At 37.6% G+C, this 241,627-nt stretch overlaps 1 protein-coding gene, 1 long non-coding RNA gene and 1 pseudogene across 5 annotated transcripts; all 3 read right to left on the bottom strand.

The window, feature by feature from the left end:
• Nucleotides 1-25,184: 25,184 nt before the first annotated feature.
• Nucleotides 25,185-28,782, bottom strand: LOC123587660. Its single transcript, XR_006707449.1, has 3 exons — nucleotides 28,514-28,782; nucleotides 26,345-26,545; nucleotides 25,185-25,333 (listed from the first exon to the last, which is right to left on the bottom strand). It is a non-coding gene; the product is annotated as an uncharacterized LOC123587660 (long non-coding RNA).
• An 8,364-nt stretch (nucleotides 28,783-37,146) lies between these two features.
• Nucleotides 37,147-147,268, bottom strand: RBBP8 (RB binding protein 8, endonuclease). Of its 4 annotated transcripts, XM_045456909.1 has the most exons (20): nucleotides 147,065-147,268; nucleotides 129,246-129,330; nucleotides 125,477-125,682; nucleotides 110,505-110,547; nucleotides 102,016-102,111; nucleotides 91,066-91,178; nucleotides 83,597-83,663; nucleotides 72,397-72,572; nucleotides 68,949-69,053; nucleotides 64,647-64,744; nucleotides 62,459-62,568; nucleotides 60,050-60,938; nucleotides 59,844-59,967; nucleotides 55,725-55,813; nucleotides 54,964-55,081; nucleotides 51,735-51,878; nucleotides 47,604-47,673; nucleotides 43,423-43,519; nucleotides 39,845-39,986; nucleotides 37,147-38,254 (listed from the first exon to the last, which is right to left on the bottom strand). In XM_045456909.1, exons 3-20 carry the CDS (start codon nucleotides 125,583-125,585, stop codon nucleotides 38,157-38,159), a joined length of 2,688 nt encoding a protein of 895 aa, XP_045312865.1. In that variant the 5' UTR covers nucleotides 125,586-125,682; nucleotides 129,246-129,330; nucleotides 147,065-147,268; the 3' UTR covers nucleotides 37,147-38,156. The 4 variants fall into 4 exon arrangements, with proteins under 4 accessions (XP_045312865.1, XP_045312866.1, XP_045312864.1 ...); XM_045456910.1 differs by lacking the exon at nucleotides 129,246-129,330; XM_045456908.1 differs by lacking the exons at nucleotides 129,246-129,330; nucleotides 147,065-147,268 and adding an exon at nucleotides 128,609-128,858.
• A 71,017-nt stretch (nucleotides 147,269-218,285) lies between these two features.
• LOC123587914 lies at nucleotides 218,286-219,090 on the bottom strand (annotated as a pseudogene).
• Between the last annotated feature and the right edge of the window lie 22,537 nt (nucleotides 219,091-241,627).

Genomic DNA, 241,627 nt, shown 5'->3' with positions numbered 1-241,627 from the left:
GGAGGTAGACACGAAAGGATGTCTGTGATTTGACTTTTATGTGCCAGACCAGCTTTCCCAAGTGACAGAGGTGCCATAGCGCCATTTCAGTGGAGGACAAGTGCCCTTAGGTGGCTTTTGCTCAAAGAATAGCCATGTTTAAAGTTACGATAGGGCCAGTTTAGGCTTTAAAAGAGTCACTATCAAGGGGCACCTGAGTGGCTCAGTCGGTTGAGCGTCTGACCCTTGATCTCAACTCAAGTCTTGATCTCAGGGTCCTGAGGTCAAGCTCTGTGATGGGCTCTGTGCTGGGTATAAAGCCTATTAAAAAAAAAAAAAAAAAAAAAAAGTCACTAACAAGAAGGACTGCCTGACATTAGAATGGCTCATTCCTGAATGAGGATGGTTTTTCATGGCACCCTGCTTCCTACCACAGATGTCTGGAGTTCTGGGATGTCCCTCTTTTCTTTGTAGAAACATCAACCCATCTTATTTACATTTTACTGTGAATGAGTTTAAGGCAATGGGTATTCACATTTAGCCAATTTTCACTGTGAAATAAGCGGTGTTCTCCTGAGTTCTGGTTCTGGGGAGCAGATTAGAACAGTATTTCTGGGCAGCAGCCTACTTGGGGACCCTGAATGCTCACTTTATAGGGCCTCCCAATTCTGTCCAAGACCAAGGCTGGCCTGGGAAGTGTCATTGGCTTTGGGGGTATGGATGAGAATTCTTAAAATGAGAGGCAGACACCAAAACACTTGAGGACATTTGTTGATCGTGGAAGGTTCATTTAGCTCCACTACTTAGGTTGAAAAAGTTGTTCACAGCCATGGTGGGAGGTGATTCTTTTTTTTTTTTTTTTCTTTATGCTCTGCTGTATTTTCTACAATGAACTATATTACTTTAATAATTGGCCAAAAAAAAATTTTTGTAAAATTTTAAAGGGCATATTCTGCCTATAAATTATTTTTACTCGTCCACAGGCTTACTCACACTTTCATTCAATTTATCATTGCCTTCTGAAACTGTCTCTTAAAATAATTGAAGTAGGAAAATTCTGCAAATTATTCTGCCTGTAGCTTTTGGTCAGACTGATTGATGTTTTATGTCCACACAGCCATGGAGAGATGTGAGGATTAGAAGTTCTGATTGCACAGGGTTGCAGACAGATCACTGTGCTTGGTTTGACTGAAAGAGTTGGTTGAGGGGGCACTTGGCTGGTTCAGTCAGTAGAGCATATGACTCTTGACGTCGAGAGTTCAAGCCCCACATCTTGACTCTTGAGTCAAGAGTTTAAGCCCCACGTTGGGGTAGAGTTCACTTAAAAAAAATTAAAATTAAAATTAAAATTAAAAAAGACAGCTGGAATCATTGGAACTGTTCTGTCCCCACGTGTGGAGACACAGTCTTGGAAACAGCTGCCCTTTTGTATCACTCCCCCACATCCTTAAACTAAAATACCACAAATACTATGCTCATTGTTCTCAATCTTATCTCCCTTATCTGATTGTGGAAGAATAGGAGAAGGCGGGGACGTGAATGAATAGGGACCTCAGCATATTGCATCAGCATGGATTTAAGGAGACATGGATTGGAAGAAAAAAGAGTATTAAAAAATAAATATGTATAAATACAATATGAATATATTACATATAATATATAAAGAAGATATTACATATGTAATATGTAAAATCAGTATTTTAAGAATATATATGTATAAATAAAACATAAATATGTATATGCATTTTACAAAATATTGAATATATTTAAAAGTATATTACAAAATTTCCTTTTCCTTTCTGTCCACATCTCCTTGGAGTCCATATTGATGCAATATCCCGGGCCTCCATTCATACATCCATATGTACATATTTGAAGCCTGTCTCACGGTCTTTCAGACAGATCATGAGTCCATACTGTTTTATAAGTTTTCTCTGATCTTCAATACATTACTTTATACATATTTTCTACATATACATATGCATATTTTATACTTTTGTTAGGATAAACATATACCTCTTAGATCAGTATCCATGTCTGGAAGAAGGTAGGAATATTTTGCTACAAAGAAAGTTGCTGGGGAAAAAAAAAAAAACAAACTTGCTGGGCCTGGCTTTCTTTTGAGAGCTGTAATAAAGGGTCTAATTACCAAACCAGACACACTTAGCCACTTTCATCTCGGTGCAATAAACAACAGGCCAGTCTTCCCCAGCCCTGCTGGTTTAGATTATGCAAGGGCAGCAGATGGGTGTTCCCCGTGCCAAGGGGCAATCACTTGGAGTCATCAGCTCAGACTGTATAATGTCAGAATAATTATAATTCCCTCCTTTTAGATATTTACATGTTGTAATAAGACTATCATGTCAATGATCCAAGTTTTAAATTTTCTCTTAAGATGCCTTTTTTGGGAGCGAGGGTTCCTCTTCTTTCCTGGCAGTTGGAATCCTTGCCAGTGCATTCCCCAACTGTGTGCCCACTTTTGCCCCTACAAGCTATTCCAGACACGTCACCTGTCTTTAGTGGAACGCATTCTTGTTTCTATTTACGAGGCTTTGGAGTAAAGGCATGCGTGATGAAAACAGTTCCAGTTTCTGCAGAGACTGGTCCATTTGAACTCCATGTCATGTCTCTGTTCCAATCCGGGTTTTGCATATTTGGAGTCTAGCGTCTTGCAACAAAAACATGACTTTGATAAGCTGCCCGGGTCAACCAAGGGCTGGAACAGATGATCTCTTTTGTAATCAAGACGACTGAAGAGAGTCCAGCCATCTGTTTTGGCCTGGCACCCTCGGAGAAGTTGTATGTTGGCGGGGTCACTATGTTCCAACCTCTTAGCTTTGCAAGTTCAGCTCTCCAGTATCATCAGATCCCTCAGAGCAAATCAGGCTTGGGAGACTGATTCCCAGTAATCAGACTCACAAAAGCCTGATGGATAAACCTACCTCATTATGTGTTTGTCAGGATTAACTGAGAGTGGATTTAAAGCTTACTTACCCCTGACCTGGCACACATGGCAAGTGTCCTGTAAGTGTTGGGCGTTTGTTTTTTTCAGTGACCTGTCAAATACATAGTATTTATAGCGTAGGATAAACACTGACAAATATTTACTCTTTGGCTCCCTCCCCTAGATTCTAGCATCCATACAGAACACCATCCTCCTATTAGGACGTCAGTCACAATGTGATAAAATAGGTTATTTACAAAAAAATTCCAGTCCTAAGGATGCAATGGCCCATACTAGTCTCTTGATTGACTCGAGAGGAGCTCTTGTCTCCTGATTATATTTGGCAGAGCTACTGGCTCATGTCTACAACTCTGTTTGAAGTGCTATCCTTCTGCAGATGGCTGATCTTATCCGTTCTATGTGGATTCTTGTTAGCTTCAATTGTGATTAATAGTTCCTATCAGTGAGTTTCCCCTGAGCTGCATCTGCTGCCATGAAACAATCACTGTGTGTGCTCAGGGAGTAGTCATAGTGCTGGTTTGTCAGGGAGCTGTAGGGGTGGAAAAGTTTTACTTCTTCCCTTTTAGGCTCTTCGGTTGGTCTAATAATTAAATTGACATAAGAGTAACAGGAGAAAAACAAATGATAGTTTAGTAACAGGTACACCTGCTGTACATGGGAGGGACCTCAGAAAACTGAGTAACTCCCTGAAATGGCCAAAGCAAATAACCTTAAATACCATCTTCAGCTTAAGACAAAAAATGTTGGGGGTGGGGAGTCAGTTATGGGAAGTGACCAGGAGAAGCACAATAAACAAAGGTAAGGTTGTTATGCAGATTTAAGTCCTTGCCTTCTCCATGGGTAACAGATTTCTAGAGATATATTTTATTTTATTTTTTAACGTTTGTTTGTTTATTGAGAGAGAGAGAGAGAGAGAGAGAGAATCCCAAGCAAGCTCCGAGCGCGGCTCAAACCCACGAAGCATGAGATCATGACCTGACCAGAAACCAAGAGTCAGACACTCAACCAACTGAGCCACCCAGGTGCCCCTCTAGAGATTCAGACATTCTCCTTTTCCAAGTACATGGAGATCTCCTTACAAATGGAGATTTCTCTTGTTAATGTAAATATTTCTTACAAAAGGGAAACTTCTCAGTTTTCACAGCTTTACCTGTGTTTGCAGTCTCTTAAAAAATAATCAGCTTAATACAATCAATATGCCAAAGAGGCATATCTGGGGGTGGCAAAATCTGCTCCCCTTGAAGGTCCACAGAATTTGCTGGAATTCACTATAGTGCTAATACTTAACACAAAGTCATGCCAATACTTAACATAAATCCCAAACCCCTGGTTTCAGTGGCACCCCCTCCCACCCTGTCCCGTCCCTTTCCAGATAACCAACCAAATGCTTGGAAAACAGAGAATAGAGCCCTCACATTGAGATAAGAAACTGGTTATGGTTCATCGGGTGTGTTGAGTGAAGGAACTGGGTGGGGGGGGGGGGAGCACAGAGCTCTGCAGGCAGAGAAAACCTGAGGGCAAAATGGGGCTGGGGGTGGGGAGTGTGGGGAGGGGTGGTGATGGAGTGGGATGGTGGTGGCGGTGTGTCAGGGTGCAAGGGCAGCCCCAGGCCAGCGAGAAAGCCTATCACAGTCCCAGGCCTTCTGAGGGGAAACAGGCCTTGCAGAAAAGAGACAGAGATAGAAAGAGAATAGAAAGTGGAGTGCGAGCTGACATCAGCACTGCCCTCTACTACAGAGTCCCAGGGTGGATTCTGTCTATGGTGATGCTGAACAGTGCTACCTGCTGCCAGTAGGGGAATGGGAATGAAAGGTTCCTTTCCAGGAAGACAGTCAGAAACTATCTTCCCTGTGGAGGGGCAGGGGGTTGGTAAGGAATGTCTCATTGCTGAGCAGGAATGGGGTCTCAAGCAATATAAAATGAGTTATAGGAAAATAAAGCAAGTAAAATCTTTTCCCCAGGCAACCTTGAATACTGTGAAATGAAATACCAAACGCATTTATGAACTATGTGGTGCATATGCTTTCCTTGCTTTTTCTTCTTTTGTTTGTTTATTAATAGTGCCAAATGTGGGAAAATATCTCTCCTGATATGAGAGCTAAGTGCTTTCCACTCCCGAATGTTTACATGGCAGTGAAGAGTTGGTGGGGGCTGGGCGGATCAATATACCATCGTTTGCCTGCTACTGGTGCCGAGGAAGTCAAGATTTATTCACTGATTGATTCATTTATTTTTTTTCAACAAACCAATTAAAACCCAACAGTGGCAACTTGTTTTTAAGAACATCATTCGTCACATTAAATTAATGTTGCTCATGAAAATATTGTTGGTTTTTGTGGTTTCTTTTGTATTATAGTACATTTATTTTTACAATTATATGAGGGTTATATGCATAGGGCTTTATGCCTCATTTATGTTTGTACTCTTTAAAAGATATAATGAAAGTCATTTAAAGGCAATATGGAGGGTCTATGAGAACTATTTTCTTTTATAATAAGTCAGTAACAGTTTTTTTTCTCTTTAAAAGTCTTGACGAATTACATGATATTTGATGACCAGATGTCACTGAGTTGTGTTTTGTGGTTTTTAAAAAATATTTCCTGGGGCACCCGGCAGGCTCAGTTGGTAGGACATTTGATTCTTGATCTCGGGGTCATGAGCACCAGCCCCAGGATAGGGGTAGAGTTTACTTTACAAAATAAATAAATAAAAATATTTTCGTAATCAGGCCTCTAGAAATTTGCACTATTTTTATTGCCTCATTCTATCATAGTGCTTATTAAGTTTTCCCACCAGTATCTCCTGTGGCATGCTTTTCTCACTAATGAAATCCCATTTAATGGACAGCTCCCCAATTCTCACTTAAGATACATCCTGTAGAGTTTCCCCTTTTTTCTGATTGTTGAGTTCATTTAATGGCTGTACCGAGCATCGAAAGACTAGAAAGAAAATGCCCAGAAGGCTGAGCCTGTGGTAGGTTTCCCCATGCTTCTTCTTTTTTTCTTTTTAAACTTAAATCCCCATACTTCTTTAAAAAAAACAAAAAAATTTTTTTAATGTTTATTTTTGAGAAAGAGGGAGACAGAGTATGAGCAGGGGAGGGGCAGAGAGAAAGGGAGACATAGATTCCAAAGCAGGCTCCAGGCTCCGAGATATCAACACAGAGCCCAATGTAGGGCTCGAACTCATGAACTGTGAGATCATGACCTGAGCCAAAGTTGGATACTTAACCAACTGAGCCACCCACGCGCCCCTCCCCATACTTCTTTGATAGATATAGGATCCTAAGGCCCCCTTTCAAACATAAGTCCCTGCTATGCTAGATCAAGGAGAGAGGGAAGGGGTGCCTGGCTGGCTCAGGCAGTAGAGCATGTGACTCTTGATTTCAGGGTTCAAGCCTCAGGGTGTGGAGCCTACTTAAGAAAACAAACACACAAAAAGACATATTATAAAAACTATCATCCAATTCATCAAAATATTTGCTTACATCATTGATGAGTGATGGTCCCACGTATGTCTTTACTATCCCATTTTTGTCTTACTCATTAAATTAACATATCAACCAAGATTCATATCAGAACTGTATTTTTCATCAACTTCAGCCATTGTTGGCTGTGAATACAAGCGTTCAGCAAAAGTGAATGAAATCATTCTGTGACAATCAATTGCCTATGTGGAATTTTAAATAAAAAGTTTATATATATTTTTTCAGTTTTATTGATAAATAATGGATATATAAGAGTTTGTATATTTTACTATTTGTAAATTATGTGATCCACATCCATTATATTGGTAAAATTTATAATAAACTATGTACACGGGGCCTGGGTGGTTCAGTCGGTTAAGCACCTGACTCTTGGTCTCGGCTCAGGTCATGAACTGATGGTTTGTGTGTTTGAGCCCATCATCAGGATCCGTGCTGACAGTACAGAGCCTGCTTGGGATTCTCTCTCTCTCCCCCTCTCTCTCTGCCCCTCCTGAGTCTCTCTCTCTCTCTCTCAAAATAAATAAATAAACTTTAAAAAATAAACCCATACGGATATTTTATTGTTGTTGGAAAGTTGGTTGATACACATTTACCAGCACTCCACTGGGTAGTTTGGTCACTAAGCATTCATTGCTTCACTTAGCAATGATACCCAGAATTCTATCTTTAAAAAAAGTGAAAAGTACAAACATATTTCCTTCCTTTTTTTATTGTGGTAAAATATACAAAACATAAACTTACCATTTTTGACCATTAAAGAATTTTTTTAATGTTTATTTATTTTTGAGAGAGAGAGAGAGAGAGAGATCATGAGCTGGGAAGGGGAAAGAGGGAGACACAGAATCTGAAGCAGGCTGCAGACTCTGAGCTGTCAGCACAGAGCCCAACTCGGGGCTTGAACTCACAAACCATGAGATCATGACCTGAGCCAAAGTTGGACCCTCAACCGAGCGACCAGGTGCCCCTAACCATGTTTAAGTGTGTAATTCAATGGCATTAAATCCATTCCCACCGCTGTGCAGCCATTCTCCCTCCCCCCACCCTGTGCATCTCCAGCACTTGTCATCATCCCAAAGTGCAACTCTATACCCATTAAACAATTCCCTAGTCCCCGCTCCCAGGCCCTGGGGAACTCTATTCTACTTTCTGCTGCTATCAGTTTGACTGCTCTGGGGAACTTAGGTAAGCGGTATCATACAATATTTGTTCTTTTGTGTCTGGTTTACTTCACTTAGCATGATGTCTTCAAGGTTCATCCGTCTTGAAACATGTGCCTGAGTTTTCTTCCGTCTTATGGCTGAATAATAATTCATTGTAAGAAAAAAAATTATTCATTGTACATATATGCCACATTGTGTTTATCCATTCATCCATCCACGGACCTTTGAGTTGTTTCACTTTTGGCTATTGTGAAAAACGCTGCTATGAATGTGAGTGTACAGTGAACTATTTTTTCCTTTCTTTTTATGGATGCCTTTAATTGTGGAGTTCCCAGAGGGCAGATGGGAGAGTTGGATGGATCAAAATGGGGCCTCAGGACTATCTTATCCCCTGCTTTCCCTAAATGCTTGATGGCTCCTTCTGCTCCCTCCTCTTAAATAAGAGGCTGTTTGCTGTGGGAACAGCACGCGGACAAGCCAAGGTCAGCTGCTGACGCATGATACCGCCTCATGCCTTTCCCGATGGTCGATGGTCGGGTTAAGTGTGGTGAAAACGACCACGACTGTGTGAAGCACAGTAGTGCCCGGCAACCACCAGAAACTGGTTGACAGAAACCACGGAGAGGTGGGGGAAGGGGGCGAGAAAAAGTCTTTACCATTGTGAGAGGCGAGTGACCTCAAGGGATGAGGGAAGCAGCCAAGGGCTTAGCCCCTCTTCAGGATCAGGAAATGCCGCTGACACTGAACCACCAGTATGATGTGGATCTAAATAAACTTTTTTTTTTTTTTTAATGCTGGAAATAATCCATCTTGATTTGTGCCTGGATGCTGAAAATGCCATCAGCCTTTTCCCAGATGGAACAAATTATTTGCCATTAAAAATTCATTTAAAAATAACATAACCAATTAGTGTGCTTCAGTGTCAGCTTATCATCTAAAAGGAACTGAAAATACAAAATGAAATGGAAAAAGTTTTCTTTCTTTTTTTTTTTTCTGAAGGAGAAAACAGACGTCTTAGGTTTCTCTGAGCAAACGGAGCTGTGTTGGGAAGGGCAAGGTCAATGGAATGAAAGTTTTTATGTGACATCAAAGGATGTGCAGACAGTGGAATCAAAGCTTGAAATGAATGCTTTCAGATATATTTTTAACATCTTTTGTCAGGCTTAGAACAGCTTACTAAGTTGTGGAGCGCTGGCCTGTGCTGATACGTTCAAAGCTTTGATAAGGTGGGTTGGGGCAGAAGACTGGAAGCCTGGGATTGCTGACTAAGGCTGAATAGTACTGCCCAAGCAGCGACCTTCCTCCATACATCTGCTCTCTGATTCCTATCCCCAAACCCCCAGTTTAGAGGCATCTGGCTTCCCTTCCCTTTGGACTCTTGCGCACACCTGCTGGCCACGTGACTCTCTGGAAGCGGAGTATGGTCTGGGCCCAGGTTCTACAGAGGGAGCCAGTAATCATCTCTGAGTCATCCACTTAGTTGGGCCCAGGTGCCCCTCAAGGTCCTCACCCTGGAACGGGGGCAGATAGATGCTTTGGATTGAAAAAAGCCACTTCAGTCTATGTCTTCACCTGAAGTAGTTCATACTGGTTTGACACCCTTTTGTTGAAAGAAATAAACATGAACCAGCAGACCTGTGGAAAGGGTGTGTGTGTGGGTGTGGGTGTGTGTGTGTGAAGCACTACCCCCAGAAGGGGGGAAGATCCTAAGGATCTGGGGAGTCCACCTGCTTTATTTTTTTCTGATCCTATCTTAAAAACTGGTACCCATTAGGTAGCCATAAACAACACTTAGCACCTCTGAAATTGCTGGGAGGTAAAACTGACTTCCATTTAAATAAATTCTGCCAGATGAATGTCCTATTGACAAAAGTAAGCAGATTTCCATTTCAATGTAAACCACTTTTAACCATTAAAAAATCCAGTTAGAAAATGGGCAAAATGTATACAGAGACATTTCACTGACATATACAGATGGAAATAAACACATGAAAACATGTTCAGCATCATTAGCCTTCAGAGGAATGCAAATGAAAACCTCCATGAGATATCACTACATACTGATCAGAATGATGAAAATAAAAAATAGTGCCTATTATTAAAATAATAATAAATAAACACTACATGCCAACAAGGATGTGGATAAAAGGATCCCTCATACATTGCTACTAAGAATGTAGAATGACACAGCTGGTCTGGAAAGCAGTTTGGCAGTTTCTTACAATACTAAATATGCTATTATCATATGATCCAATAATGACACTCTTGGGCAATTTCCCAGAGAAATGAAAATTTGTGTTCACACAAACACCAGTGCATGAATGCTCATAGCAGCTTTATTTGTAATAGCCCCAGACTGGAAACAGCTCAGATGCCCTCCTACAGGTTAAACAAACTGTACCATGGAACACCCCTCGGCAATAAAAAGGAAGAAATTATTGATACGTGCAACAATTTGGATAAATTACACTGAGTGGAAAAAGGCTATTCCAGAGGTTACATCTTATATGCTTCCAATTATCGAACACATTTGAAATGATAAAACTTTAGAAATGGAAACAGATTATTGGTTGTCAAGGTGACTGCCGTGGATACTTGAACATGTGATAAAATTGTATAGAACTAAGTACACAATGTACACGAATGTTTACAGATAAGACTGGAGAAATCTGAGTAAGATGGCTGGTATCAAAGGTTATATTCTGGTTGTGGTATTGTGCTACAGTTTTGCAAGGTGTTACCATTGGGGGAAACTGGGTGAAGGGTCCATAAGATCTCTCTGTATTCTTTCTCACAACTGCATGTGAATCTACAATTATCTCCTTAAAAAACATGAATCATAAGCACAACACTTTCCTTAAAAAGAGTAAGTCTGGGAAAACTTGAGGCTAAACTCTCAATTCTTTTAAGATTTTATTTTGGTGGGGGGGGGGGGGTGGGGTGGGGTGCCTGGGTGGCTCAGTTGGCTAAACGTCGTCCAACTCTTGATCTTGGCTCAGGTAATGTTCTCACAGTTTGTGGGTTGGAGCCCTGTCTCAGGCCCTGCACTTTTAGTGTGGAGTTTGCTTGGGATTCTTTCCCTCCCTCTCTTTCTCTGCCCCTCCCCCGCTTGTGCTCTCTCTGTTTCAAAATAAATAAATAAACCTAAAAAAAAAAAGAAAAAGATTTTATTAAAAAAAAATTTTTTTTAGTGTTTATTTATTTTTGACAGAGAGAGAGAGAGAGAGAGAGAGAGAGAGAGCATGAGTGGGGGAGGGAGGGAGAGAGAGAGAGAGACATAATCTGAAGCAGGCTCCAGACTCTCAGCTGTCAGCCCAGAGCCTGACGTGGGGCTCGAACTCGCGGACCCCGAGATCATGACCTGAGCTGAAGTCGGACTCTCAGCTGACTGAGCCATCCAGGCGCCCCAAAAAAGATTTTATTTTTAAATAATATCTACACCCAACATAGGGATCGAACTCACAACCTTGGGATCAAGAATCGCATGCTCTACTGACTGAGCCAGCCAGGCATCTCCAAACTTTCAGTTCTATTATGGGATGCCACGTGTTTCTCAGAAATTCACGTTACTTTAGATCATGTTATTCACTATACTTCTGCTTAGATGGATTCAGGTATTTTTTTTCCCTAAAACAGATTCTTTTCCTTTACAGTTGTCCCTCCCACCTCCCCATACTAATTAAAGAGTAGACATTAGGTACTCTGCATGTTGATAAATTAATCTGTAGCTAATATGACCCTGACACTTTCAGCCCTTAACTGCCCACTAACTCCTAAAATCTCATATGAAGAGCCTTTCTTAGAGACCTTAAAATTGTCTAAGAGATGATCCACATAGCATTAAAAAGATTATGACTTTAGATCTACTAATAGAGAAGTTTCATATCTTGGAAACAAAATCTTTTTATAGAAAAGAGACTAAATTTTCTTAATTTTTCTTTTTAGTTCATACTATGTGCCAGATCCCAGGGGTATTACTTTGCTTTGTTTCATGTTCTTTTATGGGGGGGGGGGCGTTGTTTTATTTATTTTTGAGAGACAGCAAACAGGGGAGGGATAGAGCAGGGGTGGGGTGGGGTGGACAGAGGATCAAATGAGGGCTCTGTGCTAATAGCAGTGAGCTTGATGTGGGGCTCAAACTCATGAAATGTGAGATCATGACTTGAGCTGAAGTCGGATTCTCAACCAAGTCACCCTCCCAGGCACTCCTGTTTCATGTTCTTAACAAACCTATGAGTAAGAACTGATTTTACTGTCTTATATTTATAAAAAGACTGAGAACCAGGGGAGGAGCCAAGATGGCAGAACAGCATGGAAGTTTTTTGTGTGTCTCACATCCATGAAATACAGCCAGGCCAACACTAAACCACCCTGCACACCTAGAAAACCTACTGGAGGATTGACACAACAATCTGCACAACCTGAACCACAGAACTCAGCAGGTATGTGAACTGAGAGGTGAACTGGGGGAGAGAGAAGCCACAGAGGGCAGGGAGCTAGACGGGGAGTGGAGAATACAGGAAAAGCAGCTGGAGAGAAAGTGGAAAAGTGTAAACAGCCACAGAGACTGAACTAAAAAGGGAGAAAGGAGAAAGGAGAGGGTTCAAATTCCATTAAGACTATAAACAGGGGGAATGCAGGGTCTGAAACTCCTCAGCTCCATACCTGGCGGTGCTCTGGTGAGAAGGGCGAATCCTCAGGAGCAGAGTGGGGTCCGGGGTTCTTCAGGCCACACGGGGAGAGGCGGTTCCCCTGCTGGGAGGACACCTGGTGGAGGCTGTGTCAGTCCCCCAAAGGCAAGGCCCCAGTGGACCTGGGAGAACAACCACATTTGCTGGTCCTGGAACAAGGTCATTAAAGGTAAAGCCTGGTGCCAGATGCGTGTTGTGATTTTCCATAATCCCTGAGGCGCTGCTGCTACACTGTCTCACGAACTTTTTCCAGGGCGGGCTGGCACCCGGCCGCAGTCTCTGGGCGTCGGCAGCAGCGCAGCCCGCGAACGTTCCTGGGAGCGGCCGGCACCCGGCCATTGCTCGGTGAGACCCTCCCGCAAACGGGCAGATCAGGTCAAAGCCGCAGTCCCTCAGAAATAAGGGGTCGGGAAAAACAGCCGCATCTGAGACAAAACTCAGGAGGGAGGTGGTGCCTGGGGCGTGGTCACGGACCGTGTAAAAGCGGGGAGTGGATGGAAGCCGAAGACCAAGGACGGGCGGGTGATTGCTGATCCGGGAGAACAGAGTTCCTATACTAGACGCCATTTTCACTGCCCTCGAGCATGCCCATATGCACCTACAAGCACCGCAACAATCCACCCCAATAAGCTAAGCAGCGCCATCTAGTGGAGAATGGAGCCATTACACCAAGCCCCGCCCAACTAGGCCAACCTCGCTCTTCAGGAACACAAATTTCTCTGGCTGCTTAGTTTACAGGCTATAAAACGCTTCATTGGCTTCTAGGGGAAAACGAAGTAATTTCAATAGTATTTCAGTCTGTTCACTCGTCCATCTATTTAATTTTCTTTTTTTTCATCTCTTTGTCATTTCTTTTTCTTGAATACAGAAAGAGAAAAAATTATTTTTATTTTCAATTTTTATTAAAAATATTTTTCTTTAATTTTTTTCTACTATATTTTTTCTTTTTTGTAAATTTTTTCAAATTCTGTTTTACTTCTATCATTTCATTTTATTCTATTTCAGTGTATTCATTTTTTCAAAATTTCAAACAATTTCCTTTTTTTTTTCTTTCCCCTTTTTTCTCTAATCTATCAAGCCCCTTTCAAACCCCAGACCAAAACACACCTAGGATCTAGCTTCATTTATCTTATTTGTGTGTGTGTGTGTGTGTGTTGTTTTTATTTTTTCAATTTTAATTTTTTATTTTAATTTTTTTTACCTCATTAATTCCTTTTCTCCCTTTAAAATGATTAAACAAAAGAATTCACCCCAAAAGAAGAGCAGGAAGAAATGACAACCAGGGACTTAACCAACACAGATACAAGCAAGATGTCTGAACTAGAATTTAGAATCACAAAAATAAGAATACTAGCTGGAGTCAAAAATAGATTAGAATCCCTTTCTGCAGAGACAAAAGAAGTAAAAGCTAGTCAGGATGAAATAAAAAATGCTACAACTGAGCTGCAATCTCGAATGGATGCCATGGCTGCAAGGATGGATGAGGCAGAGCAGAAAATCAGTGATATAGAGGACAAACTTATGGAGAAGAATGAAGCAGAAAAAAAGAGGGAGAAAAAAGCAAAAGAGCACAATTTAAGAATTAGAGAAATCAGTGACTCATTAAAAAGGAAAAACACCAGAATCATAGGGGTTCCAGAAGATGAAGAGAGAAAAAAGGGGTAGAAGGGTTATATGAGCAAATCTTAGCAAAAAACTTTCCTAACCTGGGAAAAGACACAGACATCAAAATCCAGGAAGCACAGAGGACTCCCATTGATTCAACAAAAACCGACCATCAAAAAGGCATATCGTAGTCAAATTCATAAAATACTCAGGCAAGGAAAGAATCATGAAAGCAGTAAGAGAAAAAAAGTCCTTGCCTTACAAGGGAAGACAGATCAGGTTTGCAGCAGATCTATCCATAGAAACTTGGCAGGCCAGAAAGGAATGGCAGGATATATTCAATGTGCTGAATCAGAAAAATATGCAGCTAAGAATTCTTTGTCCAGCAAGGCTGTCATTCAAAATAGAAGGAGAGATAAAAAGTTTCCCAGACAAACAAAAATTAAAGGAGTTTATGACCACTAAACCAGCCCTGTAAGAAATTTTAAGGGGGACTCTCTGAGGGAAGAAAAGATAAAAAATACATACATACATACATACATACATACATACATACATACCAAAGGCAACAAAGACTAGAAAGGACCAGAGAACACCACCAGAAACTTCAACCTTACAAGCAACATAATGGCAATAAATTCATATCTTTCAGTACTCACTCTAAACGTTAGTGGACTAAATGCTCCAATCAAAAGACATAGGATAACAGATTGGATAAGGAAACAAGATCCATCTATTAACTGTTTACAAGAGACCCACTTTAGACCTAAAGACACCTTCAGATTGAAAGTAAGGGGATGGAGAACCATCTATCATGCTAATGGTTGACAAAAGAAAGCTGGAGTAGCTATACTTATATCAAACAATCTAGACTTTAAAATAAAGAATGTAACAAAAGATGAAGAAGGGCATTATATCATAATTAAGGGGTCTATCCACCAAGAAGACCTAACAATTGTAAACATTTATGTGCCAAATGTGTGAGTACCCAAATATATAAATCAATTAATCACAAACATAAAGAAACTCATTGATAATAATACCATAATAGTAGGGGACTTCAACACTCCACTAACAGCAATTGACAGATCATCTAAACAGAAAATCCACAAGGAGACAATGGCTTTGAATGACACACTGGACCAGATGGGCTTAACACATATATTCAGAACGTTTCATCCTAAAGCAGAGAAATATACATTCTTCTCCAGTGCACATGGAACGTTCTCCAGAATAGACCATATACTGGGACACAAATCAGCCCTCAACAAGTACAAAAAGATCAAAATCATACCATGCATATTTTCAGACCACAACGCTATGAAACTCAAAATCAACCACAAGAAAAATTTGGAAAGGTAACAAATACTTGGAGACTAAAGAACATCCTATAAAGGATGAATGGGCTAATCAAGGAGTTAAAGAGTTAATTAAAAAGTACATGGAAGCCAATGAAAATGATAATACCACAGCCCCAAACCTCTGGAACGCAACAAAGGCAGTCCTAAGAGGAAAGTATCTAGCAATCCATGCCTTCCTAAAGAAGGAAGAAAGGTCTCAGATATACAACCTAACCTTACACCTTAAAGAGCTGGAAAAAGAACAGCAAATAAAACCCCAAACCAGATGAAGACAGGAAATAATAAAGATTAGAGCAGAAATTAATATTATCAAAACCCAAAACACAGTAGAACAGATGAATGAAACCAGAAGCTGGTCCTTTGAAAGAATTAACAAAATTGATAAACCACTAGCAAGTATGATCAAAAAGAAAAAGGAAAAGACCCAAATAAATAAAATCAAGAATGAAAGATGAGAAATCACAACCAACAAAGCAGAAAAAAAAATAATAAGATAATATTATAAGCAATTATATGCCAATAAAATGGGTAATCTGGAAGAAATGGACAAATTTCTAGAAACATATAAACTACCAAAACTGAAACAGGAAGAAATAGAAAATTTGAACAGACCCATAACCAGTAAGGAAATCGAATTAGTAATCAAAAATCTCCCCCAAAACAAGATTTCAGGGCCAGATAGCATTTCCAAGGGAATTCTACCAAACATTTAAGGAAGAGTTAATACCTATTCTCTTGAGTGTGTTCCAAAAAATAGAAATGGAAGGAAAACTTCCAAACTCTTTCTATGAAGCCATCATTACCCTGGTTCCAAAGTCAGACAAGGATCCCACTAAAAAGGAGAACTATAGACCAAATTCCCTGATGAACATGGATGCAAAAATCCTCAACAAGATATTAGCCAACCTGATCCAACAATACATTAAAAATATTATTCACCATGACCAAGTGGGATTTATACCTTGGATGCAGGGCTGGTTCAATATCTGCAAAACAATTAATGTGATTTATCACATCAATGAAAGAAAGGACAAGAACCACACGATCCTCTCAATAGATGCAGAGAAAGCATTTGACAAAACACAGCATCCTTTCTTGATAAAAGCTCTCAAGAAAGTAGGGATAGAAGGAGCATACCTGGAGATCATAAAAGCCATATGTGAATGACCCAACGCTAATATCATCCTCAATGGGGAAAACTGAGAGCTTTCCCCCTAAGGTCAGAAACAAGACAGGGATGTCCACTCTCACCACTGTTACTCAACATAGTATTGGAAGTCTTAACCTCAGCAATCAGACAACACAAAGAAATAAAAGGCATCCAAATCGGCCAGGAGGAGGTCAAACTTTCACTCTTCACAGATGACATGATATTCTATATGGAAAACCCAAAAGATTCCACCAGAAAAACTGTTAGAACTGATTCATGAATTCAGGAAAGTTGCAGGATATAAAATCAGTTGCCTTCCTATATACCAACAATGAAACAACAGAAAGAGAAATCAAGGAATAGATCCCATTTACAATTGCACCAAAAACCATAAAATACCTAGGAATAAATCTAACCAAAGAGGTGAAAAATCTATACACTGAAAACAATAGAAAGCTTATGAAAGAAATTGAAGGAGACACACACAAAAAAGGAAAAAGATTCTATGCTCCTGGATAGGAAGAACAAATATTGTTAAAATGTTAATACTACCCAAAGTAATCTACATATTCAATGCAATCCCTATCAAAATAACAACAGCATTCTTCACAGAGCTAGAACAAACAATACTAAAATTTGCATGGAATCAGAAAAGACCCCAAATAGCCAAAGAAATCTTGAAAAAGAAAACCAAAGCAGGAGGCATCACAATTCTGGACTTCAAGCTATACTACAAAGCTGTAATCATCAAGACAGACACTCAGATCAATGGAACAGAATAGAGAACCCAGAAATGGACCCACAAACGTATGGCCAACTAATCTTTGACAAAGCAGAAAAGAATAGCCAATGGAATAAAGACAGTCTCTTCAGCAAGTGATGCTGGGAAAACTGGACAGTGACATGCAGAACAATGAACCTGGACCACTTTCTTACACCACACACAAAAATAAACTCAAAATGGGTGAAAGACCTAAACGTAAGACAGGAAGCCATCAAAATCCTTGAGGAGAAAGCAGGCAAAAATGTCTTTGATCTTGGCCGCATCAACTTCTTACTCAACATGGCTCCAGAGGCAAGGGAAACAAAAACAAAAATGAACTATTGGGACCTCATCAAAATAAAAAGTTTGTGCATAGCGAAGGAAACAATCAGCAAAACCAAAAGGCAACTGACAGAATGGGAGAAGATATTTGCAAATGACATACCAGATAAAGGGTTAGTATCCAAAATCTATAAAGAACTTATCAAACTCAACATCCAAAAAACAAATAATCCAGTGAAGAAATGGGCAAAAGACATGAATAGACACTTCTCCAAAGAAGACATCCAGATGGCCAACTGATACATGAAAAGATGCTCACCATCACTCATCATCAGGGAATACAAATCAAAATCACAGTGAGATACCACCTCACACCTGTCAGAATGGCTAACAGCAACAACTCAGGCAACAACAGATGTTGGCGAGGGTGCAGAGAGAGAGGATCTCTTTTGCACTGCTGGTGGGAATGCAGACTGGTGCAGCCACTCGAAAACAGTATGGAGGCTCCTCAAAAAATTAAAAATAAAACTTCCTTATGACCCAGCAAATGCACCATTAGGTATTTATCCAAGGCATACAAGCATGCCGTTTCAAAGGGGCACATGCACCCCAATGTTTATAGCAGTGCTATCAACAATAGTGAAAGTATGGAAAGAGCCCAAATGTCCATTGATGGATGAATGGATAAAGAAGAGGTGGTATATATATACAATGGAGTATTACTCAGCAATCAAAAAGAATGAAATCTTGCCTTTTGCAACTATGTGGATGGTACTAGAGGGTATGATGCTAAGCGAAATTAGTCAGAGAAAGGCAAATAGCATATGATTTCACTCATATAAAGACTTTAAGACACAGAACAGATGAACACAAGGGAAGGGAAGCAAAAATAATATAAAAACATAAGAGGCTCTTAAATATAGAGAACAAACAGAGGGTTACTAGAGGAGTTGTGGGAGGGGGGATGGGCTAAATGGGTAAGGGATATTAAGGAATTTACTCCTGAAATCATTGTTGCACTATATGCTAACTAATTTGGATATAAAAATAAAAAATTAAAAAATGATAATTAAAAAAAAAAAGACTGAGGACCAACCAGTTGCCTCTGGTCACACAGCTAGTATCAGCAATGGGGTCTGGGTTGATAAGGGCATTCTTTCTGTACCATACTGGCCATTGTCAAATTTTTTGGTGTCAGGACCCCTTTTGACTTAAAAACTATTGAGGGGCTCCCGGGTGGCTCAGTTTGTTAAGTGTCCGACTTGGGCTCAGGTCATGATCTTGCTGTTTGGGAGTTTGAGCCCTGTGTCGGGCTCTCTGCTGACAGCACAGAGCCTGGAGCCTCCTTGGGGTTCTGTGTGTCCCTCTCTCTCAGCCCCTCCTCTGCTTGCACTCTGTCTCTCTTTCTCTCAAAAATAAATAATATAATTTAAATTAAATATTTACATTTAAATAAAATATTTAAGTATTTAAATTTAAGTATTTAAATTAAAGTAATAAAAAATTCTTTTGAAAAAATTGAGGACCCTAAAAAGCTTTGCTTAATGTCGACTATATGGATTGTTATTCACCATGTTAGAAATTAAGGGTGAGATATTTTATTTTATTTATTTTTTGCTTTTTTTTTTTTTTTTTAAGATTTTGTTTTTAAGTAATCTCTACCTCCAAGGTGGAGCTCAAACACACAACTCTGGATCAAGAGTTGCATGCTCTACTGTCTGAGCCAGATAGGCACCCCCAAAATTTTATTTTATTTTTCTTAAGTAATCTATCTGTAGATAGATTAAATCTGTAGATTTAATGTGGGGATCAAACTCACCACCCTGAGATAAGTGTGGCATGTTCTACTGACTGAGCCAGCCAGGCACCCCAAGGTGAGATATTTTAAATATTTATTTCTTAGTCTCTCTAAAAATAACAAAAATAATCCTGTTATATTTTAATATAAAGTATAAAATATTTATGAAAAATAATTATATATTATCTCAAAAGAGATGTTTTAAATCTCTTTAATGTCAATCCAACAGAAGACAGTTGGATTTTCACGTTTGTTTCTACATTTAATTTGTTTGTGATATGTTGTTTTGGTTGAGGGGTAGGAAGAAAATCAGGTATCAGAGTCTTTTTGTAGATTTTTCAGGTAATATAGAATTTCAGATAATGGGTATTAGTCTTTGATGCTCTATCAACCCTATTCAACAAGAGGTACTTTCTTAAAGGTCAGTTGCAATGTAGAATCTGAAACCATATCAATGAAAATTTGCATTAAAATCCATAGGTCTATCTTGCAATTTGAATCTTTTCTCCATACCTGATTTGTAACAAATAGTAATTTGTTCAATCAAAATATGGATTCTGCTGGGGTATGTGGAGCCTAGTTGTTGACACATTTCAGTATATAGTAAAAAATCACATTCATTAGTACCGTCAACAATCTCATCAAAAAAGTCTTTTAGTAGCAGATACAAGTTTTCCAAAATTCTAATTTTGACTTGAAAGCTTGTATATTACTATTGGCAACAAATACGGAGAGTTGTTTTCCGAAGTGACAGGCTTACTTACTTCATTTAAGAGAGAATGTCTGCTAAATAATCCAGTCTTAATAATCATTTCTACTAGTCCTTTTTCTGAAATGACATTTCCATGCAGAATCGATACTGCAGCTTTGCAACTCAACTGAGCAAGTACTTTTCTTTAAGACAACCATCCCAATGCAGAATATTAAAGATGTTGAAATTTAATACAATTAACACTATTTTTTACTGCTTCAGCAAGAACATTCTTTTTTCTTTAAGATTTTGTTTATTTCTTTAATAATTTTTTTAGTGTTTATTTACTTTTGCAAGAGAGAGACAGGGTGTGAATGGGAGAGGGGCAGAGAGAGAGAGAGAGAGAGAGAGAGAGAGAGAGAGAGAATCTGAATCAGGCTCCAGGCTCTGAGCTGTCAGCACAAAGCCCGATGTGGGGCTCGAACCCACGGGCTGTGAGATCATGACCTGAGTTGAAGTCAGATGCTCAACCCACTGAGCTACCTAGGTGCTCTGTTAAAGATTTTTTTTTTAAGTAATCTTGGGGCGCCTGGGTGGCTCAGTTGGTTAGATGTCTGACTTCAGCTCAGTTCATGATCTCAAGGTTTGTGGGTTCGAGCCCCATGTCAGGCTCTGTGCTGACAGCTCAGAGCCTGGAGCCTGTGTCAGATTCTGTGTCTCCCTCTCTCTCTGCCCCTCCCCTGATCATGCTCTGTCTCTCTGTATCTCTCAAGAATAAATAAACATTAAACAAATCAAAAAAATTATTTTTAAGTAATCTCTACACCCAAATGGGGCTCAAACCTACAACCCTGAGATCAAGAGTCTCATGCTCCACCGACTTAGCCAGCCTGGCACTCCCAGCAAGGACATTCTTAGGTGGCAATGGCTGTTTTTCCTTGTCAGTGCCTAGCAGTGAAGAATACAATGACTACTGCCATGGTTGCCTTAAGCATCAGTTTTACCTACAGTTGTTTGCTCTGTCAGTGAAAATGTTAATACAGAGGAAAAGGCAAATGAGTCTTAATATTATTATGAAAGTAACAATACTAAGTAAATGATGTCAAAGGGACCCTCTTGGGGCTATGGGTCACACCATACAAATTCCCAGTAAAGGCTGAGCTACTGAGATGTTGCTTTTTAGCAGCAAACCTGCCAGGGTTGATGCAGCAACACTGACAGATGGGGCATATCTATCAAAACTCCCCATAGACAAGCACAAATTCTATCTTGATGAGATACTCAAACCAGGAACGCACAGGAACTGCCGTGGTACCCTCCTGCCTCCTCTTAGGAACCATTTCTTTATTGACTTCTTCCTAGCATCCCAGGTGTCCTGGGCTTCCTGCTGCCCAAGGCCACTGAAGGGGCCCTGTCATGCAGTGTAGCTTGAAAACCAGCTTCTGCAGAGCAAGCCTGCCACCATCATTGCTCTGCTCACTACAGGTACTTAGTACTTAGTACAGGTACTTAGGAACGCAAAGGAACAAACTCTCGGGTGCTCTAAACTCCACTCTGTTGCCTTTCCTGGTCAACACATGGTCTGTCTGCTCCATGGGAAGTACTTGGTGCCTTGGACTATTCTCTCCTTTCTTCAACATTTCACTTTTTAGGAAACCCTTCCCCAAGACCCTGTTCTTCTTTAACAACACCACAACTGATTACCTGAGAAATGAACCTGTGCCCAAGTGAGAATGACCATTAAAGTGTTGGGTGTGGTAGGTAGGCACGCTCACGTTTTATTTTATTTATTTATTTTTTTTTTCAACGTTTATTTATTTTTGGGACAGAGAGAGACAGAGCATGAACGGGGGAGGGGCAGAGAGAGAGGGAGACACAGAATCGGAAGCAGGCTCCAGGCTCTGAGCCATCAGCCCAGAGCCTGATGCGGGGCTCGAACTCACGGACCGCGAGATCGTGACCTGGCTGAAGTCAGACGCTTAACCGACTGCGCCACCCAGGCGTAGAATGCCTTAACATAAAGAAATAATTCTGTGATGAGGAGCATTTCAGGTTAGGTCACAGGCAAATGGGTGATTCTGGAGCCCCTGAAGTTACATCAGGCTCTACTCAGCTGAGACAAAGTCAAAGGAATTGGATGATTAAACAGAGGAGGGAGACAAAACCCATACAGCAGTGGTTTATCTCTTTGAGGATGAAGGCTATAGTTTTTTTTTTTTTTTAACTTTTTAAATTTATTTTGAGAGAGAAAGCATGCTCATGAGCAGGGGAGGGGCAGAGAGAGAGAATCCCAAGCAGGCTCTGCACCGTCAGTGAGGAGCCTGACAGGGGGCTTGAACCCATAAGCTGTGAGACCACGACCTAAGCCAAAACCAAAAGTCAGACACACAACCGAGCCACCCAAGCACCCTGAAGGCTATGGTTTTTCATTTCAGTTTCTAATGAATAAAAAATATGCAATGTTTACATTGTTAGAGGACAAATAGAACCACGATATACATCTTAGTTTACACAGCTGAATTCGTGAACAATCATATTTCTCACATTTTCACATTGTTCCCCCTTGATGTTAGGATACTGCTAAGTGGTCATGTTTTAGTCTTTTGTTTTAGTATTTTGGGGGGAAAGTCTCACCATGACTCCCCACTGCCCTGTTCTCCCGTTTAAGGAGGCTTTCACGTGTTTGCTATGTGGAGAGTGAAGAAGGGGTATGCCAGGGAACATCTCTGGATAATTCAGCAGCTGTGTCAGGTTCACCTGGCTTCCCTCTCTTGTCTGGAACAAATGGGGTGTCCAGCAAGGTGAGTTGGGAGGATAGGTAGCACTGCCGAGCAGATACCTTGTACCTGAAATGCATACCCACCAGCTGAGCTATCGGCCTTCTGTGTGCTGCATCTGATAGAGGGTCAAACTGACTTCTCTTTCAAGTCCTGAGATCTGAAACCAGGTTGCGCACGTTTTGGAAAATCCCTTTGTGAGTGTTCTGGAAGTACTGATTTGGTCTTTCAGTTTTCATCCGGGTATGGGAAGCCTGCTCCACATCTACCTGTAGTCTCTGCTGACTTCACTGTGAGCAAATAAGTAATGGCCAATTAATATCCATGAAATAAACTCACTTTTAAAAAATGGCAGTGTTTGAAATGACTCAATGGCCAAGTGATACTTGCTTTGTATCCCTCCTCCAGAGTTTGAGCATTCAGAAAGTAGGGAGGCTTCAGGGGCTTAGAGCTTTTGTGTCATTTGTGGGATTTGACATAGAAGTCCTGACTTAAAGAGTGCCCATGGGCTGTGACGTCCCTACTGGATGCTCCTGCCTGGTGCAGCCCCCGCCACAGCCTGCAGCACCCCTCCTGCTTTACTGCTTCCGGGCCTCTGCTCACATGACCCCTTTTCCTTTGTGCAACTCCCTCTCCCACCTTGCTCCCCCAGTCTGTCTATATCTTAACTAGTCTTCAAGGCCCAACTCAAATTTGGACTTGTGCAAGAAGTTTTCTTTCATTATTATTTTTAAATATTTTTTAAGTTTTTATTTATTTGTTTTGAGAGAAAGACAGAGTGAGAGTGGGAAGGGTAACGAGAGAGAGAATCCTGAGCAGGCTCCACACTGTCAGTGTGAAGCACAATGTGGGGCTTGAACTCACAAACCGTGAGATCACGATCTGAGTGGAAACCAAGAGTGGGATGCTTAACCGACTGAGCCACCCAGGTGCCCCAAGAAGCTTTCTTTCTGATTCATCACCACTGTGTCTTCGATACGGACAATAATGGTAACAGTTCTCAATGATCAAATAGTCACTGTGTACCAGGCCCTAGAGTAAACTCCTGCAGCAGCTCATTGGATGCTCATAATAACTTTGTTACTCGGGAGTGCAGAAAGTGTGGAGAATTTCAGTGCTTTGGCCATGTCACACTCTAAATGGTGGAGCTAGGACTCCTGTCCCGGTTTGCCTGCCCTGAAAGCCATGTTTTTTTCTTTTTTCTTTTTAATTTTTTTAATGTTTATTTATTTTTGAGAGAGAGAGTGTGCACACGCGAGCAAGTGGGGGAGGCGCAGAGAGAGAGGGAGACACAGTCCAAAGCAGGCTCCAGGCTCTGAGCTGTCAGCACAGAGCCCGACCTGGGGCTCAAACACGCAGACTGCAAGATCATAACCTGAGCCCAAGTCGGATGCTTAACCCACTGAGCCACCCAGGCACCCCTGAAGGCCATCCTTTTAACCCCTTCCAGTCTGGCCTCCTGAAAGGTGCTAATTATCTAATTGTGAGAAGCTGATGGAGCGAGGTGGCACTTCAAAGGTCATATTGTCCAATCTTCACTTTAGAGATGAGGAACCTAAAGCCCAAAGAGAAAAAGAGACCACGGAGGTAACACAGCCAAGTGTTGGCAGAGCCTGGACAAGCACCAGTTTTTCTGGTTCTCAGACTCCTTCATCACTTATTCATTCAAGAAACATATATGAAAGCCTTCTATGTTTAAGGCACTGTGTTGGGCTTTGAGTATTTTTCCTGCTGTACCATTTGCGAGTTTAATGAATCCACACACAAAGTTGTTTTAAAATGGGATCAGAAAGAGTAAACCCTTGCCTCCTCTTACTGCGGCTTTGTGCAGAAGTGCAATGCACCACCGATGGCCTCAACACAGTGCCATTGTCATTGGTTGGACCCACACTCAGAGCAGCTGTGGTTCTGTAGAGAGAGTGTGTTGGAGACTGGAGGGGAGGGTGCTTGCTTACAGGGACACGTGGAGAGTGCAGAAAGGCCCTGTTTAGAAAGAGAATTCAATGCTGTTCAAGCAACTGTTTCAAGAGCAAGCATTAGAAAACAGGAAGCATGACTCCAAGTTTTGCCAACAAAGTCTAATCCAATTCCGGAAGACTTTATCCCTCTTCTGCTATTGTGTGTGGGTGTAAAAAAAAAGTCACAGAGCTTGCCTTAAGTGTCTCCCATCCTGACCCCGCTACTTGGCCGTATTATTGGTTTTGTTTTGTTTTGTTTTTCATCATCAGGTTTGTCTGAGGATCCCTGGGGGGTGGGGGTGGGGATCCTTTGTTTGTCAACAAACCCTCTCATGTGAGCTGACAGGACTTGGGGCCCACGATGAGGTTTGGGAAATTGGAAGGAAAGGAAATGCCATCAAACTGCAATGTCAAACAGTAATGTCAGCACATACTAGATCAGGATAAAGATAGACATGCACATTGATGTAATGGAGAAAGAGGGTTACCAGATCAGCAGTACTTGACTGCAACTTACCACATGCCACTCAAGTAAGGGTGACTGACCCGATCGCACGCAAATAGGCCTTTTGCAAGTGTTTCCAGTGGGGACTCACAGACACAGAAGCAGTAGCTGAGGTACAGGTCCCCTACTGTCCATTACATTCTGGTGCAGCCTATGGGGATCTAGAAAGGCCAGACGTTAGTCTTTAGGGGAGGGACTCTGAGCCTTTATTGGTGAGGCTTTTATGCTTCATGGTTGGGAATCTCAGTCTGCCCCAGGTAGACCACCCTCCACTACCAACACCTCCTCCCCCACACCCCCACTCCTCCTTACCCCCCAGCTAATACAAACTTCCTGAGAAGTAGGGACAAGGAGGCTATAATTATAACCAATTATCCACCTGCCCTAAGGGATCATCCTGTCATCATGCCCTGTAATCTAGTACCTCTATTACTAGAAGAAGCCTCTGGTAATCCTCTTCAGGTAATGTTCCCCACCCAGACTCTTCTGAGGGTACACTCCCAATCTAACATAAGCTTCCCAGACTCTTCTCTTCTGTCTACAGCCAAACCTTGGTGACTCCATGCAAGCCAATTACTTTAAATAGCTCCTGGAGGTAGAAGCCCCCCAAACTGTTATCTCCTGCCTTAGACTCTTGTCTGAACTTCAGAGCCATATGTTCGGTTGGCTACCTAATGCTTCTATTTGGAAGCCTGATGGGCATCTCAGTGTTAACCTGTGCAAGACAAATTTCCGGTCACGCCATCCCATATCTGCTTCTTTTCCATTTTCACCCAGCTGCACAAATTAGAAACTTTGGAGCTATCCTTGACTCATTTCCCTTCCATCCTTTTAAGTCACCAGGTGACACCTAGGTCAACTCCGTTGTGAGGCCTCATAAACCACCACCTCTCACCACCCGGTGCAAAAATCTAAGACTCCCCACTCCTACTTTTGCCTCCTATGATCTCATCCTCTTCTCACATCAGCTTGAATAATCCTTTTAAACAGGCCAGGGCAAATCACATCCCCTACCCTAGTGGTATGTCATGTCAGACGAAAATCCAGTCCTTTCTGGGCACAAAGCACTGCAGCATCTTGTCCATGCCTTCCTTTGTGACCACATTTCCCACCAGATACCCCCATGTGCTTTGCTCCAGGTAGTGAGGACTCAGCACACTACAGGCTCCTACCTTAAAGCCCTTCTGTTGCTGTTCCATTTGGAAAACTCTTCCCCCAGATATTCCTGTGGTTCAGTTCCTTACTTAATTCTGATCGCCTTACTGTGAGGGCTTCCCTGAAGGCTCCTATCAAAATAGTCCCTGCCGCCTTATAGAATATAACTCGGAGAGCAGGGACTTGTCCTCTCTTGCTCTCTGCTGAATCACCAGCACCTACAACAGTGACAAGGACATGGACACTTCGTAAATATTTGTCAAACGGATGAGAAAATGAATGAATGAATGAATGAATGAATGTCTCTTCAGAGTACAAGCAAATGTGAAATGAAGTCTAGACTTCTGAGAAAAAGTGGGGAGGCATTGTGATTTTTCCTTACCATCTTGGTAATAAGTTCTTCAGTGTGAATTTCTGCTTTCAGATATTCTTATTTTAGTTGATTAAATTAATTAACATTTTATTAAATTAACTAATTTTTTAAAGAGATTTTATTTTTAAGTAATCTCTACATCCAATGTGGGGCTCAAACTTACAACTCTGAGATCAAGAGTTGCACACTCCAGTGACCCAGCCAGCCAGATACCCCTAAGTAATTAATAATTAATTAATTAATTAATTATTTTTAAAAAGTAGGCTCCATGCTCAGTGTGGGGCTTCCACGCACAACCCCAAGGTCAAGAGTTGCATGCTCTACCGACTGAGATAGCCAGGCGTTCCTCATTAATTAATATTTTAAAAGGTGTTATTAAAGTGGAAATGGTTTTTCGGTCCGTGAGTTCGAGCCCCATGTCGGGCTCTGGGCTGATGGCCCAAAGCCTGGGGCCTGCTTCCGATTCTGTGTCTCCCTCTCTCTCTGCCCCTCCCCCGTTCATGCTCTGTCTCTCTCTGTCCCAAAAATAAATAAACGTTAAAAAAAAAAAAATCATAAAGTGGAAATGGTTTTCAAAAAGAACACAGATATTTCAGACTCCTAAGTGTTTAATTCTGATTTTATTTTTAAAAACACCTTTAAAATTATTAAAAGCCTGTAATTTAAAAAAATATGCCATGTTATACATAAAAGTATAATAAAGTGAAGAACATGGAATTAACTTGTACTGCTAGATTAACTCAAATTTTGTGGCAACTCAGAACACAACTTTCCCCACTATCTCTGGGCATATATTAGATGTTCTTTAAAAACAAATGTGGCATCAATTAGAAAGTTTACACAAGCCTTTAAAAAATTTTGGCCTGGTTATGTCTGCTCACAGAAAACTGTGCCGCTAACACACTACACATCACAGCTGTACTATATATATTGTAACATAGTTGGGACACCTGAGTGGTTCAGTTGGTTGAGCGTCCAACTTTAACTCAGGTCATGATCTCACTGTTTGTGAGTTTGAACCCCACATTGGGCTCGATCCTGTCAGCCTGTCAGCACAGAGCATGCTTCTGATCCTAAGTCCCCATGTCTCTGCCCCTCACTTGCTTGAGATCTCCCAAAAATAAATATTAAAAAAAAAAAAAAAGAAACATAGCAAGCGAGACTCAGGTGCATTTGCTGTCATCAATATAATCCATCAGACAAGTGAGTATTTTTTATAAATGTTTAATTTTGAGAGAGAAAGAGAGTGTGAGAGCAAGCACAGGGGAGGTGCAGAGAGAGAGAGAGAGAGAGAACCCCAAACAGGCTCCACGCTGTCAGCATGAGATCATGACCTTGAGCCACCCAGGCGCCCAGACAAGTGAGTATTAATGCACACAGTTTTGGCTACTTATGTGGCTTGTTATATTTATTTATTTATTTATTTATTTATTTATTAACGTTTATTTATTTTTGGGACAGAGAGAGACAGAGCATGGACAGGGGAGGGGCAGAGAGAGAGGGAGACACAGAATCAGAAGCAGGCTCCAGGCTCTGAGCCATCAGCCCAGAGCCTGACGCGGGGCTCGAACTCACGGACCGCGAGATCGTGACCTGGCTGAAGTCGGACGCTTAACCGACTGCGCCACCCAGGCGCCCCGCTTGTTATATTTATGAAAAGAAATATAAGCCCTTGTTAGGTATTGTAAATGATTCACCTTTGTCTTGAAATTGCTTTATCACTCTTCTTCAAGACTCTGTATTAGTCTTAATAGAATAGTGTCCTATGATACAAGACGGAGGCTAAAAATGTTTTCCGTTGACAACAACTTACCTATGTGGATCCAGATGATCTTGATGCTGAGCAATCAAAATACAGAAATAACTTTTATGCTAAATCAAGTTGGCATAACATTGCAGCTGTCATTTATAACTCCAAATTTCAAGTTTACCTCTTCATCTGTAGAAAAGAAAGACAATCATATACCCCAAATGTATTTATGATGAAAGGTTGGATTAGATCATTTCTAGCATTCACTTTTTACCCTGTGATACTTTGAAACTGTCCACCAAATGCTTGCTCAGCAGGACATTTTGCTGTTGTTGTTGTTGTTGTTGTTGTTTTACCTTTGATTTCTTTTTTAAAAAAAGTTTTATTTAAGTAATCTCTCCACCTCACATGGGGCTTGAACTCACAACCTCAAGATCAAAAGTTGTGCACGCTTCCGACCGAGCCAGCCAGGTGGCCATATCTGTGATTTTCTTGAGCTTGATGCTAACTTCCTATCGATCCACTTGATAAAATATATGACAATCAGTATATTAAATCCATATTTACTATTTCCAGTGTTCTTCATTCCTCCCTATACTTCCATGTTTTTGCTTGCAGTTAGTTTCCTTTGACCTCAAGGACTTAAGATAGTATTTTACTGCAAGTCTGCTGGTGATGAATTTTCTCAGCTTTTCTTTGAAAATATATTTTTCTTTCACTTTTGAAAGAGAATTTGAGCACAGAATTCTAGGTTATCAATTATTTTTTTCAGCAATTTAAAGTTGTCATCCCACTGTCACCTGGCTCCCAGTTTAAGAAATCAGCCATCTTATTGTTATTTGAAGTTAATGAATTTTTCCCTTTTCTGTGTGCTTTTAAGATTTTTCTCATGACTTCTAGCATCTCACCATCATGTGGCCAGATGTGGTTTGATTTGTGTGTCTGCTGCTTGGGGTTTGAAGAGCCTCTTGAATTTGGGTTGATGTCTTGTTTGTTTTGAAAAAGGCTCAACAGAGTCGTACCATGGCTTCTGCCCATTCTCTGAGAGTCCAATTACACGTACGTTCGAATTCTTCAATGTGTCCCATGTCTCTCAGTCTCCTTGCTTTATCTTCCTTGTTTTTTAATCTCTTTGCTTCAGTTTGGATATTTTCTATTAACCCCTATTCCAGTTTACTGATTTTGTCTTCTGCTGTATCTACAGCCGTCAATTGAGTTATCAATTTCAGATATTCTAAGTTTCAGTTCTAGAATGTCCTTTGGATTTTTAAAATATTATAATTTTCTGGTGAAAGTCTCTAAAAATCAATTTTCTCAAATTTTCTTTTCTTAAGCATAGTAATCAGTGATCTTTAAGTGTTTGTGTATTAACTCTAGTATCTGGATCACTTGTGAGTCTGTTTTCCTCCCTCCTCCATATGTATGGAATATATAACTGAAGCTGTCCTTTGGCTTGTCTAGAATTTTTTAAATTGAATGTTGAACATGTGAGGCTCCAGATACGAGGTTATATTCCTTCAGAGAGGAGTCACACTTTCCTCTGATAGGCAGGGTGGGGACTGACCACCCAACCAAGGACTGGGTGGGGGGCAAGTGGGCTGGCGAGGCAAAGCCTGCCCTTGTTAAGCCCATTCTGACATCACAGCCCTCCTGGTCTTTCAACGAAGAGTCTGGGGCATTAACTGGGCATCTTCTCATGGCAGGTCTTGAACTTTATTGTTGGTTTCCTTAGCACAGTGAATCTGTTGAAAACCGTCTTTTAAATTTTTTCACTGTGGTAAAATATAAATAAAATATACCATTTTAACCATTTTCCCCGGAAGAGGTTTTACTTCAACATCTGACAAACATCTTAAGGGCAAAGTTGTAACGAGGCCCAAGTTTCCGGTGTTGTCACTGCAGCCTTGTGAGACGACCAGCAGTTCAGCTGGGTTCTCGGATTCCCAGTAGCAACACTGGTAGGTGAAGCCTTGACCGCTCAGCCTCCCGCCCCATGAAAACACTGTCAGCAGAATTCAGCTTGCCTCATCAAGGCTTCTCCCCTCCCTCTAGCCTTAGAATCTATATTTGGGGGCACCTGGGTGGCTCAGTTGGTTAAGCACCTGACTCTTGATTTTGGCCCAGGTCGTGTTCTCATGGTTGTGAGGTTGAGCCCTGAGTTGGGCTCCATGTTTGGCATGGAGTCTGCTTAACATTCTCTCTCTCTCTCTCTCTCTCTCTCTCTCTCTCTCCCCCTCTCTCTCTCTCTCTCTCTCTCTAAGTCTCTCCCTCTGCCCCTCTTCCCAGCTTGTGCTCTCTCTTAAAAAAAAAAAGAAGGGGCACCTGGGTGGCGCAGTCGGTTAAGCGTCCGACTTCAGCCAGGTCACGATCTCGCGGTCCGTGAGTTCGAGCCCCGCGTCGGGCTCTGGGCTGATGGCTCAGAGCCTGGAGCCTGTTTCCGATTCTGTGTCTCCCTCTCTCTCTGCCCCTCCCCTGTTCTTGCTCTGTCTCTCTCTGTCCCAAAAATAAATAAACGTTGAAAAAAAAAAAATAAATAAATAAATAAAAAAAAGAAGAGAAAAAGAATCCCTGTCTGGTGTTGCTCCAACAGATCTCTACTGCATTTAAAGAATGATTTTTATTGCATGGATCCTACCTGGAAACCTGAATAATGTTAATTTTAGGAGCTTTTTCTAGCTTGCCTCTATCTGTATTTTCCCAAGAACTATTGACTTAAGTTGGTAGGCCATTGCCTGGATCACTGGAAATCCATATTATCCTTCATATTTTGAGTGTGCTTTTTCTCCTAAATATCTTATCAAAATAAACTGATGGTCTATGGTTGGTCTGAATTTCATCTTTTATTTGTTCTGCCAGTCTTTGGTGGAAATCTTAATGGACACTGAAAGGGCCCAGAGTCAGTAAGCACAAATGAATGATTATCTGAGCGACTAAGTGAATAAAGGATAAAAGAAAACAAAAGGCAGATCTCTTAGACGAATCTCCAACTGGATGATAATGTGGGCTCCTGAGCTTCAGTGGACAGTAACACATAGTAGGGAAATGCATTAGAAAGGACATTCCAAGCCAACTGTTGCAGCCCTATAAAATACTCCTGTCTATGATTTAATAAATTACTTTTGGGTAAATATCTACTATGCCATTATGGCCAACATTAGACTGGAATATCATGGATATGGAGGCTGATGTCCCCTGTCATCCATAATTCATTTCACAATTTTGTATTTATCTAATCTTGCTGATTGAATTTATAAGTAAAGGTTTATTAAATTTGAATGCTTGAAATAAACTTATGCCTTTAAAATATTGCTTATCGGGGATCTGTGTAAGATTTAGTTCAAAAGAAATTTTTTTTAATTTGAGGGTTGGGGAGGGACAGTGGGAGAGAGAATCTTAAGCAGGGTCCACACTCAGCGTTGGAGTGCAATATGGGGCTTGATCCTACGACCCTGGACTCATGACCTGAGCAGAAATCAAGAGTCAGACAGTCATCCAACTGAGCCACCCAGGTGCCCCACATATAAGATTTAATAAAGGGATGTTACTAATGGTTTGAAAACCATAGGACTGCAGACTCAAGTCTAAACTCTTTAGTCTTGCCTTTAAGACATAGTGTACTGCCAGGGTGGCTGACTGGCTCAGTTGGTAGAGTGTGCAACTCTTGATCTTGGGTTGTGGGTTCGAGCCCAGACGTTGGGTGTGGAGATTGCATAAGGATAAAATCTTAAAAAAAAAAAAAAAAAAAAAAGTGTACTGCCTCTTTTAGTAACACTGCATAGCTCTACACCCTAGCTGTAACACTTATCTAGAGAGTATGCCTCTAGCACTTAGGAAGGGGAAAGCACCATAATGAAGTCCCAAACTACATTCTACTTCAAGCCCACTGAGATCTTGGCAAGTCACTAATTCTCTTTGGGCTTCTATTTCCCCATTATAAAGGGAGGGGATACAATCCAATTCTCTCCAAGGCCCCTTTTGACTCAGTATATTAGTATTTACACATTCAGGTGAATTTCCCAACTTATATTGCATTATCTTTTCCTTGCTGCTTCTCTAGGTTAATTTATCCTTAGGCAGTCTGAGTTCTAATGATCCTTTTTTCTTTTTTGGCACTCAGTCTAAGGTTCTTCAATCTCTCAGGCATCTTTCCACATTTATGTCTGGTGTCCTACTGGGTAATAACAAGATCTCACATATTTCCTCATATCCCCAAATGCCTAGCATATGGCAAATACATATTCGTAATGTTTTTAAGACCATGATATACTGCCTCTGCTAATTGGTTTTATGCCAACAATAGCTATGTTGAAAGTTCATTTTTGCCCAATGAGCCTTCATTTATGTACTAAAGTTTCCCAATTCATATCCTATTCATCCTAGAAATTTTCTTTTATCATAGTCCTTCCTGTTCATCCCCTACTTTCCAGTGATTATTCTCCAAAAACAGCTCTCTTCTGGCCTCTGCTGGTGTGATAAACAATTGTTTCATTAATTCTTCGTGCTCAAGAACTCAAGTGTAAGGACACTGGAGTTTCCTAAGGAACATTTCTAACAACATCAACTCAGCAGAGAAAGATTTTGAAATGTCTCTTAAACTGCTAGGTTTGCTGAGAACAGACAGCTGGTAAAATTTGAGATGCATTTCAATTTTTTTAAATGTTTATTTTTGAGAGAGAGAGAGCGGGAGCATGGGAGGGGCAGAGAGAGAGAGGGAGGCAGAATCTGAAGCAGGCTCCAGGCTCTGAGCTGTCAGCACAGAGCCCAATGTGGGGCTCGAACCCACAGACCACGAACGAGATCATTACCAGAGCTGAAGTTGGACATTTAACCGACTGAGCCACCCAGGTGCTCCTGAGATGTATTTCAAATGCTTATTTCTGAAGTAATATTTTTCAAAAAAATCCCATGCAGTTATGTTAATATGTCAGGATTAACAGAGTAAGTTTCTTTGGTGTTTCTTTAAAAGTTGGCTCCTTTGGAGGAAATTTGTAAAATTTTGCCAGATTCTGATACTGTACTTAGTATTGTGCATGGTAAAGATAAATATTTGTTAAGTAAATGTATTAGTGTTATTTGGCTTAGGTAAGACTATTCCCTTTTTGTAACTAATTAAGAATTGAAGACAATCTGAGGAGGAATCTTCACAGTTTCTCAGTTATTCCTTTTAGAGGGCCCAAGAGTGTGCTCTATGCATTTTTATTTAAAAACAATTAAAAAAATTTTTTTTTAAACATTTATTCATTTTTGAGACAGAGACAGAGCATGAATGGGAGAAGGTCAGAGAGAAAGGGAGACACAGAATCTGAAACAGGCTCCAGGCTCTGCGCTGTCAGCACAGAGCCCGACGTGGGACTCGAACTCACAGACCACGAGATCATGACCGGAGCCGAAGTCGGACGCCCAACCGACTGAGCCACCCAGGTGCCCCTAAAAACAATTTTTTTATAAGAAGTAAACTCTACCCCCAATGTAGGGCTTGAACCCCAAATCAAGAATTGCCTGCTCTATTGACTCAGTCAGCGAGGTACCCCCTTTATGCATTTTTTTTTTTTTTTTTTTTGGATAGAGACAGCAAGTACAGGAGGGGCTGAGGGAGAGGGAGAGAGAGAATCTTAAGCAGGCTCCACACCCAGCGTAGAGCCCGATGTAGGGCTCGATCTCACCAACAGTGAGATCATAACCTGAGCCAAAATCAAGTCAGACGCTTAACCAACTGGGCCACCCAAGCACCCCACCAGGCATTTTTAAACACAGATGCTAGACACAGTTTGTCTTGAGTTTCTAATACACTCTGAGCCTACCAATAGCAGCCTTTCTTGTTGGACTTTGGGAAAAATTTTCACGATAATGAAAGGCATTAGAAAATGTTTTTCATTTTGTGCTCCTCCAAGACAATAGGCCTTCTATGTATGTTTGAGTACCCATGATTAACTCATTCAAACTACTGCCTTTGACAGTCTTCGGTTTCACATGGTTTCATCAGGATACCCGCTTATCAAAGGCAGGAAAGGTGTTACTCCTACATTAAGTGCTGACGCACAGGTTTTGCATGTTTTCAAAGTTTAAAATCAGAGGTATTTGGGGTGCTTGGCTGGCTCAGTTGGTGGAACATCTGACTTTTGATGTCAGGGTCATGAGCTTGAGCCCCATGTTGAGTGTGAAGATTACTTAAAAAAATCTTTTATTTAAAAAAATGTTTATTTATTTTGAGAGAGAATGAACACGAGCATGGGAGGGGCAGAGAGAGAGGGAGAGAGAATCCCAAGCAGGCTCTGCACTGTCAGCATGGAGCCCGACACAGGGCTCAATTTCACTAACTGTGAGATCATGACCTGAGCTGAAATCAAGAGTCAGACACTTAACCAACTAAGCCACCCAGGTGCCCCCAAAATAAAATCTTTTAAAAAAGCTTACAGCCAACCTGAAACTATATATAGTGATTGACGCAGATTTGTTATTAAAATATTACCTAACATGTATACTGCTTTACAAATGAATAATGCCCTCTTAAATACATAGCACCTTTTTAAAGGTTTTTTAAAAATTATTTTTAAGTATTTTTAAGGCTCAAACTCACAACTCCGATATCATGAGTCTCATGCTCCACTGACAGAGCCAGCCAGGCACCCCTATGTTATCTTTTTAAGTCTGAGAATGTACTATGTGTCATGAAATAGTTTTGCATTTAAATACATCCTTCTAACTCAAGTGTTATTTATTTTTTAATTTTTAAAATTTTTATTTTTAAACTATAACTTATTGTCAAGTTAGCTCACATACAGTGTACACAGTGCTCTTGGTTTCAGGGGTAGATTCCCGTGATTCATCCCTTACATACAACACCCAGTGCTCAACCCAAGAAATGCCCTCCTCAATGCCCATCACCCATTTTCCCCTCCCCCGCCCCTTAACCCTCAGTTTGTTCTCTGTATTTAAGAGTCTCTTGTAGGTTTGCCTCCCTGTTTGAAACCATTTTTTCCCCTTCCCTTGCCTCATGGTCTTCTGTGAAGTTTCTCAAGTTCCACATATGCTAACTCAAGTGTTTTTAAAAAGTGTCTGTTTTATCACTTCATTTATAGGTAGAGCTGGTCAATAACAGATAAAATGGGATAGGGAACTCAGTTTACTCAACCTCACAGGTTGACTGAAATGAAATATGCTGGTTATACATGGTTGGATTACTGTAAACTATCAGGTAGACAATCTCTTGCTTCCTGTCTCTGCTTAAACTGCCTTTTAAAAAGGAAAATCCAGGGGTCCTAAATGGCTCAGTCGGTCGAGCATCTGACTTTAGATTTCGGCTCAGGTCATGATCTCATGATCCATGGGATTGAGCCCAGCGTTGGGTTCTGTGCTGGCAGTGTGGAGCCTACTTGGGATTCTCTCTCCCTCACTCTCTCTGCCCCTCCCCCCTTCGCTCTTCCTCTCTCTCAAAATAAAAATAAATATTTAAACAATAAATAAAAAGGAAAATCCACTGGAGGTATAGAGCTCTAACTGCACATCCTACGGTACCCTGTTCAAATCCAGGTGTCTCAGACTCCTGGCCTTTAGAAGCACTATACTATAGTGGATACAAACTCTGATTCTGGAATTAGGCAATCTTGGGCTTTAATTTCATTTCTTAGTTATTGGAGGTAACCAAGTGACAATTCTGGCCATTGAGAAATAGGGAAAGTAACTGGGTAGGGACTTCTGGAAACCCTTTTAAATTTGTTTGTTTGTTTGTTTCTTTCTTTGTCTATTTAATGATCTCTACACTCACAACCTCGAGATCAAGAGTTGCATGCTCTTATTTTTCTTTAAGTTTATTTATTTTGAGAGACAGGGAGAAAGAGAGAATCCCAGGCAGGCTCTGCACTGTCAGTGCTGAGCCTGATGTGGGGCTCGAACTCACAAACCATGAGATCACAACCCGAGCTGAAACCAAGAGTTGGGCACTCAACTGACTGAGCCATTCAGGTGTCCCCTTTTATTTTCAAGTTTATTTATTTAAGTGGAAAACGTTTTAAAGAGGGACAAAAAACAAATGACATATGCTTTCTTTTCCCTTCCTTCTGTCTAGAACATGGACGTGATGCTAGAGGTGGCATAACTATTTTATAGTGACAAGGATGAAGGTCACATACAAAGTATGAAAGCCACAAGAATCCAGATCCGTGAGGGCATCATGGGGCTGCATTACCAGCCTTGGACTGCTGACCTCCAGACTTTTTAATGCGAGAAAAATAAAACCAGTCACTTGTTGTTTAATTTGTTTTTTGGGTCCATTTTTTTGCAGCTTAACGTTAAGCTGACACATAAATTCACAAGATTATTTGAGGATTAAAAGAGAAAAATCTATGTGAAGAGTATAACACAGCTTCTGGCATATAGCAAGTTACCAATGAATGGTTGCTATTATTTTGGAGAGATTGGTTCACTGCCAGCAGAGAACAAAAATCAAACATAGGATAAACCATTTGGGAAGGGAAGACAAGTGCTGAATAGAAGCTAGGACAGGGTTGTAAAAAAATTCACATCACATTCAGAGCCAAACCATGCACATAAGGGGTCTGACGTATAGTAGGTACTCAGTATATGTGATTTCTTTGGTGATCCTCTCTCTGAGAACACAAATTGATGTCACTTGTTCACATGAGAACCTTGACACATGAAGAAGATGAGATTAAGCAGAGATTTTTAGGAACTCTGAGTTTTATCTACACAGTTAGATTTTATTGAGGCATTCCATTCAGTGTCTCATGTACTCCTGCTTGAGCAATACTGTCAAGATATGGATTAGAGAGACACTCAAAAAAGACACTGATAAAATGCCACCAGTAACAGTGGATGACACAGATGTGGTCTGTCATTCTGATGACTCAGAAACTAGGTCCTAGAGGAACAGAAATTTGCTGAATCAAGAGATCTGTTTTATTGCCAAATTGGAAGTTAATAATATTAGTCAACCCAGAGAAAAAAATACAACTGAACTAGAACACATGCGCAGAGAACTTGACACATTCAGCTTGAAAACTTTAGAAAAGTATGATGAAGAGACTGTGAAGACCTGGAATAGGATGATCAGATCAGAGGACTGTGTTAATTTATAATATATGAAAAAGGAAAAAAGGTTGATACTTGTGGTTGAGTCTCTAAAAGAATTCACTATGGAGTAGGAGCTCATTTTTAAGTCAAAAAAAGAAAGAAGCTGGAAATTTAAAAGGACTACTAAAATTTAGCCTTTTTTTTTTTTTTTTTAAAGACTTAAATGTCAGATACTGGAATGACCTACAGAGGAGCAACTGATGAAGGGAAGGAAAATTTGTAATGATTAGCACAAAGCCACTGTTGAATGTAAGTATCAAGGGAAGGTTGAGTGAAAAGACCTAAAAGGCAACAAATCAGAGACTACAACTATCATATTTTCAAAACTGTAATTAGGTATTACCAAATAAAGTAAATAACTCTTAAGTTAGAGTGCAAAATGAAAACACCTTATTGTTTTAAAGATGCAAAAGCAAGAAAATATAACATAAGCGTATCCACATTTTAAATAGTTGTTTGTGTGGTGGGTAAATGCCATTTAAAAACACTTTCAATAGAAAAACGATTTATAAGTCAGTTTACAGAAGATCAAAAAAAAAATCAATGTTTAATCCCAACTTTAACTATAAATAACTAAAAAGAAACATTGTCCTCCATCCTGTTTTTGCTTCAACATCTATGTCTTCTGCTCCTTGCCTTTTGGAGAAAACATTGCATTGTAAGGCTGCCGTCTTTTGGGACGAGGACAAGGATCAAGATCTTCCTTAATGTAACCTTAAAAACAAACGACAAATTTAGAAGACTGTATTTGCACCATGCTTCTCTTTCAGCATGTACTCACTAAAACTGTCTTATTTAATGCCTTCTAAGTTTACATGAGCCTGTGATTATTAGCTGTGTGATGTTAATGCATGATTTCACTACTCAGCATCAGTCTCCTCATTGATACTAACAATAACCACAAACATTTATCAAACGTATTATATACATTACCTCAGCTAATGCTCACATCCCTTTGAAGTAGCTTCCACTATACCTACTTCACAGATGAGGTAATGGAGACCCAAGGAAGTTAAAGAACTTGCTCAAGTTCACAAGGCTATGACGGGGAAGAGCTGGGACCTTGCCCAAGATTGGTCTAACCCCCAGAACCAGAGTTCTTAAGTACTTTCCTAGTCTGCCTTCTACAGGTTGCAAATGGGAACAAATAGCTAAACAAGAACAGTCTGCTATTATGATAATTCCAGGTGCTTATCAAAAAGACTTTCTGCAGCAGCTACTTCTTTAGATGATGTGCCTGTGCCCCAGTACTCTTGAACTACCTAATTCTCCTAGTGTCTTGAGTCATGCGGTATGCGCTCTGCCCCTTAGGCCATGGTAGGCACACAATAACAGGCTCTATCCAGATTGTTTAATTCTATGTGAAGACCAGGCAGTGGCATCCGTCAAAAGGAACTTAATTTGGCTTGTTAATGGGGAAAGTGAAAATATGGTAATAGCTACAGGAGACTTGGCATCTTATGGAAAAACTATCTTACCACTAAATATCTGGGGCTTCAAAGCTGTATACATTCTCAAATCATATTAAATGTAAATGCTACACTTGAAGGAATTAGTTCCAACAGCTTCCTAACAAAGGTCCTTTTCACTCAGATGTGGTTTATAAAGACCCAGCATTCTGGATAAGTGAGGTTTTAAAATCTAAAATTCAGACTAGTCACTTTAAAAAGATTCTCTTTTCTTATAGATAATTTTTAAAAATAACTTCGGACAATTCAAGTTGCCTGATTTAAAAAAAATTTTTTTTTAATGTTTATTCAGTTTTGAGAGACAGAGCACGAGTAGGGGAAGGATAGAGAGAGGGAGACACAGAATCTGAAGCAGGCTCCAGGCTCCAAGCTATCAGCACAGAGCCCAACACGGGGCTTGAACTCACGGAGCGCGATATTGTGACCTGAGCTAAAGTCGGACGCTTAACCGACTGAGCCACCCAGGCGCCTCAAGATTCTCTTTTTAACGATACCTTGCTGGCAACTTTTATAATGTTATTATTTTATTAAAAGTCATTTTGATGATAGGATAAAAGAGAAATTTACTTTCTGAAATTTGAATGATAAACCAGGATAAAGAATATACAACTATATCAAAGTGATTATACACAATCTCTGATTCCAGTGGCATTACTCAGAGTTAAAGTTAAGTTAAAGTTAAGCCTTTTATCTTAGGAATTTGTTTTTATGTTACAGAACTAGCCCCTGAGCAGAAGGTAAAGAAAACCATGGGAAAAAAGTCTAATGTTTAGACTTGGGTATATACACTATTTCAAAAAAACTAATTCCAAAATATTATAACCTGTATTCTCACCTCTTTCCATACACGTCTGAGTGGAAGGAAAACCAACTTCCCAGAAATTCTCTGGTGTGTTGGGTGGAATGTAGCGGAATCGGTGTCTTGAGCAGGAAGCCAGCTTCTTTTCTCTTTCTTCTGCTGGAATATCTGCATAATACTGATAATAAAAACTGGTAAGTTTTTCACTTAGAAATAATACATGGACTATTATGCTTATTGATTATAAACTAGAAGCTAAGAAAGCTGTCAAAGTATTCAGCATGCTAGGGAACAACACTCACTGAAGACAGTATTAGTAATTAATACTAATAGCACTAATGCTGGTCTGTGAAATGTTCGCTCCACAAATGAGAAAAGGAGCTTGGAGCTTGTATCACAATGTGAACCAATATGATGCTTTTTTCATCAATAAAGTCTTATAATACAAAACCAAAAACAAAACCCGCCAGCTTAACTTTACAGTGTGCTTCGTGGCGTAGCCGATCTATATGGTGCAACGTCAACTTTGTTAGGCCAGCAACAAAACTGCATTTTGGCACTTTTCTCAGTTGTTATTCAGATATAACATGTATGTTTTGAAGTAATTTTCTTATTTAGGTTTTTACAAATACAAGTTTAGCTTTGAATGTTGCAGTCTTCAGGACTTCCCCGCTTAAACTATATTTTTCAATTAGGATCAAAGACATAATTATTTCTTGCAACTGCAACCCAAACAACTTGAACTTCATGAAAACAAGGTTAAAACTTGTATGTAAAAAATGTACAGGTCTTTCAAAAATAAAGCAGTAGTGTAAAGTGTAATAGAACACATGACAGGATCACACAATCCAGCCAATCCCACTTTATACTTGAGAAACTGAAAACCAAATTGGTAATTCTGCTGGTGATATCATCTGTTGAAAGTGGCAGACTCAGGACTAGAACTTAAGACTGAAGTAAAGATTGTAAATACATTTTTCTTTTACACAAATTAAAGGCTTCTGAGTACTTCTGAAACAATTATTTTGGGGACTATCTTTTTCATCTTTCTCCCTGACAAGCCTTTGTTACCTGAGCTTGGACACTGGGGTGGGATGACCTTAGAGAATCACGGTTATCAATCAATTTACAGAAACACTGCCACCAAATTACAAACATACACAAAAGCACCAGTAGGCTGGTATAGCTATAACACAGCAAGCAACTGGGAGGGTGGTGACCAAAATCAGAGAGGAAGTGGGGTGCCAGAGTTTGCTGTCCTTGGTAAGAATGCTGGATCCTATCTAGTTCTTTGTGAGGTGGGAAGACATTTAAGCATTTCAGGTAGAGAAATGACAAGATTTAATTTTTATTCTAAAAAGATCACTAGGGAAAAAAGAAAAGACCATTCAATGTTGTGTTAAAAGTACACTGGGAAGACAGAAATTAAGGAGATGCCTGTCCTATCCAAGCCACCCTGTGCTGATGCTCTCAGGCCCAGCCCTGTCCTGCCCCGACACCCCACATTCCTGATTCTCTCTCCCCTCTGGCACACAGGCCAGGAAATGAAGCACCTAGTGCTGACATAAAAAAGACCTTTAATCCCAGGCAATTTCCCCACTGGGGGCAATAAAATCATTAACATCTCAAAAATGCCTTGCTTTAAAAGAAAGAAACATTGTGAAGAGACAAGAATAAAAAAGAAAAATGGGGACAGAAGTACATGGGAATTCTCTGTACTTTCTGCTCAAGTTTGCTGTGAATCTAACACTGCTTTCTAAAAACTGTTGACTAGTTAAAACGAAACAACACAAGGAAAAAGCACTTAGAAGTTATTTCAATAGTCCAGGCGAGATGAAATGGTGCCTTGATCCACGGGGTTAGCGGTGGTGACAGTAAGTGGGTGGAAATGGAATACACTTTGAAGGTAGAATTGATAGGATTTGCTGATAGATCTGTTACTGAGAAATGCAAGAAAAGAACAGAGGGTAACTATAAGAGCTTTGGTTTAAGCAGCTAGAAGAATGGACATACAAGAGACTCAAGTGAGGTTTGGGAATCAGAGGTGGAAACTGTTTGCTTTCAGCAGGCTGAAACTTGACATGATTGTAATACCTCCACATGTATATTACATATTCCACAGGTGGAAGAGACACTGGGACACATTTAGGAACCGTATGCATATAGATAGTATTTAAATACACAGGACTGGTAATTTGACTCCTGGTCACGAGAGAGTAACAGGGAACAGACTTATCTCCTATCTTAAACAAGAAAAAAATTGGAATTAAATGTATGAGACAATAGTTTTTAGAGACTGAATAACAGCACAAGCAATGATTCCTGAAAGAAGGAAAGCAAATTAAGTGTTTCTAACACAAGAGCTTTTTTTCTAACTGGTAGTGTAAGAGTCATGGTTATGACTAAAAATTGGGGATTTGCATAGTACAGACCATGTTCTTTAGTTAAGAAATCATGATATGTTCAGTTTGTGTTATGAAAACCCATGATATAGATTTTGCTTGCATTGCCAAACTGCCTTCCAAAATAGCGATCTCAATTTACACTCCCACTGGTAGTTAGAGCCTATTTCTCACCAAATGCTTACCTGCACTACAAGCTATCCATATATAACTTTAATCTGCTTGGTTATCAAATTTTCTAGCCCACAGCTGTTAAAAAGAAAATTTAAAGGGGGAACTAAATCGCTAGAGGCAGGCATCTAATACCTAACAGACAGCAAGGGAAGAAATTAAAGAAGCATGTTTCAAGAAAACACAGAACCTGCCTGAGAGATACCTGGTGACAGGAGGATTAGTACCACCTACTTAAATAGTCCAAGACAGACAATGTATAAGAGGAAAACATACTTGTGCTATAAGGATGAAATAGAGCCTGTTCATCACAATTTGTTTAAGAAGGAATATCTGGGGAAAAAGTTAAGAGCTTATGGCCATACCACTTATTGAGAAATAAACATGAATATATCTCATTTCCTGAGAGTGCTGGGGTAAGTAATAAACGTTAAAGTTTCCTGCTAAAATACCAAGGGGCGCCTGAGTGGCTCAGTCAGTTGGGCGTCTGAGTTTGGCTCAGGTCATGATCTCACGGTTTGTGAGTTTGAATCCTGCGTCGGGATCTGTGCTGACAGCTGGAGCCTGCTTCGGATTCTGTGTCTCCCTCTCTCTCTCTGCCCCTCCCCCACTAGTGCTCTGTTTCTCAAATATAAATAAATGTAAAAAAAATTTTTTTAAATAAAATATCAGAAATATCCCCAAATAGTTTATATGTAAGAGCCTTTGCTGTAACATAACACCAGGCGAAAAAATTAAAACAAATACAGATAAACACAGGAAAGAAAAATGGCACAAATGTCTTAAGCTGGTAAAAAGAACTAGGGCTTAGGCTCCAGATTCACTTGATGAAAATTTTAGAGAAGTTGAGGGCTTTCATTTTCATCTATTTATATCTTTCAGGTCACAACGAGTATGCTCTTTAATTATTTATCCTGCTATTCCTGGCTCAAACTAGGTTTCTAGATTTTTATCTATGATTTTTAAATCATGCATTTATAATCTTAAAGCCATAGTAAAGAAAAAAAAAACCCTCCAGACAGTCTTTACATTAGTACTTACAATTTCGCATTCCTTACATGTGTGTCCAAGCAATTTTCTTCTCTCTTCTTTTTTCCGAACTACCTCAATATGAGGAAAATTTTGTAAGCTAGTCTCTCTGGGAGAAAAATGAATTAAATTTAAAAATTAATCCATTTGTTACTACAAAGATCTTTGGTTTAGATTTTTAATTAACAAAGGTGAAGGCCCAGAGGAGAAATAATCCCAAAACATTCACTCATATTATTTGAAATGTTTATTGAGTATGTTAGAAAATGATTTTTTCATGCATTCTTCATTAAATACTTATTAGGTGCCTACTACTTGTTAGGTATTTTTATGTATATTGTTCTCTAACTGAAAAAATAGAACTATTACTTCCTATTTTTGCCTGAAAATTTGTCTGATTGGCTGAAAATAATACATAAAATAACTTAATTTAAAAAGGAATATTGTATTATTAAAGTGAGGAACTGGTATTCTATAACATAACCAAGAAAGAATAACTACCTCTGTTAACTCAGTTTTCTTAAAGAACCTGTATTTCTGGGCTAACTCCCCTCAAAAAAAAGATTCATCTGTTTACATGTCATCTGTCATTTTCTCCAAAAATTTATTTTGCTGCCTACATTCACCCTGGATTCTTCAAAATGTTAGGAACAATTATTTGCCCTTGTCCTTAAATGGATCAGATCCTATTGAGAACTACTGGAAACCTAGGAAAGGTCAAAGCCACTGAGGTATTAATGAGGTATGGAGTGCTCTGGGAAGAAAAAGCACATTTTTCTTTAGCACAGAAATTTTTAATATACTTGTATCCTGCTTTAAGTTTTAAAGCCCAATATAGAAAAGTCCAAACTTCTAAAATAGGTAAATGATGCCTCAAGTGATGGTACATGTATTTGTTTATATTAAAGGCATCCCCAGTGAGCTTAAACAGTCTGACTCACAAAAACTAATTTCTAAAATGACTTGTTGGTAACATACCCACTTTGAGGTATTTTGATCCTAAACCCCTCTACTTGGCAAGCACTTTCCGTCAAAAGAAAGCTTTAATCCCTCTATGTCAATGTATGAGGTTATCGGTCCTTTGGGTCCTTAAACCCAAGAACTCTCAACCTTAGAGCAATCTGTAAATGAAAAGGACAGATAAAAATTGCTTTCTTTCAAACAGCTTATGGAATTTTAAAAGCTTATGTAGAGTACTTTCTGGCCATATCAGATCCTCTCCTCTGAGTATTGTCTATTCTGCTTCTATAGTGTGTTATAATGTTGCAGGGAATCTACTAGTAGACTGGCATCTGCAGCAGACCTTAAAGCATCACCTAAAAGATTACTAAGCTTCTTGTCCCTCATGCAACACAACCCAACTTCCCAGGGTTTGCTAGTATTGTCTGTGAGGAAAGAAACAATGCTGACTCTGAGACTTTCACCGTACCCATGCATCACACCCACCTCCTGCATTTCCAGCTATCTAATGGTTTCAGCATAAATAAAACTACTCATATTTATTTGAAATGACAGTTCTTCCTTTGCAATCCTACTTCAAGGAGTCTATCCCAAAGACACACAAAATTATGAAAAGAGAATGTACAATGTTATTCAATGCAGCATTCTGTTAGCATAACTGTAAACACTCCAAATACCCATTACTAAGGAATCAACTATGGTACCATCAATAAAGTACTATTATACTAAAAAAAGTAACTAAAAAAAGAAATGAAGAATATCACTATATGCTATTTTTATTTATTCATTTTAATGTTTTATTTTTGAGAGACAGAGCATCAGCGGGAAGGGGCAGAGGGAGGGAGACACAGAATCCGAAGCAGGCTCCAGGTTCCGAGATGTCAGCACAGAGCCTGATGCGGGGCTTGAATTCAAGAACCATGAGATCATGACCTGAGCCGAAGTTGGGTGCTTAACCGACTGAGCCACCCAGGTGCCCCCACTATATGCTATTATGAGTGATTTCTAGGATACATACTTAAATGAAAAAAGCAAAAGCAGAATAGAGAAGAGTATATATAGCATTCTACCATTTGTCTAAGGGGAAAGAGAATGGTAATATATTTCTGTATAGATACTTTTATTTTTTAAAATGGATTGAAAACCGTAATTTTTAACAAATGGGATAGGGAGCTAACAGGTAAAGGGGACAATGTTAGAAGCTAGGCTTATCTGAATATACCTTGTCTGATACTGCGTACACAATTTACATAACTTAAAGAATTAAAAATAAAAAGAAAAAACAATTCCTAAAAAATTCAAAAGCAAAATAAAACAAACCTAGACAATGAGTTGGTGGTATACCTACACAAAAAATAATTATTCCAAATGGTTTTAAAATATGGTGACTGGACATTTGTAATAGACATATTTTTTTCATTTTTAGAATTTATATTGTATGAAAAGATGGCAGATAACACGATACAGCTTAAGAACAAAAAAACCCACAAAGACATGTTAAGCCATTTTCATAAATCATATTATCGATGATAATTTATATTATTCTGAGACTGCTCTAAATATTAAAGAATAAAGTTAAAGGAGAAATTTTGTTGGTAGCACTGAAAAGTGAAATTTTCAGGAAAGGGAAAGTAGATACAGATGTAAGAAGGGGTTACATAAAAATCCTATAGTTCTGAACCTGAAATGGAGCTATTGGTGTGAAAAAGTATAGTTATCTTCAAAAACAAAATGAAACAAAAACCTTATTCCTAATTCTGTCCACCATCTAAAAGATCTACAAACAATGACTAACTGTAGCAATGAGCAACACTAGTGGTTAGACTAAATTTGTTTTTCACTAAAAGAAACCAGGGCTCCTGAAAAAATGGCAGATTCCAGGGTTCTCTAGGAAGAGAGCCTAGAACATGATATATCATACCAGAAGCAAGCAAGCTAGGAAAGACTGGGGTAGTGCTCATTCAAAGAGACTGGGGCCAAGATGTGGCAATACAATCTGAGTATAAATAAGTTTAAGAGACTGAAACACATGAAATATTTAAATCCATGAGTTCGTAATGACACCACAAATAAAAACTCCCTAGTCATATTTGGGATGCTAGGGTACTATTTCTTTGGAGAACTGGTAAATAAAGGAAAAGAATTCAGCATTTAGCAATAAAACGACAGCTCTTATCTGTTAGAGTCTTACAGGTATCAATAAAAACTTATCTTAGCCTGTCAGATCTCTAAAATTCTCAACAGAAATCAAAATACAGGGGCGCCTGGCTGGCTCAGTCAGAGGAGCATGCAACTCTTGATCTTGGGGTCATGAGTTCGATCGAGCCCCATATTAGGTATAGAGATTACTCACAAAAAAAAAAAAAAAACAAAAACAAAAACAAAAAAACTTAAGAAAAAAGGTATGGGGTGCCTGGGTGGCTCAGTCGGTTGAGCATCCAGCTCTTGATTTTGGCTCGGTCATAGTCTCACGGTTCAGGAGTTCAAGCCCCATGTTGGGTTATGCGCTGGCAGCGCAGATCCTGCCTGGGATTCTCTCTCTCCTTTTCTCTCTGCTCCTCCCCTGCTTGTGCTTGCTCTTGCTCTCAAAATAAATAAATAAACATTAAAAAACACCATTAAAAAATGAAAGTATAAAATACACTTTGCTTATTGAGGGATTCAATCTGCCAACATCATAACTTGAAGAAAAAAAGGCATAAAAATTCTTTTGAATTGAATTATTATGCCTAAATTCACTTCTAGAATGAATGGTACATGATTAAAAATTATAGAATTTGCCATCTTTGAATGAAAGTCACAAAGTAGCATTATGGTTCAAAATCAAGATGCTTAGTTTTTATTTTATGGTTTAAAAATCCCCATGAAATAATTTTCAAGCACAACCTAAGGCCTGTCACCTAAAGTCCTATACTAAATAATAGTCATATAATTTAACAAATTCCTGGAGTTCAAATAAAGTCCACAATAAAACAGAATAAGAATTAAAATATTTGTTATAAAAAAGAGAGAAAATAACTAGTACCATTTGTCAAAAAAATAGTGATATAAATTTCTTTATTTGTAGTATTTGTTATTTTTATGCTTAAGTCCTTCTTTTTTATGACCATAAAATGAATAATATGCGCTCTATTTTAACCAAAGTAAGAACTTAACAGTTCAGAGGTACGCTGACCAAGATAGTACTGTTGTACTTCTCGTCACATTGCTGGTATTAATCAGGACCAACTTACCTTTCATCATCTTTAAAATATGGCTCCACAAATGCTTTCTGTTTGACTTTATCTTGTTTATCACCATGAGCTGTAAACAAACACACATAAAGGAAAGAATCAAGCATTTAATTATAACACAAACTGAATGCAGAACTGAGAAATAGCTTTTTTGGAACAAAAATAACCTATATCAAAACTTCCATTCTAATTGAATTTCCTTCTCTAGGCTCCTGGGCAATTTGTTTAAATTTCTGTAACTAATTTTTTGTTTCTTTTTCATCTGCATAATGATGAGGTGCTGATTATCTTGTTTACCTCAGAATTACTACAGATAAAAACTCGCACCTATAAAACTATTTTAGACTTAAAAACTATATATACAAGTACCTGTACACACATGTAGATTGTATATAAAAGTATTTTAGACTTCAAAAGAACTTCTTTGATGCTCATTTTCATTTGGTACCAAACATAATAACAAGGCAGCTTTTCATATGTTTCACTTATTAGTGCTGATTTTTTTTTTTTAAATAAGCTCTTTGCCCAACACGGGGCTCAAACTCATGACCCTGAGATCAAAAGCTGCATGTTACACCAACTGAGCCAATCAGACGCCCTAGTCCTGATTTTTATAATGTGTCTTTGAGGTAGATTAAGTAGGAGACAGAGGTCAAAGAATTTTATCAGAAAATTGGAGATAAGAACTAAAGTTCATGGACCTGAATCCCAAGTTGTCTGGACCCAAACAGCCAACTGCTATTGTCTATTCAAATAGTCCAAATTTACCAAGCATTGTTCTAAGTTCTGGACATGCAATGTCCAACAAGAGAAACCAGGTCTCTTGTCCTCATGGAGTTTATACCACAGTGAGGGAAACAGACATTAAGTAGACAGTTAAGGCTTATCTGAGGAAGGACATGGAAAGTAGTAACTGATGAATAAAAAGAAGTCAGCCACAAGAAGCAGGAGTGGAGAATATTCCAGGTAAAGGTCTTGAGATGGGAAAAAGTATGGGATGTTATAAGTACTAATAAAAGGCCAGTGTGGTTGAGATTTAGCAAAGAAAGGTAAGTGTTAGGAAAGATGAGATTGAAGAGGTGGGTAAGTACCAGATCATGATGGGCCCTGGAGGCCAAAAGGAGTTTGAATTTTGTTGTGAATGCAATAGAGTGCACTGAAGACTTTTGAAAAGAATCTACTTTATTACAGGCAACACACTGATTTTAAGTATACTAGGATTAATTCTGACAAACGTACACCCCAGTGCAACTACCACCTAAATCAAGGCGTACATAGAACTTCCATCCCCCCTGGAAGTTTCCTCCTATTCCTTTGCTTCTCAAGCACAAGAATGTTCTCTGATGTTTCTCCTCCCCCACTATGGAGGGATGATTTCTACCACCACAGCTTAGTTATACCTGTTTTAGAACTCTGTATTAATGGAATTACATAGTATGTATTCTTGTCCATCTTTTGGACTTTTTTAGCTCAACAGGTTTGGGCAATTCATTGTTGAGTCTAGGACCCTACTTTTTGTTGACAGATAGTATTCCATTATATGAGTTTACCACAATTCATAATCATCTGTTGATGGACATCTGGGTTGTCTCCAGTTTCGAGCTACTACAAATAGCACTGCTATGAACATTTCTGAACACAATCTTTTGTGAATGTGTTTTCATTTTTTTTGTCTATATACCTGGCAGTGGAATTGCTGGGTCATAGGGCGAGTGTATACATAACTTTATAAGAAACTGACAAACCTCAATAAAGCTGTTAAAAAAAATCTTGCTGAACTCTTTTCCACAGTACAATTTTATATCCCCACCAGCAAAGTATGAGAGTTCCAATTGTTCTTCACCTCTGCTAATGCTGGATATTATCAGACTTTAAAACCATTTCAGTGGATGTGCAGTGGTATCTCAGTCCCTCATGTCCAATAATGTTGAGGACATTTACATGTGCTTACTGGACATCCAAATATCCTTTCAGTGAAGGTTTTTATTTTTTTTTATTTTTTATTTTTTTTCAACGTTTTATTTATTTTTGGGACAGAGAGAGAAACAGAGCATGAACGGGGGAGGGGCAGAGAGAGAGGGAGACACAGAATCGGAAACAGGCTCCAGGCTCTGAGCCATCAGCCCAGAGCCCGACGCGGGGCTCGAACTCACGGACCGCGAGATCGTGACCTGGCTGAAGTCGGACGCTTAACCGACTGCGCCACCCAGGCGCCCCTCAGTGAAGGTTTTTAAAAGTGAGAAGATAATGCAATCCAATTTACATTTAAAATAAATAGAGTTTTGTCAACTCTGAATTCTTTATGATACAGAGATGCTATGGGCTTCCTTCCTGTGGGGCATTCTGCAGTGATCCAAAGATTCTGATTCCTCTCATTTCAAGTGATCCTGTGGCGGTCACTTTGTGTTTTGTAAAACAAATGAACTTTCAATCTGTGAAAGAAAGACCTCTTAAGGTTGCGAACCCCAGAGGTCAGAGCTTGAAATGCTTCTTTTTTTCTTCTTTTTTCTAAAATGTTTGCTTATTTTTGAGAGAGTGAATGAGACGGGGGTTGGTGGTGGTGCCTGTACAGAGGATCTGAAGTGGGCTCTGAGCTGACAGCAGAGCCTGAGGCAGGGCTCAAACTCACATGAACCATGAGATCATGACCTGAGCCAAAGGGATGCTTAAGGGACTGAGCCACCCAGGAGCCCCTAGGCTGTACTTTTTTAAAACTGATGGAAGCACAAAGAAAACATCATCAAGACAGACTACCATAGCAGAAGGTGTTCTCATTTATAACCTTTGCACTAGACTAAAAGTTTTTACTTACAACAAGAAAATGAGACATTTAGCAAGAATTTTAACTAACTTTCAACTCAGATTATCTGCTTAAGAGTTTCACTTATTCTTCTTTTGATTACTATCCTACATTATAAACTACTGTTTCTGATGAAAAGAATTTAATTTTTTTTTTTTAAGAGAGAGAGCAAGAGCATGAATGGGGCAGGGGCAGAGGGAGAGAGAATCTTAAGCAGGGGCCATGCTTATTAGCATGGAGCCCAAGGCGGGGCTCTATCTCATGACCTGAAATCATGACCTGAGCTGAATTCAGGAATCAGATACTCAACCGACTAAGCCACCCAGGCATCCCTAATAAAAAGAGTTTTAAGGGGCACCTGGGTGGCTCAGTCAGTTAAGCATCTGACTTCAGCTCAGGTCATGATCTCGTGGTCTGTGAGTTTGAGCCCCGCATCAGTCTCTGTGCTGACAGCTCAGAGCCTGGAGCCTGCTTCAGATTGTGTGTGTGTCTCTCTCTCTCTCTCTCTCTCTCTCTCTCTCTCTCTGCCCCTCCCCCACTCATGCTCTGTCTCTCTCTCTCTCAAAAATAAATAAACATTAAAAAAAAAAAGAATTCTAAAAAGACACTGATACATGTAGCTACATTATTTTGTCTGGGAAGGTAAAGCATTCAAACAAAGTCTGAATTTTCTGCAAAACTTTCTCCTCCCACTCTATTACAATGATTAACTTATTACTTAAAGAACCTTTTCAAAACTTTTACAAACATTATGCGTAAGTTATATAAAGAAATTCATAGTATTCAATCAATTTCTTAGTTTTGATGAATACTTTATGGTCATATGTTAACATAAGGGGAAACTGAATGAAAGGTACAGGGAATCCTCTGAAGTATTTTTTCTAACACTTTTATTGGTCTGCAACTATCTCAAAAGAAAACGATCTGAAAGAAACTTATACAAGAAATAGGAAATTTTAGGGCCACCTGGATGGCTCAATCAGTTAAGCGCCCAACTTCAGCTTAGGTCATGATCTCGTGGTTTGAGCCCCACATCGGGCTCTGTGTTAACAGCTCAGAACCTGGAGCCTGCTTCAGATTCTGTGTCTCCCTCTCTCTCTGCCCCTCCCCTGCTTGTGTTCTTTCTCTCTCTCTCTCAAAAAATAAATAAACATTAAAAAAAAAGAAATATGAAATTTTAATTGTTAATTTGTTAATTTTAATTGTTAATACATACCTTATACATACATACATACATACATATATACCTACCTACCTCATCAAGCTTGGTGACTTAATTTACTGAACTTAGTATAATTGAGAAGCCATAATTAGAAAGAAAATAGCCTTACTGTTTGGTTTCTTTGTGGTAGTCGACAATTCCTCTTCTTCAGCTGCTGCCTGGGGAAAGCTATCTGCCAAACAGGATTCATATTCTTCATGTGTTGTCCGATCAAACATATCTTCCAAGGTATCATTCATTTTTGTTTCTCCATCTATGTAAAAGAGCTTTGGCTTAGGGCAACAAGCAAGCTTTTTGCTTTCCACGTAGACCAATATGAAACTTATAGTAACTGCCACAAGATAAACTGGTCTCTGATGTACACGAGGCAACAATAAATCCCCAAGCCTAGGTAGTTACTGTATTTACAAAGACTTTATGTTAGGGCTTTAAATGTCCTTTACTCATATGCAGAGAATGTTTTTTGTTGTTGTCATTACAAACATTAAAAAACTTTTTCTATTGGGGCGCCTGGGTGGCGCAGTCGGTTAAGCGTCCGACTTCAGCCAGGTCACGATCTCGCGGTCCGTGAGTTCGAGCCCCGCGTCGGGCTCTGGGCTGATGGCTCAGAGCCTGGAGCCTGTTTCCGATTCTGTGTCTCCCTCTCTCTCTGCCCCTCCCCCGTTCATGCTCTGTCTCTCTCTGTCCCAAAAATAAATAAACGTCGAAAAAAAAAAAAAAATTAAATTAAAAAAAAAAAAAAAAGAGAAAACAAACAAACAAACTTTTTCTATTAGTCCATGTATAATTCATACTGCACTAAAATGAGTCCTATCAAAAAACTGTGAGGAACAGAAAATTCATCAGAATGATAAAAAAATATGAAGCTTAATAAATAAGATATGTATAAATAGTGGACATTCAAATCTATACAACCTTGCTCATCTGCTTAATTTTATGCCACCATTAACACTTGGTAATTTAGTATTAATAAAAGGAACAAATTCCTTATTTGATATGCTAAGTGCTAAATTCATCTTCAGAGTACTAACTACATTTCTCACTATATAATCACATTTTGAAAAACAGCAGTTTACTAAAAAACAGAAATAGATCCAGTTGGCCAACAAACATGATAGAGCAGAAGCCTGCCAAGATTACTCTCTATAAAATAACTACAACTTCCCTAATCCATGGTGCTGCAGCACCCTTACCCTGTTTTATCTTTCTCCACAACTTATCATCTATCATACCCCACATTTGATTGTTTCCCCTTAAATTAGAAGGCATGTTCCATGAAGTAGGTACTTTTGTTCTGTTTATTCATTATTTCCAGTTTCTGAAACACTTCCCTTTATAGAACTGCAGCTCTGTATTTACTGAATGATTAAACAATTTTTTTTTTACATTGAGGATCAAATTTGTAAGTAATATGCAACTTCTACGTGCCAGGCAGTGTGCTAGGTATCCCAAGTATTCTGTATATACTGCTAGTAAATCACAATGTTCAGTCACTACTTTATGGTTTTTTTTTAACGTTTAAAAATCTTGGTAAGTAATCTCCACATCCATCGTGTGGCTGAAACTCACAACCCTGAGATTAAAAGTCACATGCTCTACTGACTGAGCCAGCCAGGCACCCCCCTAATTTATGTTGGTGGTCTTTTTTTTTTTTTTTTTTTAAGTAGGGCTCCATGCACAACATGGGGCTTGAACTCACAACCCTAAGAGTGAAAGTCGCATGCTCTACTGACTGAACCATACCTGTTGGTCTGATTTCTGACTTGAAATACTTGAAAACATAGATTATAGGTTATATCCTAATTTTCCTGGACCACAGAAACTACGAAAGCTAAGAATATGACTGTTGTGTTTTAATCCCTAAGTTATCAGAGTGATTTATTATATAGCAATAGTATGCACAATATCTATGTAGCCAAATCTCCACTCATTAGTTCAAATTCTAAACTTACTTCCACATGATTCTTGCTTCAAACATATTTGGGAAACTATCATATTCTTTGAAGTGACCCGATACATTTGAAGCCACAGCAGTCATATTTTAGTTTTGCCTTTTTTCTTTTTTTTTCAATAATATTAGGAGCTGGTACCAGAACAAAGTAATCTTAAAAGCAAAGTACCTTCTGAGGAAGAAAGTTACCTTAGTGTTGTTCACTATAAAAGGACAATAAATCACTGTTTAAGGTTTTTTTCTGTTTATAGGTACTGTCCTCTCAATGTAGGCAGCTATTTGGTCATGTAGTTACTCATTCCTAAAGAACAAAGAATTAAGGCACAGACTACTACAATTTTTTCTCACTTACTGCAGTTAGGGCAGCAAGAGATAAAGTGTTTCAAAAAAAAAAAAAAAAAGCAAAGACAAGACTGGCTTCAGCCCTGGGCAGGTAGACTAAAGAATATTCAGAAGAAGATAGGGAATGTACATATAGTCTGAATGTCCTCAGTTTCTAACAGCTGATCACTGGAGAGTGTCCTTGCTTTTGGCACTGCATCCCCCGTGGCAGGTCCTAACCCCTTAATACATTAAGGGTGTAAGTGACACTATTCCTGGTCTAGTTGCTCTCATGCCATACACATCTGTAGTTAGGAGTGTTGCTAAGGTGGTGCCTACCAAAATCCTTCCATTGTTCCCACCTCTTTTGGAAAATCAAGGCTCTAGATGAAGACTTAAGTTCTTACAAAAGGCTGTAGACCCCTAATTTGGCCAAATCCCCTTTTCTGTAGAAGCAAAATATGGCAGGGTAGCTCAGTATATACACCATTATTCTTAGTTAACTGCTAATTTGCAAATCTATACAAATACTTCTCAGTAGACTCTCCCCTTTTTACCCTATAAATTACTCTGGAAATTCATATTTCTGAAACAGGACTCTCAAGATTCCCTTTTACAAAATAGATCTAGAGATAATTACCAGAGATCAGCAATTTTTTTCTTAAAGGGTCAGACAGGAAATATTTTAGGCCTGAGGGCCCAATAAGGTCTGCAGCTACTACTCTACTCTGCTATGGTACCATGCAAGCAGCCATAGGCAATACATAAACAAAATAACTGAGGCTGTGTTCCAATAAAACTTTATTTATAAAACAGGCAGCTGACTATGGTTTGCTGAACCTTGGAAACAATTTAAATTTTTTCTGGAAAAAAAAAATGTTTTGGCTAAAGATTTTTTTCCCTTGAAATACTGAAAGTGAGCTTTACTAAGAAAAATCTAATATTATTAAAAGATGAAAAAAACCTGGTTTATGGTGAAGAGGTCACTTGTGGTCATCAATGTAATGGTATGACTATAAACTTCCCTCCACATTTTTATTAAATTAAAAAAAAAATCAAATCTTACTTGGACTTTTCTCTCCCTTTTGTTCTTGCTTCTTCATTTTTAGAAGCACCGTTTCACTAACCAATGTGCAGTCCGTGTCCACTGTCTCTCCTCCTGCTAATCGTGACTGACTGCCATCCTAAATATTTAAAAATTCAAAAATTTTAACAATTATCCTGCATGGCCTTATATTTATGTTTTTAAAATTTTGGTATAATATACACACCATGAAATTGACCATTTTAACCATATTTTAAGTGTATACTTCAGCATTAAGTTATATTTATTTTTACCCTTTAGGAATATACATAGATTTATACATATATGCCTGTGAAGTATTTTAGCTTCAACGTACAAGCATCTTCTCTCAAGCCTATGAAAAGAAAGCCTGCTGCCAAGGGAAGGGAGAGGTACGCTCCACTGAACTCCCTGAGCCTCTCCTCCCTTCCTCTCCAGCCTGCCTCACAGTAATGAACATCAGCGTGCACAAAGAACAATTTATACTGCAGCAGCAGTGAAATACTTCAGGAATATGCTACCAAGTGAAAAAGAATTTCTTAAACTACACAGAACCTAAATACAAGCCAAAAGAGTTATTATCAAAAGCATCATAAAGTTAGAAGAAAAAGCATTTTTCTTTCTTAGTTTTCTGAATGAGTAAATGCAGGTTTTAAGCAGTATGTAATCGATTATGTTATGGTCACAGAGTGAGTTAGGAGAGGAAGGTAACTAACAACTTACTAGAATAACCACATGTGCTTTGGTTTGATTTTCTAACTTACCTTTGTATCTATTACAGTAATATCCATTTTATATTGAGAAAGGTCTGCTCCTGGATCTATGCTCCACTGGTTATTTTCAAAGGATACATCTTCAATAAGGAGAAAAAAATAGAATTAAAAATGGATTTTAAAAATTCTTAAACCATTATGGGATCCACAAATGGGAGAAAGGATTTGAAAATCATACATCTGCTAAAGAGACTATCTAGGACATACAGAATATAAAGAAGTCTTACAACTCAATAATAAGAAAAATACTCCAATTGAAAATGAGCAAAGGATCTGAACAGACAATCCCTTCAAAGAAGATACACAAATGGCCAAAAAGCACACGATAAGATGTTCTACAGCATTAGCCAGCAGGGAAAGGCAAATCATAACCACTATGAGATACTACTTCACATGCAGTAGGATGGCTAGAGTAAAAAAACAGATAATAACAAGCATTGGTGAGAATGTGGAGAGTGGGAACCTCATGTGCTAGTAGCCACTTTGGAAAGCAGACGGTTCCTCAAAAGGTTAAACAGAGTTAGCATATGGCCCAACAATTCTTCTCCTATGTAACTCAAGAAAAATGAAAAGATACATCTACATAAAACTGTAAGTCAGCAGCTATGCTCATAGCAGGATTATTTGTAATAATGAAAAAAATGAAAGTAAAATTAAGTCACAAAAGATCATATATGATTCCATTTATATGAAAACTCCAGAGTAGGCAAATCTATAGAGACAGAGGGTAGATTAGTGGTTGCCTAGGACTGGGGACGAGGGGAGGAATGCAGAATGATTGGTAATGGGTATTGTTCTTTATTTAGAAAAATTGTTTAACTTAAGTATAATTAACATACACTGTTACATTAGTTTCAGCTGTGCAATATGATTCCGCAATTCTATACACTTCTCAGTGCTCATAAGATAAGCATACTCTTAATCCCCTTCATCTATTTCACTCATTCCCCACCCCTCTCCTCCCCTCTGGCTACCATCAGTTTGATCTCTGTGTTTAAGAGTCTTTTGGTTTTGCCTCTTCTGTTTGTTTTACTTCTTAAATTCTACATATAAGAGAAATCATATGGTATTTGTCTTTCTCTGACTTATTTCAGTTAGCATTATACCAAGTCCATCCATGTTGTTGCAAATGGCAAGATCTCGTTCTTTTTTATGGCTGAATAATATTCTACTGTACATACATAACCACATCTTTTTTATCCATTATCTATGGATACTTGGATTGCTTTCATATCGGCTATGGTAAATAATAATATAACAAACATAGGGGTACATAGATCTTTTAGAATTAGTATTTTTATTTCTTTTAAGTAAATAAATACCCAGTAGTGGAAATATTGGATCATATGGTAATTCTATTTTTAATTTTTTGAGGAACCTCCATACCATTTTCCAAAGTAGCTGTACCTGTGGAGAAAAGGGAACCCTCTTGCACTGTTGGCGGGAATGCAAACTGGTGAAGCTGCCCTGGGAAACAGTGTGGAGGTTCCTCAAAAAATTAAAAATAGATCTACCCTATGACCCAGCAATAGCACTGCTAGGAATTTACCCAAGGGATACAGGAGTGCTGATGCATAGGGGCACTTGTACCCCAATGTTTATAGCAGCACTTTATGGAATAAAGTGCCAAATTATGGAAAGAGCCTACTTATGGAAATTATGCCAAATTATGGAAAGAGCCTAAATGTCCATCAACTGACGAATGGATAAAGAAGATGTGGTTTATATATACAATGGAATACTACTTGGCAATGAGAAAGAATGAAATATGGTCTTTTGTAGCAATGTGGATGGAACTGGAGAGTATTATGCTAAGTGAAATAAGTCAGGCAGAAAAAGACAGATACCATATGTTTTCACTCATATGTGGATCCTGAGAAACTTAACAGAAGACCATGGGGGAGGGGAAGGGGGGAAAAAAGGATACAGAGAGGGAGGGAGGCAAACCATAAGAGACTCTTAAATACTGAGAACAAACTGAGGGTTGATGGGGGGTGGGGGAGAGGGGAAAGTGGGTGATGGGCATTGAGGAGGGCACCTGTTGGGATGAGCACTGGGTATGGTATGGAAACCAATTTGACAATAAATTGTGTGTGTGTGTGTATACATATATATACATATGTATATATATACATATATGTACATATATACATATATGTACACACACACACACATATATATGTATATATATATAAAGAAATTCGCTAGAAAAAGTAATCTTTTACCTTGAGTTCTTGTTTTCCTTCTGAAAAGTATGTGTAGTTAATTTTTGTGAAAGGCCCTTTCCATTTTATTTTACAAATAAAAGATGTGCTAATTAAAAAAAAACAAACAAAAAAACGAAACAAAGTAGCTGTACCAATTTGCATTCCTACCAATAGTGCACGAGGGTTCCTTTTGCTCCATGTCTTTGCCAGTACTTGTTATTTCTTATGTTTTTTATTTTAGCCATTCTAACAGGTATAAAGTGATATCTCATTGTGGTTTTAATTTGCATTTCCCTGATGGTTAGTGATACTGAACATCTTTTCATGTGTCTGTTGGTGATCCATATGCCTTCTTGAAAAAGCTGTCTACTCAGGTCCTCTGCCCCTCCCCTTTTATTTTAGAGAGAGAGAGACAATCTCAAGCAGGCTCCACACTTGGTGCAGAGCCTGATGTGGGGCTCGATCCCCCGACCCTGCGATCATGACCTGAGCTGAAATCAAGAGTTGGATGCTCAACCGAGTGAGCCACCCTGGCACCCCTCTCTGCCCATTTTTAAACTGAATTATTTGCTTTTTTTGGTGTTGAGCTGTGTGAGTTCTTCACACATTTTGCATATTAACTCAATGGGTAGTGTTCTTTCTGAGGTGATGAAAATGTTCTAAACTTAGACTACAATGACAGCTGCACAACTCTGTGAGGATACACAATAAATGAACTGTACACTTGAATGAGTGATTTTTGTATCAAAAATTGTTTTAAAAGTTAAAACTGTAACACTGTGTAGTTTTCAATGCATGTGGGCATACATGATAACTACATAAAGCACAGCCACGGAACACAAAGTGGCAAAATTAACTTTAAATAGATTGAGAAAGATTACGCAGGTATACTATAATCCCTAGAGCAACCATGAACAAAAAACCCAAAATCAAAAATGTAAAAGAAAATCAGAAGTGAGAGTGAAAAAAGGTTTTTCATACAGAAACTGAAACTTTTTGAAAAAACAAAGCATTTTAGTTGGAAGAACAACTAAGAATGTGCTTCAAGAAAAAAAGAAAATAAACCCAGAATGAAGGAAACACTTTGCAAAGAAGAATAAAAGAAAAAATACTGCATATGAAGTACAGAAAAATTTCATAGCCAAAAAACAAAAAAAAGACTCCCTTAAAAACACAGCAAAATTATGAAACAATTAACATACATATTAATTAAAAGCAAAGAAAAGATTTTCTAACAAGAAGCTTAAAAAACCCCACATTAATAGATATATACATATGGACAGGCTACCTATGGAGTGAGGAACAAAGTTTGGATGATGAAAATTCTACTTTATGTATTTTAAAATTCCATATAGTTTAAAATTCTTAAAGCTTTTGTAAAGAAAATAAGAAATAACATGGAAGAAGTAAATCCACGAAATCGCATATAAAAGTAGGTATTAAAGACAATTACTCAATTCATTTTTTCAAAAAGCATGAGAGCAGGAAAATCATATGTAAAATGAAACCAATGAGAATCATCCCATAAACACAAATATGCAGGAAGAAATAACATTTTCTCCCAAACAATTCAATATATCCAAAGAATGTATATACTATAACACTCAAAGTCATTACAAAAGAATGGAAATACTTTTTTTTTTTTTTTTTTTTTTTAGTGTTTTTTCATTTATTTTTGAGACAGAGAGAGACAGAGCAGGAGCAGGGGAGGGGCACAGAGAGAGGGAGACACAGAATCTGAAGCAGGCTCCAGGCTCTGAGCTGTCAGCACAGAGCCCGATGCAGGGCTCAAACTCACAAACTGCGAGATCATGACCTGAGCCAAAGTCGGACACTTAACCGACTGAGCCACCCAGATGCCCCAATACTTTTTTTTTGAAAATACTATTTATAGTATACATACCTTGACTGTTTTGTACAGACTTTGTTTTAGCAACTCTACATGGATTTAACTGAAGAACAGATGTAAGTTCACATGCTCCATGGACTGACCTGCCTACTTTTACTGGCTCATGAGAATCAGCTCCCTAAAACAGGAAGAATTGTTAGCATCTAGATAAAATCACAAACAACTCTTTTAATAAAAATACTTGAACATTTGACACTAACCTTCACATCATCAAAAAGATTGTCTGTCTCTAAACTTTCACGCGGACGTAGAGGGATTTTAAAGATGGGATTTTCTTCCTTGATTTGTAATGGTGTTTTATTATCTGGAGATGATTTACCCAAGGACTGGAGGACGCATGCCTGTAAACAGGGCTCCTCTGGGGAATCTCTGGTTAATATACAGCTCCCACTTAAGGTCTTTCGGCTTGAGGAAGAGCCCTTGGGAATGGGCTTCAGGGCCTCATAGAGAGTCACTTGCCTAAATCTGACTTTAGAGGTCTCACTTCCTTGGCTTTTCTCTTGACGCTGAATAGCTGAAAATCGATCAGACAGATCCAGAGGTTTATCCATCACATAGTCTCCATTCACGGAAGAATGACTATCCAGTAAAAAAGGAAAAGCATTTTCTTTATCAAAAGAGGCCTGAGGGTAGCTTCCTTCATCTTCACTTTCTTCCTCAATTTTCTTCCTTTTGGATGTTCTGCCTCCCAGTGATTTCAGTGGCACTGCATGTTTATCAGTGACAGCATCTTTAATGTGATCAAAACTATCCTGTTCACTTTTGGGTTCATTTATATTTTTATTTATAAGCATCTGTTTATTTGAAGATGACAGGCTAATGATCTTGTTCACTTCAGACCCAAGATTATGCTGTGTGAAAAGGGCACTATCTTCAGATTTTGAAGTTGTTTTTCCTAGTCTAGAATTAGAAGTGTTGTTGAAGGGTGCTGTTTTCAAAAGGTTTTTTTTCCCAGTCTCTAAGAGAGAAGGGGACAAACTTGTATTCAAACCTAAACTGCGTTTCACATTAGAGGTAGCTCCAAATACAGGAGATGATACCCGAGTAGTTAACTCTTCCTGAGGAGTCTTTGAATTAGAATCTGAAAACCTGAAAAAATAAAGAGTGGTAAAAAGAAATAGGGTAAAAGTTAAAAGACAAGCATATGAGAAAACTTACACTAATATAGAATATTAGTAGTGAGGTCTTAGCCATGTATTAGACTCAAATAATTAACCAACATTTGAAATAGGGTAGAGTTGTCAGCTTCTCTTCATTTGGATGACAAAAAGCTGAGGAAAATGATACAGTAAATTTATCTCAATACCTTGATATTCCTCTCCATAAATATTTTTCCTAGTAATTTAAGCAATTTTACTATATACGAAAATCATAGCTTAATAAATTCAGTGGGGACCTAAATTCTTTTGTTGTTATGAAATCTTATAATAAGTAACTTCAAAAAATAAAAATCTTATACTACAGAATTGAACATAACTTAAGACCCAGCCTGCTTCTAGCAGAGGAGACAGTTATGGTAGTAGAAAGAGTATTAGGTTTCAGTTAGAAGATGTGGCATGGGTAAGAACTCTGGCTCTAGTTATTAACAGCTATGTAGTATTAAATAAGACATTTTACCTCTGGGGAGCTGTGTTTTTGTTGACTAAAAATGGGAGTAATCAAAAACCTACTTTCATGAGTTACTTTGATGACAAATCAAATGTGATATATGTATCTAAAACCGAAAGCACCTTTTTTTAAAGTTGTCTTTCTTTCTTTCTTCTTTCTCTCTCTCTCTTTATTTATTTAGGGGTGCCTGGGTGGCTTAGTCAGTTAAGCATCCAACTCGATTTCAGCTCATTACCTTGTGGTTTGGGGGTTCAAGCCCTCCATCAGGCTTGGTGCTGATAGTGTGGAGCCTGCTTAGGATTCTTTCTCTCTCCCTCTCTCTTTACCCGCTTGCTCTCTCTTCCTCACTCTCTCAAAAATAAATAAATGAGAGAGAGAGAGAGAATGAGAGGAAGGGGCAGAGAAGAGTGGGGGAGAGAGAGGATCTCAAGCAGGCTCCACACTGTCAGCATGGAGCCAGATGAGGGGCTTGAACTCACGAACCATGAGATCAGGACCTGAGCCTAAATCAAGAGTCCGATGCTCAACCAACTGACCTATGCAGCCCCTGTGCCCCATTGCTGAAAGCACTTTTAAAAAAGCAAAATACTACACAAATATAGATAAGATTAGTTAGTGGATGTTCTGAAATTAGTAAATATGAGACACAACACAATCTTGAAAATTCACCTAAGTTTATAAATGCATTTTATATAACATCCATATATAACATTTTTTTGGAAATACAAACACAGAAGGGATGACTGGGTCTTTATAGAGGCAGAGTAACAAGGCTGGACTCTGAACTACTGCTTGATAGAAGTATAAAAAGACCCCAAAAATAATATTCCTCTCTCTACAGTAATGCAAAAAGCCCTCAATTAACCATGAACTGGGGAAAAATATTTTTAAAATAAAAATTAATACAATATGCTGACAGAGAGAAATCATTAATTATATGGAACTCAACTGTAATGAGATCTCACCAATAGTCTGCAAGTTATTAAAGTGCCCCAAATTACCTTAAAGTATCTTCATTGTTTCTTACAGATTCCTCAAAAGGTTGTTTCTTGTGATCTTCTAGACAATGATAGAGTTCATCACCAAGAGGGCTCGTGGGACCCTGAGATTCCTTCAAAAGTAAAATATAAAGTATATAAATACAATGGAAGATTATTCATTCTTAAAAAGGAATGAAATGTTGATACATTCTGCCATTTGGATGAACTTCAAAAACAGGCTAAGTGAAAGAAGCCAGACTCAAAACCCACATAATGCAAAATTCCATTCACATGAATTATCCAGAATAGCTAAATCCATAAGGACAAAAAGCAGCCTGGTGGTTGCCAGGGGTTGTGGGTAGTCGGGAATGAGGACTGAATGTTTAACAGGTAAAGGGTTTATTTTGGGGAAGTATTTTGGGGAAGATGAGAATTTTTTGGAACCAGAGATGTGGTAGTGTGTAGTAATACTGTGTAATACTGTGTAGTACTAAATGCCACTGAATTGTTATGCGCATTTCACCACAATAAAAAAAATAAGCACTTTTAAGTTTAGAGAGAGAAAAGCCCAAATATTTTACATAAGCACATTCTATTACTCATATGTAAAACTCCATAAACTTCCAAAAAACGTTATTTAGATGGGGGGAAAGGAATAAAGATAATTATTTACACTGACAGAAGATGAATTTAAAAGACTCCTTCAGAGAGCAGTGCTTCTCAAACTTTAACATGCATTCAAGTCAACTCGGGATCTTGTTAAAACACAAGTTCGCTTGCAGTTAGGTCTTGGGTGGGGTCTGAGATTCTCTATATCTAATAAAACTTTAAGGTGATAGAGATGCTATTGGCCTGTGGATCATACCTCAAGAAACATGTCTTTAGAGATCAGCTCCCTTAATTTATCTGGTGCTGAAACTACTTATTTGTCAGATTTATGGGTAGGAAGAATTAGAAATCATTAAAACACATTTAAAGTTCAAAGGTTAAAAATTACCCATTACCACTTGAAGAGGGATTTAAAACTTAGAAAGAAAAAAAATCTAAACATAATGAAAAATCAACTCAATTTTTATTTATTTTATTTTTTAATGTTTATTTATTTTTAAGAGAGAAAGAGTGCCAGCAGGGAGAGGCAGAGAGGGAGGAAGACACAGAATCTAAAGCAGGCTCCAGGCTCTGAGCTGTCAGCCCAGAGTCTGACGTGGGGCTTGAACTCACGAACTGTGAAATCATGACCTGAGCTGAAGTCAGATGCTCAACTGACTGAGCCACCCAGGTGCCCCTCAATTCAATTTTTAAAACTTTAACAGCAAGACAATTTTGTAGGAGCACATATACATTTACTGACTAAAGCAAAGGAATACTATTTTAAGGTGGTATCAAAATAAAACTTAAATAAGTAAAACTTGAAATTCTGCAATTTTAAGTTTTCTATTTTTAGGGACCAATTAAGAAACAAAGTGAATGTGTCTGATATAAAGAAGTACTAAAACAACAAAAATTAATTCATGGGATCAATTTCTGACCCAATCCCTAAGAATCAGGTGGCATAGGGGGCGCCTGGGTGGCGCAGTCGGTTAAGCGTCCGACTTCAGCCAGGTCACGATCTCGCGGTCTGTGAGTTCGAGCCCCGCGTCGGGCTCTGGGCTGATGGCTCAGAGCCTGGAGCCTGTTTCCGATTCTGTGTCTCCCTCTCTCTCTCTGACCCTCCCCCGTTCATGCTCTGTCTCTCTCTCTGTCCCAAAAATAAATAAACGTTGAAAAGAATCAGGTGGCATAGAATCAGATGAATCCGAAGAATTCAGCCTGTTTTCCAAATCAAACCCTAATTTAAAGGATATTGAAAAATTCCAATAAATTCTGAAACCAACCTTAAGGTTTAAGTCTTCAGTTAGATGGAACAGGATAGGGGTAGGTAGGATAGAGTAAACAGGAAAGGGTTGGCCAAACCCTCTACGCCATCATCACTTCCCTAAAATTTTGACTCAACCCACAACCTATATGCCAAGAATTCTAAAGACTCCAGATTTCTGGGACTGCTGGAGTAGAGACCATAAATAGGCCTTTCTAACCACATCAATTTTGTTCTAGGTCTTTATCTGATGACCCTGGGATAAAATACTTTTTCTTTTGCTTAATACTCTAAACACCAACACTAAAGAACACCAATTAATTCATATTTTCACCAAACTAAACAATTACTTACAGATTCTTCTTGAACACTAAGTCCAAGTGTTTCAGCAACAACTGTAGCCAAATTAAAAGATGACTTATCAGTAGGACAATGGTTTGTTCCATGTGTTTCTAAGTTAGGAAAAAAAAAAAAAAACCCAATTATACAACTGTAGAAATGACATGTATTGAAAAATACAAAAAAGGAAAGAGGCTCAAAGAACCACTCTACAAGATAGCACTGAATAATTTTAAAATTCTGTGCAAAACATCTGTGCCAAAAAGTCCAAAATATCTACTACAAATGGCAATAAATTGCAGGTATCTAACATCTACATCTGCCAAACTTTTTCAGCTAAGATTTCCTACTTTTCCTAAATGGACTGAATGCAATGGGCAGATTATTTTTCTCATTGTCACTCAGAAAAAAAAAAAAACCAAAAAATCATATATAATTGTGCTGGATTTCTTGTGCCCTAAGTTACAGCATGAATATAAAACCATATTTATAGTGCCTTTTATGACAATATACTTTGTAGAAGAGATTTTCAACTCTGCATTATTTTCAAGATTTAAGCTAAATACAGAAATCACCTGTATTCAAGTATTTTACAAAGCTTTATATATGCAGAGTTTCAACCAGTCAACAAGTATTTATGGAGCACATACTATGTTCTAGGCATGTGTTAGGCACTTGACCAAAGGAAAAAAGGTTCTTGTCCTCAAGGAGCTTCAGGGCTTACACGGGTGAAACAGAAAGTAAAAAAGAGGATTGCAATAAAATGTGATACACATTAAAGGAACATTAAAGGTGCACATAAGTGTTGACTTAAACATAAAGAAAGGATTCCTAAATCTGCCTTGGGAATATCAAGGAAAGATAACACTAAGCGATGCCTAACCTGACCCTGGAAAGAAAGAGGAACTTGATAGGTCAAACGGGCTGGGGACAGAAAGAAGGATTCTAGGTACGTGTAAGGGTTCAGATATGTCAAACAAAATTGCATGTTTAGAGGGGCGCCTGAGTGGCTTGGTCGGTTAAGCGTCCGACTTCAGCTCCGGTCATGATCTCACGGTCCGTAAGTTCAAGCCCCGCGTCGGGCTCTGTGCTGACAGCTCAGAGCCTGGAGCCTGTTTCAGATTTTGTGTCTCCCTCTCTCTCTGCTCCTCCCCTGTTCATGCTCTGTCTCTGTCTCAAAAATAAATAAACGTTAAAAAAAAATTAAAAAAAAAAATTGCATGTTTAGGGAACTATAGGTGTTTTAATTGCTGGGAATCAAAATGCAAAAGCTAAAACAGTAGTAGGATATGAGGCCAGACAGGTCAGTGAGGGATTTCTCTCTCTCCCACAGGGGTGTGGAGAGGTGAAGAGTGGAATCTATACTTTATTGGATTCAACTAGAGGGAATGGGAGATAATACAGAAGAGCTACTGAACACAGACTACTTTTTCAGCTTTGAAGAGAAGCTGTAGCTAAGAATGGAGACAATTAAGAGAGGCGTTATTTTTATTCATATTTAGTCATTTATTAAAACAAATTAAGTTTATTTATTTACTTGGAAGAGAAAGAGATAGTGTGAATGGGAGAGGGGAAGAGGTAGAGGGAGAGAGAGAGAGAGAGGGACAGAGAATCCCAAGCTGGATCTGCACAGTCAGCACGGAGCCCAAGGCAGGGCCCAAACTCACAAAACCACGAGATCATGACCTGAGCCAAAACCAAGGTTGGATACTTAACTGACTGAGCCACCCAGCCACCCCAACAGGGGTTATTTTTAAAAGATGGAAGATAACATGTGCATATTTTGAAAAGAACGAACCTGTAGAGAAGCTGAAGATTTAAAAGGGCAACAGAGGGAGCAAAATCCTGGCAGCAGCAGAGGAGAATGTTCCCCAGAGTGCAGACAAGCAAGGATCTACCACTGAGTGTTACATCCTCAGCACCCTTTGCTAGACAGTCTGTCCTCCTCTCACACACACACTAATATGAAATGATTTCTTAGCTTTTAGAGTATAAGTTTTGTACTCATACTAAATGAGTAAGTGATTAACCTTGACCAACCCTTCCAACTGGCATCTGGATCCCATCTCCCCTTACCTTTTCACAGATGTAGTAACAGTTTCCTCTTTCCTTAGAATGACTCATTTCTTTCTCTTTACTTGATCTTTCCATCAACATAAAAATATGCTGCATATGCTGTACTATCCCATCTTCTAACATCCTCGCTTGACCCATTTTCTCTCTAGCTACTGTCCCATTTTCCCCTCCCCTTTACCACAAAACATCTTGAAGGACTTGTTTACAAGTGTTCTCTGCTTTCTCTGCTCGCTTCTCTTGAGCATGCAACAGTCTAGAGGAATACCATTACACTTTAACAGTTCACGTTAACACTCAGAAGATCTGCATGTGACCAAATTGAATAGTGAATTTTCAGTCTTCATCTTGCCTGACCTATTAGCACAGTCTGCCAGTTGACCACTCCTTTCTCTCTCCACTTGGCTCAAAGGACACTACTTTATCTCAGTTCTTCTATCTCCCTGGCAGCTCCTTCTCTGGTTACTTACTTTGTTGGTTCCTCCTCATTTTCACAACCTCTAAATCACCATCTAGACAGCTGTAATATTGCCTCTGAAGAGGTGAAAAATGGTTATTTGAAGGCAAAATAATCTTTTTATACATAAAGCACTTACATACATACACTCATACAGTGTATCTGCAGTATTGTAATTTCATGGAAAAATAATTAGGGGAAAAAACATCTTAAAAGTTTAGTGTGGGGGTGGGAAAAATAGTTCAGATTCACTACTTAAATTTTTTTAAAATATTTATTTGAGAGAGAGAGAGAGACAGTGTGAGCGAGTGCGGAGTAGGGGCAGAGAGAGAGAGAGGAAGAGTGAGAATCCCAAGCAAGTTCCACGCTGTCAGTGTAGAGCTCGACACAGGGCTTGATCTCACCAACCGCAAGATCATGACCTGAGGCAAAATCAAGAGTTGGACGCCTAACCTACTGAGCCATCCAGGCACCCCTTATTTTATTTTTTCTAAGTAGGCTCCACACCCAGCACGGAGCCCAACATAGGGTTCAAACTCATGACCCTGAGATCAAGACCCGAGCTGAGATCAAGAATTGGATACGTAACTGAATAAGTCACCTAGGTGCCCCTGAGAACCACTACCTTACATAATGAAGCACCCCAGAGCTTAGTACTTGAACTTCTTCTCTTCCCTATCTACATTCACTTGCTTGGTAATCTCATCCACCTACATGCTAACAATTTCCTTTCATATCTCCATCTTAGACCTTTCTAAACTCAGATCTAACTACTCATCCAAAGTCTTACCTGAATGACTCTCCAGTATCTCAGAATATTCTCAAAACCAAACTTCTGATTTCTAACCACCCCTATCCCCACCTTTATTCTTCTTTTTTTTAATTTTTAAATATATTTTTTTTTTGACAGAGTGAGAGACAGAGCACGAGTGGGGGAGGGGCAGAGAGAGAGGGAGACACAGAATCCGAAACAGGCTCAAGGCTCCGAGCTGTCAGCACAGAGCCCGATGCGGGATTGAACTCATGGACAGTGAGATCATGACTTGAGCTGAAGTTGGATGCTCAACCAACTGAGCCACCCAGGCACCCCTCTCCACCTCTATTCTTGAACCTGATACTCCTAGTCTCTTTCTTCTTAATAAACAGCAGCTCTAAAGAACAGAGTTGCCCAAACCAATCTCCCCTTCACTCACACTGTTCTGCCCTAGTCATGAAGGCTTCCTTATCATCCTTCATAAAGAACCAAATAGCATGCTCATCTGAAGGCCTACGAGCTCTGACTTCTCTACCTGGGATGCTCTTTCCCCCTATGTCCATATGACTTCTTTGCTTCCGTAAATCTCTCCTCAAGCGTCACTTTTTAAAGTGAGGCTTTCTAGTCTCTCTTCTGACCCAGCTTCAGAACACTTGCTTCTACTTAATATGTATTCATTTTCTTTCTCCCTCAACTAGATTACAACCTCTACGAAGTTAAGGGCTTTGTTTTCTTCAGTACCTGGTATACAGTAGGTACTCAAGTATTTGTTGAATGAATGAATAAACCACAGTAAAGCCTGTTTACTTAAAATTATTAGCAATCTGTATTAACATGGCTAGGGATATTAATATGACTACGGATATTAATATGAATAATGGGACATTATTTTCCAATATGAAAAAGATTACTACACAACCAACAATACAAACAAAATCATATGGAAAATATTGTGTAATTCAGACTTCTGGCCACTCTTCCTTACCAGGAACCACAAATTTTAAACTTACGAAGTAAATCTCAATATGCTTACTAGACACTGGGGATTGACTCTGATCACAAGTGTCAGCCACCAGAATTTCACTTTCATTAGGTTTATTCTGTGGATGAATTGAAGACTTTGGAAGTTTTCTGAGTTCTAAGGGGAAAAAAAGAAATTACATATAAACAATTATGATACAAAATATTATTTTGATAAGCCAATACAAACCTGTCCTTAAGTGCATTAGAAGTATTATTTTATTGATTCTAATAAAAAGTTCATTCCTTTGGTATCACTAAGAAACAAAGCTGGAAGTTAGGACAGAGAGAGGGACTAGAACAGATAAGCTTCTTCTGACCTAAGTTTCCTAGAGTTGTAATGTTTTAATGCATCTTTTCCTTATGTATTTGTTGCAAATCAGTCAGGTACATTTAAAATGAATACTGCATCATATACCTCTGCAATCTTTTTTAGAGCTTTTATTTTCTGGAAGGAAATCCTGAAACATGCTTTTTCAGAAAGCATTCCAATATTTAAGGATTTAATTCAAAGAAAACCAAAAGAAGCACAAAGTAAAGGGAAATAGACTTATTAATTATAACTAGAAAATAATATTATAACACACTATAAACTTTAAAATAAGCAAGGGTGAGGGGCCACCTGGGTGGCTCAGCTGGTTAACGTCTGACTCTTGATTTCCATTAAGGTCATCATCTCATGGTTTGTGACTGTGAGCCTGGTATTGGGCTCTGCACCCACAGTGCAGAGTCTGCTTGAGATTCTCTTTCTCTCTCCCTCTCACTCTGTCCCTCCTCCACTCTCTCTCTCTCAAAATAAATAAATAAACTTGGAAAAAAAAAAAAAAAAGCAAGGGTGTGGGAATGCAAGCTGGTGCAGCCACTCTGCAAAACAGTATGGAGGTTCCTCAAAAAACTAAAAATAGAACTACCCTACGACCCAGCAATTGCACTACTAGGCATTTATCCACAGGACACAGGTGTGCTGTTTCGAAGGGACACATGCACCCTCATGTTTATAGCAGCACTATCAACAATAGCCGAAGTATGCAAAGAGCCTAAATGTCCATCGATGGATGAATGGATACAGAAGATGTGGTGTGTACACACACACACACACACACACACACACACACACACACACACACAATGGAGTATTACTCAGCAATCAAAAAGAATGAAATCTTGCCATTTGCAACTACGTGAATGGAACTGGAGGGTATTATGCTAAGTGAAATTAGTCAGAGAAAGACAAAAATCATATGACTTCACTCATATGAGGACTTTAAGAGACAAAACAGATGAACATAAGGGAAGGGAAATAAAAATAATAATAATAATAAAAAACAGGGAGGGGGACAAAACAGACAAATATGGAGAACAAACAGAGGGTTAGTGGAGGGGTTGTGGGAGGGAGGATGGGCTAAATGGGTAAGGGGCACTAAGGAATCTACTCCTGAAATCATTGTTTCACTATATGCTAACTAATTTGGATATAAATTTTTAAAAATAAAATATAAAATTAAAAAAAAATAAGCAAGGGTACCAACTAGTTATTAAATCAGTTTTAAAATAATTTGCATGGCTCAAAATGGTTATATTTATACATATATATACACACACCTATATTTTAATTTTACTGACTGATGTCACTTTATTTAAATAAATTAGTTTAAAATTAAATTTTAAATAAAACAATTTTTTTTTAATTTAAAGAGAGAGGGAGAGTGCAGAAGCCAGGGAGAGGGAGAGACAGAGAGAGACAGAGACAGAGAATCTCAAGCAAGCTCCATGCTCAGTGTGAGATCACTACCCATGACGAAATCAAGAGCTGGATTCTCAACTGAATGAGCCACCCAGGCACCCTGATCTTATATTTTAAAACCAAAATTTCAGATCCCAAGTAAAAATGATTAGAGCAAGATTAAAAAAGACAAATTAAGTTTTAAAATAGTTACAGGTTGTTCTCATATGATAAAGAAATAAACCGGAAGCAATCATACAAGATATAAAACAAGACTTTCCTAATAAAGAAAATTGTGATGACTTGTTTTTCTAGGTATTCTTACAGATGGATTTAAACATGATCTAAATTATAAATGCTTATCTACAGTGATTCTGTCTGATAGACTAAAAGGCGAATAAATGTTCATTTACTTAAATGTTTATTTTGAGAGAGAGAGAGAGAGCGTGCGAGCATGAGCGGAGGAGGGGCAGACAGACAGAGTGAATCTCAAGCAAGCTCCACGCAGTCAGTGCAGAACCTGACGTGGGTCTTGATCTCATGAACCGTGAAATCATGACCTGAGCCGAAATCCAGAGTTAGACACTTAACCAACTCAGTCACCCAGGCACCCCTGAATGTTCATTTTAGATCCAAGACCTTATATTTTACTTTAGTTCCTAATTACATGTAAGATTTTTAACAGTTCTTTTGTCTTCCACTAGATGGTGATGAAAGCTCATATAAAATGGGGGAAAAAAAGGTGTCAATTTTCCAATATCAAAGAATAAGATCTACTTATTTTAAAGGCATAGCTACGGTAAACAGTTTATTTTGAATTATGAAAACATCTCCAGAAGTACGTACACCACTTCCCTCCAAATGCTTTCCTTGTTATAAACAATTAGGGTTAAAAATAAAAGTCTTTGCCATTTACTCCAGATCAACATTAAAAGAAATAATCATTGCATTGTATCACATGATAAATTTCAGGGCTACATGCAAAGGTAGTTCCAAAGTATTTAACAGAAATGGTAAATGGGCCTGGAATTAGAAATATGCCACTGATAAGCCATAAAGTTTATACTTTATAGAGCCATTTCTTGGTCACCATCAATCACTACAAATTATAACAAAAATAGCCAGTTAGAACTAATGGTGGGAGTAGCTATACTTAACCCATGGGAAGTACAAAAGTTTAGAGCCAAGAGGATCTTTATTTGAATTCTGATTCATCTACTTACTTGACAGGTGATCCTGAGTGAATTATTTAACCCCTCCAAAGAGTGTACCTTTCCTCATTATAAAATGAAGATGTTGACAGCTCCCTTCCAAGCTTGTCATAAGAATTAAAATCTAGTAATAATGCATTCAAATCGCTCAGTGTATTATTACCTGGCACACAGGTGAAAATTAATGTTAAATTCCTTTCCCCTTTCCTTCTAATCCCACTCAGATATATATACCCAGGAATATTTTTTAAATAAAAGGAAAAAGGAAAAAAAAAAAACATGTACCACATTTATAAAATGCTGGATGTTTACATATTCAGATAAGCAATGAAGGCCTGTACATAATCTAGACAGAAAAAGCCTTCCCAGTCACTTCACTAATGGAAATTAAACTTACAGTTGTAATAGAAGCTCCCTGACTGATGACTATCTTCCTTCCACTAGATGGAATAACAGAAAAACTCACCATACAAAAGAATACTTTTTCATATGAAACCAGATAACTAAAATGAAACTCCAGTCCTTACCGTTTGTACACACAGACTCTTCCAGCTCAGTGTGTGTGTGTTCTATGTATCGGACATGGAGGTTCTCCTTTCTTCGTAGCCGGTTAATGCCAGAAAAGGAAAAGGCTGTTATTGGTGAATCTGGAATAACATTTTCCTCAGATTCAAGATCAGTTGCTTGATGCTGTTGATCATTCCTAGAGGAAAATAATGGCAAATGGAAAAAAAAAAAATTAATTCAACAAATATTTACTAAAACATCCCTACCTAATATGGAGCTACAAAAGAACATAGGTATAAAGCTATGAGAGATGCAATTCCTTGCGTTTAATGTTCCAAATCTAAATATAAGGATTAGAGAAGTACTCAAATGATCAGAGTACCAATTGGGGAATATTATTGTGAGAAGTGAAGTACAAAGTGTAGTTGGTGGTACCTTGAGGTAAAATTAAAAGAATCTCAAATGGCAGAGAAAATGAGCAGAGGATCCACACATCTGAGTAAAGGCACGCAATGCTGTGTACTTGGTGTTAGAGGAGGGCAAGCTGAAACTACATGAAAAAGAGCCTTGATTAAGTGCGTGCCTAATTTAGAAAGCAAGAGGAAAAGAACTGATGAAGGTTTCACAGCATGGAAGTAACGTGACAATGTAGAATCAAGACTGCAACACTGACTGGAACAGAAAGAAAGGAGGCAAGGAATCAATTAGGCAGTGGCTATAATGGTCCAGGCAAGAGTTTCTGGGGGTTTGAACTAGAATGTTGAGAATAGCTATGGAAAGGAAGGGACCAATATTAAACACTGGCAGAATTAACATGACTTGGCAAGTGACAAATAAGGGGCGATGAATAATACTAACACTGATAATATTATTGTTGGAGGTTTATACTGTTGGGTACTGTTCAAAGTGCTACGTGCATCAGTTTAATTATCACAGTTGTAGGAGCTATTAATAGTACTCTCATTTTACAAATGAGAAAGTTAAATCACTTACTAAAATAGGAAGGAGCAGAAGCAGGATCTAAATCCCAGCAGCCAGATTCCCAGGACAGTACTGATAAACATTCAATATGTTATCCTTAGTACAGACTATGAGACGAATGACTGAACACAAGTAGGATTCAAACTTTGAGTTTCTACTGCTACTTCTATCCAGGCCCCCTTAGAGTCTACTCTCAACACATCAGTCAGAAAAGTCTTATTAATACTTAGTCATATCATGTCACTCCTGATTAAAACCTGCCTTATCTCCCCATTTCACTGGAAACACAAGCCAAAGCCCTATAAATGATTCACAAGGTCCTACATGATCTCATTGTCTCCCTCCCCCATTACCTGGGATCTCTTTTTATACTATACTCCAATCACCCTCACTTCCTCAAGGTTCCTCAACATACCCAACTTGAGTTCTTTCTCTAGCTCTTCCTTCTGCTTGGAATGCTCATCCCTAGACATCACTTAGTGATCTCATTTCCTTCAAGTCTTTGCTGAAGTTTTACTTTCTCATCAGTGCCTATCTTAAACATGCTATTTAAAACTGTACCCTCTTGGGACTCCTGAGTGGTTCAGTCAGTTAATTTTCCGACTCTTGGTTTCAGCTCAGGAGGAGTTCATGATCTCACAGTTCTTCAGGACGAGCCCTGCGTTGGGCTCAGTGCAGAGCCTGCTTGGGAATCCTCTCTCCCCCTCCCCCACTCATGCTATCTTTCTGTGTCTCTCAAAAAAAAAAAAAGTGGGGGGTCTTAAAAAAAATTGTAACCTCCTTCCCATACCTTAGGTACTCCTGTTGCTTGTTATTTTGCTATTTGCTTTATCCATGGTATTTATGGCTTTTGAATATAGTATATAATTGACTTGTCTATTGCTCACCTGCCAGAATGTAAGCTCTAAGAGGATAAAGAATCTTTGGTTCATTGTTACATCAAGTGAACATGAGTAGGCACTTGGTATGTGCTCAGTAAATATTTGTTGAATGAAGGAATATGAGAGATCCCCAGATTTCATTAGAAAAATAAATTTGTGTTGATTCAGGCATATGTTTTTGCCCAACTCAATTCAGGACCAATGGTACCTAAAGACTGGGTTTGGACTGAATTGTGGTTATTGAGTAAATAATTAATTTTTACTCCATTGAGTTTCCCATTACTGACTTTATTGACCAATTCTTACCAGTTGGTCAGGCATTTAGGCTTTATGTGACAAAACCAGTCTGTCTATTATACTCATTATCAATTTGTAGTACTATTTCCAAACAAAAAGTAATGAACATCTTATAACTATAACCAACAGAGATTAAAAAAAAATTACAAGATTAATTACTCCTAACACAGATTTGTATCTTAATTTCCTGGGTAACACCAGTATTACTTGTGGTCTGTAATCCTATATTCTATACTGAGGAAAATCTTTAGAGCTAATATCTAATTTTTGACTGTCTTATTCTGGAAAAACAGAGTAAGTTAAGGTCATATGAGAAAGACTTATAAATTAATGGAGTGTGAAACCTACCCAACCTTGCTTTAACTAATCACGTCAGAGGCTATCCATCTATTAGTCATGAAAATTCAACCTGGAACATGAATGAGTCACAAGAAACTGATTTCCTGGAACAGTCAATCTATAAGTAGCTGGGATCACAAAAGGAAAACAAAAACAAAACCCCAAAAAACCTAGATCTAATTAGAGGTGCAAACTAAGTAAACAAGTGCTGGCTTTATCCTCTTTTGCCATAAAAGGGGGAAAAAAAAACCCAAATAACTTCCATATATTAACAAAGTTTCTTCTTTAAAGCATTAGATCTCACTCAGATTTTCTGAGAAACGTTAAAAAGTTCATGCCACAGCTTTAGTTAATTATATACACTGGTCATCTTTCTTCTTTCACTTTTCTAACAGCCCAAGAGTAAATTTTTGATTGTCTGTTTTATTTGTTGGCCTCCCCCCCTTAAATTCCTGTCACAACAACTTTAGTTGTTCTTTTTTTCCAAAGACCTATAAAAGTGCAGAGTCTCCCTCTGTAAAGAGTCTACAAAAGTTTTTAACATTCAGCTTTTTTCCTCTGAAGAACTTACAGTGAGTTAAAATATAATTTCAACTTAATGGAATAGTTATAGCCATTAAGTTCACTTAAACATTTTGGTTTTCAAAAAACGGAAAAAGGTCCGTACGCTATAAACTACTGAGTCCAATATCTGGATCTTTTGGAAGTAGTATAAGTTTATAATATGAATAATTCAAATAAGACTAATTTTAGGGGCGCCTGGGTAGCTTAGTCGGTTGAGCATCTGATTTCGGCTCAGGTCATGATCTCACGGCTTGTGAGTTTGAGCCCCGTGTTGGGCTGTGTGCAGATAGCTCAGAGCCTGGAGCCTGCTTCGGATTCTGTTTCCCTGTCACTCTGCCCCTTCCCCACTCATTCTCTCTCTCAAGAATAAACATTAAAAAATTGAAAGACTAATTTTCAAAAGTAGAGCTATTAAACCAGTTGTACTTAGGACCTGCTTAATTGAACATCTAGCTTTCTCAGGAAGGCATGTGACAGTGACTCTCTTGATACCATCTCATGAAGAGTGATAATGAAGGAAACGCCTCAGGGCTCCATCCTCAGGCAGATTTTATTTAACATTTTTTAAATGATTTCGATGCAGGGTACTTAATGGAATATTCACATTTGCACAAGACATAAAGCAGAGAATGAAAGCTAACCTAACAGATAGCAGGAAAAAAATCAACACATGAAAGACCCCCAAAGGTTGGAATAATGGGCCAAATCTAACAAAACAAAATAGAGCAGGAGAAATGTGAGATTATAAACTTCAATGAACTGAATCAGAAAAGAGAGAATCCAGGCTCTGCCACCTACACAGGTAGATAACCTTCTGAAGCTGTTTTAGCACAAAATTATAGAAAGAGTATACAGTCTCTGAAGTGAGGTACACCTGGGTTCAAATGCTAGGTCTGACAATTACAAATCACACTGGGTAAATCAGTTAACCTTTCTGAGCCTTAGTACCTTATCTATAAAGTATGGTACTGTACTCTCCTGCTTCCTTTTTGTAGGAAGGCTGTGAAAAGGAAGCAATATATGTAAAGTCATAATCCAATGCCCAAATAATAGTATTTAATCAATAGTGCTCTTCTATTTATTTTTTAAAGATTCAAAAAAAAAGTTTATTTGTGCACTATATGCCAACAAATTGGGCAATCTGTAAAAAATGGGATGAATTCCTAGAAACATATAAACTAACAAAACTGAAACAGGAAGAAATAGGAAATTTGAACAGACCCATAACCAGTAAAGAAACTGAATCAGTTTATCAAAAATCTCCCAACAAAGAGTCCAGGGCTGGATGGTTTCCCAGGGGAATTCTACCAAACATTTAAAGAAGAGATAATACCTATTCTTTTGAAGCTATTGCAAAAAAAATAGAAATGGAAGGAAAACTTCTAAACTCATTCTATGAGGCCAGCATTACCTTGATTCCAAAACCAGACAAAGACCCCACTAAAAAGAAATACAGACCAATTTCTGTGATGAACATGGATGCAAAAATTCTCAACAAGATACTAGCAAACTGGATCCAACAATACATTAAAAGAATTATTCACCACAATCAAGTGGGATTTTTTCCTGGGCTGCAGGGCTGGTTCAATATCTGCAAATCTATCAACGCAAAACATCACATTAATAAAAGAAAGGATAAGAACCACATGATCCTCTCAATAGATGCAGAAAAGGCATTTGACAAAACATAGCATCCTTTCTTGATAAAAACCCTCAAGAAGGTAGGGATAGAAAGAACATACCTTAATGTCATAAAAGCCATATACGAAAGACCCACAGCTAATATCATCCTCAATGGGGAAAAACTTGGAGCCTTTCCCCCTGAGATCAGGAACACAACAGGGATGTCCACTCTCACCACTGTTGTTGAACATAGTGTTGGGTGTCCTAGCCGAAGCAATCAGACAACAAAAAGAAATAAAAGGCATCCAAATTGGCAAGGAAGAAGTAAAACTTTTACTCTTTGCAGATGACATGATACTCTATGTGGAATACCTGAAACACTCCATCAAAAAACTGCTAGAACTGATACATGAATTCAGCAAAGTATAAAAACCAATGTCATAAAACCAATGACAGAAATCAAATGCATTTCTATACACTAATAATGAAGCAGCCGAAAGAGAAATCAAGGAATCTACCCCATTTAAAATTGCACCAAAACCCATAAAATATCTAGGAATAAACCTAACCAAAGAGGTAAAAGATCTGTACACAGAAAACTATAGAAAGGTTATGAAAGAAACTGAAGAAGACACAAAGAAATGGAAAAACATTCCATGCTCATGGATTGGAAGAATAAATATTGTTAAAATGATGATACTACCCAAAGCAATCGATACATTCAATGTAATCTCTATCAAAGTAACACAAGCAGGGGCGCCTGGGTGGCTCAGTCATTTGGGCACCCGACTTCAGCTCAGGTCATAATCTCACAGTTCATGAGTTCCAGCTCCTCATCAGGCTCTGCAACTGCTGGTGTGGAGCCTGCTTGGGATTCTTGCTCTCTCTCCTTCTCGCTCTGCCCCTTCCCCACTTGTTCTCTCTCTCTCTCTCTCTCTCTCAAAATAAGTAAAATTTTAAAAGTAATAATAAAATAAAAAAAAAAAACAAAAACACCAGCATTCTTCACAGAGCTAGAACAATTCTAACACTTGTATGGAACCAGAGAAGACTCCAAATAGCCAAAGCAATCTTGAAAAAGAAATCCAAAGCTGGAAGCATCACAATTCTGGGCTTCAAGCTATTTTACGAGGCTGTAATCATCAAGACAGTACGGTACTGGCAAGAAACAGACACACAGATCAATGCAACAGAATAGAGAACCCAGAAATGGACCCATAAATATATGGCCAACTAATCTTCAGCAAAGCAGGAACGAATATCTAATGGAAAAAAGACAGTCAGTTTAGCAAATGGTGTTGGGAAAACTGGACAGTGACATGCAAAAGAATGAACCTGGACCACTTTCTTACACCATACACAAAAATAAACTCAAAACGGATGAAAGACCTACAGATAAGACAGGGAACCATAAAAATCCTAGAGGAGAAAACAGGCAACAACCTCTTTGACCTCAGCTTCAGCAACTTCTCACTGGACATGTCTGAGAAAGAGAAGGGAAGGGAGGCAAGGGAAACATGTCTGGAGGCATGTCTGGAGGCAAGGGAAACAAAAGCAAAAAAATGAACTGCTGTGACCTCATCAAGATAATAAACTTCTGCACAGTGAAGGAAACAATAAAACTAAAAGGCAACTGACGGAATGGGAGAAGGTATTTGCAAATGACATATCAGATAAAGGGTTAGTATCCAAAATCTATAAAAACCTTATCAAACTCAATACCAAAAACAAATAATCCAGTGAGGAAATGGGCAGAAGATGTGAACAGACACTTTTCCAAAGAAGACATCCGGATGGCCAACTGACACATGAAAAGATGCTCACCATCACTCGTCATCAGGGAAATACAAATCAAAACCACAGTGAGATACCACCTCACACCTGTCAGAATGGCTAACAGCAACAACTCAGGCAACAACAGACGTTGGCAAGGATGCAGAGAGAGAGGATCTCTTTTGCACTGCTGGTGGGAATGCAGACTGGTGCAGCCACTCGAAAACAGTATGGAGGTTCCTCAAAAAATTAAAAACAGAACTTCGCTGCGACCCAGCAATTGCACCACTAGGTATTTATCCAAGGCATACAGGTATGATGTTTTGAAAGGGCACATGCACCCCAATGTTTACAGCAGCGCTATCAACAATAGTCAAAGTATGGAAAGAGCCCAAACGTCCATCGATGGATGAATGGATAAAGAAGATGTGGTATATATATACAATGGAGTATCCTATGACCCAGCAATTACACTACCAGGTATGTATTCAAAGGATATAAAAATGCTGAATTGAAAGGGCATATGCCCCCAATGTTTACATCTGCATTATCAACAATAGCCCAATTATGGAAAGAGCCCAAATGTCCATCAACTGACAAATGGATAAGGAAGATGTGTGTATGTGTGTATGTGTGTGTGTGCACACACATACACACACAACGGAGTATTACTTGGCAATCAAAAAGAATGAAATCTTGCCACTTGCAACAATGTCAATGAAACTGGAATGTATTATGCTAAGCAAACTAAGTCAGAGAAAGATAAGTATCATATGATTTCACTCATATGTGGAATTTAAGAAACATAATAGACAAACATAGGGGAGGGAAGGAAAAATAAGATAAAAACTGAGAGAGAGGCAAGTCATAAGAGACTATGAAATGCAGAGAGCAATTGAGGGTTGCTAGAGGGGTGTTGGGTGGGGAATGGACTAAATGGGTAATGGGCATTAAGGAGGGCACTTGCTGGGATGAGCACTGGTGTTGTACGTAAGTGATGAATCACCAAATTCTATTCCTAAAACCATTATTACACTATGTGTTAACTAACCTGGATTTAAATAAAATTAAAAAATAAAAATATAATAAAACTAAGTTTATTTATGTGAGAGAGAGAGAGAGAGAGAGAGAGAGAGCAAGCATGAGCAGAGGAGAAGCAGAGAGATTGGGAGAGAGAGGATCCCAAGCAGGCCCCGCGCTGTCAGCACAGAGCCCAATGCAGGGCTTGAACTCATAAACCATGAGATCATGACCTAAGCTGAAACCAAAAGTCGGTTAAGCATCCAACTCTTGATTTTGGTTCAGATCATGATTTCGAGGTTTGTGGGTTTGAGCCCTACAATGGACTCTGCATTGACAGTGCACAGCCTGCTTGAGATTCTCTCTCTCTTTCCCTCTCTGCTCCTCCCCCACTCACATGTGCACACACACTCTCAAAATCAATAAATAAACTTAAAAAAAAAAAAGAAAGATTTAAAAAATTAAAAAATAGGGGCACCTGGGTGGCTCAGTCGGTTAAGCATACAACTTCAGCTCAGGTCATGATCTCACAATTTGTGGGTTCAAGCCCTGCATCGGGCTCTGTGCTGACAGCTTAGAGCCTGGAGCCTGCTTCAGACTCTGTGTTTCCTTCTCTCTCTGCCCCTCCCCTATTTGTGCTCTGTCTCTTCTTGTCTCTATCAAAAATAAACATTAAAAAAAATTTTTTTAAATAAAAAAATAAAAAGTAATAACAAAATGAAGGAGTAGGCTAAACCCTATAAGGTTTCTTCAACAACCTAATATGAAGCCATGACTCTGAAGTCCTGTATGTTTATCAAAAACAACACGTCTACAATTAGATAGGGAAGACTTTGACTTAATGGTTCTAGTTGGCAGTAAACCCAATAAGGACCATCCAGGACTATTCACGTGTTTTGACCACATTAATTAATGTAACTAAAAAGACACAGAAAAATGGTGAGGGCAGTATTGCCCTATTGGTCATACAACACCTAGAATACTGAATTCTTAATTAAGATATTGACAAACTACAACATTAAAAAGAAATGGTACTTTGAAGTTGTGAAGTAATGACGCCTGAGTTAATGAACAGAGGATATTTACCTAAAGAAAAGACTCAGGAGGGCCCTGACAGTTCTCTTCATGAATGCAAAATAGAAGAGGGGGTAAAAGTTGTTCCAGATGCTCCCAGAAGGCAAAATTAGAATCAACAAATAACCTATAAGCAGATTTATTTCTACACAAACTTAGAAAGAACTTCCTAAAACCTCACTAAAATTAAACAGGCTTGAGAGATTAAGCTTATGGTAGAGGTGTTCAAACAATGGCTATTTGTTAAAGAAGTTATATAAGGAATTCAATTTAGAAAAGTGTTGAATGAAATGAATCCTACAGTCCTTTAAGTGTATAGACTCCTTTGACCTTCACTGATTCAGCATATCCATTTCTCAAAACAAAAAGAACCATGACCTCAACATTTAGTTTAAGTATTTGTTGTTGGTGACTGGTAGTGTTGAATATATGCATATATATATATATGTATATACACACACAATTAACTTTGTAACAGCAAATTTTTCCTGACTAATTTCTTACTACAGTGTCACTAAATAACTGTCCTACCATATAAGATATCTGTAACATCAAAACCAGCTTAGGTGAGTGAGGTTTTACTTCATTTAACAAGCAGAATAAAAGTCAAACGTTTTTTCTAAAGTTCAGATGTATTTCAGGCACTAACAGCATAATGTTACAGTGGTTTAGGTAGTCAAAGAAAATACTTGCTATTTTTTTAAACTGTCAAGCAAAAGTAAATTTGTTTAAGGACAGCAAGCTACTTTGAAAATAAGTTGACTAATGAGAACAACTATCTTAAATTTCAGAACTGAAAGACATACTAGATAATAACCCCCTTCACTGATCTGATTAAGCCATGTCCGAAATAAAACATGCATACCTTGAAGTTCATCTCTATGCTTAACCTTTACTATAATTTCAAACTTTAGCTTTTATTTTTCTAAGATGCCAGTGAGCTTCAACAGACAAATTTGTGACTTTCAGAACACTAAAAATAAATTAATTCTGAGTGAATCTGAATTTGTATTTCATGAGGTAAATGACATTATCTAATTTCAATTCACTTTATACACCTTGGTTTTGGAGGCATTCACTCTTTAATTCTGTATTAACCTCTATATGTTCATTATCTTGTTTATCTTTGGTATTCATAAATATCAAGGCTGAGGTGTTCAAAATACCATAAGCTACCTGTAAATCACTTCACAGAACATTAATTAATTTAAGTCAACTATCACTTATCTGAAATCTTTGGAACCAGATGTGATTTGGAATTCAGATTTTTTTTATCATGAAGGGTAATACAGAGCATATACAGCTTATTACGTAATACCTCCAGTGGCACCTGAGGCATCATTCTGTAGTCAAACACACTGATATTTTCATAGCAAAGCATAGGAATGTTCACATGAAGTGGGATAAATAAGGACTATAAATAGCATTCTGTGGATTAAGGTGAGGTTAAATTGTGAATAACATCCAAAAAAAAAACTTTTGAATTTTAGAATTTGAGTTTTAGAATCATGTATAAAAGATTGTGGATGTGTGTTCTAGCCTCAACATGCATCATGAGTAAAACTAGAAAGTGTTGACATTTTCATACATACATGTTTAATAATCTCAGTCTAATCCTATAGCCTTCTTTCCTCATCTATTATCTCCCCTCAAAATTCCCTTTGCTACCAATATTTGTGAACTGATTAACATTGGAGGAATATCAAAATCCCACTGAATATCCATTACTTAAAAGTATACGGATAAAAATGTTAATTCCACCTGTGAGATGTGTTTATACATAAGACAATAACTATTCTAAGCAAATTAATATGTTATACCTGCATAGTTTACCAGTTTTTAGAGATGCCCACTCAAATACAATAGAAGATCTAAGAGCCCCATAAAAACCATTAAGACTATCCTGAATCCTAACTCTTAAAATATTTCACAAGTTTTATATAGATGGGAACTAAGAACTGGCCATATCTCAACCCTGTGACAGTCAGACCATACTCAGAAAAAGATTCTTTTTAAAGATACTGTTGAATAATGGAAAGAACAGTGAGTGGCCTTTAAGTCAAAAGATAGGAGTCTGAGTGATAGGCTTAGTGAGACCATAGCAAGTTATTTGACTTTTGTGAACTTCAGTTTCCCTCTCTATAAAGCAGAGATAATAAAACTACCTTAAAGAATCATAGTGAGGATTATTAGATATAAAAAACATGAAACACAGAATAAAAATTATTTTTATTCTTTAAGAGAAATGGGGGGAGAGGAGCAGAAAAAGGAAGAAGTTCTCCAGGCCCGAGAAATGTGTAAGAGGAAATAATTTATTCAGATTGCTTTTATGAAGCTTTTGGGTCAGGGCTTTGAAAAGGAAACAAATATTTATTTAAAATATAAATATTTCAAATAATTATAAAAATTAAAATGCTTTAAATTAAAACATTCTGATACTTTCTTTATATATACACTAACCTAAGAGATGCATACACCCTTCATATATACTCCCAAAACACAAATGAAAAGTGATTTTCTTCATATTATTGAAGAAAACTTTATAACTTTTTAAAATGAAATCTGCAACTCTTAATGCCTTTACAGTTTGTATAGCTAAGTATAATAAAGGAAGAAAAGTTGAGGGAAAATATTCAATTTGCTGCTGCAATTAAGGAAAAATACTTACTCAATTTTCTGTTGCAGCTGTTCAGAAAGCTTTTTATTTTCTTCCTGGAGAGTATTCTTTTCATTCACTTAAACATAACATGAAAAAGAAGCACACATTATAGCTATATTAACATGTATGTCAGGCTTTTTCAACAGTACCAGTAATTATGGAGAATTAGGATTTCTAATTCCAAGTCATGATGTTAGAGTTAACATTATTGTGCAAGATTATTGTTACTAGGCAGTGATTACTACATCTCATATTGTGCCAGTTCCATGTAACTGATTAACTGATAATTTTATTTTATGCTTGTGGGCAGAAAAGAAAAAGTACTTCATGTACTGGGGAATATAGGTTAATTATTCACACTAAGGTCAAGAGAGCATTCCATCTATTAATCAGTCTTACTAATTTCAAACACCATTTTAGTAAAGGACATTTATCTTGAAATAAATCTGATAACAAAAGTAAACCAACACTGAATAGCAGTATAATTTTATAGCATAAGCACATTTTCTTCCTTAGTTAATTACGGTATCAGTAATTTAAATATATCCATTGAAATAGTATTTGTTTCAATCTACCCTGACTAAATTTTCTTGTCCATGTTTATTGAATTTAGAAAGCAGAAATTCAATTTTAGACTATGATTTCTATTGTAGTCAGCACAAAATTTTTTATAAACCCTTGTGTGATGTCACTGCTTAAGCGTGTACTGCACTAGGAGGAATGTCTAAAAGATCACAGTAAATAGAACTAATCTCTACAAAACAAAGCTAATCATATTCCAAAAATTTGGAGATACGAACAGTAATCTAAACATTAAGTGCAGTCCGATGAGAGACCAGATATTACATAAACATGTTCTATACAACTGAAAGTGAGAAGGGCATTACAGAAGTACAGATAAAGCACTAAAAGAAATTCCAAGGAGAAAAAGGTTACTTTGGGCTCTTGAGTAGATGAGGAAGGGATTCATCAAGGAGAGGACAACTGAGCTGGACAGAGTGTTCGATGCAAAGAATTAATGGAACAAAGTTAGAAAGAATGGGTATAATAAACGGTAGGAAACCTTCAAAAACAGGTTAAGAAATCTGAACTTCATTTAATATTTTTTTGAGTTTATTTATTTATTTTGAGAGAGACAGAGGCAGTGTGAGTGGGGAGGGGCAGAGAGAGAGGGAGACAGAGAATTCCAAGCAGTCTCTGCACTGTCAGCACACAGTCTGATGCGGGGCTTGAACTCACAAAACCATGAGATCATGACCTGAGCTGAAACCAAGAGTTGGACACTTAAACAACTGGGTCACCCAGGCGCCCCCGAACTTCATTTTAAAAGATTACCAGGTGTCATTTTTCATACATTAATGATGGGAAGACTGATTTGTTAGTATATACAGCACATACCAAAGCAAGGAAAAAAATGAAGTAAGAAATGAGTATCTGGACTAGAAATAGGAAGTGAGAACAGGTAGAAGAGATTTTACAGAGGCAGAATCAGTAGTTATTTGGCAACTCATCCTCTGTATGGTGAGAGTAGACAAAGATGGCCTTAAATTTCTAATTAAGATGGTTTACCTGACTCTCCCTCTCCAAATCCCAATGAAATGACCAAACAACTCTAAAAATAAGTCAACTCCAATACTGAAAAGCCAGAATGGGTGTCACTAGCAGATCAGAACTTTAAAAAAATTCATGAATGATTTAAAAATACATAGCCTCAGACTGATGGTGAAATCCAACCAAAGAAAGGGCCTTAAAAAAAAAAAAAGTGAGCTTTTTCAGTAGAACCTCATGTTTATTCCAGTCTAGGCAGCAAGGTCCAGAAGTTGTTGAATGAGCAAATAAAGGGTAACTGATAGTTGCCCTTAGGCTAAAGGGGGGATAGATTTCCACAAGTTTTAACACTGGAGAGTCCATTGTCTCCTAAGACAAGGAGATCAGGGCAATGCTCTCAATTAACTTTTGGTAATCAGGAGAGAGAAGTACTCCCATACCTAGAAGACCAACTATTCGCATACCCCACAGAAAACCTCTCCAGTCTTGTTTCCTTCTCTCCCACCCTCTGCCATTGGAGTAGGGCTCCTGTAAATCAGAATCTGCATTTACTGTTAGCAAAGTAGGGATTCTTCCTCAAGCCAAGGAAATGAGACTGCATTTAACAAAATCACCAATTTAGAGACATCTATAATTATAGACAATCAAGAGTAAACAAACACATAAAAAAACTAACATAAAACAAAACAAAAAATCCAAAATTTTAAAAGAATTAAAAACCAGTCATGGGGCACTGGGATGGCTAAGTAGGTTGAGCGTCCAACTTTAGCTAAGATTGTGATCTGATAGTTTGTGAGTTCTAGCCCTGCATCAGGCTTGCTGCTATCAGTGTGGAACCCACTTTGGATCCTCTGTCCCCCACTATCCCCCTTTCCTTCTGCCCCTTTCCTGCTCATGCTCTAAAACAAAACAAAACAAAACAAAACAAAACAAAACAAAACAAAACAACAGTAATAAAAATTCTGGATAAGTAGTTTTAATATAAGAAACAAAAGATATCTGATAACATCTTCAGATTTCAAAGGGTGATAGATAGGTTCATTAAAAACAAGCAACAGGCTGCCATGAAAGAAACAAAGGTCATAAAAGTTAAAAGCAAAATAAATGGGATGAAAGTAGAAAAAATGTGACCGAAGACAGAATATCCATGTAAATGATTCTCCCAGAATTCAGCACAAGAGAATAAAATTACAAAATATTAAGAAAAATTAGGCAGCGTGGGAAGACCCCAGCATCTTGCTAATCTGAGTTCCAGAAGAAGAAACAGAATGGAAAGGAACAAACATTAGAAATAAACGAACAAACAAAACAGAAAAAAAACTTCTTGGGCTAAGTGAACACTTCAGGGTGGGTAAGCGAATTAGATATACTGTTAGTGATCTTATTACAAAAAACAAATAGATCGGGGCGCCTGGTTGGCTCAGTCCGTTGAACATCTGACTTCGGCTTCAGGTCATGATCTTGCGGTTTGCGGGTTCAAGCCCCGAGTCAGGCTCTGTGCTGACAGCTCAGAGCCTGGAGCCTGCTTCGAGTTCTGTGTCTCCCTCTCTATCTCTGCCCCTCACCCACTCATGCTGTCTGTCTCTCTCTCAAAAATGAATAAACATTAAAAAAACAAACAACTAGATCCTGCACAAAAACGTAATTTTTATTAAACGCTGAACTCACAGGAAGAGAAATCCAAGGGACTCCCACATTACCTCCTTAATCATCAACAAAAAACAAAACAAAACAAAACAAAACTGTGAGCTAAAACACAAGCAGTATAGGTAAGCAGATGTTGGTACCAGCACTGGTAGGGGGACTGAAACTGAGATTTCCAGTTTAAGCCCAAACTCCTTTCCTAGCATGGGGCCAAAGTAACCCTCATTTACTTACCACTACAGTCAGCAGAAAGTAACTCATATATGGATTCCCAAGTATTTTAGATAATAGAATTATCTTACATAGTAATGAAATGTTAAAAGATTTAAATGGAATGCCTAAAACTAACACATTAGAAGTAATAACAAAAAATGAGTAGGCAGAGAAGACTGAAATAATTTGAGCATCAATGAGAATAAATGAGTAAACTGAATGACACACACTGAATATATAAAATCCTATGTATTTATTTTACTCAAAAAAAAAAACCCCAAAAAACAAAAAGAAACCCCCCACTCTCATCAAAAATAAAATGAAACATCACACATACATAAACACACACACCCTATTTGTCACCATTGCTGGTAACTATTACACAAGATTTTACTCTGAAAACTGGCAATTAAAGGGAAAAAATTAAAGGGAAAAAACTAAATTAATAAAATTAAAATTAAGACCATACCTTTCTAGTAGGAACTATATTACATTCCAAGCTAATCAGCAGTCCCAACTGATAAGGGTGAAATCTTATTTACAGAAAAATGCCAGCTAATGAATGTAGAAAGAATAACAGAAATGAAAATTTGGCATTTTATAATCTCTAATTAAATAACTAACTCAGGCAAGGCTCACCAATGGATGCTAAAACCATTCAAGAAAGAATGAGGAAGAATTGTATTTTTGCAAGACTTCATAGTATCAAACATCCACCCCCCTATTCAGATTATTTGGTGGTACAAGGAGAAAATATAACTCTATAATAAAGAAATGTAGTCATCACCTTAACCCAGTGATCAATCTTAGAATCCCTAAGAGTGGAATAACCTGGCAATATCTTACTCCCGATAAGATGCAATAAATATGAAGTGGACAGTTTTAGCTATGAAGTACTGCTGTCAAAAATGCTTAATATAAACCTAATCAAAACTTCAGATCTAATATCTACTTTATAGGAAATAAAGGAAAAGACAAAATGTTTTAAAAAAATCCAAAAGGTGACAAAATTTTAAGAAAATGACCCTACTTCAAGAAACTGTCATGAAAGAAAAAAATAGGAAAGGGAGCTATTCCAGATTAAATGGAATGTGTATGAGGGTTCTTTAGTATTTTTCCTACCTTTCTGCATTTTTTAAAATATTTCACTTAAAAAAAAAAAGTGAGGGCGGTGCCTGGGTGGCTCATTGGGTTAGGTGTCCGACTTTAGCTCAGGTCATGATCTTGCAGTTCGTGAGTTTGAGCCCCACATCAGGCTCTGTGCTGACAGCTCAGATCCAGGAGCCTAGTTTGGATTCTGTGACTTCCTCTCTCTCTATCCCTCCCCTGCTCACACTCTGTCTCTGCCTCTCAAAAAATAAATAAATGTTGAAAAAAAAAATTAAAAAAAAAAAAGAAGGGGTACCTGGCTGGCTCAGTTGGTGGACCATGCAACTCCTGATCTTGTGGTCATGAGTTTGAGCACCACATTGGACACAGAGCCTACTTAAAGAAAAAAAGACAACTAGGTAGACTTGAAAAAGAACCATTAAGGATAAAGAAATTGTGGTTTATATACATAATGGAGTACTACGTGGCAATGAGAAAGAATGAAATATGGCCCTTTGTAGCAACATGGATGGAACTGGAGAGTGTTATGCTAAGTGAAATAAGCCATAGAGAGAAAGACAGATACCATATGGTTTCACTCTTATGTGGATCCTGAGAAACTTAACAGAAACCCGTGGGGGAGGGGAAGGAAAAAAAAAAAAAAAAGAGGTTAGAGTGGAAGAGAGCCAAAGCATAAGAGATTCTTAAAAACTGAGAACAAACTGAGGGTTGATGGGGGGTGGGAGGGAGGGGAGGATGGATGATGGGTATTCAGGAGAGCACCTTTTGGGATGAGCACTGGGTGTTGTATGGAAACCAATTTGACAATAAACTTCATATATTGAAAAAATTTAAAAAAAATAATTAAAAAAAAGAAAAAAGAAAAAGAACCATTAAATAGAATTTTTAGGAATGAAAAATTTGGTTACTGAAATAAAACAACTCAACACGAGAGAACTACTGAAGTCCTTAGTATAATGAACAAGAGAGCTGAAGAAATCACTCAGAATGTAGCAGAGAGAAACAAGAAGATGAAAAACAGGAAAGGGATATCAAGCGATACAAAGGACAGAATGATGAGGTCTCATCAGAATACCCAAACAGAGAATGGAGAAGACACAATATTTGAAAAGCTATTTCCAGGTATAATTAAAGATGTGGTTCCAAAAGGGTGCCTGGCTGGCTCATTTGGTAGAACATGCAACTCTTGATCTTGGGTCATGAGTTCGAGCTGCACAATGGATGGTAGAGATTACTTCAAAATAAAATCTCAAAAAAAAAAAAATGTGGTTCCACAGATTTTATAATATATACTAAACAGAATTTTTTTGAAAAAAAAAAAAACCTGGTTAAAATTATACTACTATTATAGAACACCAAAAAAGAAGGAAAAAAAATCATAGCAGCAGCCAGAGAAAAATGATTGTTACCCTGCAAAATAGGCTTACAAAAGTAAATGTAAAATAAAAACATTTTTGGATAAAACTGAGAATTTAGAACCAGCCAATACCCTCGAAAGGATGTATCTCAGATAGGATAATAATCCCAGAAGGAAATGGAGGTGCAAAAAGCAATAATAAGCAAAGAAACTGATAAACAGGTAGTTGAGTCTTTTAAAACTGTCTTAGTAATTTTTAGAAAAGTTTCTAACTGGGGCACCTGGGTGGCTCAGTCAGTTAAGCATCCAGCTTCAGCTCAGGTCATGACCTCACAGTTCATGGGTTCGAGCCCCACATCGGGCTCTGTGCTGACAGCTCAGAGCCTGGAGCCCGTTTCAGATTCTGTGTCTCCCTCTTTGTCCCTCCCCCACTCACGCTCTGTCTCTCTCAAAAATAAACAAACATTAAAAAAAAAAGTTTCTAACTTATAGGCTAAAAAAAAGGAAATGAATGTTAGGCATAAGCAGCGTGTAAGTGGAAAAGGAGGTGAGCAGAGTTAAGGTGTTTTAAGCTCTGTACATTGTTCAGAAGATGGTCAAGACATTAACTTTACATTTTAGGAATGCATGGTAAACTTTCAAGGTTGTGGGTTGCCTGGTTGACTCAGTCAGTACAGCATATATCTTTCTCTTGGGGTTCTAAGCTTGAGCCCCACGCTGGGCATAGACAGTACTTAAAAATAAAATAAAAATAAATAGAAATAAAAAAATAGAAAAGAGAGGAGGGGACAAAACAGGGGAAGAGACACAGAAAGATAAACCTGGACCTGGAAAAATACATTGTCAGATTGTTAATAATAGTTACCCCCAGGAACAGAATAAAACTATGTTCTTTCTCTTTTTGAAACAATGAGGAAATATTCATTTATTCTTGCTTGAGTAACCAGAGGATAGCAATATAATTAATAGAAAGAAAATAGTCAGAAGATAGAAAAGAAGATAAATTAATTAGATTTTGTGCTCATTGTGAGCTGTTCATTGTGAGCTGTTTACAGAGAATCAAGGTAAAGGTCAGTAAGAGAGTATATGAATAGTTAGAAGTGAATAAGGTTAAGAGATAATGGAAGAGAAGACATTTAAGAGAAGGCTAAAAATGTAAGGAAACCCCACATTAAATGTGTAAGGAGACTAAACTGAAAATGACATATTTGTACTAATATGTCATGAAAACCACAGAAAGTGTACACTTTTGCAGAACACTAAATTGTATTTTTGTATTTGACTTTACTAAATAGCCAAATGACATGAAATAAAGATAAAACTAAAGAAGCAAATGTAGACATAAGCAAAGGAAATTTCTTCTTATCTTATTGTTGGTGAGACTTGAGGGCCAATGTGCACAGTATTTATACTACTTTTTGTACTCTATTTCTTACTAAAATAAGTATGAAATTAAATCTACAGAAAGGGAATAAAGGACATTTGCACTTTTGCCTACACGAGGAAAAATGTATGTAAACCATCCATTTGATTGCAACCAATTTAATAATAGGTTTTAACAACAGTACATTATGCTTTAAATACTTAATGAAGAAAGGAAACTCACTAAGCTCTGTGATAAGTTTAAGATTCTGCTGCCGGATATTTTCAAACTCTTGCTGTTTTTTCCGCATATGCTCTTCAGTTACTGCACAGCGATCACATAATCCTGCTCTTAATCTAGGAAACAAAAACAAAATATTTTTAGAGTAGAACTTAAATGTTCTCACCAAAATATATGTAAGATGATGGCTATGTTAATTAACCAGATGATGGGAATTCTTTCACGATGTATGTTTACCAATTACCATTATGTACACTTTATTTTACAATTTTGTCAATTGTATCTCCATAAAGCTGAAATTCAATTTTTTTCAAATACTAAAATATATTTCCTTATATTTGAACTCCAAGACTTTTATGCTTTATAAGATGTAAATAACTGACTTGGCGAATATGGAGAAAATTAATAGTTCAATGATGTATTATACCTTTAACACGTTCTCAAATAGGTTGAAATCATGCCACAACATCACTTTCTACAAGACTGCAATTCCGAGTGGAATTCTGTAAATTCTGCCAATTTTAAACTCTATCCAAAGGAACTTATTTATTGAAGAATCCGACCTTGTTTTAATATACTATAGTCAGAATATGAACTTTAGTCCAGTACCAAGGGGCTGAATTATATCTTAAGTAAGCTTGCCTCTGTATTGCTCGGCATAGGATATGACACATGAGTGATCAACAACTTTTTTAGTTGAATGAATACTAAAGGTCAAAGAGTTCAAAGTTAAAAAAAGGTACTCCATACTTTGCTCTGGTCAGCATTTAAAAAAACCCAACGTCAGAAAAATTCACAATTTACTATTATGCAAAAAAAGGTTTTAAAAAAAGTTTTCACTATTTGTCAGTGCTGAAGAGAGGGTGTCCTAATCACATAAAAGTCTAGTAGACAGCACTGACCTAGAACCAACTTGATATACACTACAGAATTCCCAGAAGCTTAAAAAAAAAAAAAAAGGGTACCCAGAATAAGTAATTTAAAGTATTTCAAGAAATCATGGTGCTTGGGTGGCTCAGTCAGTTAAGCATCCAACTCTTGATTTTGGCTCAGGTCACGATCTCATGGTTTGTGGGTTTAAGCCCTGCATTGGATTCTGTGCTGACAGTGCAGAGTCTGCTTAGGTTCCTCTCTTTCCCTCTCTGTGTCCCTCCCCAACTCACACTCTATCTCAAAATAAATAAACTTAAAAAATATTAAGTATTTCAAGAAATCATCATATCAACATATTCTCTTCTGTATTCTGAGTACTCAAGTGATCCCCCCTTCCATTCCTAGGAGAATATTGGAGATTTACCCTCTAGAGGGTCTAAAACAGACACAGATACAGGTTTGGGAAACACAAGATGTAAGTAAGGGTAGGAGTACAATAGTGAAATAAATGTATATTCATGCCAAATTCTTAGACTTTAGCCTAGGCCCTCATCATCTACTTGGCTTCCAGGACTTTAGTAGCCAGCCCTATTACACATTCCAGAAAGCAGAATAAAGGAGCCTCCTCTAGGAAATCAGACCTAAAGATACCGCCATTTGGGGATTATCAGATCAGGTTGATCTGCAGTGAAGCTCAGAGACCACAATTCCACTCACAGCTTCTACTCAACTTTTATCCATTTCTCTTAAATATATCAATAGACATCTCAGAAAAGCTTATAAAGTGAAAGAGACTAGAGCAAGACACTAAAAAAATATATATATATATACACATATATATACATATACATATATGTATAAAGAAAGGAAGAAAGAAAGAAAGGAAGAAAGAAAGAAAGAAAGTAAGTAAGTAAGTAGGGAGAAGGAAAAAAACACTACCATCATGAAACTGTAAAGAATACTCTCAAGAGAAATAAAGAAGATACCAAACCATGAAATGAAAACAGGATTGCCATAAAAGGAAATATTCTGAGAACAACAACAACAACAATCTTGGAAATTAAAAATATAACAGCAGGGCAGGGAAGCCCCAGGTGGCTGAGTCAGTGGAGCACACAACTCTTGATCTCGGGGTTTTGAGTTCAAGCCCCACGTTGGGTATAGAGATTACTCAAAAATAAAATCTTAAAAAAAAAAAAAAAAAGCCAGCAGGAAAAAACCCAAGCTCAATAGAAGGTAAGAAAATAGAGTTGAGAAAATCTCCTCAAAAAGCGAAGAGCAAATAGAAAAGATTAAAAAACTAGAGAATTATTTTAAAAGGTTTATCCTTTCAATAATAAGAGTTCTAAAAAAAGCAAGTTTTGGGGTGGCAGCAAGGGGCAGAAAAGGAGGAACAAAAAAGACATGAGACCTACAGAAAGCAAAATGGCTTAAATCCAACTATATCAATAATTACATTGTTAATTGATAAAACACTCTGATCTAGAGAGAGATCTTATAACTAACTCTGATCTAAAGGCAGATCTAACTGTCAGGACAAAAAAATTAAGATTCAATATGCTACCTACAATAGACAAATTTTAGATTCCAAGATACGTATAGGCTGAAGGCAAAGAATGGAAAAAGACAGACCATGCAAACAAAAACCAAAATAAAGCTGGAGCATCTATGATAATATCAGACTATAAAACAGACTGTATGACAGGAAGTGTTACTAGTACAGTGAATTTTATAATAAAAGGGTCAATTCACTACAAAAATAAAACAATTATACACATATATGCATCTAACACTAGTGACCCAAAATACAGAGAGCAAAAACTGAGAACTGAAGGGAAAAACAAATTCAACAGTAACAGCTATAGACGTCCACTCTCAATAACGGATAGATGAAGTGAGACAAGAAATCAGCATCGATACAGCAGGCCTGAACAAACCAACGACCACCCAGACCTGACTGACCTCTGCATAACACGCCACCAACAAATGCAGAATGCACAGTTGGAACATTTGCCAGGACAGACCTCTTCCTAGGTCACAAAACAAGTCTCAGTAAGTTTAAAAGCACTGAAACCATAAAAAGCATGTTCTCTCACCACAATGGAATCAAATTAGAAATCAAAAACAGAAGGAAATTTGGAAAATCTGAATCTTAAGCAATGAACTCCTAAATAAAGAACGAGTTCAAGAAGAATCACAAGGGAAATTATAAAATGGGCCATAGCACACATGTATATAAAAGCAATGTTCAATAAATAAAGTTACTGAATACTAAACAGTGATTATCAAAATAACCTCAGTAGTAGGGCTAGAGAATAAAATAGAAGAAATCCTCCAGAACATAAGGAAAAAAAATATGTAACAGAAATCAGAGAAAAGATTATAAAGAATCAGTTTATGACCAAGAAGTACTCCAGAAATAGAGAACATATAAAAATGGAGAGAGGAAATAACAGAAAAGAATTGACAGACCTTAAGAGATACTAGTCTTTAGACTGAGTGTCTAACAGGTTAAAGGAAACACATACACACACACAAACACACACACACCCATCACAAAATTTCAGAACAACAATAAAAAGATCTTAAATTCCAGGAAGGAAAAAATATCTATTACCTATAAAGGAATAACATTAGAATGGTATCAGTCTTATCAACACCGGATGCTAACAGATAATGAGAAAATGTCTTTTTTAAAAAAAAAAAAATTTTTTTTAACGTCTATTTATTTTTGAGACAGAGAGAGAGCATGAACAGGGGAGGGTCAGAGAAAGAGGGAGACACAGAATCCGAAACAGGCTCCAGGCTCTGAGCTGTCAGCACAGAGCCCAACGCGGGGCTCGAACCCACGGCCCGCGAGATCATGACCTGAGCCAAAGTCGGACGCTTAACCGACTGAGCCACCCAGGCGCCCCTGAGGAAATGTCTTTAAAATTTGGAGCAAAAACTATTTTGAACCTAGAATTTTATATCCATTCAAAATATCATCTAAATCAACAGTAAAATGACATTTTTAGACATGCAAGGACTCTTTGAAAACTTACTTCCTGTGCACTTGTGGACTAACATGAGTTGAAAGAAATAATGGTATTAATGTAGGGAGATCCAGTGAAGAGAAATTCCAGAATGGCAGCTATAGAAAAACTTAGAAAGTAAATGGTCCAAATTGGTACAGGAAGGTTTTTAGCCCAAGAAATATACCTCCAAGAATAAGAAAAAAGAAGATGGTAGTCAATAAATAGAATGACACATTACATAGTATTAATGGCATAGTAAGGAAAACATGTCTCTTATCTCAGTATGAAAAAAAGTAGTTAGAACTTCTGGGAAAAACCAGCAAACACATAGAAGTATGTCCTTGTCATAATATAACAAGGCTGATTTGACCAACTGATTTGAAACAGAGTAGAAAGAATCTATGTGGCCTGGACAGGAGAAACAGTCTACTGGGGCACCTGGTGATTCAGTCGGTTAAGTGCCCAACTCTTGACTTTGGCTCAGGTCATGATCTTATGGTTCCTGGGTTCATGCCCTGTGTTGGGCTCCATGCTGACAGCGGAATGCCTGCTTGGGATTCTCTCTCCCTCTCTCTTTGCCCCTCCCTTGCTCTCTCTCAAAATAAATAAATAAACTTAAAAAAAAAAAAAAAGTCTCCTGGAGTGGCACAGAGGTCATGACATCAGATCTGCAGAGAAGGAAATGCTATCTTGCCTTAGCAGAGAATACTTAGAGTCAATAAATAAATAGTTTACTATCCTCCAGCAATATAGTGGTGAGCTCAGGGAGACTGTTCAGACATTTTTCTAAAATATATTCCTGTAAAGACATATTTTTATAAAAATGTATGTATTAAGGTTTAAGATAAAATAGAAGAACTAAAATATAACTATTCAAAAATATGTGAGGGAGAAGAGCCTGGGTGGCTCAGTTGGTTGAGAGGCTGACTCTTGATTTTGGCTTAGGTCATGATCATGGGATTGAGCACTGTCAAGGCTCCACGCTCAGTGTGGAGGCCCTCTCCCCTGCTTGTGCTCCCTCTACAGTAAAAAATAAAATAAAATAAAAAATAAAAACAAAAATATGCAAAGGAAAATGGTATCCTCATCTTCATAGTAAGAAATAAGATGGTCTCAAATTGATAAATCAAGGGTTAAAGTGAAAATGTATCATTTAGAATCTGGAGCACTAAAAACTGGGACTGGTAGGGGTGGAAAAGAGGAATATATAGTAACTATGCATTTTATAATGCATATGCATTACTTTAATAAAAGTTGAAAAGGAAAAATAAAATAAGCTAACAAGTATTTAATTTTGTAATATTATATTCTAATAAACTTTGTGTAACATCTTTTTGAGAATTTAAGGTACTAGAAAGGACATACACCTTCTTGTCTTTCTGCTATAACATAATGTTTTCGGATTCTCAAGCATTTCTAAATCTAATAAGTAAGGTCTATTTATGCCTTTAAAATTCCAAAAGAAATAAATCTCTGTAAACTATTCCAAGGGGCACCTGGGTGGCTCAGTTGGCTAAGCATCTGACTCTTGATTTCAGCTCAGGTCATGATCTTACGGTTCATGAGATCCAGCTGTGCAGTAGGTTCCACACTGGCAGTGTGGAGCCTGCTTAGGAGAATCCTCTCTCTGCTCCTCCCCTGCTCATGCGTGTGCTCTCTCTCTCTCAAATACTAAATAAATTAAAAAAAACAAAAACAAAAAAACCCCAACTATTCCAAAACCAAGAGACTATTAAACTGTTATAAGAGAAAACTCAATTTTAACTATTTGCTTAAAGTACCTGACATTTCATATTTACAGTTCTAAGATTTGTTCAAATTAATAGCTTAGGGTCCATGCAGTAAACACTCAAACAGTTGACCTGATTGTGGTAAATTTATACACAGAATTATTAAGCTACAGAGGCCAAAGAGCACATGACATAGAAAAGTCATCGAAGGGGCGCCTGGCTGGCTTAGTTGGTAGGACATGTGACTCTTGATCTCAGTGTTGTGAGGTCAAGCCCCACTTTGGGCATCGATCTTACATTAAAAATAAATAAATAAAAATAAAAATAAAAATAAAAGAAAAAGAAAAGTCACTGGAAAACCCTGAAAGAGGTAAATGGCATGGAACAATTCTAATGGATTAGTTAGAAGTCTTCTGCTAGTCAGTTTTTCAGTAAAAATTGAACACTTTATTGTTTCTAAGAAATAAAATCTGGTATGTTAAAATGTCATGACATATGATTGAAAACAACCCCTTGGAACACCTAGTTTCCAACTTTAAAAATGCCACTGACAGACAGTTATAAAATGAAACATTTTCTAGCTTGTTTATTACTTCCAGTTTTCTCCAGTCAACTGCCACTCTTGATAACAGTATTTGTGAAAAAGAGTCAACTCTTGATTGCTCACTGACCCTAGTTTAAATTTAAACTGATAGGAGAAAATATACTAGGTTCCTATTTCCATCAAGGTTCCACTGCTGCTGTCAGAGAAAGAAAAACCCTCAATTTCACAGGAGAATGAATGCAATTTTAGTAGCTATATACAGGTAACAGGGAAAGAAGAATAATTCCACTAGTAAGAGCAGAAAGCAGCATGCTTTCTGAGTTATATTCGTTTCTTCATAGAGATGAAGAAATAAAAGCTTTCATTTTGCAATTAAAACTCACCAGATTAACAAGTATGCTCAATTGTTTGTTATACCCCAAAAAGATTTCCTCAAATTTATTCATTTTCAGGGTGCCGGGGTGGCTCAGTCCGTGTCCGACTCTTGATTTTAGCTCAGGTCATGATCTCATGATTCGTGAGATCAAGTCCCGCATTGAGCTCCATGTGACAGCTTGGAGACTACTTGGGATTCTCGCGCTCTCTCTCCTGCCCCTCCCCAGCTCATTCTCTTTCTTTCTCTCTCTAAATAAACAGTAAATAAACTTCAAAAAAATTATTCATTTTCATTCAAAAGGTGATCATACTCATGATCACCTACAATGAGTACTGTAGGTGCTGAAATACAACAGTGGCCAGGATAATGTAATTTCTTTTAAAGAGTTTAGAGTGTACTAAAAAAAGACAGGTAGTAAAAGAGTAATTAAGGCAAAGCATGATTCACATCATGACAGCGGAAATACAGGGTACTATTAAAGCACACAGCAAAACTAAACCTAGTCTAGAAAGTCAGAGATCTCCTGAAAAATATTTAAATTAAAACCTATGAGTAACACAAAAAGAGCACATTTGGTCTAGTATTTGAAAAATAGTTGCACAACCACAAATCCCCTGATTATGAACACAAATTTTCCCTTTCAATGACAGATGAAATATGAGTTTCCTACAACTGCCAAAAATGCTTTTAAAAATATTAAAATCTACTAGACAACCATGTTTTAACTGCTTTGTTCAGATTTTTTTTAATGCATTCTATCCACATCACAGTGACTATTCCTTACATTTAGTGAAATACTTTGTTTCCTTCAAGGAAAGTCTCTTACAATACTAGTGTAGTAAAACATAAGCCACCTAAAATTAGAACTTTTTATTATCAAATTTACTTTAACCAGGTAATTCTTTTCATCTAAACATCTCACAATGTTTTCACAACATTAGCATAAAAAATAAAAATTGCTTCATCCTATAAAGAGTAAGTAGCAAGTTTCAGAATTACTGTTTAGAAATTTTAATGAAACACAGGGTGCCTGGGTGGCTCAGTCGGTTAAGTGTTCGACTCTTGGCCTGAGCCCAGGTCTTGATCTCATGGTCATGAGTTCAAGCCCCGCATTGGGCTCTGCTCTGGGCGTGAAGCCTACTTAAAAAAAAAAAAAAAAAAAAGAAATTTTTAACAAAACACATTTTGCTTTTTAAAGGTCTTAGCAAAACGTTTTTATAGATTTTTAAAGCTTGCTCTGGGTTTCTTACATGACATAAAACTTAAAATGAAATTTTAAATAAAGCAGAACTTTACCAAATGTTACCTAGACATTTAAAGGTAGTATATAGTTAATAGCAATTAAAAACAAAAACAACCGAAAAAAAAACTTCCAAAAAACCAGACTAGAAAATAGACAATATTGGGGAATTAATATTGCAAAGTACCTGTTTTGTTAACTTTAGGTCAAGCACAAATACTCTGAGATGATCAGTTAAGGTATAATTCATTTACATAACATTTATAAAATTAAGACAACATACAGACAAGGCTTCAGGAAAACAGAAACTGGGGGGTTTGTAGGGTCAAATTTAACCTAATTATCCATTAACTGTTATCTTGGTATGGCTTCTTACCTCTTTGCCAGTTCAGTTTCCTCCTATGTAAAATGGATTTACCATACCAGCATTAATGTGAAGATTAAGTACTAGATGCACGGGTACAGGTACAAAGTAAGCCCTCAATACATATCAATCACTGAGGAGTTAAAGCCTGAGAAAAATATGACCCCCCCACCATTCCTCCCAAACGCTTTACTACATATCCAGACAAAACAAGGAAATGCCTCACCACACTAACAGAAAAGTAGTTGATGATTTCCTTTTTGATCCTGGACTCGGGAAAAAAAGGGGTCAAATGGCTTTCTAGAGACTGGATCTGACTAGAGTGCTAAAGGCTGAAATCATCGTCACCAATTAGAAGGGACACTGTAAGTTTTTAAAAATTTCTATTATGTACTTAACTTGCATTAATCTCATTTAATCTTTAAAATAGCCCTGTGGAGAAAGTGTGGTTGGTGTCATGCCATATGTTCTTGGCTTTTCTTCTACTCTGATAATTTTTCTTTCTCATTTTTGTTTGTTGGCTTGGTCCTTATTCTTCATTAAACCTTAATCAGTACGTCCGAGCTCGATGCCTCTTCTATTCTCTTCCCACACTCTTTAAGATGTCCCTAGATCTCTTATCCAGTCTAAGTTTTAAATGCCATTTATATGCAGGTGATGACTTTCAAATTCTTTTCTCTAGCTCTAATCTCTGTAGTTAGTTTCAAATTCACATATACAATTATCTACCTGACATGTCTGTTTGGATATAACACATACTGTCAATACCTGCTCCTATTCCTTTGTGATTTCCCTGCTTAAAATCTCCAATTACTTCTGATTACAACAAAATCCAAACTTTTTGCCCATGATCCTACATAATGTAGTTACTCCCACCTTTCCAATCCTATCCCCTATCATTCATCCTCCTACTCAAGTTAGAACCACTGCAGACTTTCTATTCTTCAAATATTTCAAAACTTATTTCCGCCTAAAGCTTTTGTATTTGTTCTCTTTTTATCTTCAGTTCTTCGAGTAGCTCTTATCTATATTATTTACGTCTCGGTTAAAATGGTACCTCCTCAGAGAGGCCATTCCTGACACCTATCCCTTCACTTTCCAATGTCTGTGGTCACTTAATTACACCACTCAATTTTATTTCTTCACAGCACTTATAATCTGAAAGCCTCTTACTTGCATGACTCACTCCAAACCTTTAAAAATTAAATATAAGCTCCATGATACTAGGGATAGTGTTATCCCTAGCACCTACAGCTATACCTAGATCACAGCAAGGACTCAATATTTATTTATGAATCTGAATTAAGGGCACAGTATAAACTTGAAATTCAAATTTGCATCTATGATTCCAGCGCGCGTGTAACTTCATTCCACAATAGGCTGCCTATTCCAGTAAATGTGCATTTCTCTGGGACAGCAGTTGTAGAAGAAAAGTGTACAACTGCAGTTTGCACAGATGGAGTGTTAAATTATTCCACCACTAAAGGTACAGTGGCAAACTCAAGCCACCAGCCCTCCTGTGGCATATACACAATAATAACAAAGGGAAATTATTAACTATAAATGCAAGAAACATTGTTTGTTGCAGGTAGTTCAAGGTCTTACATAGCAATTGCAGTTCAGACAAAGGAATACCGCAAAATCTGGAAGTCTCTTCTAACCTAGGGTGGTAATCTCATAGGAGTGAGAAATAAAGATGTATGTGGAGGGGCGCCTGGGTGGCGCAGTCGGTTAAGCGTCCGACTTCAGCCAGGTCACGATCTCGCCGCCTGTGAGTTTGAGCCCCGCGTCAGGCTCTGGGCTGATAGCTCAGAGCCTGGAGCCTGTTTCCGATTCTGTGTCTCTCTCTCTCTGCCCCTCCCCCATTCATGCTCTGTCTCTCTCTGTCCCAAAAATAAATAAACGTTGAAAAAAAAAAAAAAAAAAAGATGTATGTGGAAATTAAGTGACAGGCATTATCTTGGAAATATTCAGAAAGAAGAATCCTAGACTGCCTACAGAAATATGTAGGAGAAAAAAAGAGAATGGCAGAAACACGAAGACAAACAGAATTGTGAAGCAGTTTCCACCTACTTAGACATAAAAATGGAATTAAAGCATCAAATGAATTAACACATTACTACTCTTTCTTTTTTTAATGTTTATTTATTTATTTTAGAGAGAGAGTGGGTGTGAGCATACGTGGGAAACAGGCAGAGAGAGAGAAGGAGAAAGAATCCCAAGCAGGCTCTGCACTGACAGCACGGAGCCTGATGTGGGGTTGATCTCTTGAACTGAGAGATCATGACCTAAGCTAAAATCAAGAATCAGATATCTAACCAACTGAACCACCCAGGCACCCCAGAACATTACTACTCTTAAGCTCATCTTATATCAACACCAGATAAATATTATTTAGGGGAACCTGGGTGGCTTACTCGGTTAAGCATCTGACTACAGCTCAGATCATGATCTCATGGTTCGTGAGTTTGAGCCCCACATCAGGCTCTCTGCTGTCAGCACACAGCCTGCTTCGGATCCTCTGTCTCCCTCTCTCTTTACACCTCCCCTGCTCATGCTCACTCTCTCTCACAAATAAACATTTAAAAAAACCCAAAAAACAAGAAATATTAAAAGGTAAATTGATGAGATTCCTGTAATTAATAAAAAAAAAAAAAAACAAATCTGTAAGAGTATATATTTATCCAAAGTTGACATTAGTTTGGGAAAAGAGCACATCAGTCCCAGAACTGTTTTATAAATTAAAACCAATGTTCTATTAAAGGAGGAAATCACCACTTACTCAAGAATACCCAAGAACCCGACTCACCGATCTTCTAAAACTTTAATGGTTTCATGAAGGACTTTTTGTTGTTCTCTCAGCTGTTGATTTTTGGTGAAGAATTCTTCTAGTCTCTGTGCATCTCTAAAAGTCAAGAAATACATTTTTAAAAAGAAAATCCTAGCAGGATAATTATCCTAATGGGATAATTCTATCGTAACAATTCCAAAGTATGGTCTCACACTTACATAACATGTATTTCTTATATCAAAATAAACTTCAAGGGCAAACTTTAAATATCTTGTTGGGGTGCCTGAATGGCTCAGTAGGTTAAGTGTCCAACTCTTGATTTTGGCTCAGATCATGATCTCACAGTTTTGAGACTGAGCCTTGTGTCAGGCTCCATGCTGGGCGTGGAGCCTGCTTAAGATGCTCTCTACCTTTGTCTGCTCCCCTCCCCAACCCATGTGTGCTCTTTCTCAAAAAAAAAATCTTATTAATCAGACTTCACATTATACTAGAATGTGCTCTGTAGTATTTTTGTGTACTATAAAAGTATTGTCTTAAGTACCAGACATTCATTATACAGTGTTGGAACACAGAGGAAGGAGTGGATTCTGATGTCATCGTTGACTCAATGTTGTCAAAAATGATATTAAAATGTACACTTACTTTTTTTAATTATTTTGTCTGTATTTGTTAATGTAAGTAACAGATATCTCCACTCATCTCTATTCCAATTATGGGAGATTTATGCTTTCTTATTAATTACTGTGTTGCCTAAACTTCTTACTTGGTATTACTTTTAAGTCAGGGCTTATAGTAGAGTGGAAGCATGCAAACCCTAGATCCTAAAGCCTAGGTTTGAATCTCAGGTCTCATTTATCAGCTGTGTGACCTAGTGCAAGTAAAAATGATACATTAGTATATATCCAATAAGGCACTCGCAAGGACTAAGTAAGCATTAATATATGTATAGCACCCAGAAAAGTACAATCACATACTAGGTTCTATTTAAGTGTTTACCATTGTGATTTTATAGTAGGAAAAAGCAAAAAATTTTAAAATTATTTTATTATTTTAAACGTATTTTAGAGAGAGAGAGAACGAGTTTGTGGGGGACAGGGACAGAGGGAGGGAGAGAGAAAGAGAATCTCAAACAGGCTTCATGTTGAGCGTGGAGTCCAACATGGGGACTCCCCACCCTGGGATCATGACCTGAGCCAAAATCAAGAGTTGGGACACTCAACCGACTGAGCCGCTCAGGCGCTCCTAAAATTTTCTTCTAGTAGATTACCTGATTACTTTCCAAGATAGTGTCATATTCTACCCTTCCATTATCATATTTTTAAAAATCACATTATTATATAAATTATGCATATAAATTAATTCTAAGAAAACCCATTAGAAATTTGATTGGGATTTTCTGTATGGTCTTGAAGCTGAAAAAAATACTGTGGTTGAAACATCTTCCCCAGTCCCCTCAAGGGTTTAAAATATCAAATTATGACAAACCAGTCTACTACAAAAAGTAGATGTCAAAACGACTACCAAATGGCTAGAATGTAGTATCACTGGCAGCAAAACAGATAAGTCAGACAGCTAAGTAAAAATGTCAAATACCCAATATAGGGGGTACTTCGTATATACTGGTTGAGTAATTGATATTGAATAAAAAATGAAAAATCAATACACCTAAAAGTAATAGACTACCGCATATAGTTCTGGTAGCATTTGTAGCCATCTGAAATTTTGGAAATAATAACAGTGATAGCTGAAACTCATTAATTTGGCTGTTGCTTAATTTAAAAAATGCTTTTCTAATATTTCTAGAAAATATATTTAATTCAGAAGCAGTACCAACCTTTCATTAATCCTGCTTTTAAAATATTCAACAAATATAACCAAATTAAAAACTTTTCAAAGTTTGGGGGAACAATTAAAGACATTTTCTAAGTTAACAGATAAGCTGCCAATATCTATTTAACATTAGCATTTAATCTAAACAATCTAGATCATAAAAATATAACCAAATATTATATTCCAGATTCACATATTGAAGAATTACACACACACACACACACACACACGGAATGAAAAGTTGATAGGAAAAGTTTTTTTCTTAAATTATGAACAAGAGAAAAGATGTTTTTATTAAACAATTTTTTTTAATGTTCAATTTTTTTTGAGAGAGAGACAGAGCACTAGCAGGGGAAGGCAGAGAAAGAGGGAGATGCAGAATCCAAAATAGGCTCCAGGCTCTGAGCTGTCCACACAGCCCAATGCGGGGCTCAAACTCACGAACCATGAGATCATGACCCGAGACGAAGTCATATGCTTAACTGACTGAGCCTCCCAGGCTCCCCACAAGAGAAAATTTGTAACAGTAATGTAATGTCTGATTTTCCTACATCCACATATTCTACTCTTGTCTATTTAGAATGATTCAGAACATAGTAGCATTTGTTTTAAAACCAAATAGACTGATGACCTACGTTAAAATTAAAACTAACCTCAATTACTTAATAAAATATTCATGTCAACTCAGTGGTAAACATAACAGGGTTCTATGAATTGTAGGAACAATTTAACAAATTCCTTAAGAAAGCAAATTGATGAGTTCTAAATGGTACAAAAAAGAGTCAGGCAATTTCAAAAAAAAATTAGGAGTGAAATGCATTGCAAGCTGCATCTACCTTGGACCTCATCTAAAGGAGGTTCGTTATTAGGAGACAAATAACCAACCTCACTCATCTAAGGTAAGCTCAATGTATCTATCCCATAGGCAGCATCTTACTGGATACTCAGTATCATTTTCCTGGTAGATGGCATTCTGTCCTTCTGAGACAAATGAACATTTTAGATAAATGGCATGTAAATACAACTCGTGTGTAAAAGTGGGTAAATCTTGTATATGAAAATGTGGCTATAAAATGACAGATAACAAACCCTCCCATATACTACATACACCAGTCTTCTCATTAGTTTAAAATCAATGTCATATACTGGAGGGGTAGAGAAGCACTATAGGGATCAAAACTGGTACTACTGTGAATTAAGAAAATGGGGAAACTATATGTGTTCAAGTTATATTCTCTATAACCTTTGTTATAAGAAATTAAAAGTATGACAACAGTCCTGCACAGCTGCAGGACTTTTTTTCCTTTGTAATTTTTTAAATTTGTGAATTTAAATATCTTGATTGCCATAAAGCTGGATGGCTGAATATGGCAAATGTTATCTTTAAATAAAATTTAAAAAAGAAACCCAAACAATTCTAAAAAAAAATAAAGAATGGCAAATAAATAGGATGATGACAAGATTCACTAACTGACCATTAAAACAGTCCATCAGTTGGTAAGTAATGGATATACACTGGCAAAAACAGATGTAGCCCATGTCCACAAGTAGGTTAAAAGAATCAGGTGGAACTTTTCAAAAGTTCTTAAGTTCTTTAAGTAGAACTTTTCAAAAAATCCCATAATATTCACCTGTCAACATTTTTACATGTTTAATTTGATAAACGAATTTGTGTAAGAGAAAAGCATTAACCATGCAGAGACAACTATCATCAAAACACAGATCTCAAACAATCAAGTGATAGACAAAATATGGTAAAATTATTGATTTCTCTTCTTCTTCTTCCAGGTGGGAATCCCTAAGGGTTGGGACTCTCTACTTATTAATATAGCTATCCTAACAATATGGAGCTAAGACATCCTGGTTATTCCTGCATCCTAACTGTATACTGTAAAATATACTGAGATATAGGGATTATGCTAATATAAGAAAGCCCAAGTTCCTGGTCCCACAGTGCAAATATCTAACTTACTATAAAATAAAGCATCCCTTTAATTCTCTGATTACTCAGGGAATTTACTTACCTGTGCCCAAAATGTACAACCCCAAACTACCTGAGGTACACAGGTACAAAGTAGTTACAATATATATTAGAAGGTTGCTAAGAGGATCAGATGACTCTAAACTACAGGTGAAGTAAGGCATTATTACTAGCTACTGAAAAACCAGCTGCTTTTAAAATGTTTTCCATTCTTTAAAATTCAAAAGTGTTATAGATGATTTTTGAGAAAGTAAAATTCAGCAGTCATTTACAAATTTAAGAAGTTTTTCATGTGGCTGATTGGTTACAGGTATGGAGAAATGCATTTTGTGTAGAAAGTCAGTAATAAAGTGCATTGGTCATAAGCAAATCTAGATCACTTCTAATTATGTATCATTCATTTGATGATTCTGATTCAAGCTAAGAGGAAATACTGCTTTGTAGCTGTAAATCATTTAAAATAGCAATATTTTAGAAAATAAAATTACTAAGGCTACATGAAGAATACATTTAAATAAAACAAAATCCTTTAACAACATTTAGTGAATGTAGCTTAAAATGTATAATCAAATACCAGACAATACTTTCTGAGTTTCAATACTGCAACTGACCAACATTTTGGGGCACGTGGGTGGCTCAGTTGGTTGAGCATCTGACTTCGGCTCAGGTCATGATCTCATCATAGTTGGTGAGTTCAAGACCCACATGGGGCTCTGTGCTGACAGCTCAGAGCCCTCTTCAGATCCTCTGTCCCCGCCCCCCTGCCCCTCCCTTGCTTGTGCTCTCTCAAAAAAAAAAAAAAAGTGACCAACATTTTGATTAAAGGATATCATTCTAATCAAAGGTTGTTAATACAGCATTAACATGACCATTAACCAACACCAAACCAAGGTACAATATAAAAGCTCCTTGTCTAACTAATAATCGACTCTAAAACATTGCATTTTTGGTTTTAGAAAAGGCCAGAGGTAACAAGAATTCCTATATAGTGTTACTGTACATAAAAGAGGATACTTGTAGGGGCACCTGGGTGGCTCAGTTGGTTAAGTGTCTGACTTCAGGTCACATTATGATCTCACAGTTCATGAATTTAAGCCCTGTGTCAGACTCTGTGCTAACAGTGAGAAGCCTGGGTGGGATTCTCTCTCTCTCCCTCCCCCTCTCTCTACCCCTCTCTGACTCGCGCACTTTCTCTCTCTCTTGAAAACTTAAAAAAAAAAAAAAGAAGAGGACACTTGTAGAATAACTTCAGTGATCGGTAATTAACTATTTAAGTTTGGTATGTAGCTTATCTTCTGATTGGCAATGTCTGTAGCAACCAACACTAGCTGGGCTATATATAAAAATGAAGATGAAAACAACAGAATAAGTACACTTCGTGATTTTAATTTTTTTTTTTACATTTATTTATTTTTGAGAGACAGAGAGAGAGAGAGAGAGACGGAGCACAAGTGGGGGAGGAGCAGAGAGAGAGGGAGACACAAAATCCAAAGCAGGCTCTAGGCTCTGAGCAGTCAACACAGAGCCCAACACGGGGCTTGAACTCACAAACCGTGAGATCATGACCTGAGCTGAAGTCAGACGCTTAACTGACTGAGCCACCCAGGCGCCCTACGCTTCATAATTTGAAATCTCAAAGGACGCAAAATATTTTCACCACTGAAGAAAAGAGTATTTATTCCTAAGTAAAACAAAGATGTTTCCCTTTTGATTTCAAGTGGATAAAAGACAAATTTTACTTATTAACCAAGAAAACAATCCTGTTTTATCCAACTAACACAATTTCAATATATTTATTTTTGTAATAACTCATTATGGGAAGAATTTACATATAAAGTGTTCTTCGGCAAGTATTCAGATAATTCGGACATACATAAACATAAGGTAATACCACCAACACTATTTAAAATGCATTAAAAGGCTAGAGAGTTTGTGAAATACCTACTGGCTACAGAAATAAAAGGTGGGGCACCTGGGTGGGTCAGTCAGTTGAGTGCCCGACTTCAGCTCAGGTCACGATCTCACGGTTCATGAGTTTGAGCCCTACTTCAGGCTCTGTGCTGACAGCTCAGAGCCGGAAGCCTGCTTTGGATTCTGTGTCTCCCTCTCTCTCTGCCACCAGCCCCCCCCCCCCCCGCCCTAGCTCATGCTCTCTCTCAAAAATAAACAAACATTAAAACAAAAATTAAAAAGAAAAAAACAAAAAAGGTCATTTGTGCCATGAAAGGAGATCATGCCCCAAGAGCTGCACTGGCTGCTACTCTCTGAACCACAGTAGTAGGATTAGTCTAACTGTAGTGACATTTTTGGTTGCCTATCCAACAGCCATTTCCTTCCTATTCCTTGCTAAAAGAATACTGAATTTTTTCAATATCCAACAGATGAAGAAAAGTTGATCTCTTCAGACTCAAGGAATGAATGTTAATTTTTTTCATTAAAAAAAAAATATTTTAGGTAATCTCTATACCCAACGTGGGGCTCAAGATCCTGAGATCAAAGGTCACATGCTCTACCAACTGAGCAGCCAGCTGCCCCGTTTTTTCATTTTTTGGTTTCATCTTAAAATAACTTCAGGTCTATTATAAATAAATTATAAATACACAACAGAGTACCTGTGTATCTGTTACTCAACTTCTCAAAATATTAACATCTTGTGTGACCAGAATACATTTATGAACATCAAGAAATTGATACAATACTATTAACTAATCTATAGACCTTATGCAAATTTTGCCAACTGTTCCTCTAACATTATTTTTCTGGTCCAGGATCCAATCCTGGATCCTACACTGCACTTAATCTAGAACAGTTTCTCCATCATTTTTGTCTTTCACAATCTTGACCTTTGAAAAGTACTGGCCAGTTATTTTGATGGTTCTTCAATGTGGGTTTTTCTGATGTTTCCCCACGATAAAATCTGGGCTATGCATTTTTGGTAAGAATACTACAGGAATAACATTGTGCTCTTCTTAGTGCATCAAATCAAGAGGTACATGGGGCTGACATATCTGATTTCTAGTGATATTAACTTTGATAGTTTGAGATGAATTCTGTCCGGTTTCTCTGCTATATTATTATAATTTTGCCCTATGTAATTAATAAGTATCTTGCGGGGAAATACTTTGAGTACTTTGCAAAATCCTAACTAACAAGATATATACCCTAAATTTACTACTCAGAAAAGGCTTATTTAATTTCCTCTATAGGAACATCTCGCAATGGTGGGAACTAATCATAAGAAACAGAGAAATGAATTATTCTACGCCTGAGATACTTAAAATGACATCTGTAAGGCAGGAATATGTACATTCTCAATAATGCAAAGCATTATGTATCACTAATTAAATAGGATCATAAAATCATTCTTAAAAAAAAAAACCTGTTTATAAACTTATGGTTTTATATTTCTGAATCAAAGTCACCTCCCAAACATGATTTTCTAGGTGTAAAAGGAACTTTCCAATTTTTATTTTCATATCATATTGGAGAAAACAAATGGGTGTGTTTTGATGGGTGACTGTTAACTCCAGCTTTTGGTTGGAGCCTTGGAAGCTTGAGGAATATGATGTAACTAAGGCCCATTGGTATATATCATAAAGTAAATGCAGTATTAGTCACAATGACATAGGGGTGGCCTGAGTGGCTCAGTTAAGCATCCGACTCTTGATTTGGGCTCAGATCATGATCACGGTTGTGGGATTGAGCCCCATGTCAGGCTCCTAGCTGAGCATGGAGCTTGCTTAGGATTCTCTCTCTCCCTTTCTTTCTGCCCTGCCCCTATTTGTATAACTACATACACTCTCGCTTTCAAAATAAATAAATATTAAAAAAAAATGGTATTAATTTTTGTTATAAGCAATAACATTCTATGATGCATCTGTTTCAGATTCCTGAATGTGGAAGCCCTAAAGAACCATGAGTAAAATTTGCTTCGGACTTAGAAAATCAGATCTGATTCTAGGCTTAATAACCAAAACAGGGAGGGGAAAGTGGGTGATGGGCATTGAGGAGGGCACCTGTTGGGATGAGCACTGGGTGTTGGATGGAAACCAATTTGACAATAAATTTCATATTAAAAAAAAATAACCAAAACAATTCAGGGGAACTTTTGGTAATTTCAAACTAGTTAAAAGGGGTCTCATTTGCTCCTATACCTTTTTTTTTTTTTTTAAGGATTTTTTTTTTTTAAGTAATCTCTACACCCAATGTGGGGCTTGAACTTACAACCCCTAGATCAAGAGTCACAGGTCCACCGAATGAGCCTGCCAGGAGCCCCTTGTCTCATTTCTTGTATCAGTTCAGAAATCCCAGATTTTGCTCCTTTCTTGCAGTATCTTAAATTCCAGGTGTTAATCACAGATGAGAAAAGAATAACATTGACAGATCAAAATGAATTTATAGAACAGTTATTTTCTTAATAAATACTTTATGGAAAAAGATTATATGTATACATACCCATATGTATGTATGTATATATAAAAATTACATTAATGTATAAATATATGCAAATATTAACTAAGAATATACTCAAAATTAAGTTATTCTTTTTACCTTAGAATTTTGAAAAACTCATGGTCAACTATCCAAGGTCCATGCTGTAAACTAACTTTCTCATAAATAAGCCATTGAGGTCAAATAGGACGTCAGTATCAATTAATTTAAAAATAAGAAATCAGTATTATATACTGGTACTTACAAAATTCGTTCCTTTTTCAGTTTTGTTACTTTTACTTGTAAACCTGAAAAAGAAAAAAAAAAAAACCACAGTATTTTATTTATACATTTACCACTTCTAAAGCAGTTGATCTGAGTTTCTTTATGAGTCTAATGCTACACCATTAAGTTACTCGACTCTGGGCTCTGAATAATAAGCCAGGTCCCATTAGCTTGGAGAGTGTATTTCCCTTATTTGTACCCCAAGGTCACAAAAGTATATCTGCAACATTACTGCCTTTAGTCTATTATATGACAGCTAAGTAGAGTGAAATTTTCTCCACCTAAAGTGAGTTACTTCCTTCATAATAGCAGGGGCAAGCATATAATTAGAGGCTCACTATAAATGAAGGTCTATGTTCTGACATAGCCTATGTATTTGCTAACAGCAACCATGCTTATGTAGGCTCAAGTCTTCTGGGATTAAAATAGATTATTGCAGGAAGTCCTGGATGAGGAGCAAAATTGCTTACGCTAAAATACTTAACGAAGAACACTCAAGATAGCTGTTACATATATTTCTTATTTTAATTGAGTCTGACACAACACATAAGAGAAGACTCCTGCCTATGGGACTCAAGCAGTTATCATGAAGAAAGCAGGCTGAAGGGCACTGAAACTGCAAGGAAGGATATGGACAAAATAGAGTGACATTTCTAATTTTTGTAAATGATAATTAACAAAAGGAGAAAAATGGTCATTAAACAAATACAAAAATCTATCCAACATTACTAGCAACTAAATATAAATTCAAACCAAAACAATTACTTAGCAAAATTATAAAGACTGTAATACCCAATATGTTGATAAAAGTGCTGTAAAACTATACTCCCATACTTGCTGGAGATATTATAAATGGATAGAATTCTTTTGGAAAGCAATTTAGCAATACGTAATAGGACTCCTTCATCAGTATCTCATTTCCTGGATTCTAACCCAAGAATATAATCCAAACTATAGAGAAACTCATAGTCACAAAGGACACTGAACAATTTATAGCAATATAAACTGCTTAAAATAGGGATGTTTAAATAAAATATGATATAATCACTTGATGGGATATTATTAAAATAAGTGAAAAAAACTGTCTATTTAGCAACGCTAAACTATTTGGTTTTCTATTTTCTCTATGACCTCTATTTTCTACAGTATGATTATCATAAAAGGAGGAAAAAGTTTCTCTGTTTGATTTTTCTGAGCCCTAAATCAATCTTTTTACTATTTTACACTTTTTCTAATTGTGGATATTTTATTTACTTTTTAAAATAATGCTTAGCAAGTTTAGAAGTTCTGTATCCACTCAAGAATTTCTTTCATTTGGGGTAGGATTAGTCCCCAACAAATAGGTATTAGTTGACTAATTATTGAAAAATCAAAGATTTACTATTTGCCTTTGATAGTTTATCTATGGATTCTAATAAGTTATACATTTAGAAAAACTTTCCATATACTGTACATAGAAACATTAATAAATTTGTTATTTCTAAGAACAGGACTTTTCACTATCGGTATAATTTAGGACAAGCATTCAAAAACAGAATTTAGACAAATAAGAGTTTTAAAAAAATTATACGTTTCTCCACCAATCCCCCTCCATGATGCTGACTAGGGATAAAGTTGATAGGATGGTATAAATACTGACGGGAAAGCCACCTCTTCTTATCATCCCAAGTAGTAAGGATTTGCTGCCAGGAATATAGAAAAAGGCAGGCCCTGGACAACTGTTTTGTGTTAGACTTTTGCCCTGTTTCTCAAATTTCACCTCTAGGAAATGTCCAACTGATAGGATACACTTTACCCTTATTTTTACAGCCTAAAATGTGAATAAACAAATATTATGAATTGTGAGAAAAAAGTTATGAATAATCAAATATTCACAGCAGCTTTATTCATAACAGCCCCAAACTAGAAACAACCCAAATGTCCTTTAACAAGTGAACTGTTAAAAAACAAAACAAAAAAAAACTGGTACATACTTGTACCACATGTACTCTTCAGCAATAAAAAGGAATGAAATGTTGATACATGTAACAACTTGGATGGTTCCCAAGGAAATTACACTGACTGAAAAAAAAGCCAATCTCAAAGGGTACATCCGATGTGATTCTACTTACATAACTAACACTCATGACAGGAAAAAATTATAAAAAACATATTATTGGTAGCCACAAACTGGAGGGGTTGGGATGGGAAAAAGGGGGCTGAGGGCTTAAATAAGTGGTGTGAGGGATCTCTGGTGGTAGTCACAGGCATCTAAAATCAACACCGTGGAAGTGAGTGCATATAAAATTGGGGGTATCTGAATAAGGTTGGTAAATTGTATCAATGCCAATTTCCTGGTCCTGCTGTTGTACTATAATTGTAAAAGATGCTCCCATTGTGGGAAATTGGCTGAAGAGTATATGACAGTTCTTTGTATTATTTCTTAAAATTTCATGTCAATTTACAATAAGCTCAAAATAAAAACTTAAAAAAAATTATGGAAAAAGATCTGCCCTAATAGTTGGAAATTCGTTAAAATATAAAACATAATAAAGGAAAATATTTCTTTTAATATTAAGAATAAAAACTGGTATGCTGTTTAAAAAAAATCTTTTCCATCTGTCAGATTCCCAGGCTGAGAAGCTTCCTTCTTTTTCAGATAATGACATATTCATGAAAACTTGAAAGTACTTACTTAGTAAAGCATCAAATCATTCTTCTTAACGTTTATTTATTTTTGAGACAGAGAGAGACAGAGCATGAACAGGGGAGGGGCAGAGAGAGAGGGAGACACAGAATCGGAAGCAGGCTCCAGGCTCCGAGCCATCAGCCCAGAGCCCGACGCGGGGCTCGAACTCACCGATGGTGAGATCGTGACCTGAGCCGAAGTCGGCCGCGTAACTGACTGAGCCACCCAGGCGCCCCAAGCATCAAATCATTCTTAAAGAATTAAGAAAAAAACTTATGACCTGACTAGGCCAAAGACAAGTCAGCAGTTTTTCACTCCCTTCTTTCCAAAGTGTGTGAAATTTACTTTTTTTTTTTTTGATTAAAAAAATTTTTTAATGTTTATTTTTGAGACAGAGGGAGACAGAATGCAAGTGAGGGAGGGGCAGAGAAAGAGGGAGAGACAGAATCTGAAACAGGCTCCAGGCTCTGAGCTGTCAGCACAGAGCCCGATGTGGGGCTCGAACCCATGAACCGTGAGATCATGGCCTGAGCCGAAGTCGGACGCTTAACCGACTGAGCCACCTAGGTGCCCTGAAAATTTACTTATTGATAGATTTTATTTTTAATTTTACCCAACTTCTAAAACTCAGTGCAGCCAAAGATGAAAAGGATTATTGCCATGACCATTTTAAGAAAAGAAACAATGAGATAGAAAATCCATATAAACATCAAAAGAAAATTCTTGGGAAATATGGAAAGAGTACTCTTTTATCTTGTAAGCATTCAACACCTGTGAGGCATTTGTTCTGTCACGCAGATCAGCCCTGAAACAGGTTTATGTGTGTGTCTATGTGTGTGTGTTTAAATTTTAGCATTTGCTATTCATCAAGTCAATTAGGCATCTACAATTAGAACCCCTATAAAGTGTGCTTTAATCCTGTTCCACACCCATCGGAAGGAATGAGGCTATACAATGTAGCTCCTGTATGAACAGGTAGTCTGTTCAACAAAGTATTTGGGATTGTAACACTGGCAACCTGAGATACCCATTGAGGAAACAGCATTCACAAGACCAAGTGCTGTACTACAAATTAACCCTACTCTGGCTAACATATGGATATTGGAGGAAATGAAAAAATTAAGGGCCCATATGTGTAGTTATAACACAGGAAACAAGTTTATTTTATTTTTTTAATATTAATTTATTTCTTAATGTCTTTTATTTTCGCGAGAGACAGAGACAGAGACAGACAGATAAAGTACTAGCAGAAAAGGGAGAGAGAGGGAGACACAGAATCTGAAGAAGGCTCCAGGCTCTGAGCTGTCAGCACAGAGCCCAGAGCCTGACGCAGGGCTCGAACTCGCGAACCAAAGATCATGACCTGAGCCATAAGTCGGATGCTCAATTGACTGAACCACCCAAGGGCCACCACAGGAAACAAGTTTAAATAAGAATTCAGAAATGAGACAAGAATTTGTTATAAGCAAAATAAAAATCATTATGTTAACTTTTACTTATTTTAGTTCTCTACCCAGAACAGACCATATATGCAGTGTATGTACTGTCACTTTAAAACAAGTTATCTATGGTTTTGAATAAGCCTAATAACTTTGTTGACAAATAGTGGCTTTATGTATACAACTCAAGTAATTTAACCTCGACCAAAATATTACCACTAGTTTTTCTGCAAGGGCCTAATAAATTATCTTAATTCTAAAGTGAAAACTCTTGTCTTTATAAGATGCTTAGTTTAAGTCTTAAATTTTAATTATCTCAAAATAGGTAAATTAATTTTTATGGACTCAATTGAACTTATAGATGTTAATACAAATGGAAAAATATTAGATGGGAGAGTTACTTATAGTATTAACAATGAGTATGACACTGATGTTATGGACCAAAATTACACGCAATTCCTTTCACTGTTAATTTATGTAGCCTTAATATGAATGTCATCTTTTAGGAATTTTGATGAAACATCTGAGAAAATAAATGAAACAACCCTAAACCGAATCAAGAAGTATTTATCCTGTTGTATTAGAACCTCTATAGTTTTGTGTGCCTTCAAAGAGGTTCTAATTTTGTCTAGAAAAATCTGCCTAGTTTTCTAAAAGAACTGATTACTGTATTTACCAGATACAGAAAACATTATTAGATGAGATGCTGATAATAGAACCTGGCATGAACAAGAGACCATTTATTAAAATGGTGGCATTCTGGGGAGCCTAGCTGGCTCAGTTGGTACTGGGTATGACTCTTGATCTTGGGGTTGTGAGTTCAAGCCACACATTGGGCACAGAGATTACTTAAAAACAAAAGTCTTTAAAAAATAAATGGTGTTTTGAAAAATAAACATTCTAAATTTTATTTTATTATTCTATTTATTAGTGCTTTTAAGTAATAAACCTGATACTGACAGAGATTTAAAAAGGCAAAAAAATATTGTACCCAATGAATACTTTGAATTGTTCAAACTTCTGAAATTTAAAGAACTCTGAAATTTCTATTAAATTCTATTAAAACATAAAAGATGCTCTAATAAGTTATCAGTAACATTTATCAATAACAATTTGTTTTTGACCCTGATACTAGCAGCATTTGTCACAAAAGGAACATAAGACACTAAAGTGAACAATCATGAAGGGATACAATTTTACTAAAGATAAAAAATATAAAAACTCAGTCACAAATGTCTCCAGACTTTTCCAACAAAAATGGTCTTTGCACACTGCTGTTCAATAGAAGTTGGGAGACTTTATCTATTCTTTCCCCCCTCAGCTTTAAAAGAATGCATATAGCTTAATATATTCTTGTGATCAGTGTACAAACTGTCTTGCATATGACATGTTTATCTATCATTTTATTATGTTTTGGTCAAATGAAGCAAAAAAAAAAAAAAAAAACCTCAAGATACAGTGGGTGTATTCAGATGTATATAAGTTCCCATGTATATGGGAAGAGTTTCTTGGATATCTAAGTAAAAATTATATATTTCAAGTACTACCATTCAAAACATTTCTTCTCTGTTTTTTAAACTGACATAAAGGTTTAAAAGTAATGAGTCAATTTTGATTTCTATATATACTTCAAAACCTGCAAAGTCCAGACAAGTCCATGTTTGATGTCTTTCAAATAGCCTCTTATACGGGTTTCTCCAAGTGGATCCCCCACTTTCAAAAAAATTAAGTACCCTTCAGGCATGTCTTTGATGTTATCACACAGTTGGAAGATCTAATTTTATATGGAACTGTGTAGAATACATAAAAAGTCTGCTTTCAGCAAATTTGCCTCATCTGAACCCAAATGTTTTTAAATAACATTATTTTTTTAAAAACAATAGTGCTCATTTAATACCCTTAAGAATCCATAAGGGATTTTGAAATTGGAAAAAGAACTCTGATCAATCTCATATTATAATGAATCAGAAATTATCTTCTCTCATCAGTTCACACGTATATCTAATACCTACCATTCATAAAGCACTTGGGTATTAGCTAAATATACTGAAACCTGCTGTATGCTTCTTTTAACATTTTCAGTGTATATAAACTGACTCTCCTGAGAGTGTGATGAGTACTAGAGAATAGCTATGAGGAGTCCACAAGTTAGAAGAATTATCCACCATGTAATATTTGTGAGTTTTATATGTTGTATAATCTGATGAATTTGGCATGTTGTTTCTTATTAAAAAGTGTGTATTAGGGCATGGATGGCTCGGTTAGTTAAGCATCCGACTGTTGATTCTGGGTCAAGTCATGATCTCATGGTTTGGGAGGTCAAGCCCCACATCAGGCTTAGCACTGGCAGCATGGAGCCTTCTTGGGATTCTCTCCTCTCTCTCTGCTCCTACTTCCACTCATGCACACATGTGCTCACACTCTCTCTCTCTCAAAATAAATAAACATTAAAAAAAAAAGTATATTATTTTCTTGACTCTTCCTCATCATAAAGTAAGGGTTTCCTGAAGACCCTGAAACACTAAGGAACATGAATAAATCTGCCAAATATTTTATCCCTGTTAAATTAAGAGCCTAAAAATAAAACTGACCCAATTTTATTTATTTTATTTTTAAAAAATGTTTCTTTATTTTTGAGTGAGAGACCACACAAGCAGGGGAAGAGCAGAGACAGAGGGGGACAGAGGATCTGAGGCAGGCTTTGCGTGGACAGCAAGCAGTAAGCCTGACACAGGGCTCAAATCCACAAACCACGAGATCATGATCCCAGTTGAAGTCCAATGCTCAACCGACTGAGCCACCCAGGCACCCCTGACCCAATTTTAAATGGGCATATATAAAAATTCTAAAATGATTATGTGCAACATGGAAAAGCAAGCACAGTTTAAATAACGAAATAATACTTAAAAATAAGCCATATATGGGGCGCCTGGGTGGCTCAGTCAGTTGAGCTTCCGACTGGGCTGAGATCATGATGTCGCGGTCCATGAGTTGCGGCCCCGTGTCGGGCTCTGTGCTAACAGCTCAGAGCCTGGAGCCTGCTTCAGATTCTGTGCCTCCCTCTCTCTGTTGCTCCCTCAACCTGTGCTGTCTCTCTCTCGCTCTCAAAAATAAACATTTAAAAAAAAAAAAAAAGCCACGTGTAAAACACTATGAATATTGATCACAACAATGCATAAAGCTACACACATTTCTTTTAAAAGTAGGAAAGAATAAACAAAAAAGCACAGATGCATTCTTGTAGAATGGGGACTTATTTTTCCTTTCCCAGCTTTCTATAGTATTGTCTAAAAACAGAAATTTTAAAGTAAATGGGTAGTAAAATATTTCAAGATTTTAAACAGATATAAAATATTGATATTTTCAGGGCGCCTGGGTGGCTCAGTCTGTTAAGTGTCTGACTTCAGCTCAGATCATGATCTCACAATTTGTGGGTTCAAGCCCCGTGTTGGGTTCTGTGCAGGCAACCCAGAACCTGGACCCTGCTTCAGAGTCTGTCTCCCTCTGTCACTCTGTCCCTCCTCCACTAGTGCTCTCTTTGTCTTTCAACAACAGATAAATGCCAAAAAATTTTTAAAGTTGATACTTTCATATATAATGGGATTTAAAATACTGATGTTCAAGAAAATATCACATTGACCAAGCTATAAACTATGCAATTCATTCATATACCACTTATTAATTTTTTAGTATGTGCCAAGTACTTTTACCTACAGGGATGTAAAGATGAGTAAGATAGGGACTCTGCCTAATAAAAACTTAGTGATCTTCTTAAAACCAGTTATAAAACAACAGAAATAATCATTTGAAGAATAAAGAGCCTAACCTTATGCTTGAAGATGGCAGAATACTAGTTTCCTATCAAATGTTTATTAACAACTCAAGTATGTCTGGTTCTATTTAAAAATATTTCAAGATACTATATTTGCTTCACTTCCAGATCACCTAGGATAAGTTTTATAATATGTAGCAGTGACACTCCCATAATAGTTTAAACTTGAAGCTGTTCTTATTGGTAAACCTATGTGATACAGTCACAGCATGATAAACCAAAAAGAAGATACTGCTGCTCTTCAACATAAATTGTCAGACTGTTTATTCCTTCCCATTTTTATAAGTAGTGCATGTAGCTGATTACAATGTTGTTACTGGGTTACCAAGGCAAACTCTCTCATATGTGGCTTATTTTTGCTACCATTTCACTGTACAATTATATTATATATTTTCCTAAAAAAATGAATTCAAAGCCCCCAAAACTCACTGTGTCTTCTTCACTGTTGTATCCTCAGCAACTGCTATCATACTTAGCATATAATCTAACGACCCTCACTGAGTGAATAGCAAGTCAGTACTAAAACTCAGAATTGTTCCTCAAAGTTTTACGATAGATTTTCTGGGGAAAACAGTATAGTCAATGAGCAGAATTAATGTAAAATATTCATATTTATCCTTAGACATATGACCATGAGCATAGTTTACTTTAAAATAAGATCTTTATCACTAACAACAAATTTGAATTCCCAATTTTTCAAATATTTGAACTAAACAGGTCCTAGAAATTTAGAGGAGAAAGGCCAACAATCCTAGAAAATAAGCAACAATGGGGCACCTGGGTGGTTCAATCAGTTAAGCATCTGACTCTTGACTTCAGCTCTGGTCATGAACTCAGTGTTTGTGAGTTCAAGCCCGGTGTCAGGTTCCACGTTGACGGTGTGGAGCCTGCTTGGGATTCTCTCTCTCCCCTCACTCTTTCTGTCCCTCCCTGCTTATTCTCTCTCAAAATAAATAAACTTAAAAAAGAAAAGAAAAGAAAGGAAGCAATAAAGTATGTAACAGTTCATAAAAATATAAATCACTCTTAAACATTAGCAAAGATACTTAATTTCATAAGAAAAATACAAAAATTACATTGAAAAAATTAACATAGGAATCACATCACAGAGATGTCTTTTAGATACAGATTTGAACTATAAAGATATTTTTGACAATTGTGGAAAATTGAACACTATCATCTAATAGGTACTAGATGTTAATTATTTGTTTTGTTAGCATGATAATGGTTCTTTCTAGTTAAAAAGCCTACTACAAACACATGCTAAATATTTATAGATAAATTATGTCAGAGACTCCAAAATAACTGAGTGAAAGAGGGATAGAGAAGTACATGGAATACAAGTAAAATAAGACTGGCCATTTATTGATGATAGTTCAAGCTGAGTGATGACTATATAGGAGTTCATTTTATGATTTTCTTTACTTTTGTATATATGTAATAATTCCTAAAAAAAAAAATGAAAAAAAAAAACACTTAAACTTTAAATTAGAAATGAACACTGAATATAAACACAAAAGATTATAAAAGTGGTTACCAGTTTGTGTTGTGGGGGTGGGAAACTTTTTTTTACTTTGTGTTTTGACAATTTAGAAAAAAGCTTAAGTTAAAAAAATAGATTAAACAATAATAGATACCTTGATTTCTAAATGAACACAACTGTACCTCAATTACATCAGCAATCCTATACGCTGAAAGAGGGCTTTAATGAAAACATGAAACAGAATGATTGGTCAACGAATGAGCACAACAGAGCATAAAGAATGCACGTATAGTAGAGGTAGCTGAACTCCAACTTTTCATAATGAAAAAAAGTAAAGAGTTTCTAATGTTTACTTCAGCTAGGAATTTAAAAAAACACAATTAGGGGCACCTGGGTGGCTCAGTCGGTCAAGCATCCGACTTCGGCTCAGGTCATGATCTCACGGTCCGTGAGTTCGAGCCCCGCATCGGGCTCTGTGCTGACAGCTCAGAGCCTGGAGCCTGCTTCAGATTCTGTGTCTCCCTCTCTCTCTGACTCTCCCCCATTCATGCTCTGTCTCTCTCTGTCTCAAAAATTAAAAAAAAAAAAAAAAAAAAACACAATAAGTAAAGACTTCTAGGAAAGTTGCAGGATACAAAATCAATACACAGAAACCAATTTTGTTTCTGCACACTAACAACAAATAATCAGAAAAGGAAATGAGGGATGCCTGGCTGGCTCAGTCGGAAGAGCATGCAACTCTTGATGTCAGGGTCTTGAGTTCAAGCTGACACTGGGTGTATAGATTACTAAAAAAAAAATAAAATAAACTTCAAGAAAAAAAAAAAAGGAAATGAAAACAATTCTATTTATAGCATCAAAAAGAATACTTAGGGGGCACCTGGGTGGCTCAGTCGATTAAGCGTTCGACTTCCGCTCAGGTCATGATCTCATGGTTTGTGGGTTGGAGCCCCGCATAGGGCTCTGTACTGCCAGCTCAGAGCCTGGAGCCTGCTTCAAATTCTGTGTCTCCCTCTCTCTCTGACCCAACCCTGCTTGCACTCTGTCTCTGTCTCTCAAAAATGAATAAACGTTAAAAAAAAAAAAAAAAAAAAAAAAAGAATACTTAGGAATAAGCTTACCCAAAGAGATGAAGGATTTCTACACTGAAAATTATCAAGTATTCATTCCTTAAAGAAATTAAAAACTACATAAATAGAAAGACTTGGCATATTCATGGACTGGAAAGCTTAACATGGTTAAGATGTCAATACTACTCGAAGAAATCTACAGATTCAATGCAATCTGTATCAAAAGTCCAATGATGATTTTTGCAGAAATAGAAAAAGCTGTCCTAAATTCATATGGAATCTCATGGGACTCCACATAGACAAAACAAACCTGAAGAAGAACAAAACTAGTGATCCCACTTCCTGATTTCAAAACTTACTAAAAGTTACAATAACCAAAACAGTATAGTACTGACAGAAAGACAGATGTGTAGACCAACAGAAGAGGAAGCCCGGAAGTATACTCTTATTTGTATATACAATCAAATGGTTTTTGACAATGGTGCCCAGAAACTCTATGGGGAAACAGTCTTTTCAACAAACGGTGCTGGGAATATTAGATATCCACACACAAAAGAATGAAATTTGGCCCTTGTATCATATACAAAATGTAACTCAAAGTGGATGAATGATCCGAACATAAGAGCTAAAACTATAAAACAGGGTAAAAGCTAAATAATATTAGATCTGGCAATGATTTCTCGGGTAAGACACCAAAAGCACAGGCAACAAAAGAAAAATATAAAGTGGATTATATCAAAATTTAAAACTTCTGTATGTCAAAGAACACAATGAACAGAATGAAAAAGCAACCCAGAGAATGGGAGAAAATATTTGCAAATTATGTATCTGATAAAAGAGTAATATCCAGAATATATAAAGAACTTCCACAACTTAACAACAAAAAACCAAGCTGATTAAAAATTGGACAAAGGAGGGGCGCCTGGGTGGCTCAGGTGGTTAAGCATCCAACTTCAGCTCAGGTCATGATCTTGCGGTTTGTGAGTTCAAGCCCCAGGTCGGGCTCTGTGCTGGCAGCTCAGAACCTGGAGCCTGCTTCAAATTCTGTGTCTCCCCTCCTCTTTCTGCCCCTCCCCTGCTCACACTCTGTGTCTGTCTCTCAATAATAAACGTTAAAAAAAAAAAAAAATAGACAAAGGACTTGAATAAACATTTCTCCAATGATACACAAATGGCCAGTAAGTACATGAAAAAATGTTCAACATCACTAATCTTTAGGTAAATGCAAATCAAAATCACAGTATCACCTTACATCCACTAGGATGGCTATGACTATCAAAAGAAAAAAAGAAGAAAACAGAAGATACCAAGTGTTGGTAAGAATGTGGAGAAACTTAACACTTGTGCATTGCTGGTGGGAATGTAAAAATGGAAAAGAGTATGGTAATTCCTCAAAAAATTAAAAATATAATTATCATATAATTCAGCAATCCCACTTCTAGATACACTTCCAAAGGAGTTGGAAGTAGGGTCTTAAAGATTACTTGTACACTCCTGTTCAGAGCAACATTATTCTCAACAGCCAAAAGATGTAAGCAACTCAAATGTCCAACAATGGATGAATGAATGGATAAGCAAAATGTGGTATATACAATGGAATATTGTATATACCTTAAAAGAGAAAAAATTCTGTAATATGCTACAATATGGATGAAACTTGAAGACCTTATGCTAAGTGAAATGAGCCAGTCACAAAAAGACTGTTATGAGATATTTAGAATGGTCACAATCACAGAGATAGAAAGTGGAATAGTGGCTGCCAGGGGCTGGAGGCAGGGATAAATGGGGAGTTATTGTTTAATAGGTATAAAATTTCAGTTTTACAAGATGAAGAGCTCTGGAGATGGATGGTGGTGATAGTCGCACAACATCATGAATGTATTTAACGCCACTGAAGCGTACACTTAAAAACAGTTAAGATGAAAAATTTTATGTATATTTCATGGAAATTTTTAAAAAGTAAGTATCCCCACTTCTCCCCCTTGCCAAGAAGAGATAAAAGTAAGAATTTCCCAAGATTTCTTAACCATTTAAATTTTCTCATGTTTATTTTTTTGGCCATTCTTTTTCTGTTTCTTTCTAGAAATTAGCAGTTTCAAAAATCATAAAGAGGAACATAAAAGTAATCAGTATGTGAAATCTCTGTTATAACTTTTTTATAGTATCTCACTGTATCTGGCTGGGATAGTCCACAGCGGGCACAGATAATTATAACGGTGCTGCTTCAGAAAGGACGGCATTCTAATATCTAAACACATATAGCTAGTACATATATTGCTTACTATGTGCCATAAACTCTTCAAAATGTTTTACATATATTAAAATATTTAATATAATGTGAAGTAACTATTATTAGTATCTTTATTTTATAGATAAGGAATCTGGTGCACCATAAAGTTAAATAGCTTGCACAAGGTCACCACCTTCAAGGGTGAGATGGCTTTCAAATATTGGCAGCCTAGATCCAGAACTCAGATTTAACTAACAAGTACATCACATAGCCTCTTTCTCAACACAGCACTACCTATACAAGTAATTGAAGTAAGCACTGAAAATGAAAATTTTAGACTTAATCCTAAAGATAAAGCATGGTAACAATCTCTTTAGCATAGTACATAATGTTTTACATAATTTGAACCTATCTACCTTTCTAGCACCATCCTCTTTCCACCTGACCAATAAATTCCCATCACTTACCTCATTTTCTCTGTGAGCTATACCAACTCATCTACAGTTCTTTGATTAAAATCAAGCTGTTACTGCCAAACTTGTGCTTAAGCTATTCTCTTAAAACGTTCCCCTCCTACAATCTTCTTTGTCTGGCTAATTAGACTCATTTCAATGGTAAAGCCTGATTTGACAGTAAATCAATCAATCAATCAATCAATCTCTCTCAAGGGCGCGTGCGCGCGCACACACACCCGGTTCTTCCTTTATGTTCCCAGATAACTATATATGATTCATTCTTATTCATAAGGTATGGCATATGGTAAGTGTACCCCAAAACGTTTCTTGAACAAGAGTCTGCCAGTACACTGGGGTATGCAAGAATACTTCTGGGGTCCATGCTTCATTAATTCATGATGAGTCCATTATCATGAGGTTCTGCCAAGAACTACATCTACCACAGAAAAGTTCTAACACAGACCCACACACTAGGTGGATCATGGTTTGTTTGTTTTTTTTTTTTTTTTTTATGAGAAAACTGTCATTTATTGCTTTGGTTTTACCCAACAGGAAGAAACAAATTTGATTGCCATTTATATATTTTCTCAAATTGACCATATACAGTCTTTGTCTGCCCATTCCAGAAAACTGGGGCAAAGGTAATTATAACTAAGTACAAAAAAGCAACACATGGACAAAAAAAAAAATTCTCAGCATTAGGAACACTCATGACCCCAGGATCCATTAGTGCTCATCTCTGATGAATGATGCATTCTTTTGAACCAATCTGATTTGGTTAAAATATAAAGAGAATACCTGAAAAGTTTTTGATTGATCTAGACATTCAAAAGATAGAGAATATAGTCTAATTTAGAGGTTTGGGTTTTTTTTTTTTTTTTTTATTCTTCATATTTTCTTTCAGATGAAATATTTTTTTCTCTGAAAATGTAAGTAAGATTAGGTGGATCATATTTTAATGGCATTCCAGTGTAATGTGAAGGCTGTCAAGCACTATAGTATTAAACCTATGGTTGCAGCAAGAAACAAACATAATACCAAGCAATTTCTGCCCATGGGAAAACGTATTATGTTAAAGTAACAGAATTAGACAGATATTAATACCAAACGTTGAGTCTACCTTTAAGAGAAAATTCTTTTATCTGGAGTACGTTTTAACACAATCACAAATAATAATTATATATTCATCTCAACCACAATTGCTCAATTCTCCTCACACTCATTGCACTTCACATAAACCTTTTAGCATTTATTTCATTATAGTGTAATTATCTGTTTACATGGCTCTATCTCTATTAGATTCCAGGCTCTTTGAAAGCAAACTGCCATTCACTTTCATATCTCAGTGCTTGGTAGCAAATAGATTCCCAAAATCTTGAAGAATAACTTTAGTATTTTAATGGCTGTAAAGAATCCTGCACATAATTTTATAGGAAAAAAAGTAAGTTTAGAGATTATATATCTTGGCTGAGATCACAGATCAAGTAGATAAATGAATTCGGAATTCACATCCAGGTCTTCAATCAACAATTTCTATGCCGTTTCCACCACACCACACATATTACCATAGTAAATAACTACAAGATGTGCAAAAACTACATCCCATAGTAGGTGTCTATAGTTATAGAGCAACAACTCAATCATAAATGAATGACTCACAAAAAATTACCTTTATTAGGTCCCTTAAAAATGAGATCTCTGAACTGTCACACAAAGTTATAACTATTTAGTCTCAATAGAATACTGGTGTACTATTAAAAAAAAAAGATTCTTACCTTGTACTTCTTTATCATGATACTCTTTTAGTTTTGTCCAAAGTTCCTTGAAGTCATTAGATATATCTATAGAACTAGGGCTTCCACAATTGCTTCCAGAGATGTTCATCTTTCTTAATATGCTCCACACTTCTATTTGCCTAATGTTTTCTGACTTTTTCTGTTACATTATATAGGTATGAAGTTGTCTTGGGCAGTTGAAATACCTGAAACAACAGATTGCAACACAAATGAATTTTACATTTATCTGTATGTAATTTTAAGTTAGAATATCTTCAAGCTTAGCCAGCTATTCTCAAGTTTTCCTTATTTACCTACACTCAATCATTTTGAGAATCTGGGGAATGGGAAGTAAAGACAATTATGCTGAGAACCCGGATTTCAGTTATTTGGTCTTTAGTTAAGCTAAATTTTAAGGCAAACTTTCTCTTATTCCTCCTAGAAAGGAATAATTACTCAAATTGAGATGTTTCTGATATTGAGAGGTTTATAGTCATTCATGATCAGCATTGAATAATTCAACGTTCTAAAAAGAATTTATTTTTTGTTAAACTTTTCGGTTGATATGAAGTGCAACAATATACTGAACCAATAACTGGAAAACATTCTGAATATCCTTGACTTAAACAGTATTCACATATATACATCTACATATACATAGAAGCACATGCCTTATAAAAGAGCAAGAAAGATGTTTGTGATTAATACACACAAACATCTGAATACCTTTCTTATTACAAGAGAAATCAGTGAGTAAGATACAGGTACAGCAAAGAACTATGAATACAGAAACGTCTAGTAACAAGACAAAAAGGGTAAGGCTATTTTGTGTCCCTCTTAGGGTAGAGGTGAATGATAATTACTTGTGTAAGCCCCTGAAGGAAGCAACAGGATACTGAGAAGTTCAAGTGGATTCATAAATATTTTAATGTGTCCTTAAGTTGAAACCATTAACTAGCTACCACTAAAAAAAGAAAACGATTAGTAAGTTTACTAAACTTCACATATGGCTCCTTAGCCAATGACTTACCATTACTAACATGCCCAAACTGATTTAAGTGTTTCTTACTAATCATTTCTCAAGGTCTCTAATGAAGAAGCTAAAATAAGCAATGACACTTCTAAAGGAGAAGACTGGAAAAATACACTCTTAAGTTTTATAAACATTGTGACTGGGGGCACCCAGCTGGTTCACTATGTAGAGCTATTGATCTCAGGGTCATGAGTTCAAGCCCCACGTTTGGCATGAAGCCTACTTAATTTAAAAACAAAAAAACAACTGTGATTAGGCTTTGTTGAGACAGTGAAAACTGAACATGTACTGGATTTTAGATAATATTAGCGCATTATTTTTAATTGTCTTGGGTATAATTTGCTCATATTTAAAAAAAAAAGTCCTTAGCTGTTAAAGAGATATATACTGATACGTTTACAGGTAAACTCACCTGTTCTGGATTTGCTTTCAAATGCTCCAGCTAAAACAAAACATGAATGCCGGGTAGGGAGATGAAACCAGTAGGCCTGCTTTGACAATTACTGATACTGTAATGGATGGGTCTCTCTCTTGTGTATATTATTTCCACAACAGAGTTTTTAAAAGAGGGATTGGGTGAATTAACACAGCTTCATTTCCAAAGAGGCCTGAATTCTATTTCTTAACCTTAAAAGATAAACAGGCTTACACTACTGCCAGTAAAAGCCACCATTTGTTTACTATATGCCAGATACCGTGCTGCTTTATTGTCATTTTTAAACTTAATCTTGAGAACTCTATAAAACAGCTACTGTTACTAATTTCACTTTAGAGTTGGAAAAACAGGTTTAAGAAATTAAGTGACTTTCCCAAGGTCATTCTGTTAGGTCCAACACAGCTAAATGGGGGTGGGGGTGGCCCTCATACTCTAGTGATGTTAATCAACTGCAAAATACTTTCCAGTAGCCTAAGATGGGGCACCTGGGTGTCTCAGTCAACTGAGGGTCAGACTTCGGCTCAGGTCATGATCATATATATGGTTTAAAAATTCAAGCCCAGCACTGGGCTCACTGTTGTCAGCCAAGAACAGCTTCCCATCCTCTGCCCCCTCTCTCTGACCGCCCCTATCCCCGCTTGTGCTCTCCCAAAAATAAATATTTTATAAAATAAAGGAGGCCCCCCTAACAGTAATTAGTTCTATTAAGTAATAGTTTAAAACAAAATTTTAATGACTTCAATGAATATTTTAAAATTGCACAGTATTCAATTGCTTAAAACAGTGTAATAAAATAAGCATTCGTTAACGTACCCTGAGAGGTAGCAAAAAAAAAAAAAAAAAAGTTTTTTCACCACATAAAAACAGTTTACCCACACTGAACTTGCAAATTCTGGCTCGTAAAACCATCTCAAGCCTATCCTGCACGGCCAGCACTTTTGTCAGAATTTCTTTTGGTTTGAACCGTTATGGTTACACGACGATGCGCCTTAATTTCGCAGAAATGTGCACCTTGTGCCTCACGGTGCATTCCGGGCTCAAAGGTCTGTAATAATTGAATACATGTCTATGCATCCTGTAGCACTGTAAACCACCAACCACAGTGAATGTGCTCAGTAAACTCTTTCCAGTAGCACCCACCGCACGTATTATCACACAGGTAGGGCAAGAGCCGCGCCTGGAGTCACACAGGTGCCCGAGACAAACGCATAGGGACTGGACAGGTCCTCTTACGGGCAAAGCAGAGGTCCAGAGGCTCCCATGCCCATCCCAGCACCCGTAGCCACCAACCTCTCCCCCCGCACCGCGGCCACCCAAACGCTCCAAAAACCAGCAGCGCAACTGCGACTGACGCGGGAAGCGAGCACCGCGCACCGCCCCCCCCCCCCCGCCGCCGGCGGCGCATGCGCGGGGGCGGGCTCGTAGTGGGTAAGCGAATCCTCAGCCAGCGCGGGAGACCAAAGAACCGCAGGGAGCGCGGGCTCGTCCTCCTTTCCCGCCCACCTCCAGCGGAGTTTATCCGGGCTCCAGCCTTATTCCTCAGGCAGCCCCGAAGCCGTACCGCCAACCCCACCCCAGGGGCCAAACGCCTACGTTCGGCCGGCAGCTCCTGACCGGAAGTAGCCGCTAAGACCCAGCACTCCGGGTCTGGGGAAGGAGATACCTTTTTATTCACGGCTTACAAGTCTTCCTCAAGATTCTCGAAAGCCCCAGCACGGAAGCAGACACGACTCCGGGGCTGTGAAGGAACGGCCACTCGCTTTTCTTCTCTTTCCCTCACTAATCCGCCAACCCCCCTCTGGGAAAGCCGGCCCCTCAGGGCGGCCCGCGCTTTCCGGGGGTGGGGAAGGGCCCGAGGGCCGCCGGCCGGGCTTGTAGGCGCCCGGGCCCGCCCCCCTCGGAGCCCGCTCGACGTCACGGAGGAGTTCCCTTCACGTCACGCCCCTCCTCCGGCCGCCGAGCTAGGCGTTGCACCGCACGCCTCTGGCGGAAGAGCTCCGTGGCCCGTGTGTTCCAAAATTAAAGGTGGTGACTGGAGAGTCGAGCGCCAGCCCCTGCTGTGTACGGGGCGGCTCCGGGAGCTGGCGGCCGCCACAGCGTTTTTGAGATGCGCTGGAGAAAACTCAGGCATTTCCGTCTGGGAAATTCAAGCCCGTGGTGTTACCAATGTGTCTGACGTTAGCATATTTCAGGAAAACCTGTGTAAGTGGCCACTACCACAGGGACAGTTAACACTAACTGATAAAGGAATGGACACGGATCAGTCTAAGGTTGCGTTCTGCCTTGTAGCTATCTATTACCTGCAGATTAGTGATGTGACCTGACAGGACTGGGTGGTGAGGCCATGTAGCAAAGCGATGTGTAAGTGGAAAGTTCCTGAGGACCCTGAAATGAGACGGAATCAGAAGTGCCCAGCATTATTTGTTGGGATAACAAGCTGTTAGGTAATTTTTTTTTTTTAAATCAACACTTTCTGTGGCTGTGTGTTTATAATGTTCAACCTGTTAGTCTGTTTTCCTACTTGATTTCTAAAAGAAGCATTTTAGCATTAGCAGTTCTACAAATGAAGTTGAAAATAAACAACAGGCTACAATCACAGTATCTTTTAAACCAGTCCAATACTGTTCTTTAATAGTTATGAGACCTGGGAGGGAGATAAAGCATAGTATTATAAACTTTAAAACTTAAGTAGTGTTTAGGAAATCATAAATACAAGCTATAAAGTTAATTTTTTCCACTCACTCATGTTAAGGGATGTATATCAGAGCTTATTCCTCGGGATTTCACCCAATAGGATGTTTCTGTACCATTGGAGCAATGCTATAGGAACGTTGGTATTTTTAGGGAAGAGGGTTGCTAAATCTTCATTACCCTGTTAGAGTAACTATCATTTGCTTCCAAAGTTTACAAGACTTCATAACACTTTTAAAGAAAATGGGTGAAAAATTGACTGCCATTTCTAATACAACACAGGAGGCATATTTGTTTGTATAAATGTTTATAATGGAAAGTTTTGTTATAAATGGGAAGAACCTGTAATCAGTTTGTCATTTAACTGTACATTGAAAGAACAGTGTACTTGTGGTCTGAAGAAAAACCATCAGAACAAAATGAAGTAACTTGTTCCTCTGGCCTCTGCCAATGGCTTCACTACCCAATGCATTTATATAAGTCAGAATCCAAATAATCATCCTTGACACCTTTCCCCCCTTTAACCCGCATATCCAAACTACCACCAAATTCTGTCAGTTTTACTTACCAAATATATCCCAAATCGATCCCCTTCTTTTCGTCACTTCCACAATATTCCAAAAATACCATTGTGTCTTAACCTAGTCTGCTAGTCTGCTTTCCATATCCATCCAGCCAACAACCCCATCTAAACCTTTCTCTTCACTGGTGTTCAGAAAAAAAAAAAAAAAATGAGTATCTGTTCTCAATTCATGTATATATTTAAATTTTAAATTGCATGCATGTAAAAGAACAACAACAAAAAAATAGGGGCACCTGGCTAGCTCAGTCGTAGAGCAAGTGACTCTTGATCTCAAGGTGTGAGTTGAAGCCCCATGCTGGGTGTAGAGCTTACTTTTTAAAAAAAAGATAAATTGTATATATGTATTGCTGAAAAATGGTAATAGTCTAATGGGTAAGTCACAGGCTCTGGAGACAGACTTCTGGGTTTGAATACTGCTCTAATACTTCCTTACCAAGTGACCTTGGATGGATTTCTTAACCTCTGTCTCATTTTTCTTACCTGTAAACTGAGGATAATATTAGTACCAACCATATAGGATTATGAAGAGTAAATGAATTAGTACATGTAAATTGCTTAGTACAGCGTTCATAGACACAGTATGTGCTTGGAAAAAAGCTAGCCCTTATTGGTACTTCTGAGTTATCTTATGACTATCAAACATATTTTTAAAGACATTTTTTTAAAGGGTGAGAAAAAAAATAGAAATCTATGTTTTCCTCCTCCCGCCTTAAATTTTACCCACTTTTAGACTACTTCTTTACATTGTAGCTACTATGATCTTCCTGAAAAATAAGTCTGAAAATGGCTGCTTAAACCGTTCAGTGGCCTACTGTTACTCCTCGAAGAAAGCCACTTTGAACTGCCTCTACTACCTCTGCAGGTTCATTTCCAATCATTTTCTGCCATCTGGCCTTGACCTTTTAGTGTCTCCTAGGTCTTTGGTGCTGTTGCCTCTGGAATTATCAACGAAACCTACCCCTGCCCTTTGCCCAGCTATTTACTAATCGTTTTATCTTGTTTTAATAGTCTTTTCTATTAAATCCTCTTATAGCACTGTGTATGTACCCATCTTACACTTATTACAGTTTTAAATATTTGAATAATTATTTTCTTTTCCCACTAGACTAAGTTTCTTGAGGTCAAAACCATGTCTTGTTCACCTTTTTACCTCCAGAAACTAACCCAGTGCCTGCCATAAAGTCAGTACTGTGTGGATAAATGAATAAAGTTTAAGGGATTACCTATTTTTTATGTAAGTAGAGAAAATCTTTGAATCCATTCAAAATTCTTAGATTATCCATGTGAGATTTTATGGCAATCACTTTAACAGTGGAAATAGTGGGCATACTCATAGTCTCTCCCAATAGGAGCTTTAAACCCCACGTGGTGGAATAAATTATGAGGTTCCAAAGATATGTGGGAAAACTTTATGGCTTTGAACAGTGGTTCCCAAACATTTTTAATGCTTAGAAAAGCAATAACTGTATTACATATTGTGATAAAAAGATGAGGCTGCTTCCATCCAGAGGCAGCAGAAGTTGGAACTTCAGCCACCAGGGCCAGCGATGCTCCCTTGAGGGCTGGGATTTTAATGTCCTAGCACACCTATAATCCGTTGGAGGCCCCTGATTAGGATGCTCGACTTAAAAATTGTGTGATGAAATGATTCAAATGGTAAATTTTATAATATGTACATCTGTACATTTAACCACAATAAGAAAAAAAATGTGTGGTAGCAGTAAAAACTCTAGGATTCTTAAAACTGTAGAATTTTGGAAATATGTAGATTTTAAAATCATCTAACTCAAATCATTTTAAACCTGAAACCTTTTGTTGGTACTACAGTCTGCTTAACTCCTATAGTTGAATGGCTGAGGGTTGCAAAGGAAAAATCACACAACAGGTTATACTGATATCACTAAAATTACGTGGTTTCAAACCTCATATAGGGCATTAATTAATTCTTAAAACAGACTTTGTTCAGCTGCTCTTGTTTCCTTTGCTGTCTTCCAAACCTTCACTATTTTCCTCAAGCCTCTGTACAGTATTCTCACTCTCAGCAGACACCCTAGTCTCCAGGTTAATCAGAACAATTGGGGTCAAAAGGTGTGGTCTCCTTGAACTTCACTTTTCCTTTCTCAACCCTGTGAATTAGGCAATACCATTTTGCAGTCACAAAGTAACTCAAATCCACTTGCTTCTCCCCACCTCTTCTGCATCCACCTTGGGGTGGAGTCATCAGCATCTTAAACCTCTTCTGCAGCAATAGACTCCTTTTTTTGCTTCCAGTCTTCCTCACCTTAATACAGTGTCCACACAGCTGCCAGAGATCTAAACCATTATTTCTGATCCTGGCATTTCCTTGCTTAAAATCCTTAAGTGGCTCTCCATTGCTTAAATATAATCAATACAAAAATTTATTAATGAGACTTTATAGCACAACTGGATTTGGATAGCTGCATTTCAGTGCTCAAAACCACATGTGGCTAGTGGCTACTATATTGGACAGCACAGGCCTAGGTGTATAATGAACAAGTGAGGTTGCACGGTTTACCTGAAGAACCAGGCTGGAGCAAGGACTAAGGCACAGATAACTGATTCCTAGTCTTAGGCTATTTCTGCTGTTTGTGCTGGGCATTTCTCATCTCTTTCCCACTCCCCACATCACCCCATTCCCCTCCCCTGACCCAACATTGAGGGCCTATATCCCCAACCAAAAAATTTAAAAGTGATTAAACCCATTATGATTATTTACATAATACTGTCAGCACCTCTAATATGGACACACAATACTTAATAAACTAGGGTGAGCTGTCTACCTACAGCTAGAATTATTTTAAAACTATTTAGAATTAGTAAGAACTATTTAGAATTATTAAAAACAAGACAAAAGGCTGTTTGAGAGAGAAGTGGGAAAGGAACTTTTGAGACAAAAGAAAATTATGTTCACTGTCAGCATTTGTGTCAATTTGAACACTTGATTTAATTGTTAAGTTGTTTACAGTAATTACTAAGTGTTGTTTAGGGATAAGAGTTTATGTCAGTTGATGATCTTGCCCTAAGTGACAAAATGTTTTGTTTATGATTTGAATTGAGGGTGGCAAGATTCCAGTTGGGTTGAACAGTTTTATAATTGTTTTAAAAGATATATCTAACACTCTCAGAAGATGTCAGTATTACAGTTTTTATTTTAACAGTCTTAAGTGGTTATTAATGTGCTTATAACAAACATTAAAAATTATACATTGCTTTCCAATTAGAAAAATTAGCCTTATGTAGTCTGGCCAACTTCTTAGATATAAGGAACTTTATTTTGACTTTTACTATGGCTATATATACCTTCTTTATTTCTTTTTATAAACTAGTTGATAGTTTATAAAATGATATTTGTGTTCTTAAATATCATTCACTTAGCTACTTCATTTCACATCAGTAATGGGCAAAGTTTTATTAGATATATAATTTGTCCAATTTAGGAACCCTTTATACTTCATAAAGATTCCGATACACTATATGATAAACTGTATACTTGCTTAGTTGCCTAGTTTAAATAATGCCAGGCTGATCAAGAATGTTAATGATCTATTACTGCAAAATCATTCATTATGTATGGAAAGGAGTTTCTTTTTCTTACAGGTCAGCCATTTTATAATACAGTGACTGCTTGGCAGTATTTCATACCTATGCATATGGTTTTATAGAGCCCAGGAATTTTGTTATTTAGCCCTTAGGTCTTGTCTCTTAACACTGACATTTATCTGCTCTGGAGATGATAAAAGAATTTAAGATTGATCACTAAGAAAGTAGAATAGAAAAGTAGATTTTATTTTGAGAATCTTGTGAAACTGATATGTACCTTTTTATCCAGTAAATACAGTATTATACTTGCATTCTATATACATATGTATAATGCTACCATGATGGAAGCTGTGGGAACAGTATTTATTTACAGTAATGTAAATGGAAAATATTATGGGGGTGCCAGGGTGGCTCAGTCAATTGAGTGTCCAAATCTTTTTTTTTTAATTTTTTAAATGTTTTATTACTTATTTTTGAGAGAGAGAGAGAGAGAGAGAGAGAGAGAGAAAGAGAAAGAGAGTGGGGGAGGGGCAGAGAGAGAGAGGGAGACAGAATCGGAAGTAGGTTCCAGGCTCTGAGCTCTCAGCACAGAGTCTGACGTGGGGCTCGAACTCGCAAGCTGTGAGATCATGACCTAAGCTGAAGTCAGATGCCCAACCTACTAAGCCCCCCAACTCTTGCTTTTGGCTCAGGTTGTGATCCCTGGATCATATCATGGGATGCAGACACGGGTCAGGTTCTGTGCTGAGCATGGAGCCTGCTTAAGATTTTCTCCTCTCTCTCTCTCTCTCTCTCTCTCTCTCTCTTTCTTGGGTGCCTGGGTGGCTCAGTTGGTTGAGCGTCTGACTCTTGGTTTCAGCTCAGGTCATGATCTCATGGTTTGTGAGTTTGAGTCCCACCCTGGACTGTGCACTGACAGTGCAGAGCCTGCTTGGAATTCTCTCTCCCTTTCTCTCTGCCCTCCTGTACACTGTCTCTCCCTCTCTCTCTGAAAATAAATAAATGAATTTAAAAAAAAGATTCTCTCTCTCTCTTCCTCTGCCCCCCTCCCCCCTCTTGAAATAAGTAAATAATTAATTAAAAATTTAAAAAAAATATGAAGGGGTAACTGTAGGAATAAGTCCCTGGCAGTTGGACTCTATTAGTTAAAGCATTCCTTAATAGGCTCACAGGAGCAAACACGTTTAATATTCATTGCTTTGTCCACTTAAAAAAATTAATGATTCACCTCTTATATGGTATTTTTTCCATTTTTGATGAATTTCTTCAATACTGACAAATAGTTGTGATCTTTAATGCACTCATGCCTCACAAATTACACGTCTTCAAACACAATGGCAGACCTTTTTTGCCCCAATTTTTTCTATTCTATGAGAAAAATAGACTGTTTAAAATATCGGCTTTTCGCTTTTCCTAATCCATATGTTAGTCTGAGGTTAAGGAAGCTTTGATAGTTACCTTTCCAAAAATGTTTTACATTCAGAATTTAGTTCTTAAAGGAGACCTTCAGTTTTAGCCAATACTTTTTCAATTTTACTTCTTATAATCAGAAGTATTAGAAATGTTTAGTGAAATTAAATTATGTTTGAATTTACCTCACACCTTTGGTGACTCTTTTTGAGGATTATTTAGGATACTAAGACAAATCTAATGTGCTTCTTATCTAAAGTGACCATATCCCTAGGCTTACCAGCAATAGTTCTGGTTAATGTCTATTGTTCTGGTTTAATTATTAATAAGGCTCCTGTCTACTCTCAAAAATGTCCTGGGTTGGGTGATAAATCATATGGTCAGAGCTTTAAGGTATTTGAAATATAAACTAATAAAAAAAGGGAAGATTTAGGAGTGCCTGGTTAAGCATCCTATTCTTGATTAAGCATCCTACTCTTGATTTCAGCTCAGGTCATGATCCCAGGGTCCTGGAATCAAGCCCCACCTCAGGCTTCAAGCTGAGTGAGGAGCCTGCTTAAGATTCTCTCTCCCTCCCTCTCTTTCTGTGCCTTCCCAGCTCATACTCATGGGTGATCTCTCAAAAATTTTTTTAAAAAAGAAAGAAAAAAAAGAAAAAGGGAAGATTTAAATTACCTTTTATAGTCAAGAATATTTCCTTTGCAACTATGTACAGACCTAACTGAATTATTATTTTTTTTTAATTTTTTTTTTCAACGTTTATTTATTTTTGGGACAGAGAGAGACACAGCATGAACGGGGGAAGGGCAGAGAGAGAGGGAGACACAGAATTGGAAACAGGCTCCAGGCTCTGAGCCATCAGCCCAGAGCCCGACGCGGGGCTCGAACTCACGGACCGCGAGATCGTGACCTGGCTGAAGTCGGACGCTTAACCGACTGCGCCACCCAGGCGCCCCTGAATTATTTTTTTTTAATATTTATTTATGGGCGTCTGGGTGGCTCAGTTGGTTAAGCATGCAACTTCAGCTCAGGTCATAATCTTGCAGTTCATGAGTTCAAGCCCCATGTCAGGCTCTGTGCTGACAGCTTGGAGCCTGGAGCCTGCTTTGGATTCTGTGTCTCCGTGTCTCTCTGCCCTTCCCCTGCTCACTCTCTGTCTGTCTCTCTCTCAAAAATAAATACATATTAAAAAAAAAAAAAAACTTCTTATAAAAAAATAAATTAAATATTTATTTATTTTGAGAGAGAGAGAATGAGTGGGATGGGGGCAGAGAGACAGAACCCCAAGGAGGCTCCACACTGTGCAGTGCCCAAAGCAGGGCTCGATCTCATGAGCCATGAGATCATGATGTGAACTGAAATCAAGAGTTGAACACTTAAATGACTGAGCTGCCCAGGGGCCACACCATGCTATTTTTGAATAATAAAATCTGTTTAAAGTTTATTCTGTGCTTTTCTATTTTTTTTAATTTAGAAACTACTTTTGAGAAAATAACCAAATAAAGTTTCTGAATTTTGATAATTATTACCTAAAGGCTAATTTGCAGTCCCAGTACATTTTTCTGTTTATTTCAGAAAACTTTTACAAGGTTACTAAAAGGGCTTTAAAATATGATAGCAATTTGAGTCTCATAATTTAGAAAAAGAAAATAAATTGGGCTCTCTCAATCAGAGTTGGAGTGAAGCACCTATTATATGGACCAATCTCAGTTCATTTTTTAGACTTTTTTGCATTAATAATTGTACTTACTAGAAATCATGGCATACATGTTCCTTTACATGGCTTATAATAGTGAACATTTGAGGGGCGCCTGAGTGGCTCAGTCAGTTAAATGTCTGGCTCTTGATTTTGGCTCAGGTCATGATCTCATGGTTTGTGGATTCAAGCTTTGCATTGGGCTCTATGCTGACAAGCACGGAGCCTGCTTGGGATTCTCTTTCTCCCTCTCTCTCTGCCCCTCCCTGCTTGCACGCTATCTCTTTCTCAAAAATAAATAAACAGTTTTTAAAAATAGTGGACATTTGAGAGGTGAATATAAATTGACTTCTAATGGAGTTAGCAAGTGTTCATTCTTAGCTTTCCCAGCCATGAGTTTTAGATTCTCCCATGTAGTAAGCTTAAAGCTAAATAGATTGAAGGACCTTGAATTATGTTATTATCTCCAAAGGGAGCAGAGCAGAAAATGCTCCAAAAAACTCACCAGGTTCTATAATCAATGACGACTTATAGCCATATTCCTGGCCTATGGGACTATGCAAGTCCTGAGCTGGAGATAGGACCTAGGAGTTAAGATTTAAACTCTAGCCCTATCTCTGATAATCTGCATGTTGCCTAGACAAGTCTTACTTCCCCAACCAAAAAATGAGAATACTCATACTTACCTGTGTCCGAAGGGATTATTATAGGAATGAAATAATATATCTGTGATTTCTTAAGGAAGACTTCTAGAAGTTTGAAGCAACTTGCCTATGGGGAGCAGAGTGGTAGAAGGCTTTCTAGGCCGAAGGCATGTGCAAAGTTTCTGCTATGGGAAATCATTGTGAATTCTGGAAACTGTAAGTATATAGTAATGTATTTGTATAGGTTGACAGTGGGAAATGAGCAGCAGCTCCACCTAATTTGTTGAATGAATTCTAATTTTTAATAATCCTACTGAGCAAGTAATTTAACATCTCCTTGCCTCGGTTGTTTATCAGTGATACGAAGATAATATATACCTTGGGTATTTTACATACAGGATTGTTAACAGGATTAAATGATTATAAATGTATCCAAACAGTGTAAGAAACTGTTGTTAGTACTAGATAGATTTAAGAACTATGGCTAATCAGAGAGATCTCTTCAATTGCTGAGTTATGTAATTGTAGTGAAACTGTTGAATTGCTATGCAAATTGTAACAGATTTATAATTATAGAAAGGATTACATTACAACTGAAGTGCTTTTACATATCTTATTTGATTCACATAATTAAGTTTAAATAAGTCAGGTAGAGTTATTATATTGTTGTTATTTCCATTATATTCCAAGGGACTTTAAAAATCATCTAGCCCAACTGCAAAATTGTATAGAAAGGAGAAACTAATTTATTCATGTATTTCAGAAATTTGTGGTTGTAAGAAATTATTTACTTAATAGAAATTTATGATCTACTGAGCTTCAGGTGCAAGAAAGGGGGAGTTGGTATCAAGTTGATTGTGATCTGAGCTAATTTAGTGAAGATCTGAGTGTATTTGATACTCCTTCTGACAATAGTTATTTCTTCTTAATGGCCTTTGTTCAGTAGTGTGTGTCCTCACTTTTATTTCTATTCCCTTCAGTCTAATTTCTGTATTTTACCCATATCAATTCATTAGCTAATTTAACCACAGTCTAAGAGAGTTATTTTTAAAAACTCAGACACTCCATTTGAACATAATTGAAGTTAAATGAAAAGATGATATGTTTTTAATCAGATTTATTTTTAATTTAAACCTATTTCTTCCTCATTTTCACTTAACTAAGTTTTTATAATTATGCAACAATTAATATATTTACACAATTAAAGCACATAACTGGCTACTTCAGTTTCCTGTTTTTAATCTACTTGACTACAGCTTTCCTCTAATGTATTCTTCAGACCCATGCTCCAGGATCACATAAAGGTTATAATGAATTAGTTCTTGTAACCAGACCCTCTTGGACATAGTCCAACACAAACTTGTACTATTCAAACTTCTGTGTTTCACTGTAATGAGAAGTGTTACTTGAGAGTCCAATGTAGTCAATCTGTTTTTACTATAATTTTACCAATGTAAACTAAATGATAAAGCCTTTGGATCAATACTGGACGTAAAAGTATTTACAGAGTACCTATTAATTGTTCATTTGGTGCTGTTTGGCCCTTTAAAAATTGGCGGCCAAATTCAGGAAATGAAATGTAGTTTATTAGAAAATACCTTTCTCACAAAAGATCAAGTTTCAATGTATCTCAGGTTTTGTGGGAATGGATCAAATACATCAGACAAAAATAGGCTAAAGTTCCTCACTTGCCATTTGAAATTGCTATACTCATTTTTCAGCAAATCTATTTTACTTGCATAGTATATTAGTTAAAATTGTATTGGTAAATTAAGGAAAAATCAGTTTGGTCATATTTGTCCTATAATAGTGATGTGCCGGACTCCTCTTGGGCCCTGCTTGCTTTTAGCCAGTCCAATAACCTTCCAATGGCAATCAGATTCGTAAGGTGAAACCTGACAGCCCTTCACCTGACTTTCTGCTTGGGGGGCTTCTCTGAAACCTTCGGAAATAGAAGCATAGCCTGAAAGTGTGAAGAAATTAACAACCTATGAGGCAACCCGTAACTAACCTAAATCAGAACTGGTGGATAGATGCTTCTCTCCAGTCTTCTAAGACTTCATGGCTCCTAACAGGGGCCTGGGATTGAGTCCCATTTTGCCTGTACTGAAGGAAGCACTCCAAATGCTCTCTCCCCATTTTCTTCTAATCCCCAGCTCTTATTCCCTGGGATGGCTTCTCACATAGACAATTTGCACATAATCTGGAAGATTCAGGCTCTGTTTTCCATGGAGAACCCAAACTAAGAGATAAAGGTTAAACATGATTTCCATTTCCAGGGTGCCTGCCTGGCTGAGTCAGTAAAACATGTTACTCTCGATCTCAGGGTTGTGAGTTCAAGCCCCGTGTTGGGTGTAGAGATTACTTAAAAAAAAAAATTGGGGCACCTGGGTGGCTCAGTCGGTTGAGCGTCCGACTTCGGCTCGGGTCATGATCTCATGGTCCGTGAGTTCGAGCCCTGCGTCGGGCTCTGTGCTGACAGCTCGGAGCCTGGAGCCTGCTTCAGATTCTGTGTCTCCTTCGCTCTCTGTCCCTAACCCACTCGCATCTGTCTCTGTCTCTCTCAAAAATAAATAAACATTAAAAAACTTAAAAAAAAATTAACTTTTGAAAGTTTGCATGTGTGGATGGGACAGTCAGATTAATTGTATGTAGTAATTTGAGAGGATGTTAATATTGACCCAAGACTGGTGGAACTTGTACAGTCAAGGCTATTTTTCTGATAGTAATAACGATTTGATTTAAAAGAAATTATACAGCCTTGCTCAGTCTTTTATAGGCAAGAGAATATTTTCTTGCCACTTTTCAAACTTTATTGGACGTTAGAATAATCTGGAAAATCAGTAAATACGTAGATTCATGGGATCTACCCACTAGAGATTCTAATGTGATATGTCTAGAATGGAGCTTAGCAATCTGCATTTTTAACAGGTATCCTCCAGGTGAGTCAGATGGTCTACAGACTACACTTTGAGAAGCATTGATACATTATTACAGTAATAATACTGCTGAGGATAATCTGTGACCAAGAAATAAATGAAAAGCAATTTACTCCACAGGGACTGAATTAGTATCATGATATCATTAATCACATGTTCTAATAAACTGAGCTAATAAACTACACACTGGGCAGTCAGATTAAAAAGAACCTAATTTTAATTTCAGGGTCCTCTGTAAAAATTTGACTTGATATTACTTGATTGGCTTTAACATTAGTACAAACATGTGGTTTGCTATGGTACCAATGAACTGCTGAGAATTTCATTTATGCTAGATGTGTTTAATTTACACTTACTGGTGGAACTAGAACAACATGTCACTCATTTCAAAGTATAAACGCTCACATCTTAACAAGTCAAGCTGTGGGAAAAGAGGCTGATATTGCGCTGGAATGGACTAAACAACCTTTGTTGCTGAATGGCCTGTAGCCAGGTTCCAGTGGCCTGTGGCCAGGTTCCAGTGGTTAGTCTGATATTATAGTTAAAAAATCATATACTTATTCCTGAGCAACATATGTTTGTTTTAAATTTTGTCAAACAATTCCTTGGAAAGTGACTAGAAAAGAATTTAACCACTCTCTAAAATGCTACGTAGATGGTATTTACCATTTGGTAATTATCACATTATTGAAAATTGGTTACGAAATTAATATTTTTAGAAATGTGACTGATTCTACCATCTACGTTCAGTGAGGAGACCCTACCCTCCAAATTTAGATCTGTATATGTTAAATGTAAATTTTTTATAAAGAACTTTATCACAGAATTCTATAATACTGTTCCTTGTCCATTAATATACTGTGAGCTACATAAAATTACTGATTACATCAAATATTTTAATGTTTCAAGAGGGAAGTGTTTCTTAATCCTAATCTAAATCATTGTAGTAATGATTTAGCAAAAGCACCTTCAGGAGAATAGGCTTAAGATAGAACTTTGAAACTAAAAATTTGCCACGCAAGTTATATTTTCACTTTGTCAGTAATACAGAATTTCTAAGGCAGTAGTTCTCTGATTACTTTTAAGGCTGTATGTCTTTTTGTTTTAAGTTTATTTGTTTATTTTGAGAGAGAGAGAGAGAGAGCGAGCAAGGATGTGCACACAAGCAGGGGAGGGCAAGAGAGAGAGGGAGAGAGAGAATCCAAAGCAGGCTCCATGCTTTCGGTGAAGAAGCCTGTATGTCTTTAACGATGGGCTATAACATTTTCTGTTTCCCAGTTAGTCTTTGATGTATAGCAAGTTTGGTTGTTAGTGCTAATTTATCCAAATTAGCTATTTTATACAGAAATTTTTTTAATTTAATTTTTAAATTTTTTTTTATTTTGAGAGAGGAGACAGGATGTGAGCAGGGTAGGGGCAGAGAGAGAGGGAGACACAGAATCTGAAGCAGGCTCCTGGCTCTGAGTTGTCAGTCCAGAGCCTGATGTGGAGCTCAAACCCACGAGCTGCGAGATCATGACCTGAGCTGAAGTTGGACACTTAACCGACTGAGATACCCAGGTGCCCCCCACAAAATAATTCTTTTTTTTTTTTTTTAAGTACGCTCTATGTCCAATGTGGGGCTTGAACTCATGACCCCAAGATCAAGAGTTGCATGTTCTACCAACTGAATCAGCCAGGCGATCCCATATAGATCGCCTGTATTTATTTTGAGAGAGAAAAAGTGTGTATGCATGTGAGGGAGGGGCATATAGAGAGGGAGAGAGAGAATCCCAAGGAGTCTCCCCGCTGTCAGTGCAGTCTGATGAGGGTCTCAGTCCCATGAACCATGAGATCATGACCTGACCTAAGATCAAGAATCCAGTGCTCAACCAGCTGAGCCACCCAGGTGCCCCTAAAATATATTTTAGATTTATAGTACTCCCTGCCTTCTTTTCAGTTGTTTACAGTCCACTCTCAGTACATGAAAATAAATATGCAAATTAAACAATAATTTAATGAGTAGTCAAATAAAGCTAATTTTTTAAATCTAATAAAATAGTTTTAATAAGAATATTATATACTTAGTGGGTTAAATTGGTGAAGTGATATTTTTGTCTTTAGGTATACCATCTACATACAAGCTTTTCATTTTAAGAGAAAAAATTCATTTACCATGGATATAAATTCAAATTATGTACAGCTTATTAAATCTTATTTGTATAGCAATTAAACATCTTTCAGGAAATTAAAATTGATTGTAAGAGCTTACTAAGATCAGTTTGTGTTATAAGTGGATCTATTTGTTGGTTCTAAGATCAAGTCATAACCTATTTCCTGCTCTTTATTTACACACTGGAATATGTGTCAATCCACCCAACTTTAGTTAGGCCAGCTCTTAACAATGTTTTGTCACACTATTCTGAACTCCCTTCTGACCCATGATATTGACTTCAGAAATACCTCATGTGTGAACGTTGCTCATTGGCTTCACCTTCTAATCAATTTGTCATTAATTTAATATTACTTTTAGAAAATGTTAAATCCTATTCCTTCTTATGTCTTATACCCAACACATTTTGCACTCAATCTCTGTATCATTATTTACTATCAAGAGAATGAAATGTAATTTAATATTGACTTACAATAAATTTAATTTCGAAGAGACTCTTTTGGAAGAACAAACATATTCTATAGCCCTGAAGAAATAATTTAATTGCTATAGAAACAACACAATCCTAGAGCATATAGAAATCTTTGATCAACTAATTTGAAGTCATATAAAATAATAGATATAAATAGATATGAAATGTCTTTGAAAAACCTAGATATGAGGCACAAGTAAGGTATAGTTTGTACTATCCCTGCCACAGTTCCTTCCTTTGGTATAGATGATCGAAATTTGAAATTTTAGGGCTGCCTAGCTGGCTCAGTCCATAGAGCATGCAACTTTTGATCTCTTAACCGAGACTCTCCTTTACCTAAGGGACCTATCTACATAATAAGGCAACCTTTGTTTTTCTAAACATCTCCTTAACTTCTCGTTATTGGCCTTCCTCCCCTTTGTATCCTCAAACCCTACTCATCTTGTTGCTCTTATAAGCTTTTTGTTGACTCATTTCCCTCGGAACTTCAAGTCTGTGTGGATTTCTCAAATGCCTATTAAGTTTTATTTTCTCCTGTTGATCTGTCTTATGTCAATTGATTCTAAGTCCAGCTAGAAGGGGCATAGGGCAGAGGAAGGTCTTCCTCCCTGACACTTTCCACAGTTGCTAATTTAGTTTTTATGTCTCTGACAAAAATAAATTGTATATTCCAAGCTAAGCTTTGACTTCTTTTACATAAGCTGTTTGTTGAAATTTATTATATATTTTATTAAAGAGGTAGGAAGGGTATTGACATTTGTTGCATCTGCTGTGTTCTAGGGACTATGCTAGGTGTTTTACGTACAGTATCTCATTTAATTCTCCCAACAACTGAGAGAATGGTATTACTTCCTTAACTTACAGACGGAGAAAAGAGAAGTCAGAGTTAAATAATCCCCAAGGATAAACTTGTTTGTAGCAGCCAGTATTCAAATCCATCTTACTTTGGCTCAAAAGCCCATGTATTTTTTAGTATACTACCTTTTCTCTTGATTGTGAAAATGAGAAACAAGTGGAAGTGATTATTTTTCAGAGTCCACTTGGACTAAACTAAATTTACCAAAGTTGAGTAGCATCCCTCAGGTAGGATTTTACCTGTGAAAAAATTAGGAGAATTAATATTTAGTTCTAGGAATCAGAATTGGAATTTTTGAGCCTTTGGTTCTAAAGCTTTCTCTGGTCCCATTTCCTTGGAATTGCTCAAGTTAAGAACATTTAAAACATTTTTTGAGCACTTTGCATACAAAGCACTGTCTTAAGAACTCACCCCCTAAAAAAGCAGGTTCTGTCACCTCTAAAATGGATTTTGAATCCTGCAATTCTGATCTTTATAACTTCATGGAAATTTTCCCATCAATTCGAATCAAATTTTAGATGTACTAACTTCTTAGGTAAATCCTAAATTATACCTATATGAGAGTTCTTAAAACAACACAAAATATATATGTATATACGCATATGTACTAATAAACATTTTTATTGTTTATAGAATGAATCAGCAAAGACTTGTTAGCATAACTATACAACACAATTTTACCTTTTTACAATGCTTTTAGAAAACAGATTAGATTTCATGTAGTATTCAGATGAGTCATTGTAGGATGGTGAAAAATATTAGTCTGGGCTGGTATTCAGAAAACTGGGATGTTCTGGTCCCAGCTCTTCCTTTAGATTTTATAGTAGTGATTTAGCTCCATTTTTGGACTTTTCATTCAACTGAAAACTGAGGAGTTGGATGCATTGGTTATTCTTTAAGACTTTTTCAAGCTTAAAAATGTCATGATTCTAAGTGGTTTTGGTAGGAAACATATGAAGATATTCAAGAAGGAAAGAGTTTGCAGTTGTTAAGAATAGCCAGCATTGTTGACAAAAAGAGTCATTGTGTGAAACGAAGCAGCTAGGAATAAGGACAAAGGAATGCATCCCTGACTAAATTTAAAGAATAAAGATTTTTAAACAACACTTTTTGACCTGGGCCCTGAAATAACGTAGGGCTGTATAAAATACACACACACACACACACACACACACACACACACACACACTTACAGGTGCCTAATTTGATTTATAAATCCATATGTCCTTAATTTTAACCAAAACACCACACTGTATCATTATTTTAAAGGGATCAATTTACAGGAATACATAAAGGTCATATTCAATAGGACTTTCATATATTTGAAACTGGGAATTCTATTATATGAAAGCTGTAGAATCCTTTTCCAAAGTGTAGTTAGGCTTGAAATTTTACCCATAGATTTTATATGAAATATATATCTGGTTTCTGAATAGCTTTCCTAAAAACCATAAACATAAAAAATGCTCACTAAATAAATCCACTTAAGTGGAATCCCCACATAAGTTTATCTTTCAACAGTAAGCCCTGGGGGCACCTGGCTGGCTCAATCGGAAGAGCATGTGACTCTTAATCTCAGGGTCCTGAGTTCCAGCCCCAAATTGGGCACAGAGATTACTTAAATAAATAAACTTGAAAAATAAAAACAAAAAAAAGAGTAAGCCCTGTATTTTAAACACAGCATAGTTTAAGAATTTTAAATTACTATATAGAATATACTTACCAGAAACTCTAAAAGTATACTCTATTGACATATATGTATATCTTGCCTGAAAACTGATTGCAAAGAGAAACATTCAACCAACTAAAAATTTTGATCCATATCCTCCCCCCAAAATTGTCAGAATACAGTTTATACTGAATAAAATTAATTTGGGTTTGCTGAATCAGCATATTCCTTATGCAGATTCAACATTGCATAACTTTTTTGAAATTCAGCTGAATTTGCAGAAGTAATGTGCAGAATTGCCTTGGAATAGGACTGAAAAGCATCCAAGACCTTCCCTGCAAAAAAATGATATCTCATCTGAACATATTTCTCACCTTAAAATTCTTTATTAACATCCTAAAGAAACACTTAGAGTCTTTGAGTTTGAATATAATGACACAGTGAGGACTCTAGGGACAATGAAAAAAAAAGATGCATCAGTCTTGCTCATTTTAAGACAAAGTCATATTAAATTGACCTACTGATAGCTCTTGACAGGAAAGTATTCAGTATAATTCTGTTTAAAAAGTCGTTTTAATTCCCAGATAAATTCATGTGTCAGCTGCTATGTTAACTGAATGCCCAGAAGATATGTGCATTCAATTCAATCCAATATTAATAACTAAGGGGGTAGTCTGGTATGCCAAAATAAATATAAAGGGATTGGTAACTTTGATTTTAGATGACACAACAACTTAAATTAATTACATCAGGGAAAGAGAGGGGTAAAGAATTATTTTAAAATATAAATTAAAGGAAGATCCAAATATTCTTTAACTTAAGTTTTTCAGACCTAATAGGCATGACAAAACCTGTCTTCATTCCTTTCTATTCAGCTCAGCAAGTGCTTTTGAGCTCCAATAGTTAATCAGTTACCAGATTCCACAATCTTTGTTTTTCACACTCCTCAATTCCTACTGTGTATTGTTCCTCTAATGTACTTAAGATCACCAAGCAGGCCAACATTTTTTTTTTTTATGCCTTAAAAAGGCAATTATTATTGTATCCACAATTAGATTTACCATATAAAATTGTTACCATATAGCAACAGCCTATAAAACATGATAGTATATTATCAAAGAAGTAGATGGCTTAAGATGAATCATTAATAGGTGAATTAGATTTAGCAAAATTATTCAACCCAGTTTTCTTCATGACTATAGCCATGCCTAACTTACAAAAAAGTATAGTGAAAGTATAGTATATTATATACTAAATAACTTTTATTTAAACAAATCAATGAATATACATAAGTACTATAAAAAATATCTAACCAACTTGACATGAAGGGTATAATCTAGGTATTACCATGTTAAAAATAGATATCTGTTTAAACATTATTTCTTAATTTAACCTTAAATTAAGGTGCACAGACAATTGAGAAATAGAAAAAATATATTAACTTACCCTTCAATTTTTTTAGAAAACCTCTGCTCTGGGTCAAAAGCACAAGGTGTTTCACTTCTGACTTCTGAAGCTACGAACTTAAACAGTAGATGAGAGGAAGCCCCCTCTCTGGACCACGCTAGAGTTTGCTAGACACCACTGCTATGTGGAAGACTCCTGCTGCATCTAAGCTATATACAGTGTGCAATGGATAACCTAATATGCCTTTCATTTAACTGGCTGGGCAGGTTTCTACCGTCTGTGGAACATGGACTCAAACCAGAATATGTTGGCATAACAGGCCAGTCAAACCGGTTCTTCTGTAGATCCAGAACCTGTCCAACCAGTCTGCATCAAAGGCTAGCCCAACAAGCTGCAGCGGCTCAGCTCTGCTAAGCTTGTATGGGTGAGTTATCCCCACCTCCCATCCACTCCCAACAAACTGCTCAGAATGTTGTAGCCTCCAGCAAAATAATTCAGAGTTCTGGTGGGAGGGATAGATCTATGTCAGGCATAGCAAGAGTCCATTGTTATAAACCTCCTATTGTAGATACTTGAGTATCTATCATCCTCTAGGTAGGTAATCCTTTTAAAAATGTACTCCAGGGCTTTCTGCAGATTAAAGCCTCTAGAAAGAGATTATCTACAATGAAGAAGAATCCATAATGCCTGACCTTTTCCACTAGTCCACTTGGCTCTGCTTGGTTTAGTTTAGCCTGGAGAGGGAGGTTGATATTCCCTACAAGGGTAGTGGCCCTGAAAGCTAGAAGGAAGCATTCTTAGAGGGACGAAAACGAGGTATAGGTTGACCAAACTTTTGCCTGGATATGTGATCTTCCTTGTACTCAAATGATCCTCATACCATTCCATTATAAAGTTGGAAAAACTCCTATTTGCTACATATTCGGACAACATGAAGGGTTTTGCTTTGGATATTCAACAGTTGAACACAAATTATTGGCACTTACTATGTGCCAGGATATGTGCCAGGTCCAGGGTTGCAATGGTATAAAAGAGAAGTTTAGTAAGAGATGGGAGCAATGTCCAAGTTCCCAGTTAAGTATGTCTAGTAATGTTTTGGAAGGAAGAAGTAAACACAGAAGATCATATTTTGACAGAAATTGGTTGTATTAAGAGAGATCATATCTTACCATAATATTTGTACATTTAGAAACAGCCCTTCCTATCTGCTGATGCAGTGATTCTCAAACTTTACTGCTTAAGTATCATCTGAAGTGCTGATTATGAACAAATTACTAGGCCTCACCTCCAGAGATTCTGATTCAGTAAATCTGGAGGTACCCCAGCACTTCTGGTGATTCTGTTGCAGCTGTTGCAGGGACCTTAGCCCCAGACTTCACACTCAGTTCCTTTTCTATATTTGTACCTAATTATATAGAATACATATTAATTAAAAGTTGCCATATTCGCTTTTATAGCTCCAGTGTCTAGAACACTGACACTTAGAAAGTATTTAGTAAATGCTTATTAAGTAAATATCTACTCAGGCCTAGCACTTGCTAGATCCTAGGGGAATCACAACTAGTAACTATTATGGGAATCAAGCTGCAATAAGTACTATAATTATAGTAATTGAGGTAGGAGCACAGAAAAGGGAGTAAGTATGATTGAGTATGGGAAAGACTTCACAAAGGAGATTGGTTTAAAGACTTTTTTTTTTTTAACCATGACCAAAGATTGCTATCTGCAGGATAACAAAAGTTTGAAGGAACAATAAAAAGAATGTTTTTGATTTGACTCAGTAATAAAAGCTTTAAAAGTATCTGAGTATACCATGACCTCAAAACTTAGTAATAAGGTTATTTTCTTGAGCAGGGATCAGCAAAATTTTCCACAAATGATCAAAGAGTAAATATTTTAGGGTGTGTGGGCCGGATTGTCTCTGTTTCAACTATTTACCTCGAACATTATAACTCAAAAGCAGATATAAGCCATAGGCAAAGCATGGGTGTGGTTATATTACAATAAGACTTTATAAAAACAGGTGACAGGCCGGATTTGATGAATGGGCTATAGGTTCCTAACCCATGCTCTAGAGTGAAAAGTAGAAATTAACAAGATTGCGTAATTGGTTAGGAAAATAGGCTTTGGCAGTCCAAAACACTTGGGTTCCATCCCAGTTTTATTCCATATTAGCTTTGTCACCTGAATTAAACATTTGTTTTATTTCTAAAATATGGATGAAAATAATAGAACCTAACACCTAAAGTTATTGTAAACTTCAAATGCTGTAATTCACATGAGGTTTTATCCAAAAATCAGTAAGGGCCCCATAAAATGTCAGCTAAAAATAAAACTCATTAAATATGATAGCTAAACATATGGGTGTTCATTTACATAATTTTCATTTTTTAAAGTTCTACTCAAGGGACCTGTCAGTGGCTCAGTCAGTTAAGTGTCTGAATCTTGATTTCAGCTCAGGTCATGATCTTGCGGTTTGTGAGATCTGCTAATAGCGCAGAGCCTGCTTGGGATTCTGTCTCCGTCTCTCATTGCCCCTCCCTGCTCATGCTCTCACTCAAAATAAACATTAATAAAATAAAATCCTGCTCAAATGGCAGTAAAGAATCAATAGCATGAACTCTTAAGGATCAAAAAGAATGAGAGAGGTAGCAGGCAAGAGATGTCCATACATTTTGGAAGAAGGAATGAAAATGAGTGATGATTGATTTAGTGGAGTAGAGAAAGAGGAAACGACTTGCAATAATAAAAGCAAGTATATCTCTGCTGCAAAATTCTAGGAAACATTGGAAATTGGAATCAGGAGATACCTGTAAATGGGGAGTGGGAGGGGGGGCTTGAAATGGGACGATTAGTTAAAAATCTGCCTAAAGAGGGTATCTGGGTGGCTCAGTCAGGTGAGTGTCTGACTGTTGATTTCAGCATAGGTCATGATCCCAGGGTCATGGGATCAAGCCTTGTGTGGGTCATTCCCTGCCAAGAATGGAGCCTGTTTGAGATTCTCTCTTTTTGCCTCTCCCCTACTCATGCTCTGCTTCTCTCTAAAACAACAACAACAACAAACCACTTTAAAATCTGCTTAAGGAGCAGTTTGCTCCCTAGATCCCTCCCCCAATCTAGATGCCTGGAGACTGCCCCTTCTTCAACCTTGAGAGAAGATTGGGGTAGGAGTTACTGATTCATGCTGGAGAGATTATCCTAGGCTGGTTCTGGTCTCAAGAATATCAAGCAGAGGTGAGGGTGACTGGTAAGCAATGAGATTATATTAGTTTCCTGTGGCTGCTATAACAAATTACCACAAAGTTAGTGGTTTAAAAGGACATAAATTTATTATCTTATGGTTCTGAAGATGGGAAGTACAAAATGGGTCTCAATGGTCTAATGTCAGTCTCCTTTTTGGAGGCTGTAGGGGAGAATCTGCTCCAGGAGGCTGCTTGCATTTCTTGGCTTATGGCCCCTTCCATCTTTAAAGCCAGCAAATGGCCAGTCACTCATGTTGCATCATTCTGACACTGACTCTGCTGCCTCCCTCTTCTACCTTTAAATCCAACTATATAATCCAGGGTAATCTCCCCATTTTAAGGTCAGCTGATTATCAACTTTAATCTCATCTGCAACTTTAATTCGCTTCTGCTGTGTAGCATAAAATAGTCACAGGTTCCTGGGATTAGGATGTGGATGTCTTTGAGACACCATTATTCTGCCTGTGGCAGAGATTAAGTCAAGGTCTCTATATTGATGGTGAGATATGGAGGTCCATTCCTTTGCTAGGCTTCTGAATGCTAGTAACCAGGTTTATACTCCTTACTCAGATAGCAGAAAACTGGAGAGTTTATCTCAAGAAACTCTCAAAAATTCCATTACTATAACACAGTGGTTATTAACTAGGGATGATTTTGCCCCCAAGGGACATTTGGCAATGTCTGGAGAAATTTTCCGTTGTAAACAACTGGGTGAAGTGGGGAAGAGGTGTGCTACTGGCATCTAGTGAGTAGGGGCCACGGATGCTATGGATGCTATCTTACAGTTCACTGCAATGCATCCTTCCTTGTCCCTAGCCCCCCAAATAATGATCTGATCCAAAATGTCAATAGTGCCAAAGATGAGAAACCAGTCAACATCACCCTAGTAGAAATAAATAAACCCCACCTAGGCACACAGAGTTGCAAATCAGCAACAGATAGAGAGCAACAGATATATCAGCAACAGATATAGAGAGCATGTAGCATGAAAGAGACAAAAAGAAACCAATAGATAAAATGAACTTACAGAAAATAGTTAATGTAGGGAGCAGAATGATAATTTTTTGAAAACTATATTAATATCTTCAAAGAAATAAGATACTGATTACATAAAGTAAGAACAGAAGGCCAGCTAAAAGTAGAACTTTGGGAGAATAAAAAAGAGATATTGGAAAGTAAAAATATGAGAGCAGAAATAAAGTCTACAGGAGATAGAAGGTGAAGTGAGGCAATCTACCAGAAAGGATAATTAAGATGCTACTGAGGGATGTTCTACAAAATAAGAGTAAATTAAGAAAGATGAAACCACTAATCCAGAAGTATGGAAATGGAGATACCAGTCCCAAGACCACAGCACCGTGTAGAGTTGCTGCACACTAATAAGGTATTGAAGACTCTGGTTTTTACTTCAAATTTGAATTGCCTATGACTGAGAGAAGGAAGAGGGAGGATGAGAGTGGGGAGAGAGTGAGAGAGAGGATAGGAAGGAGGGAGGGAGGGAGGAGATACGGGAATATGACTGATTTTTGGTATGAGATTTAAATTTAAAAGATTTTTTTAAATGTACATGTTCACTTGCCTCACAATTAACCAAGGGTTAATGTTCAAAGATCATAAAATGAGGAAGGTAATTAAACTGTACAAGTACAAACTTGCACCTGCAGAAAAAGTTTGCACAAACATTTATATCTGGCAGTGTTCATAAGTAAGCGTTTGCAACATACTATCCAAGACCTAGTAAAACCTGATCACTGTAAAATTAAAAGCATGTTTTACCTGAATAAGCCCAAATTAGGAAACCTGATTTGAAGCTTGCCTCGGTTACTCTCAGTTACTGTTAGTTACTCTTATGTAAACATGGATTAGTTTTTTTTTTTTTTTACTATTGCTTCATTTATTAAATAAGGAAGTTTGATTGGATATATTCTAAATATCTATTCAGCTCAACACTTTTATTCTAAAGTTCTTTTGAGCAAATGGAACAATTCAAAAAATGTGGGAGCAAAAGCAAAATAAACTAATCAAGGAGACATTTTTACAGAAAAGCAATTTTAAAATGCAGGCTAATTTTAGGTTGTGTTCTCCAAAGCCTGGCACTGAGATATGGATTCAGGTGCAAGTACTTAATTAGAAATGTGCTCTAATATGAAATCAGTAAGGTAGTCAGGGAGGCAAGACAAGAAAAGAGAATAAAAAAGCAAGGATATGATTTCAGCATCAGCCTGGTCTCAGGGAGCTCCAAAGCATAAAGTATAAAGTCAGAGTTTATCCCACTTGGAGGCAAAAGAACTAGACTTTCATACCTTGAACAAGTTACCAGCTGCTGGCTACCCCAGGGATTTGTAAACTCTCAGGTACTTCCACCTCTCCACGAGAAGTGGCTCTAGTAACCCAAGAACATTCCTTTGAAGAAGGTTGCAGGTACTATAACATTAAGAGTGAAACATTAAGACTGCTGCTTCCATCCAAGATGGTACTTATAGGGGTCAGATTTATCCTATCACCTGAAAAAACAAGGACAAAATGTATAAAACAAAGGTTTTCAAGACATTGTATCAATCAACAAAAAATAGTTATCTCTAAGAGAGAGTAAACGAACAAGTTGAGCTCTGTCAAGTTGGATAAAAAATGCAAAGCCCAACTTCATACTGCCCTCAGTAAAGATACTTTAGATCTGGAAACCCAGATAGGTTAAAAATAAAATGATTGAAAAAGATATACCATGCTAATACTAGTCAAAAGACATCTGGAGTAAATTAGTATCAGACAAAATAAGCTTTAGAGTAGAGAGTATTACTGGGTGCCTGGCTGGCTCAGTCAGTAGAGTGTGCAACCCTTGATCTTGGGGTTTTGTAAGTTCGAGCTCCCCATTAGGTGTAGAGATTACTTAAAAACAGATCAGAGAATATTACCAAGGATAAAAAAGGATCATTTCAAAATAAAGGGGGTAATTCATCAAGGACACCTAATCTACATAGATCACAAATCCATAATTATATTTAACAATTGTATCTGGAGATCACATTTCATTCCATCTTTCAGTAATTGATAGAATAAGAAAGGAAATCACACTTAACACTATTAACCTATTTGATATAATTGATATATATAGATCACTCATCCTAAAAGCAACTGAATACACATTCTCTTCAAGGGTATATGGAACATTTACCAAGTTACCATATTCTGTGTCCTAAAATAAGTCTTAAATTTAAACAGATTAGAATCATACAAAGTATGTTTTCTGTCCACAGTGGAGCTAAATTAGAAGTCAATAAAAGAGGGGCGTCCGGATGGCAACTGGTTAAGTGGCCGACTCTTGGTTTCGGCTCAAGTCATGATCTCACAAGTTAGTGAGATTGAGCTCTGCACTGGGCTCTGCTTTGGCAGTGGAGCCTGCTTGGGATTCTCTCTTTCCTTCTCTCTCTCTCTCTGCCCCTCCCCTGCTCATGGTCATGAATATTCTCTCTCTCTCAAAAAATAAGTAAACTTAAAAAGTCAATAAAAGAATGTTGTGTGGAAAATCCCCAAATATTTGTAAACTAAATAACACACTCCTAAATAACCATGGGTCAATGATGAAATAAAATAAGAAATTAAGAAGTATTTTTAAATAAATGATACTAAGAATACAAAATATTAAAGTTTGTGAAATAAATACTTATTTAAATTCAGATGCTCTAATATTGTAATGGTGGTAGGTATATCACTTTACATCTATGAAAAAGATTAAAATACAAAAGTATTAAAATAACTATAATTATAGTAATCTGTTAATGGATACACAAGGTGAAAAGCTGTAAATTGTGACATCAAAAACAATGTTGGGATAGAGAGTAAAAATGTAGAGCTTTAGTATGTGTTTGAAGTCAGGTTGTTACCAAGTTAATATAGACTGTTACATCTATAACATGTATTTTTTTAACTTTTAAAAAATGTTTATTTTTGAAGAGAGAGAGAGCATAAGCGGGGGCAGGAGAGGAGCAGAGAGAGAGGGAGACACAGAACTTGAAGCAGGCTCCAGGCTCTGAGCTATCAGCACAGAGCCTGACGTGGGGCTCAAATTCACAAAGTGTGAGATCGTGACCTGGGCCAAAGTCTGACGCTTAACTGACTGAGGCACCCAGGTGCCCCTATAACATGTTTTATGTAAGCCTTGTGGTAACCACAAAGCAAAATACCTATGATAGATACACACACAAAAGATACAGGAATCTAAGCATAGTGTTACAGATACTCACCAAATCACAAAGGAAGAGAGCAAGAAAAGAAGAAAGGAACAAAGGAATTACAAGACAACCAGGAAACAATTAACAAAATGGCAAAGTGAGTTCACTTTTATGAGTAATTACTTTATTTTTTTAATGTCTATTTATAAGCTGCATACTGTACTGTTTACAGTTTAAAAATGTTAGAGAGTAAATCTTAAAAGTTCTCATCTCATATTGGGGCACCTGGATGGCTCAGTTGGTTAAGCACTCAACTTCGGCTCAGGTCATGGTCTTGGGTCTGGGAGTTTGAGCCCCTCATCGGGCTCTGTGCTGACAGCTCAGAACCTGGAGCCTGCTTTGGATTCTGTGTTTCCATCTCTCTCTGTCCCCCTCCCCCTGCTCATGCTCTGTCTCTCTCTCTCAAAAATAAACAAACATTAAAAAAAAAAAAGAACTGCCATTCTTTAAAAAAACTGTTCTCATCTCAAGAAAATTGTGACTATGTGTGATGATGGATGTTAACTAGACTTACTGGGATGATCATTTTGCAATATATACATATATCAGGGTTTTTTTTTTTTACCTGAAACTCATAAAATATAATATGTCACTTATATTTCAATTTAAAAGCAAACTCAAGGAATCAGAGGCTATGTCTCCCTTGTTTTACATTGTATCTCCAATACCTAACATAGGGTCTGCCTGACATAGAGTGAGCATTCAATAAATACATGTTACAGGAATTTGAACCAAACCCTTTTTGACTTGGTGATCTGAAAAATTTTCTTCTTTTCTCTAAGCATTGTTTATTCTGTCTCTAAAATGAGAACTATGGGTTAGACTGTCTAAGGTTCTTTTCAGATTTGTCACTTTATGGTTTACTTTCCTTAAACCTCAATCCCACTCCTAGTAACATTTTTCATTGATGGAAAAAAAATAGTAGGGGACTTTGATGCCTTGCTTTTAACAATGGTCATCTGGACAGAAAATTAATAAGGAACATTGGGCTAAAGCTACACATTTGATCAGATGGAACTAACAGACATATACAGAACATTCAATCCACAGTAGACTAGATGGACCTAACAGACATACACAGGACATTCCATTCAGCAGCAGACTACACATTATTCTCAAGTGCACATAGTACATTCCTTATAGAATGTTCCTTATAGTGCACATAGAACATTCCTTATAGAAAAGATACCAAGTATCTTTTCTGACTACAGTGGTGTGAAATTAGTTATCAATAACAAGAGGAAAACTAAAAAATTCATAAATGTGTGGAAATTTAATAACACACTCCTCAACAATCAGTGTGTCAAAGAGGAAATCAAAAGGGAAATTGAAAAATCATGAAACAAATGAAAATGGAAGCACAGAATATTAAACTTATGGGATGCAACAAAAGCAGTTCTAAGGGGAAAGTTTACAATGATAAATGCCTACATTAAGAAAAAAGAAAGATTTTTTTTCTTTAAGTAGGCTCCACACTCAAAGAGGTGCTTGAATCTGCCCCTGAGATCAAGAGTCAGATGCTGTACTGACTGAGCCAGCCAGGTGTCCCAAGAAAAAGAAAGATGTTAAATAAACAACATAACTTTACATCTTAAGCAGCTAGAAAAAGAACAAACTATGTCCAAATTAATAGAAGAAAGAAAATAATAATTGGAGCAGAAATAAATGAAGCAGAAACTAAAAAGACCGTAGAAAATATCAATGAAACTATGAGCCAGTTTTTTTGAAAAATAAAAAAAATATTGACAAACCTTTAGTTAGACAAAGGAAAAAAAAGAAGACTCAAATAAAAAAATTGGAAATGAAAGAGACATTAAAATTGATAACACACATACTAAGGATCATAAGAAACTAATGTGAACAATTATAATCTAACACAACAGATAACCTAGAAAAAATGGATAGGTTTTTACAAATATACGACCTATCAATATTGAGGCACAAAGAGAAAACCTTAACAGACTAATCACTAGAAAGGAAATTGAATCTGTAAAACTCTCAACAAAGAAAAGTCCATGATCAAATTATTTCACCAAACATTGAAAGAAAATTAATACCAATTCTTCTTCAACTCTTCTAAAAGATTGAAGAGGAGGGAATACTTCCAAACTCATTTTATGAGGCCAGAATTACCTTGATACTAAAACCAGAAAAGACATTACAAGAAAAGATTATAAGTCAATATCTTTGATGAACACAGATGCAAACATTCTCAGTAAAATATTAGCAAACCAAATTCAAAAGTACATTAAAAGTAACATACACCTTGATCAAGTGGGATTTATTTCTGGGATGTAAGGATGGTTCAACATATGCAAATCAATCAATATACCATATGAACAAAATGAAGGATAAAAATCATTTGATCATCTAAATAGATGCAGAAAAAGCATTTGACAAAATTCAACATCCTTTTATGATAAAAAATTTCATCAAGTTGGGTAAAGAAGGAATGTAAAGGCCATATGTGACAAACCCACAGTTAACAATACTTTGTAGTGAAGAGCTAAAATGTTGTCTTCTAAGATCAGGAACCAAAGATACCCACTCTCAACTACCTTTATGCAACATAGTACTGGAAGTCCTAGCCAGAGCAATTAAGCAAGAAAAAAGAAAAAGCATCAAAATAAAAAAGGAAGAAGTAAAATTGTCTCAGTTTGCAGATGACATATTACATATAGAAAACCCTAAAGACTCCACCAAAAAACTGTTAGGACTAATGAATGAATTCAGTAAAGTTTCAGAATACAAAATCAATATAAAAAATCAGTTGCATTTCTATACACTAACAGCTAACTAACAGAGAAAGTAAGAAAACAATCCCATTTACAATCACATCAAAAAGAATAAAATACTCAGGAATAAATTTACCCAAGTAGGTCAAAGATCCATATGCTGAAAACTAGGAAACATTGGTGAGGGAAATTGAAGAAGACACAAATAAATGGAAAGATATTCTGTGCTCATAGATTGGAATGTTATTAAAATGTTTAAATGTTACCCAAAGCAATCTACAGATCCAGTGCAATTCCTATCAAAATTCCAATGATGTTTTTCACAGAAATAGAACAATTGTAAAATTTGTAGGAAACTACAAAAGACCCTGAATAGACAAAACAATTGTGAAAAAGAGGAACTAAGCTGGAGGCATCATGCTCCCTGATTTCAAACTATATTACAAAGAATAGTAATCAAACCAGTATGGTGGTGGCATAAAAACAGTCACATAGATCAACAGAACAGAACGGACAGCTCAGAAATAAATCTACACATATATGGTCAATTAATTTGTGACATAGGAGCCAAGAACATACAATGGGGAAAGGACAGTCTTTTCAATAAAAAGTGTTGGGAAATCTGGACAGTCCCATGCTGTATATATTGTATATGTTGTTTATGTATATATGTATTATTAAGCCATGAGAAAGAAAAAAATTCTGCCATTTGTGAAAATGGACCACTATCTTACACCATAAAGAAAAATTAACTCAAAATGGATTGGAGAATGTAAGGCCTGAAACTGTAAAGCTCCTGGAAATAAAAATAGGCGGTAAGCTCATTGACATTGGTCTTGACAATGATTTTTCTGGATTTGACAACAAAAGCAAATGAAACAAAAGCAAAAATAAACAGTGGGACTACATCAAACTAAAAAGTTTCTGCACTGCAAAGGAAGCCGTCAACAAAATGAAAAGGCAACCTACTGAATGGGAGAAAATATTTGCAAGCCACATATCTGATAAGTGGTTAATGTCCAAAATATACAAGGATCTCATACAACTTGTAGCAAAACCAAAAATATAAAACCCAAAGATAATATGGACAAAGGGCCTGAAAAGACATTTTCCCCAAAGAATGGTCAATAAGTACATGAAAGGGTGCTCAACATCACTAATTATCAGGGTAATGCAAATCAAAACCATAATGAAATATCACCTCACAACTTATTAGGGGCACCTGGGTGACTCAGTCGGTTAAGCATCCAACTTCAGCTCAAGGTAGCTGTTAAAAAAAGACAAAAGATAACAAAAACTGATGTGGATGTGGAGAAAAGGAAACCCTTGTACACTGTTAGTGGGAATGTAAACTGGTACAACCACTATGAAAAATAGTATGAAAGTTCCTGAAGAAACTTGAATTAGAATTGCTATATGATCCAGCAATCTCACTTCTGTGTATGCATCCAAAGGAAAAGAAATATCTCAAAGAGATATTAGTACTGCTGTGTTTACTGCAGCATGTTCACATAGCCAATATAGGGCAACAACCAAAATGTCCATTGATGGATACAGAAAATGTGATATATATTATTCTTAATCATATAAATATTATAATAGATATACAATATTCCACTGTATATGTATTATATATTGTTTATGTATATATGTATTATTCAGCCACGAGAAAGAAGAAAATTCTGCCGCTTGTGACAGCATGGTTGAACTTGGAGAACAGTATGCTAAGTGAAATAAGCCAGGCAAAGACAAGTACTGCATGGTATCACTTATATGTGGACTCAGAAAAAACCGAACACATAAAAAGAGAGTAGAATGGTAGTTCCTGGGAAACTCAGTGATTGGGGAAATAGAAGAGACTGGTAAAAGAGTACAGACTTTCAGTTATAAGATGAATAAAGTCTGAAAAGTTCTACAGTGGACAAAATGCTATCAAATAACATTCATGCTACAGAGAAATTAGTGATGAGAGGAAGAGTCAATCAGTGAGGCAAACTTCATTGTTGTCTTACTTTAAGAAATTGCCCCAGCCACCCCAACCTTCAGCAACCACCACAGCAGCCATCAACATGAAGGCAAGACCCTCCATCAGCAAAAAGTTAATAATTTCGTGAAAGCTCAGATGATGGTTAGCATTTTTTGTTAATATTTTTATTAATTTTTTTAATGTTTATTTACTTTTCAGAGAGAGACAGAGTGTGAGCAGAGGAGGGGCAGAGTGAGAGGGAGACACAGAATCTGAAGTGACTCCAGGCTCTGAGCCACCAGCACAGTGCCCGGAGTGGGGCTTGAACTCATGAGCCTTGAGATCATGACCTGAGCTGAAGTTGGATGCTTAACCGACTGAGTCACCCAGGTGCCCCAATAAAGTATTTTTAAATTAAGGTATGTATATTGTTTTTTTAAACATAATACTGTAGCACACTTAGACTACAGTATAGTGTAAACATAACTTTTATATGCACTGGGAAACCAAAAAATTCATTTGACTAGCTTGATTGTGATACTGGCTTTATTGTGGTGGTCTGGAGCTGAATGAACATCCACTGTCTGTGAGGTATACCTATAATTCAGTCTATAGCACTGGTATTTGTTGTTAAGATAATGTAATTTTTACCTTTGTTATTTTTGCCTCTTAGTGTTGATGGGGGAGAAAAAAATCCCTGCAGCAACTCAGTTTCAGCAAGGGGCCTTAGGCTGATTAGAATTGGGTTTCAATTCTAAATCCCCAGGAGGGAGCATTGGTGGTTCAGTGGTAGAATTCTTGCCTTCCCGCCACCCCCCCGCCCCCACCAGGAGGGAGAATCAGATTGACAGAGGTTAGATTATATATCCGTGCTTGAGCACTCAGTTTTGGCCAGGGTCAGGTTATTTAGTGCATATCAGGCTGATGGGGCCCACCTTTGTTGCCCCGAGACAGTTTCCAGTGGATGCTTAACCGGAAGCTGGTCAGTTATCTTAAACATTATTTACTATTAGAAAATCGGTGTAAAAACTATATAGAATTGAGCAGAAAAGAGCAATATAGTATATTTTCCAATTTTTATGTCTAAAACTAAGAATAAGGGCTTCCCAGAATAAGCCCTTGGGAAGTTTATTAGTTAGAAAATGTTATGATTGAAAAAGACTTAAAAGAGAAAGAGCTTGAAATGAGTATTTTATATCTGTATTTAAAGTTGAAGTAATTGGTGTGCTTAAACTTCCAATATGAAGTCATAGAACTACAAAGCAAAATGAACTTATGGTTAAATATTGCAACTTGCTTTGTCTGAAATTACCTAAGTACTATATAGGTGCTAATGAATTCTCCAACTTGAGGAGACATGCAGTGAAAATTGCATCATTCTTTGGTTCTGAGGGCTGCTGTAAGCAGTGATTTTTTTTTTCCACACATACTTTTTTCCTTTAAATTGCTACCTTGTGCCAAATTAAGAGATATGAATTTGCAAATAGCTTCATTTTATGTGCTGCAATAATAACTAGACTCACCAAGGAAAAGTAACCTCAGCTACCTTTACAAAAGCTCATTTCACATTTATTATTTTCACCTTATACCTGTGTCACTACAATTTATTTTTTTCTGTGACCCATGTTAGAAGGAGCTTTCCTGTGTCTGAGAGTGTCATGACCAGTGTCTTTAATGTCAGAGAAGGTGTAATTAGCTGGAAACATGGCTGGAGGTCACAGTTTCTAAGTAGCAACATGTCTTTACTTTTGGCTTGGAGCACAGTGGCAAGCTTCTCTTCCTGTCCTTCCAATTCTTTCCTCCTTGGCATTATAGTATAGTTGTTAGGAGTTTTGGTTCCAAAATGAGAAAGAACTGAACTCAAAACCCTGTTCAACCATGTACTAGTTTTAAGTTCTTGGGTAAGATACTAGGCTCCTGAGCTTAGTTTCTTTATCTGTAAAGAGGGATAATAACGTTATTACAAGGATTAAATGGGGTAATATTTGCAATGTACTTAGCAAGAATTTGGCACATAGTAAATGTTAAAAAGTAGTAGCAATGGTTAAAAATAATACTAATTATTATTTTCAATGCTAGGCCTGGGGAAACAACAATGCTTTGAGGCATGGTCCTTGTCTTGAAGGAACTCATAGACCAACAGAGCATGAGACTCAGAAAGTGTCATTGTACATGTATCTTTATGTTGGGGAGACACCTGGTATTTGATAGTTGGTTCTTGATATTTCCATTAAGCACTACATTATTATTATTTTTTAGTAACCTATAAACTTTATTCTTAACTTTGGATTTTAAGAACATTATACTCAGAGCAAATTGTTGTAAATGACTCACTAGAACTGTAGGTGTTAGCATTCTTTGCCTTGTTCTTTGTTTTGTCCCAGTCACACAGGCTGCCAGTCTCATTCTTAGGTACCAAGGAGAGATCAAGATTAAAAAAAAAAAAGAAATATATTCAATTTAGACGATTGGCTCTAGTACCAGTTTTAGAGATGGAGATGACAGTCTAGATGCAAACCTCGGCAATCTATCCAGAACTGAGGCAAAGAGAAACAGGCTCAAGTCATTCAGTGGTACCCAGGGCCATATGTCCTCCAGGCACCTGTACCCGGGGGGAAGACGGAACAGAGAACCTAGGAATTCAGGAAGTCTGGGTAGGAGTTGAAACCAGCAGCCTGACCTTCACACAAGCAGTCTAACCTGGGGGTTAGGTAAGGGGAGAGAAGGACAGAGCTCTGTGCTAACAATGCTTTTGCCCAGTAGTGTCCAAACCTTTCTGATTGTTGATCTTTGTGTATCTGTAAGTCATATATACAGGTACCTCTATTACTAGTAGCATATTAGTACATAATAAAGTTCATTGTTAATGATAATTGCAGTTGCTTTAAATAATTTAAGAAGTAATTTAGATTCATTTTGGCTGGCTTCTTGGCAGATTTGATTATATTGTTAGTGTTTTTAAATTAAGATAGTCTGATGAAGAAAAGATTGGGCTGCTTTCTTAATGTTTGGTGTTGCATTTGCTTTGTCAGTGTTATCTTCACTTTGCCTTTTCTTTGCATTTTATTTTATTTTAAAGACGAATTTTTTAAAATGTTTATTATTGAGAGAGAGAGAAAGAGAGAGAGAACGGGGTAGGGACAGAGAGAAAGGGGAACAGAGAATCTGAAGCAGGTTCTGTGCTGCCATCAGAGAGCCCCATGTGGGGCTTGAACTCACAAACCATGAGATCATGACCTGGACTGAAGTCAGATGCTTAACTGACTGAGCTACCCAGGCACCCTCTCTTTGCATTTTGTAGCCATTGTATGAAGGTTAGGTTAGTAATTCATAAATACACTTAACTGGGAAAAGACAGAAATAAATTTCTATATATTGAAATCCAGGGAAAAAGTAGGGTCCCCTTCCTTATCTCTTTCGATTTGTAAAACTCCTTTTCCTTCATATGACCTTGCGTATCACATGGAACTTATATCCTCCCCACATTCAAAGGACGAACAGTTACAATATAATCCTTTTGTTTTTTTCTGAACTGATGTTGGAAGAGATTGGGAAAAGTTAAGAAAGCTTCATAAAGGAGAAAGATAGTTTGATGTGCAGGGCTGCAGAGAAGAAGAGGAAAAGTAGAGGTTAAAAACATGGGAAATTATAATTTTGCAATGATAGAGTATACATAACACTATACACTCAACATGTTTTTCCTTGCTACTTGCCTATCCAAATCCTTTTTAGCTCAAGATCCACTTTTCCATTAGCCTGTAGTAGACTATATTTTCTAAAAATGGAGGCAATAATATTTCCCATCCCACGCGATCTTTTTCCAAGGTGACCTTGACACTCTTCATTCACTTAAGAAGTTATATAGGGGCACCTGGGTGGCTCAGTTGGTTGAGCATCTGACTTCAGCTCAAGTCATGATCTGTTTGTGAGTTCAAGCCCCGCGTTGGGCTCTGTGCTGGCAGCTCAGAGCCTGGAGTGTGCTTTGGATTCTGTCTCCTTCTCTCTCTGCCCCTCCCCACTTGTGCTCTCTCTGTCTCTCAAAAATAAATAAATGAAAAAAGAATTAAAAAAAAAGAAGTTATATAGATGGCATTAGTGCATGAAAAAATGTTCAACATCACTAGCCATTAGGGAAATGCAAATGAAGACTATAATGAGATATTCCTAACACACCTACTATAATAGCTAAAATTAAAAAAAAAAAAAATAGTGCTAGTACCAAATTCTGGTGAGGAAAGGGAGAAACTGTATCTCTCATACATTGCAGGTGGAGGTATAAAATTGTATGGCCACCCTGGAAAATAGTTTAGCAGTTTTTTAAAAAAACTAAACATGTATTTAACATATAATCCAGCAGCGACTCCTGGCATTTCTCCTGGAGAAAAAGAAAATTTATGTTAAAAAAAAAACCTTTATGTAAATGTTCATACCTTTATTTATAATAGTTCCAAAACTGTAAACAACCAAAATGTCCTACAATACAACCCATAGGTGATTGGCTAAGCAAATGGTGGCATATCCATACAGTGAATACTACTTAACTATAAAAAGGAACTATTGATACAAATAATAGTTCGGCTGAATTTCAAGGGCATAATGCTGAGTGAAAAACATCAATCTTAAAAGGCCACATACTGTTTAATTTCATTTATATAACATTTCTGAAATGATAGAATTATAGATATAGAGATAAATTAGTGGTTGCTTGAGTTTAGGGATGGTGGGGGAGGAGTAGCACGAGAGATCTTTGTGGTGATAGTTCAGTATCTTAATTGTGGTGATGGTTCCATGAATGTACAAATGTGACCAAAGGGACAGAAAATGACAATGTCAATATCTTGGTTTTGAATTTTCTTGATTTTTAAAAAAGTTTTTATTTAAGTAATCTCTATACCTAACATGGGGCTCTAACTCATGACCCCAAGATCAAGCATTATGTGCTCTTCCAACTGAGCCAGCCAGGCACCCTGAGATTTCTTGATTTTGAGTAACTATAGTTACTAAGATGTAACTGTTGGGGGAAACTGAAGTGAAGTATGTAGGATATCTCTGTATTTTTTGTGAATTTATAATTATTTCAAAATAAAAAATTGAAAGAATGTAAGAGACTACATTTAGATTAGATCATCATCAGCCTTTGTCTCCATTCTTTCCTTGACCCTGCAAAGACTACCAGAGGGGTGTTAAGGGGCACACACCAGAAATATTTTATAATTTCTCTTATGGATTTTTTCTTTGATTTTGGTATTATGTGGAATTGTGTTATTTAATTTCCAAATATCTAGAAATAATTTGACTTCTAAATATCTTACTGTAATTAGTTTCTATTTTTTTACTTTATTTAAAAAAATTTTTTTAATTATTTTATTTTATTTTTTTGGAGGTTTTGTTTTTATTTTATTTTTTTTTAAATATGAAATTTATTGTCAAATTGGTTTCCATACAACACCCAGTGCTCATCTCAAAAGGTGTCCTCCTCAATACCCATCACCCACCCTCCCCTCCCTCCCACCCCCCATCAACCCTCAGATTGTTCTCAGTTTTTAAGAGTCTCCTATGGTTTGGCTCCCTCCCTCTCTTTTTTTTTTTTTCTTTCCCCTCCCCCATGGTCTTCTGTTAAGTTTCTCAGGATCCACATAAGAGTGAAAACATATGGTATCTTTCTCTGTATGATTTATTTCACTTAGCATAACACTCTCCAGTTCTATCCATGTTGCTACAAAAGGCCATATTTCATTCTTTCTCATTGCCATGTAGTATTCCATTGTATATATAAACCACATCTTTATCCATTCATCAGTTGATGGACATTTAGGCTCTTTCCATAATTTGGCTATTGTTGAGAGTGCTGCTATAAACATTGGGGTACAAGTGCCCCTATGCATCAGTACTCCTGTATCCCTTGGGTAAATTCCTAGCAGTGCTATTGCTGGGTCATAGGGTAGATCTACTTTTAATTTTTTGAGGAACCTCCACACTGTTTTCCAGAGCGGCTGCACCAGTTTGTATTCCCACCAGCAGTGCAAGAGGGTTCCCATTTCTCCACATCCTTGCCAGCATCTATAGTCTCCTGATTTGTTCATTTTAGCCACTCTGATTGGCGTGAGGTGGTATCTCAGTGTGGTTTTGATTTCTATTTCCCTGATGAGGAGTGACATTGAGGATCTTTTCATGTGCCTGTTGGCCATCTAGATGTCTTCTTTAGAGAAGTGTCTATTCATGTTTTCTGCCCATTTCTTCACTGGGTTATTTGTTTTTCGGGTGTGGAGTTTGGTGAGCTCTTTATAGATTTTGGATACTAGCCCTTTGTCCGATATGTCATTTGCAAATACCTTTTCCCACATGTTGGTTGCCTTTTAGTTTTGTTGATTGTTTCCTTTGCAGTGCAGAAGCTTTTTATCTCGATGAGATAGTTCATTTTTGCTTTTAATTCCCTTGCCTTTTGGGATGTGTCAAGTAGGAAATTGCTGTGGCTGAGGTCAGAGAGGTTTTTTCTCCACTTTCTCCTCTAGGGTATTGATGGTTTCCTGTCTCACATTCAGGTCCTTCATCCATTTTGAGTTTATTTTGTGAATGGTGTAAGAAAGTGGTCTAGTTTCATCCTTCTGCATGTTGCTGTCCAGTTCTCCCAGTACCATTTGTTAAAGAGACTGTCTTTTTTTCCATTGGGTATTCTTTCCTGCTTTGTCAAAGATTAGTTGACCATACTTTTGTGGGTCTAATTCTGGGGTTTCTATTCTATTCCATTGGTCTATGTGTCTGTTTTTGTGTCAATACCATGCTGTCTTGATGATTAGAGCTTTGTAATGTTTATTTATTTTTCAGAGAGAAAGACAGAGTGTGAGTGGGGGAGAGGCAGAGAGAGAGGGAGACACAGAATCTGAAGCAGGCTCCAGGCTCTGTCAGCACAGAGCCTGATGCAGGGCTCGAACTCACAAACTGCAAGATTATGACCTGAGCTGAAGTCAGACGCTCAACCAACTGAGCTACTCAGGCACCCCTGGTTTCTATTTTTTTTAAGTTTATTTTTGAGAGAGAGAGAGAGAGAGAGAGAGAGAGAGAGAGAGAGCATGAGTTGGAGTGGGGCAGAGGGAGACAGGGAGAGAAAGAATCCCAGGCAGACTGTGTGCTGTCAGTGTGAGCCCAACACGGGGCTCCAACTCATGAACTGTGAGATCATGACCTGAGCTGAAATCAAGAATTGGACGCTTAACCTACTGAACCACCCATGCATGCCTTATTGTCATTATTTTCTAATTTAATTCCATTGTGTAAGATTTTAAACTTTCAAAAAACAATTGAGAATTTATACCCTTGTATATATCTTGCCTTAGTGAACTTTCCATGTACGCTTGAGTAGAATGTGCATTCTGCAGTTGTTGCTAGAGAGTTTTATGAATATTAATTAGGTCAAGATGGTTTACCATCTACTTCCTTGATGAATTTTTATTTACCTGTCTTATCAGTTACTGAGATAGGGTTATTAAAAACATCCAATATTATTTGTGGATTTGTCTATTTCTTTATGTTTGCCAATTTTTGCTTATGAATTTTGAAATTCTTACTAGATACATATATATTTACATTGTTAGATCTTCCTGATGAACTGTCCTCTATCATTATGAAATTTCCCACCTTATCCTTTGTAATATTCTTTAGCTTGAGTCCTTCATTGTCTAATATTATTATTATTATTTTTTATTATATGAAATTTATTGTCAAATTGGTTTCCATACAACACCCAGTGCTCATCCCAAAAGGTGCCCTCCTCAATACCCATCACCCACCCTCTCCTCCCTCCCACCCCCCATCAACCCTCAGTTTGTTCTCAGTTTTTTTTTTTTTTTTTTTTTTTTTTTCAACGTTTATTTATTTTTGGGACAGAGAGAGACAGAGCATGAACGGGGGAGGGGCAGAGAGAGAGGGAGACACAGAATCGGAAACAGGCTCCAGGCTCTGAGCCATCAGCCCAGAGCCTGATGCGGGGCTCGAACTCACGGACCGTGAGATCGTGACCTGGCTGAAGTCGGACGCTTAACCGACTGCGCCACCCAGGCGCCCCTGTTCTCAGTTTTTAACAGTCTCTTATGCTTTGGCTCTCTCCCACTCTAACCTCTTTTTTTTTTTTTTCTTTTTTCCTCCCCCTCCCCCATGGGTTCCTGTTAAGTTTCTCAGGATCCACATAAGAGTGAAACCATATGGTATCTGTCTTTCTCTGTATGGCTTATTTCACTTAGCATCACACTCTCCAGTTCCATCCACGTTGCTACAAAAGGCCATATTTCATTTTTTCTCATTGCCACGTAGTATTCCATTGTGTATATAAACCACAATTTCTTTATCCATTCATCAATTGATGGACATTTGGGCTCTTTCCATAATTTGGCTATTGTTGAGAGTGCTGCTATGAACATCGGGGTACAAGTGCCCCTATGCATCAGTACTCCTGTATCCCTTGGATAAATTCCTAGCAGTGCTATTGCTGGGTCATAGGGTAGGTCTATTTTTAATTTTCTGAGGAACCTCCACACTGCTTTCCAGAGCGGCTGCACCAATTTGCATTCCCACCAACAGTGCAAGAGGGTTCCCGTTTCTCCACATCCTCTCCAGCATCTATAGTCTCCTGATTTGTTCATTTTGGCCACTCTGACTGGCGTGAGGTGATACCTGAGTGTGGTTTTGATTTGTATTTCCCTGATAAGGAGCGACGCTGAACATCTTTTCATGTGCCTGTTGGCCATCCGGATGTCTTCTTTAGAGAAGTATCTATTCATGTTTTCTGCCCATTTCTTCACTGGGTTATTTGTTTTTCGGGTGTGGAGTTTGGTGAGCTCTTTATAGATTTTGGATACTAGCCCTTTGTCCGATATGTCATTTGCAAATATCTTTTCCCATTCCGTTGGTTGCCTTTTAGTTTTGTTGGTTGTTTCCTTTGCTGTGCAGAAGCTTTTTATCTTCATAAGGTCCCAGTAATTCACGTTTGCTTTTAATTCCCTTGCCTTTGGGGATGTGTCGAGTAAGAGATTGCTACGGCTGAGGTCAGAGAGGTCTTTTCCTGCTTTGTCCTCTAAGGTTTTGATGGTTTCCTGTCTCACATTCAGGTCCTTTATCCATTTTGAGTTTATTTTTGTGAATGGTGTGAGAAAGTGGTCTAGTTTCAACCTTCTGCATGTTCCTGTCCAGTTCTCCCAGCACCATTTGTTAAAGAGGCTGTCTTTTTTCCATTGGATGTTCTTTCCTGCTTTGTCAAAGATGAGTTGGCCATATGTTTGTGGGTCTAGTTCTGGGGTTTCTATTCTATTCCATTGGTCTATGTGTCTGTTTTTGTGCCAATACCATGCTGTCTTGATGATGACAGCTTTGTAGTAGAGGCTAAAGTCTGGGATTGTGATGCCTCCTGCTTTGGTCTTCTTCTTCAAAATTCCTTTGGCTATTCGGGGCCTTTTGTGGTTCCATATGAATTTTAGGATTGCTTGTTCTAGTTTCGAGAAGAATGCTGGTGCAATTTTGATTGGGATTGCATTGAATGTGTAGATAGCTTTGGGTAGTATTGACATTTTGACAATATTTATTTTTCCAATCCATGAGCAGGGAATGTCTTTCCATTTCTTTAAATCTTCTTCAATTACCTTCATAAGCTTTCTATAGTTTTCAGCATACAGATCCTTTACATCTTTGGTTAGATTTATTCCTAGGTATTTTATGCTTCTTGGTGCAATTGTGAATGGGATCAGTTTCTTTATTTGTCTTTCTGTTGCTTCATTGTTAGTGTATAAGAATGCAACTGATTTCTGTACATTGATTTTGTATCCTGCAACTTTGCTGAATTCATGTATCAGTTCTAGCAGACTTTTGGTGGAGTCTATCAGATTTTCCATGTATAATATCATGTCATCTGCAAAAAGCGAAAGCTTGATTTCATCTTTGCCAATTTTGATGCCTTTGATTTCCTTTTGTTGTCTGATTGCTGATGCTAGAACTTCCAGCACTATGTTAAACAACAGCGGTGAGAGTGGGCATCCCTGTCGTGTTCCTGATCTCAGGGAAAAAGCTCTCAGTTTTTCCCCGTTGAGGATGATGTTAGCTGTGGGCTTTTCATAAATGGCTTTTATGATCTTTAAGTATGTTCCTTCTATCCCGACTTTCTCAAGGGTTTTTATTAAGAAAGGGTGCTGGATTTTGTCAAAGGCCTTTTCTGCATCGATTGACAGGATCATATGGTTCTTCTCTTTTTTTTTGTTAATGTGATGTATCACGTTGATTGATTTGCGAATGTTGAACCAGCCCTGCATCCCAGGAATGAATCCCACTTGATCATGGTGAATAATTCTTTTTATATGCCGTTGAATTCGATTTGCTAGTATCTTATTGAGAATTTTTGCATCCATATTCATCAGGGATATTGGCCGGTAGTTCTCTTTTTTTACTGGGTCTCTGTCTGGTTTAGGAATCAAAGTAATACTGGCTTCATAGAATGAGTCTGGAAGTTTTCCTTCCCTTTCTATTTCTTGGAATAGCTTGAGAAGGATAGGTATTATCTCTGCTTTAAACGTCTGGTAGAACTCCCCTGGGAAGCCATCTGGTCCTGGACTCTTATTTGTTGGGAGATTTTTGATAACCGATTCGATTTCTTCGCTGGTTATGGGTCTGTTCAAGCTTTCTATTTCCTCCTGATTGAGTTTTGGAAGAGTGTGGGTGTTCAGGAATTTGTCCATTTCTTCCAGGTTGTCCAATTTGTTGGCATATAATTTTTCATAGTATTCCCTGATAATTGTATCTCTGAGGGATTGGTTGTAATAATTCCATTTTCATTCATGATTTTATCTATTTGGGTCATCTCCCTTTTCTTTTTGAGAAGCCTGGCTAGAGGTTTGTCAATTTTGTTTATTTTTTCAAAAAACCAACTCTTGGTTTCATTGATCTGCTCTACAGTTTTTTTAGACTCTATATTGTTTATTTCTGCTCTGATCTTTATTATTTCCCTTCTTCTGCTGGGTTTGGGGTGTCTTTGCTGTTCTGCTTCTATTTCCTTTAGGTGTGCTGTTAGATTTTGTATTTGGGATTTTTCTTGTTTCTTGAGATAGGCCTGGATTGCAATGTATTTTCCTCTCAGGACTGCCTTTGCTGCATCCCAGAGCATTTGGATTGTTGTATTTTCATTTTCGTTTGTTTCCATATATTTTTTAATTTCTTCTCTAATTGCCTGGTTGACCCACTCATTCGTTAGTAGGGTGTTCTTTAACCTCCATGCTTTTGGAGGTTTTCCAGACTTTTTCCTGTGGTTGATTTCAAGCTTCATAGCATTGTGGTCTGAAAGTATGCATGGTATAATTTCAATTCTGGTAAACTTATGAAGGGCTGTTTTGTGGCCCAGTATATGATCTATCTTGGAGAATGTTCCATGCACTCGAGAAGAAAGTATATTCTGTTGCTTTGGGATGCAGAGTTCTAAATATATCTGTCAAGTCCATCTGATCCAATGTCTCATTCAGGGCCCTTGTTTCTTTATTGACCGTGTGTCTAGATGATCTATCCATTTCTGTAAGTGGGGTGTTAAAGTCCCCTGCAATGACCACATTCTTATCAATAAGGTTGCTTATGTTTATGAGTAGTTGTTTTATATATTTGGGGGCTCCGGTATTCGGCGCATAGACATTTATAATTGTTAGCTCTTCCTGATGGATAGACCCTGTAACTATTATATAATGTCCTTCTTCATCTCTTGTTACAGCCTTTAATTTAAAGTCTAGTTTGTCTGATATAAGTATGGCTACTCCAGCTTTCTTTTGGCTTCCAGTAGCATGATAAATAGTTCTCTATCCCCTCACTCTCAATCTAAAGGTGTCCTCAGGTATAAAATGAGTCTCTTGTAGACAGCAAATAGATGGGTCTTGTTTTTTTATCCATTCTGATACCCTATGTCTTTTGGTTGGCGCATTTAATCCATTTACATTCAGTGTTATTATAGAAAGATACGGGTTTAGAGTCATTGTGATGTCTGTATGTTTTATGCTTGTAGTGTTGTCTCTGGTACTTTGTCTCACAGGGTCCCCCTTAGGATCTCTTGTAGGGCTGGTTTAGTGGTGACAAATTCCTTCAGTTTTTGTTTGTTTGGGAAGACCTTTATCTCTCCTTCTATTCTAAATGACAGACTTGCTGGATAAAGGATTCTCGGCTGCATATTTTTTCTGTCTAGCACACTGAAAATCTCATGCCAATTCTTTCTGGCCTGCCAAGTTTCAAAAGAGAGATCAGTCACGAGTCTTATAGGTCTCCCTTTATATGTGAGGGCACGTTTACCCCTTGCTGCTTTCAGAATTTTCTCTTTATCCTTGTATTTTGCCAGTTTCACTATGATATGTCGTGCAGAAGATCGATTCAAGTTACGTCTGAAGGGAGTTCTCTGTGCCTCTTGGATTTCAATGCCTTTTTTCTTCCCCAGTTCAGGGAAGTTCTCAGCTATTATTTCTTCAAGTACCCCTTCAGCGCCTTTCCCTCTCTCTTCCTCCTCTGGGATACCAATTATGCGTATATTATTTCTTTTTAGTGTATCACTTAGTTCTCTAATTTTCCCCTCATACTCCTGGATTTTTTTATCTCTCTTTTTCTCAGCTTTCTCTTTTTCCATAACTTTATCTTCTAGTTCACCTATTCTCTCCTCTGCCTCTTCAATCCGAGCCGTGGTGGTTTCCATTTTGTTTTGCATTTCATTTAAAGCGTTTTTCAGCTCCTTGTGACTGTTCCTTAGTCCCTTGATCTCTGTAGCAAGAGATTCTCTGCTGTCCTCTATACTGTTTTCAAGCCCAGCGATTAATTTTATGACTATTATTCTAAATTCACTTTCTGTTATATTATTCAAATCCTTTTTGATCAGCTCATTAGCTGTTGTTATTTCCTGGAGATTCTTCTGAGGGGAATTCTTCCGCTTGGTCATTTTGGATAGTCCCTGGCGTGGTGAGGACCTGCAGGGCACTTCCCCTGTGCTGTGGTGTATAACTGGAGTTGGTGGGCGGAGTCGCAGTCAGACCTGATGTCTGCCCCAGGCCCACCGCTGGGGCCACAGTCAGACTGGTGTGTGCCTTCTCTTCCCCTCCTAGGGGCGGGATTCACTGTGGGGTGGCGTGGCCCGTCTGGGCTACTTGCACATTGCCAGGCTTGTGATGCTGGGGATCTGGCGTATTAGCTGGGGTGGGTAGGCAAGGTGCACAGGGGCAGGAGGGGCAGGCTTAGCTCGCTTCTCCTTAGGTGATCCACTTCAGGAGGGGCCCTGTGGCAGCGGGAGGGAGTCAGACCCGCTGCCGGAGGTTTGGCTCCTCCGCAGAAGCACAGAGTTGGGTGTTTGCGCTGAGCGAGCAAGTTCCCTGGCAGGAACTGGTTCCCTTTGGGATTTTGGCTGGGGATGGGCGGGGGAGATGGCGCTGGCGAGCGCCTTTGTTCCCCACCAAACTGAGCTCTGTTGTCCGGGGGCTCAGCAGCTCTCCCTCCCTTTGTCCTCCAGCCTTCCCGCTTTCCGAGCAGAGCTGTTAACTTATGACCTCCCAGACGCTAAGTCGCGCTTGCTGTCGGAACACAGTCCGTCAGGCCCCTCCGCTTTTGCCCGCCAGACTCGGGGGCTCTGCTTGGCCGGCGAGCCGCCCCTCTGCCCAGGCTCCCTCCCGCGAGTCCGTGGAGTGCACACCGCCTTGCCGCCCTTCCTACCCTCTTCCGTGGGCCTCTCGTCTGCGCTTGGCTCCGGCGACTCCGTTCTGCTAATCCTCTGGCGGTTTTCTGGGTTATTTAGGCAGGTGTAGGTGGAATCTAAGTGATCAGCAGGACGCGCGGTGAGCCCAGCGTCCTCCTAAGCCGCCATCTTCCCTCCTCCCTCATTGTCTAATATTAATATAGCCCTACCAGCTTTGTTATATTTCCTGTTTGCTTGGCATATATATTTCTGTTCTTTCTCTTGTAATCATTTTGTGTCTTTATATCTTATTTTTCTTTGTTCTTCATAGTGTATAGATTTTTATTGATCTGTCTTCATATTTACTGACTTTCAGTTGCCATCTCCAATATGCTGTTATGCTCATCTAGTCATTTTTCATTTCAGTTGTATACTTTTCAGTTTGGGATTTCCATTTAATTCATTTTTTAAAATAATAGCTTTAGGGATGCCTGGGTGGCTCAGTTGGTTAAGTGGCTGACTTTGACTCAGATCATGATCTCATGGTTCATGAGTTTGAGCCCCGCATTGGACTCTCTGCTCTCAGAACAGAACCTGCTTTGGATCCTCCATCTCCCTCTCTCATTCTCCCTCTCCCATGCTCTCTCTCAAAAATAAATAAACATTAAAAAATAGCTTTACTGAGAAATAATTCACATAAAAATAACTCACCTATTTAAGTGTACAACTCAATGAATTTTAGTATATTCACAGATATGTGCAACAGTCACCACAATTATTTTTAGAACATTTTCATCCTCTTAAAAAAGAACCTCATACCCTTTAGCTATCACCCCTAATTGCCCATCCCCCAAACTGTATGCCACTAATCTACTTTCTGTCTCTACAGATTTTCCTCTTCTGTATATTTTATATAAATGGAATCATATAATATGTTTTTGTTTGTTTTTGACATTTTTTACTTAGTATAATGTTTTCAAGTTTCATCCATGTTGTAGTATGTATCACTTCTTTATATTGCCAAATAACATTCCGTTGCATGGATATACTACATTTTATGTACTCATTTGTTTGTTGATGGACATTTGGGTTGTTTCTACTTTTTGGCTCTTCTGAATAATGCTGCTATAAACATTTGTGTATAAGTTTTTGTGTAACATATATTTTCATTTCTATTGGGTAGATACCTAGGAGTGGGATTACTGGGTCATATGGTAACTCTATGTTTAACTGTTTGAGGAACTGGCAGACTGTTTCCTGAAGTGGCATTTTACATTTCCACTAGAAGTGTATGAGGGTTTCTGATATTTCACATTCTCAGTCATACTTCTTATTATCTGACTTTTTGGTTTGAGTCATCCTAGTGGGTGTGAAGTGGTATCTCATTGTGGGTTTTATTTTTTAAATGTTAACTTACTTTTGAGAGAGAGAGAGACAGAGTGTGAGCAGGGGAGGGGCAGAGAGAGAGGGAGACACAGAATCTGAAGCAGGCTTCAGGCTCTGAGCTCTCAGCACAGAGCCTGACACAGGGCTTGAGCTTGTTAGCCACCCAGGTGCCTTTTTTTTTTTTAAGTTTTTATTTAAATTCCAATTAGTTATCATATAAGTGTAGTATTAGTTTCAGGTGTACTATATAGTGATTCAATGTTTCCATATATTACCTGATGCTCATCATAGCAAGTGCCCTCATTAATCCCCATCCCTATTTAACCCATCCCCTCCTGGTAACCATCAGTTTGTTCTCTATAGTTAACAGTCTGTTTCTTGGTTTCTCTCTCTCTCTCTCTCTCTCTCTTGCTTATTTGTTTTGTTTCTTAAATTCCACATATAGATTTTTTTTTGTTAAATTAAAAAAAATGTTTTTTAATTTATTTTTGACAGAGAGAGAAAGAGAGAAAGAGAAGGAGGGAGGGGTAGAGAGATAGGGAGACAAGAGAATCTCAAGCTGACTCTGTGCTGCCAGCACAGAGCCCGTGAGGCTCAAACTCACAAACCATGAGATCATGGCCAAAATCAAGAGTCAGATGCTCAACCAACTGAGCCATCCAGGCATCCTACAATAATACTCGCTTTTATATTTGCCCATGTACTTACCTTTATTGAAAGCTTTATTTTTCTATTTGGCTCCAAGTTACTGTCTAGTATCCTTTTATTCATCTTGCAGGATTCCCTTAAGCATTTCTTGCAGGGCAGGACTCGTGGTTTAATGACTCCTTCATTTTTTGTTTGTCTGGAGATATCTTAATTTCTCCCTCACTTTTTTTTAATTAAAAAAAATTTTAAGCTTATTTATTTATTTTGAGCAAGAGAGAGAGAGTGAACAGGAGTGGGGCAGAGAGACAGGGGAGTGAGAATCCCAAGCAGGCTCTGTGCTGATGGCACAGAGCCCAATGCAGGGCTTGAACCTGCAAACCGCGGGGTGCCTGGGTGGCTCAGTCGGTTGAGCGTCCGACTTCGGCTCAGGTCACGATCTCGCGGTCCGTGAGTTCGAGCCCCGCATCGGGCTCTGGGCTGATGGCCCAGAGCCTGGAGCCTGCTTCCGATTCTGTGTCTCCCTCTCTCTCTGCCCCTCCCCCGTTCATGCTCTGTCTCTCTCTGTCTCAAAAATAAATAAACGTTAAAAAAAAAAAAAAAGAACCTGCAAACCGCGAGATCATGACCTGAGGCAAAACCAAGATCAGGCATTTAACCAACTGAGCCACCAAGGCACTCTAATTTCTCCCTCATTTTGGAAGGGCAGTTTTGCCAGTTACAGGATTTTTGGTTTGACAAGTGTTCTTTCTTTCACCACTTTGAATATAGCAGCCTGCTGTCTCCTGGCCTCCAAAGTTTCTGATGAGAAATCAGCTGATTATCTTTTTGACGATTCCTTATATGAGATGATTCACTTCTCTTTTGCTACTTTTGTGATTCTCTCTTCATTTTTATGTTTTGAAAGTTTGACTATAATGTGTCCCAGTGTGCATATCTTTGAGCTCATCTTCCTTGGAGCTTGTTGAACTTCTTGGATGTTTATGTTCATATCTTTCATCATATTCTCTTTGCCCCTTTCTCTCTCTCTTCTCCTTCTGGGACTCCCAAAATGTATATGTTGGTCTGTTTGATTTGTACCAGAAGTTCCTCAGGCTCTGCTCACTTTTCTTCAGTCTTGTTTGTTTCTGTTCCTCAGACTTGGTAATTTCCATTGCCCTATCTTCAAGTTGACTGATTCGTTTTTCTGCCTGATCCAATCTGTATTTGAATCCCACTAGTAAATTTTTCATTTCAGTATTGTACTTTTCAGCTCTAGACTTTTTTCTTTCTTTCTTTCTTTTTAGGTTTTCTGTCTATTGATATTCTGATTTTTTCCATATGCCCATTCTTGACTATCCTCTTCCTTTAGTTTTTTGAGCATCTTTAAAAGTTTATTTTATTTTATTTTTTAATGTGTATGTATTTATTTGAGTGAGAGAGAACATGCATGTGAGCAGGGGAGGGGCAGAGAGAGAGAGAGGGAGAGAGAATCCCAAGCAGGCTCTGTGCTGATAGAGAGCTTGATCCCACAAACCATGAGATCATGTCCTGAGCTGAAATCAAGAGTTGGACCCCTAATGGACTGAACCACCCAGGCACCCCAAACAATTGTTTTAACATCTTTGTCATGTCTGCCATCAGTTTTTTTCAGGGACAGTTTCTCGTGATTAATTTGTTTTCCCTTGAATGGGTCATATGTTCCTTTCTTTTTTTTTTTAATGCTTCGTGATTTTTGTTGTTGTTGCTGAATACTAGACATTTGAATCTAATATTGTGGCAACTCTGGAAATCAGATTTTTCCCTTCCTTTGGGTTTTCTGTTGTTTTTGAGTGTCCTAGTCTTTAATGTCTGACTCTAAAAGGGGAAAGAGAAAAATGAAGGGGGGAGGCAGCTGTTTAAGTCCTCTGAAAGTCACTACAGCCAGGGAAATGGCTTGCATCAATGTGAGGAGGTGCAACAATAATGGCTTCCCACCTTTTGCACTTCTGTGCTTAGAAGTAGAAATCAGTGGTTAGAGCACAGATTTCCAATATTTGGAGGACAGGGTCATTTTTGCTCACTCTAGCTCCCATAAGATATGTGCAAACTGCTCCAAGAACATGTGCACAGTGCCTGCCCTATGGCTGGGCATGTGAGATAGGTAACTACTACTGTGCTGGGAGCTGAGATTGGCCATTGTTAACTTCAGTTTACCAAATCTTTCCCTGGAATTTGCAACCCTTCAATAGACTCCAGAATTCCAAAATAGTTATACCAGACAGATTCTGCTGGTGTACTTATTGTCTAGGTTGTGAAGACAGATTCCTGGTGCTTCTTATTCCACCATCTTTTCAGAAATCTCTGTTATGTTTTTTTTTTTTTCTATGAGATTACTTACAACATTTCTGTGCTCTAATGTTTTAAATATCTTTTGTTAACAGCATATAGCTGGATTTAAGAAAGCAGATTTGGAGTCTCTGTTTTGTATTTTGTAGGTATTCCACTTAGTGATTATTGACATATTTAGAATTATTTTTAACATCTTATTTTGTAATTCCATTTGCTTCATTTCCCCCCCTGATTTTCTTCTTTATCACTTTGCTTCAGTTGATTTGATCAGTTTTGTTTATTCTCTGCCCCTCTACTTGCTTAATAACTATTTATTCTATAATTTCAGTGTTTTTCTTAAAGTATATACATGTCTTAACAAATCTAAAGCTAACCAGTATCTGTTTTCTGGGTAAGCAACATAGGAACCTTAAATTAATTCAATTCCAGTTATCCCCCTTCAATCTTAGAGAAAGAATAGATTGCTTATATATAAATAACAGTATGATGGTAGACTTCTCATCAGCATCGGAATACAGCTATGAAATAATATCTTCTGAGACCTCAGGTAAACTGTTTATTTACAAGTCAGTAACACCCAAAATATCAGTTAAGAGTAAAACTCACAGATCCTTTCTGAAAGGACACTAAGTGACGTAATTTAGTCAGAAGAAAACAGTGCAGAAGAAAGGAGTAGGATATAAGAAACAATGTTGATCAAAGTGACTGGTAAATGTGTTGGTAAATTTTTAGAAGCACTAACTATAAGATTTCATGCTCCAAATAATCCTTAGTTGGCTCCCTATTTTTACAGATGGAGAAAAGAAGGGTGGAGAAGCTAAGTATCAAACTTGCATGAAGTCACACAGCTAAAGACTAATGCTAGGAGAATGCCCTCTTGTCAGAAATGCCATGAGACTCAAAAAGCAGTACTAGCAATCTGTCTTCATTCTTTGCGCTAGCTTGTGATTCAGAGAGTTCTTGTGTCTATGAGTTCTAGAATGTGTAAGAAAAATTCACTTAGGTATTATCCTTTGAATTAAGGAGAAGACAGAGCAAGAAGACCCATTAAAGATAAATTGTGAAAGTTTATCTTGAAATCCCAGTTGTACAGAATGATTTTTCAGTCACTTTGCATGATTACATAAACTTTGAGAAATACTAAATAACTGATGACAATATGACCATGCTAAGAACCAAAGGTGGAGGGGATGCCTGGATGGTTCAGTTGGAAGAGCACGTGACTCTTGATCTTGAGGTCGTGAGTTGGAGCCAGCCCCATGTTGGAGCCAGAGATTACTCAAATGTATAAACTTAAAAAAAAAAAAGGTAAAGAGAGAAGCTGAAATTAATCAACAAAATTACTCTTTGTAAATAGCAAAACATAGAATTCCTCTGTATTCTAAACAATAAAACACATGTGTGTGTTGTATTTTATTAAAAATCACCTGATTTGTCCTTTAACCAGGCTTACAAGCTACAATGTAATCTTTTAAAATTATAGGTAATTACAAGAAGACACATTAAACCTCAGTTAATCACAGTTGTTTCAAAAATATGTCCTCTCTCTTAACAAAGCAGTAACCCAGCCAAAGCTTGGATAAACTGGCATTTCCCTAGATCACATGTTTCATTCCTAAACACAATGCCCCTTGTGTTTCTTTCAGGTGTCCATACTTTCTCTGAAAAATAGATCTCCCCTTCCAAAGCTTGAGCATTATCTGCTCTTTGTTTGAAAATAAATGCATTGTTCATGTGTGGACTAGTTGCACAGGTGTTTTACCTCTCTTTCCCCAGTCAGGCTGATTCTTAAGCCTTTCATGAAATCAGTTCAGTTTAGTTAAACCTCTGACATTCGCTTCTTATTGCCATTTCCCTTTATAGCCATAATATAAGCCCCAAATACAAGCAGATCATCTTCCATTCCATTATGTTTACATTTTAAAAATTATCTCAGGAGTTGCCAACACTACATCTTTCTCAATTCTTGAAGGCTAATTCCAGGGCAAGGCCAAAGTTCTGATCAGTTTAGGTCGCTTTCATTTTCCCTGAACTCCCAATTGCTGCCTTATGGGACAGGTTTGCTCCTGTCACCGGAAAGAGCTATCTGAAAGCTTTGCATGAAATTAAACTCCCTGAGATGTAACCAAACTGAATAAAGCCACAGAAGCGTGTATTGAAACAACTCTTTTCCTGAGTGGGGCATGTGAAACACTGACATTCTTAACACGGCAGGGATTGGTATTGAATGTCAGGTAACTGGTTCTGTCTTCTGAAGTATGGGATTTCAATCCCTCCTTTTATTTTCAAACAGTCACTTTCATGTTATTCCCTAGAGAATAAGGATGGTATGAATCTCAGATCACTGGATAAACCATAGCTGAGAAAGGAAAATGGGGGCGGAATTACTTAAAGACTTCATCTCTTTAGTGCAAAAGATAGTAATTGATATTACTTAACAAAGTTTCCTTTTCTAACTGTGTAACTTGGAGTTTTAAGCAATTTATTATTGTCATTCATGTCTCTAGATTTTTTGCATAATCCTCATTTTCTGTAACTTAAGTGTACTTCAATAAAACATAGTGCATATTTTAGCATTTCATTATTCCTATTGCTTTCATGGCTAGGAGTTAAAATTTCATCTTCCATTGTAAATGTTGGAAAGTTTATATGAATATAGTGAACGATACCTGCTTTACTTTTTCTAACTGTGGTATTTTGCTTAACACTATGTTCTCGTTACTTTATTGATTAAAGAGAATAATGTAATATGGTGTGTATTACTGCTGCTTTTGTCAAATTTATCAAATGTAACTAATCTGAATTTAATTGTGAAATACATTATTCTGTTCTAAGTATCTGCAGAGTTCTTGTATAATGTTGCAACTTCATTTTAAAAGTACACATTTCTTCAGTTGTTTTAAAAAGCTGTTTTGTAGAAATTAGCAATCTCAAAATCAATTTTGCTTTATATTTTGGAATTGATAATACTATAGAAAATTTTTAGGTCAGAGTTTGGTATTCACATTACATATGGTGATTCTCTGAAACATTGTGGACTAGAGTTGATAGGGACTATAGAATGGAAATCAGCATTATGTGAAGATATTAAGATTTTACTTATGAGGAGGTGCCATGTTTCTGCCCTTAAAGAAAGTGTTAATCAAGACATTTCAGTGTTTTGAGATTTTTTTTTTTAATTTTTTTTTTCAACGTTTATTTATTTTTGGGACAGAGAGAGACAGAGCATGAACAGGGGAGGGGCAGAGAGAGAGGGAGACACAGAATCGGAAACAGGCTCCAGGCTCTGAGCCATCAGCCCAGAACCTGACGCGGGGCTCGAACTCACGGACCGCGAGATCGTGACCTGGCTGACGTTGGACGCTTAACCGACTGCGCCACCCAGGCGCCCCCAGTTTTGAGATTTTTATATCAATGGCTGAAGTGAATATGCAAAACATTATCATAATATGGAACCTACACTCAAGCATAATCTCTCCTTTTACAGTTATGCTTGAACATAGGTCTATGATTTATATTTGAGCCAGCTGATTTCAGAACGCTTAATTCATATCCCCTTGGGACAGCTAAAGAAAAGCCTATCTACTAGATATATGAGAAATAGTAAATAGTACTCTGAAACTTCTTGAGACTGAGAAAAGTAAGAACTCTATTTGCCCAGCATCCTAGAGTTAAAATTTGCCAATACAGTTTATTCAGAATTTCTAAAGAGTTTACTTAAACTGTAAGCACCACTGATAAATTGACTCAACAAATATTTTTTTTTTCCTTTTCAATTTTATTGAGGAATAATCTATGCACAGTAAGGATAATTTGTCTCTTCTCATTTATTCAACCACTTATTCATGTCTGAATGAACTCATGTATATTTCTTTTATAATTTGGGACTATAATTCAATGCAGTGTTACTTATTTTGGTGCTCAAATTGTTCTAGCTTTGGCCATTAGGAGTTCTTCCAGTTTGGCTTCTGTGTCTCCTTGACATGCTCCATCCTTTTTTTGTTGTTGTTTGTGAGAGCTTCCTTTCCAATGCTATAGGATACTCCACATCTTTTATTTTCTTTCCCTTCCCCATTCCTAGAAATCAGCCATTTTCCTAAGTATCTCTGGTTTCTTTTATTGGAAAATGGTATTTAGAAACCCAGATGTGGGTGCTGGGGTTGTTCTTTACTGCTGAGGTGTGGTTTCCTCTGGGTGTTCAGAGTGAGGTAAATATATATGTGTACATATTTATACATATACATCTATAATTGGTCAGTATCTATCTGTATAAATATTAAATTAAATATGAGTTCATAATGATGTCTCCAACTCTAACTTATTACCACAGGGTTCATTCTATCCTTCCTTCTTGTTTATCTGCAACTTTCATCTCTGACGGTGAGAAGCCTGACTCACTCACCATCTGTTCATTTAATTGTTCAACCTTAGTATATGTGTAAAGCAGTTATAATGTTTTAGATGCAATTCTGTGTCTAAGAATTTTTACTGTCATACATTCACACTGGTATGCAAAGATATATGGACAACAATTCTCCTCTTTCTTTTGTGTTCTTTTTTTTTTTAAGAAAACAAATTATCTTTGATTAAAAAAATTTTTTTAATGTTTATTTATTTTTGAGACAGAGAGAGACAAAGTATGAACGGGGGAGGGTCAGAGCGAGAGGGAGACACAGAATCTGAAGCAGGCTCCAGGCTCCGAGCTGTCAGCACAGAGCCTGACGTGGGGCTCGAACTCACAGACCACGAGATCATGACCTGAGCTGAAGTTGGACGCTTAACCGACAGAGCCACCCAGGAGCCCCTTATCTTTGATTTTTAAAATACCTTTTATTGTGGACATTTTCAATTGTGTACAATAGTAGAGGAAAAATTAATCTGAACCTTCCTTACGTGACCATAGTCCAACTCTTGACAGTTTTTAGTATTTTGCCTATCTTTCATTTATTTCCCTTATTCTTTTAAAACAAATTTTGATGTAAATACCAGATATCATATGATTTAGCCTATAAATAATTTAGTAAGCATCTCCAACAGATGCCCTACATTGAAAACACCCACAATGCCATGATCATACCTTAAAAAATTAATGTCAATTCCTATACATAATACATAATCTATGATTAAATTCTCCCAGTTCTGTGAAAAATGTCTTTTATAGCTGCTTTGTTTGAATCAGAATCTGTGGTAGACAGAATAACAGCCTTCTCCCTTCATTAAACATTCATATCCTTATCGCTGGAACCTATGAAAAATTATCTTATATGGCAACAATGACTTTGCAGATGTGATTAACTTAAAGATCCTGAGATGGGAGTATTATCCTGGATTATCTGGGTATGTGCAATGTAATAGCAAGAGTTCTTATATGAGAGAAGTAGGAAAGTTAGAGTCAGAGAAGAAGACAATGGCAGAAGCAGATGTTGGAGTGATGCCATTGCTGGAAGGGGGCCACCAGCCAAGAAATGTGGACAGTCTCCAGAAACTGGAAAAGGCAAGGAACTGATTCTCCCCATTAGCTTCCAGAAGAAATACAGGCCCAATACCTTGATTCTAGCCCCATAAGGCCCATTTTTAGACTTCTGACCTCCAGAAGATAATAAATTTGTAAGATTTGTGTTGTTTTAAACCACTAAGTTTGTGGTAATTTGTTACAGCAGCAATAAGAAAATACAGGATCCAAAGTGTATATATTGTATTGGGTTGTTATATTTGTTAAGTTCCTTTTAACCTGTAATCTACCTCTTTTTTTTTTTTTTTTCTGATTTGTTGAATAAACTGGGTCATTCATCCATAGAATCTTTGCATTCTGGACTTGGGCTCATTTTTACATCATGGTATCATTTAACTTGTCCTTCTATACCCTGTGTTTCCTAAAAATTGGTATTAAGTTATAAAAGCTTGTTTATAATCAGGTTTGATTGGGGGTGGGGGTAGGATATTTCATAGATGATGCCTTGTACTTCTTATTATATCACATCAGGAGATAACTACAGTTGTCTCATAGTTGGTGCTGCTAGCAGGCAGCTTTCCACCCACTGGAAAGCTTCCATTAAACTTTTATCTAAGGTTTTAGTACCAATTGATGATTATTGCTTACATTAGTTATTTAAGTAGGAGTTCCAAAATGGTGATGTATTATTAGCTGGAATTCTATAAGGAAGAACTTGCCCTTATTAAGTATTTGGTTACTTTCAAATATATTTTGTATATGAAAGGATAAATGCTTGATTCTTTCTCTTCACTTATTAATTTTTCAGAACACTAAGTTTCTGTGCCTTAACAAACCTCTAATGGTAATGGATGAAGTTTTTAAAAATTTAATTACAAATTCATGGATTTATATGTATTTGTTGAGTTTTGTTGTTTTATTTGCTGTGTTTTAATCAGTTGGAGACAGAATTCTTTTTCATGCTCAAATTGTTTTCCTTTGCCAGTGAAAACTCTTCAAGGTAACTCCCGTTCCTTTTGATGCTATAAATAAGGTACTTTGGTTCTCTTGCCTTTTCCTTCTTCTCTGTGCCCACCCTTGCCCCCAGAATATGATTTATATTTGTTTTCAGTTTAGCTTTTCATTAATTCATATTGGAAATAAAAGGAAATGTGTGTATATATTAGTATTCCTTCCTTTTACATGAAAGGTAACATACTATGTACAATCATTTATACCTTATTTTTCCAGTTAATAATGTCTTCTGGAGATCCCTACATATAAGCATATAGAGAAATGCCTCATTCCTTTCCACAGCTGAATCGTATTCCATGTTTGGATGGACCACAGCTTAGCCAACCAGTTCCATAATAATGATGATTTTTGATGTTTCTATTCTTTGGTAAAGAACAGGAAAATAATTCCTACATATACTTGCTGTGGTGTTTTAGAATCATTTCTCCTTGGGGCCTGGTTTCTTCTTTAGTCAGTGAATTCTAGGTCTGAGAACTGGCTCAGGTCTTGGAACCAAGCAAGGAATTGCATCTTTTTATTGGTATATATAGTTACCTCCAGCCTCTTGTATCCATCTTTGAATTCTTTTCATCATTTAAATTGGGCAATACTTTTGTTGGCTGCCTATTTAACCAGCCCCAAGGATATTGTGCTCTATTAATGTATCTTTCTGTGGCTCAGGTCTCCCCACCACCCCCTCCCCACCAACTTCCACAATGAACTTGTTGTTCCTTGTGGTAATTGTGCCCACCTTGCTTCTAGTAGCTTAGCTTTATCACCTAGCCTTTGTAATTTGGAAGCCTATCAAGAAGACTCAATTGCCATCAATAAGACTAGTTCTGTAACACTCTCTCTTTTACTCTCAGGTTTGGCCTATAGAGGATAGTCAACACTGAGCTTGTCAGTAATTCTGGTGCTCATTCTTTATCACTTAGGAAAACAAGTTGTCCTATAGCTCTCACATGGAACATACTTAACTCTGAGTTTCTGGTTTTATAGAGTATATCCATTCTTGCCTATTTCTGTTTCTTTTGACCACTTCTTACAACATTTCCCAAAGCAGTTCTGGCATTTCTACTTCACTGAGTATAGGCTCTCGATTTTTCTGCCTCTAAGAGTTATCCTGTCAGCATCACAGCACTGTCTCCTGGGGTTCTAGCCAAGCTGCTAGATCCTTTATTCCAGGAGAGTTCTCCCATGTGGAGAAACCAACCCTTGTCTAATGTGATGTTCCATTTCCACTGACCCATTACCCTCAGAATCCAGTTCTAGGTATACTTTCCCAGCTCCTACTGAACAAATAGGCTAAACCTTCCACTTCCTTCAGCATGTGGTCCATTTTTCCCTTGGCAGACCTACCATTTCCTCTTCTGGGTTATATCAAGGCTGACCCTATGTGTTGATGATGGTCATGAGGAGAAGAGGGGTTTGATCTTAGAGGGGAGGGTATGCTTTGTCCCCAAGCAAGGGTGGTGGGGTGGAACTAGATTTTAAGTTAGAGGAGTAGGCCATTTATCTAGGCCCAGAAGCTTTGAGGGGATGATCAGAGGTTTTAAGGTTTTTGAGTGAATCAACTCAGATATCCTCAGACCTCAACAGGGCTCTGACTGTGACATCTTTCTCCACCAGGGACTTTGACATGTCAGACTTTGCAGAACTGAGAATTCACCTTTCTCTGGAATTCTGCAACTCATAATTAAATCCTGAGCCTGATCGTCAGATTCTTCTGTTCTCTGCCTGCAGGGAACAAGAGTCTCTTTGTCTACTGCCCAGGAGGATTTCTGAGTTTTGAGTTTTGCATTTCTCTTTAATAATTATCCTTAGCTTTTGATTGTCCTTTAGTAGTTTATCAGTTGCACTCAACAACAGTGATTTGATTCAATTGTCCTTATATTTAATACTTTCACAAAAACTTGAGGTATTACAACTGTTAGCAAATTCCCTTCCACTATTGTTCCATTCCAGTTTACCACATGTACCAGTTTTAACAATTGCACTGCTACAGCATGGCAGTTTATCTGTGCTCCATTTACCAGCAGTGATATGGCCCTCAACTCTAAAATCCCATTTTCGAGTCTGCCTCCTTGGACCTTTCTGGCACCAATCAATTCAGTTCCCTGGGAAACAGATCCTGAGCAGAGATTTACATGTAGGAAGTTATTGGTGAGTGCTTTTGAGATCATAACCTTTGAAGGAGTTAAGTAAGTAGCATTGGGTACTGGGAAGAGTTGAACTGCAATGGAGTGGCACCAGGGGCCTCAGCCAATCCCAGGGGGAGTTCTGGCACTAGATGACTCTTTAAAATTGTGCTTCCTTGAAGCAAGGGGGTAGGGTCCTTATTTAGTGGATAAGAATTGGGAGGAGGCTGTTTTCAGCAAAAGATAATTTTTAGAGAGAATCTCAGCTGAGAACCATCTGCTGCCAAACTCACAAGAATGGGATCACCCATAGCTTATGTCGTAAAGAAGGCTTCGGGGTAATTCACCACAGCATCTACTAGTATTTTTGCAACTATATTTTTGAAATAAATTCCTAAAAATGGAATTTCTGGGTTAATGGGAAAATGTTTATCATTTTGCTAGGTATTGCCAGATTCTTTTCCATGGAGGTTGTATTATTTTGCATCCCTACCAGCAATATACAAGAATGCCCGTTTCTCCTCTGCCTTGCTGATAAGAGTGTACCTTCAAACTTTTGGTTTGTCACTGTGATAAATGAGAAATGGTATTTCAGTGTAGTTTTAATTACAGATTGTTTTTTTTATTAACTTGTTTTATTTTTTATTGTTTTAAGTTTACATCCAAATTAGTTAGCATATAGTGCAACAATGATTTCAGGAGTAGATTCCTTACTGCCCCTTACCCATTTAGCCCATCCCCCCCACAACCCCTCCAGTAACCCTCAGTTTGTTCTCCATATTTATAAGTCTCCTCTGTTTTGTCCCCCTCCCTGTTTTTATATCATTTTTGTTTCCCTTCCCTTATGTTCATCTGTTTTGTCTCTTAAAGTCCTCATATGAATGAAGACATATGATTTTTGTCTTTCTCTGACTGACTAATTTCACTTAGCATAATACCCTTCAGTTCCATCCACGTAGTTGCAAATGGCAAGATTTCATTCTTCCTGATTGCTGAGTAATACTCCATTGTATATATATATATACATCTTCTTTATTCATCTATCGATGGACATTTGGGCTGTTTCCATACTTTGACTATTGTTGATAGTGCTGCATGGGGGTGCATGTGTCCCTTCAAAACAGCACACCTGTATCCCGTGGATAAATGCCTAGTAGTGCAATTGCTAGGTCATAGGGTAGTTCTATTTTTAGTTTTTTGAGGAACCTCCATGCTGTTTCTAGAGTGGCTGCACCAGCTTGCGTTGCCACCAACAATACAAAAGAGATCCTCCTTCTCCACATCCTCGCCAACATCTGTTGTTGACTGAGTTGTTAATGTTAGCCATTCTGACATGCGTAAGGTAGTAGCTCATTGTGGTTTTGATTTGTATTTCCCTGATGATGAGTGACGTGGAGCATTTTTTCATGTGTTGGTTGGCCATCTGGATGTCTTCTTTGGAGAAGTGTCTATTCATGTCTTTAGCCCATTTCTTCACTGGATTATTTGTTTTTTGTGTGTTAAGTTTGATAAGTTCTTTATAGATTTTGGATACTAACCCTTTATCCGATGTGTCATTTGCAGATATCTTCTCCCATTCTGTTGATTACCTTTTAGTTTTGCTGATTGTTTCCTTTGCTTTGCAGAAGCTTTTTATTTTGATGAGGTCCCAGTAGTTCATTTTTGCTTTTGTGTCCCTTGCCTCTGGAGACGTGTTGAATAAGAAGTTGCTGTTGCCAAGATCAAAGAGGTTTTTGCCTGCTACAAATTGTTTTTAATAGCAAAAACCTAGAAACAACTGAATATCCATCAATAGGTAACTCATTAATTAGATTATGGTAACTATGTTCTATGTGGTAATACATTTCATGAGGTAGATCTGTATGTACCACTATAGCAAAATCTCTAAGATATGTCAAATGAAAAACAATTTGCAGATCAATGTATATAGTATAATCTTATTGTGTATAAATGAATGATGTATATATATATGTATGTAAATGTGTGTGTGTGTATATATATATATATATATGTATATATATATATATATATATTTACATTTTTGAATTTCCATAGGAAATTCCTGGAAGACTACAAAAGAAAACCTATTGTGAGAAATGTGGTTAGAAGTTGATAGAGGCATATTAATTGGGTAATTAATACAGAGAAATACCAATAGATTTTTATACGTGTGTATGTGTGTATACATACATATATATACATGTATGTATACACACACACACATATATATATATATATATATATATATATATATATATATATATTTGGTATAAGGAATTCAGCCAGGCAATTATGGAGACTGAGAAATCCCATGATCTGTCTGCAAGGTGGAGATTCAGGAAAGCCAGTGGTATACTTCAGTCTGAATTTGAAGACCTGAGAACCAGGGGAGCCAGGTGTAAATCCCAGTGCAAGGGCAAAAAGAGACTGATATCCGAGCTCAAATTCTCTGGTAGAAAGGGAGAATTCTCCCTTCCTCTGCCTTTCAATTCTATTTAGATCCTAAATGGATTAATGATGCCCACCTACTTAGGGAGAGCAATCTGCTTTACTCAGTCTTCTGTTTCCAATGTTAATCTTATACAGAAACACCTTTGCAGACACACCCATAATTTTAAACAAATATCTGGGCATCCTGTGACCTAGTGAAGTTGATACATAAAATTATCTGTCATAAAGGATAAAAGTACTTTTACTTTTCAGTTCATGTCCTTTACTGCTGTTTGAAAATTTCTGGCAATTGGTATTAGTTTTATTTTTAAAAATAATATTGCTATTCAACTAACTGATGACCATTTTCCTCTAGATGTTTTGCTTTCATTTCACACCTAGTCTACTTATTCAACCTTCTTAGAAAAAGATTATAGCCCAGAGTTGGCCCCCTGATCCCAGGCACTGTGATTTAGACTCTTGACTAGACTCACAGCATTCCCTCAGCCTCAGTTCTGTCTTGGATTCCATCCCACTGTGGAGCTCCAGTATATCTAGGGATCATGGTGGACCAAGCAATGGCTAAGGTTGTGCTCTTTCTGTGCAATTAGTGCAAAGCTGTTGTTTTCTGAGAAATATGCAAGTAAAGTTGTGGGCAGAATGGCTTATAATTGTTATTTTTGGACTGACTTAATTTCTGTTATTTGGCCAAATAATCCAACTTAGTATGCTGTTTAGTGGTTATTGGTGTATCCATTCTTTTCCGTTTTTATACAGCATCATTTACTCTGCATCATAGTCTCACTTTTGAAGAACACAGTATTAAGCTAAATTTCATAGATGAACACTGTGGCCACTAAGAAAACTGATAAACTTGATGACATTCTGAGCAGAATAATTCTTTGGTTTGATTCTTAAACTAGTATTCAGAATTCAAATACTTAGCAGGTTGTCTATAATAAGTAAATAAATGGAGAATATGTAGGTTAACAACTCCTACTTCCTTTTTCTCCAGTAATGCAGCAACTAGGATTCTAATTTCAATAACTGTTCTCAACCTAACCTACATCTGACATCCCATCAGTTTTTTTCTGCAGGTAAAGCAGAAAAAGCACACATTATTGAAATTTTAAATTAATAAAAATCCATTGTGTTTATTGAGTAGACAACCAATGTTAAGCTCCTGAGAGGATAAATAAGATAATTATGGCTTGAAAGTTTTCTTGAGAGCTTTTAATTTTTTATATAAATTAGATATCTATTAGAAATGGATACAAGATTTTCAGTACCACACACAGATTGAGCCATTGTCTATAGGTTTTCCCAAGTAGGTCATTCATTAATCTGACTTGCTCTACTTTGTTTACATAATACAGGGTAAAATTAAACTTTTTTTTGATTTTTTTTATTTATTTTTGAGACAGAGAGAGACAGAGCATGAGCAGAGGAGGGGCAGAGAGAGAGGGAGACACAGAATCTGAAGCAGGTTCCAGGCTCTGAGCTGCCAGCACAGAGCCCAACGCAGGGCTCGAACTCACAGACCGTGAGATCATGACCTGAGTTGAAGTCAGATGCTTAACTGACTGAGCCACCCAGGCACCCCAATACAGGGTAAAGTTTTAGCTCTTAGGTTTACATTCTGTTTCTTCTTTGCTAGGAAGGAGTCGATTGTCTTCAGCATAATGTCGTTGTTGGCCTTTAATGGAAACACATTAAGGACTAGTAATAGTCCTTATACTCTGTATATTAACATATATATACCCTGTATATTAACATAATATACCCTTATATTAACTCTGTATTATAACTGGGCATCCACTTCAGCCATTCTTAAGTAATTTCTACACCCAGTGTGGGGCTGGAACTCACAACCTAGAGATCAAGAGTTACATGCTCTACTGACTGAACAAGCCAGGCCCCCCCCCCCGCTTTTTTTTAAGATTTTATTTTTTTTAAGTAATCTTTATACCGAACATGGCAGTTACTACAAGTCTTGATTGATTATCCCGCTCACCAAAATTTAATATTTTCTTTTTTTAAAGCTTAGTGATTTATTTTAAGAGAAAGAGATGGGTGGGGGGCGGAGGGAGGGAAGAAGAGAGAGAATCCTAAGCAGGCTCTGTGATGTCAGTGTGGAGGCTCACAAACTGTGAGATCATGACCTGAGCTGAAATCAAGAAACCAACTGAGTCACCCAGGTGCCCCTTAATATTTTCTTATAGTCAGGAAATTCATAAGCATCTGTTACAGATTTAGCATTGAAGCTGTCAGTTTTCTAGATTTTCCTTTCCAGAGAGCATCCTACACTCTTGAACACTGGTATCAGGAAAAATTAAAGATCCTTACTATTCTGCTTGTCAACACCCTCCTTGTAGGCACCAATTCTGGCCAGTGAGAGGCAGTCTAGACTAGACATTGCCTGAAGTTTTGGGGGCTTTAAAGAGGCTATTTGGGAGGTACGTTGAAGATACGACAAGCTTGTCTTTGCTTGCAGCAAGGCAGCAAAATAAATCTTCAGTCTTCACACAGAGAAAAAAAGAACAAAAGAACTAACATCAGAGGCAACTGTTTTCATGATAACAAATAAGCCTGTTGTCTTCAAACCAGCTTTCATTGTTCCTGTACTGGATGTCTTCCAATTGCACACTCTACCCTTCTTCTCTACTCTGCTTTCTGCTCGAAGAGGTTGACCTGTTTAGGTGAAATAAGTGGTTTTCCAAGTGTGACCTGAGGACCAGCAGCATCAACACTGTCTTGGGACTTGTTAGAAATGTAAATTTTCAGTCTCTACCCAGGCCTACTGAATCAAAAACCCTGGGGTGGGTCTAGCAATCTCTTTTAACAAGGCAGCCCTGTAGGTGATTCTGATGCCCTCTAAAGTTTAAGAACCATTAGACTGCATGTTAAGCTCTCATATCTTGTGGCCTCTGGTTGAGTTTGGTCTGTGGGGAACACCAGCAGGAAATCTGAGGAAGGAAGGAGAGTGAGGTCTGGGCATTTATTTTCCCAGTTCCCTCCCTGTGAAGTCAATACCAGCTAGGTGGCTATGTTCCTCTCATGGAGGCCACAGTTCCTGTCACCAGGCCTTCTGGACTGTTCCCTTTTTTGCAAGTCATAGTGACCTCCCCTTTGTGCTCTGATGTTGCTAACCTCACAGGGTGCTACTTTATCCCTCATTAGCTTCTCTAAAATCTGCTCACACTTTCAAAAAGAGTCCTTTGAATAAACTCTTTTCAATTATCCTATTTCCTGGATCATGACTGCTATAGTTCCTAATGCCAATTTTTGTGCCATCCATTTAAATGACTCACTGTACATTCATGAATGCCTTCTCTTCCCTTACTTCATAAGGATGTTAGGAGGGCTAACAAATTAATGTGCTCATCACAGTGCCTGGCTCACAGGCCTCCAACATATGGTAGTTATTTTTTTTGTAAACGTGCTGTAGGCTGATTACCCTCCCTCCCCAAATCATTTGTTGAAACCTAATCCCCAATGTGAGGGTATTTGGAGGTGGAGCCTCTGGGAGGTGAATAGATCATGATGAAGTTCCCACGATGGGATTAGTGCCCTTATAGTAGTGACCCCAGAGAGCTTTCTTACTCTTTCTGCTATGTGAGGAAATAATGAGCTCTTTTGTGAAAGTTGGTTTTTCCTCTGCCATATTCATATTTGTTCAAGATGACCAAGTAAGTATGAGTACTATGAAAAAGTAGTATTGATTCTTAGTGTTATTATACCTATTAATAATTGCTTTATTCATGTTGGTTTCTACATGCAAGGTGCTAAACCTCAGCTCTCACAGTATTAAACAAGTATGTCTCTCTCAAAGATTGAAAAATAGTATCACCTGTATCACTATTTCTAATCAAATGTGACAAATAAGCAAACAAATGAGATCCAGTACACAAAGTCTTCAAGATTATATTGAAAACACTGAGAGGCAGGCTTCAGGCTCTAACAGGAGTTACTATTCTATTTCAGCAGGCAACCAAACCTGTAAGATCAACTCAAAGCTAGAGACACAAATGAAAAAATGTCTTTCTTTGGAAAGTTTTTTTCTTGAGAACAAAATAAGAAATAGGATATGTCCTTTGTAGCTCAGCAACAGGTAAATATTATCTAAACAATAACAAAAAGTCAGAGACTCTCTTCCCTGAATAACCTAGAATTGTTTTGGGAAGTAGAAATATCATGGGTTTGAGAAGAAAATTTTTCTACAGGGTTAAAACTTGGCTATGAAATTATAAGTAATTTCTGGTTAAAAATGTGTTTCCTGAAGGAATAAATATCTAATGCCTGACATAAGGATGACTCAGAATGTCACTATTTCCATTTTTGGCATCCAACACACCAATCTTAGAAAAGGCTACATGTCCCAGTTAACAGTCTTTTCCCAACATAGTGAAGAGAATCTATTCAATTATGGACTGCACTGCGGGCTTTGTCACTGCCTTTATTCTGCCCAGTCCTAGTGGGACATGGCATAATGTACAATTGGGTCCATTCAAATAATTTTCGTCACTGTGTATTCATAATAGACGGAACCTTGCCACGGCAAGTGAAGCAGTCTCACTACCCAAAGCAGCTGTAGGCTAAAGGAAAGTCCAGGCATGCAGGGACAGGTGTATGGAAGGCTTACAATGTGTAGCTAGAATTGTGAGCCCTCTGTTGCTGGTGCTCGGTTACATCATCTGCTTTCTTATACCTAGAACTTTTCTCCTTGTATTCTTTGACTGAACTCCACTACAGGAAACTCACAACATTTAAACTTATTATCTACTTTCTCATTGGGTAAACCACCTAACAAGTATTTTGAGGAAAAAAAAAAATCAGGGTAAGTGAATGCTATACCATTCCTTCCTCATAAGTCACTAAAGAGGATCCTTTGGGTGGTACTCTTTGAAAGCACACAGACTAGGATTAAATGGGTTTAAGGCATCCCCTAAATAGAAGATTTTCTGTCATTTACTAGACTTTAAAAAGTCTTGCTGTAGGCAACTACCAGGGCGCATTAGCAGAAATCTACACCTACTTTATAGACTTCACAGTATTTATTACTATTTAGATTCCACATTGTTCTGGCATAAGGTCTTTTGAGAAACTAAACAAAGCACACGTAATTTTTTTTTTCCAAAGTGGAAGAGTTAAGATAAAATATACTTAACAGTTTGAACTCAATTTTTGCTGTCTTTTTAAAAAAAAATTTTTTTTTTTAACATTTATTTATTTTTGAGACAGAGAGAGACAGAGCATGAACGGGGGAGGGTCAGAGAGAGAGAGGGAGACATAGAATCCGAAACAGGCTCCAGGCTCTGAGCAGTCAGCACAGAGCCCGACATGGGGCTCGAACTCATGGACCGCGAGATCGTGACCTGAGCCGAAGTCGGACGCTTAACCGACTGAGCCACCCAGGCGCCCCTTTTTCTGTCTTTTAAAGGGCCTAAAAAGTCACATATGTTGGGTCCTACAGGTAAAAGTATCTATCCCTAAACAAAGTTGGTGTGCATCCCAACACTCTGAAATGCACAGCTCAATGATTTGAACATTCAGCTCTTCAAAATAGGAGTAAGTCTATAATCATACAAAGTGTGTGTCACATTAATTATTATGAACAACAATTTATTAATATTAGAATTTATAATAATAAATAGTCATTTATTAATTAAACTTTAAATAAACAACCCTGGGTATTTATTTAGTGATTTAATTCTATGAGAGATATTGCACTTGTGAGACATAAGTGTACTTATCAGAATGAGAAATGCCAAATTTCATGGAGAGGCTATGCCAATTATGTACTACTTAAGATTAGTGGGAGACTTCTGCCTCTGGACAAGATTGAGAGGACACTGTATTTACTCTCCTGGCTGACACAATTAAACAACAACAACAACAACAACAACAACAACAAAATATATGAAAAGACAGTTTTCAGACAATGGACATCCAGTAGTGAAACACAGTGATCCCTGAGAGAAAGGCAACGAGTGAGCAAAGCCCTAAGAAGGGAAGAAGGCCATGTGAAGATTGAAGCAGAGTGGAGTGATGCATCTACAAGCCAAGAAATGCCAAGGATTACTAGAAACCATCAGAATCTAGGAGAGAAGCATATGACTCTTGTACCCTCAAAGTGTCCAAATGGAACCAGTCATGCCGATACCTTGATTTTGGACTTCTGACCTCTTGAACGATGAGAGAATACATTTTTGTTGTTTTAAGCCCCAGTTTGTAGTAATTTGTTATGGCAGTCCTGGGAAACTAATACACACCGGTAGAAAACAGACTGGGAAAAAAGTCAACGGTGCATCAGTGAACTGTGGGAAATCTCAAGCAGTCTAATATATATGTACTTGGAATCTCCAAGAAGAGGAGTAAGAGGGAGGAAGAAAAAAAAAAACTATTTGAAGAAGTAATAGCTGAAAATAATAAACCTAGAGATTCAAGAACTCAACAAACTTTAAGCACAAGAATTATGAAAAATGTTCACCATAATAAAACAGTAATAAAGAGAAAGTGTTAAAACACAGTGATAGGGAGAAAATATTAAAATGTGATAAAAATAATAAAAACATCCAGTAAATAAGACACATTATGTCCAGAAGAATAAAGGTACTCTTTACTGACATAAGGAATGTCAATGACATTTTATGTCCCTGTGAAAATGACACAGGACGTCTTGTTGGCAATAATGTAAGCCAGAGCATAGTGGAGCAGCACTGCAAAGTGGTGCTGAAAAAAACCCTATCCACTTATAATTCAATATCAAGTGAAAAGAGTTTTCATAAATGAAAGCAAAATACATTTTAGAAACACAGAAGCTGAAATAATTCATCAGTGACAGACCTACATCATAAGAAATGTTAAAGAGAAAAATGATACCAGATGGAAATCTGGATCTACACAAAGGAATGAAGAAATTAGAAATGGTAAATATGAGTAAATATAGAAGACATTTTAAAAGATGGGCCTGGGTGGCTCAGTCGTTTGAATATCCAACTTAGGCTCAGGTCATGATCTCAGAGTTTGTGAGTTCAAGCCCCACAGCAGTATTGCTGCTGTCAGTGTGGAGCCTGCTTGGGATTCTCTGCCCATTCTTTCTGACCCTCCCCTGCTCACACACTCTCTCTCAAAAATAAACATTAAAAAAAAAGACAATTTTAAACATTTTTTCTTTTTCAAAAATTTTTTTCTAATGTTTATTTATATATAAAGAGAGATAGAGAGCAAGCAGGGAAGGGGCAGAGAGAGAGGGAGACAGAATCCCAAGCAAGCTCTGCACCATCAGCACAGAGCCTGATGTGGGGCTAGAATTCACCAACAGCAAGACCAAGACCTGAGCTGAATACAAGAGTCGGATGCTTAACCGACTGAGCCACCCAGGTGCCCCTAAAGACATTTTTTTTTCTTATTTAAAAATCTCTTTAAAAGGTAACTGACTATTTAAAGCAAACATAATACTAACACATTGTAGGGTTTATAACATTTGCAGAAATAAGATGTATGAAAACAATAGCATGAAGACCAGGAGGGGAGAAATGGAAGGATACTGTTGTAACAGTCTTGTACTAATACGAAGTGATATAATATTACTTGATGGTAGGCTGTGATAAGTGAATCCTAAAATAATTTACACACACACACACACACACACACACACACACACACACACTGGAACAAAGAATTATAACATGACATCAAGGAGATACAATGGAATCATAAAAATCAATTCAAAAATTATAAAAGGCAGAAAAAGAAGAAAAGCAGTACCGAGAGCAGGTTGGGCAAATATAAATAAAACAACAAATAGTTGTTAACAAGTAGTTAAACCCACCCAAATTAATAGTCACATTAAATGTAAATGGTTTACAAGAAGCCTGCTTTAGAAATAAAGACACAAAAAAGATAAAAAATGAAAGAATGGAAAAAGATGTAGCATACTAGCACTAATCAAAAACAAGATATAGTGGCTATATATTTTTTTAAATGTTTGTTTATTTTTGAGAGAGAGAGAGAGAGAACAAGCAGGGGAGGGGTAGAGAAAGGAGATACAGAATCCGAAGCAGGCTCCAGGCTCTGAGCTGTCAGCACAGAGCCTGACACGGGGCTTGAACCCACGAGCTGTGAGATCATGACCTGAGCCGAAGTCAGATGCTTAACCGACTGAGCTACCCAGGTGCCCCGTGAGATATAGTGGCTATAATGGTGTCAAACAAAGATCTCAGAGAAGAGAATATTACCGGGATAAAGAAGCCATTTCATAAAGATAAAGGGTGCTATTATCAAGGGTAGATAAAAATCCTAAACATTTAAACATTTAACAACACTTGAAAACACATGAACCAAAAGCTAACAGAACTGATAGAACTGACAAGTCCATAATTTTAGCCTGAAATTTCAACACTCTCTCCATATTGATGGAAAAAGTAGAAAATATCAGTAACAATATAGAAACATTGAAAACTGAAGCAGAGGGAATATTTTCCAACTTATTCTATGAGGCTAGAATTATTCAGATACAAAAATCACACAAAGACATTACAAGAAAACTATAGAACAATATCCCTCATAGACATAGACTCAAAAGTTCTTAAAGTTTTAGCAAATTGAATGCAATAATATATAAAAAGATTAATAAATAATGATTAAGTATCCCAGGAGTACAATGTTCTTTTACATTTTGAGATTAATGGATATATACTGTCCATTTTCCTTTTGTACTCAGATATAGCACACACCAATTTTCCTAGACTGCTTCCTCTGCAATAACTGTGTCTTCCTAAAAATCTGGCTAAACCTGAAAAAAAAAACTGTTCCTCTTAAGGTGGAATAGAAGTCTTTTTTAAAGACATTCTCAGTTTAGTCAGGCAAATCCAGCTTTGTGTTTTTTTTAAACAAGACATAGCAGAATTCAAGTGAACTCTTTTAAAATTTCATCTGTAATAGTTTTCTATTGCTTTGTAAAATTACCACCAACTTATTGGCTTAAAATAGCATACATTTATTATCTCATAGTGTCTGTGGTCAGGAATCCAGGCATGGCTTAGCTGGGTCCCCTGCTTAGGATCTCACCAAGGCGTTGGCTGGGCTATGTATTTATCTGGAGGCTTGACTGGGGAAGAATGTGTTTTTAAGTCTCTCAAGTTATTGGCTGGATTAATTTCTCTGTAACTGTAGAACTGAGGGCCCTGGCTTCTTGCAGACTGTCAGTTGGAAGCCACCCTTAACTTCTAGCAGCTGTCTACAGGTCCTCAAGGTTTCTTGCCACGTGGGCTTTCCCAACATAGTTGTTTAATTCATAAAGCTAGTAGGGAGAGTCTCTAGAGTGAATCTGCTAGTAAGACAGAGTGGTACATAGCATAACATAATCACAGGAGTGATAGGACATTCCATCATCTTTGTTATATTCTATTTGCTAGAAATCACACACAAGGGGAGGGTATTAGACAAAATATGAACTCTAGAAGAGAGGATCATGTGGAGTCAATGCACAGTCTGCCTGCATAGATGTTTAAAGGACTTCAGGCAATTTTGTTTAAAACAAAATTGAAGCAGTAATAAAATAATAATTATAAATGAAGTAAATTGAGAGATGTAGGGATTTGGACTGAATGATAAATTGGTTGGGTCAGGTTTTTCTTCTTTTAATGTGTTATTTATTTTTGAGAGAGAGAGAGACGGAGTACGAGCGGGAGAGGGCCAGAGAGAGAGAGAGGGAGATACAGAATCCAAAGCAGGCTTCAGGCTCTGAGCTATCAGCACAAAGCCTGACGTGGGACTTGAGCTTATGAACTGCGAGATCATGACCTGAGCTGAAGTTGGATGCTTAACGGGCTGAGCCACCCAGGTGGCCTGGGTTCAGTTATGTTCAGAGATCATTAAGAAAAACTATAGGTTTGATTAGCAGTGCACTTTAATTTATTGAGTATTCAGACTTGTTATGCTTTAATTATTATTATGTTCCCATGTAAATCTCATCTTTCAAATTTGGCTACAAGTTCCTACTTCTATGGTATTCACAGTATCTTTTAGCATGTTAATGCGAGCATATAGGAACTCAGTAAATTTCAGTTGAATGTTTACAAACCCCTAATGAATGAGTTTGTTACACATTTAAAAACAAAAGTGATAAAAAAAAACCTACCAAAAGTGTTTTAGCCTTATCTGTTGGTCAATAAAGCATTATTTGATTGGGTTCATTTCAGTTGGAGTTTAGAAAAATAATGTGATTTGCTTGATTTAGGATTCATTTTTTAAAAAACTTTTTTACTGCAAAAATGGAAACAAATTTAAAGTAAACAATAGTGTTAGGGTTTATGTTTTTAATTTTTTAAGTTTTAGAAAATTTGCTTATTTTGTAAATTAGCAAAAATTCTCATTATTGCTATAAAAGTGTCACTGTCATTTATTTGCATTATTGCATTTTTTAAAGGAAAGTTGTTACCAGAAATTACACTTGAGTCATGACTCATTCCATGTGTGCTAAAACCTATTGTGAATAGTCATTCAATTTATTAAAATTGTTTTTATTATGGAAAGTTTCAAACATGCAAAAGTGGAGGAAAATAGTATAATAAAACTTCATGTATCCAAAATTGAGTTTCAGTAATTATCAAAACTATGGACAATCTTGTGTCATATATAACTTCACCAACTTCTCACTACCTTATATCATGTTGAACCCAATGTTAGGCATTATATAATGTCATTTACAAATATTACAGTATGTATCTCTGAAATGTACTTACTGCGCTTAAAATGGAGAGAAATTACTTAATATCAAATATTCAGTTGGTGTTCAGTGTCTTTAATGATTTCATTTTTTTTTAAGTTGCTTTGTTTGAGTTAGATTTCAAACATGGTATACACATTTTCCTTAGTTGGTACATCTCTTACATCTATAGATTCCTTTTCCTTATTTATTTGTGTTTTGATTTAGATCCTTTAATATAATTTCTTGAAAGTGGTTGGAGACCTTGGAAAGTTACCTAATGCATTCCCTCACTTTCATGTCAAGCAAAATCACACCTAAACTATCTTGGACAGAAAGGTGCTGTCTGAGAAAGTTTCTATTTTGATGAAATCAGCTTTCTTGGGGTGTCTTCTGCATTGAGATATCTGAGACTACAGAGATACTTTGCAGAAGGGAGCTATCTAAATGAATTTAATGTGCACCATAGACTGAACTGCTGGAAAGACCTCTTACTTCCTTCAACTCAGTTAACCAGGATTCACTTTTGCCACTAACCTGAGAAGAGGTTTTCTTTGTTATATATGAGGGTTTATTATGAAAGTATAAAGAATGCTTCTCATTGGAAGAATCTGTCCAAGGATGATGTATCCCGTTCTATGGGTCTCTGAAATTCTTACCTTAGACAGCAGTTCAGTTGAAAAGTATTTACATGCTGCTTTATATTATGAAAAAGTAATTGGTGTTTTCCTTAGAGTCCTGGCCAAATTCCAACTCTGATAAATACATTCTACTTCCCAAAATTTCACTTGCAATTTCAAATGGATTCTGTACCCTTAATGACCTGTCTCAGCCTGTTTCGTGGTGTTGAAGTTCACCTATTAAGCAGCTGCTGCTTTTGGCTGCTTTTTGTACCTTTTGGGATTAGAAGGGATCCTGGCAAATTTGACAAACAAGTATGTGGTTCTAGAATTTAAACTTATCTTCTAATATGAAAAAATTGGAAATTTCCAGATTGAAAGAGAGGGAGGAAAAGAGAAATACACGGCCATTTTAGAACCATGGGCCTTTCATTTGCTCAATAAACTTTTATTAAGAAGTTTGTATTCTTACTTTTATGTAAGAAGTTTGTACCTTGTTCTAGGTATTGTGGGGGATATAAATATGAAGTTGATAATAGTTTTTGCCTTAAAGGAATATACAGTCTAGAAGAGTGAATGTTTTCATAATATTAATCAGTGCCAATTTATTTTTTTCTTTATTTCTTTTTATTTCCTTTTTGTTATTTTTTAAAATATAATTTATTGTCAGATTGGTTTCCATACAACACCCAGTGCTCATCCCAACAAGTGCCCTCCTCCCTGCCCATCACCCACTTTCCCCTCTCCTTCCCCCCCTGCCCCATCTACCCTTAGTTTGTTCTCAGTCTTAAGAGTCTCTTATGGTTTGCCTCCCTCCTTCTCTGTAACTTTTTTTTTCCCCTTCCCATTCCCCATGGTCTTCTGGTAAGTTTCTCAAGATCCACATATGAGTGAAAACATATGGTATCTCTCTTTCTCTGCCTGGCTTATTTCACTTAGCATAATACCCTCCAGTTCCATCAACGTTGCAGCAAATGGCCAGATTTCATTCTTTCTTATTGCCAAGTAGTATTCCATTATATATATAAACCACATCTTCTTTATCCATTTGTCGCAGGAAAAAACCTCTTTGACCTCAGCCACAGCAATTTCTTACTCGACACATCTCCAAATGCTAATTACTTTTTTTAAAAAAAAGTCTTCTTTATAATGGGTAAAAACTGGAGCAAGTTCCATATCTCCTCAATCCTAGGTTTTCTCATCTGTAAAATGGTGATAAGAATCCACCTCAAAGTGTTTTGTGAAAATGTTATGATGTAAAGCACTAAAGATATTGCCTGGCACATAGTAAGTGCTCAATGAATATTAGTTACTATGGATTTCTAAATGTGCCACTGGGTCAGCTGTCAGGGAAATGTCAATGCCACTGAAGACGGTATTGGGTTGTTCATAAGGATTCACATATCTCGACTTGGTGTTATAAAATCATGAATAGACAGCTCACTCATCCCATAAACACCAAGATTATAGGAGAATTCCACACTGGGGTGCCTAGCAGCCTCTAAATCTTTCATTTACTAGTTCTCTGGTAAAGATCAAAAAGGGTGGAGATGAAATTGAGATCTTTCTGTTCTCACCCCATTATCTAACCTAAAATCCTGAGTGGTGGTAGGGACCAAGATTTGGAAATTTAAAGCTGTTACAACAGGAGAAAATGAAAACTTTACTGTTTGACATTGGCACATATTCCAAAGTCCCTCCCTATTTAACAAGCTTTTAGCTTTCATATGAGACATAAGACACTTAAGGGAAAAAGTATTGCCACAAGGCTAATGATGACAACAGCTGCCAGCACACCTTCCATCAAAAGCAAGTAAAGACTTGAAGCAAAACTGAGCTCCGGTTTGTTTTAGAAGCATCACTATGACATGCCTGTGCCGGCAGAGGCTCAGAATGCATTCCTTAACACTAGGACGTTAAGATGTGCTGGATGCCAGAAGCCCAGTGGTAATGAGAGAGCAATTGTGAAGCTTCATTCAGATGGTGTTCTTTCATTGTGGGCATGCTGGCTCTGAAAGTGTGGTGCAGGGAGCCACAAGAAAGATGGACCAATTCCTTTCCTTCATTAGGGGTTAGAGTCCAGCTAATACATTGATTTGTACTTTCATCCTCCAGACATTTACTGAATGCCCATTATATTCAAAGGCACTGTGTTGGTGATTAAAGCAAGTAAAATAGTATATTTAGGACTGGCAGTCAATTATAATCTTCATATTCTATTCTTCGTGTGGTTCGGAGAAAACCCATTGAAATACTTTAAACTGAATCAAATCAACTAATATATACAATATGACTAGAGTAATAAAATTGATTCTTTTATAATGAGAATTTATAATGTGTAGAACACCATCCTGGGTACTGAGGAAATCCTAAAAATAAAATGGCTGAACTCTAATAACTTGGTTGGTGTGGAAGCAGATGTCTTCATTAACTTTAAAAAGAGGAATCTGTGTATTTTTTTTTTTTTTCTGGAAACAGTCTGCTTATAAACAGATAGTCCTTTTACTAAGTCTTAGCTTCCCACCTATGGATCAGGTAGCTAGCTCATTCTAAAAACCTTAAATTAGTAAGTTGTGATCTCAACATTCTTATTTGTGGGCTTTCCATGTCCATTCTTGCTGTGATTACTTTCCTACCTTCAATTTAGATGACTGGTGGAAATCCATCCTATCCCTTTTAGCATTAAAAAAATTATATTTCTATAAATATCTATTGGGATAAACAGTATATATTTGGTCTTTAAATTTTAAATTATATTTTAAATTATATTTGTCTTTCACATGTGAAATGAGAGGGATCATTGGGAAAAGTTTGTACAGATTCATTTTAAATCTGTGCTATCCATTAAAGTTTTATTGGCTAAGGAATGCTTTACATGGTCAGAATATGCTTTATTTCTAACTTCTAAAAGTCTATGAACAGAGGTTTTAGTAAACTATTATCATCAAGTTAATATGATAAGACAATCGTACATTTCATTTTCTTTATTACCTAAAAATCCAGTTATTTTCATTTGCAGCCACTCTTCTTTTCCTACCATATATCCCGAAGACAGGTAATTTTCATTCAACTTCTCCTCCCCACTTTTAGACAATTCTACTGTGACTTGAGATATATGAAATTTAATCCTATCAGCTCTTTCTGCATTGTTTGTCTTTATGTGTTTTCTTTAATGTCTAGGCTTATGCATAGTCTTTTTTATCCTCGACAACTCCATTTTCCTGACATTATACTTAGCTCTATAGCATATATTAACAAAGATATTATTTCTGCTCTCAAAGACTTAGCATTCTATTTGGGGATACAAGACATATGCCTTTTGGGAGAAGGAGCCCCTGCCTATAATTCTTTTATGAAATGTTTATTTTATGAAAGACCATGGTGATCTTAAGACTTAATAAATGTAAGTAAACTGCAAAACTAGGTACACAAATAGAAAAATATCTTTAAATGATTCAGAATTATGGAGTGATTCAAATACTAGATAGTGGTACAGATGTCTTTTAAAAATAGTTCTTTATTTGTGTCAGTGGCCTTTCAGTTGGCTAGTCTTGGTGTGTTGGGACTCTGTCTGCTGTTGTTTGTTGCTTTAAATAGCATAATCAAATGGTCCAGCCATGCAGGGATTCAAACTGCTGTCAAGCAACACAATACTCTTATTTCTTCTCTTAAATACAAATTTTGTCTTTGTATAGTTGAATGTTTTATAGTCTTTCAGCCTAGTAAAATAGAAAACAGCAAAGTAGAAAGCACATGACTAAGTATTTTTGGAAATTATCCGTAAGAATGCTTCTGATTTCTGAAAATAAACAGTACCTCTTGTGGGTCAATTGATAACATGTGGTTGAAGTAGGTTACTTATAGTTAAGCAAATGGAAAAAAACAAACATCAGCTTAATGGAAGCAATACTGCAATTTTAATCTTTTGAAGGTGCAGGCACAATCTTTGCAAATGCCTGCTAAGTTTCTGGATACAGATAAGGTGGAACAAGCATATTCCACCTCGTTTCTCCCACTGAAGCTATAAAACCCGGACAGAATGAATTTGAGGATTCTGAAAAGTAAATAGTAGTAGGCAGATGGTAGAAGAAAAGAATTCAAAACACCACCAAGTAGGATGAGATTACCATTTCTTATCCTCTGGTAACCTCTAGCTTGAACGTGAGGTAGCCCCAAATCAAGAAGCAGGCATACACATGGACAGAGTGAGTTCCAAGAGAAAACCTCTAGTTCTGGCTTAAGGAAAAGAAAAGGGATCAGTTAGCACTCAAAAAGTGGGGAAATCCTGCTCCTTTTTCTCCTTCTTCTCCTCTTTTGAATCTCTTTTCCATTCTCTTGTGCTCCAGTCCCTAGGCAGTCGTACTGTGGTAGAGGCAGTGGCAGCAGGAAGAGCAGCAAGCTGGAGCCCTCAGCACCTACAACTGAGGGAGAGGAACATTTGTCTCTGATTGTAGGGGTTGTAGTTCCAAAAGGGTGAAGCGAATCTCTGCTGCTTTCTTTTCTCTCTTTCTATTATCCTGCTGCTTGGCCCCACAGAGGGATCAGTCTTGGGAAATGTGTAGAGAAGTCTGGCTTCCTGACCAGATCATTGAAAAGGGAGCCATAGGACACCAGGAATACCAGGGGGATTATAAAGAAAGTGGGAGCCTGAGAATAAAATCTTGAAAGTTGTCTGTGAACTCTGGGGCTCCTTCTTGAGCTCTCATGCATGGATCTTATCCTAAACAGCATACCAAACACTGAGAACTGAATTAAGTTCAGCCCAAGTCTCAGAATGGTCATTGGGTGACACGCACATAGAAAAGAACTGAACACCAGGAAAATCTCACCTGGCATAAGAATTGATAGATGCTAATATGTCACAGCTGTTGGAATTATCTGGCAAAATATGCTCAAAGAAGTAAGAGCATACATTCCTTTTTTATTCTTAATGTTTTGCTGTGGTAAGAACACAACATAAGATCTACAGACTTAAGAAAGTTTTAAAGTATACAAAAAAGACATTATTGTTGACTATAGGTACAGTGATATACAGCATGTCTCTAGAGCTTATTTATCTTGCTTAACAGATGCATTATGCCTGTTGATTTGATCAGTAACTCCCCATTTTCCCTGTGCCCAGTACCTAGAAACTGCCATTCCATTCTTTGAGTCTAAGAATTTGACTATGAATTAAGATAAGCAGAATCATGAAGTATTTGTATTTCTGTGACTGGCTTATTTCATTTAGCATATTGTCCTCAAGGTTCATCCATGTTGTCAAACTTACAGATTCAAAAAATTCTGTGAATACTAACCAGGACAAACCCAAAGAAACCAAGGCTTAGATACATCACAGTTAAACTACTAAAAACTAAGGACCAAATATTTTGAAAGAAGCAAGATAAAAATAATGTATTATCCAAATAACTACAGTTTTCTTACCAGAAATTGTACAGGCAAGAAGAAAATGGTGCATTTTTAAAGTGCTGAAAGAAAAGAATTGTCTTCTAGCATTCAATATCCAGTTAAAATGTCCTTCAGGATATGAAGGTTAAATAAAAATGGTCTCAGATGAGGAAAACTAGTAGAATGTATCACCCACAGACCTATTTTAAAAGAGTTATAAATCAAAATTCTTAACACAGAAAGGAAATGATACCAGAGGGATGTTTGGAGCATTCCCAGAGGGAATGAGGAATAACAGTATAAATGGCAAATATCTGGGTAAATATAATAGACAACTTTTTTCCATTTCAGTTATTTAAAATATATTTGATAGTTGAAAGTAAAAGCTGTAATATTGTCTGATGGGGGTTTCAATATATGTAGATGTAATACACAAGACAATTACAGCATGAAGTTGGGAGGATAAAAGGATCTATATTGTGGAAAAATTTCTACACTGCATTTGAAGTGGCAAAAAAATTGCTTCTAATTAGGCTGAGAATAACTTTAGTATGTGTACTGTAATGCCTACAGCAACCACCACATAAACTATACAAAGAGAAAGTAAAAAAACAAAAAAAACCCCATATTGGATAAATTAAAATAAACTCCTAAAAAATACTCAAATAACCCAAAAGGAGGAAGGAAAAGGATAACAGAGGAAGGAAAAAACATAGCAAAGAGAGAGTAACAAAATAGTAGGCCTAAATCTAAACGTGTCAATAATTATATTTAATGTAAATGTAGACATCTAAGTGCACCAATTAAAAGATAATCAGAATGGGTAAAAAGGCATCACCCAAGTTATCTGCTATCTACAAGAAACTTACTTCAAATATGATGATACAGGAAGGTTAAATGTAAAGGAATGGAAAAAAGCATATCATACAAACACTAGTCAAAAGACAGCTGGAGAAGTTTATCATAAGATCACACAAAGTAGATTTCAGGGGTAAGAAAATTACCAGGGATAAAGTGAGACATTATGTAGTGATAAGAGTCAGTTCACTGAGAAGACATTAAAATCCTAAATATGTTTGTACCTAACAACAGACTTTCAAGATACATTTAGCAAAACATAGGCAATATTGAAACAAGTAGATAAATTGACAATTGTATTGGAAACTTCAATGCTTTTCTTTCAATAATAAAACTAACAGAAAATCATAAAACTATAGAAGAACTGAATGACTCAATGAACTAAATGACATTTATAGAGTATCTTAATCCAATAACCCTAGAGTACATATTCTTTTCTTTTTTCTTTTCTTTTCCTTCCTTCGCTCGCTTGCTTTCTTTCTTTCTTTCTTTCTTTCTTTCTTTCTTTCTTTCTTTCCAAGTTTGTTTGTTTGTTTGTTTATTTATTTTTGAGAAAGAGAGAGAGAAAGAGCACAAGTAGGGGAGGGACAGAGAGAGAGGAGGAGAGAGAAGAATCCCAAGCAGGCTTCACAGTGTCAGTGCAGAGCCTGACACAGGGCTTGAACTCACCAACAATGAGATCATGACCTGAGCGGAAACCAAGAATTGGACGCTTAACCAATGGGCCACCCAGGCACTCAAATACATATTCTTTTCAAATGAATAAGGAACATTCACCAAATAGACCATATCCAGGTTCATAAGACAAGCCTGAATAAATGTAAAATAATTGAAATCCTACAAAGTCTGTTCTCTGACCACAGTAGAAATCAACAAAGATCAATAACTCATATCAATAATCTAAGCTTCCACCTTGAGAAACCAGAAGACCAAATAAACTAGCAAAATAAACCCTAAGTTAGCATAAGGAAGGACTTAATAAAATTTAGAAAAGAAATCAATGAAATAAACAGAAAAGAGAGAAAACCAATGAAACTGAAGGCTTTTTTTTTTTTTTTTTAAAGATCAGTAGAATGAATACAACTATAATCAGGACAAAGAAAAGACATAAGATACTAATGTTAGGAATGAAAAAAGGGGTATCCTTAAAGAACCCTGCATACATTAAAAGGATAATAATGGAGAGCTATGAACAACTCTACTCATGTAAACTTGTCAACTTAGATGAAATGAACCCTTACCTCAAAAACTGCAAACTATTGAAACATATCAAATTGATTTCTTGGGTATTCAGAATGTTTTGATATTTATCTAGCTGTGTTCGAGGGAGGAGGCAAGCTTAGGGTTGCCCTATTCCTCTTCCATCTTACCTCCAACTCCTGAAATATATCAAGTTAAAATAGATAACCTGAATAATTCTATGTCCCCCAGGGGTGACTCTCTCTTGTTCAGGCTTGCACTGGGCCATCAGAAACATGTTCCTTTGACTCATAGTTGGTGAGGGTGCAGTAATTCACTCTTTCATTTGACCACCTCAGTCCTTCCATCCTAAATAGTTGTCTAATAACTAGAATGAGAATGCCACCAGCTAGTTATATGATATCTAGAAATTGAGAATCAAATTTTATTTTTATCATGTGTATTATGTATTTTTAGATATCTGTAGCAAATGCTAACTCCCAAGCCTTCTATACCCTAGCTTGCTTGTGACCTACCGCTTACAGTTGTGTTCCAAATAAGGAAAATAAATCCTAAAATTAATCTAAGCAAAAATATAGGAAGATGGCATTGTTGCTGCAGAGAGTTACCTCAAGGATTCCAAATAAGCTCTGAATTTTGTTTTCCTATTGTAAGATTATCCTTTCAGTTTCCTTTCTACATGGAAAATTAAGAGTTAACATATTGAGTTAATGTGATACTCAAGCAGGAGGACTTAAATGTGATATTAGAATTTTGGGGGTATCTACTTCATCTTAAAAACCCTTCCATGAGCTTTTTGTCTCCCCAGCGTAAATGATTTTGTGGCAATCAATGAACAGGTAATTATTTCTGTGCTGTGCTATGGAACCTGGCCAATTTCTTGGGGGAAAAAAGTCAGTTGTAAGAGTTGTTTGGGCATTACACAGTTTTTAATTGATTGATTTGTGAATATATGGAGCTCAGGATTGACTGGTACACATGAAGGATTTTAAGTTTCTGGGTGCTAGTCAGTGGTCGTTTAGAGTGTTTTACTCTGTTCAATTTAGTCTTTCCTTATCTCTTTTCAATACTGTTAAAATGGCTTTTTAGCTGATCTTGACGACTCCAACTTACTCAAACTATCGTCCACTGTCATTTGATAATCTTTCAACATTTTCTAATTTGATTATACTACTTTCCTGTTCAAAGGCCCCTCAGCAGTTTTGTGTTACATGCAAAAACAGTTCATATTCTTTAGCTGGCCTTTAGGACTTAAAAATCTAGCTCCAATCTACCTTACCAGTCTTATTTCCTTTAACATGTTTGCCTCACACTGTATACCCTTTAGATGTTCCTACCTTTTTCTGAACATAGGATATTTTCTCAGGTCTTCATATTTTGCACATCCTGCATATTTTGCACAATTTTGCACAATTGCCTACCCCACTCCCCCCATGCCCACCACATGGTGAACACCTTCTATCTTCAAATTTTAATTTAGATCTCACCTCTGTGAATTGAGTGCCCTAATGCTCCTCTCCTGCTGTGTTATATCATTATAGTACTTTGCACATGCTTGTCTCAAGGTAGTGCAAGTATTTATCTGTTTTGTCCAATGGAAGTGAGCTCCTTGAAAAGACGGACTATTTCTGTATCTCAAATCTTAGCCCAGTGCCTGACATAATAAACAGCCAGGCAATGTTTGTGGAATGAATGATTGATTGCCTAAAAGAGTTATTGTATTTTTAGTGGTTTATTGCTTATTCATAAGAGTGAGCACCTACTCTACAGAATCTGGCACACTTATAACTTCATAAATTACCCTTTATAATGAAGTGATTGCCCAAAAGAAGTTGTGAAACTCTTGTGGTGTAGCTTGTTCCTTCTCATTCATAGACTCAGTCCAGGGCTCTAGAGGGTGTTGGGAGAAAATACTGAGTGTAATTATTAAGCATTCTTCTTACAATCTGTAAGTATGACTAAGCATTTGACATACACAAAGTTAAATTTGGTTTAAAGCTCAAAAAATTACCCCCCCAAATATTTTAGAATTTTCTCTTCATAATAGCCTAACAAGCTCCAGCATTTGTGTATCATAAGAATACCTACTTAATAGAGCCTTGCCCAAAGTAGGTGTTCCGTAAATACTTGTTTAGTGAATTATTTTTCTTCCTTCTGTAGCAATAGCAAATGGCACCAATGCTTATGTTCCCCTGTGTATCTATATATGAACTTGACACTACAACTCTTAGAATCATAGAATATTAGACCTAAGATCTTTGAACTCATCTTATTAAATGGCCTCAAGTTATAGATGAAAATATTGAAGTCTGGAAAGATGAGACCTTGCTTGAGTTGAACCCATGTGAAATTGCTGTTTTAATAGGTTGAAATGGTCTAAGGTTGGCCATTTAATTTGTTGCAACCTAATAAAGGTCAAAATGTACATTATATATCAGGATACAGAATTCTGTATCCTGAGCATGATAAAAAAAGAAGGGAATTAATATCTGGAGTGAAAATGAAACATCAAATGGGTTAACCTTCAAGTTGTAGGAGAGAAACCGTATCTGCTCCTGTGGCTTTACCTGTTAGTTACACATGATCAGGGCCACATTTGGATCATAGGATATAAGGTAATGTTTTTCACTGATGGCAGGTTGGGAACCTTATAAAGAAATAGTTGATAGATTTTTTATTTAAGCTCCTGAGGTATAAAAATTTCCTTCCTGAGTTTTTTGAAAATCACATTAAAAAACCTTTGGCTAAGTTTAACTGGGGTGGCTATATTTCAGAGGGTCAGAATTTCTCAAATGATTCCTATTCCCTGAACATTCTAGATCCTGCCTAGAATAAAGCAATGTAATTGAAAGTGAGGATTATTTTGTTTACTCTGTCCTGCCTTAATGGGAAGCTAGGCTTGCCATGGGACTACATTTCATTTTTGGAATGAGCTTTCGACAGGAAGCATTCTGCTCATGCATGCATGACAGGAGAGGAATGTACCCTGAGATAATGATATTTTTACCCAAGAGTTTTGGCACAGAAGTTTCTTTGGGATATCTCTTTATGGTGTTTTTCCCCTCGACACATGTGGTCTACTTGGCACTTTTCTTCATAAACATACACAGTTCAACCCAAGCCATCCTGTAGATCTTTCTCTCCTTATTTTCTCTTGTTTCTGAGCCTTTCCAACAGATGAAATTTAACATTAGTTCGGCTTGGGGCCAGAGATGTCATCAAGTTCTTAGAGTATTTAGAGGTTTCTAATCTTAGAATTTGGGCCCTTTTAAGACCCAAAGGTGAAAAGCGAACACAGATGCAATTTCCTAGACAATCAGAGTAAATGTGTTTTTGTTTGTTTTTCTTTTGGATTAGATAATTACTTTGGCTCTTCCCTTTACCTCAGAAGTTCAGGTAATTATTTCTGCTTTCTGTTTTTCTTTATGTCTACTGAAAAGAATCAACGATGAGTAATGGTTTAAAAATATTGGTCACATGTTTCTGATTTTCTTTTCTTTTTTTTTTAATGTTTACTTTTGAGAGAGAGAGAGAGAGAGAGAGAGAGAGAGAGAGAGACAGAGTTCGAGAAGGGGAGGGGCAGAGAGAGAGACACAGAATCTGAAGCAGATTCTAGGCTCTGAGCTATCAGCACAGAGCCCAACTCAGGGCTCAAACTCATAGACTGCGAGATCGTGACCTGAGCTGAAGTTGGATGCTTAACTAACTGAGCCACCCAGGCACCCCTCTGATTTTCTTAATGAGCATATTCAGATTTCCTGGATAGCCTATCTGATTAATTTTATAGTCGTTTAAAATAAATGTTTTATGGCTGCCTGCAAATGTAGCAAATGTTTATGTGCATAATCCATAAATTCCATGAGGGCTGGAATTGTCTGTTTTGTTCACTCTTGGATCCTCAGCTAGTACTCTGCCTGGCACATTTTAGGGGCTTAACAAATACTTGTTGAATAAATGGAAATAGAAATATTAACCTTGAGCTCTGAAAGAGGTAGTTACCTAAAATTGCAACAATTAACCCAATGAAATATTCAAATATGAGGGCTAGAGAAGACATAAAAATTGCTATTCTGACTGAGACAGTCTAGATAGGCAAGTGTCTGTGGGAGATTTTAACCCTCATTCCTATCCTTCAAATCTAGGTATCCTTGAGCCTTAGAATCTGAAGGAAATGTTAGAGGTCATCAGATCTGATTACTTACTTGACAACGGTCCAGCCTTCAATTGAACACCATCTATAATACAGTGACTTGGTACTCACTAGTTAAGAAGGACTGCATTTTTTTTTAAGGGGAAAATTCTGATGCTAGAAAGTTTTGTCCTATGGAGTCAGAATTTATCTGACGATAATTTCTATACATTGGCATGAGTTCTGCTTTCTGGGACCACATGTGAAACGTCTGATAGCAGATCCACCAGGTCTGAATTAAGGGTATATCCTTTATGTCAGCACTAGCTTAGATTTATTTTAAGGCAAGGCCGAAAATAGATAATATGCCTCCCCATTCCTTGGCACATGGTACACCTGAATTAGCATGCTTAGAACCACTTAGTGTTCTTATCTCATACATTGTAGGAATGTAATTGTTAACACTTTATAGGAGAGCAGTTTGGCTCTACATATGAAATTGTACCATTTCATCCAGAAATTTCATTTTTGGGAATTTACCTTAATGAAATACTTTCACAGTTGTACAAAAATAGATGAACAAAGATGCCTATAGGTGGTCCAGGGTGCTCAGTATAAAAATTTTAAAACAATTTAAATGTTCATCAATAGGAGATAAATAAATTGGATATATTGATTCAGTGGAAAAGAATTATGAAAAAGAATGAGATAGAGCTACACATATCCAACTGAAAGATGTTCATTATATATTATTAAATGAAAAGGTAAATATCATAAAAGCATGTATGACATGCTTTCATTTTGTAAAATAGTAATTATACTAATAATACATCTATCTAAGTATATCAGTCAAAAATTTGAAAAATTAGGGGGCGTTTGTGTGGCTCAGTCGGTTAAGCGTCTGACTTTGGCTTAGGTCGTATTCTTATGGTTCATGAGTTCAAGCCCCACGTTGGGCTCTGTGCTGACAGCTTAGAGCCTGGAGCCTGCTTCAGATTCTGTGTCTTGCTCTCTACCTGTCCCTCCCCTGCTCATGCTCTGTCTCTCAAAAGTAAATAAACATTAAAAAATTTGTTTTTAATTTTGAAAAATTGTATAGTAAGCTGGTAGCACTAATCTCTAAAGAATAACATCATGATGGACCCAAGTTTTTTTTTGTTTTGTTTTTGTTCTTAACTTTAGAGAAAGAGATCATGAGTAGGGGAGAGGGACAGAGGAAGAGAGAGAGAGAATCCCAAGCAGGCTCCACACTCAGTGCAGAACCTGATGTGGGGCTTGAACTCACAACCCTGGGATCATGACCTGAGCTGAATTAAGAGTTAGATGCTCAGTGAACTGAGCCACCCAGGAGCCTTGACTCTTAAGTTTTTACTTGATATATCTCAGTAGTCTTTGAACACTTAAATGAACAGGATTATCACTGTAATCAGGACAAAAAAAAAAAAAAAAAAAAAAGCAGACATTTAAAAATGTCACCTGGAAGAACTATAGACTATTGGGACTAGAATAGGCTTTAGATTGAGTAAGAAGGGTCTTTAGAATTAATCTAACCTAACACCCTGATTTTACAGATAAAGAGAACTGAATCGTACAAATGTGAAATAAGCTGCCCACACCCCCCCAAACCAGTTAGTAGCAAATTAATTTTTATTTTTTTAAAATATTTTTAAAAAGTTTATTCATTTATTTTGAGAGAAACAGAGATAGCACAACTGGGGAGGGGCAGAAGGAGAGGGAGACAGAGAATCCCAAGCAGGCTCTGCACTGTCAGTGTAGAGCCCAACACAGGACTTGAACCCATGAAACTGTGAGACATTATTTGAGCTGAAACCAAGAGTCAGATGCATAACTCACTGAGCCAGCCAGGCGCCCTGCAAATCCATTTTTAGAACACAGGTCTAGCACTCTTTGAATTATACCACAATGTTTTTTAAAAAGTGGTACAGATTTTGAGAAAAATAAAATATGAAAGTATTTACTTTTACGTATCTCCATATTTCTTCTTTTCAGAAAAGTAGCTTCTCCTTATAGTAACTCATATGAGCAACAACTTAACAAATTGTGATAGGTTTTTTATTTATAAAGACATGCATGTTATTTAAGAGGTGATTGACATCAAAAGAGAAAATTAAAGCCTAGTGATTCATGGAAGATTCTATAGTGCATTAGCAGTACAGGTGGAACTTGAACTGTGGTCTCAGGATTCTCAGTCAATGACTTCTTCATTTTGCCATATTGCTTCCTGCACGTTGATGTGCATTTATTTAATATCCATCATAGTGCTAGATATACTAGTCACCCTTGAAAAATAAAATGTGCCAATAAAATGTTCATTCAAGAGACTTCAACATACATAAGATCAATTAAGTTGAGAAAGTCTAGTGAACTAAGCCTGAAGGTTTGATCAAATTCTTTGTCCTGATATTAAAAATGGTGCATATGAGAACTTCTTTCCCTTTTCCTAATAAAGCAGTTCAAGCCATTTTATACAAATATGTAAAGCATCACAACCCATCTCAAAGAGGGATTATTTATATCCAGTAGGAAATGAAAGTACAGAGGCATTAAATGGTTTGTTCATTAGTCACAAGGAATAAGAATATCTCTAGGATCCCTGTGTTCCAGGTGAATCCCAGAAGAACCACATCTTTCATGGATCCAAATCAACTTTGGACCACTCCTAGAATCCTGGACATATCTGGAAAGCGAGTAGATCCTTGCACTTTATTTTAGGTTAAGTCAACCACCAACCTGGCAGAACCTGACTCGTCTGAGCAGCGTCCACCAAACTACGGCTTCTAATCTAGGTTTACTCCACTAGAACTGGCAAACCATTTATTATTCTTTGGGTGAGGTTGCATGAATCAATAGTCAAGCCAATAGCAGATGAATGGAAACCACAGAATTAAAGGTGTTTTTGGCACCAAAACCCAAACTAAAAGTGCTGATCCAGGAATGACAATCTCTAAACATTTTCAGACAAGTTAGGAACACACGTAAGACCAGCTTTGGGCAGATCCCATTTGTGGGATCAGCACCAAGGGCACAGTGCATGTTTACCTGGGCACTGAGGCTGCATCTACCCCTTTGTGCTCTGGTTATGTTTTATGCAAATTTTAAGATGCAAAGCATTTTTGTTCCAGGTTTATTTTCTTAGTCATCTTCAGACTCTGCTTTGCTTAACAGATTACCTACACTGCAATAAAAATAAAGAAATAAATAAGTCTCTGTGCCCTTGTAAAGTTTTAAAACATTCTGATAGATAGTTGAAATGCAGATCTTTTTTCCTATAGTCCTTCAGGCCTTCAGGGCATATTAGTTCAGCAGGAGAAGATGGGGAAAGGTCTTCAGATCATGTAGAAGAGAGGGAAGGATAGAGGATTGTGTAGGAAGTGTCTCAGACTGCAGTATAGTGCCAAGAAACATTTGGCCAGATTGATGGGGAATCCTGAAATCACAGTCACCAAAGAGTCCTGTGGATTGCCAGAATGGGCCTGCCTTAGTGCCTCTGCTGTGCTGTCATTGGCTGGGAGCAGTCCATTGGAAGTGTGGCCTTAGGGCAAATGCAGTGGTGGATCCAGAGGGACAGGATCTGAGGCTGTCAGTCAATTATGCTCTCACACCAAAAGGTCTGAGAGGAGCATTTTCATGACTGACACATGGCAACCCAGTTGCTAATGATTTTTTTCTTCACTGGTTAAACATATTTGTGTTTTACAGTTGAAAACAACTGACAGGATCTAGGCTAAGGAGGTCCTTCTGAGATATTTTAACATCACTTACATGACCACTCTTCATTTTTAATTTTAAAGAAGGCAAACTAAATAAATGTATCTGAACAGTTTATATCATACTAAAGTGGAGTAACAAATCTAACCCAGATTAGATAATTTAGACCCCAAACTTCCATTCTCTTTGGTTCCATAGTGGCTTTTGGACCTGATGAGTGTGGGTGTCCTTTTGCCATGGTACAGCTGAATGTTTCAGCTCATCCAGATGATCACACTATATCACTGTGGAATTTTGGACCGTGTGGAGACTGTCAGAAACAAAGCCCTGCTCCTGGCCTGTAATGCAGTTTGATTCCTTCAGGCAGTCTTTCAAGACTCCTGTATCATTCAGGTGGTTTTATCTTTGAAGTAGGTATTTGCCCTGTTTTTCCCTCTTCCCCATGCTTTCTTTCTCTCTTTGTTCACCTCAGTGGTGTTATTAGAGTCCAGACACCGTAACAAAAAGTTTGATAATTACCAGAGAGATTGGTAATAATGATGTTACTTGACATTTGGCGATCCAGGCTGTTCCTCCAGCTCATGTTAGGTATCTGCAGTATGAATCCTATGAGGTAACTTTCTTATACTGCTAGAGTATGTGCTTTTCCTTTGTTATCTTGATAAATCATAATTTTTCTAATTTCTTTCCAAGTTCCTTCTTTCTGTTGGTAACTCTTTTGTTTCTCCTTTGGTATTTTGGGAATAGTGATAAATGTTGGGTAGAAAAACTAAGAATGGTGAAGCATAACTGCATATGTCCTCTGTACTTTGGGACTTCTTTGTTCTTAATGTATTACCAGGAGAAATTCCCCAGATGCCTGTATGGCCAGCCTAAGTTAGATAACTTGGTACCCATCCATCTCCAAAGACACCTTGGATTTATAATGGAAATAAGGCAGAGACAGGAGAGATTACTTCAGTGAACCCTGTTCAGGGCTGCAGGAGTCCTCTGAGTCTAAATGAATAAAATGCTATGTGTTATTAGGATCAAAACAGAAACTACGTGTTTCAGTTAGCAGTTGGGATATGCAGGTGATATCCTGCATGCAAGCTGATAAATACTATTAGTTTTGAGTTCTCCAACTGTAGTAGGTACGGCTATAGACTACATGTAGTTTTTGAAGCTTATTTACCTTTTGTGACACGACTAAGACTCTCTTGCCCTTTCTGTGATTTGATAGCATATCGTAAAACTTTTTTAATGCACCTTCTTCTACACTCCTTCTTCTTGATTACTCAATCCAAATGGTGTAAACAAGGAGGCATCCTGAAGAAATCAAGGGAAAGAGGTTGAGGAGATTGCCTTAAAGAATTAACCACCTTCACTTTCTTGGAGGGTTCTGGCTTTCAGATGGTTTCATTTCATACCTCTCTGTTCTACAGTTCCTTTCTCCTTCCTCTCACCCCCACCATGCTGCGCCCTACCCCCAAAGAACTATGGCTTAATCCAATTAAAAAATCACAATAACATAAATAGCAAGTAAATTCCATGTGGAAGCTTCATGATTTTGAAATGGGAAAAGCAATTGTAACATCTTTTGTTTTATAGGGGAGAAGTGCTAGTAGGGGTAGTAGGGAAAGAGGTCTGATGATGGTTGGGAGTTAAGAATAAAGGGTTAGAGGTGTTGGGGAAAGAGTTTTGATTTAGGAACTACATTATCTTTATATTCAAAGAGATACCTTCATCTCCATTGCTTCAAATGGACCTGCGTAAAATTTTCTCCTCTCACTTCCCACCCATTTAGTATCAAAGCAACTTTGTTGAAGGAATATTTCCTTTTCCTAAAGGACTCCTCATAGAACAAGTCAAATCATTACCTCCTAACTATCTGCATTTGAAATAAGTTTTTCTTTATAAAAGCCATTATCCAGAGAACGAAAAGCCAGTCAGCAGGAGAAGATATTCAATTTCAGCAGTTGAAAGAACATCAAGATATGGGCATATTCCCATATGTCAAAAAGGAGCCGGGAATGAACATTTTTGAACTCTTATGGTGTCATTACATACAGAAAGTCATTTAATTCTAACAGCAGATTATAAGATAGCTACAGTATTGTTAACCTTACTGCACACACAAGGAAACTGGGGCTGAGAGAGAAGTTAAGTGATTTGTCCAAGGCCACACAACTAGTATAGAAGTGGTGGAGTTAAGACTGGCTTTAGAGGCCATGATTTTCCCATTCTACTCTTCAGGGTTAGACTATAATGTCACACACACACACACACACACACACACACACACACACGCATGCACGCAGCATCAGAACTATGGGTAACCCATTATGATTGTTTCTTGTGGATGAGACTTTGGATTTAATAATAAACTACCCCCTGAGGAGAAAACACCAATTATGAGGTGAGAGAATGTCTCAAACCAGACCTGGGAAGAAAAGACAGAATAGTTTTTGACAAAGCAGATGCTTTCTCTTTAAAACTTGTTCATCACTTGGCTTTTCTGATTTCCCTGCTTTATCAACCACTATTTCTGTTTCCTATACTGATTCCTACTCTTTTTTTCCAAATGATTATGCTGAAATGACCCCAAACTCAGTTTTTAGAACTGTTATCAACACAGACTCTTTCTTTATATCTCATTATTCCAAGAGCTTTAAATAACAAATCAGTAACAGAAAGACAAACAAACAAACAAAAATGAAAACCAAAACCAAAAACCAAATCTGTGAGGATGACTATAAATATTTATCTCTAGCTTGGATCTTCCCCCTGAACTTCAGGCTCATATATCCAACCTCTTCAGTATCTTCACTGGAGTGTCTACAGACATCTCAGACCTAATGTGTCCAACACTGAATTCCTGACGTCCACCCTTTTCCTGCTCCACATGCCTATGCAGTTTTTTTCCATCTTAATTATGACAACTATTTGCTTCCAATTTGAGATGAAAACTTTGTCTTTGAATCTAGAGTGAGTCTCTTGTAGGCGGCATATAGTTGGATCATTTTTTCTTTTAATACATTCTGGCAGTATCTGTATTTTAATTGGCAAGTTTAATCCGTTTATATTCAAAGCAATTGCTCGTAGGGAAGAACTATTTCTGCCGTTTTTCTGTTTTTTATGTATCAAATTTTTTGTTGTTTCTCAGTTCCTCTAATACTGCCTTCATTTGTGTTTGATCTTTTTTTCCTACTGTATCATGTGATTTTTTCATTTCCTCTTCTGTCTAAACTTGTAGTTATCTTCATAGTGGTTACCATGGGAATTATAACTAATAATCTTGCATTTATAACACTGTAGTTTGAATTGATACCTTCTTTCTTTCTTTCTTTCTTTCTTTCTGCGAAAAAGCTTTATTGTTTTCATTTGGTCCACGGCTTGGGAGAGGGCTCAGGGTGGTTAAAAAGCTGCCTAGTGGATACAAGGAGAGACTCAAGCACAAGCCCTGGCACCTGGGGGAATGCCAGAGGGACCCTCTCAAAGGCTGCTGGGCTCCAGAGACTTCTAGTCGTGCTTGAGGGTGAGTCTTTCTAAGAGATACTCGCCCAGCCCAGCCTGGGGGCCGGACAGCCTGTGATTAGTCAGGTGGTCACCCATCTTCTTGATGAGTTTCACCTCCTCATCTAGAAAGTGATTCTCCATGAAGTCACAGAGATAGGGGTCTGCGTGGGCAGAACCCAGGGCTTGCAGATCCCAAAGGGCCTGGTTCAAGTTCTTCTCCAGAAGCAGGGAGGCTACCATGGCATTCAGGGTTTTACCCCACTCATCTTGGGACGGCTTCTGCATGTCTTGGAAGAGGGTGCGACCCCTGCGCTGGTTTTGCATCTTCAACAGATGCTCAGCTCCCCTCTGGCTTCTCCTCAGCCAACTTGCAGAAGAAGTGGCCCACATCCTCCAGAGCCACATCGTCACTGTCGAAATAGAAGCCCAGAGAGAGGTAGGTGTAGGAGGCCCACAGATACATATTGACCAGTCAGTTGAGGGCAGCCTCTACCTTGGTGGAATAATTCTGATGAATCTGGGAGCTCATGGTTGATCGGTGATGAGGAGCTAAGTTCAAAATTGGGTGTTGGCTGGTCCTGGAGGCAGAGGGTGGGCAAGAAGATAGCTCCGAAGGTTGTGACTGGAAAAAGGTTGGAGGGTGGTCAGAGGCTGGTAGTATTGGGAAAATGAATAAAGTTTTACACCTTAAGATGGCAGATGGGACTAAAACAAGCTCTGGTCTCTAGCTTGGAGACCCCTCTTCTGGGTTCTTCTTGCCCTGTTTGCTGCGGGCGAAAACCCCCACAGATATGGAAGCTGACAACTATAAATTACCCTTCCCACTTGCATTTGGTGCTCAGATCTTTGGAGAAACGGTCTCCTCTGAACCTGCTGGTGTTAAATAAATCTCTAATCCACTGTACAGTAGAAGGGGCATCCCTGGATCTGTTCCGTCTGTTCCAAACACTGTTGAAGCAAGAGACAGATCCACAGGACCACCAGGAGCACTGCCCTTAGTTTCTTTCTTTTTTTTTTTTTTTTTTTTAATTTTTTTTCAACGTTTATTTATTTTTGGGACAGAGAGAGACAGAGCATGAACGGGGGAGGGGCAGAGAGAGAGGGAGACACAGAATTAGAAACAGGCTCCAGGCTCTGAGCCATCAGCCCAGAGCCTGACGCGGGGCTCGAACTCACGGACCGCGAGATCGTGACCTGGCTGAAGTCGGACGCTTAACCGACTGCGCCACCCAGGCGCCCCTGCCCTTAGTTTCAGTACCATAAAGAAATTGTGCTCCTACACAGCTTTGCTTTCTTTATGTTATTGTCACAAATTTTATCTGTATACATCATATACCTATTAACACAGAATTATAATTTTTTATGAATTTGGCTTTTTATGAACTTAGCTTTTTATTTAATTGGCTTATCATATAGGAAACAAAAAGGGGTTTTATTTATTTATTTATTTATTTATTTTATTTATTTAATTAGCTTATCATATAGGAAACAAAAAGAGGGTTTACAGAACAAAAAATACTGCCATTTGTATTTACCTATGTATGTAGGTACATACAAAACCTTTACTAGAGTTCTTTATTTCTTCATATGGCTCTGAGTTACTATCCAGTGTTCTTTCATTTTAGTCTGAAGGAGTCCTTTTAGCATTTCTTATAGGGAATGTCTACTAGTGATGAGCTTTTTCAATTTTTTGTTTACCTGAGAATATCTTAATTTCTCCTTCATTTTTGAAAGATAATTTTGCCAGATGTATAATTCTTGATTGGCAGGTTTTTCTCCCCCATTCAGCCCTTTAAATAAATCATCTCAATGCCTTCTGGAATCTGTGTCTTCTTAATAAATTAGCTCTTCAGGTGCCTGGGTTGCTCAGTCAGTTAAGCGTCTGACTCTTGATTTTGATTCAGGTCATGTTCTCATTGTTTGTGGGATCGAGCCCCATGTCTGGCTCCACACTGGAAACATGGAGCCTGCTTGGGATTCTCTCTCCCTCTCTCTTTGCCCCTCCCATGCTAGTGTGCGTGCATGTGCTCTCTCTCTCAAAATGGAAAGATAAATTTTAAAAAGGAAAGAAGAAAGGGACTGGTAAGATTTAAAAAAATTAGCTTTTTATCTTTTTAATGATCCCTTGGATATGACAAGTTACTTCTCTCTTGCTGCTGTCAAGATTCTTTCTGTGTCTTTGGCTTTCAACAATTAGATTATAACATGTCAGTGTGGATCTTATCCTATATGTGAAGTTTATCAGAGTTGGAGTTTGTTGAGTTTCTTGAATGTCAGGATTCATATCTTTCCTCAAATTTGGGAAGTTATTAGCCATTATTTCTTCAAATATCCTTTCTGCTCCTTTTTCTCTCTCCTTTCCTTCTGGAACTCACATTATGCATATGTTGGCATGCTTGATGGTGTCCCCAGAATCTCTGAAGCTGTATGTTGCTCTGTATTACTGTTTGCTTTCTATTTGTCCATAAGTTCTTTGTCCCTTCCCCCCCTTTTTTCCCTGCCTTCTTTTAGATTAATTGCATATTTAAAAAACTTTTGTTTTCTCTCCATTTTGCTATACTCTTTGTTTTATTTTTTAGTGGTTGCTTAGTGTATCTAACATGCATTTTTAAGTTATGACAGTCTACCTTCTATTATATTGTGCTACTTTCAACATTCACTTATAAGGACTCTTGCAATTACGTTGGGTCCACCCACATAATCTAGAATAATCCCCTTATCTCAAGATCCTTAACTTAATCGTATCTGTAAAGTCCCTTCTACAATGTAGGGTAACATATTCTTAGGTTCAATGGATTAGGACATAGATATCTTTGGGAGGGGCCATTACTCAGCCATCCTATAAAGCATTGATATAAATCATATCTCTTTCTTCATTCTCTCCCATTAAACTATTCATTAAGTAACTACATGCTGAGGGCATCTTTAGCAGAAAGTTTTCACGTGGACAAAAAGAAAAAGTTTAGAAGAAAAGGCAGAGTGGTAGAGAAGAATGATCCTTGAACTTGGGTTCTAGTCCTAGATCTGTTTATCAGTAGCTGTTTATTTTAAAAAATAACCTACCTCTCCAAACCTCTGTTTTCTTGTAAGGTAAAATAACTAGGAAATCTCTTAGAACCTTCTGTTTCTATAATTTGATAAATCTTATGTATCCCACAATTTGATTAAATCAGGATATGAAATGTGCTCATTGTGGAGTAGATTCAAGGCTTGTGATCCAGCGCCTTCTACAGATTTTGCAAGGAGGTTCCAGTTCTTTAGATAAAAGAGAACAACATTCTGCTTTTGCTACCAGAAGATAACTGTACAAATCTAGTTGCACATGAGGTAATATAACCTAAACAGAGCTATTGGGGGAAGGCCTAGGAGCCAGAGAATAAAGATGAGAAAAAAGACAAAGGACTGTCATGGTCTCAGTGCTCAGGAGGGATACCTTCTAGCACTGTTCCAAGAAGATCCAACCAAGGTGCAGGTAAAAGCCCCATCATCAAACACTTGCAAAGCCTTTCCCTGAGGTCATGCCATGGAAAAACAGACAGACAGTGACTCAGAACCTTAGCTGTGTGTGGGAGCCACTGAAATAAACTGTCAAGGAGGAAAGGTGGATTGCAACAGCTTCTACCAATGGTACCGTGGCAGTATACAAACTGGGTATAGAGTGGAGGCAGACTTCATAGTCAAAAGTATTGTCAGAGATCAAGAAAGTGCCTGCAGGTTGCTAATCAGCATGTGGGTCTGCATGCCTAAAAGTGAAATGACAGGGAAGATGGCTCTTCTGCTGGGACTTTGTCAGCTATCCAGGTGCCAGAGTGAGAAACAGATTCTGTTGTGGCAAGAGGGCCAGAAAAATCTTCATTCTTAATCTGGCCCATCACCTGAGAATTTGCACCATGTGAAAAAGCTGATGGTGGGTAACAGCTGCTTGTTGAGTGAAGCAGCGAGCATGCCAGCCACACTTCATATTGAGTTTAATGAAGAGATCAAACTTATTTTTCTAGAGTTCTGTCAGAGATCACGAGGGAACACAAAATATATTAAAGCAAAGCAATGGATCATTAGAGATGGGACCAGTTGTTTGACTGGAATAATTTGAATACAACTGCTAAGGACAAAAGTCCATGTATAAGGAGGGGGAAACCTTTCATTCTCATGCTAAAGAGAGAAAGGGTTATAGAGAAAGATTTTTGATGTTTAATTTTACTATAAGATTACAGAAAAATTGGGGCACCTGTGTGGCTCAGTTGGTTGAGCATCTGACTTTGGCTCAGGTCATGATCTTGCAGTTTGTGGGTTCGAGTCCCCCATTGGGCTCTGTGCTGACAGCTCAGAGCCTGAAGCCTGTTTCAGATTCTGTGTCTCCCTCTTTCTGCCCCTCCCCCACTCACACTCTGTCACTTTCCCAAAAATAAACATTAAGAAAAAAGATAACAGAAAAATCTTACTAGCTTTTTGGTAGGTATGCCACAATTATGTCAAATTCCTGGAACACATCACTAAAATAATTTTCATTTAGGTGGTTCTAATCTTTAGCGTGTGGGCATTAGACTAGTAAGTTATATGGACTATTAATTCACTGACAAATTTGAAGAGAAAAATTAGTAAAATCATTTGTAAGCCTGGACTGTTCTAGCAGTTTGATCAAAATGGTATATTTGGTATGTCTGAGCAGATATATTTATAATGTCTTTTGATATGAGAAAGAGGGAAACAATGCCAGTGGTATAAAATAAACTCTGGACCTCTAAGCAGAAGATGGCCCTCCTTGTAGCTTGCTCATTGGCAGAATAAAAGACTTCTTTTGGTTGATCCTACTTCATGGTTTGTTGTTTCTAAATTCATTCTCAGGCCAGAGTTGAGTAAAATGCACGATTAGAGGCTTCTCCAATTGGGAATATCACTGTAAGGCAGAACCTGTTTTCTTTTCTAGAATTAGAAAATTGCAGGGGTGCCTGGGTGGCTCAGGTCATGATCTTAGGGTCTTGGGATCCTGCCCTACTTTGGGCTCTGTGCTGAGGGTGGAGCCTGCTTGAGATTCTGTCTCTCCCCCTCCTTCTGCCTCCCCCCACCCCTTGTAGTCTCTCTTGAGAAGAAAAGAAAAGAAAAGAAAAGAAAAGAAAAGAAAAGAAAAGAAAAAAGAAAATTCCAGTGGGATGCAGAGGAGCTAGTGATGTAAAGGAGAGAGGATCATAGAAAAATCTTTCTGGCTTTCTAGTAGCATTAGCAGAAGTAACAAAATCAAGCTTCTGGCTCAGCAGTAGCAGTGGACTGGTTTTCAGTAGTAGTTGCAACAAGACTGAATTTACAGGGTAGCAGTGGGAGCAATGCTAGGGGTGATGGTGGTTGCCTCACAATTGAATTCCTGGGAGCAGTTGTGCAAGTCATAGTGTTTACCATTCTTTGGCATTATCTGTGACTGCTTTACTGGATGAGTTTGGCAGCATGATTTTGGCATTAATTTCTTGGTATGTAGCTCCAAGCCTGGTTTTCCAGACCTCCTATTTATTTTGTAAGCTGCCTAATGTCCTTTCAATAGATTATTTTCACTTTAGTTCTGCTAGAGTTTGGTTTGCTGCTTGCAACTCAGAACCTGGATACCTCTGGGACCTTGTTAAAATATAGATTCCAGGGCCTAGAAAAAATCAATCAGAATATCTGGCATTGGGCACAAGAATCTAATTAAAAAAAATTTTTTTTAATGTTTATTTTTTTTAAGAGAGAGAAAGAGACAGAGTGCGAGTGGGGAAGGGCAGAGAGAGAAGGAGACACAGAATCTGAAGCAGGCTCTAGGCTCCCAGCCATCAGTACAGAGCCCAATGCGAGCTCAAACTCAGGAACCGCAAGATCATGACCTGAGGGGAAGTCAGTCGCTTAACTGACTGAGCCACCCACGTGCCCCCACTTTAAAAAAATTTTTTTTCATGTTTATTTATTTTTGAGAGAGAGAGAAGAATCTAATTTTTTAAAGAACCTGAATCAATCAATATTTTCTTTTTCTGTAGAAAGTGACAGAGAACTGAATTCAAACCAGTTTACACAAAAAAGGGAATGTATTCACATAATTTAAAAGTCTAGGGAGTAGATATTTGGGCAGTACTGAATTCAGAGCTCAAGCAATGCCTTTGGGATTTGGGTTCTACATTTCCTGGTTCTGTTTTCTGTAGTGTTTTCTTCAGTCTAACATCCCATGCCGTTGCAAGATGGTGGTAGAGACATCCTCTCAGCTTGTGTTCTAGTAAACAGAACACTTGTCCTTGTCCTGGAAGCCATGGTTCTGATGGAGATCCATGTCTAAAATGTGAAGCTCCAATTAGTTGACCTGAGTCTCCTACCACCTCTGGAGCCCAGGTTCTTTCAGGAGCACATTTTCTCTTTTCCCTTGACTGATGGTATCAATTTTTTTGTTAACCAATAGATATCCTCATGCTTGCAGTTGAGTTGTATATTCATTCAGTCATTTATTCACAAATATATTGAACTTACAAGGCATTGTGTTAGGCAAAGGGGATTTAAAGTTGAATATGATATGGTCCTTCTTTTAAAAGAGCATAGATTCTAGAGGAGGAGACACATAAATAAAACAGTATTTAAATCTATTTGAGGGGCATTTGGGTGGATCAGTCAGTTAAGCTTCTGACTCTTAATCTCAACTCAGGTCTTGATCTCAGGGTTATGAGTTCAAGCCCTTTGTTGGGCTCCAGACTGGGCATGAAGCCTACTTAAAAAAAAAAATCCATTTGATTTATTATTGAATATCAAATGCTTGGCATGCTTCTAATGCTACGTATATAGCAGTGAATAAAATAAAGTACTTGTCCTAACAGAGCTTATATTATAATGGAATAAGACAGAAGATAAAGCAATAAACACAATATAAGAGACAGTGACAAGTTTAATCGAAAATAGTCAGACAGGGCCTCTCTGAGAGGGTGGCAGAGATGTGAAGGAAATGAGGGAGTGAGCATGTGGATATCCCCAGGAAGAACACACCCAACAGAGGAAACATCAGGTGTTAAGGGCCTGAGGCAGGACCAGGACCATGCTTGGCCAGTGTAGTTGGAGTAGAATCCTGGGGTAAGTTGTTGAAGGTGAGTTTAGGGTGGGAGTTGGGGGGCTAGATTATGTAGGGTCTTATAAAACATTGTAATGCCTCTGATATGGGAAAAACTTGGGGATTCTGAACAGAGAAGAGACATGGTACACTTGTTTCAAACACTCTGGCTGTTGTTTGAAAGGAGACAAGATGGAAGCTGGGAGACCAGTTGAGGCTGTTACACAATTTGAGTGAGACAGAATGGGACTGACCAGGATGATGAGTAGGAAGTGATTGGATTGTGGATATATTTTGAAGGCAGATCTTACAAGATTGGCTAGTGGATTGAAGGTGAGGTGTGAGAGAAAGAGGAGTCATGGATGACTCCAAGGTTTTTGGCTTGGGCAACTGGAAGAATGAAATTGTTACTGAAAAGGGAAGATTGCTGAAGGAGTTTGGTAGGCTGCCTACTAGACATTCAAGTGCATGTGTTAAGTCGTTAGTTGGGTATTCTAGTCTAGTTCAGTGTAGATGTTTGGTTTGGGATTCATATTTGGGCACTGCTCTCCTTACAGATGTTATTTAAAGCTATGAAATTGATAACATCACCTAGAGAGTGAGTCAGTGAAGCATAGAAAAGAGCACTCCAGGTTTTAGAGATCAGACTGAAGAGGAGAAGCAGCAAAGGGGATGAAGTAGTAGCTGCCAGTGAGATAGGAGGAGAACAAGGTGCTGACTAGAAGCCAAGAGAGGAAAGTCTTCCAAGAGAGAAGGAGTAATCAATTGTATCAAATGCTGCAACTGTGCTAGATCAGTAAGATGAAGACTAAGGGTTGACCATTATTCATGGCCATGTTGAAGACATTTGTGACTTTGTCAAGAGTTATTTTGCTAGAAATGTCAAGATGAAAAAACAACTTAATGTGTTCCAGAGAAAAGGGAGGAGAGGATGGGATGACAGTGGGTATGGACAGTTTTTTTGTGGGGGACTTGCTAGAGAGGAGAGCAGAGAGATGGGGGTGGGTAGTTGGAAGTGGTGTGGGGTCAAGTGAGGGCTGTGTGATAAGTGAGTATAAGTGTAGTGTAGTTAGGGTGCTTTGCAAGTACATAAGAGATTTGCTGCAGGAGATGTTAGGATAACGTTTACAGGAAGGTCCAGCACTTAGTTGTAATAGAAGAGGAAGAGAAGATTTTTCAAATGAGGGATATGTTTAAAGGTACATAAATGTGACACAACATGAGGTTTGGCAAACTGCAAGGAATTGGAACTGAAAGAAAAGGCCATGAGGCACAGGATAGTCAGTATCACACTTGAAGTGAATTTTACTCTTTAAGTGACATAGAGAACTTGTGAAATAGTTTAAGTAGGGAAGTGAAGTGATGAGATTTGCATCTTCCAAAGAGAAGCCTAGAAGCAGTGTAGCAGATAGATTGAAGTAGGGATAGACTGACATCAAAAAGACAGGAGATTGTTGTAGAAACTCAGGTAAAAGTGATGAAAGACTGATTTTAGGCAAATGGCAGTGAAATTAGAGGGAACAACTATGCAAGATATGAAGAAGTTAGGATCCATAAGAGTCTGGTTATTTGGAGGTCAAGGAGTGGAGTGTGCAGGGAAGAAATGTAACAGGACTTTCAGGATGTTAGGTCATTAGCAGAGCTAAGGACTAGAGGATTCGTTTTTAAAATACTATGTTAGTATTGGATATGTTGAGTTTAAGAGATAGGAGATTTTAAGGTGACAAATGTAGTAGACATTATGAATTTGGAGTTCCAAGAAGAAGTTTGGGCTGCACACATAGATCTGGGAATCGTGAGACATAAATTTTGGCTAAGTCATGGATTTGGATGAAGTCACTCAGAGAGAGGGTGCAGAGCAAAAGTTCTTAATCTGAAATTTGCTTAATGTAGCTGGAGGAAAACATCCAGCTGTGCTGAGTGGTCCCACTTTAAAAGTATGACCACATGTTTTTATTTTTTTAATGTGTATTTATTTATTTTTGAAAGAGAGATTGAGAGAGAGAAAGAGAGAGAGAGAGAGGCAGAGAGAGAGAGGGAGACAGAGAATCCCAAGCAGGCTCTGTACTGCCAGCACAGAGCCTGATGTGGGGCTCTAACTCACAAACCGTGAGAGCACGACCTGAGCTGAAATCAAGAGTCGGCTGCTTAACCGACTGAGCCATCTAGGTTCCCCTGACCACATGTTCTAAATGATCCTTTCATGGCAGTGCAGCAACCTTATTTCTCAACCCTGTAACTACCCTTCCTTTATCTTCACATTCAACTGATGATTTTGCATCTAATTGAGAAAACAGGAACAGTTACAAGAGAACAACTTCACCTTCTGACCAACGAATCTACTGGTTACTGTGCATCTGTACACATACTGCTTTTATTCTTGTTGCAACATGGGAACTGTTCCAGCTTCTAACTCTAGTTGCACTGGGTCGTGGCCCCTCTTCTACTCAAAGACTTTGCTTTTGCAATCATACCCTTTCTCTTTTGCATCATCTGTTTTCTCCTCTTTACTCATCATCCCAACCTCATGCTGTAATATGACTCCATCTGGAGAAGGTCTTTCGTGACCTCACATTCATATCCCCCACCATTTCTGTTTTCCTTCATAACAGTTCTCTTGAAAGAATTGTCTGTAATCACTCTCTCACCTCCCATTATTTCTGGAATACACTCTGGTCAGGCTCTTGTCTCTGATTCTACTAAAACCAATCTTAAGGTTGGTAAAGATCTCTTTCTTGCCAAGTTCAATAAACAATTCTTAATCTTCATCTTACTCAATCTCTTAGCAGCATGTGACACAGTTGATTACTCCCTCTTACTTGAATCGCTTTTGTGTTGTTGTTGGCTTCCAGAACCTGTTATTTTCTTAGTGTTCTTCTTATCTCACCAGCTGCTTCCTTCTCAGTCGCCTTTACTGGGTCTTTCTATTCTTACTGAAATTGAAAGGGTAAAATACCCCAGAGCTGAGTCTTCAGCTTTTTCTTCTTTATTTGCTCTTCTCCTGAGGTGATCTCATCCAGAGTCATGGCTTTAAATAACATCTGGTCAAATATGTGTCTCAGAGAGGTCTTTCTTCTCTATGACTCTCCTGCCCTGCTTTGTTTTTCTTCATGGCAATTATCACTATTTGAAATCACATATGTATTTAAACATATTTACTTATTGTCTGTCTTCCCTATGAGAACAGGGTTCTTTTCTGTTGTGTTCTCTATTGTATCCTCAGCAACTAGAACAGTGCCTGGCACATAATAGGCTCTGAAAAACTATGAGCCAATATAAGCTAAATTTTAAGCTAAAGAGTTAAGATAAACGCAGTCAAGAGAATCTTGGTTGGATAAGGGAAGGACAAATGTGATTCCATGTGGTAAATGAGAACCTTTTGTTATTTTGGAGCTGTGGAAAGAGGAACAAAGGAAAGTGTGAAATCCCAATCTAGTTGATGGGACTTTGCTTGGAGGGAGAAGTGGTGCTGGAGGTAAGAGGTGCTTGGGGGAGAAGTGGGATACTGCTGTAACAAATACCTAAACATGTGGAAGTGGCTTTGAGAGGTGTAACAAGTAGAGACTGGAAGGGTTTTGAGGTGCATGTGAGAAACAGGGACATTAAGGAAAATTCTGCTGAGAGCTCAGAAAGGAGTCGAGCTAGAGAGAAAGCTTCCGTCTTCTTAGAGAATCCATAAATAATCATGAGTGTAATGTTGGTAGAAATAAGGACATTAAGGGTGGTTCTGGTGGGGTGTCAGGTGGAAATGAGTAACATGTTATCAGGAACTAGAGGAAAGGCAGTCCTTGCTATAAAGTAGCAAAGAACTTGGCCGAATTGTGTTCATGTTCTACGGTTGCAAGGAAGGTACAACCTGCAAGCAATGAACTGGATTTTTAGCTGAGGAGATTTCTAAGCGAAGCATTGGAAGAGTGGCTTGGTTCTTCCTAACTGCTTATAGTAAAATATGAGAAGAGAAAAATGAGTTGAAGAATGAATTTTTAAACAATTCCAGAACCAGAACTTGAAAGTTTGGAAAATCTCAACCCATCCATTTTGCAGAACATGAAAAATAAACTTGTTTTGTTTAAGCCACCCAGTTATAGTATTTTGTTATAACACTCCAAGTACACCAAGACAGATTTTGGTAGCCAGGAGCACCTGGAGAGGTGCAACATGCATCATGGTTGCTGGCTGCTTTTTCCCCTCTGGATTCAGTTCCGACTTTGCTCTCAATCAAAATGGCCTGGGAACTGGTTCTTTAAAAGGTTGGGTCTCTCATACAGCCCTTGCTGGGTAATTATTTGTCAAGGTAGTTTATTTTCTTATTTCTAGAGAGAAGGAGCATCTTCTGAGACAAAGGATTACAGCTTGCATGAAAGGCTACTTGGTTAAGAAATGACCACCCGGTCTGCCTGACCCAGAAAGGAGAGTGTGGTGTATATTGCGTTCCTGCCTTGAAGGGAAGTTTTTAAGCATAGAAATGTGAAATGGGCAAGTAATCGAAGGGCCTCAGGGTAAGGTAGAGGTGCCAAGGCTACCCAGAGGTGGGAGTTTATAAGAGGCGGAAAGACATCCTGAGGACAAGTTTATACAAGAACGTTCAAGGAGGGACATAAAAGGAGGTGAGGCAAGAAGCCTCACGATTTACTTGGCATCTTGCAAATCTTTTTGAGAAAACTCCAACCAGGGACTGTCAAAAAGCCTTCCTGTCCTCAGATGCTTGCACTTGCCCCAAACCTGCTTCCTTGCTGGATGTGCAACTCAAACCAGTCTTTAGATACTCAAACTTGGCAGCATTTGAAGTAAATCATTTCTTGCTTAGCACTTCCCCTAGGTGGGAGGGAGGATGCTCCTGAGCACGTGCTGGCGTGGTGGCCCTTCCACATAATATTGTGAAGAGAAAGGTGTGGGCCAGTAAATGTGCTGGGCTATTGTTTTTTAATTATTTATTAAACTTCCCACTAGAGCAGCTAAGGAGCCTACTCTCTTTTTAATACTTCTTTTGTTAAGAAAACATTAACAGATTCATACCTCTAAAACCTGCAAGAGATTATGTTTTTCCTAAAAGATGAGTATTATTTAGCCTTTATGAAGTACCTGCAAAATTCTTAACAAAGATAGGTATGTTATACTGGCTAGGCCCCAGAGATGAAGCTAGAAACATTATCAATATTACTGTGCATGCAGTTTTTACCAATCTGCCAAAATTTTGTCCATAAGGCTTGTTACCATTTGGAGGTATTTTACCATCAATGCACCTGCCGTACCTCAGTCTGACGAAGAGTAGCTATAGTTTGTTAATGCTTTTAATGACATGTGTTATCTAAGGAGTGTCTTATAATGTGGATAACAGTTAAACTTAGTCTAAGAAGTAATGCCTACCTAGCAAAGCAAATTTTGTTTGGACAGTTTTGTAATATCAAGAAGGATGGTGTGCTTGCAGAAATTTTTCTTGCCAGTGAATTGACAGGTTCTAACTGAACTAGAAAGACTTACTGTTGGATACCATACAGGAAAATAGAGACAATATGAATACCAGAGAACTGATAAGATTGTGTTGCATGTGCAAGAAATCTGCTTGTAAACATGACTTTTGCAGGAAATGTATTAGTCAACAAAATAAAAGGCTGTTCTTACCAAATACAGTTGACCCTTGAACAACACAGGTTTGAACTATGTGGGTCCACTTATATGAGGATTTTTTCCAACAAATATATTTGAAAAATTTTTGGAGACTTTCAACAATTTGAAAAAACTTGTAGATGAAATAGCCTAGAAATACCATAAAAATTAAGGAAAAGTTAGGTATTATTTTAAGAATAAAGTATGTAATACATATAACATATAATATGTGTTAATTGACTGTTTATATTATTGGTAAAGCTTTCTGTCAACAGTAGGCTATTAGTAGTTAAATGGTTTTTTTTTAAGTTTGTTTATTTATTTTGAGAGAAGGAGAGTGTGTGTGTGTGTGCACACGCATGCGAAGAGGGGAGGGGCAGAGAGAAAGGGAGAGAGGGAATCCCAAGCAGGCTCCACCCTATTAGCGCAGAGCCTGATGCAGGGCTCCAACCCATGAACCATGAGATCACAACCTGAGCCAAAATCAAGAGTTAGCTGCTCAACTGCCCAAGCCACCCAGGCGCCCCAGTAGTTAAGTTTTTGAAGAGTCAAACATTATACATGGATTTTTGACTTCATGGGGGTGGGGGGTTGATGCTTCTAATCCCGGTATTGTTCAAGGGTCAACTGTAGTCTGTTTCTCTTAATTCATGATTCTCAAAATGTGGTCTCTAGACCAGCAGCATCAGCTTCACCTAGAAACTTGTTATTAATGCAGATTCTCAGGCCCTGGGTAGATTTACTGAGCAGAAACTCTAGGGTTGGGGCCCAGCAGTCTGATTTTAATCAGTCGTCTAGATGATCTCAGTACATGTTTGTTTGGAAACCACTGTCTCGAGCCCAAATCAGTACTGGGGCCCACAGTACTTTTTTCAGTTCTACAATTATTTAGGAGTCTTTATGTTTGGAGGTCTTGAGACATCAAATGTGACTGATCAGATTTTGTATTGACAAAATGTTTTCTATGGATGGATAGGCAATTGATGATTTTTTTTTTTTAAGTAGGCTCCACACCCAAAGTGGGGTTTGAGCTCATGAGCCTCAGGTTGAATTTCATGGTCTACCAACTGAGCCAGCCAGGCCCCTAGTGATTTTTTTCATTAATTCCTCCCCCAAATATTTTCTGAATGCTTACAATGTATACACTAAACAAATAAGAGTGAACAAGACCAGAAAGAGCCCTGCTTCACAAAATACTATTCTGGGCTGAATATTATAGCTGTTAATTTATCACAATGGCTCAAATTGCCTAGACTGTAAGGGGAAGTTTTTATAATAGTCATCTATCCTGAAAAGTGAAAATTGTCCACTCCTTACACAGTAGGATTGATTTTTTTCTGCGCTTGACCTGATGTTATAATAATGTTGCATTCACATTAAACTAACACCACAGGTGAAAAGTAAACAGTTTAGTCAATCAGTTGTTTCATTAAACAACCCCGAATGACTGGGTTTTACTCCACTACATTGTCCAAACCAATCAATAGTGTTGGAATTATGTCAATTTAGCATGAATATTCTCTTATAAGGAAGATTATATCTGGAGATTTCAGGTGAAAAAACCGTGGGTGGATGAAAAAGAACATTTGGAACATAAATGATCCAGCTTGGTTATTAGCTGACGTTAGTCATTTTTCCACAAGTGTTCTAGCTTATGTTGTAATATATACATACAGTCTACTTGCATGAAAAGAGATCAACCATATTAACAATAAGAGATGATATAAGGATAATTCAGGACTAATGCCTAGCTTTATAAAATTTATTTGCTTGCTAGGAAATAAATGACAATTCTAGTTTTCATCCAGTATAGTGGTTTTGTTACAGGCAAAATATGAAGTAAAGCCTATCTTAATTCCCTCTACATTTTTTGAATATATGGTAGGGGAATAGCAACCTTTACTAAAGAAGACACAGAATCTGAACTCGTCTGTTCACACAAGGGAACTAAATTTTTATATTTCTGTCACTGTATCTTTAAAAGTAACTATTAAACACCACGTGGGATATGAAGATTCTGTGAACATTTTATATGTTAAGCAGTCATTGTCCCTGATCCTAAAGATGTTCCTTTCTCAGATACTAACAAGAATGAATGATGGTCTTTTATTTATTTTTTATTTATTTTTTTTTAAATTTTTTTTTTCAACGTTTATTTATTTTTGGGACAGAGAGAGACAGAGCATGAACGGGGGAGGGGCAGAGAGAGAGGGAGACACAGAATCGGAAACAGGCTCCAGGCTCTGAGCCATCAGCCCAGAGCCCGACGCGGGGCTTGAAATCACGGACCGTGAGATCGTGACCTGGCTGAAGTCGGACGCTTAACCGACTGCGCCACCCAGGCGCCCCGAATGATGGTCTTTTAGAGAAAACTGCCAGGCTTACTCTCTGGCTGTGCACAGGGAAACCAGAAACATTTGTCTTGAGTTTGACCTGGGGCAAGAAAAAACAGGTATGGCTCCTAAGTGAGGGTCCCAAACTCAAATTTTTTGAAGGTGCTAGACTGGTAGCATAAATATATGGGCAGGACAGGTGTATGAGACCAGAGGAGGTGGTAGGGATACACCTGGATAGAACATGTCTTGTGTAAAAGTGGTTCAACTTCAATTGCTTCAGTCATATCTTATGCATGGACATATATTCTTGACTCATTTATCAAAATTAACAGATTAAAGGCCACTGAAAGAGGTTAAAGTTCAGGGACCTGGCTCTAACCTTTGATCTTTGGTATCAGGAAACTGGTTTCTCCAGGTTTGATACCACAAGATTGTATTAAGTTGACCTATATGAAATTGTCATTTTGTAGGTAAAAGAAATTATCAAATAATAGCTATCTCATATGATTAAATGTAATAGTTTCTTTTTAAAAAATGCTTATTTATTTATTTGAGAAAGAGAGAGAGAATGCACCTACGAGGGGGGAGGGGCAGAGAGAGAAAAGGAGAGACAGAATCCCAAGCAGGATCCATGCTGTCAGTGCAGATCCCAACATGGGGCTTGAGCTCACAAACCATGAGATCATGACCTGAGTTGAAATCAAGAGTCAGATGCTTAACCTATAGCCCCCTAGGTGCCCCTAAATCTTTTTTTATTAACACATTTTTTTATTTTTTTTTTATTTTTGAGAGAGAGAGAGCGAGAGAGCGAGCACATGAGCAGGGGAGGGGCAGAGAGAGGAGACACGGAATCTGAAGCAGGCTGCAGGCTCTGAGCTGTCAGCATAGAGCACGGCGCGGGGCTTGAACTCATGAACCTCAAGATCATGACCTGAGCCGAAGTCGGATACTTAACTGACTAAGCCACCTAGGCACCCCCAGGCATCCCTAAATCTAATATTTTTTATCAAGAACTAACAAAAACAAGACACATACTCTTATTATCTCTTCCTCCATTCTCTAAGGAAGAGGTGTTTTTAGTTTATATGACTGCTTGCTTTTCTCTCTGTAAAGTCAAATTCTCCTCCTGTGGTCTTGATTCAGTCATTCAAAATAAGTTCAGTCTTTCAAAAAGTGTTTTCTTTTAAGAAGCTGGGAATACCTTTGTGAACAAGATATACTCCACATTTACTCTCATGGTACTTATAGTCGAGCTTTAGAGAAATAAACAGGCAATTAAGTTACAGTAAAATCTAGAACTCACAAGCCACAAGATCATGACCTGAGCCAAAATGGGTTGCTTCACCGACTAAGCCACCCATTTCATAATTTTCATTATTTTAAAAACAGTCCTAGAGACTGTAGATGTTGGAGAGGGTGTGGAGAAATGGGAGCCCTCTTGCACTGTTGGTGGGAATGCAAACTGGTGCAGCCGCTCTGGAAAACAGTGTGGAGGTTCCTCAAAAAAATTAAAAATAGACCTACCCTATGACCCAGCAATAGCACTGCTAGGAATATACCCAAGGGATACAGGAGTGCTGATGCATAGGGGCACTTGTACCCAAATGTTTATAGCAGCACTTTGAACAATAGCCAAATTATGGAAAGAGCCTAAATGTCCATCAACTGATGAATGGATAAAGAAATTGTGGTTTATATACACAATGGAATACTACGTGGCAATGAGAAAGAATGAAATATGGCCTTTTGTAGCAACGTGGATGGAACTGGAGAGTGTTATGCTAAGTGAAATAAGTCAGGCAGAAAAAGACAGATACCATATGTTTTCACTCTTATGTGGATCCTGAGAAACTTAACAGAAGTCCATGGGGGAGGGGAAGAAAAAAAAAAAGGTTAGAGAGGGAGAGAGCATAAGAGACTCTTAAAAACTGAGAACAATCTGAGGGTTGATGGGGGGTGGGAGGGAGCGGAGGGTGGGTGATGGGTATTGAGGAGGACACCTTTTGAGATGAGCACTGGGTGTTGTATGGAAACCAATTTGACAATAAATTTCATATTAAAAAAAATAAAAAAAATAAAAACAGTCCTAGAGGAATAGCTGCACTCATATATTTACATATATATTTGCACTCATTATGGATATTTTAATTTATTAACGTAAATTCCTAAAAGTGGAATTATAGAAAATCTGTAAGTTTTGGGGAAGAGGGAGGAAGGAAATTGTGTGTGTGTGTGTGTGTGTGTGTGTGTGTGTGTGTGTGTTTGTGTGTGTGTATGTGTAACCAGGCTGCAGGTTTCTCCACTAAAAATAGCGAGTGTGCATCTCCTGAGGTCTGAGAGTATGTCTTTAAATGCCCAGCTGCACGTGTGAGTTGTCTTTGATTTTCATATTTTATCTTAAAAATTCATGTAGATTTTTGCACTCTATTAAAAAAAATACAGTGTAACGTGTTATGCCTCTATATCTTTGAGTGAATTTTATGTTCCAGGAAAGTGTGTCAAGAATATTCTGTTGCTCATGTAACCCTCTTGACACTGTCCTATTTTTTGTTTGAAAAGCACGTAAAAGGGATAAATCAACAAAACCTAATTGTTGATCAAGGAACAACTGTCAACCAAGCATTGTGCTAGGTTAGTGTGGGGAATTACAAAGAAGTTGAGAACATAGTCCCTGCCTTTGAATTGCCTCCAGTTTATTTGCTTCCCTTTAATAGCCCATCAAAGAATTTATGCCTAACCTGGTAACTGCCTGGGCTAAGGTCTATGATGCATTTACTTGACAAAGTGGAAAGTCCCTGCTTGTGTTCACTGCTCTACACACTTCCAGGGACTTGCTAATGTGTTTGTTTTGGATTTGGTATCATCATTAGCATCTGTAGCATTTTAGAGTCTTGGGAAGGAGATCAGGTACCCTGCTAGTGAGAGGACAGTGTAATGAAAATAGGAGTTTTTAAGGCTTTTACATTTGGGACAAGTATAGTACAGGAAGTATAAATGAATTAGAACCTAAGTTAACCAGGACTTCCAATTCAGTAGACCCATGAGTTAAGGAGAGTGAGGAAGATGTCCATAGGAAGGTCACTTACCAGGGATATGAAAGTCACATTCAGAGCCCATTCTGTCTGTTGCTGTTTAACTTCTGGGTCTCCTACTCTTCCTTACAGTGACCCTGATGCCTAAAAGAGTTCCAAGAACAATGTAGGTAAACGTTTGGCGAGTAAATAGTTGTATGCTCCTAATAAGGAATCAAAGGCATTGACTTGTATTTAGCATTCTGGGCTTACTGAAAGGCATGCTCCTTAGTTTTAAGAAGACCTTTAATATCAAGAACTGATGTAGAAAATGTTTGTGAACCTTGAGCAAAACCAGAGCCTTTTTTTTCATCTTCTGAGCTGTGTCTCCCTGTAGCTTGGTTCCAAGTTTTTGTCATTGCACACGTTGGGTCTGGCTGTAAAGGACCTCAGAGAAGGGTGCCCTGTGTCTGTCCTTTCTGTCCTGACCCCATGCTGGTACACCTGACCTTTGTCTAGCTCCCTTGCTTAATGGGCTGCTTTCAAAGCTTTTGACTTTAGACTCAGTGTTCTTCAAGGAAAATTCCAATGTTTCTTCTGACCTATGCACATCTTAATTCCTCAGAAAGGAAGCACCTGTCCCCTTGCTCTGGCTTGAAGCCCTATGAGATCATCAGCATGATACTCACTCATGTTCACACCAAGGTAGAAGGCTAGATATCTTGATTCTGAGATATCTTTGCTCAGGTTATCATCTAGGACTGAGCTGAAGAGCTGGCAATGCAAAGGGCAAGGCATGGAGTCAACACTGATGTACAATAAGTTATGTTGCCTTTGACTTATTTATTTAAGTGAACAGAATTGGATTAATCATTGTCCTTGGCTCATAAAATACTATTGTCATTGTTTCTTGAACGGATCTTTTATTGATTTCAATTAAAAAATTATTGATATATAGTTGACACACAATGTTATATTAGTTTCAGGTGTATAACATAGTGATTTGACAATTCTATACATTGTACAGGGCTCACTACTATTATAGTTGTTTATTTATGCTTTTAATAGTATAAAGGACATAGAATCTACTACCTGCTCAAGAACTAATATGTACTAATAAATATCTACCTGTATATTTATTTTTTCCTAATTTATTTTTAAATTTCCCATTTTACTGATAACAATGAGACCTTTGGCAGCTCTGAGTGGATATGTTTACTTAAAATCTAAAGTTATCTTTACTTAAAAATAATCTAGTCTACAAAAAAAAAAAAAAAATTCTCCAGGTGTCAGACTTCCAGGTGCAGCCATTCACGAAGACAGTTTCATGAGATATATAATGAAGATCTAAAGCCTGGTGTGGAATTTCCACCAGGTGGAAGTGTAACTAAGAATTGGAATAGTTTTTATTTTGACCTTACTTTCAAGGATGCTGCCTGACCCTGCACCAGTATCCATAGAGGATAAAGACAGTAAAAGCTGGCATGTGTGTTTAGTTGTAAAATCAGAGAGTTATTTAAAAGTAAGAGATTTTAGCATTTACAAATTAGAACTGTTTTTCTCCTGTAATCCAATTCAAAGCAAGTGTGAGTCACATGAATCTTCTTTTGTGTTTTGTATTGGCACTGGATTACATGCTGGTTGTGAGTTTATAGTCTATAAACAGTTATCTCAGACCAGACTTTCTTTTTCCCTTGAGTTGAGTTTCTGATCATATCAAACATATTAAACATTGGTAAAGGAGTCTTTTAGTTTAGGGATTTAGTTGTTTGTTGATCTGGACCAGCAGAGGAATTTTTTCCCCTTTGCATCTGGCTGTAGTCTTATGTTCTTGCCAGAACATGTCTGGATCTGGAAGAAAAATTCTGCCTTGCTCTACAAAGCACGTCTCCACATTGTCACTCCTCAAGACTGGTGAGTTTCTAGTTTAGAAGATTTCAGTCTACAGTTTTTCTTGAAAATAAATGTAACATGACTGCTTCTGCAATTATAGCTGAATTCTGTCCTTGGTAAAATAGGTAATAAATAATTTGGGAAGAAAAAGGCCTGTGATCATTCTTAAAGCAATATTTTCCCATTATACTTTCAATAAGTATAGTTATTAATAATAATACTAGTTATTATTAATAATTGAGATTTGCTCCTTTGGATTTACATGTATAAAAACATCCATTCAAAATGAGCAAGCTAGCCTTTTATTTCATTGGAAAAAGTGTCCCAGCTCGGATAAAGCCATCAGCACCACCTAGTGTCATCACACAGGCATAGAAACACAAAGTCAAACTTCAGGACAAAAGGTCCAAAAAAGTCCTTTGGACATTTGGGGAAGTTGTAGGTAAGACCACCTAGGACAATTCCTTTGTGACTCATACTATTAGCTTCAACATTTTTTTATAAAGTTGAAAATGAGGAACATAAGAGAAGATGTCAAAGAAAAGAGTAAATAAGTATCAAGATTATGTGGAAGATATGTATAGGGAGACTGGGGGAAGGAATTGACATTTACTGAATACCTACTGTTTACCAGGCTGCATGCTCTGCTTATGCTTTTCTTGGAGGAGGCAGTGGAGTTGGGATTTTTCTCTCACTAAATCCTCTTTTGTGCAAATGAATGATACAATGGGCTGATGAAGCAGCAGGAAGAGAAATTAAGGAGACAATTTCTCTCATAGAGCTCATAGTTGGGCTCTATGCTGAGAGCTTGGAGCCTGGAGCCTGCTTTGGATTCTATCTCTGTCTTTCTGCCCCTCTCCTTCTCGCTCTCAGTCTCTCTGTCTCTCAAATATAAAAAATAAAACATAAAAAAAGAGACCAACAGGGGGCTCCTGGATGGCTCAGTCGGTTGAGTGTCTGACTTCAGCTCAGGTCATGATCTCACGGCTCTTGAGTTTGAGCTCCACATGGGGCTCTGTGTTGACAGCTCAGAACCTGGAGTCTGCTTTGGATTCTGTGTCCCTTTCTCTCTCTGCCCCTCCCTCGCTCATGCTCTGTCTCTGTCTCTCTCAAGAATAAATAAAACAGGGGCGCCTGGGTGGCGCAGTCGGTTAAGCGTCCGACTTCAGCCAGGTCACGATCTCGCGGTCCGTGAGTTCGAGCCCCGCGTCAGGCTCTGGGCTGATGGCTCAGAGCCTGGAGCCTGTTTCCGATTCTGTGTCTCCCTCTCTCTCTGCCCCTCCCCCGTTCATGCTCTGTCTCTCTCTGTCCCAACAATAAATAAATGTTGAAAATAATAATAAAAAAAAAAAGAATAAATAAAACATTAAAAAAATTAAAAAAAAAGACCAACAGAATTTGTCATAGAACTGGAAAAACAATCCTAAAATTGTATGGAACCACAAAAGACCCTGAATAGCCAAAATAATCTTGAAAAAAAAAAAAAAAAACAAAGCTGGAGGTATCACAATTCCAGACTTTGAGTTATACTACAAAGCTGTAGTAATCAAAATATTATGTTCTTGGCACAAAAAAATGGACACATGGATCAATAGAAGAGGAGAGCAGGCACCTGGGTGGTTCAGCTGGTTAAGCCTCTGACTTCAGTTGAGGTTATGATCTTATAGTTTTGGTTTGTGAGTTCAGGCCCTGCACTGGGGTAATGTGCTGACAGCACAGAGCCTGCTTCGGATCCGCTGTCTCCCTTTCTCTGCTCCTCCTCTGCTTGTGCACTCTCTTTCTCTCTCAAAAAATGAATGAATATTTAAAAAAAAATGGAAGAGGATAGAAAGCTCAGAAACAAACCCATGATTAAATAGTCAATTAATCTTCAACAAAAGAGGCAAGAATATGCAATGGGAAAAAGACAGTCTCTTCAACAAATTGTGTTGGGAAAACTGCAAAAGAATGAAATTGGACCACTTTCTTACACCACACACAAAAATAAACTCAAAATGAATTAAAGACCCAAATGTGAGACCTGAAACAATAAATATCTCAGAAGAGAGCACAGGTGGTAATGTTTCTGACATCAGCCATAGCAATAGGTATGTCTCCTGAGTCAAGGAAAGCAAAAGCAAAAGTAAACTATTGGGACTACATCAAAATAAAAAGCTTCTGCATGGTGATGGAAACAATCAACAAAACGAAAAGACAGCCTACTGAATGGGAGAAGATATTTGCAAATGATATATCTGATAAAGGGTTAGTATACAAAATATATAAAGAACTTATACAATTCAACACCAAAAATTAAAAAATAATCCAATTAAAAAATAGGCAGAAGACATGAACAGACATTTCTCCAAAGAAGACCTACAGATGGCCAACAGACATGAAAAGATGCTCAATATCACTCATCCTCAGGGAAATGTAAATCAAAACCACAATAGGATATCACCTCACACCTGTCAGAATGGCTAAAATAAAAAAACATAAGAAAAGTGTTGGTAAGAATGTGGAGAAAAAAGAACCTTCATGCACTGTTGGTGGGAATGCAAACTGGTGCAACCCCTGAGGAGAACAGAAGAGAGGTTCCTCAAAACCTCCTACAGAACTACCCTATGATCCAGTAATTGTGCTACTGGGTATTTACCTGAAGAATATGAAAATACTAATTTTAAAGGATATATGCACTCCTGTGTTTATTGCAGCATGAGTTAACAATAACCAATTTATGGAAGCAATCCAAGGGTCCATTAATAGATGAATGCATAAAGAAAAGGTGATATTCACTGCTGGTGGGAATGCAGACTGGTGCAGCTGCTCTGGAAAACAGTATGGAGTTTCCTCAAAAAATTAAAAATAGAACTACCCTCCAACCCAGCAATTGCACTACTAGGTATTTATCCAGGGGATACAGCTATGCTGTTTCGAAGGGGCACGTGCGCCCCAATGTTTATAGCAGTACTATCAACAATAGCCAACGTATGGAAAGAGCGCAAATGTCCATTGCTGGATGGATGAATGGATAAAGAAGATGTGATATATATATATATATATATATATATATATATATATATATATATGTATGTATATATGTATATATGTATATATACACACACACACATATATATATACGTATATCTACACACACACACACAAAATGGAGTATTATTCGGCAATCAAAAAGAATGAAATCTTTCCATTTGCAACTATGTGGATGGAACTAGAGAGTATTATGCTAAGCGAAATTAGAGAAAGACAAATATCATATGACTTCACTCACATGAGGACTTTAACACACAGAACAGATGAACATAAGGGAAGGGAAGCAAAAATAATAAAAAACAGGGAGGGGAACAAAAACATAAGAAACTCTTAAATATGAAGAAACAACAGAGGGTTA

Source organism: Leopardus geoffroyi, chromosome D3 (assembly GCF_018350155.1).
Source record: "Leopardus geoffroyi isolate Oge1 chromosome D3, O.geoffroyi_Oge1_pat1.0, whole genome shotgun sequence".
In the NCBI taxonomy this organism is placed as follows: Eukaryota; Metazoa; Chordata; class Mammalia; order Carnivora; family Felidae; genus Leopardus; species Leopardus geoffroyi.
The sequence above is the reverse complement of the archived record's forward strand: the minus strand, read 5'-3'. Positions and strand labels throughout refer to the sequence as shown.

Bases quoted from the DNA above. Each gene is read 5' to 3' on its own strand.
- RBBP8 (XM_045456909.1), bottom strand. From the start codon at position 125,585: ATGAACATCTCTGGAAGCAATTGTGGAAGCCCTAGTTCTATAGATATA. The intron at 110,548-125,476 runs GTAAGAATCTTT...TTTCTTTTTCAG, and splicing joins TCATGATAAAGAAGTACAAG to GTTTACAAGTAAAAGTAACA. The intron at 51,879-54,963 runs GTAAGATTTGAT...TCTTTTACATAG, and splicing joins AAAGGGAGAGAAAAGTCCAA to ATGGAGAAACAAAAATGAAT.